The 288,358-nt window shown below is 41.6% G+C and overlaps 4 protein-coding genes across 20 annotated transcripts; 1 reads left to right on the forward strand and 3 right to left on the reverse strand.

The window, feature by feature from the left end:
* The first annotated feature begins 721 nt into the window (after positions 1-721).
* On the forward strand, positions 722-7,147 carry myoc (myocilin). Its single transcript, XM_063064836.1, is given in 6 exon segments — positions 722-760; positions 1,252-1,318; positions 1,321-1,797; positions 2,865-2,921; positions 3,059-3,187; positions 5,325-7,147. Coding segments are annotated over 6 exon segments (1,554 nt in total). The 3' UTR covers positions 6,110-7,147.
* Positions 7,148-7,697: 550 nt separating this feature from the next.
* On the reverse strand, positions 7,698-111,836 carry prrc2c (proline-rich coiled-coil 2C). 10 transcript variants are annotated; one of them, XM_063063792.1, is made up of 36 exons: positions 111,623-111,836; positions 73,178-73,351; positions 72,429-72,603; positions 71,850-71,980; positions 69,599-69,727; positions 66,696-66,925; positions 65,081-65,145; positions 63,947-64,077; positions 63,781-63,868; positions 62,186-62,366; positions 61,573-61,659; positions 60,761-61,421; positions 56,889-57,061; positions 55,847-56,144; positions 53,819-54,029; positions 51,130-53,337; positions 49,846-50,051; positions 46,605-46,759; positions 43,679-44,060; positions 39,535-39,620; positions 34,388-34,609; positions 33,188-33,439; positions 24,076-24,168; positions 23,463-23,564; positions 20,772-20,958; positions 20,235-20,441; positions 19,401-19,522; positions 17,926-18,062; positions 17,045-17,279; positions 16,830-16,931; positions 15,466-15,576; positions 14,525-14,740; positions 14,248-14,351; positions 12,752-12,872; positions 10,507-10,740; positions 7,698-9,762 (listed from the first exon to the last, which is right to left on the reverse strand). In XM_063063792.1, exons 2-36 carry the CDS (start codon positions 73,290-73,292, stop codon positions 9,502-9,504), a joined length of 8,418 nt encoding a protein of 2,805 aa, XP_062919862.1. In that variant the 5' UTR covers positions 73,293-73,351; positions 111,623-111,836; the 3' UTR covers positions 7,698-9,501. The 10 variants fall into 10 exon arrangements, with proteins under 10 accessions (XP_062919862.1, XP_062919863.1, XP_062919867.1 ...); XM_063063793.1 differs by having other exon boundaries at positions 55,847-56,138; positions 71,850-71,983; XM_063063794.1 differs by having other exon boundaries at positions 7,718-9,762; positions 49,846-50,006; positions 71,850-71,983.
* A 24,188-nt stretch (positions 111,837-136,024) lies between these two features.
* LOC134354682 (flavin-containing monooxygenase 5-like) lies at positions 136,025-190,466 on the reverse strand. Of its 8 annotated transcripts, none has more exons than XR_010019873.1 (10): positions 189,482-189,817; positions 177,282-177,419; positions 173,714-173,902; positions 163,379-163,544; positions 161,150-161,292; positions 157,923-158,110; positions 155,935-156,287; positions 153,055-153,127; positions 150,167-150,269; positions 136,025-136,238 (listed from the first exon to the last, which is right to left on the reverse strand). XR_010019873.1 is itself a non-coding variant. In XM_063063802.1 (10 exons), exons 3-10 carry the CDS (start codon positions 177,411-177,413, stop codon positions 151,217-151,219), a joined length of 1,593 nt encoding a protein of 530 aa, XP_062919872.1. In that variant the 5' UTR covers positions 177,414-177,419; positions 187,927-188,150; positions 190,018-190,466; the 3' UTR covers positions 145,887-151,216. The 8 variants fall into 8 exon arrangements, 5 of the variants coding, with proteins under 5 accessions (XP_062919875.1, XP_062919872.1, XP_062919873.1 ...); XM_063063802.1 differs by lacking the exons at positions 136,025-136,238; positions 189,482-189,817 and adding exons at positions 187,927-188,150; positions 190,018-190,466 and having other exon boundaries at positions 145,887-151,565; XR_010019872.1 differs by lacking the exon at positions 189,482-189,817 and having other exon boundaries at positions 136,053-136,238; positions 150,167-151,565.
* Positions 190,467-213,805: 23,339 nt separating this feature from the next.
* Positions 213,806-257,532, reverse strand: LOC134354683 (flavin-containing monooxygenase 5-like). Its single transcript, XM_063063806.1, has 9 exons — positions 257,379-257,532; positions 250,771-250,908; positions 247,842-248,030; positions 238,414-238,579; positions 236,495-236,637; positions 220,887-221,074; positions 219,460-219,812; positions 218,477-218,549; positions 213,806-216,016 (listed from the first exon to the last, which is right to left on the reverse strand). Exons 2-9 carry the CDS (start codon positions 250,900-250,902, stop codon positions 215,668-215,670), a joined length of 1,593 nt encoding a protein of 530 aa, XP_062919876.1. The 5' UTR covers positions 250,903-250,908; positions 257,379-257,532; the 3' UTR covers positions 213,806-215,667.
* Positions 257,533-288,358: the final 30,826 nt, after the last annotated feature.

The raw sequence follows: 288,358 nt of genomic DNA on the forward strand, positions 1-288,358 counted from the left end.
TGCGGTTTGTGCATTGGACTCAGCAGTTCATGTTATGATATGTGTTTCTGATTACTCCTTTTTTGGGGGCAACTTTGAATTGGGGCGGCCTGCAGATAACAAACACTGAGCTGAACTGAACGCGCCCGGGCTCTTTCAGTTTTGTGCTTTATATTCTGTGTTTTTCATTCGTTTTGTTTTGTTGTCATTTGGACGGTGTTGTTTTTTGCATGTGGGAGAGATTTGATGTTTTTCTTTGAAAGGGTTCCATGGTTTTCTTTGCTTTGTGGCCGTCTGTGTGGAAGACAAATCTCAGGGTTGTATACTGCATACCTACTTTGATAATAAATGTACTTTGAATCTTTGAGTCAGTGGGCTGGAAGGGCCTGTTCTAAGCTGAATCTTTAAATTAATTTTAAAAAATTAAAATAAATACAGTCTCATGCTCATCACTCACCCCTCCCTCAGCTCTCTCCCCTGTGTTCTACAGTTTGGGGCCTCACTTATTCCATGGAAGAACAGCACAACAGTACGTGCTGGAAATGAACACTATGCGTGCCGCGGTACACAGCAGGACAGGCAGCGTCTGTGGAGAGAAAAAAAGTAACACTTCAGGTCATTGAAGCTTTATCAGAATGTAAACTCACTGAAAAGGGGCTCTTGGAGAGAAAAGAAAGGGGAGTTTGTAACAGTTGGAAATTAGGAGAGATCAAAGATCAAAAACTGATGATATTTGTTGGTGATGGCGCAACTTCAGCAAATGTTGGAGATACTTGTTAAGGTGAGCAGCATCAGCGGACGGAAACCAAGCGCGTGTTAAGTCGTAGTGAAACACGAGCTGCTGGAGGAACTCAGCAGGTCAGGCAGCATCCATGGAGGGGAACGAACAGACGTCATTTCAGGTCATGACCCCTCACTTGGACTCCATGGCAAGTTTGAGAGAGTCCGGCCATGGGACGGAGAGAGAAAGCGCCAACACATATCGGAGAGAGGAGAGCATAGAACTGCGGGAAAGACATTGGGAGCAACGAATGGACTGCAAGTACCTAAATTGGGACAACTGGCAGGTCAAGAGATGTTGCTGGAAGCAGGATATCGTACTTATATCTGTTTTACCCCAGATTTTTAGTATCTGCAGTTTTAGTTTAGAAGACACAGGATGCAGCTCTGGTGAAAAGTCATGGAACGAGAACGCTAACGCTCTTTCTCCATAGATACTGACTGTCTCCAGCATTTTCTGTGTTTGTCGGTTCTTGGCAGTGAGTGACCCAGAGTGGATGCAATGCATCCATTCACACGTCAGTGGAGTCCGCCCCTGTGGGATGCACTATAAATAACCCGGCTCCCCAGCTCCAGGCATACAGACCCGACTGCCTGCCGATATGAGTGCCGTTTCTCTGTTCGCGCTCGCCTCCTTCTTCCTTGCAGCCTCCGGCCAGCAGCCCACATTCTCTCGCGGTTTGAACCGGGACGGGCGATGCATTTACTCCTTCACGGTGCCGAGCCCGGTCGAGACGAGCTGCTCCGAGCCCGGGGAAGTTCTGAAAACCGTGCGGGAGATGCAGAGGGAGGGGGCTGCCCAGCAGAGGGAGGTGGAGTCACTGGGACAGCGGCTGAAGGTCCTGGAGCGCTGGGTTGCCGGTCAGGAGGAGAGGGGTAGCCAAGGAGTCCGGAACGATGTCAGGAGCCTGCAGATGGAAAAGTTGGACTTGCTGCGGAGGCTGGAGCGCGCCGAACAGGAGAATGCCCGGCTCCGGGACGGCCAGTGTCCCGGCTTGCGAGAAACTCCCCAGGACTCTCACCACATCGTTCCTGGGGGTAGGACACATCAAACTCGGGCCGCAGTGCCGAGCGTTGTATCTAGACAGTGGGCACACGACCAGTCTTCAGGGTCCCGGGTCAGTGACAGGGCTCCCTGCCCAGTAAGAGTGGGTGTCTATTCATGCAGAAAGGTCTCTGTCTATTGGGAGGAGTCCGTGTCATGTTGGGGTTCTCTGCCCATTAAGAGAGATCTGTGTGCATACTGCGGACTCCCTGGTTGTTTAGGCGACCAGGAGCGCTCAGCATCCCCAAGCAGTTAATCGCGCTCATCAGCAAGTCCGGGAGCTTGAGGAAATCACTCCGGCACCAACCGAAGCAAGCTCAGGGTCAAGGGCAGTGATGTGGCACAAACTTCTCCGCAGATTGCCCTCAACCCCCACCCATCCCTTAACAGACATTCGCTGATCCGGGAGCAGACTGGCCTGATCTGTTCCAGCGAAGTTCTTTGGGATCGAACTCCGGTTTTACACTGGAATAGCGAGAAGCCTCGCACTCCACAGCTAGTGCTGGAACAGCACAAATGTAGTCTGTAGAAGTGAAAGATTGAAGCAGAATCCAGGGAGGTTCGCTTAAATCGGCTGTCCGCTATAAGATCCAATCATTTGGCAGCAGAACGCTTGTTTTTACATGAGATTAACCGCTTTACTATTCCATGCGAGTGACGAATTTTGCATCTACAAGTGAAAGTCAGGTTGTGTAGAGGAGAGAAGATCAGACAGGTCAGGCTGGATAAAGATCGCTTTGACCATTATGCACTTCTGTCCTGACGAAAGATTTTTGACCTGATTTCTTTTCGCCCTTCACAGATGCTACCTGACCTTATGAGTGACTTCAGCATTTTCTATTATATGCCTTGTTTTCATATTTCCAGGACTTACAGTATTGTGCAAATATTTTAGATATTTCCTTAATACATCAAAGAAATTAATTAGTCTTTTATTTAATTCGTACGTTTTTGTTTCGTTTATTAAATATGACAAGCAATCAATAGCCATGTTGAATAGGAGGTAGTGGGTGCTAACACTGAGGAATGGCGAGCCTGAAAGGATTTTGTCTTGTTTTAGGGAGACAAGATTTCTTCAATTTATCTTCTCGACAGAAAGCGCAGTCTCGCCAGGAAGGTAAGAGTTCTGCACAAAGTTTTTCCCTTAATCTGTTTGGCAGGTCGAACGTTCGAGATCCGCCAGTGCAATTTCTGCAGAAACGGTTGTTTTTGCTATTCGTCGAAGGTCTAATTGCAGTCTGCCTCTCGCTACAGCGTCCAGCTGGAGCTTTGAAAATTCCAGGTACCAAGAGCTGAAATCGGACATTATTACAGAGATTCCCGCTTCCAAACTGATACAGCAGAGTAAATCTGGAACCTCACTCACAACGCAACAACCCCCAGGTATCTGCTCGAATTTAACTCCCGCTCTACTGTTAGTAACTGAGAATCCGACATTGGATCATGAAACTGCGTTTCGTTTATTTCTTCGTCTTGTTTATTTTAAAATAGAACTGAAAGAAACTCGATCACAAACAAGGGATGCTGGAAATCCAAGCAACACACAAAACAAAAAAAAAGTGCTGGAGGAACTCCACGGGTCTGAGGCGGCTCAGTAGCCTCCATTACATTGGAGAGACCCGATGCACTGGGGGAACGACGTAGTCGAGCACCTTCGCACTGCCGGTCACAACAGCCAGGAGCCACCCATTCCACGTTCCATTCTCACTGTCTCCCATTACCTCCCCTACTGCTAATTTGACTAGAGGTCATCACTTTATTTTCTGATTTGGTAGTCTCCAACATCGATTTCCGGTAACCACTCCCCGTTTCCTTCCCGCCCCCCTCCCATACGTTTGTTTTCCCTTTTGCCCCGGCCACATTTATCCCCTCTCCCACCCTCTACTCTTTATTCCATGGGCCACCATCCTCTCCTATCAAATTACATCTTCAGCCTTTTTGCCTCTTTCACTAATCACCTAGCTTCTCCATTCCTTCCCCCAACCTTTCCATCGTCCATCTCTCACCTGGATTCGCTCACCCGCCAAGCTCATGTCTCTCCCAACCATTTTGTTCTGGCCTCTGCCCTTTCTTTCCAGTCCTGAAGGGGTTTGGCCTGAAACGTTGACCCAAAACATGTGTTGCTCCATTTTTAGAGGATTCTTCACGGCTGTAGTAAATGATGAAGCAGACCTAGCTCAATCCTGTACTCATGTCAAAAATTCTATCTGCTCAATTTTGTTCCCGGTGACTTGGTCTCCAAAGCTTCTGCAGTGCAGAATGCCACAAGTTCACCTAGTGAAGACAGTAACTCAGCTAAGTAACTTGCCTATAGGTGTTGCACCTGACCAGCAGGTTCTGAAGCAGGCGCTGCCATCGCTAGAATAACTTGTTGGGCAATAAAACTATCCACTTTCTTTCACACCAACATTATCAAACTTGAGTTTCAATATGAACCATATATTAGGAAAGAGAACTAAAAATGATGAAATCATTTAGGTTTTGAAGGAGGATGAAAGAGGGAGAATTCTAGAAATTATTAATATTGTCAAACTTTTTAGTGCACAGGTTTTGGAAAAGTATCAGCAGATCCTGGCAGCTGTACATTTCCAATGCAGTCTTGCACATTTAATAATTATCAAATGTAGGTGGAAAAAGTGATTGCATATTAGGATATTACTGAGTTTAGAATAGCACTAGGGTTCCTGTGCAGACCAGCTTTTGTACCCTGTAGCTTTCGGGAAGTGCTCCTGATTCCACAAACCCAAGGACCACACCAGCCTAATTTTCTTTCCTTTGGCATCATGGAGTGCAAGAAGGCCCCTCATCTATTTGCCCTAGTTCAAATTTAGTTTGCTTTCTCCATCTTTTCTATTCTGGTTTGGATGAAGCATTTGAATTACGCGAGATTTCAGATGTTTAAAACATGGCCCTAACATTTATTATGGGGAAAAAAAACTTCCTACCTTGCAGGATACCTTTCAAGTTACATTTACCAAGGAAGAATATAAAGGAGCTGCCTTTAATAAAAATTGGTGTGCTATCTACTTTTAATTATATATCTTATTGAACACAGCACAAGGATTAAAAAAACAAGGCATCTTTTAATGTCTCCTTAGATCAGAAATCACAATGAGTTTATTTCTTTAGTACCATTTCCCTTAACATCCTCGCACTTTTTAAAATTTCAGTAAACCCAAATCTTCAAACAGTGCTCCGAATTTCCATTAATCCTTGTTTCCCCTGAAACTGGCAGGGTTTAAGTTGCATCTTGCTCTGATTCCCTCAACAAATGGTTCTCCCATGTCTAAACTCTTGCCATTACAACTGTTGATGGAAGGCACGTTCTCAATTAAAGCACAACCAATATGGAACACAAGTCCATTTGTACAGGAGTGATGCAAAGGAAAACAAAATTGTTATGTACATGTCCTTGATGATGGGTAGGTTGGTGCCTTTGGGCAGTTTTAAGTGTCGCTATAGAACCTTCTGGTCCTAAACAGAGAATCTGAATGGACCTTTCTTAATCTTGCCCTGGCAGGTTGTGGAATGTTGGAATGGGTGGGAGAACCAGTGACATTCCAGAAGGCTGACTCCATTGCAGGCAGGTATGGAGTTTGGATGAAGGATCCCGAACCTGTGCCACCTCACAGCAGGGAGCACATCTGGAGAATCAACACTGTTGGCACTGATATACGGCGGCTCTATGAATACCAAGACCTTGATCAGTTCATGAAAGGTTATACCAGCAAAGTTTACCTGTTACCACAACCAGTGGAAAGCACAGGAGGCATCATTTACAGAGGATCCTTGTTTTACCAGAAACGGAGGTCGAGGAGCTTACTGAGATTTGAAATGAAAACAGAGACAATTTTAGTTCAGAAGGACTTGCCTAACGCAGGTTACCGGGGAACTTTTCCATACTCCTGGGGTGGCTATACAGACATCGACTTTGCTGTGGATGAGCTAGGTGTTTGGGTCACCTATAGCACCAGTCAGGCTCATGGAGCCATTGTGATCTCCAAACTGGACCCCAACACCCTAGAAGTAGAACAGACATGGACCACAGCTATTCGCAAAAGAGCGGTTGCCAATTCTTTCATTATCTGTGGAATTCTATACACTCTTAACAGTTATTCCATTCAAAATGCCATCATCAATTTTGCTTACAACACTAACACAAACAGCAGCAAGCCACTGGCCATTCCATTTGAGAACCACTACCGATACAACAGCATGGTTGATTACAATCCAGCAGAAAAGAAGATACTGGCTTGGGACAATTTCAACATGGTTATGTATGACATTAAACTTTCCAAGATATGAAGGCTACAGAACATCTCCCATACACAAACAGCTGCATAATTTTCTTTTTTTTGTATATGCATGTATAGACCATGGCTAGTTCTTAAAGCACTGCAGTAAGTTGTACACTTATTCCAGAACAGAACATATAATGGCAAACTGAATAGTAAAATAATCATTGAAACAAGGAAGAAATACTACAGATGCTGGAAATCTGGGTTCCAATGCAAGGACACAGATCTGAAATGTTTAGCTTCTTTCCTAATATGTTGCTAGATTCGATTCAAGTTTGTCCAGCATTTTCGGTTACAATATTATTAAGCCAAAGTTTGAACTGTTGTAATACCAGTGTATATTGATTAAAACTCCAGATACAAATAGTTAAGGTAATACATGCAAAATCTGTTCTCTAATCTTGACCACATCCTCAGTATAAACCAATGGCAGCATTTTGTAAAAGCTGAAATTGAACTGCATTTGTTATATTAAACAAGTCTCTTCCAGATACTTTCTATTGTCAAGAATTTAAAATAGGAGGAAAATAATGTGGAAGGAATCTAAAATTTGATCAAGTGGAAAATGTTAAACTTATGCAGACAGACATAGAACCATAGAAACTACAGCACAAAAACAGGCCCTTAGGCCCTTTGGCCCTTCTTGGCTGTGCCGAACCATTTTCTGCCTAGTCCCACTGACCTGCACACGGACCATATCCCTCCATACACCTCCCATCCAGGTATCTGTCCAATTTATTCTTAAATGTTAAAGAACCCGTATTTACCACCTCGTCTGGCAGCTCATTCCATACTCCCACCACTCTCTGTGTGAAGAAGACCCCCCTAATGTTCCCTTTAAACTTTTCCCCCCTCACCCGTAACCCATGTCCTCTGGTTTTTTTCTCCCCTTGCCTCAGTGGAAAAAGCCTGCTTGCATTCACTCTATCTATACCCATCATAATTTTATATACCTCTATCAAATCTCCCCTCATTCTTCTACGCTCCAGGGAATAAAGTCCTAACCTATTCAACCTTTCTCTGTAACTGAGTTTCTCAAGTCCCGGCAACATCCTTGAAAACCTTCTCTGCACTCTTTCAACCTTATTTATATCCTTCCTGTAATTTGGTGACCAAAACCGAACACAATACTCCAGATTTGGCCTCACCAATGCCTTATACAACCTCATCATAACATTCCAGCTCTTATACTCAATACTTTGATTAATAAAGGCCAATGTACCAAAAGCTCTCTTTACGACCCTATCTACCTGTGACGACACTTTTAGGGAATTTTGTATCTGTATTCCCAGATCCCTCTGTTCCACTGCACTCCTCAGTGCCTTACCATTTATCCTGTATGTTCTACCTTGGTTTGTCCTTCCAACATGCAATACCTCACACTTGTCAGTATTAAACTCCATCTGCCATTTTTCAGCCCATTTTTCCAGCTGGTCCAAGTCCCTCTGCAGGCTCTGAAAACCTTCCTCATTGTCTACTATACCTCCAATCTTTGTATCATCAGCAAACTTATTGATCCAATTTACCACATTATCATCCAGATCATTGATATAGATGACAAATAACAATGGACCCAGCACTGATCCCTGTGGCACACCACTAGTCACAGGCCTCCACTCAGAGAAGCAATTCTCTACCACCACTCTCTGGCTTCTTCCATCGAGCCAATGTCTAATCCAATTTACCACCTCTCCATGTATACCTAGCGACTGAATTTTCCTAACTAACCTCCCATGCGGGACCAAGGTTCTTTTAAAATGTATCACAGAAACTCACACCTACTCTTTCATCACTATCAGTCATTCAAACTGGTATTTTTGAAGTAATCAGGGAAGTTGCAGGAAATTTGTCAAGAGGAATTATATCATACAATTTCACTGGTCTGAACATTGGCAAAATAAAAGTTGATACTGGTACAAGTCCTTACATTCTTTTCTGTGCACCAGCCAAATAGCCAACAAGATTATAACAGACAAATGAAAATATTGGAAAAGTGGAGGAATGAGGAGTGGTGGAATATGATGTGACTAAATTCCATCTGGATTATTTTACAAATTGCCCAAATGAACAGGGAAAAATGTTGGAAGAATCTTAAAAGTAGACCGGAAACAAATATTTGATCAACTTGCTCTTGAGCACTTTCTGTTGTGGAGGATCACCTGATGCACAGTATCAGAGAGATGGGAGAAACAGGGGTTGCTCAAGTCAAAGATGCCGCTTCATTAAATGTGAAGATTTTTGCAACGTAAAATACTCCATCCACAGTATTCAGCAATATGAAAACATTTCAGAGCTTATTTTATTAGTTATGTAACCAAACCAAATTAATTGTAAATAAGATCATACATCTTTAATAGTGCGCTAACGCTGTACAAATGAAAAAATTAAAGTATAATCTTTCTATACCAATATGGCTGTTAACTTCTGTACAATGCCAAACGAATACACAGTACAGATGGAATACAAAACTCAAAAACCAGACATCACAGCCGAGTTTTCGAAGAAAGCAAATAAAACTGACCGTCAAAACACATGACTGACGGAAAGCAATTTTTTCAGCAGTGTAGCCTTTCCAGTGCCACAAGTCATGTGACAAAAATATACACATCAATAAATCATTCTGTCAGCTCAGGCTTTGTGCCAAGATTTCTAGATACCAATAACAGCAATCCTCTATTGTTTTGTACCTTATCAGAATCTATTTTTTTCCAATTTAAACCTGGGTAAGTTTGCTGTAATAAAAACAGCTGTGCTTTTAGCACAGTCCCTCATTAATGATTGATAAGCAAATAAAGATATCTTACATTCACATGGTATAATACAGTACATCCTACAACTAAAATACTAGCATATAATCAAAAAAGGCAATATTAGACTTGTGATTAAAATGGTTTGCATAAACAATTGGAAATTAATAGGCTCAAAACCTCATTCACTAAGTGAATCAAAAATTTGTCTTTTCTGTAATTAAGCTCATGAATATCTTTTTAAATGATAGTTTTTAAATAAGGATTAAATCATTACCATAAAACCTGTAAAATTGGTTAGCTTTCATTCACTGGCTTATCCAGGTTTACGTATTTTCAGTGATTATCTTAAGAAAAAGTAATGTCACACAAGTCAGACATTGCCTCTTCAAATCTTCAAGATTCAAATGTCAACACTAAATGTTCAGTCAAGGATTAGTTTACACATCTGGGTTTCTCTTGCTCAACATAATGATCCATCTGATTTCTGCATATCTTAGGCTAGTTCAGCTTTCACTTGACTACTTCACATCTCATTTTGTTATAAAAGAAATTTCACGTTTGAGCTCTATATTTCTGCTCTCATCTCATAGAGAAGAGCACCCATTACACCCATAAGATACTCATGACACCCACTATGTTTATCAGCAATTTATGATTTTGTTTCTTCTGTTTTTACTGCTTGAGGTTTGATTGGTCCAGTTCGAACAGGTTTTGACACAACAGCTTGACTTGAGGCTGGTTTTTCTTCGACTTTCTCTTCTCTTGTACTTGAAATGCCTGTTCCACTCTCCGTAGGTTTATTCGCACTGCTGTCATTTTTGTGAGGCTTGCTCACTTGCTGCTTTATTTGCTGCTGCTGGTCAGAGAAGAACTTGTGGGTAGATTGAAGCACCTCAGCACGCTGCTTAGCCTTAACACAAAAAGAATGATAACTTCGTTGTTTCTTTTGACAGCATATACAAAAATATGCAATGCAGAGATGGGAAATGTTAAAAAAAAACTTCTTCTAATGGTGCGTGGAAATCATTTAACTGGCAAAATTATTAATTTCAGCAGCCTTTCCTCTCTCACATGCTATCCTCCACAGACACACAAAAAAACGATAATTTATCCAGGAAAGTCGCTGTGGATTTCTTATGTCTGTTTCGTGAGGCCTGCTGCTTGATTTGTAACATTATTTCTTTGCTTTAATTTCTGAGGGGCACGATGGGTGCAGATGTTTTCAAACCTCTGCTTACAAAAGGTAACTAGACCTAATCAAAGCTAAATCTCAAATGAATTTGTTGCATTTTGCTTATTTTTCATTTCATAGATTTTAATCACTTCTGTCTTTGAAAATTAACAAATGGACTGTGAAAACCCTATTGGCACAGTAAGGTTAATATCATGCATTATCCCCCAGTGCCAATAGTAATAAGGTAATTTCACTATCTGGAAAGTGAATTAAGAACTGCAGTCAAGGCCAGGTCCATTGCAATATTAGTTAATTTTTTTCCCCCCGGAGGTTTCAAAGAAAGCAGCGTGTGCAATACATTGTTATAGTTCAATTAAGAGATACAGTAAGCCACACTTCATTTCCTCATTAAAACTAGTTTCATTTGGTGTCAAGGTTTAAAATATTTATAACTTTCACAAAACTGCCAACAATGCTAACCTTCAAATCCTGTTCAGCCATCATTGCAGCTTGGGCCTGGTTTCCACGGATGCCCTGAGTATGGCCTGAAGGTACCCTTGGTGTATGTTGAGGACGAGTTTGGCAGATGATACCTGTGGTCATTTGAGATTGCATCTGATTTGTCAGAGGCAGTGGAGGCCTCTGAACAGGAGCTGAAAAGGTATTTCCATGAGGTCTCACCAATGGAGGGACCAAGTTAGGTTGGGAAAGCATCTGGTGAAAACAATTAGAATGAAGTGTAATTCCCAATTGGATCTACATGGTACTGAGCTGTACTGCAATCAGCATTATCATTTTAACACAAGTGGAAAGCCACATAGATGATACCAAAATTGAAGATCAAGCAGGAATTCTTGCATCTGATGCATTTTACTCAAGATCGAGAATTCACTGTCACAGGCTTGGAGGCCAAGTCATTGGGCATATTTAAAGGGTAGGTTGATAGGTTCTTGATTAGCCAGGGCATTAAAGTTTGTGGGGAAAAGACAGGAGAATGGGGTTGAGAGGGATAATAAATCAGCCATGACAGATGGCAGAGCAGACTGGATGGACCAAATAGCCTAATTCTGCTCCTGTGTGTCATGGAGAAGTGGAAGTGGCAACAATGGTAACTTTGCAGTAGTTAATGCTTCCAAACTTGCATATGGCAAGAGGTGGTGAATCAATTAGGGCCATGGCTCCTGAACACTGCTATAAAGCAAAAGCAAAATTTGTGAAACTTCAGAGCTAATATGTAGATCGCAACTTCCAGAGGGTTGGAAAATCGCAAATGTCATTCCACTCTTTAAGGGAGGGAAGAAAAGACAGGAAATTATACACCAGTTAGTCTGACTTCAGTGGTTGGTAAGATGCCATTATTAAAAATGAGGTTTTGGGGTATTTAGAGGCACACGATAAAATAGGCCAAAATTCAGCATGGTTTCCATAAAGGGAAATCTTGCCTGGCAAATCTGTTGAAATTCTCTGAGGAAATAACAAGCAGGACAGACAAGATTAGAGCCTATGGTATAACAAGGAAGATACCAGTATGGACAGAAGATTAGCTGAGCAGCAGAGGCCAGACTGGGAATAAAGGGGGCCTTTTCTTGTTGGCTGCTAGTGACTAGTGGTGTTCCACGTGGTTCAGTGCTGGGTCTGCTACTTTTCACATTATATGTCATTGGCATGGAATGACAGAATTGATAGCTTTGTGGCCCAGTTTGCAGACGATACAAAGATTGGTTGAGGAGTAGGTGGTGTTGAGGAAACAAGGAGTCTGCAAAAGGACTAGGACAGATTAGGACAACAGGCAATGAAGTGGCAGATAGAATACAGTGTAGGGACGTGTATGGTCACGTACTTTCGTAGAAGGATTAAAGGCATAGAACATTGTAAAAATGGGGAGCAAATTCACATATCGGAGTTGCAAACAGTCCTAGTGCAGGGTTAACTTGTAGGTTGAGTTGGTAGTAATGAAGGCAAACAATGTTTGCATTTATTTTCAGAGTAGAATATAATGGCAAGGATGTAGTGTAATGCTAAGGCTTTAGAAGGTTAACGTTTGATGGCTCTGGGCCTGTACTCACTGGAGTTGAGAAGAATGAGGGAGAACGTTGAAAAGGCCTAGACAGAATGAGCATACAGAGGATGTTTCCAATAGTGGGACAGCATGACCAGAGACTCAGAATAGAAGGATACCCCCTTAAAACAGATGTCTGTGTCTGGTGGTCTATTTTTAATTATTGGGACATGGGCATGGCCAGCAAATACAGAATTTATTGCTTACCCCTTTGAAAAGACAATCCAAGGCATCTATTTGAATTGTTGTAACTTGTGCGCATTTGCTGAAGTATTTCCAAAATATTTACAATGACAATCAGCAGATTAAAACTCTTAAGTCAATATTTAATTAACAAAACATAAGCTTAAGAGTTTCAATTTTTAAGGAATAAAGCTGTACAAACAGATGAGGTACAGAAATATATACTAAGACAAAATAGTTCATAGAAAGAGGAAAATAAGGAAACTAAACAGAATGATTTTGAGGGTTAAATTCTATCCCAAGCAACCATTTATTGACTGACTGGCAGTCTTTACTTAAAGGTACATGTTCAAAAAAAAAAATCCAGTCATGAATTTTTTTTCTCATGGCAGAGTAAAAAGCAAAAGTGGAAAGACTACTCAATAAACGAAGGAAAATGTAAAGACAGCAGCTGATGCTCTAGCCGGCACTTTAAACTCGTACCTGTGGTGGGAACTGTGGTGGGAAAGGCTGGGCAATCCGAACTCCAGCAGAAGAAAATTGTTTCTGATAGACCATGTTGTTGATCTTGCTAGTCTGGCTGTTTGGACTTGTGGAGCTAGCTCTAAAAGTGAAAAATCAATCACAAAACATGCTGTGTTAACCAAAACAAATTCTATTTGACTTCTGTAGCATAACCAAATGAATTGAAACAATTCTGTCAAATACAAGGACTAAGTTTGCAACTCCAATACAGCTATTTTAAAAACATGGTCATCTGTACAGTAACTACCAGACCTCTTGACCTTCACAATCAGCCAGATCTTCTCCAATATAAACACAAATGCGGGGTTATGTATGTATATTCCTAATGTGCATCAGATTTATACCAGCAGAAGCATGGGAGCAGATTTCCCAGATTGAGGGTGGGAACATGGGTCCACAAAAGGAACACATCGTTGCCACAGTGGACTTTGCAGGAGTAGTAGCCATAGCAACAGGGTAAGAGATGGTACTGCTGACTTAGAATGACACCACCACTGGGATGCAAGACTCTGGCAGAGATACTTGGGTATGTTGCACACTGGTGCTGACTTCTGAGTTGAAGATTCGCTCCATTGCAAATATCAAAAATCTGGTAGATGTGGGAATTAAACCATAATAATTAATCTTCAAAAGGTAATAATGTTCTTGGAAAAATACATTTAGTCATTTGTTAAACTTCATCACTACAACTTGCTTGAAAGCACGTAACACATCCCATGAAACTAGGCATTGTGTGGATAAAGTTACAGGAATACAAAGCAGTTGATTTCAAAAGGCAGGCAACTATTGAGAATGCCATCTTTAGATCCAACACTGCAAATTTTAACAAAAATTCTCCACACTTACATAGAACCTTTTATAGAGAAAAACACGATCAAGGATTTTACAGGTAGCATGGCAGGATATGTTAGCACAAGACAAGATATTAGATCAGTGATTGAAAGTTTAAATGAAAAAAAGACAGCCAGTATTCTGACAAGGTTGAAGAACCGTGAAATGTTCCAGAACCAGGGGAACAAGACTTAGAAACACCAGGATATTTAGGGGACGCAAAGTCATTTTAGTTCAGCTAAGAATAAAGACTGCAGCATTTCAGATAAGCTGTTTGGAGAGTGGAAGACAGCATATCTGCCAGCTGGAACAGTCAGCAGAAGGATGAAAAGCATTCAGCAGCAGGCAAAATTAAGTTAGAAGTTGACAGCCTTTGTGAAGGGGACAGAACCTTTGTTAAGGTCAGAAATACCACGAGTATGGCAAAGACATTCAAACCTTAGCCCAGCCAAGAAAGTGCTTTGAATTGACAGCAAGTGGGTTTGTTTATTTCCAGCTAGTGGAAATTGGAACAGATTCAGAACTAAATATATGAAAAGAATTTTTATGCAGAGGAAGTGGAGTGGCAGTAATATCACAGTGCTAAGTGTTATATCATTATCTCTCGATCAGAAAGAATTTACCTGAATGGACTCGATGTTGGTGTAATACTCCGTACACTGATTGGTGGTGTACCTGGTTTCACATCCACACTACATCCATAAGGCTTTAGATCCATCTCTGCCATCTGAAACATGCAGAATTTTCACTTACATGAATACATTATAATCAAACTATTGCAAGATACTTGTTTTCCTCAAAAATGCTATGTAAAATTAACATTAAAACTCTTAGAATATGATTTTTCCAGATTACATTTTACAAATTTAAAATAATCTGAACAGCTCTTCATTTCTATACCTTCCCTGGTGCAGAAATCATGCCAGCCTGTGTCCCTGTTGCAATAAGGCCCCTAAAGGGTTGGTTGATCTGTGTAGGTCTACTGAGGTTGTGAGGCTGGGCCTGTGCTGGATTGTGTTGTAGAGGTTGCATGGATTGAGGTAAAGCAATCAAGGGCTGTCCTGCAGATCCAAAATTTGGTAAGGACAGCTGTGAACCTGGAAGGGGCAATGTCACCTGGGGATACAAATGAAAACAATTAACAATAGAATTAAAAAGATCTTGAACTTTTAAGAATGGGGCGCCAAGGTAGTGTAGCGGTTAGCGCAATGCTATTGTAGCTCGGGTGAGGTTTGGAGTTCAATCCCAGCGTCCTCTGTAAGGAGTCTGTACGTCCTCCCTGTGGAGTGTATGAGATTTCTCCAGGTGCTCTGGTTTCCTCCCAAAGACATACTGATTAATAGGTCATTCTAAAACTGCCCCATTATTAGGTTCAGGTTACACTGGGGTTGTCGGAGGTTACTGGGCAGTGCAGCTCAAAGGGCTTGAAGGGCCTATTCTGCTCCGTATCTTTAAATAAAAATAAACAACTTTTGACTGTCCCAAAAATTTTTAGAATAATCTCCCGCTTCACTTGAGAGGTGACAATTGAAAAGCTAATATTCATTTAGCTCAGGCACTTCCCCAAGGGAAAACGGGAAATTCAGGGGCCCAGTTCAGTGGCTTTAGCAGTGAGTCTCTTTACTAACCACTGAATGCATTGGGAGCATGTGTCCAACCAGTCCTCCCACTTGGAGGTACACAGATCTGAGATGAGAGCAAAAAGAAAACTGAAGGAAGTTAATTATCACAATGCAGACTATGAAAAGTTCCAGTCAACTTAAAAAGGTTAAGTACAACCCCCTTATAAAACATTTTGATTAATTTAAACATAAAACAAGACACCCAAAACTTTTTTTTACCTGTTGAAGAGCAGCATTGGGTGACTGAGCTGTGCTATAGTAGTTACTTTGGCCAGGTTGTTGAACCTGACCTGTAAAAAGGTTGGATGGCTGAGTTAGACCCGGCCTTGCCTACACAGAAACATGTAGTTCAAGTTAATGTCAAGCACACTGGCAGAAGGAATATCTAAACAGTACAGATTTTACGATTCAGTAGTTAAAAGGGAACTCCACTCTATTTTGAAACTGGAAAGCTTCTTATAAGCTACTCACCACTACAATCCTGGAGAAATTCAGCTTGTATTATGTTAAAATGGCTGAACGGGAATCAAGTTTTTCAGTAAATTATGGGAGTCCTAGAGCAGGATTCCCTAAAAGTTAACCTACAGGTTGAGTCGGTAGTGTCAGTGGTAAGGAAAGCCAATGCAGTATTAGCATTCATCTCCAGAGGGTTACCTTACAAAGCAAGGATGTAATGCTAAGACTTTATAAGGCATTGGTCAGGCCATATTTGGAGCACTGAGGGAAAGTTTGTATCTAATATCTAAGGATATGCTGGCATTGGAGGCAGTCCAGAGGAGGCATTTGAGAATGAAAGGGTTAACATATGAGGAATGTTTGATGGTTTTGGGCATTACTCATTGGAGTTCAGAAGAATGGGATGGAGGGGAGATGAAACTCATTGAAACCCACCAAATACTGAAATATGTAGATAGACTGGACATGAAGATGTTGTTTCCAACCGTGAAAGAATCTATGACCAGAGGGCAAATAACTAAAAAGGGCAATTGAGTATACTTATAGCAGAGTTTGATTGGATCCTGATTCGTAAGGCTGTCAAAGGGTATAGGGAGAAGGCAGGAAAATAAGTTGAGAGGGAAAATAAGTCAGCCATAATTGAATGGTGAAGCAGGCTCAAAGGGCCAAAAAGTCTAATACTGCTCCTATGTTTTATAGTCTTGATGGAAGTGAAAATAAGCACTGGAAAAATAAAACTTCAAAATGGTTTTAGTTCTTTATAAAAGTAAACTTTGTTGGGGAAACAGGTCATTAAATAATTAATATACAACGAAGAATTATTACAAGCTGAATAGCTCAAAAATAAAGCATGTACTAGGAGAAGCAGGATAAGTGCCTTCACTGGTGAATAACATACTAGAACGTATTAATTTTTTGAGTAGAGTCACAAGCGTGCAAATTGGGCAGCATACTGCCCCTGAAGGTATATCCAACCTAATTTACTTTAGTTTATGTTTTCATACAGGGTTAAAACCAAAGCAACAAAAATTAAACTAACAATTTAATAAGTTTTCTAATTATCAGCAATGCAGAAAATGTATATGTTGCTTACTTTTTAAAAATATTTCTTTAGAGGGAGTACTTACTTTCCTATGAAAATGTTGAAAGGTTTGGTAGCATATATTGTAGTTGCCTGCATCGGCTTCTCCTGTTCTCAGACCCTGCACATGCCACTGATTAGAGTTCCCCTTTAAAAGCAGACCCATGCAACACTTTTGATAACTGTAGACTGAAAATGTTTACAATGCAAACAATATTACCCTTAGTTTCCTTAACTAATATGGAAATAATTTATACATACCTGTATCAGATGGGTATCTAGAAGTTGAGAACCACCAAGACCAGAGCCTTGACTTAAAGTGTGGTCATAAAGGATAGGAATGGGCTGTGCATTGGATGTTTGCTGAAATGCCAGGCCAGACTGGGCTTTGGCTAAATCCTGGGCTTGAACTGCCGAAAAATTGTGCAAGGCAGTACCTGAAAGAACTACAGGGGATGGTTGGGAGAGGTTGTTTTGCAGAAAAGCCTGTTGAGTCCTGTAAGTTGAAACATTCAGAAGTCAGCCAACAAAACTACTACATTAGGAAGATAATGACAATGTGAAATTAATTCCTCAGTTATCAATAGACTTGAAAACCAAGTACTTATATTTAATAATCTTTGAAAAATTATACACATTTTCAAACAAAATACATCAGTAAAATCCAGGCTGGATCACCCTACACATCAGTTTTTTTTAAAGCGTGTCGCATCAGACAGTCAGCCATTCATGTCTGGTGCGTGGTGTCCGGATTGGTCTCCTTTTGGATTAACCGGGTCACGTTATGTATGTTCCTGACTCGACCCTTTTCGTTTTACGAGGCTGAGTGGCTAGCTCGATGCCCAACCCGGCACGGATAGAAAGCGTGCTCGGGGGGTGGCCCAACTTAGATTTGAACTTGGGACCCTTTGCTTTGGAATCCGGCACTGATGCCATTGTGCCACCAGCCGACCACACACAGAAGTAACTAGTTATAATACAAACCAAAGTGTTAAACTGGTTAATTCAACTGATAGAAACTTTTATTCAATGGGAATTTTCAATGCTCCAAATATTAGTGGATTAAACTGATATCTGAATTATGCTCTTGATATCAAAAACAAACATGCATATTTTGCATAATGATTTGGCAGCAGCTTTACCTAAAAGGTTGCAGGGATGTGCTGAACATTTCCTGGGCTTGTGAAACAGAAGGGCCTCCTCCTAAGCTTAGCTGAGCCTGAGGTTGTCCAGGAATTGGTGCATATATAGGTATGGAGATCTGCTGGACTGCAGTTGGCTAAAGCAAAAGATGAAAGAAAAACGGTAATTTTCCTTGAACTCGCATCTTTCCATATAACTAAAAGGTCTCACCAGAAACGCTGACACAATTGCATTAGGTACAGTCAAGCTATGTGATGCGCATGGCTCAACACAGTGATAGTGTTACTGGACGTGTATCTAGAAATCCAGACTACTCAGCGGGGGCATGTTTTAATTCCAGAATCTCAATTGCAGGTTTAAAGTTGGGATAATAAACTTAATTCAAAACTAGACTGCTGGAAAAATCCATGTGGTTCACAAATATCTTTTCTTCCCTCAAGGAAGGAAATCTGACAACCTGGCCTGATCTAGACTAATTGCAACTTCACACACAATTTTGCTGGCTGTTTTAGAGCTCAATTAAATGCCAAAAGCAGCAATTAGGGACTAACAATAAATGGCAATCCTGCAAGCAATATCCACATCCCTTGAACAAATAGCAATACTCTGCGTCATGGAGCTAAGCTTCATTTCAGGACAGTTCTTATATCAGATCTGCTCCAATGGTAACTTGTATAATTTTACCAAAGTTCTACCTTTACAGTTAGTTATACCTGCTGACTTTCCTGGGAAGCATACTTTCATTCATTATCAGATATACAGAAAGCTCTTTAAATGGTGTGGTTTGAGAAGAACTGCACACCAAGTTTCCATAACTATTATTAGAGAATGACAGAATTAAGTAAAAAGATATCCACACAAAATTGAAATATTATTTTCAAGTGAGAATTAATTTATTACAAAGCTGTTTTGGATGCTGTGAAATATAAAACATTGCAGAGGAATCATGCAGCCATTACAAATATAATATACAGTGGATTCTATCTATTCCACCATTTCATCCGTTCTCTCAAATGTTTGTTTTGGCTATACAAAGTTACATTTCAGATTACTTCCATATGATATTGGTAAAAATTCTTGGTTTTTCATTACTATTATATTGACTTTTCAAACTAAATTGTCCTGAATTTGCCCAAATGGTTCTGCTCATTTATTACTTCATTTTAAATCTTCATTTCAAGAGAAATAAATTTACCATGATGAGAACATTTTGTAGAGTTCCACTTGTCAGATGTAATAAAAATGGTAATTTATTCACATACATATGCATTAGAACATGCTGCCAATACTGCAAATCATTCCCTTGAAGAATGATGCCCAAATGAAATGTCTTCTAATCATGGGATTTGAGAAGGACAAACTGAAAATTCAGTTAATGTCAGGTTGTTTCCTTTGGAAGACAAGAAATTCGATAGCTTACCCAAATTGATTTTCATAAGCAATCAGACAAAATTCTGAAGGAGGCAAATCTTACTTGAGAAGGTCCTGCCTGGAAGCCTTGCTGTTGTGCCAGAGTTGGAGGAGCCAAGCGAGGATGCTGTGTGTTAAACAAATGGCTGGTATCCATGTAGAAGGTTGGGATCTGCGCTGCAGGCTCTTTAAGTTAAAAAGATTTTCTTTATGACTTCTGCACTTTAATCATAAAGGAATGAAACAAAACTCATTTGAAAATAAGATATCCGAAATACTATAAGGTACAAATTTGCTCTTGGTCTCATGCCAGATATGTACATCTATAGCTGTGTATCGTATTTTGTTTTTGAAATTTATTCCCATTCAATTTCATAACCACGTTTAATACAGTAAATGAGCTTTAAATTCAATGACTGAATCAGTCAAGATAACAATGCTCAATGAAAAACTGATCCAGGCCATAACTTTGAGGGGGACCTAAAATCAAAACTTTGCACAAACTAAAAAGTGATTAGCATGCTGATTAACAACTTTCCCCACTACTCAGTTTTTAGGTCATACTGTAACATAACAACTGATATGTGAGCAATTGTCGAAGACCAACATTTCATAGAGACAATTGTACATTTCATAAACTAGTGTTCCCCAATTTGACATTAGTATGAAAGGCCAATGAATCATGGGGATTTGCAAAGTACAAAAGCTGTTAATTTCCTGGAGTAGCTAATAAATATTTCAAACTGGATCTATGCCATTATTTGTAGCGTTTGAGTCACAAGGACCTGTTAGTCCACCCTGACAGTATTTAACTACTTTTTAAATGAAAATCCATTTGCTATTTACTTTAAAAGCTCCAGTTTCAAGCCAAATACCACAAACTTAGATCATAACATACCTGCTGCAGATTGGGAGACATACACCTGAGGATTCTGTTGTTGCTGGGGTAGAAGAGATGTTACACAGCCTATCTGAGAGAAATGACTTGCAGGTGCCATATTGCTGGTCTGCAGTTGCTGAGGTTTGACTTTACAAATATTGGGTGGGTCAGAAGTGGAGGTTGCTTTAGTACTCAGTGAGGAGGTAGTGTACGTCCCTGATCCTGCTGACAGCAAAGACGACCATAAGTACAACAAATCCATGCTGGTCTACACTCAGCAATTAACAACATTTATGGAAGCTATTATTTGAAACAATGCTAAAGCATGCCTTGTAATATGCAAACCTTATTGGAAATTAGTTTCAAGAAAACAATCATTTTGAATTTAATTTCTTTAATATTCTCTAAAGGTTAAGAACCTTTGCTTTATATTCAATAAACTAGAATAATTAAACCATCTCACCGCTTTACAGATAAACTAATGAAAACAGGAGTGATCTGCAGTTCACCATATAGTAAAATAATATTCTAAAAGTGCCACTAGTTTGCAGTTACCTGATAGGGATGTAGTGGGTGTGACTGAAGCTACTGGAATTGGAGGCATGGAAGCACTGGAGAAGGAACTGTAAGTGCTACTGCTCCCCCCATTACTGCTACTGATTGCTGATGCTGTCGAGGTCACTGGAGAGCTTTTATCTCCTACATTTGGCGAGTTCTCCCAGGCCTTCCGTGCGCATTCCATCTTAAACAGAAAGAAAAGTCCATTTGTTTTGCTGTGTTCAAGGTCAGATTTCACTTAGCTGTAATCGATTTCACAATCCCATTTTAATATCCAGCATCCCAAATCATAACCTGCTCATAAACAAGACCAGACAAAAATGATTTAAAATAGGTTGATGATAACAGGTATCGAGATGTTATGCAACAAAATAGGATATCTTGTGTACAAAAAAAAATTTAGCCTGCCTTTAAAATCTCCATGTTATTCCTAAACCTTTTGTAAGTGTTAGTATAATATGGAACAATGGCTAGCGGTGAGAGAACTCTGGCAATGATAATTTACATCACTACAATGTACTTCAAAAACAATGATAGTCTCAAAAAAAAAGCACCATGTTAAATGCACCATCATTAATGCTGGATTATTTCAATTAAATTAAGCTAACATTTATTACAAGCTTAAAGCTCAATATTTTGAGTTTTTCAACTGTACAGTCATTTAAAAGTACTTTAGAAGACTAAACTTCAAATATATGTAACAGAACTTGTTTTAAAACTGTGACCTAGAAAGTCAAATTAGAAAAAAAATTACTTACCTTTTCAATATGGTTTTTGCTTTTTTCTAAATTTATTCTTCACAAAACTAAACAGATCACCACCACCCCAGTGTCCTCACCATCATGGGACAATGTTACTTAATGTGCATAAGGAATGGTATATTTGTATATAGCCACTTTGCCCACGGCCTGAGTCAGTGCATGCAAAATTAAACAAGTTCCTTTGGTAAGGTAGTATTTATTTTGATGGCAGAGGATTTTCCTGCAGGGCACAGAATGAATGACACTTCCCCTTCATTCAATATGTTGGCACTCAAGGTATTGAATAAGTTATGCAAAAAGCTGTACTATGGTTGTTTTTGTAAACACTTTTTGTAAAGCAGTAGTGATAGACTTTGCTACAATTAAAATCAAGGCATTAATACTGACAAGTATCACATTTTGATTAAAGAATTTAATACAAAAACAAATTACCAATATGATTGGAAACCAATGAGTAAAATATGATTAAAATCTGCAGATTATTTGTGTATGTGTTTCTTTAAACTTGCAAAATCTCAAAGCTAGATAATTCCTCACTCGTATTGTCTTTGGTGAGACTTCATTCTGTATTAGCTGGGTATAGGACAGGAAAGGAATCAAACCCTTAAATTGAGATCACAATAAATCAGCAATTAGGTACAACTGAGTGCAATTGTTAGATGTAAATAAAGGTTTATCTAGTCATCTTTCCCATCAGTATGGGGTTGGGGGAGAAGTTTTATCTATATTCAGAGATTAAAATAATAAGGAATTACATAAATTGATTAACATTTCATTGTTAGAATTATAGGATTCCCTACACTACTAAATGAGTAAAGGCACATCAATTTGAGATCTGAAACTAGCAAAGTTTTACTTTAACGGTGTACTCCATTTCCTTTGGATAGCCAATATAAAGTAGGCAGGAAAATCTGATTCAATATACACCATAGTATTAGTAATTAAAAGCTGGTGAGTTCAAATCCCAGCATGACAATCTACCACATTGTGGAAATCAGTGACTTGTAAACTGATCCCAAAAATGCAATTTTAAAGTTTGCCAAATTGTTACAAAACCCCATTTTACTAATCAGCTTCATAGAAGGGTCTCTGCCATTGCCATTCTGTTACATGGAAACAAAGTAGCTGTAGTCTCTCTTGGAATAAAATTTAGTAGGGAAACATTGCTTCGTTCATTAAGATTTGAAATGCATTACCTGAAAGGATGATGAAACCAAAGGCAGCTGGACATGCACTTGAAGAGGTTTAATGCGCAGCATTTTTGAATAACTCTTTCATTTAGGTAGCAAAGGCATAACAATCTGAATGATTCTTGCTGTTCGATTTATTAAGAGGACAGATGGCTTTGTAAGAAGCTGAATGAACAACTGACAGCAAGCATTTCTCAACTGCAGTAACAGGTCAATTATAAATCAGATGCCAGCTTATTAAATCTGTCTCACTTTAATCAGACTACACCCACAGTACACTTAGCTTCTCCTTTACTATAAGCTATCCTAAAGTCACCTGATAACCTTTGGAAAAGTTAACCCATGAACAGAACAACTGATGTGTTCTAACAGTGGCGCATCCTATGATATTCTTTGAGGCAAAAGAGCAGCAAACTTAAAGGACTTTGTAGATGACTGTACAACACTTGCAACAACAGTTTAAATGAAATAGCAGCCTGGAATACTCATGGGCCTGAAGGTATACAAAATAGCTGTGCTTTGGATAAACTGCAGATTTGTGATCCTCAGTCATAAAGCATTACACCAGCAAAAATATTAAGGAGGAGCACTGTTACAGATCATGACAGTTTAATGGACATGGGATATTCAGGTAGAGGTGATGGAAGGTAAAATGTAGGGTAAAACGATGTACAAATGCATCACACCCAGCTCTCTCCCTGCATATCAAAATACCCCTAGAGGGATCAAGTACATACCTTGAGGGTGAAGTCGACAGTGGCGGGAGAGACTGGTGTCAGGTTGGAGCTCTGTTGTAGAGTCTCCCTCCTGGGGATGGGAAGGGTGTGGGGCAGGGGCACCTGAAATGCAGGCAACACACATCACACTCTCACTGGAACTAGAAAAACTACAGAATCCAAAAATGTTCAGAAAAATCCCATACATTTAACATTACTGCAAGTATTTTTGTCTATTTACACAAGAGGTCAGTGGTGATTCTAAACAACACAGGCTTCAGATAATTATAAATACATTAAGTTTCTGAAAAGGGCTTAGGGTGCAGGAAATTTTAAGTTGCATTTCACCTGGTCTAGTGCAAGCTATTCTTTAAATTAAGTGAACATATCAATTTTAAAGTTATGTGCGAACACAAGCCTCTGTTATGCGATTGTGCAGATAAACAGTTTGGATGTTCCCTTATAGAGAATAGTACAGCCGCTAACAGTAATACTTAACCTGGCAACAGGATCACCTACATGACACAGCTTTGCTTCAGTAATCTTCAGCAGGAAGCTCATTATTCAAAAAGTGTTTGTGAAATGGAATGGCACTTCAAAACATACAACAAGTGTTCTTTGTTGTGTTACTTACATTGCTTGCCAGGGAATCCTCTATTTTACTATTGCCAGTTGACACCGAATCTGGCAGTGACGAGGATGGAGCTGTATAATCAGTCATTGATTCCTAAGATTTAAAGTTGATGTATATTCAGAACTTTAAAGTACACATTTGCTGTCAAATCTAAAACACAAAGCATACTAACTGGTTTGTACTGTCCCAAATTATCTCCACACTTTGGAATCGAGACAGGTTATTTTGTGAACTAGAAAACATCTAACCTTTTAATATTTGTGCCCACTACGCCATGGAACATATGAAATTTAAATCATGTTTTTTTAAAATTTCATGTTTCTGACACCAAAAGGTTTAGGTTGGAATCCACCACAAATCTCTGGCATATAATTATAAAGAATAATATTCCTGACATTAGAAGGTAAAATACATTCAGTGGCCACTTTATTAGGTACACCTGCTCATTAATGCAAATATTTAATTGATCATGTGACAGCAACTCATTGCATAAAAGCAAGCAGACATGGTCGGGAGATTCAATATTATTCAGACCAAAGATGAGAATGGGGAAGAATTATGATCCAAGTGACTTTGATCACATAATGATTGCTGCTGCTGATGGGGTGGTTTAAGTATCTCAAAAACTGCAGACCCCCTGGGATTTTCACAGCCTCTAGAGCAGCCTTTCTCAATCTTTTTGTCCTGGACGACCCCTTGAAATAACTTTCAGGTCTCAGGGAACCTCTGCATAAAAGTTACAGCTCACAGTACGTTAGTGTGATCAGTAAGTTGTAGATATAATAATCTAAAATTAATTGTCAATGCTCTTTTGAGTAGAGAATGAATTTTTAGCTCTGCTTTCTTGAAATTAATCTGTCTTTCCCTTTCATAAATTTTAAAAACTCATAAGGCAAACATAATAAATTTCTCAATTCTGGGTCAAACTGAGATAAGCGCACACAGATTTCACCTTCAACTGAAATGAAATGATTTCTAACCTTGCTCTTGATGCTTGTTAAACAAGAAAAAGTTTGCTTATGCATGTAAAAAGTTGAAAACTGCAGCAAAATGTTCTTTGCATCCCTTATGAATAGCAGGATACTCTTCTTTCACAGAAATCCAGAATTTGTCCAGGGGCAGGTCAGTACATCTTATTTTGAATGCATGATCAGACTGCAGCTCACAAGGTTCTCCCTCTTCTCTTGCAGTCAAGTTCTCAGGATGAGCAGAAGATTCAGAGGAAGTGTCCCTCACCCAGTAAAACACTTGTGTTGAAAGGGAGAAAAAAACTGTTCAATTTTGCTCTGCAGTTCTTCCAGGTGGCTTTCAATAAGATTAAAGACTTCCTGATATCCTTTCTCACTCTCAAGCCAAAGAAGCAGTGGAATCATTTCAAGATTTCCTTTTGCAACACGATTTTTCCAAAGATTCATTTTCCTTTTAAATCCAAAAACCTTGTCACTTGAAGTCAAAGCACTTTCTCCAGGGCCCTGCAGAGACGTGTTCAACCGGTTCAGGGGTAAGTTTTTAAAAAAAAACAGACAGTGGTGAGTGCGTGGAATGGGCTGCCAGAGACTGCGATGGAGGCGGATACAATCGGGTCTTTTAAGAGACCCCTGGACAGGTATGTGGAGCTCAGAAAAAAAAGAGGGTTACAGGTAACCCTGAGTAATTTCTCAGGCACAGCTCAGGCACGTTTGGCATAGCTTTGTGGGCGAAGGGCCTGTATTGTGCTGTAGGTTTTCTATGTTCATATGATGAAAAATGTCCATTAAGTATGCTAGTTTCAGCAGCCATTCTTCACCTTCAAAGCATTCAGCAAAATCTGGCCTATTTTCTTCACAAAGTACTCCTGTAATTCACCTTTCAGCTCAAACACCCTGTTGAGAACTCTTCCTCTACTAATCCACCAGATTACTGTGTGTAGCAGGAGATTGGTGTGTTCTTTGTTCAGGTTTTCAGTTTTTTAAAATGTTCTCTAGTGAACTGGTCTTAAAGCTACTAAATAACTTGCTTCCTGAGCCGTTTTACTGACCATGACTATTTTCATAAGTTTTAATCTGTTTGCTTTGAGATTCCAATAGTTGTTTAAAATAATCAGCACTTTTGTGTCATATAGCTGTGATAAGTAGTTAAGTGTCTTTTCAATTTTGCTGGAGTCACTTCTGCATTTCCAAGTTGTTTGCCACAAACTAGGCTCAATGGAATAGGACAACTTGGATCACAAGTCCATGTAAAACCTGTTGATAAGTAGCTTTCATTGTAAAGACGGACTTTTTCTGTGTCTGCTGTTGCACTACTGCAATGAAATGACTCAGAAGATTGTAATTCTTCATTAACCTTATCAGAATTGTCCTTAGGCCTAGGACTAGAATCCTCCTCTTCCAAAAAAAAATTCAAATCGCCACACTGGACTGTCTTTAGAATGAAAATATCCCTTCAGTTTTCTACTACACTGGTAATTTGTTTGCTCCCATAAGTCAGATGGCGGTGTGTAACGGAAAGCTGGGGGAGTTAATTCAGGAGGGAGAGGCTGATATCACATCCCAAGCTGGGCTGGTCCATTCAATGTTCAGAAAACATACTTCACTCTTCTCTTCAACCTACCATCCTCCACTCTGCAATACAGTGCTAACCATCAGCCTGCTATCCTCCCCTCCGTGCTCACCAATTATCAACCTACCGCGCTCCCCTTCGGGCAACAGTGCTCACCAATTATCAACGGCCTCCCCTATCTCATGTCAAAAACTGAGAATGGACTTAACCAAATAAACATGGTCCTACTGTGCACTGCCATACTTGGCTGAGAGACCTCTAATGAGATTGCTATGTGGCTGCTCAGTCACTGCCCACCACTGCATTGCACATTGTCAAGCCCAAAAAATGATGTTTTTTTTTAAAAATAACCACGATATCTCACAGATGGTAGCCTGGCTGAGAAACCCTGCTCTAGAGTTTACAAAGAATGGTGCAAAAATAATTTTTAAAAATCCAGCAAGCAGCAGTACTGCAGGTGAAAATGCTTTGTTAATGAGAGGGGTCAGAGGAGACTAACCAGACTGGTTCAAGTTTGGTCACTGACAGTAGTTTAGATACTCATTCAAGAAATCAGCCTTTTGGAAGAAATCTACATTCCCTTAAATTTTAACCTTGTGTCAAGTAGACACAGACAATTCGCAGTTCTAATTTTTTAAAAACAAGTATACAACCACAGTTTAAATCTGCACATACAGCACTGTAATGTATAAATACATTGGTTTTTTTTATAACCTTCTGAAATGCTTTACTTGTATGTGAAAGGCTGTCCCAGACTCCATGAAAAATTGCTAGGTTCTTTAGTTAACGTACAAATAAAGAAACATTCAAATTACTTCCATGACATATTTTGATTTTTTCAGACATTGGTCAAGTACAAGTGCAGATTGTGGCCAGCTACTTTCCGTAATAGAGGGAAACAATAGATGAATACACCATGCATTAGAATGATTACACTTTACTTGTAAATATAAAGATTTATTTAAGATTAACTTTTTACCATTAATAGACCATATTACTCAACTTTCATCTATATGGTTTTCTTTATATTTAACTTTGATTGGTCATATTAATGCAGTTAAGATGTTTTTTTGCCAAAATTTTTATATGTGTTTCAGGCATTACCAATTTTTGTTCCAAAATCTTTCTTTGATAAAGTTGACTCTAAAATTTCTTCATTTATTTGGCAGAATAAAAATCCGAGACTGGGTAAAATACATTTACAGAAAGCTAAGAGAGATGGAGGTTTAGCATTACCTAACTTTAGATTCTATTATTGGGCAATTAATATTCGACATATGAAATTTTGGTTACTTGACCAGGATATACTATCTATTCCTAAATGGGTAGCATTGGAACTACAATCTGTTCAGGGCTATACACTTGGCTCTATTTTAGGTTCCTCTCTCCCTTTTGATTCGAAACGCCTTAAGCAGGTGTCTAACCCGATAGTTAAATATGCTTTGCGTATTTGGTTTCAATTCAGAAAATTTTTTGATCTTAATCAATTCGGGTTAGCGATTCCTATTTTAGGTAACATATTTTTTCCTCCCTCTTTTACGGATCGCACTTTTCAAACTTGGAAGACTAAGGGTATTTTACGGTTTTTGGATTTATTTTTAGATGGTTCCCTTATGTCTTTTGAACAATTATCTAATAAATATAACTTATCAAGAATACATTTTTTTAGATATTTACAAGTTAGAAATTTCCTAAGTACTATACTTTCTTCCTTTCCAATGCTTCCTCCTACATATATTTTAGATTCGATAATTAACCTTAATCCATGTCAGAAAGGTGCATCGGCTATGATTTATAATATTATTATGAAACTTAGGAAAGCTCCATTTGATAAGATTAGGGTAGATTGGGAACAGGAATTGGGGCTTACCATTTCTGTGGATGATTGGGGGCAGATTTTACAATTAGTTAATACTTCCTCTATTTGTGCTAAACATTCCCTAATTCAATTTAAAGTTGTTCATAGAGCACATATGTCCAAAGATAAGTTAGCGCGTTTTTACTTGCATATTAATCCTTTTTGTGATAGATGTTCGGGGCAGATAGCCTCTTTAACTCATATGTTTTGGTCTTGCCCTACTTTGGAAACTTTTTGGAGAGACATTTTTAATATTATTTCTAAGGTATTAAATATAGATATCTCTCCTCACCCTATTACTGCTATCTTTGGATTACCTAAAATTTCTAGTAATCTTTCCCCTTCAGCCCGTAGAATGATTGCATTTCTTACTTTAATGGCGAAAAGATGTATTTTACAACATTGGAAAGAGCTTAATGCTCCAACTACCTTTTTTTGGTTCTCTCAGACGATAATATGTTTGAATCTGGAGAAAATTAGAAGTAACCTTTATGATTCTTCATTTAAATTTGAACAGACTTGGGGATCTTTTATTCGATATTTTCATTTAATGTAATGTATACCCTTCTTGTTTTTTTTCACTGTTTTTAATGGAGGTCGGGATTGAGGACGTGATTTTAAGTTTAACTCTGTTTGGTTTCAAGTTAGCCCATTGCTTTGCTTTTAGTTAGTTGCACGGTGGGTTTTTTTTTGGGTTTTTTTTTTCTTTTTTTCTATTGATATATATATAAAATTTAGTATACTATTATGTTATCTTGGTTTCTTATGTTTAAATTACATTGTTTGTAGTATTCTTTTTTGGTATTGATACCTTCTGTAATTTTATTATATTTTAACATTGTATTAATGTTTATATGGCTTACCTTTTTGTATACTTGTTCAATAAAAAGATTTAAAAAGAAAGATAGAATGATTACACATCTTAAGGATATCTGAGACACCTGAGTGACAGGGCAAAGCCTTGTTACATCTACAACTCTAGACTTCAAGTGGCTCATCAATCACAACAGTCTAAGTATTTCAGTAAGCTGTCTGTGTTAGTTTTTAGAACATTGAGGCACACCGTTCATTACTTGAGTGGATTAGGTATACCCAATGGTGTCAACATGATTGTTCTGATACGTCTAGAGTGCTAAGTGTAGTGGGTAGTACTTGTTGCTCTCACTTCCAGCTTCCACCTCTGGCTAGCAGTCTTGCAAAAAGGAGAACTGAATGTGTAAGTCTCCCCCTGTTAGTACATACTCTTTCCAACAGCAAGCCCCATGTAGTGCCTCCTTGTGGGCAACACATGGAAACTGAACTCCGTTAAGACTCAAGCTGAACTACAAAGGACGGGGATGAAGTCTGGTCCCTGCACATGCCCTGGTGCTCATGAACCAGATCTCCAGCTATGGGTAAATAAATCCACTGCTTTGTGGGCAGCCTTGGACAGAAAAAGGCTATGTGACTAAACCCAGACAGTAAGTGCAGAGTGGAGCCCCCAAGGCAGCTGGATGTCTCTGAATATCCTTCTGGTAGCTCCTGCAACCAAGCTGGTGCCAAACGTACTGCTACACAAGCTTTCCTTTGGCCTACACTGGTGAGGCCAAGAGGGGGCCTTGACAACTGGGCACCTCAGGATCTCCTTAACTTCCACCCAGGCTTGTGATGATAATCATCATCTCCCATTGTTCTTCAAGACTGACAGAAGCTAACCAACCATTAGGTACATAGAGGGCCTTAGTGGCAGGTTATCATATACTAAACAAGGACTTAGTTTCCCAATAATCACTGATCTGTGTACACTTAGAATCAACGTATAGCACTGGCCAATATTTGAGGTTAGAGTTCAATGTTTTCAAAGGTACTTCACTCACATTCTCTTTTAATTTATGTATACTGATGTGTATATCTTCTGGATACTTGCACTGGCATTTTAATTCATAAGAACATGAATTAGCAATTTGAAACTTAACATTTAAATTTGATCAAAATTCAGTCCTTTCCTTAAATCGTTGTCAGATTAAAATACTCAGCATGTTAAGAGTGCTGCTGCTTTATCCCAGGAGTGGACAAGGCACATCTGCATTGAAATAAATTTTTTTGTCACTGGTCAAATACTGGTCCTATTGTCCTACTACCATCTCAGAAACTTTAGTAGTCAAACCAATTTTCTAATCAATCTTAATTTCAACTGAATAGTAGGGAAGTGGGTTCAACAGCTTAGCAAAGCACGGATAAAGTAAAAAGGGAACAGAGAGTTACGGGTAGTTACAGAAGTCTCCAGGCTAAAGGATAAGAGAAAAAGTTCAGAAAGGGATAAGAATTTAAGTTCCAGCAACACAGATACAAAATTGAAAAGGGGGTGAAAACAGAATTGAAGGTATTTAGCAGCGAGTGGAAATAAAAGGGGCCTTTTCTGGTTGGTTGCCAGTGATTAATGGTGCACTGCAGGGGTCAGTGTTGGGTCTATGACTTTTCATGTTATATGTTAATGCTCTGGATAATGGAACTGATATCTTTGTGGCCAAGTCTACAGATTATACAAAGATAGGCTAAGGGGCAGTTAGCATTGAGAAAGCAGGGTAGTCTGCAGGAGGACTTGGACAGATTAGGAGATGGGGCAAAGTAGCAGCTGGAATACAGTTTTTGGGAAGTCATGCACTTTGATAGAAAGAATAAAAGGTGTAGACTATTTTCGAAATAGGGAATGAATTTAGAAATCGGAGTTGCAAAGGGACTTGCGAGCCCGAGTGCAGGATTCCCTAAAGATTAACTTGCAGGTTGAGTCAGTAGTAAGGAAGGCAAACGATGTTGGCATTCATTGCGAGAGGGTTAGAATATAAAAGCATGGATGTAATGCTGAGGCTTTATAATGCATTGTTCATACCACATTTGGAGTACTATGAGCAGTTTTGGGCCTTGGATCTACGAAAGGATGTGCTGATATTTGAGAGGGTTCAGAGGAGGTTCACAAGAATGATCCTGGGAATTAAAGGATTAATGTACGAGGTGTCTGATGGCTCTGGGGCTATACTCACTGGAATTTGGAAGAATGAGGGAAGATCTCGTTGTAGGTTACTGAATATTAAATTACCTTGACAGAATGGACGTGGAGAAGGTTTTTCCAATAGTGACAAAGTCCAGGACCAGAGGGGCAAAGTGACAGAATATAAGGATGTCACTTTAGAAAAGAGATGAGGACGAATTTTGATAGCCAAAGGGCTGTGAATTGGTGGAATTCATTGCCACAGATGGCTGGGGCAGCCAAACAAATGGATATAACTAGTGCAGTTTGATAGGTTCTTGATCTGTTGAGGCATCAAAGGTTGCAGGGAGAAGGCAGGAGAGGGGGCAAAAAGAGGGGCCACGATTCAATGGTGGAGCATATTTGATGGTTTAATTCTCATTCTGCCTAATGGTCATTAATAGCAGTTCATAACATGTTAAATGTCAACTGCTGAACTAATAGAGTGTTGAAAAATGCACGTTAAAATATTCAGCATCTTGCCAATGTTCACTTTCTTCAAAATGTTGAATTAAGTTGAATGTTATATTAACAAGTGATTTTCAGTGAGTCTTATAAGGTTTTGCGAATATGAGAAGTGATAATCAAATGCACTTCAAGTTTTCACTGTGCGCATTAGTTATTTGAAATTTGGCATCTTAACCCAATGATACAAGGCAAGTTTAATATTGGAGCTCATCAAATATCTCATAAAAATCTTATAAAACGGCAGAATCTAGGAATTTTTGTTTAATAAAGTAACAGCTTCATTGGGTGTTCTATCTTTTGGAAGTCACTAAATCATTAGTAAGAAAATACAAGGTGTATTTTTATTTTTCCAGGTTACTTAATTGAAACTAAGATCAAGGACATAGCAACCTACTGTCAGCGCATGTAAACACCTTCAATCATCAGCTACAACATCAGCAATGTCTTTTAAAAAGTGAAAACAAGGGGTAGTTTTCGCATCTGACACCCATTAGGTTATTCAATAGGATCAAGCCTGTCCTTTTATTTTAGCCCTGCTTTCTGACACTAATGCCATTTCCTTTAATATTTATTGATCCAAGTCTTGGATATACTTAGCAACTCAGCTTCCACAGTCCTCTTGGTTAAAGAATTCCAAAGATTCATTACTCTCTGGCTTGATTACACTGATAAGCATGCTGTACTTTTAATTAAGACCACCACTCAATGCTCTAACTCTAAAGAATACAGGTCCAATCTTTCCTCATCAGACAGTTCCTTCATTCAAGGAATTAACCTAGTTGACCATCACTGTACTCCTTCCATCATCAGAATATCCTTCCTTAGTAAGGGAGACAATACTGTAGGTGCAATCCTACCAGGGCTCCATCTATCTGCAAAAAGATTCTTTACATTTAGACCCAAATCTTAAAGGCCAATGGATTTTTGTTTACTTTCTTAACTGTGTTATCCCTATTCATTAAATTTTGGCAATTCCTGTATTAGGACTCCAAGATTCCTTTAATCAAAAATGTTATTCAATCTCTTATAATTTAAAAACTGCATTCTATTTTTTTAAAATGTAAACTGAAGTGCATGACCCATATTTTACCACATTTAGTTTCATTTGCCCTGCCCTTAGCCCATACACCTCAGAAGCCTTTATGCGTTCTCATCGACTTATAATGAATGGCACCCCCAAACCAATTGCAGGTAATGCACAATATCAACAATCAGTCTTAATTTTATTGTATTGACTTTACCTTAGAATTTTCTTCAAATTCTGTTGCTGGCACAGAGATCATAGTCTTTACCTCAGTGCTTAATTCAGTCACCACATTTGACTCCTGTGTTATAACAGGTTCTGGGCCACCAACAGTAGTGGCTGGAGGATCATCTTTTCCTTCTGTTTCAGGCTGCTGCACATCTTTGACCTTCCTGTTTTTCATTGATCGCTCCTTGCCAATGGGACCAGGTTTATGTTCTTTGTTCTCCATTAGATTCAACTCTGGAAGCTGCAAAAATGACAGTTGTTAATGGTTATCAAGTCATAAAAGATTAACCTGTTTCATTACAACAGGCACAATAACCAAAGTCAAGATTCTTTTATGTAACATTTTAAGTGCTAAATGGCTTTCCACCAGCAGGTGATAATACTTAAGGGTGAACAGAACAATTTGACTGTCTTGATTCCTCTAAGCCCAAGTGCACAATTGAATAATGGGGTAGCCGCGATATTTTAAAAATTATGTATACATACCATATTGTGCTGAAAAAATTAACTGGAAAATATGAATGTTCTAAAGTTTGCTGATGCACGATTTCACTTTGTGTGCATTTATTAAACTTTCCTCCACTAAATATCCATTTACATTTCTGAAAAAATCTTTGTATGGATTTATTCAGTAATGAAGTTGGGATGGAGTCAGTTTGTGTATGATATTCAGAATCTTGTTAAAATTTAGGATTGACAATTTCCTTAATTAAAGAGATTTAAGGATGAGGAAAAAAACAAGAATGTTGGAGGAGATAAATGTACTAGTCAAATTAGGTAAAGTAGATGGAAGGAAAAATTGGATCGAGAGAGAAACAAAATGGCACAGGTGGTAAAACCCGTAGGAAAGAGAATTCACCTTCAACTGTTCTTAATCTGGGCCTAATACCAGAACAGATGCCTGCTCTGAAATGTTGTTTCTGTTGGGAAGTAGCAATGCTGACTTCCTAGTTTAAGCATAAACTAACATGCAGATGCAGTAACAAATCAAACAAGTTGTAATTGTTGCTGCACTCCTATTTTAATGAAACAAATGGTAAAGCATACAAATGTTTTGATATTTGCAATGGTTTACAGCTTACAGGTCAACCCCACCTGATCACAAATTCTTGAACTATTTACTCAATACCAACAGTCTGAAATTAGCTTTGCACTCTTTCCCCAGTGAACTATAGTCAAAGTAGCTTACTTTCTGTGCTTTGATAGGGCCTGCACGAGACTGCTTCTGTCGCTGTTCCTTTGGCTCTGGCAACTTAAGTTCAGCAGCCTTTTCTGTTGTGCTTACATCACTTTCTGCTTCAACATCAGTGGTGGCGCTTGTGGCTGCTGAGGTGCAACTACTTTTAGTTACGACTATTTGACCTGCCTCAATACCAAGCTCAATTCCAGCCTCTGGACTAGAAACTGTTCCCTGCAAGAAAATGGAAAACATGCCTTATGCAATTATAGAAAACAAGGGCTTGTTAAGCAAATCCCAAAAAGCATTCTGAAATAAATTGATAATGTTAATGGAACATTGCAATTTATGGTGAGTGCCACCTCAATTAAATTAGAGTTCTACAAGTCCTTAAAGAGCAATTATTCAATTTCTTTTTGCAGTTAAACAACAGTACAAGTCAAATGCCTCCAAGAGGACCACAGCCTTATCTGTGGTTTGATGGCTTGCATACCTCAATGAGCCAGAGAACTATGCTGGCTGGAATTAGAGACGTATGCTTCGTCTCTTGGTAGGATCACCCACATCAAACAGATCAAAGGGCAGATGATAGACCAAGAATGGTCTCCAGTCCACCAGGTTCGGGATTTCAGCTCAGGGCTAACAACCCTGACAGGTAAAACAAAATTGTTACCGAAGCAGCAATGAAGAACCTTTCTACATCTGAGTGCGATGGTTTTCCTGAGTCTCCACCAGGGACTTGCATGACTGACAGTAGTGAAAACTGAGAGGAAGCTACAGACACGATGAAGGAAGGCCCAAATATGGAGGACCTTCACTGCTGCCCTAAATGATAGCAGCGTAGCAGGCAGACAAACATACACACTGTAGATAAGACCACATTTTATGAGTAATTAATGCAGAAAACCAGGTAATTGCAAAGGGTTCACAAACTTTTTATTGCGTGTCTGTGTGTGCAATACATATATACATAAATATAGATACTTTATTGATCCCAAATTAGTGTCACAGTAGCATTACAAGTGCAGATATACAAATACAACAAAGAATAAAAGATTAAGTTACCTTAAAAATAAGATGTGTAGATTGGGAACAGGAATTGGGGCTTACCATTTCTGTGGATGAGTGGGGGCAGATTTTACAATTAGTTAATACTTCCTCTATTTGTGCTAAACATTCCCTAATTCAATTTAAAGTGGTTCATAGAGCACATATGTCCAAAGATAAGTTAGCGCGTTTTTACTCGCATATTAATCCTTTCTGTGATAGATGTTCGGGGCAGATAGCCTCTTTAACTCATATGTTTTGGTCTTGCCCTACTTTGGAAACTTTTTGGAGAGATATTTTCAATATTATTTCTAAGGTATTAAATATAGATATCTCTCCTCACCCTATTACTGCTATCTTTGGACTACCTAAAATTTCTAGTAATCTTTCCCCTTCAGCCCGTAGAATGATTGCATTTCTTACTTTAATGGCGAAAAGATGTATTTTACAACATTGGAAAGAGCTTAATGCTCCAACTACCTTTTTTTGGTTTTCTCAGACGATTTTATGTTTGAATCTGGAGAAAATTAGAAGTAATCTTTATGATTCTTCATTTAAATTTGAACAGATTTGGGGACCTTTTATTCGATATTTTCATTTAATGTAATATTTACCCTTCTTGTTTTTTTTTTCACTGTTTTAATGGAGGTCGGGATTGAGGACGTGATTTTAAGTTTAACTCTGTTTGGTTTCAAGTTAGCCCATTGCTTTGCTTTGCTTTTAGTTAGTTGCACGGTGGGTTTTTTTTTTGGGGTTTTTTTTTCTTTTTTTTTCCATTGATATATATAAAATCTAGTATACTATTATGTTATCTTGCTTTCTTATGCTTAAATTACATTGTTTGTAGTATTTTCTTTTTGGTATTGTTATCTTTTGGAATTTTATTATACTTTAACATTGTATTAATGTTTATATGGCTTACCTTTTTTGTATACTTACTCAATAAAAAGATTTAAAAAGAAAAAGAAAGAAAAATAAGATGTACAATATTTACAAGTTCATACTGATAAGAATTACCATATTATACAGTAATGGATATACATTCACATTGTCCAGATATGATGTGATGGTAGTATTGCACAGGGTCTTTGTGATAGCAGGGTGTGGTAAACAGAGCTCTGGTAAAGAGAGGTTAATAACAGTCTAACAGGAGGGGGTCATCACTTCCCTGGAAAAGGTTGACTCATTATAGAGCCTAATGGCCAAGGGTAAAAATGACCTCAGGGAGTTCTCTGGAGCAGCACAGTTGTCTTAGTTTATTACTAAAAGTGCTCCTCTGTTCAGCCAAGGTGGCATGCCGAGGGTGAGAAATATTGTCCAGAACTGCCAGGATTTTCCATAAGGTCCTTTGTTCTACCACAACTTCCAGTGTGTCTAGTTTTGACTCTATAACAGAGCCCGCCTTTCTAGTCACTTTATCAAGCCTATTGACATCACCCACATTGATGTCATTGCCCCAACACACCACCGCATTTCTCCTTTGTCTTACTGATGTTGAGCTGCAGATGATTCAGTTTGCACTAATCGAGAAAGTCCTCCACCAGGGCCCTGTATTCATCCTCCTGTCCTCCCTTTATACACCCAACTATTGCTGAGTCATCAGAGAATTTCTGCAGAGAATATAACTCAGTGTTGTATCTAAAGTCAGAGCAAACAGGAAGGGAGCCAATACAGTCCTCTGTGAGGTCTCAGTGCTGCTTATAGCCTTGTCTGATCCCAGCTCAGAAGCCACACAAACTGTGGTCTGCCAGTCAAGTAGTCCATTATCCAAGATGAAATGGAAGTACAACTTGCACTGAACAGAGCTTTCCCCCTCCTCTGCAATGAGGGCTATATGGTATTAAAGGCACTAGAAAAATAAAAAACATAATCCTCAGAGTGCTGCCCTGCTTATCCAAATGGGAGTAGGCTCCGAAGTGCCCCTGGTAGGCAAACTGCAGGGGATTGAGGGCTGATCTGACCAAGAGCTGGAAGTGAGCCAGGATCAGCCTCTCTCGGCTCTTCATTATGGGTGAGGTCAGGGCCACTGGATGGTAGTCATTCAAGACTTTCAGTTGGGTACAGGGACCATACATGATGCTTCCCACTCAGTCAGGACCCTCCCCAGGTCGAGTTTGAAAATACACTGGAGAACTTCACACAGCTGCTCAGCACATTCTTTCAGGATCATGGGGTTCACAACATCCGGTCCAAAAGCTTTGCCATGTCTGAGTTTCCCCAGAACCCTTCTCACTTGCTCAGTAGTGAAGGTGAGTCCTTGACGTCTGGAGAGTTGGTGGAAGGTGGGGGCTGGGGGAGGTGAAGATGGGAACAATAGCAGTTGGTACGTGGAGGTGTGTATGGGAAAGGGGGGGCGGGGAGGCATTGGTGCTGAAAGAGCACTGGGTGCCTCGGCACCTGGGTTGGTGTGCTGGGGGGGGGGGTGTGAATAGGAGGGCAATTGTCCCCAAACCTATTGAAGAATTGGTTTAAGTCATTAGTTCATTCATGGATGCAATCCAAGACTGACTGAAGCAAATGATGTTCCTCACACCTCTCCTGTGTACTACTCTGCCCAAGCTTGTTCTCCAAATCTCTCCTGTATTCCTCTTTAGCCACCTTGATCTGCTCCTTTAGTTCCCTCTGCACGTTTCAATTCCTCCCCGTCTCCTGATCTAAAGGCTCTCTTTTTGTGGTTGCGAAGAGCCTTCAGATCACTGGTGACCCATGGTTTTGTTGTTAGAGAAGCAGCAAACAGTACTTGATGGTATTATAGTGTCCACACAGAAGTTGATGTACCCAGTGATGCAATCAGTAAGTCCACTAGTGTCCTCCCCATATGGTTCACAAAGCACATTCCAGTCAGTATAACCTCAATACATACATATATGTGTATACATACATATTCTGATTAGCTGCATCATGCTCTGATACAGCAATCCAAATGCACAGGGATACAAGCAGCTCCAGAGAGTAGTGGACTTGGTCCAATACATCATAGGCACACCCCACCCCAGCCCCCCACCTATCTATAGGAGATACTGCCTCAGGAAGGCGACATCCAAAGATATCCACCATTTCGCAGCTACCACTGTATAGGAGGTACAGAAACCTAAAATCCCTTGCTACCTGGTTCAAGAACAGCTACTTCTCTTCAACTACTCAGCTCTTTAAACAACTGGCACCACCCTAATCTCTGGTTTTGCAATGCTCTGAACAGTTTGTACCAGAAGTATTTTAGTTCTTTCCTGTAAAAATTGTGTACAAGTTAATTTGCTTCTCCTGTGAATGCTGCAAGCTTTCATGCACCCATATATGTACTTGTGAAAATGACAAACTCATCTTTTTGATCAGAAGCACAATTATTTCCCTCCAACTGCTCATTGAATTGAATGAACACTATAGGAGGACATTTTAGCTTGTAGGAGAACAGTATAATTTTAAAACAGCTAATGGTATCTCCAAAATCAGTTGGTTGATTGGCTGATTAGATATTTGCATTAACAAGGTATATCTAATAAAGTGGCCATGAGCGTACAAAGATGTGAATCATGGGTAACTATAACGAATCACTTATTGCAATTTGAAATAGCCATGCAGTTCTGCAGGAAAATAAAATCTGGCAATTTTACATTAGATTGAGTGCCTGTACTGCAATGTCAAGAGATCTCAATCAGACTCTGAGGATGTGTTGAAAATTTCTCTGGGATCGTGGCTTCAGGCAATTTGTCTGTTGAAAAGCATGGGCAACAACTCAAATGTTAAATTGTTAAGTAAGAGCACTGGAATATCAAGAGATAATTTCAATTTGGAAGCTAAACCCATTCTTGTTTAATAATATTTAAATTTTATCAACAGCAAGAGGAGCACTGCATGTGAAAGATTCTGAACAAATGAACTGTGGTTTGAGTCAATTAACGATAAGGTTCTGATGAATGGTTTTCTTGTACAAACCTCACCTAACAAAAATTCCCATCAAATTTCTACTTCTACTGGAGCAGAAAATGAGATGTTTCCTTTTCACCATACAAAGAGTTTGTAGCAGTAGTCTGCAGCTGGAAGATGCAATGTATGTGAACCTTGAGAAACAATTAACAAAAATCTTACTCAATACTCTGAATCGTTATGCTTACCTCAGGAGATGAGGAAGATCCAAAAGATGTTAAAGGCTTATTCCATGCACTGACAGATGGAGGCTGTGGAGGACTAATGGATGCCACTAGAAAATAAGAACAGATTACACTTTTTTTCTTTTTAATTCATACCTCTATCTCCATTGTCCTAAGGCACAGTTGTCCTTCCAGCAGTTGGAAATGCATCACAGACTTCATTAATGCAACTGGTTTTGTTCTTCAAATGCGGTTTTTCTAGATTCATGATGCTCAGTAGCATCTGCAGAAAAGCAAAACTCAGCCCCAACTGCAGCAAACTAAACTCAATTGATGTAACTTAATCCCAAATGTTGTAACCAGTGGGAAACTTGCAACTTATGACCTTGATCATATGTACAAAATAACTTAAACGCTTATCTTTGAATTTTAAATGTTGAGCCATGGTAGCATAGTGGTTACCGTGCCGCTATTACAGCTCGGGTCATTCTGGAGTTCAATTCTGGCACCATTCTGTACATCCTGCCCATGGAGTGCGTGGGTTCCCCCCGCAAGTGCTTTGGTTTCCTTCCACAGTCGAAAGAGGTAACAGGAAGGTTAACTGGTCATTACAAATGGTCCCGTGATTAGGTTAGGGTTAATTGCGGTTGTGGAATTGCCAGAAGGGCCTACTCCACGCTTCATTGCTAAATAAATAAATATTCATGAAATTAAACTGTATAGAATCTTTGAGACACGATGTGACAGATAACTAATCATATTGCAAATACAGTATATTCACCAGAACACGATACAAGGAACAGAAGTAGGCTGTTTAATGCCCTTGAGCTTGTTCCACCAACTCAGATCCAATTCCAATACATTCAAGACAGAAGTGTTTTCTAGCTTTATTACTGGATAGTCTGGCTCTAATTTTTATAAATGCTTCTAGACCAAGATTCAAAAAATGTTAATAAATATCTTTATAACCTTATACAGTGGTGCTAGAAAGTTTGTGAACCCTATAGTTTTCTTTTTTTCTGTTTAAATATGGCCTAAAATATGATCAGATTTGCACACAAGCCCTAAAACTACATAAAGAGAACCCAATAAATAACAAAAATGTTATACTTGTTCATTTATTTGAGAAAAAAATATCTAATATTGCATGTATGCATTGGAAAAAAAAGTATGTGAATCTCTGGGGTAATGCCTTCTACAAAAGTTATTTGGAGTCAAGTGTTCCAATCAATGAGATAAGATTGGAGGTGTGGATTTTAAGTGCTCTGTCCTATTAAAAAAGAGACACTCAAAGCCAGGTTACTGACAGAGCCTGCTCTTCTCAAGAAAGATCTGTTTATGTGCACCATGTCTCCATCAAAACAACTTTCAGAGTACCTTAGAAGAATTGTAGAGTTACATGAAGCTGGAAAAGGCTACAAAAGAATTCCTAAAGTCCTGGCTGTTCATCAGTCCACAGCAAGAGAAATTGTCTACAAATGGAGGAAACTCAGTACTGTTGCTACTCTCCCTAGAAGTGGGCATCCTGCAAAGATCACATCAAGAGCAACGCTGACGGAGGTGAAAAAGAGGGAAACAGCAAAAGATCAGCAGAAATCTCTAGAACTTGCTAAAGTCTCTGTTCATGGAAGGACACCACAGAGGAAACCATTGCTCTCCAAAAACAAAACCTCGCTGCATCTCTCAAGTTTGCAAAAGACCACCTGGAAGATCTACAACGCTCTGGGACCATGTTCTGTAGACAGGTGAGTCGAAAGTTGAACTTTTTGGCAGAAATATATATTGCTATGTTTGGAAGAAAAAGGACACTGTACACCAACACTAAAACCTCATCCCAAGCATGGTGGAAGGAACATCATGGTTTGGGCTGCTTTGTTGCCTCAGGGCCTGGGCAGCTTGCAAACGTTAAAGGTAACGAATTCAAAATTGTATCAGGAGAATGTCAGGGTAGCAGTTTGTCACCTGCTTAATAGAAGTTGGATAATGCAACATGACAATGATCCGAAAGACAAGAGAATGGTTTAAAAAGAAAATTCGTGACTTAGAATGGCCGAGTCAAAGTCCTAACCTTGATCCTATAGAAATGTGTTGAAGCAGTTTTCAAAGGAGGAATGGCCTAAAGTTCCTCCGAGCTGATATACAGGACTAATCAACAGTTACCGGAAACGTGTTGAAGTAATTGCTGTACAAGGGGGTCACACTAGTTACTGAAACCACGGGTTCACATACTTTTTCCAACAAATACATGTAATTATGGATAATTTTTCTAAATAAATGAACAAGTATAATCCTTTTTATGTTATTTATTTAATTGGGTTCTCTATCTAGTTTTAGGACTTGCGTGAAAATCTGATCACGTTTTAGGTCATATTTTTGTAGAGAGATAGAAAATTCCACAGGGTTCACAAACTTCCTAGCACCACAGTAATTTTAAAATTCTAGATGCTGAATCTCCTGTCTCTATGTGCCTCTTGAAGATGTACAAGCAGCTAAGGACAGCAGTTGATTCCAGATAAGAGGCAATAAAGTTATTATCGAATTATAAAATGACCTTAATACTCTAAAAATTGCAATAAAACTTCTTTAGCTTTTAAATTTCAGGCAATATAACCCAATTTATATAGCTTCATAATTTAATGTTTCATTATTAATCTCCACTGTACCTCAGCTCTCAGCATTATATCCCTTCTAACAGAGGGATGCTCCAAATTGCTCAGTGTCTCATATGGGGTCCAAACAGAAGCTAACTCCTTTTACATATAGAGGATTAGATTACTAAATATAGATATTCCATTAGCTTTTGAATTAAAATATGGACTGGCACAGTAAATATACATGCATGGATCAGAGTCTCCGAGCAAGAATAATGGTGGGCACCTTGTAATTGCATGCAGTGATCTATCTTTGGGAGCCAGCCTGTACTGATGAAGGGCAGCTGGTGCATTGGTAGGACCAATTCCGGGAATGAATTACACCAAGCTTATTAGTGACATGCTTTCTCTACTTGAGTTCACAAGGGAGCAATATACAGAACTGCAACAATTTCCTATACCTCACCCTTCCTTAAATCCTAGGTGCTGATTTTCCTGTCACTACGTTTCCTGAAGATGTACAGACAGCCAAGGACAACAGTTGGTTCCAGATAAGAGAACAAGGCAATAACATTATCAAGTATAAAATGTCTTTTAACATTTATAACTATTCTGTATGTTTTGTCTTTTATAAGCTTAATGTGCAATTTCAACAAAACCTTGCAAATCATTAATTTATAAATGCATTGAAAGCTAAGGCCCTGATATAGATCCCTTTAGACCCCAACTATATCCACATCCTGCCAATTTAAATCGTGTCCATTATCTCAATACAGTGTCTTGCCATTTGCCAATTTCCTCACAAGGTCAATAAATTGTTTTCAATTGAACAGCATTGTGTGAAGGTTTTATCAAATGTCTTCTGGAAATTTATAAAAATATTATGTATTTCCCTTCATAATGTTTCAATAATCTCTTCAAAATATTCAGTCAGAATCATCAAGCATTATCTTTACACAATCATACTGGTTCTCCCTGATCAAGTGAACATTGTGTTCTGTTCTGTCACGGTAATTATAGACGCAATTTCAAAAAAAAAAAAAATACCATGCTAACTAAGCCTGTAAATTATTGTTTTACCAATTACATTATTTCCTATTTAGCCAGACAAAAGCCAAATAAAAATCTGCAAGACAATGAAGCACCAACCAACTGTAGTTCAAATGCTTATCAATTCACTCCAAAATGCCTCCCCAACAGCCACATTTCTCCCTTGAAAATCAGTCAGGATAGACAAAGGAATGTAGGCCACCCTTCATCATTCCAGTCAACATGGCCTACTAAAAAAATTTAAAGTAAATTGACTCAAGAGTCAATCACAAGACAGCTTAAACACTTTTCTGGACACAGGATAAACAGGATCTGTCAGAACCAATAGTGGAACTATAAACCAACATTTCAAAAGCTCAGTGGTTAAATTTGAAATTAAACATTTAAGTGTGAATGATTCAACAAAGCCTTTGTAGAAACACAAATCCACTGGATTGAATACTGCTTGTGATTTTCAGTGGCATATGGCAAAATGGTGCCAGAAGAAACAAAATAATGAAATATATATTTTATAAACTTATACTAACATTTCGTGGTGATATCTGAAAGGACACCTGAAGAGCTAATCTGGTTGTCCCATAGCTCTGTGTCCAATGTGCTGTGTGTTTGTGTTGGGGCTGAAAGTGAACATTCGTTGTTATTTCCTGAAGTACTGCTTCCTCCTTGCACCTTTGATTGCTCCTGAACAGATACTGGTGTCTCAACTGAAGATGGACCTTGTGCTGAATCCTGAACTGGATCTGTCGTTGAAACCACAGCCTGTTGCTGAGGCTGAGCCTGTGGTTGAACTGAAGCTGGAGCCTGAGCCTGAGTTTGTTGGGCTGCCTGTTGTTGCTTTTTTGCAAATCGTGGAGGCAATTTAGAATTCTGGCCTCTTCCTTTCTCATTTGAATTCTTTTTGTTCCAGTTCTGAAATAAATAAATAAATTTTAAATACCATTCAATAAGAATATCGAAAATATGAACAAGCTATCATTTCAAACAATAAACTATCCACCATGATAAGAAAATCTAGCTAGCAGCTTGCTGGCTAAGTTTTTTCTCTGTTGTTTATGGTAAGGAGCTAGTTCTGCCCCCACAAGTGACAGAATTTATGCATACAAGACCTGACATAAGTCAGAGATTCACCATCAGGACAGCTTTAGCATTGGCACATCTGCTCAACACCTCGTTCTACAAGGACAGCTAGATGTGTACAAACGTAATGTTGCAAAATAACAAATTTGGTTAAAAAGTATAAGTAGTGTGGTCATGAATATTCACAGACAAAGTATTTAGAAAAGATAGTGAAGGTAAAAAGTGAGATCAGGAAAGAATGTGCAATTCGAAGAGTGAATGTCCTTGAAAGAATGAATCAGATTGTTGAGAAACAAAAAGGTTTGCTCACCCCGAGTTTATTCTACAAACCACTAAAAAGAGATAAAGGAGCAAAAGTAAAAGAAATTGAGATTACAAGAATGATAATATGATGAAACTGGCAGCCTAAATTTTCCAAATATTCAACACTTCTACAGATTGTTGGGTATGATATTATGGCCGTCACTGAATCGTGGTTGAAGCATGGTTGTAGTTGGAAGCTGAATGTCCAAGGTTACACATTGTATTGGAGGGTTAGGAAGATCAGCAGAGGAGTGGCATGGCTCTAATGGTAAAGAATGGCGTCAAATCAGTAGAAAGATGTGACATAGGATCGGAAGATGCTGAATCCTTGTGGGTTGAGTTCAGAAATTGCAAGTGTAAAAGGACCCTGATGGCAGCTGTATAAAGGCCTCCCAACAGTAGCTGGGATGTGGACCACAGAATACAACAGGAATTAAGAAAAGGCATGTCAAAAGGGCAAGGTTATGATAGTCATGGGAGATTTCAACATACAGGTTGATTGGGAAAATCCGGTTGGAAATCGATCCCAAGAGAAAGTTTGTTGAATGTCTACAAGATGGCTTTTTAGAGCAGTTTGCCATTGAGCCTACTAGAATATCAGCTATACTCAATTGGGTGTTATGTAATGAATCGGAGGTGATTAGGGAGCTTAAGGTAAAAGAACCCTTAGGAGACAGTGATCATGATATGATTGAGCTCAACTTGAAATTTGATAGGGAGAAAGTAAAATCTGATATAGCAGTATTTCAGTGGAGTAAAAGAAATTACAGTGATATGAAAGAGGAGTTGGCCAAAGTAAATTGGAAGGAGATGCTAGCAGGGATGACATCAGAGCAGCAATGGTATGAGTTTCTAAGAAAAAGAGGAAGGTGCAGGATAGATGTATTCCAAAAATAAAGGAATACTCAAATGGCAAAATAGTAGAACCGTGGCTGACAAGGAAAGTCAAAGCTAATGAAAAAGCAAGAGTGCATACAACAAAACAAAAATGAATAGGAAGACAGGATTGAGAAGCTTTTAAAACCCTACAGACAGCAACGAAAAGAATCATTAGAGGAAAATGATGAAATATGAAAGCAAGTTAGCAAACAATATCATAGTGGATACAGGACCACTAGAAAATGAGGCCAGAGCAACAATAACAGGGGACAAGGAGATGGCAGATGAACTGAGTATCTTGCATCAGTCTTCACTGTGGAAGACACTAGTAGTGTGTCAGACCTTGAAGGGTGTGAGGGAAGAGAAGTGATTACAGTTACAACTGCAAGGGAGAAGGTGCTTAAAAAGCTAAAAGACCGAAGGGCACATAAATCACCTGAGCTGGATGAATTCTGAAAGAGGTAGCCTTTGAGATTGTGGAGGCATTAATAATGTTCCTTCAAAAATAACTGCATGGTGCCGGGGGCTGCAAAATTGCAAATGTCACTCCACTCTTTAAGGGGGAAGGCAGCAGAAAGGAATTTATAGGTCAGTTAGCCTGTTGGAGATGTTGGAGTCAATTGTTGAGGATGAGGTTATGGAGTACTTGGTGACACAGGACGTGATAGGACAAAGTCAGCATGGTTTCCTTAAGGGAAAATTTCTTCAGCCAGCGGGTGGCAAATTTGTGGAATTTATTACCACAAACAGCTATAGAGGCCAGGTCGTTGGGTGTATTTAAGGAAGAGCTTGATAGGTTCTTGACTGAACACAGCATCAAAGGTTACGGGAAGAAGGTCAGGAAGTGGGGCTGAGGAGGGGAAAGAAGGATCAGCTATGACTAAATGGTGGAGCAGACTTGATGGGCCAAATGGCCTAATTCTGCTCCCATGTCTTATGGTCTTATATTAAATTATTGTTTTTCCAGGTAGAATAAGAATAGAGGTGGTCAAAGCTCAGTGCTGACTTTTAGGGCTTATTAAAATTTCAAATTTTGGTCAAACTAGGAGATGTGGCAAACATGAACAATAATCATTCACCTGTGGATGAACATAAGCAAACTACTGAAATGTATATTGAGAGCAACAAGACAAAGATGACTTGGATATGCTCAGCATCTTTTCACTAGATATGAATGCTAATTAATTCCATCACCTGTACAACTTGCTCCTCTTTTTTTCTACGTTCTTCATCCTGTAAACGTTTTTGTTGTTTCTTTGACACAACCTCAGTAAATCCATCATCAATAGTGTTACATTGGGAATCTTCAATTGTTGTCACTTCTGGATGATCATCAATGATCACCACACCTACAAAGACAAGATCAATCATTAACATTAACCATTTTGATTTGTATTTACAATAACAAACATTATTCTCCAAAATTTAGCAAAATGTTTTCGCTCATGAGCATTCATGGACAAGAACTTGTTATACTACTGACAAGAAAAATATGGTGAACAAATATACGTTTTACATTGGATCTGGAAACTAGATGTTGGTGAAAACTAGAAGTTCATCAACTACACCATGAAGTAATAATGTCACATGCAGGAAAAGTCAAGTAATGTGATGCCTGTCCTTCAATTCATCTGAATCCAGCCACTGAAACAGGTGCCCAAGGACAACCATCTCTAAGATGTTTCTTCCCTACAGAGAAATCGCTGGCCTTAAAGTGACCTCTTCAATGCTGGGACAAGTGAATATGAAAATTTAGCAGAGCTCAAACCACAAATCCGTAGTATAACATCTACACCCTGTCCTTGTTATATGCGTCTTCAGACAATGCAGATTCACAGTTATGCGAGGAACCTATTTCTACCAACTTCTCGTTATATGCGTCCAAAACTCAGTCATGCGAGCAGCACTGCTTTCCCGCCAATACAAGTCACATGCGCACGTCTCACAGTCTCACTGTTGGGACGAGAAGCACTGCTTTCCCACCAATACAGGTCACGTGCGCACGCCTCACAATCTCACTCCTGCCAGTCTCCCATTGATTTTGGCAACGTATGGATGTGCGATCTTGCACTCTTAAACTTCTGTGTTTTTACCCATGGTGCAGTGATTTTGTGCTTGAAATATTTAACTATGCCTCCTAAGCGTCCGATGTCAAGTCCTGGGCCACCACCAAGCGGCAGAGAACAGCTTTAACACTTGGGAAAAAAGTTGGAAATTATAAACAGGGCGGCGTCAGGTAAAGGTAACAGCTCTGGGACGCTGCCTTGTGCAGCTGCGGGCTATGATAGCTGAGTTAGGCATCACACCAAAGCAGGTGTTTAATGCAGACGAGACCGGGCTTTTTTGGAAGTGTATGCTGAAACGCACTTACATAAGGATAAAAAAACTGCATCAGGTTTCAAGGCAGCAAAGTATAGATCGACTTTGTTTATGTGTTCCAATGCCGAAGGAGACTGTTGTAAGATGAAGCCTCTCTTAGTTTACCATTCACTAAACCCCCGTGCTCTTAAGGGTTTGAATAAGAATATGCTTCCTGTCCACTGGGCAGCTAACAAGAAAGCATGGGTCACTGGTCAAATCTTTGAAGATTGGTTTGTTAATCATTTTGCTGTTGAGGCTGAACGCTACTGCTGGGAACAAAATCTTGCCTTTAAAGTTCTTCTGTTGTTCGACAATGTGCCAGCCCACCCTAAACATTTGGACAGCATTCATCCTAACATAACCGTGCGTTTCCTGCCGCCTAACACAACATCGCTGATTCAACCACTCGACCAAGGTGTGATATCCGCAATCAAGGCATTTTTTTTTACGGCAAACGATCTCTCAGATGCTGCAAGCAACAGACGATTTTGAAAATCCCGGTAGTTTACCAACGGAGAGGGAATGGTGAAAGTCCTTCAACATCAGACATGCCATCAACAACATTGATGAATCCTGGAAAGAGGTCAGGTCTTCCACTCTGAAGCAACTGGGCAGAATTTTTTAAGGCTGTGGAACACTTGGCACAAATGGCGATGGACATGGACCCAAGTTTAGAACGGAGTCAGCATTTCAGTCGTTCCCTGAAGTCAAGCCTTCTTCCCTACAAGCAAATTTATGCTGAAACACAAAATGCTGCCAAGCAAACAATCCTCACCACTTTCTTCAAACCGGTGTCATCTCCTGCTGCCGGCAGTACTGAGAGTTTTGTGAGTCTTCCTTCACCCCTTACTGTTCTTGATGATCCTAATGACACACAACCATCCACCTCATCCATGTAAAGTTGCCCGAAACCACCACAACCACTCATCTCCTGGAGCGAACACACTTGCCACTGTTGGTGATACTGTACATCCTAGTATGTTAACTTTCTATGATTTATTATGTTGAATATTACCTTAAATTGATGAACTATAATACGAATGTTGCCTTGTGGTACTGCTTTTGTGTCGTATTGGTATGAAAATGTGAATAAATTACAGATAAAACATCCTTAGGAAGCCCTTAAGAAAGCATCCCTATTTTCTCCATTTAAATAATTATTCACATTATGTGGTTTAACATTATGCGTCGACTTCGAGGAACGTATCCCCCCCATATAACAAGGACAGGGTGTAGTTCTAATTTTACTTTGAAAGCAAAATACTACAGATCCTGGAAAAACAATAAAAACAGGAATACTGGAACTAGTTTATAGGGCATCTATAAAAATTAGTATGTTAATAAATTCAATACAATAAATTCAGCAATTTCAGATAATCATCCATTCCAGCCTTGTACCTCACATTTCCAAGAGTTTCCCCAAGTTTTTATCTGGGACCATTACTACTTTGTTACTGATCACTCTTTTTGCACTTTTAAAAAACATTACCATTAAAAAACATTGCATATCTTTATTTAAAGGTATTAAAGATTTGCAAATGACTTGCAATTACCTCTAACAATTTCTAGCTCTGATGAGCAGTGAGCTGAAACATTAACTGCTTCTCTCTCCATGGACATCTCCTGATATAGTGTCTTACCATTTAGTTACTGCTTTTAATTGGTTTTCCATTTAATTACCAAAACAGGCAACCACTGCATTCCTAGAAAACAGCCTGTATCATGATTATCCATAACGTAAAGCCTGTCTTCTGTGCATAAGTCAAAGAAACGTCTTGGGAAAAAAAGTCTCCCTCCCAGCCCCCCACAAGTATAAGATTTTATTCTGCATTTCAAACCTTACAGCAGCGAGTTCTAAATTTTGCAAAGAAAAGTTACTGTTACTCTAACGGCCATAACATGGGTGTCACCTGCAAAGTCATTCTTGGAAGGAAATGAAAAACAACTTACAATACAAAACTGTCAAAGAAACATTTACAACAACAAAAAAAAATCATCCCCAAAACAAGTCAAAAACAGAGTCAAAACTGTGCACACAGAATTTATAGTACATTAGTAATGATGCAATACTCACTAGCATAGTTATTCAAGTCAAATTGCGACAATGCATCAGGCTTTTCCTTTGTTTTTTTAGCCGATTTTGACTCTTCTCTTTTCTTCCCAGTAGCTTCTTTAGTAGACTTCAGAGAAGTGCCTGTGTTGCCATTTTCTGCTGGATGGTGAGCCACGTTACTGCTGGTGGGATCAATACCAATCATTGCTGTTCTCTCTTCTAAAGGCCTATATCACACAAACCATACAAACAAGAAACTAACCACAATCCCCCACAGACAAGACAGTCTATTATTTCCCTCGACCCGCTAAAACTGTAAAAAGAAAAACCAAAACGAAAAACATTAGGTATATTAATTATACTACTTACTGAAGCACCAACAGTCCCACAGCTGTTCCACCCATTATTACTCTGATCATTCAACTTTAACTTACTAAATCCCAAAGCCCTACAAGACAGCTTTTAAGTGAATTAAGTTAATTTATGTATGTTTTATATTCTAAAAATTAGGTGACAAAGTTTTGCCTCAAAGAAATTGGAGTAATTTAGCAGTGATTTTAGTGATAAAAATACATGATTTCTGTAATTAGATGCTCAAATAGCTACATAATGTGTTTGCAGTGTATTACATGTAGCTTACTACAAGCAAGGTTGTGCATCTGCCACAAATTCACTTTTCAAATACTTCTCTGTATCTCTCCTTTAAAAGGATTGACCAAGAATTGTCTCCTTCTAAGTGCCTCCTTGTTTGAAAGCAGAATATGTTGCTGCCCATATACAGTCCGGCAGCGAAAATGTATATCTGCATGCAGAACGTTTTTTTAAAAAGTAGTACAGTGTGGATACATCAGATTTGCTATCTTATAAAACCTCATTTTACTTGTGTAGTATTCCACAATTGCTGATGGTAAAAATGTAATGTGATGAAAATTGAGCATCGCCATGAGGGTGGAGTAAGAAATTGCTCAATCTCATTGAAAAACAATAAAAGTCACTCTGCAACCATACTTCCTTTTGGTACAGAGACTAGGCAAGGAAAATGTTAAACTGTTAAAAATATCCACTGATCAAAATTTAATATTTTTGGCAAGTTAACTTACACCACAACTGCCTTGAGAAACATTACCAATTAATTTTTAACTTGTAATTATGTTCTAAGCATTTCAAACTGCCAGAATAACCCAGTCATCTTGGTATGTCACTGTTTAGTCTTAATTGACGGAAGATTATCAAAGAGTTAAACTGAAAATGTGGTGCCGAATAGTCCTGAAAAAATGCCCTCAAAGTACTGCCGGAAGAACTTACCCTCTTCTACCATTCTTTGATGATAACCCACTACGCCTTTCATTCTTGTTTGCAGAATAATTTCTGTTAGACTTGTTCGCCCCACTATTGCTTCTACGATTCTGTCGATCTGTTCCTGGGCGCTGACTGGAGAAACTTCTTTTTGCAGCATCCCTCTTTGGAAGGAAGTTACTTTCGCCAGACTTTGTAGTCTGCAAGTTGATATCTATAATTTTCTTTTCATCTCTTTCACGCCTCTCATTGAAGTCACTGCTTTCAGAAGCAGTTTCCCATTCTTCGTTAGCCTGATCAGAAGAATTCTGATTGGATAAATCTGGTGACTTGCTTCCAGCTAAATCTAATGAGGTTGGATGTTCCTGCACATTACTATTAGAGTTTGTATTTATTATTGTTGCAGTGTGCTCATTTACTTTAGCTGCAGCTTCTCTCTCCTTCAAACGCCTGAATCTAGGTGGTTTATCTTGTCTTGGTGGTCGAGTGGGTCTTTGCTTACGGAGTTGGTCTCTGTTATGGTCAAACTTGCGTTCTGATTTAACAGGTCTCTTATCAAAAGGAAGAGGTTCAAAATGGTCTTTTTTTGTTTCCCCATCATCTCTCCTGGAAGGCTCTAATCTTGGAGACCATATTGAATTAGAAGGCCCTGCCTTCCTCAATGACGCAGACCTTGAACCACCCCTGCCTCCTGTGCCCCTACCACCTCCTCTATACATCCCTCCCCTTCCACGTCTCGATGGTTCACCTCGAGGAAGAAAACCAGGTTTCGGCTTTGAGTCAACATCTTTTGAGACGGGTTTCTCTGACGATCTGTTATCCACCTTTAAGGTGCTTTCAGATCTAAAAGACTTTTGAACAGGTTTACTGTCTGGCCTTCCCTCTTTCTTCAGACATTTCCCTTTTGGTGGATTTTCTTTGTCAGAAATTGTTTCACTAGCACTTTCATGAGCTTCAGTATCAGAATCTGTTTCAGAGCCATGTTGTCTGCGACGCTTCGGAACCTCCTCAAAATCAGAACTTTCACTACGTGTTTCACTCTCCTCCCTTTGCCGAAAAGAAGATACATTCGATACATTTTCAGACCTTTGTCGTGACTCTCTGTAACGTGGATATTCCCGACTACGACCTCTTCCTCCACGTCCACGGCCACTGTAGGAACCTCTAAAGCTGTGCCCTCGAGAATAGAATTCTCCACAACCTCTACCCCTGTATACCTGCTCAGGAAACCAGTCACGCTGTTCCCTAATCTCTTTCCGGTAGTTACGCGGGGGCAAACCAGAATCTCGCCTGGCTGAAAACCGGTTTTCAATATGTTGTTTATCTGAAACCTGATTTTTAACATGTGCTTTCTCTTGCTTTTCATCTTTCGATGTTTGATTTGAAACAGCTTGATTGTTGTTTGTTTTACCGACTGACGTAATTGTTGATGGAGTTTCTGTTTTATCAATTGATGGCTTTAGATCCTGGCCTGCTTTTTTAATCACTGATGAGGAACTGTCCAGAGGAGATTTCTCAGTTTCTGGTTTAACAACTAATTTGTTTGCCTGTGATGGCTCTCTCCTTTCTGTTTTTGCACCTTTATTGCCTTTTATTGGAATGGAATGACGTTCTTCTTTTTCCTTTCTTTGTTCACGTTCTTCTTTCATGTCTCTCAGAACAGGTTTTTTGATTGGACCAGAACGTCGCACAGGCCTCATGTGGCCTTCATCTCTCCTAGAACCAGGTCTAGGACCCCAACGTGTGTCATACCTGGACTCTCTCCTAAATGTCTTCTCAGTCTTTACTACTTCGAGTGTTTTACTTTCCTTTTTTGATTTTTCGTCTGGTTTGTCTATGTGGTCTTTTGATTCCGTAACCCTGTTTTGTATTTTAATTGTATTTGGCACAGAGTCAGTCTTTTGATCTTCCAATTTCAGCGAATGGTTGGACCCATGAGACAGGTTTCTTTTTAAAACTGTCCTGGTTTCTCCACGCAAAATTGGCTCCTCCTGTGAGCCACGAATTATACCAGAATCCACAGGTTCTAAGTTCCCAGGATCACCTACATTTTCAACCTGAACAGATTGCTCATCTTCCAGTGATTTGTTTGTAAACTTTCCTTTTTCATCATTAGTCTTGTCCCTGAATAGTTCCTGATTCAAATGTGGTGACAGCTGTCTCTTTTCTGTAGAGTAGGCATGCAACTTTCTCTCTTGTTCTGCAACTACTTCAGATCTAGAGAAAAATGGTAAAGCCATAATTACAAAAACAGTAGATAAGTTCTCTAACATATTACATTCATGTCATCATGAAACTTGAAATACTTAACATAAAATTATGCATGATTTCAATGAAAGTGACTTTTTTGTTCTTCTGATGGCTGTAGCCAGCAAGTGAGCTTGAAAATCACTGTCTACTTCAAAAAGGTAAGACTAATTTCTGGTTCTCACCTTCATCCAAATATCCATTCAATACATCCAGTAGATAATGCTAATAACAACTGAACAGAAATTCAAGTGAATTTTAATCACCTCCCTCCTCAGTATGTTCTAGCCTGAGGAGGGTACTTTTGGGTTAAATTAAGGTACCTTCACTACCAGTAGATTTCCAACACATTTAGTACGCAAAATTGAAGCCCTATTTCCATAAACCACAGGTTTTTGAAATGAGAACTTCAGAACAACTTTTCTTTGAGATTCCTACTTCAAAAACTTGCCTTAAATCTTTACTTTCTTCCACGACTACCGTAGGAGTGGTAGTTCGTTGTGGTTCAGTGTGAGGATAAGACTCTGACCCCCACACCGACTGAGGCTCAGCAGACTGAATGGTATGATCTCTGGTGGGACGCGATGGATGGTCAAATGTTTCAGATCCTGATCCAGAACTGTCAATTTGATCTCTCCTCATTAGCTTCGTTGGTATCATACCTGTAAGGAACAAGAGCTAAGTAACATTGCTACAACAAATTGATAGTGGCTGTGCTAAATATTAGTCACTAACAGTAAAATATCAGAGAAATGTTACTTTTATTACAAAAAAACAAATAATTAGAATTCACCTCTGGACTTAAATGAGGAGCAAGTTGACGAGAATTAACGAAATCAATTGAAGGCAAATTGGAAGGCTATGCCAATAATAACAACATTTAAAAAAGCTCTATGGTATCTTCAGATATCTTTCTATAGGTCCAGTACTAAAATTACGAAAAACAGGAAACAAAAAGGGAAAAAAAGCAGACACCAGAAATCCTGAAATAGAAGAACGTGCTTAAAATGTGGTTAGTCAATATCTGTGAAGAGGGGAAGAGGTAATGTTTCAGATCAATGACCCTTATTTTCAGCATTTCTTTTGTATTATATATGAAAAACATCTAATTTACAGAACAGCAACTGAATTCAAAATGCTTTCAATTTGTTCCACATACTACAAATGCATCAATTTGAATCAATTATCTCAGATCGGTTTTTAAACTTTTGTTTTAAATATCCACAATTCACAGTTCCCCTCCTCCAATTATTAATTCATTACCCAACATTTCTTTGCTAGTCAGATATACAGCTCCTGTTAAATTAGCCAGCAATGAAGCCAATGGCACTTTACAGTGAACACTTCTGAAAACGTAATACCACTCTTGCCCATTAGCTTAAAAATAATCTGTTCTCCCGATATCATTCAATATAAAGATGCCTGAGGAACTGAGCTTAAAATTGATTCCTTCCAGTTGTGACGAGAATACACATAAATTAAGATGTTTGCTGGCCTGGGCTAGCATCAGTGGCATCAGCAGTTGGTCTGCCACCTGTCCTCAGGGGAAGGAGAGATAAGGAACAATGAAGCAGCATCTGGAGATGTGTAATGAAGGGACGGGAGAGAGAGCTGTCTACAGCGGCTCCCCCTTTGAACCCTGAACTGTTTGAAGTGATGGACAGGCGATACCCCAGCAGGGGGATAAAAAGGGACAGGCTCGCTAAGGCAGGACACACACGACACCCGAGGTAACAAGACCCTGGAAGCGGTGCGCCTCTCACAAGTCGGTGGGAAGCTCTTGGACGGCTGATCGGGGGATCAGCCTTAAAAGCACAGGGTGGAAAGGTACGATCAGCGGAAACCCGGTGTGTGTCCACCCTCGCTTGGGTGCCGGGTTCACTGCAGAGGATCGACTGCATCTGGAGGAGGGGGTCACAGTCGGTGACCTCAGGTGACATCACAAAGGACCCGCCCGAAAGCTGCTTGTGAGCAATATCGCCAGTCTGTGAGTGGAAGCCGTTCTGAATGATCAGTCATTCTCGTTCTCTCTCTCCCTCCCCCCCCAACGTTGTCCATTGCCATGGCAACGATTACTGCAAACTGAACTAAATTGGACTGAACTTTGTGTCACTTTGAAATTGGTCATTTACCCCTAGACAACGATAGAGCTTGATTGATGCTGTTATCTTAATTCTGTGCACGTGTGTTTATCATTGCTGAACTGTTGCATTTATTATCCTTTCGATTACTGTGTTGCTTGTTTCTTTAATAAAACTTTCTTAGTTCTAGTAATCCAGACTCCAACTGAGTGATCCATTTCTGCTGGTTTGGCAACCCAGTTACGGGGTACGTAACACAGTCCACATGATCACTTTTCACCAAGGGTCATTAGTTAGCAAATCCGAAGACTTTTAATTTCACTTCTTTTAAATGCAGTTGCAAAGAAAATCATGGTTGCATAAAAACGTTATACAAATTTGAAACTTAAATTACTAACCAGGGTGAATTTGTGTCATGTCCATTGGTGGCCTTCCTGATATAATACGTGGATCCAAATAGGGCTGCATCATAATCCACCGTGGATCAAATCCCATTGAAGCCAAGTGCTGATGATGAGGAGCTAAGGGTGTCTGATATATAGGCCTATGCTGTGGAGGTGGTGGCACAGAAGCACCAGAAGGCTGAGGCTTGGCTTGGGTTTGGGTCTGAGACGGGGTTGGTGTTTGGGATTGTGTTTGTTGATGGATGCCTGATGGCTGCTGCTGCCATTGGTGTTGCTGCTGCTTCATCTGCTCCTGAAAAGGAATCTTCCTTAAATTATTTGAGCTATGAACCTTACCAGTAAAGATGCATATAAAGCAGGAAAATGCTGGAGATGCACAACAAGCCAAGAAGCAACTGTTGAAAGAGAAACAGCCAATGTTTCAGGTTCATCAAAACTGCGTGATTCAGATCAAATCTGGATCTGAAACCTTCCACAGCTGCTTTCTGTCCTATTAAGTACTTCCAGCATTTTCTACTTCAAGTTCAGATTTCTTGTGTCTGTAGTTCAATTGATTTTTCAAAGACATTAATATTGCAGCTTTATTAAATGACAATATCACATTATTTATTTGCAAATTAACAGGCATATCAAATATAGCAAGTTAACCAAAAAATAATGAGTTACTTGTTTTACATCAAACTCAGAAGTAGACTGCTGACTGCAAATGTGCATTTTTCACTTCCTATAGGAACGATCTTTAAAATAGAATAAAATTGTCAATTTCATTACAAACCTACAGTTTATTGAATTGTGTTTAACACTGATATTAATTTATTAAATAAGCATTTGGAGATTGAGCAGATTCAAGAATTCAACTGCAAACTGTTACCCACAATAGCAGAAACAGTATACTTAGACCAGGCAGCATCAGTTTGTAATAACTTCAAACTCAGATGAGATTTCTGTGGCTGATTAACTATTACAAAACCAAGTACTCACATCAATGCACATGGGCACATATCTTATATCGAAATACAACACCACCAGCCCCCACCTGTTGTCGCTGAAATCGTGGCGGCAATGACTTCTGAAACTGCTTTGAGTAACCTGTGGGAGCAGCAGGCCGCGCCTGGGAAGCCAAATCAACATCCACATCATTTGGCATTTGTGTGATCTCTTTTTCATTGAGAGGACTGTCCAGCTGATCAATGGGTAGAGAAACACCATCTGCCAATACAGAAATTCAAATTGTTTATTACTTTCTGCCTAGTAACCACATGAGCTACCCCTATGCTACTTCTTTGCCCCCGCCACTACCCCACCCAACAAAACACTATTCATTAAAGGGGTGGGGGAGAAGAAAAAAAGATCACAGTCCTATTTGCTTAACATCAGTTGTCAGGAAAATGTGAGATAATTGCTAAGTGATACCAATGCTTGTAGAAGCATAATGATTCAGCAGAGTCAACATAGATTTATTAAAGTCAAAGAATGTTGAACAAATTTGTTGAGTTTTGAAGATGGCACTACTAGGATAGTGAATGCAGTATATTTTGATTTCTTAAAAGCATTTGTGTAATAAAACATAACATAAAACATTATTGCACAAGTTGAAGACAATGGTGTTATAAGTAACATATTGGCATGTATAGAGGATCTGTTGACAGAAAAAGAGAATTAGATAAGACCACCATATTCATGGTGCCAAGCTCACAGGTTAGGTACATAAGGAGTTTATGGCTTAGGTGAAAGGACTGAAAGCAATGTATCAATGGTTGATGATACAAAGGTAGCTGCCACGAGAGGCAGCAACTACAAAATGAAAATATTATAATTCTGCTGAGTAAACAGATGGTAAGGATGTTTCTTTTAGTGGGGGAGTTAGGACCAGGGGTAACAGCCTCAGAGTAAAGAATATCCCTTTAGAATAGAGATGAGGAAGAGTTTCTTTAGCCAGAGGGTGGTGAATTCATTGCCATAGACAGCTAATGGAAGCCAAGTAATTGGGTACATTTAAAGTGGTATCCCGCTGGGGTCTGTGTTGGTACACTTCTATTAACATTAAATGTCAATTACTTAGATGAAGGAATTAATGGTTTTGCAGCCAAGTTTGTGGAACATACAAAAATAGGTGGAGAGTCAGATAGTGTTGAGGAAGCAAGAGTGTTGGCAGAAGGACTTGGATTGGTGGACTGGCCAAAGAAGTGGCAGACGGAATATAGTGTAGGAAGTACATGGTCATGTATTTTGGCAGAAGGAATAAAGGCATGGACTATTTTATAAATGGAAAGAAAATTCAAAAATCAAGGTACAAAAGAATTATTAGTCTTTGTGCAGGATTGCCTAAATGTTAACTTGTTGGTGGTTAAGAAGGTAAATGCAATACTGGGATTCATTTTGAAAGGACTAGAATACAAAAACAAGACTATAATGCTGAGGTTTATAAGGGATTAGTCAGACCACATGGAGTACTTGAACAATTTTGGGCCCCTTATCTAAGAAAAGATGTTCTGCCATTGGAGAAGGCCCAGAGGAGGTTCATGAGAATGATCCCAGGAATGAAGGGGTTCACATATGAGGAGCTTTTGATAGCTCTGGGGCCTGTACTCACTGGAGGTTAGAAGAATGAGGGGAGGATCACATTGGAATCTACTCGATACTGAAAGGCCTAGATAGAGTAAATGTGGAGATGATGTTGCCTATAATAGGGGAGTCTAGGACCAGAGGGTATAGCCTCAGAATTGACAGATGTCCATTTAGAACAGAGATTAGGAAAAAAATTCTTCAGCCAGAGTGTGGCGAATCTGTGCAATTCATTGGCTGTGCAGGAAAAGTGACTGGGTATATTTAAGGTGGAGGTTGATAGGTTTTTGATTAGTAAGGATGTCAAATGTGATGGGATGAAGGCAAGAGAATGGGGTTGAGAGGAATAATAAATCATGAATGATGTAACAGCAAAGCAGACGTGGTCGGAATGGCCTAATTCTGCTCCTATGTCTTATAGACTTATATAACAAATAACAGCAAAGGTGTTCTATTTTTGAAGCATGTATAGAAGAGTATTATTTAAATATTGCCAGACTGTTCAATGCTGCTGTTTTGAACAATCTAGATATCTACAAGATTAACATAACGCAAGGAAGCAAATGTGATGTTGGCGTTAATACCAATGGAATGTGTACAGGACCGTTTGTGGCAACAAGATCACCCAGAATACTGTGCACTGCCTTATTTATGGAAAGATATATGACAAAGAGTTCTTAGATTAACTACTAGGATAAGGAAGTTGCCTCATGGAAAACTGGGCAGAAAAGGCCCATATTCACTCATGTTTAGAAAAACAAGTGGCCATCTTTTTGAAACACAACATCAAGAGGGGTAAATGCTTTGAGAATATTGCTGCTGGTAGAGTAGGTTAGCATTGGGAGCTCCAGCTCTTTAATGCATGCATCAATATTTGTAATAAGGGGACCAAGTGCAATATTTCCACCGCTGTTGTTACAAAGCTGCGAAGCAGTGTGGCCTGTTAAAAAGGTAGAGGGGCTTCAGGGCAACTGAGGGAAAACAAAATAGATAAGCACATGGCAGACTGCAAAATATGAGATCATCAATTTTGGCAATAAAAAACAGAATGTTGTAAATGGTTAAAGAAGGTGGTGTTTAGAAAGTCACAAATCACTGAAGTACATACAAATGTTCATACAGATACAGCAGGCAATTTAGATAAACTTTTATTGCAAACAGATGAGTGCAAGAGTAGTCTCACCAAGGCTCTATTACAACATTGGAATACAGTATGCAAATCTGTCCTCTTTACCCTACATACAATAGAGGAAGTGCAACAATTGCTTGCCATACTGAAATTGAGGAATGTATGGTTAAAGTAGAAAAGCGGTGCATTGGCCACATTGCTAAAGTGCTGGAGTAGACACAAGGAGCGTTCTCTTGCTTCTAAGTATGTTTTCAAAATCTCAGTAGTAAGGGGTCAACTGGAGCAGAGGCCAAAGATCGGATCAACTATTTTACTGAAATGCAGAACGAGTGTGGGGTACTACATGACCAACTCTTACTCCCACTGATGTCTTTACTGAAGTCTAATACCAAGTTACCCAAGCATCCTGGAATACATTTCACTTAAAACAGGTATGGCCAAAGACAGAGCAAAAGGTCACGACAGAACAACTTAATTCTAGACTGGAAGCCAAGCAGAGCAGATCAGTGGGCTAAACGGGCTAACACTGCTCCTATACCTTTTGGTCTTCCGTCTTATGTTAAATGACTGAGAGAAATAATCCAAAAGACTAATCCCAGTTAAATATTTGGAAATGGGCTATAGAGTGCAGTACTATTTTAGAAGAAACTTCAAAAATCTATTTTCTATTCCCTCCCCAATCGAGAACCAGTTCATAAGATAATGCCTTGCCTCCAATCAGGAAATAAAATCTCAGATCTTGTCAGTAAAATATCAATGGACTAAACAGTCATGGGGCATTTTCCCTATATGTTCATACAGACTTTAATCTACATTACTCCCAATTCCTGCATTACATCCATATTCTGTGTGCCTTGCCTGTCTAAATGACTTAAGTATATAGTGGTCATCCCTGATTCCATGACAACCTCTGGGCAGTAAGTTCCAGATATCTCCCATTCTGGATGTGGGAGAAAAACCCTTCAACTCAAACCCCTTTTGAAATTCCTGCCTCTTGCCTTAAACCTATACTCTCTTGTTTTTGCTACCCTTACTATGGGACCAAGATCCTGACCATCCTATTTATGCCGCTCTATCGTCGTCCCTTAGCTTCCTTCACTCCATGCCTCTAAGCTTCAGATAGCATGTTTTGTTTCAACATACCTCAATATTAACAGTTTCCTAAATATTTGACCACATTAATCTACCCACATTTTCTTCTGAAAATGAAGTACCTGATTCAGTTTGAGTGCTGCTCTCATTCTCTGTTTGTTGGTCTTTGAAAACAGACTCATTACACGACTCTTCCTTGATTTTCTCAATCTCTCCCTCTCCTTCATTTGTATTTTCCTCCTTTTCCTGTGGGCAATCCTTTGCCTCTTCAGTCTCTTGTTGCCATGCTTTCTCTTTTTCCAGTGGTTGTTCCTTTTCCACCTCTTTTTTCTCCTCATTTATCTCTGATAGTTCCTCTTCCTTTTCCTGATGGTTTTCGATCTTTACTGACTCCTCCAGTTGCTCCTTTACTTTTTCCTGTTCTTTTATTGTTTCCTTCTGTTGCTCCTTTTCCTGTTCCTTTTGCTGTTCTTCTTTGATTTCCTTCTCCCGTTGTACCTTCTCTTTCATCTTTGCTTTTTCTTTTTCATTTTCCTTTGCCTTTTTTTCTTGAGTTCCAAACTTTTCATCAAGTTTTTTGAGTTTTGCTGCACAAGCTGCTAACCTTTGCTCCTCCATTCGCCTCTCTTCCTCCTCACGTCTTTTCCGAGCTCTTTCAACTGCAGCAGAAACATCAGAATTTGAGGCCTTTCTTCTTTGTCGCCAAGCTTCATCACCATCACAAGGTAATAGGGGTTTGATAGGATGCTTTCCTGGCCCAATTTGACGATTGGGAGGTAGGTGCTGTGATTTAATTGGAGAAAAAGTACAATTAAGTCACTCTTCAATAACTCAAAATTAACAGATGTCATTTTACAATAAAATTTGATATAGTAACTTAATTATAATATAGTATGTTGCACTTTTTTCTGTACTGCTTTGTTCTTTAGGTTACCTGGGAAGCTGGTTTCTGATTAACAGAAACATTTCCTAGTCCTCGCAAGTCTCGTGTTGCAGTTTGCAATGATGTCCGTCCAAACTCCTACAGAATAAACAACTATTAGCATTTTATTCAAAACTGTCCCTTAAAATGGGGGGAAAAATGAAATACTCAGACCTGAAATGGACAGGTTAGACGTCACTGAACAACCTGACCAGTCTTAAACATTTATGAAAATGGAACAAAAGTATTTGTGTCAAAAGTGCCAGCCTGTTTTGCTTTTCCAAATACCTTCCATTCCAATATAAGGAAATTTAAAGATCTACTCTTATCCAGTACAACACCAGGATGTAACTTGTGGTCTAGAAGGCTTGTAATCTAGACTCTATGGACATTTCTAGAGACTGGAGTAAAACAAACTGGTTGTTGAACATCTTATGGTTTCAGAGGTGTAGATATGAGAAAATACATGACTCAAAAATTGCACGTTCAGGGGAATACATCAACATATTCGTGGGCTCAATAAATCATGCAACACAACCTATAAAATGGCTCAAGATCTTGAAGAATGACATGACTGCATATTTTACCTAGCGTCACACAATCAAGGAGTTCTGAACTTAACTACCTGGCGATCCGACTGTGGGTCTCTATTTGAAGAACTGTTGTTCGGTGAAAGTGGAGCTGTTTGTAATGTTGCACGCTCAACAGCTGCATCTTTTCCAACAGGACACTCTGTTTCTTTCCGGACATCAGGACTCTCAGTAGTTCTTGATCCTAGGCTTTCCGTTTTGCCAGTCTGCTCAGCACTGTAACCATCCAAAGAAATCAAACTTCAGTAGTCTCCAAAACACTAATCCAAACTAAACCTAATAAACATCTCCACATTCCAAACCCCACCCTCCAAATTCACACCAGTTGCATTTCTATAAAATAGAATCAATTTGACTTTAAACCTCAAACTATAAAGCTTACTCTATCTACCACATAGAACAGGAAAAGAATATTCCTAAAATAACATTAAATTGCAGTATTTCTTCGGGGTGGGTCAGGCAAACTATTGGCCCAATGCTGACACGAAGAAATCTGCAGATGCTGGAAATTCAAGCAACACATACAAAAAATCCTGGTGAACGCAGCAGGCCAGGCAGCATCTACAGGAAGAGGTACAGTCGACATTTCAGGCCAGGACCCTTTGTCAGGCCTAACTGAAAGAACAGATAGTAAGAGATTTGAAAGTGGGAGGGGGAGGGGGAGATCTGAAATGAGCGAGTCTGATCAAAATGTGGTTGAAAAGTTGAATGGCCGAAGAAATTATAGATGGGGAGCAGTGAGAGAGGGTTTCACTTAACTCCCAAAGAGAAGATCTAAACTTCTTCAGTGTAGGCATCACTGGAAGAGGCGTCGCAGTAGTGAATTTAAAAATGCAGACACAAAGAAATCTGCAAATGCTGGAAATTCAAGCCACACACACAAAAAATGCTGGTGAACACAGCAGGCCAGGCAGCATCTAGGAAGAGGTACAGTCGACGTTTTGGGCCAGGACCCTTCGTCAGGACTAACTGAAAGAAAAGATAGTAAGGGATTTGAAAGTGGGAGGGGGAGATCAGAAATGAGCGATTTCCAGCATCTGCAGATTTCCTGGTAAATCTGTTGAATTTGTTGCCACGTCGCGGTGGAGGCCATGTTAAAGCAGAGGTTGATAGGTTCTTAATTAGTAAGGGCAACAAAGATTAGAGATCGAAGGCAGAAGAATGAGGTTGAGAGGGATAAGTCAGTGGAGAAATGTTGGAACAGTCTCAATGGGCTGAATGACCTAATTCTGCTTGTTTGTCTTATGGATTGAAGACATTAAGAGAATAGTATTGTTGGCCTAGACCGAAATGAAAAGTGAAGCCATGTGCTTCCCCCTTAATTTAACCGGTATCTATTACAACCAGTTTAAAATACAAACACTCAGGACAATCAATAAGATTAAGCGCTTGAGGATCATCAAATGTATCATGGCGCTAAATAATATTAAACTAAAAACAGAGGACTTCAAAAATGAGGAAATAATTATTTCACAGCATTAAAAATCAAAAAGAATTGGCTCTGGAAATTCTGCTACACTCAAATGGAAATAAAACTGATGGACTTTTGTTACAATTCAAATCTAACTGGCCACTCATTAGATTTTTAAAACACTGACAGTTTGTACTCCATTTAGAAAATAATTCATACCACTTTTCATTTTTGTCTTCTGTGGATCCTCCCTCATCATCGTCACTGAAATTTAGTTTCTCAGTGTAATCCACCTCAGACTGGGCCCCTGAATAGAAGAAACACATAATTCAATTCCTCAATTTCGATTTCTGCTGGAAATTGATCCAACATTTGATGGTTTTACCTGCCCAGCCATCATCTGCTTCAGTATCCAGGTTATCAAGTTCTTTCAAATCATTTGCACTAATAATGGAGGGCCTTTCAAGGAGGTCAAGAGCCCACTGAGAATTTACTGGCCTTGTGGAAGTTTGGTTCCTAAATGATATTTGAAGGTTTGGAAGAAAAATAATTTTTAGACATATATATATATATGTATATATATATATACACACACTAGGTCAAAACTAGTTTAATGGCTGTTAAATAAACTTTACACCATGAATATATCCAGAGTTTAAATTAATTAAAGCAAAGCATGTACAGAAGAGAAAAACCAATTTGTTATCAAATGGAATAATACTCTACATTTGTTAAATAAAAAGCAGTCTGATAATGTCTATACTTAACTTTGATATTGATAGCATCTGCCTATCTCAAAGGATAACAGAGTGAAAGTGGCGTGAACTCTCTAGGGCACAAACCTGGGCGGAAGGTATGGAGATTCTGGGATGCCCAGTCATCAAGATCTCCCTCTCATCCTTACCAGTGCAGTCCAATACGTTGGCACCAGCTTGGCTACAGGAGCTGCCAGAAGACTGTTCAGTGACTTCCAGCCAGTCCAGATTTTCTGTCTGGGTTTACTCCTGTAGCCTTCATCTCTCCCAAGGCTGCCCATAAGGCAGTGGGGCTAGTTACCCATAGTTGGGGATACAGTTCATATATTTAATAATATATGCATAACCTGGCTCTTCAACTTGCTAAACAAATGTGACAACGGTTTTATACCATGAGCTATGAAATGTTAATGGTACATAACTGTGGACTCAAGCTTATTCAATTTTCATCGTGAACAGAGTTTCTCTTTTTTTGAATGAAAGAGGGAGGTATTTCTAGTCTTAACAGAGTATTCCCTTACTTTAAAAGGGCATCTAAAGCTAATGCTAAAATAATACTAAAATGTCAAGCACATTAGAGATTTGAAAATTTAAGCAATTACTGTTTCCAATGCAACAATCACTAGAATTTCAGTTATCATTTTATCCAGAAAAAGAGAACAAAAATCATCTGCCCTAATTTTTCATTTTTATGAAAACAAAATTATTCTATTATCCTCAGAAGCATGAATTTTGTCTATGTTTTGAAAATGTAGAATTCTTACTTGGTATTTGGTGCTGGGTATGGCAACCGATATGACCCTTGCATTTTTGCAGGTGGGTAAGACATCTGAAAAAAGCAAAGGAAGAAAGTACACTTGCATAAATGTTCATAGTTTAACTTACAAGAGAGAAAAATCATTCATACATCATAAATTCTAATCTGAATTTTAACTTCCTACATTAATTCAATTGTGATTGCAAACAATGCTTTTAAGATGTAGACTTTGAGAACAAGATTGTTATACAGCGCTCTCAATTTGGCCAAGGTGCTTCAAGATATTTTGTACGTGCATTGCAAATGGCAAAAATGATTCTAAGAATAAGTACTGAATGCACTGTTAAAGAGATGAACTATAAAGCCAAGGCATGGAGTTGTTTAAGGTAAAGGTAGCTGAATCTTCATAAGGAAATTAGGGGTACATTTATAATAAAGAAAAATAATGAATGTTTGTGTTGTTTCACCTTTGACTCATCTCAAAAATAATTTGCTTGATTAATTTGTGGGCTCATCTAGCATATAATTACTGAAAGCAATTTGATCATAGTAGTTTCAAAGGTAAATCACTGCTCAGTGCAGGCTTGACAATCTTTTCCTAATTGTTATTGATAGGTTAAAAAAATCAAACAATTTAAAACATTTCTTTGGAGAGAAGATAGAATGTAAAATTTTCTTAATTTGCCCAAGAAATTCAAAATTCTGCTATTTTTCAATGGATACAATCCTGCCTTAATCTTGATTTCATTTTACACTATGAATAACAAGGATCAACACCTCCCATATTGTATATTTCAAAACTCTTATTTCTAACAATAAGCTTACATAGTATAACCATTGTCATAAATATAAGACCAATACTTAAGTACCTGTCAGAAGCACCACCCTTTGAGCGAAATGTCAAAAATCTCATTTTTATTTAATATATAAGCCTTTAATAAAAAAAATTCTCTTTCCACCTTTAGTCCATCAATTTACTTAACTTGTCATTCTCCCTTCAATCCATCAGACTCTGCCATGCTTCAGTTCTGATATGCCTGCAACACAACTACACAGGAGGATAGCTGGGCACCATTTAGCCCATCATGCATGTTATCTTTGATGGAACTACCAAACATCCCATTCCTGCATTTATGCAATTGTTCTGCAATTCTCTTGCTTCTACTTTTAAGACATTAATTTTGAATGTTACCATTAAAGGACTTCTATCACTGTTTCAATCACCCTGGATAACGAATCAGTGTATAAAGCACAACTTCAGTTAGCTTAGAAATTAGTTTGAACTTGTGTGTCTTAATTATTAATCTTTTCTTACGATCATTATTCATTCAGTTGACATCATTCCTAATTCTGACCATCTGCCCTCTAATCCTTCCTATGATTTCCTGCAGTATTTTCACAAAACTGATTTCTCTCATCTCTGGTAGCAGCCAAGTACACACTTGCACAACTGAAAGCATACAAAATACCCTGTAATTCTCCTAAAGAACCTGGAATCAAGTAATCACTATTCTGCAAGACTTTTTGGACATCTTGAAGGCATGCAGGGAGGTATCACCTTTTGGGGCTGGGGGAGAGTTATACATATATAGTCGTCTTTATAGCAAGAGATTAGTACTTACATACGGTGTCATTATTCCTCTAAATTGTGGTGCAGGTGAGATAACCAGCTGTCCATTTATCTTAGTTAGAGGCAAAGATGTCTTTTCTCGTATATCGCGTTTATCAAGACCCCTGAATCCATCATTCAGTTCTGGTATTGGCATTCTGGTTCCACCATCTTCTAAATTAGTGGGCTTTCCATCTTGTTCCATTACTGTTTTTCCTCCAACATCTCTCCAAGTAGCAACATCTGCATGGTACAAATTTAAGTTAAATTCTATATTGTATTGAGTGGGATCATTTAGAAACACACCCAGATCGTTCCTCTGAAGCCTCAATGTCTCTCAAGTCCTAGAATCAGAAAAATACAGAATAGAAATTGTCCCTTTAACCCACCATTCTGACCATAAAGCCGTTTACATTCACCTTACAAAAGTAGTCACGTTTTATTATCCACATATTCCTATCAAGTCCCAAGATTTTCTCACCTGCAAACTTGGTAGATTTTACAGTGGCCAATTAAGCTACAAACCTGTGTGTGTGTGTTTTTTTGGATGTGGGAGGAAACTGTAGTGCAGTGTTCTTTTCCCTCAAAACATAGCAACGTGCATTACTGACAAAAAGTTCAACTTTTGTCTCATCTGTCCACAGAACATTGTCCCAGAAGTGTTGTGGAACACCCAGGTGGTCTTTTGCAAACTTGAGACGTGTAGCAATTTTTTTTTGGGAGAGCAGCAACTTGCAACTCTACAATTCTTCATCCAAGGTCCCTGAAAGCTGTTTTGATTTGAGGTATGCTGCACATAAACAGATCTTTCTCGAGAACAGCAGGCTCTGCTAGTGACCCGACTTTCTGTTTCTTTTTTTATATAGGGTAGGGCACCTCTACAACCTACAGCTCCAATCTCATCTCATTGATTGGAATACCTGACTCCAAAAAGCTTTTGTAGAAGGCATTAGCCCAGGTTCACTTACTTTTCCAACAAATACATGTAATATTAGATCATTTTTTCTCATTAAATAAATTAAGTATAATGCTTTTGTGTTATTTAATTGGGTTCTCTTCAACCAGTTTTAGAACTTGCGTGAAGATCCGATCACATTTTAGGTCATAGTTATGCAGAAATAAAGAAAATTCTACAGGGTCCACAAACTTTCTACCACCACTGTATGTCACCACAACATAGCTGCAAGCTTTCCAAAATGGGAATCGCCCTGAATTTTTTTTTTGTTTTAATAGGATCAGTCTGATTTCTTCACAACTGCACAGGACAGTACCTGCTCGAACTGCCAAGCAGAGACCGCACTGCTGTATAATTCATGACAGGAAAAAGTACAACCTGATGGGGTAAAATGATGCAGAGCTGGAGGAGACATGTGTGAAGCAAAAATATCGGCGTAGATTTGCAGGAAAAAAATGTTAGAGTGTTAGAGTGTTAGAGTGGCTGGTATGGAACTTTAGTTGACTCACAGTCTCCATCTATACACAGTAGCATAGCAGTCAGCACGACATTATTACACCTCAGGGCAGAGTTTGGAGTTCAATTCTGGTGCTACCTGTAAAGAATTTGTACATTCTCCCAGTGACCGAGTGGGTTTCCTCTGGGGACTCCAGTTTCCTTCCACAGTCCAGACATACTGGTTAGTAGGTTAATTGGTCATTGTAAATTGTCCTGTGATTAGGGTAGGGTTAGATAGGTGGGTTGCTGGGTTGTGCAGCTCATTGGGCCAGAAGGGTTTGTTCCGCACTGCATCTTGAAATAAATAAATAAAATAACCTGAACTACATGGGGAGAGCCAACTGAATTGTTCATCCATGTACTGCGGAATCTGGCAAGGAACAGCAAGATCCATTAAAGATGCAAAATACAAGATTTTTTTGAAGTTTAAGTGAAATTTAAGCAATTTGTCATTTTCTCCTAAACTTTATACTTAGAATCCCAAGTCAAACAAATAGGTATGCTGACCTCTGCCTTGTACAGGTCTGGAGAATTGTACTAACCCAGCATAACATGAAGAATCTCAAAATAAATGTGCTCTGCTGTATCAGTTACTGAAGTCACTGTGATTTCATGTAACTCAAACTTTTTTTTTTGAGACCTAAACACAAAGGTAGGGGAAGAATTATTAAAGACTAAGATTACTATACTTGCCCCATCATGAAATGTTCCTACAACCAATGATCTCATTTTAAGGACTCTATCTCTTGTTCTCATTATTTATTGCTATTTATTTATATCTGCATTCATACAGTTTGTTGCCTCTGGTTCCATCCTTTTATAGCTACTGTTCTACAGATTTGATGAGTATGCCCACAAGAAAATTATTCTCAGGGTGGTATATGATGACAGATATATACTCTGAAAATAAAATGAACATGTAGATTGAGTTATGATACTGACCTGACAATCCAACTGTACAGCACAGGGCTACCCAGCTTAACGCCCATCGTATGTTTAAAGCCATACGCAAGAATAAACATTTGGGAGACCAGCAGGATGGATTTGCCAGCTGCAGGCATCATCTTCTGTATGAAACTTGGTTCACAGTTGCATTTCCAATTTGTGAGTTGTCTGGGTTACGAAGAATTCATAGGGATAGAACCCTGTCATAACTTGGAAGACTAGTAGTTGCCTGGATCATTCTATGAAACTACTGTCAACATCACCTTTTATTTTGGTGTGATCTTAATACACAGAATATTTCCAGCTTTCAACAGCTGGAGATGCTCACAAGAACTCTAGCACAGGAAAAATCCCCATCTGTTTCTCATCAATGTTAACAGTAAAGTCAATACAGCTAAGAAAATTCATATGTAAGCCTTAATGCTCCAGCTGACAGGAGGTAGCAGTGATCTTTGGAAGCTACAAGAGATGCAAGAAGATGGCAAAAGAGTTACAAAAATTGTAAACTGAACACCTACATTGTGGGCGTAAACTGGGCCCAGATCCAAAAGTCTCATCTGGCAACTCCTTTACAGTTTTATCTTGATCCCCAGCTGCCTGCAGGCTTGGGAACTCATGCTGGAAGTGACTGTTTAAACTTTGAATACCTGAATTGAGATACAAAAAAAAAGAAATTAAACATAATTTGCCACAAATAGTTCTGTACATTTTGTTTGTTTTTTGAAATCTAATCAATTATACCAGTAACATTCAATTTTAACTTAAATTTTCATACAGGCTTCAATTTAAAGGTGCCCCAAGAAACAACGGCACAGATGTTGATGCGAAAGAAAAGATAGCAGAAATAAGAAAACAAAGGTGGAAAGTAAAAATACAGCACAAAAGAATCCCTTCCAGACAATTAGTCTGATATGGGTCAAAATTCAGGACCTAAGACAGGGTAAGAGATATAGAAAGCTAGAGTTAGAGAGCAAAGATTACAAGATGGGATCAAAGGAGAAGCAGGCCGTTGATGTTTCATACACTGGAAGACAGAGTACCTTTGGTTGAATGACAAAGAAATGGTTGGGTTGTTTTGGTGGATGGGACTCGAGCACTGCCAACTGTGGCTGACATCTAGTAGGAAAACTCTGATCTCAAACTTCCGCAGCTTTGTGGCTACACCCACTCACGGGGAAGGCTTTAGGACTAAACCCCAAGGAAAACTCAGGAGCTGAAGTCCCTAAAGTAGTCCTCTGGAGTTCAATGCTGACTGTCAACTCCTGCGACATCACTAGTGCCAAACTACATCTGCCTCTACCATTACTTTGAATTCATCAGCAGCATGGAGAAGGAGAGCCTGCTACATTGGCAACAGCTTGCTCTTCATATTGTACTGCCTCGGCTTGAATACGGTGTAGACAGCTGGGATCTAATAGCCATGGTCAACACTGACCAACGGAGGGCCCCAGAAGTTGGGCTGGGAAAAATGCAGGCAAAGAAATTTTGGAGCTGGTGAGGCCAAGTGATAAACAGTGAATATGCTTGAATAGATCCACGCAAGTTGCAGGAACAGGGATGTAGGATTTGAAACTCAGTTGAACATTTATAGAGACTATGATTTGCTTGGATTAGTTAGAAAGACAAGACAAAATGGTGAATAATATCTAGAGCAAAGGTGCCCAAATTTATAGTGTCACAAGAAAAAGCAATTCTAACTTTCCTGCCATGGCTGCCAATCTAATGCAAAGTGATAAGAGTTGAGAGGAAAAAGATAAAAATGAGCTTTATCAACACAACAACCCACATGCTGATGGATACTGTTTACAGTAGCCTAAAAAAGTTACCAACATGAAGCTTCCAGATTCTAATGTAAAACTGAAGGGATTTGTCTTCACTGACAGGTTCATTACTAGCTGGGAAACAAATTAGAATGAATTGAAGAAAATGCAGTCTCTGAAGACCAGCAGAACCATTTCTACTGATACGAGAAGGGAAAAGATGGGTTACTGAGCCTTAAAACCAGTTGCTTTGGGCAGATGGGGCTCGTCTGCCATGTTTGGCCGCTCATCTACAAGGAAAACTCTGATCTCAAACCTCCGCTACCTTACGGCTATACCCACTCATGAGGAAGGCTTCGGGAGTATACCATGAGGAAAAATCCAGAGCTGGAGTCCCAAAGGCAGTCCTATGTTATGCTCAAATGCTGACTGGCAACTCCTGTGATGTTGCTGGTGCCAAGCTATCAATCTCTGCCATTCCTTTGGATTCATCAGCTGTGCAGACAGAGGACATTCTGCTGAATGGGGAAGAATCTCTAATGGAGCAGCAAGGTAGACAATAACAAAAGTTTGCAAGAACAGCGCTTTACTCATTAGAGAACGGGGAAAATGATTAGAAGACACTACTGTAAACATTATCTACCAGATATTGCATACTCTGTTTTGAGTATTTTTTTAAACCAAATTGACACTTCAATGAGCCACTAGTAATAGCAAAAATAAAAACAATGGATGTATACAACAGCCTTTCCAGAGGCATAGTTGATTAATGATCAAGGTATGAGTTAAGTAATACAGTAGTTCTATTTTTAAAAGAACACCTGGGCAAATCCAGGGGAAGGGTGCTTATTAAACACAGAATGGACCTTGGCTCACATACCTCACAAATAGTTCCAAAACAAGATTACCACACTCATAGCTCTGTACACAAACAAAACAACTTTCAACAAAAGTACTGGACATGTTACTTAACACTGTTTTGATTAACTCCATTCTTGTAGAAACTTACCATCCCCTTGCCCAGTATGCTTGTTATTGGTTTGGGCCCAGGTTTTCACAACTGGTGCCTCTGGTGCTTTTGAAGCTGGGGGATCCGAGCTAGGTGGCTGCGGTTCTTGTACCTGGACTTCTGTGGCAATGCTACTGAAATCACAATACTGATATTAGCTCTCATACAAATCTATTCCATTCAAATTGCACTGACTTGAACAATTAACTGTTGTCCAAAATATTTCTATTTTCTTCCTTATTCCTTCAGAACAAAATTATTTAAATGTCATAATATCAAATGCAACTAAAAAAAAAAACACCAATCATTCTTAAAAACTCTGCTGTCAATGGAGGAAGACAGTGGACTGGTGATGTTTCATCTCAGGAAGCAACGATGATCCACCATTAAAAAAAGTTAGATGTCAATGAGTTCTTCATTTTAAAAGAGAAAAAACCAACATATTTTATATGCTTAGATTTATAACAGGTATCACAAGAAAATCTTACTACAGATAAATAAATTTCCATATATTGGAAGCTGCAATAAAATTTATGGATTTAATTGATGTGGAACAATAAAATTCAATGCAGTCTGTACCTTTCTTCCTGTTGCTCTGATTTTGTGACCCATCCTGATCCATCCTTTGGTACAATATTCACATTAGGATCATTTCCCTTGTTTTCTGCTTTGAGGCTTGGAAGATTGGCGGGTGGTGGTATGCGTCGTGAGCTGGCCACTTTTCCCAGGCTCTGCAATCCATGGCGTGCTGCAACTGTAGGCAATGACCAAATGAAGGTCAGGAATAAGAATCAACTACACACAGCTTTTATTTTGTACAAATGCTTTTTGTTAACAATTTTCAATTGCATAGCACCAATTTCCTTCTAAAATTCAAAATTTCTCAGTATCATGACTACATTCATTAACTCATTTGCATATCTCTGTTCAAGACATAGCGGAATTGGACCTCAATTTTAAAATATTTTTGTTCACACCCAAACAAGTTATGACCTGTAATAAATGATAACTACTTCATAAGATTCCATTTGATTATTTTATAGGATTTTGGTCTTACAATAACTAATTAAGAAAAAGAATTGCACAGCTCCAGTGCACTAATTCTTGTTAAAAAGGTAAGTGTTCATCTCACTACATGTTTTTCCAATTTTCACCATGGTAATAATAGACATATTGACCAGAAGTATCCCTTTGAGATGGAACAGAATTATGGTAGGGTGACTCGATAAAGATAAACCTGTACCCAAAGAAAAAGAAGATGCTTAAACACTAGCTCTGGCAGCCCAATGATAAAAAAAAGGGCACAAGCATTTCTACACAAGACTCACCTGCATTTTTCTGAGTTTCTATTGACTTTCCTTTGTAAGTGTTAAAAAGATTGAGTGTAGCATACTTTGTTTTCCCATCCTTTGCCTTTGTGCTCTGGCCTGACCTCTCGGACATTTCAATAGAAATTCATCGAGTCTGATAAGGCCTAGATCACATCCAGAACCAGTCACCAGCTGTAAAGAAACAATTTCAAAGAATCTTAAAAGATAAGGTTTCTAATCTCAGAAAAGTTAAAGACACTACTAAGAAATCTTGTCATAAAGACTTGTTACAGTTCTAACTTGCTCATAAGTAAACTGCTGAATTTAAAATATTAAAGAATATCTAAAATCCCCTACTGAGATTACTGAGAACTTTTCAACAACATTCTAGAAATACAATTATTTTAACATCTGACAATATTTTTTCCTTCCTTTTTAAGCAGGACACAATAGCCTTCAGCTCACGTGTCCTAATATAATACATCTGTAGAAAATTATCTGCCTTTTCTTCACATAAATAAACAAGAAATTCTGTGCAAGAGAAATTGCAGAGGAGTACGCAAATTTCCCTGGCCATTGGTTATTAGCACCCCAACACATTTTTAAATTACTTATTTTCAATATCATTATTGCATGATAGATATTACAGTGAACTACAGCAAAGTTAGATGCCAAATTATCGGGATCACAGATTATTTTACCACTGGCAAAGTCAAATCACTAAATAGCTTGGAGGATGAACTTATCAGATGTACAAGAAAATCAATAGATCAAGAAACCAACCAGTGAATAGGCTATTTAAATTCATATATTTCCAATGTCAAAGGCACAATTAATTATTTTGTGGTTAAAGGTGTTCCTTAAGGTTGCTATTGCAGGGAGGGGGGAATAGTTAGTAAAAGCTAATGGTGTGAGTCTCAAATAGCCTCTGTTAAACAGGTCGAGCAGAACCATTTCTACCGACAGGAGAAGGGGCAAAGTCGGGTCACTGCCGCCATGAAACCAGACACTTTGGGCAAATGGGACTCATCAGCCATGGTTGGCAGCTCATTTAGAAGGAAATCTCTGATCTCAAACCTGTAACCTAAAAATTACAGACTTCAATAGTAGGCAAAATGCAAGAATCTAAAGTATCAGCAAAGAAAAGGCAATAACAAAAGTTTGCCAAGGACAGTGCCTTCGAGAGAGCTGGGAAAATGAATAGAAGACCCCACTGTAAACACTATCTACCCAGATATTGCACATCTCTTTTTTGAGTATTTTTAAACTGAATTGACACTTCATTCCTAATAATAGCAAAATAGAAACAATGGATGTATATAATAGCCTTTACAGAGAAAAGATTAATTAATGACCAAGGCACGAGTTAAATAATACAGAAGTTTGTTTTAAAAGAACACCTAGGCAAAACAGAGGGAGGGGTGCTTATTAAACAGTAAAGTCAGCAGAAAAAGGACCTTGCTCAGGAGATCAAGTGAAATGCATTTGGATGGAGCAGTAAAGGGCAGAAAACATTTGTGGGATTGGTTTAAATGCCCTGAAACAGCTGTGATTATGGATGCAGTTATAAAATAAAATAAACAGGAAATTAGAGGTGTACTTAACAAGGACAACATGGGAACATTCATTTAGTCTAGGATAATTCTGATGGCAAAACCTCAGATCAGAAGGGTATCCCTTTAGAAAAAAAGATGAGGAGTTTCATCAGATGGGGTGAATCTGTGGAATATTGCAACATTTAGCTACGGAGGCCAATTCATTGGGCATAGTTAAGGCGATGGTTGATAAATTCTTAATTAGTAAGGGTGTCAAAGGCTATGGGATTGAGAAGGAAAATAAATTAGCCAAGATCGAATGGCAGAATAGACGTGATAGACCAAATGTCCTAATTTGCTCCTTTGTCGTATGGTCTCAAGTGCAAAAGATGATTTTTTTAAAAAAAGTTCAGTTGGTGCAGGAGAAGCGTCTATTTTAGATCTGGTGCTCTTTACTGAGTTAGTTTCGATTACGGCAGTTAATGATGCTTTAGAGCATACAAATAAATATGTAAAAATGAAATTGATTTAGTTCAATGAGCATAGGATCTTAAATCTAAAAAAATTATAACACATTAAGTACATTGGCTATAGTATACTAGGCAATAGCTTTAAAAGTGACTGTGAAGAAGCAGCTAACATTTAAAACATATCCTTTTAAGGCAGAAAAGAGGAAAAGTAGCCTTGCCTATATAACCAAGTAAAACATTACAAAGGGGAGAAAAAAATCAGAACAAAAAGCACCAAAGCATTGATAAGGAAAAGGAAAGCACAACCAGAAAAGAATAGAAAGAAACAGGTTGGAAGGACTTTTATGGATGTGAAAAAGGAAAATCCATGCAACCGTGCTTTATGGAAAAAGAATGGGAGATACTATGTTCCAAAAAGAAAATGCCTGAGAAATTAAACAATTCTTTTGTGTCTACCCTCAAGGAAACAGTGCAGTATAGCAGTGAGTACTCAAAGAAATGTTTGGAGAAATTTATCAATCTGAAATATCGGTGCCCGCAGAACCTGATTACAAAGATGTTGACCATGGAGACTGCTGGCATCAAGTAAAATATGGGAAATGTCTTTACTCTTGCCATGGAAGGAATGTCATTTCAAGAGACGGCTCTGCACACTCAATTTTGTGAATTGGTTTGTGAACTAGCTTTCCTCAGGAATAGATGGATCAAAGCTTATGTTATAAGAGACATAATCTGTTCACAAGTCAGGGGAGAAAAGAATAAATAATCCTAGTGCCTGGATATATCAATGTGTAAGTGTTGTTGAACTTGACATCACTGCAAATTCCTAATTGGTGTAGAATAAGCCTCCATATTTTTTAACATCTATTAAATAGTTTACCCAAAGTTCAAAACATGAGACACACAAGGAAGGTTTATTGAACTTATGGGATTGAGAAATGGGCAGCCCAATTTCCATGGTAAGTGCACTAGGTATCGTGGAGGTAAAACCTTCAGTTGAATTTCTACAACAAAATGAAAGAAATTGTGAACGGACATGATGAAAATATGCAAAGGACTAACACTTTTAGGTAAACAGCAGGTGAATGTTGCTTTGGAAATGCTCTATATTTTATGACATGGGAGACAAGACAAACTGAATTATTGACCAAGTAAATAATGAAACTACTCAACATACTAAGGATACATTTGTATAGCCCACATCTCATAGTTAGTTTCTGTAAATGGGTGTCAATATGATACAATTAAAGAATTACAGGGATCTTGATTGGATTTTGGATGAACTGAGGGAATGGACAGGAAGCAGGCTGTGACATTAGGGAATTTATTTTGAGAAATCAACTCCTTGGATTGTAGAGTAATTATTAATATTTCTTAACATAGATACAACCCAACATATCTGGTATCCAAAGTTCATAATGTGGAGTTTGGGTTTCGATTACTAACCCACCCAACTAAGCAATAAAATGGCAAGAATGCACAAACTGCTACATTATGAACTGAGTCCAAGGCCCTACTCTGGCTGCTCTGAGGATTCAGGTCTATGGACTAAATTTGGCTCAGAATACTATTGCGTGCTTTTTAATTGGGTTCTTTTCGAGTTTCTTGCTTTGTGGCAGCCTGTAAGTGGACAAATCTCAAAGTTGTATAATTTATACAAACTTTGATCAAATAAATGTACTTTGAGTCTTTGAAGTGACCAAGTGATTCCTGTCATCAGAAGGGCGAGTATTAGATCTGGTTAAGAGTAAACAGATTATGAGTTTGCTTCTTATAACTATTCGCTATCTACCTTGCTTGTTAATAAAAGGACATTTCTAAAATTTGCTTTGGCAAATGATCCTATCACATTGCCATTTCAAGTATACATTACAAAAACAGATCCTTAAATTACAGTTTGCCTAACTTAATCCTAACATTGGTTTCCGAAGTTTCAAGGGACTTGGTTTTGGCTGAACAAGTACTACCCAAGCCTGCCGTAAAACCACCCATTTAACTCTGCCCTTACCCCCACGTTTAATTTAAATGCAAAGTGGGACAGAATTCTTAACCATAATGAAGCCATAGTTAGTCTATAGGATAAATGATTGATTACTAAATTCATGTGGATTTTACTAATGATATTTTACAGAATTCCCCCTTTTGGAATAAAGTTTGAAATTGTGGTCTGAATATTAACGTACATTCTTGCATTCATATGGTTCCTACATTATTATTGTTCTACTCCTTGGTCGAATGATTTTCTAGTAATTTATTTTCCTAATATTTTTCGGTGTCACCTTAAACAATTTAAGTTTACGTTCTAAATGCCATTCCAAGTCTCTTTAGAGACTGTTTTACTTTTTGATGAGTAATACCTACTTATACCTCATTGTATTTTACTAATTAATGCTATACACACCAACATATACTGTAATATAAAATTAGATATTCTTTTTAAATATTCAATATAAGCATATATTGATATGTTTAACATTTATTGATATTACAATATCTATATTTTACAGTACATGACATTTTGCTAATATTTTCAATTTACCAATATTATTTGATATGGACCTGAATTGTTTAGTTCCTCGTGGCTTGTATTCACCCTGATACATAAATTAACGCAATCTGCAGAATTTTCTGTTTGTTTGGGGCGGGGGCAGAAAGAAGAGATCCTGGCTATGAATTAAAATATGACCAACTTCTAATTGGAACAAGTCATGAACAGTGGAAGTAAACAAACCAACTGTCATTGCTCTTGCCATGTGGTAGAAGGCATACAAGCCACCGTTTTGTGAGATGGTTTGGCAACCTCCACTTTGTGAACTGGCTTTGCTCTGGAATAGCTAGATCAAAGCAATTAAAATTGCACGCAACGTGGCTCCTCCAGATAATCTGATAACTAAAGGTCATTTCCAAATTGAAGATGTTTGTGAGATGTTCTTTGAAGAGACAGAAATAGGAACAGAATTAGGCCATTCAGCCCATCAAGCTTTTTTCTACTACTGATTTATTGTTGCTGTCAACCTCATTCTCTTGTCATATCCCTAGAACCTTTGATGTCCTCACTAACCAAGAACCTATTAACCTCCACTTTAAACTTAACTAGCCTCCACAGCTGTCTACAGCAACGAATTTCATAGATTCACCACTCTCCGGCTAAAGAAACCTCATCTCTACTCTAAAGGGGCACCCTCTGTCCCAGATTCCCCCCACCATAGGAAACTTCCTCTTCACGTACACTCTATCTAGGCCTTTCAATATACAATAGATTTCAATGAGATTCCTCCCCCATCATCTATGTTCCTTATACACAACTCTTTAATTCCTGGGACCATTCTCATAAAGTTCCTCAGGATCCTTTCCAATGGCAGCTCAACATTTCTTGGATAAGGGGTCCAAAACTGCTCACAATAGTCCAAATGTGGTCTCACCAATGCCTCAAAGCTTCGGCTTTACATCCTTGCTTTTATATTCCAGTCCTCATAAAACAAATACTACCACTGTATTTGCCTTCCTTATTGCTGACTCAACCTGCAAAGATGCACAATTCTCTAACGAATGGATGTCCCAATAAACATATCACATACACTACATAAACCAAAATATTACCAGAAATAGAATTCGAAATGCATGTAGTGCATATCACAGGCAAATAATAAATAGCTTATTTTTACTAGTGATGAGACTTCGATGGTGGCAGGGTTGATTTCACAACCTGAAGGAAGAAATTGTTATCCAATCCGGCAGTCCCAGACCTGATGCTCTTATATCTCCTCCCTGATGAGTGAATCAAAGATCAAGAGATAGGTGGTAGGAATTCTCAACAATGTATCAGGGCCCTCGCCTACAGTGCTCCTGTTAAATGTCACAAATAGGGGGAAGGGAGACTGTAACCTTGTTTAGTAGCCTCATGTGTGGGACCTTATCAAAGACCTTCTGAAAAGCCAACAACATCCACTGACCCTCCTTTGTCTACCCTGACTGCGATTTCCACAAATATTTCCAACAGATTTGTCAGGCAAGACTTTCCCTAGTGAAACCATGCTGACTTCAGCCTATTTTATTATGTGCCACCAAATACCCGAAACATCCTTAATAATGGACATCTTCCTAACTGGCCTATAATTTCCTGTCTTTTGTTTCCCTTTCTTAAAGAGTGGAGTGACATTTGCAATTTTTCAATCCCCCAGAACCACTTCAGAATCCAGTGATTCTTGAAAGATCAGTACTAATGCCTCCACAATCTCTTGAGCTACTTTTCAAAATCCTGGGGTAGTCTATCTTGTGCAGGTGACTTAACTACCTTCAGACCTTCCACCTTCCCAAGCACTTCTCGTTAGTAATGGCAACTACACTCACTTCTGCACCGACACGGTCAAATTTCTGACATACTATTATTGAGTTTGTCTGCCATTTACTTGACCCACATCACTATATCTCCAGTGCCAATCTTCAGTGGTCCAATATCCACTCTTGCTTTTTACTGTTTATATATTTGAAACAAAACTTTTGCAGAAACTCCAGTCATTGCTGATCCGTTGGCATGCCTGCTAGTATCCCCTTCCAATCAAATTTGGTCAGCTCCTCTCTCAAGCCTCTAATTCCCTTTACTCCACCACAATACCAATGCATCTGATTTTAGCTTCTTCTTCTCAAACTGCAGGGTGAATTCTATCATATGATGATCATTGTCTCCTAGGGGATTCCTCACTTTAAGCTCCCTATTCAACTTTGGTTCATTACACAACCACCAATCCAGAATTGCATCTTCCCTAGCGGGCTCAGTCACCAGCTGCTCTAAAAAGCCATCTCAAAGGCATTCTGCAAATTCTATCTCTTGGGATCCAGGCCCTACCTGATTTTCCCAATATGCCTGCATATTGAAATTCCCCATGACCATCATAACATTGCCCTTTTTACATGCTTTTTCTATCTTTTATTGTAATTTATATACCTCATTCTGGCTATTGTTCAGAGGCCTGTAAATAACTCCCATCAGGATCTTTTTACCCTTGCAGTTTCTTAAGTCCACTCACAAGTCAGCAACTTCCAATCATGTGTCATTTCTTTCTGCCTTGGACCAGAGCCAATGAAAAAACTGACATCAACCAGATTGGCCAGAGCCTACAAAATTGAAACAGTTTAAACTGATAAGAACAAGGGGCTTTGGATGTGAAGCAGCAAGAACTCTGGAGACTATCACAGGGATGATCCCATGCTAGGGACAGGAAGAAAGATCAATTGCTTGGCCAACAGCAGACCCCTTTTCTAAGTGCTGTTGGAATGGTGATCTGAGTGAATAGTGGTACGAAGGAGTAACAACATGCATGATTTAAATTGTTTGCTGGAACAGGGTTAACAACTTATGCCAATATTTGTGTAAAGACAATAAAGCGCAAGTTTCGTATTACGAATCGAGTAGTGATTAGCACAACCTTGTCAGTTTGTTATCGGTCAGAGTAAGTGGATGCATTGACTGTCATCTCTCAAAATTGCACTGATTCTAGAACAGCTCTCACAATGGAAGGTGGCAATGTAATAGAGCACTAGAGAACATAGTGCTCCAATGACAAAATAGAGAAAATAATGACAGATTGGTTAAGCTCAAATCAGTAATAAGGAAACTACAGGAATCTATCAGTAAGGAAGTAGTAAGGAAGAGTACAAAGATTCAAAGGGCCAATTTAATGTTACAATATACATCCTGAAATGCTTTTTCTTCACAAACATCCACGAAAACAGAAGTGCCCCAAAGAATGAATGACAATTAAATGTGAGAACCCCAAAGGCCCCCTCCCAACCCGCCCTCCTGCTCATAAGCGGCAACGAGCAACAATCCTCCCTTCCCCCCCACTGGCAAAAAAAGCAAGCCTAAGCACTACTACCGAGCACTCAAGCATGAGCAAAGCAACAGTAAAGACACAGACACAGTTACCCCAAAGACTTCGCGTTTCATCAGGCATTTGACATACCACAGGTTCTCTCTCTCTCTCTCTCTCGTAAGGGAGAGGGAGGTTTCTCCATTTTCCCAGTGAGTGGGGAGACATAACAAACAACTCGCTGGTTTACGATGTTTAAAGAGTCCATTATGTCACTTTTTCTAAGCTCTGTGCCTGAAGATTGCGAAGATCGCTAAAATCCCGGGTCTATGGGCACACAGCAGCAGTAGATTTTCCAGCTCTCCCGACGACACACGGGTCTCCTGCCGTGACACCGACCCTCAATCCACCCGTCTCCAGAGCCCCGAGATCTTAGGCTTCCAAATACGAGCCAGACTCTCAGGCCGAACCCTTGGTATGCCAAACAACAGCCAGTCCTGACAGGTTCTCCCAGATTACAAATGTGCAGCCTATATACAGCCTACACACATACAAACAAGCATTCGGGATACTGGCAAGATGGGTTTGCCAGCTGCTATGAGGCTGCAAGCATCTTCTGCTGCGTAGGAATATCTAATAGTTGAGTTAAATACCTTGGTGTAATTCCCTCAGTTGGCTTATATATTATTAAATATATTGTCCAACGGCCACATATCTGACCATGTCACAAGATGGAGAGGACTAGTATCTTGAAAATTGGGATGAGACAATGTGAAACCATATTTGATGGATCCATTGAGAGTTTTGGAACTGTAACTAGAAAATTATTGGATAAATATCCTTGTATGCATTATATTTATAAGGATTGGCTGAGGAACAAAATGGGGCTTTTGGGTTGGAAGAATATTAGTGGGATACAACTGATCTCTGCAGGGGCCAAGTGTTCATGCTTTGGACGAGTGTGATGGTTGAAAAAATGGTGACAAACAGGAGAACATGTGATGGTGATAGGAAAAATGGGAGTCAAGCAAAATACTTGAAGATAGAATAAGTAATAATTGACTGAGATTTTTGGAACCAGTTTTGTGTCACTAAAATTCTCACAAGGTTCCTCTTTCCCCTACTCCAAGCAAAGACTCAACTACATTTTGTATTAGCAATTATACTATGTTTTCTAATTCACCATAATCATCAAGCAACTGAGTGCAAGTTATTTTGAAGGACTATTCATGTGCTCTGGTTATTTTTGTTTACTGTATAACCTCTCAATTCTAGTATAATTTCTGCAAATGAAACCATTTTGATAACAAAGCTACAATGCTTGCGATTCTTCTCTATATTGGTGAAACCCAGTGTAAACTGGGGGACCATTTTGTCGAGCACCTCAGCACCATCCACAATAAGATGAATTTCCCAGTGGCCAAAAATTTAAATTCCCGTCCCAACATGTCACCATGTGGCCACCCTCAGAGTGGAGAAGCAACACCTTGTATTCTCTCCAGTTAGCTTCCAACTTGATGGCACGAATACTGATTTCTCCTCCTGCTAAAATTGATTTTTTTCCTCCTCTCTCTTCTACTGTTCCTCACTCTGGTCCCTTACAGCTTCTCCTCACTTGCTTATTACCCCCACCACCCCTGGTGCCCCTTCTCCTTTCCTTTCTCCCATGGTTCACTGCTCTCTGAGCAGATTCCTTCTTTGGCCCTTTCCACCGATCACCTCCCAGCCTCTTTCTTCACTCCCCCTTCCCCATCCTCCTGGCTTTACCTGTCTCCTTCTAGATTGCCCTCCTTCCCCCTCCCCCACTGTTTTACTCTGCTCTCTTTCCCCTTCCTTTCCAGTCCTGATGAAGGGTCTCAGCCTGAAATGTTGACTGTTTATTAATTTCCATAGACGGCGCCTGACCTGAATTCCTCTGGCACTGTGTGCGCGCACTCACGCATGCTTGTTTGTTGCTCTGGATTTCTAGTACGTGCAGTCTGTGTTCAGCTTTGTAATCAGTTCAATACAAGTCGACAAAACATTATTTATTTGAAATAAAAGCAATATTACAAATGCTGATAATCTAAGGATGTAGGATTTCTAAAGTGCAATTGATTATCCAGCTGCAATGGAAGAAGTTTCATTCCCTTTTCAGATTCTGCAGGACCTGCTAGCTACCTTTCACTACCTTCTGCAAATGCTATTTGATCATACTTTCAAAGAATTCTTTAGCAATGTGCTCAGCTTCTGGATACTGCTTTACCTATTAAAAGGAAAATGTACCATGTCTCACTTAGTTTTGCTTTATAATATTTTCATTAAGTACAACAAAAAAGTATTTCAAAATATTCAATGAAACTGAAATCAAAGGATTTTTGTACATTTATTATCAAAGTATGCATGCAGTATACAACCATGAGATTCGTCTTGCCTAGACAGCTATGAAACAGACCCACGGAACCCATTGAAAGAAAAACATCAACCCCCCTCTCCCCATTGCAAGAAAAAACAAAACACCCACATGGCAAAAAAAGAGCGAAAACACCGAATATAAAATACAAAATAAAAAGGAATATTTCAGTTCAGCTCAATGCTCATTATCTGCAGGCCGCCTAATTCAAAAATTGCCCAAAAGCAGCAACTAAAAAAGGAGCAATCATTTATAAATCACAAACACGAGATGCTGGAAATCCAAAGTAACGCACACAGAATGCTGGAGGAACTCAGCAGGTCAAGCAGCATCGATGGAAGAGTAAATAGTCAACGTTTCAGGCCGAAACTTCCTGATGAAGCATTGAGTTCCTCCAGAATTATGTGTTACCAGTTATAAATGCTCCATTTATAAATAATGCATAGTTTCTAAATAAAACAAAACTTTATTTACATGGAGACCATGCAAGTTCCCGGAACAATTCCAATCTTTCCCTTATCTCCTTGTACTCTACTCAATAATATGCCCAACTCTCATCAATTTTTAAAATTGCTTACATACATTAAGAGGAATTTACAACAATTAACATAATGCATCTTTGATATATGGGGGGAATTCAATGGATTTAGCAGAGAGAAAGTACAAATTCCTCACAGAATGTACCCAAAGTTCCGACCAAAGCTGGTCCCTGGAGTATTAACCACAAAGACAGTTACAACCACCAAATGTAACCATACATGCTTACTAACAGCCTTCAGAAATAATACATTAGTTTTCATTTTCTTGACCAGTAGTAACCTTAGTCATATGCCAGGACTTCATTTTTATCAAGGTTTTGTTTTTTTTCCATTGTGCCTATACCAATCAGGGAAAACCAAATGAGTTCAGAAAACTAGGTCTATCATTGCTTCAGTGGGAGGGAGAATTGGGTGCAATGGTACAAATTTTTTCTTGCAAAAGATGTTGTACCATTGGAATGGCACATTAAGTATATGGGCAGCTGCAAAATGTTAAGGCAAAAATTCAACTTCAGATTGCTTTAATAACCAGTATACAAAAACAGAAGATACAAATTAATAGCTGCATTCATTTCTCCTTTAAACTGCAATGCAAGGCTTTGCGTCACTGAATGCCAATTTTCTGCTTTAAAGTGCCACAGAAGGCTACGCAGTTTAAATGCTTAAAGTCATAAGGTATGAAAATTTAATTAACTGAAAATGTTACAGACCTTCAAGTAAAATTCCAGAGGATTATTAACTAAACTACCACTGAAACAGTTACTAGATGGTCAAGGCAATTTAAGACTTTCCACAACAGTTTTGTCATTAATATTTCAAAGAATCCATAAGAAATAATACTTAATCAAAAACTATTTTATGCAATTTAATATATGTCCTAACTTGCTAATTTACAAAATATTTATATGATATTTTATTACACTTCTTAGCCCTGACTTGATCATATATTGCAGGCAATGCCTTTCATTAGCCATCATTCCTAGGTTTGCACTTCCCATTACCACATAATGCACATCAGTGCTTAGCTTTTAGTGGAAAACAACCACAATGGTATTGCAGACGTCTAATGCCCTCTAGTTTTCAGACTATTATTACATAAGGCATAAAAGAGGTTTTTGGTATTAGTTTCAGTAACTTAAACCAATTTCTATGAAATATACTTTTATCAACCAAAGCTAAACCTCAATTGATATAAAGTACATAACAAAAATTAATTTTGATAACTTGCCTAAAATTCCCCAGGAACTATACAATATAATGGAGCAGACATGCAACCGTATATTCCGGAGTATAAGCCGACCACCCCCCCGCCCATTTTCAAGGTTAAAAAAGTGACTTTTTCCATGTCACCTTTGTATAAGCCGACCCCTTTTGTAGAGGTTTTTGATTTAACCAGAAAAGATCACAAGATCTCACATGCTGGTACTCAGCTTTGCCGGATCCGGAACCTGGAAATTTTGTGAACCAGTACCTGCTAAGAAAACAGGTCTACAGATTGTAGAGCGTTATAAGCGAATTCTTAATAAATAAATCAGGGAGTGAAATTTTGGATTAGGTCGCCAATGGTAAAGAATCTTCTGGAATATAACCCCCATGAAACCATTTAGCGCCCATCGTAATCTCGTTAAAACATAACACGGAGTGGCGGGATCAGTACTGGTACTCAGTATTGAGTTTACGACCACCATGTACAAAAGATTAAAACGAATGTGATATGATGCTGGCTTCAAGCTGAAGGTTGTTGATTTTGCTAAAGGAACGAATAATTCTGCAGCTGCTAAGAACTTTAGTGTAAATAAGAAACAAGTGAGAGAGTGGAGAAAGGTAGAGGACATGCTGAGGGAAATGCCAAAGAAAAAATGTGCAAACCGCGGGAAAACATGCCAGTGGCCAGAACTGGAAGAAAAGTTTTATAGTGGGTGAATCACCAGTGATCGCCTGGATACATTATTACCAGAGAAATGATTCGAGATCAAGCGTTGAAATGGCACTGTGAGGTCAGTGAAAATTTCAAAGCTACACGAAGTTGGTGCATCCGATTTATGAATAGACGTGATCTTGTATTGAGGCAAAAAACAAAGATTGCTCAGAAAATTCCCGTGAGGTGTTGTTGTTTACGTCCAAAAACACTGCTGGACGGACGAAGCGGGTTGCTTGAAGTGGGTTAAAAAAGATGTGGCGTTGACGTCTCGAAGGTTTCGGGAAGGAAAAGTCGCTACTTGTCTGGGACATGTTCCAAGCGCACTTGTCAGGTGAGACAAAAGCAGCATTGAAAGCTGAAAATACGGACATTGCAGTCTTCCCCGGTGGTTTGATGTCCGTGCTCCAGCCACTAGATGTGAGTTTAAACAAACATTCAAAGAATTCATGCGTCGACAGTGGAACGAATTTGACTCAAAAACAGCCAATAAATACGACCTGTCTTCCATGTATTCGTTTTTCCAAAGTTGGCACCCTCTGTACAAGCCAACCCCCTAATTTTAGGACCAAAATCTCGGCTTATATACCGGAATTTACAGTACTTTTTTCCCCTTCAATTAAGGCTGGTGTGCATCATGTAGATGTGGAAATTAAAACCATGGGAATGTTAGGTCCTGGAAGGAGTTACCTATAAATTTCAGAAAGCAATATATTTGCCAATCCAGGCTCACATAATTTGAACCAGATGCAGCTGTTGTGAAAGTTCTGGATCCGTAACTGATAAGAATCATTAGTAAACAAAACTAGAAAAACTCAGCAGGCCTTCATCAGAATTCAGATCTTTAAACTGAAAAGTTAACATTATTTCTCTGTGTTGCTTTATGTCTCTTTCCACAGAAACTGTCAAACTCCAAATTTGAGTAGGAAGTATTCCCATTTCCTGTTCATTAATTTAGACTGTGCTATGATATCTGTGTGGAGCTGCACTACCCAATTACGGATTTCAACAAATTTCACGGCATATGCCAATGATATTAAACCTGATACTGATGCTCTACACACTTTTGGACATCACATCTAACATATACATCCAATATTCTGTCAAAGAATTTATCCTAGTCCAAACCTACAACCTTAACAGCAAGTCTGTCTCCAGAAAACGCTCATCTCAAAAAAAACAGTAGAGTCTGGTCAACTCATCCAGAGTGAATGGCTGGTTCAGATTCTCCTACTTGTTGTGCTCTTAAATTCTCAAGGATATGAAGTTTTGGAACATTGCTACATTCAAATCATACAGTCTGGCATAAAAGCTAATAGTTACAAGATTTCACCCAGTTTAAGTCCAACACTAATGCTATACCTAAGTACCTTCAGAGTCTATTTTTACCATTATGCCGGCTGGGTGAGAATGGCGAGAGGACTGTAGGAGAATGGCAAGAGGACTGTAGAAGAATTTAAAACAACATTTGTCCAGGTACACCTACAGTCAATTGGGTTTAGGCAAGGGTGGGGATTTTTTTGCTTTTGCAAAAATACCCATATTGACAAAAATTAATAGTGAACCTTTTGAAGCAAATGAAGTGAAGAGTGTGGGGGGGGGAGAAAGAAAAGGAGTGAAATCGATAACAAGATACACAACATTCTGGTCAAATTTGCAAGTTAAAACTAAAATCTAAAAAAGGACCTCCCAATAGAATCCATATTTAGACTGGTTATGCAAAACTACTGACCCAACAGAAAGCAACTGGATCCTGGATTTCCTCACTTGTGGACCCCCGTCAGTTCAGACTGGCAACAGCATCGCCACTATATCCATCAGCTCATGTGCACCACAAAGCTGTGTGCTTAGCTCCCTCCTCTACTCGCTTTACACTTATGACTGTGTGCTAACCACAGCTACAATGCCATATTCAAGTTCACTGATGACACCACTGTTGTGGGCCTAATCAAAGGTGGTGATGAATCAGCAAAAAGAGGAAGCTGAAAATCTGGCTGAGTAGTGTCATAACAACCTCTTACTCAATGTCAGGAAGACCAAGGAGCTGATTACAGACTTCAAGAGAAGGAAACCAGAGGTCTACGAGCCAGTCCTCATCGGAGGATCAGAAGAATTAGCAACTTTAAATTGCTGGGTGTTATTATTTCGGACAACTTGTCCTGGGCTCTGCACACAAGTGCAATTAAGAAGCATGGCAATACCTCTACTTCCTTGAGAGTTTGTAGAGATTTGACGTGACATCTAAAACTGATGAACTTCTATAGAAGTATGGTGATGATTATATAGACTGGCTGCATCACAAATGGGTATGAAAAGACCAATGCCCTTGAACAAAAAATACCACAAAAAGTAGTGGATATGGTGGTCCAGTCCATCACAGGTAAAGTCCTATCAGCCATTGAGTACATCTACATGAAACACTGTTGCAGGAAAGCAGCATCCATCAGAGACCCCCACCACCCAGGACATGCTCTCTTCTCACTGCTGCCATCAGGAAGGTGGTACAAGAGCTGCAGGGCTCACACCACCAGGTTCAGGAATAGTTACTATCTCTCAACCATCAGGTTCTTGAACCAAAGGGAATAATTCACTCAACTTCACTTGCCCCATCACCGAACTGTTCCCACAACCTAAAGACTCACTGTCAAGTACTCTTCATCTCGTGTTTCTGCATTCTGGTTGAATGCCCTAGTTGGGCAGCTTTCAGTGCTTTTGTTATAGATATTATTCTATAGATTTACTGAGTATGCTCACAAGAAAATATATCTTGGGCTGAAAACGGGGCATACGTACTTTGATAATGAAATTTATTTTGAACTTCAATATTTCAAGACAATAATCTTTTGGTCATTAAGCTGAAACATTAACTGTTCCTATATCCACTGATACTGCCTGACCTGTTGAGTACCTCTGGCAGTTTATCATTTGAGTATTATTCAATCAGAAACAAAATCCAAAATGAGGGCCTACAATGACTATTTGATATAACACAGCATAAATCCAGAGGAAATTACAAAAGTAAACCAGATAGTTTGAAGTATGCATATTTTAATACTATGAGTACTACGGGTAAAGGTTATGAACTTAAGAGTATGGATGAATATATGGAACTACGATGTTGAGGCTATTATTGAAACTTGGTTGAGAGAGTGCAGGAATGGCGATTAATATCCAGGTTTTCAAAGCTCTAGAAAAGATAGAGAAGGAGACCGGGGGGGGGGGGGGGGTGGGTGGGCGGGGTGCGAAGAGTTGCATTGCTAATCAGGGATAACAGCACTGCTGCACTTATGGCTGACATAATTGGGTAGAACTCAGGAACAGGAAGGGTGCAATCACACAAATGGGATTGTACTACAGACCTCCCCAATAGCCCCCAGAACAGTGAGGGGCAGATATGTAATCAGATTAAGGAAATGTCTAAAAATAATAGGGTTGTTGTCATGTGGGATTTCAACTTCCCTAATATAAACTGTGACCATCTTGGTGCAAGGGGTTTAGATGGGTCAGAATTTGTTAAGTGTAAGCAGTAGGGCTCCTATAATCAATATGTGGACTGTCCAATGAGAGGAAGGACTCTACTGGACCAACTGTTGTATAATGAACTTGGCCAGGTGACTGACCTTTCAGTGCTCAGCAGTTAAGGAACAATGACCACTACTCCTTAACTTTTAGGATAGCTATAGATAAGGATAGGTTCGGGCTTCTCCAGAGTTTTCAATTGGAGTAGAGCATTATGAGGGCATTAGGCAAGATTGAAGAAGAGTTAATTTGGAACACCATTTTTCTGGCAAGTCCACATCAAGCATGTGGAGGTTGTTTAAAGATCAACTGCACAAAGTACAGGACAGGTATGTTCATGTTAGAAAGAAGGACAGGATGGAAAGATAGAGAACCTTGGATGACAAAAGGGTGATGAATTTGGTCAAGGAAGTGTAAAGCTTGGAAGTTAGGATCAAATTGTGACGAAAGTACACATAGACTAAGATATCGACTGTCCTGTGCTATCACCAGTGGGATCAACAGTTGATCTGCCACCTGTCTTCAGGAGAGAGAGATAAGTAAAGACAATGGAGCAGCATTTGGAAATGTTAATGAAGAGAGGGGAGAGTTTAACGGAAGGAGACAGCGGTCTGGGAATTGTCAAAGACCGGCTCCTCTTTGAACCCTGAACTGTTTGAAGTGATGGACAGGCGATACCCCAGCAGGGGGATAAAAAGGGACAGGTTCGCTAAGGCAAGACACACACAACACCACGAGGTAACGAGACCCTGGAAGTGGTGCGCCTCCCACAAGTCGGTGGGAGTTTTGGAGGGCTGGTCGCGGCACCAAGCCATAGACGCACAGGGTGGAAAGGTACGATCGGCAGGAACCTGGTGTGTGTCCGCCCTTGCCTGGGTGCCAGGTTCACCGCAGAGAAACGATCGTATCTGGAAATGGAGGGGTCACAGTCAGTGACCTCAGAAGACATTACAAAGGGCTCGCCCGAAAGCTGACTGCGAAGAATATCGAAGGTCTGTGTGGAAGCCATTTGAATATTCATTCGCTTTTGCTCTCTCTCTCCTTCCACACCCCCGTCCATCGCACCGGCAGTGATTACTGTGAACTGAACTGAACTCAATTGAACTGAACTTTGCGTCACTTTGAAGCTGGTCATTTACCCCTAGACGACGATAGAGCTTGATTGATCCTATTATCCTAGATATGTGCACGTGTGTTCATTCATTGCTAACCTGTTGCATTTATATCCTTACTATTAGAGTACTGTGTTGCTTATTTCTTTAATAAAACGTTCTTAGTTCCAGTAATCCAGACTCCAACTGAGTGATCCATTTCTGCTGGTTTGGCAACCCAGTTACGGGGTACGTAACGTAAGTGGGGTTCTCGTCCGCGATTTTGAACGCTAAATTTGGGACGGAGTAAATTGATTGGGTTAAAATTCCCGAAAGAAAGAAAAGACAAACAGCAGAAATGAAGATTGAGGAATTTCTAAAGGCGCCGACCTTGGAGGCATTAGAGGATGCCAGGAAAGCAGAATTGGCGGCTGTGGCCAAACGGTTGAATCTTGTTAAGGGGAAGTCGACAATTAGGAGAGAGGAGATACACAGAGCTATCGTAGAGCACTATGTATCTAAAGGTGTGTTTCCCCAAGGGGAGCTGGAGGTGGTGTCTATTGAAAAACCTGCTGGAGACGCGGTACAGGTGCAGCTTGAAAAACTGAGACTCGAGCACGAGTTCCAGGTACGGCAGTTAGAACACGAAGAGAAGCAGTTAGAAAGGCAGGACAGAGAGCTAGAAAGGCAGGACAGAGAGCTAGAAAGGCAGGACAGAGAGCTAGAAAGGCAGGACAGAGAGCTAAAAGGCAGGACAGAGAGCTAGAAAGGCAGGACAGAGAGCTAGAAAGGCAGGACAGAGAGCTAGAAAGGCAGGACAGAGAGCTAGAAAGGCAGGACAGAGAGCTAGAAAGGCAGGACAGAGAGCTAGAAAGGCAGGACAGAGAGCTAGAAAGGCAGGACAGAGAGCTAGAAAGGCAGGACAGAGAGCTAGAAAGGCAGGACAGAGAGCTAGAAAGGCAGGACAGAGAGCTAGAAAGGCAGGACAGAGAGCTAGAAAGGCAGGACAGAGAGCTAGAAAGGCAGGACAGAGAGCTAGAAAGGCAGGACAGAGAGCTAGAAAGGCAGGACAGAGAGCTAGAAAGGCAGGACAGAGAGCTAGAAAGGCAGGACAGAGAGCTAGAAAGGCAGGACAGAGAGCTAGAAAGGCAGGACAGAGAGCTAGAAAGACAGGACAGAGAGCTAGAAAGACAGGACAGAGAGCTAGAAAGGCAGGACAGAGAGTTAGAAAGGCAGGACAGAGAGCTAGAAAAGCAGGAGAGAGAGTGGCGGTTACAACGGCAAGAGAGAGAGAGGGAGTTGGAGCGAGAGGAGAAACAGAGGGAAAGGGAATTTGAGCTGGAGAAGTTAAAGATAAGGGCAGAGCAGGGGCCCATGCCGAACCAAGGTAGAGGGTTCCAGGTGACCCAGGAGGTTAGGCTGGTTCCCCCATTTGATGATACCGATGTGGATCGGTACTTTGTCCATTTCGAAAAAGTTGCTACAAGTCAGGACTGGCCGAGGGATAAGTGGGCTGGTTTGCTTCAGAGTGTACTGAAAGGGAAAGCCCAACAAGCTTACTCAGCTTTGTCCGCGGAAGATACCCAGAGGTTTGAGGTGGTGAAAGAGGCCATCCTCAGGATTTATGAGATGGTCCCGGAGGCATACCGGCAGAGGTTCCGGAATGCGAGGAAGCAGTGGGACCGCATGTATTTAGAGTTTGCCCGTGAGATGCAGACATATTGTGAGCATTGGTGCGCCTTGAAGGGGGTAGAGGGGGATTATGACAGACTGCTACAGCTGATCCTGATTGAGCAGTTTAAAGGTTGTGTCCCTGAGGGAATGAGACCCTACCTAGATGAGAAAGAGGCAGCTACGTTAGCCGCAACTGCTAAGTTAGCGGATGAGTACGCGTTGACACACAGAATGAAGTTTGCCCCGAGTAAAGGCTACCAGAAGGGTAGTCAGGACGGCGGGGAGAGTCTGCCAGAAGAGTCAGAAAGTAAGCCGGGGACTAGTGAGAAGGATAAGGTAGACCGGGAGCAGTCTGGTAGGAAGTCTCCTGGGATTATCTGCTTATAATTGTGGGACAAGTCGGACACTTTGCGTCCAGGTGCTTTGCCCCAAAGAAGAAGACGGGAAAAGGAAAAACGGCAATTTTGACCGGCTGTATTGAGCTGGTAAACGAACCGCTAGGAGAGGAAAGGTCTGCCAAAGTTCAGGAAGGGCGCGAGAGGTTTATCTTGGCCGGATTGGTGTCAGTGAAGGAGGGGTTAAACCCAGTGCCAGTGCGGATCTGGAGAGACACGGGACCGTGTCAGCCATTGATATTGAAGAGTGTATTAGAGTTTAGCTCAGAGACCCAGACTGGGGAGGTCAAGGTAAAAGGTATTGGAGAAGGGACAGAGGCAGTCCCTTTGCATCAGATACACCTACAAAGCAACCTGGTCTCTGGACTAGTCATGATCGGGGTGAGGCCCGAATTACCGATGAAAGGCGTGGAAGTCTTGCTTGGTAGTGACCTCGCCGGGGGAATCGTGTTCCCAGCCGTGAGATTGGCAGGTCAGCCTGCCAGCACTGAGGCCCCGCCCATGGACTCACAGGTTCATCCCGGGACTGCCGAAGTAAATTTAGCTGAGATGTACCAGGAGGAGGTAGAAAGTGAAAAGAAGGAGTGTAGTGAAACAAAAGGTAGTGAGGGAGCTGAGACAGACTTGGCATTAGCCAAGAAGGAATTTGTGCAGGCGCAGGAGCGAGACGAGGGGCTGATGGTTTTGGCGGAGACAGCTCTCTCTGACGCAGAATTAATAAGGGAGCCAGTAGGCTATTGTGTGGAGGAGGAAGTGCTAAGGAAGAAAGGGAGACCAAGTACTGTACCCGCAGATGAGGAATGGGGGGTGGTGCAAAAGAGTTATGGGGATGAGATTTTTAACCTGGCCCACAAGGTACCCCTCGGAGGACATTTTGAGGTGTTGGAGGAAACAGTTGGTGGAATCATGAAAGAGGTTTACCGGCTGCACAGGAGGAAGGATGTTATTGATTATGGCAGACGCGAACTGAGACGGTCACAGGCTTTTGATATGCTAACAAACCTAGTCGGTGTTAGCGCGGAAATCAATGAAGCTAGGGTCCCCCGATAAGAGAAAAAAACCATTTTGAAAAGATGAGTATGGTATCGACCAGATGGGAGAAGGCTATCGTTTTGGCCAGCTCTGCTGATAAGGTCTCTCCCTTAATCCCCAAACAAAGAGACTCTTTAGGAGAAGTAATTAAACGGCTTGCACACGTGTGTTTGATTGTCCGGAGGCGATGCAAAGAACTGGGACGTTGGGTGGTGTTTGTCATGCTAGGACAGCCTAGAGAGCAACACCCCTATAGAATGAGTAATTCAGTGACGAAAGGGCTGACGAACACAGAGGTGTGTATTGGCGAGGTAATACGGCTGTCTGAAGCCAGCTTGATAGTGAACTTTGAAAAAAATGAGTTTGGCCCCACGAAGGTCACTTATCTGGGAATTGTGGTAACACGGGCAGCTGGCAGTGATGCAAGCTAAAGTGCGGGCTATCTCTGACATCCCAACCCCGACAGACAAGAGGACCCTCAGAAGGCTCTTGGAGATGGTGGGGTACTGTAGGAAGTTTTGCAATAACTCTGTGGTTACTACCCCTCCCCCTCCTACTAAGCCCTTGCGAGAGAAAACTAAGTCGGAATGGGACGACCCTTGTTATTGTGGTCCGGGACGAAACCCAATGAGAGGTTACATTGATCGCAATTCATCAGTGTTTTCGGCCACTATGAAGTTTGCTAAGTTGGAGCCTGGTTTAAGGGATTATTAATAACACATATAAAAGGAACAGAAAATGTGATTGTTGACTGTCTGTCAGGTGTTGACAACTTAAAATTCGCCGTTTTAGCCAAATAGCTGATAAAGATGTATATTTGTGTGTATCAAATAATGTATTCATGTTTATAATTTTTACCCCGGTAAAAATCCTTAAAGGTGAGGGGTGTGACGAAAGTACACATAGACTAAGATATTGACTGTCCTGTGCTATCACCAGTGGGATCAACAGTTGATCTGCCACCTGTCTTCAGGAGAGAGAGATAAGTAAGGACAATGGAGCAGCATTTGGAAATGTTAATGAAGAGACGGGAGAGTTTAACGGAAGGAGACAGCGGTCTGGGAATTGTCAAAGACCGGCTCCTCTTTGAACCCTGAACTGTTTGGAGTGATGGACAGGTGATACCCCAGCAGGGGGATAAAAAGGGACAGGTTCGCTAAGGCAGACACACACAACACCACAAGGTAACGAGACCCTGGAAGCGATGTGCCTCCCACAAGTCGGTGGGAGTTTTGGAAGGCTGGTCGCGGGACCAAGCCATAGATGCACAGGGTGGAAAGGTACGATCGGCGGGAACCTGGTGTGTGTCCGCCCTTGCCTGGGTGCCAGGTTCACCGCAGAGAAACGATCGTATCTGGAAACGGAGGGGTCACAGTCAGTGACCTCAGAAGACATTACAAAGGGCTCGCCCGAAAAATGACTGCGAAGAATATCGAAGGTCTGTGTGGAAGCTGTTTGAATATTAATTCGCCTTTGCTCTCTCTCTCCTTCTCCCCCCCACCACCCCCGTCCATCGCACCGGCAGTGATTACTGTGAACTGAACTGAACTCAATTGAACTGAACTTTGCGTCACTTTGAAGCTGGTCATTTACCCCTAGACGACGATAGAGCTTGAGTGATCCTATTATCCTAGATCTGTGTACATGTGTGTTTATTCATTGCTAACCTGTTGCATTTATATCCTTACTATTAGAGTACTGTGTTGCTTATTTCTTTAATAAAACTTTCTTAGTTCCAGTAATCCAGACTCGAACTGAGTGATCCATTTCTGCTGGTTTGGCAACCCAGTTACGGGGTACGTAACAAAACGAAAACACACAAATATAAAGACGCCAGAAAAGAACTAAAGGAGGGAATTAGGAAAGCCAAGAGGGGCCATGAGGAGTCCTTGTAAGTAAGATTGAGGCGAATCCCAAGGCATTCTATACATACACCAAGAGCAAGAGGATTACTGGGGAGAGGATAGGACCATTCAAGTATGGGGTGGGGGGGGGAAATATTTGCTTGGATGCGGAGAATGTGAGTGAGGTACTTGATAAGTACTTTGCCGCAGTATTTACCAAGGAAAAGGATATGGAGAACCAGGAGATCAGTGCCAAGTATATAAATATGTTAGGGTATTTAGAGATCGAGGAAGAGGAAGTGTTGGGCCTACTAACTATTAAGGTGAATGTTCCCGGGGCCTGGTGAGATTTACTTCAGGTTACCGAAGGAGGTAAGAGATGAGATTGCTGGGGCCTTGATCAGTATGTTTGCCTCCGGTCTAGGCACAGGCAAGGTCCCAAGGGACAGATGAGTGGCTAATGTTGCACCTATATTTAAGAGGGGAACAAGGGAAAATTCAGAAAACTATAGACTGGCAAGTCTCATGCCAGTTGTAGGGGAAATTGCTGGAGAAAATTCTTAGGGACAGGATATACGAGCATCTGGAAACCCATGGCTTAATTAGGGAGAGCCAGCATGGCTTTGTGCATGGCAGGTCATGTTTTATCAACTTGATTGAGTTTGTTGATGACAGATTGATAAAGGTAGGGCAGATGTTGTCTGCATGGATTTCAGTAAGGCATTTGACCAAGTCCCTCATGGGAGGCTAATTGGCAGTTTGGATTCAGAACTAGCTTGTGCATAGAAGACAGAGAAGACAGCTACTCAAGCTGGAGGTCTGTAAATTAGTGGTGTTCTGCAGGGAGCTATTCTGGAACCTCAGCTGTTTGTTATGTATATAAATGACCTGGATGGGTTAGTAAGTTTGCAGGTAATACCAAGATTAGAGGAGTTGTGGATAGCATAGAAGACCGGCAAAGAATACAGCACGATACGGATCAGTTGCAGATATGGGAAGAGAAACAGCAGATGGAGTTTAACCAGATAAATGTGAGGTGTTGCACCTTGGTAGGGCAAATGCAAGGAGACAGTGCACTGTTAAGGGCAAAATCCTTAACAGTGTTGCTGAGCAGTGAGATCATGGGATCCAAGTTCATAGCTCCATAAAAGTAGCTACACAGGTTGATAGTGTGGTTAAGACGGCTAATGGAATGCTTGCTTTTACTTATGGAGGCATTAAAGTTCAAAAGTCAAGAGGTTATGTTGCAACTTTATAAAACACTGGTTAGGCCACGTCTGGATTATTGCATTGAGTTCTGATCACTCCACTACAAGAAAGATGCTGAGACATTGGACAGGGCGCAGAAGAGGTTTATCAGGATGCTGCCCGGTTTAGAGTACATGTGCTATTAAGAGAGGCTGGATAAACTTGGGTTGTTTTCTCTGGAGAGACAGAGTATGAGGGGAGATCTGATCGAGGTTTAAGATTATGAGAGGCATAGGTAAGAGTAGACAGGGAGTATTTGTTTCCCAGGGTTGAAACGTCAAATTCCAGAGGGCACAAATTGAAGGCAAGAAGGGATTAGGTTTGAAGAGGATGTGAGGGGCAAGTTTTTCTTTTCAACAGAGAGTGGTGGATGCCTGGAATGCACTGCCTGTATGGAAGTAGAGGCAAATACATTAGAGGCTATTAACAGACATTGAGATCGGCACATGAATACGAGGAAGTTGAGTGGTATGGACATTGTGTAAGTAGGAGGGGTTAGTGTCTGGGTGTTTCTGATTTGCTTTTTAGCTGGTTCAGTACAACATTGTGGGCCATAGGGCCTGTTCCTGTGCTCTACTGTTTTATGTTCCATGAAAAATGGTGGCTATTGAAGATTAACAGAGTTGGAACTACCATAATGTCAAAGAAAACACAAAAAATTGCAGTTAAGACCACAAGACATAGGAGCAGAATTAGGCCATTCAGCCCATTGTCTGCACCACCATCCCATCATGGCTAATCCTGAATCCCACTCAACTCCACAACACTGCCTTCTCACCATATCCTTTGATGCCCTGACTGATCAGGAAACAATCAACTTCTGTCTTAAAAATACCCACGGACTTGGCCTCCATTGCAGTCTGTGGCAGAGCATTCCACAGATTCACTACTTTCTGGCTAAAAAAAAAACTCCTCCTTACCTCTGTTCTGAAAAGTCGCCCCTCAATTTTGAGGCTGTGCCCTCTAGTTCTGGATACCCCCACCATACGAAACATCCTCTCTACATCCACCTTACCTAGTCCTTTCAACATCAGGTAGGTTTCAATGAGAATCTCCACATTCTTCTAAGTTCCAGTGAGTACAGGCCCAAAGCTGCCAAGCACTCATATGTTAACCCCTTAATTCCTGGAATCATCCCTATGAACCTTGTGGAATCTCTCTAATGACAACACACCCTTTCTGAGATATGCGGCCCAAATCTGTTGACATACCCCAAGTGCGGCCTGACTAGTGTGTTATAAAGGCTCAGCATTATCTCCTTGCTTTTATATTCTTTTCCCCTTGAAATAAATGCCAACATTGCATTTGCCTTCTTTACCACAGACTCAACCTGCAAATTAATCTACTGGGAGTTTTGCACGAGGACTCCCAAGTCCCCCTCTGCACTTCTGATGTTTGAACCTTCTCCCCATTTAGATAATAGTCTGCACTATTGTTCCTTTTACCAAAATGCATTCTCACACATTTCCCAACACCTTATTCCATCTACCACTTTTTTGTCCATTCTTTGAATTAGTTTGATTCCTGCTGCAATCACATTGCTTCCTCAGCACTAACAACTCCTCCACCTATATTCGTATCATCTGCAAACTTTGCCACAAAGCCATCAATTCTATTATCCAAATCACTGACAAACAATGTGAAAAGTGGAGGTCCCAATACTGACCCCTGAGGAACACCACTAGTCACTGGCAGCCAACCAGAAACGGCCCCCTTTATTCCCACTTGATGCCTCCTGCCTGTCAGCTATTCCTCTATGCTGGCCTGTATCTTTCCTGTAATGCCATAGGATTTTATCTTGTAAGTAAGCTCATGTGTGGCATCTAATTAAATGTCTTCTGAAAATCCAAGTAAACGACATCTACTGCCTCTCTGCTTGCTACTTCCTCGAAGTCTAACTGAAATGTCAGGCACAATTTCCCTTCACAGAAACCATGCTTTGACTTATTTTATCATTAGTCACCAAGTATCCTGAAACCCCATCCTCAATAACAGACTCCAACACTTTCCCAACCACTGAGGTTAGGTTAACTAGCCTATAATTTCCATTCTTTTGCCTTCCTTCTTTCCTTCTTAAAGAGTGGAGTGACATTTGCAATCTTCCAGTCCTCTGGGACCATACCAGTTTTCAAAGAAATCAGAATATTGGATACTGGCAGCAAAGGAGAACTTTATTGCTGCATTTTTTTTTATTTTAAGAGGCCCTTCCGCTAATACAGCAATGCACTACAGACACCACTCTTCATTCACAAAGCAGGTCAGTAGAATACTACCAAGGAAATGCTCCACAAGTCTTGTATGTCTCACTTGCAAAACATCAAGGGCTAACTGGCAGGGGGAACAATCACAGATGGGACTGCCTTCTGATTTGCAGTACTGATCCTTGAACAATTAGTCTCTCAATTGCAAACTTCTAAAAGCTTAAGGAAAAATCTCCAGTGGTGTAACTAACTATATGACCTATGTTCATAACAAGTCACAGCTTTTACATAGAAACATAGAAAATAGGTGCAGGAGTAGGCCATTCGGCCCTTCAAGCCTGCACCGCCATTTATTATGATCATGGCTGATCATCCAACTCAGAACCCAGCCTTCCCTCCATACCTGCTGACCCCTGTAGCCACAAGGGCCATATCTAACTCCCTCTTAAACATAGCCAATGAACTGGCCTCAACAGTTTGCTGTGGCAGAGAATTCCACAGATTCACCACTCTCTGTGTGAAGAAGTTTTTCCTAATCTCGGTCCTAAAAGGCTTCCCCTCTATCCTCAAACTGTGACTCCTCATTCTGGACCTCCCCAACATCGGGAACAATCTTCCCGCATCTAGCCTGTCCAATCCCTTTAGGATCTTATACGTTTCAATCAGATCCCTCCTCAATCTTCTAAATTCCAACGAGTACAAGCCCAGTTCATCCAGTCTTTCTTCATATGAAAGACCTGCCATCCCAGGAATCAATCTGGTGAACCTTCTTTGTACTCCCTCTATGGCAAAGATGTCTTTCCTCAGATTAGGGGACCAAAACTGCACACAATACTCCAGGTGTGGTCTCACCAAGGCCTTGTACAACTGCAGTAGTACCTCCCTGCTCCTGTACTCGAATCCTCTTGCTATAAATGCCAGCATACCATTCGCCTTTTTCACCGCCTGCTGTACCTGCATGCCCACTTTCAATGACTGGTGTATAATGACACCCAGGTCTCGTTGCACCTCCCCTTTTCCTAATCGGCCACCATTCAGATAATAATCTGTTTTCCTATTTTTGCCACCAAAGTGGATAACTTCACATTTATCCACATTAAATTGCATCTGCCATGAGTTTGCCCACTCACCCAACCTATCCAAGTCACCCTGCATCCTCTTAGCATCCTCCTCACAGCTAACACTGCCACCCAGCTTCGTGTTATCCGCAAACTTGGAGATGCTGCATTTAATTCCCTCATCCAAGTCATTAATATATATTGTAAACAACTGGGGTCCCAGCACTGAGCCTTGCGGTACCCCACTAGTCACTGCCTGCCATTCTGAAAAGGTCCTGTTTATTCCCACTCTTTGCTTCCTGTCTGCTAACCAATTCTCCACCCACACCAATACCTTACCCCCAATACCGTGTGCTTTAAGTTTGCACACTAATCTCCTGTGTGGGACCTTGTCAAAAGCCTTTTGAAAATCCAAATATACCACATCCACTGGTTCTCCCCTATCCACTCTACTAGTTACATCCTCAAAAAATTCTATGAGATTCGTCAGACATGATTTTCCTTTCACAAATCCATGCTGACTTTGTCCGATCATTTCACCGCTTTCCAAATGTGCTGTTATCACATCCTTGATAACTGACTCCAGCAGTTTCCCCACCACCGACGTTAGGCTAACCGGCCTATAATTCCCCGGTTTCTCTCTCCCTCCTTTTTTAAAAAGTGGGGTTACATTAGCCACCCTCCAATCCTCAGGAACTAGTCCAGAATCTAACGAGTTTTGAAAAATTATCACAAATGCATCCACTATTTCTTGGGCTACCTCCTTAAGCACTCTAGGATGCAGACCATCTGGCCCTGGGGATTTATCTGCCTTCAATCCCTTCAATTTACCTAACACCACTTCCCTACTAACATGTATTTCACTCAGTTCCTCCATCTCACTGGACCCTCTGTCCCTTACTATTTCTGGAAGATTATTTATGTCCTCCTTAGTGAAGACAGAACCAAAGTAATTATTCAATTGGTCTGCCATGTCCTTGCTCCCCATAATCAATTCACCTGTTTCTGTCTGCAGGGGACCTACATTTGTCTTTATCAGTCTTTTCCTTTTTACATATCTATAAAAGCTTTTACAGTCCACTTTTATGTTCTCTGCCAGTTTTCTCTCATAATCTTTTTTCCCCTTCCTAATTAAGCCCTTTGTCCTCCTCTGCTGAACTCTGAATTTCTCCCAGTCCTCAGGTGAGCCACTTTCTCTGGCTAATTTGTATGCTACTTCTTTGGAATTGATACTATCCCTAATTTCTCTTGTCAGCCACGGGTGCACTACCTTCCTTGATTTATTCTTTTGCCAAACTGGGATGAACAATTGTTGTAGTTCATCCATGCAACCTTTAAATGCTTGCCATTGCATATCCACCGTCAATCCTTTAAGTGTCATTTGCCAGTCTATCTTAGCTAATTCACGTCTCATACCTTCAAAGTTACCCCTCTTTAAGTTCAGAACCTTTGTTTCTGAATTAACTATGTCACTCTCCATCTTAATGAAGAATTCCACCATATTATGGTCACTCTTACCCAAGGGGCCTCTCACGACAAGATCGCTAATTAACCCTTCCTCATTGCTCAAAACCCAGTCCAGAATAGCCTGCTCTCTAGTTGGTTCCTCGACATGTTGGTTCAAAAAACCATCCCGCATACATTCCAAGAAATCCTCTTCCTCAGCACCTTTACCAATTTGGCTCACCCAGTCTACATGTAGATTGAAGTCACCCATTATAACTGCTGTTCCTTTATTGCACACATTTCTAATTTCCTGTTTAATACCATCTCCGACCTCACTACTACTGTTAGGTGGCCTGTACACAACTCCCACCAGCGTCTTCTGCCCCTTAGTGTTATGCAGCTCTACCCATATCGATTCCACATCTTCCCGGCTTATGTCCTTCCTTTCTATTGCGTTAATCTCTTTCTTAACCAGCAACGCCACCCCACCTCCCCTTCCTTCATGTCTATCCCTCCTGAATATTGAATATCCCTGAACGTTGAGCTCCCATCCCTGGTCACCCTGGAGCCATGTCTCTGTGATCCCAACTATATCATAATCATTAATAACAATCTGCACTTTCAATTCAGCCACCTTATATACCCATACAACAGACATCCTCAAAAGATCTTTCCACATGCCTTGGAGGCTGCTTGGTCTATTACTAGCTACGCACATCAAAGTTGCTGGTGAACGCAGCAGGCCAGGCAGCATCTCTAGGAAGAGGTACAGTCGATGTTTCAGGACGAAGGGTCTCGGCCTGAAACGTCGACTGTACCTCTTCCTATGGCCTGCTGCGTTCACCAGTAACTTTGATGTGTGTTGCTTGAATTTCCAGCATCTGCAGAATTCCTGTTGTTTGGTCTATTCTTTAGGTGAATGCCTAGACACTATTAACAGCTGTCCTAATCTCCTCAGGATCAGCCAACATAGAAATACCTTTGAATAACACCTGAACCTAAATCTCACTTCACTATCTGGGCACTTTGGTGCGAGATTACAGATGAGCACCATCGTACAACTTCAATAGTCCTCTACCTCTGGCTTCCCTTTTATTGGATTTGATACATTGATCTCAGCTTTAACCTTGAGTTTTTATATTCTTTCAATTGTTTATTTTGGCTGTTTGCCCTCTCACAAAGAACACTTACTAACTTACATCTTGTCCTATTCAACGTTTCCATAATTGATTCATTAAACTTCAATAGCAAATCCATTCTTACTGGCTTTCTACAAGTCTTCCTTCCTCAAGACTTGTGAAGGAGATCTTGTATCAAAATCATTGTTTTGTCAGAGACCTATCTAATGCACAATGATACTTTTAATGAAGCTTTCCAGCACCTTCCACCACAGCAGCTTAAAGAGAAAAAATATCAATAGGAAAGTACAACTTTATGGGGCAACATATCATAACAATCTATATACTTTCCTACTGATACACTTAACACCGTTCAGCACTTTAAAATCCTTGTTCACCTGCCCACATGAGAAATGCTGCGCAATTTTTTTTCACATTTAAAATTTTCTTCCATGGTCTCATGTACTGAACAAAGGCTCATAGCCTGATTCAAAAGCCTTCACATCGGAGCTCTAGCCAAAGCCTCAATTCACCATGGCTTTGCTCACGTTACCAACTTGCATCCAGCTTTGACACCACTCTCCACATTAAGACAATTACACGTTCATCTTGTTTTCATTAATAAGCTTAATCATTGCCAGTTACTTCTAGACAATATAGAACTACAAGGTTGTACTATCCTTTGCAAAATATCCCAGAATCAAAGGTAACTTCCGTATTTTTCTTAAAAACAAGTCTTCATAGACTATCCTCGTTTCAACGTCATGTGAGGAAGCAATGACTTCAGCTATCTGACACTTCAGTCTCCCCATTCTGTAAAGACGGACATCAAGGATTCACTGTAGAACTGGTGATCCCTAACATACAACCTCTAAATTCACACTGCCCATAACCAACTCCATGTCATTCTAGTTCCACCAAGCTGCTGATCACTCAGCTTTATGTTATGGTATTCAGTCTAAAATGTACTCTCATTAGATAGTTCTCTTCATGATCACTCAGGTTAATTGAATAAACTTGTCTTTGTAAATTTCTACTGTTCCTCCAAAACCCATGAGTAATGTAGAATCCCAAATACATGGACATGTTTCTCACTATTCCAAATTTCCCTCAATTAAAAATTCCCATCCTGGTACAGTACTAAAACAGTCCATAAAAATCATAAATAACAAATTGAGAATGTGGTAAATTGTTTTCAATCCCTTTGCTGCATTTTCTACTGTTGTCCTTTAACAATACCCAAATAAATGAGATGCCTTTATCTAGCTTCTGTCCTACCTACTTAGAGCAAAAAAACCAAAATTGGTCTTACTTCCCCTTCCTGGATCACAGTCTCAAGTTGTGAAACTTGCTCTGGATTTCCTGATTGCTCATTCCTTATCAACATTGTTTGAATATGCTTTATTTTATGCAGAGGATACTCATTTCTACTCAACCTTAATTCATCTACCAATGCATGATACTTAGCATCACACCTGTTAACTCAGTGGTCCCCAACTACCGGGCCGCAAAGCATGTGCTACCAGGCCGCAAGGAAATGATATGATTTGGCAATATGAGCCAGCTGCACCTTTCCTCATTCCCTGTCACTCCTACTGTTGAGCTTGAGCGCACGTGAGGTCATTAGCCACGCGGTCATCAGTCGGTATGAGTAAAAAACAAACGTCGCTTGAGAGTTTCTTTGGAAGAGGTGGAAGAGGGCAGAAAAGGCCTAATGATGATGATGATAACGCAGAGACTGCAAAAAAAAAGTTTCCTTCAACAGAAAATACGAGTCGTACATAAAATATGGCTTTATTGCGACCGGAGACTCGCACACTCCAAGCCCCCTGTGTGTGATATGTGGAGACAAGCTGTCTAATCGCTACAGATTTCTTTCAGGAAAAAAGTCACCACTGGCAGCACACTTCAGTGACAAGGAGTGGATAGCAAAACTCGTTTATCTGTGTGACACCTTCAATCTGCTCAATGAACTCAATTTGTCACTTCAGGGGAGAATGACAACTGCCTGCAAGTTGGCAGATGAAGTGTCTGCTTTCAAAGCCAAATTGGAAATGTGGGGACGGCGAGTGGACAGGGGCATCTGCCATGTTCCCAACATTAGCTGGGAATTTGGGAGAGACTGAGGCTGCACCGTCTTCCTCACAGCTGGTGCGCGATCACCTAACTTCGCTGTCGACAGAATTGGAGCGTTACTTCCCGACTGCAAATGACCCAAGACATGCAAGGGAATGGGTCCGTGACCCATTTGTGAATGCCCCCAGTGAATCATCCATGTCAACGCAGGAAGAAGATCAACTACTCGAGCTTGCAAATGACAGTGGGCTGAAAAGTATGCTTGACATAATATCTCTGCCGGCATTTTGGATCAAAGTCAAGGCTGAACATCCTGAGATAGCCACAAAAGCATTGAAAACGTTGCTTCCATTTCCAACATCATATCTCTGCGAAGCAGGATTTTCTGCAATGATTGCAACAAAAATGAAACTGTGGAATAGACTGGACATAAGGAACCCCCTTCAAGTATCGCTGTCTCCCATCATCCCTTGATGGGACCATCTTGTTGCAGGGAAACAAGCCCAGGGCTCCCACTGATTCACCGATATTGGTGTGTTGCAATGATTTTATATGTTCATACCAGGAAAATATGCGGTGTGTTTAATATCAAACGTTACTTAAAATGTTATGATGCAATTGAGTTATAAGTGACTTATAACTGACTTATCACTGAATTCATGGGAGGAAAATATGCGCTGTGTGTTTAATATTAAATTCATCAGATAAACCCTTTTAGAAACGAAATTGAGTGCATTATTTGCCACTTACGTGACTTATAGTTTCACCTATATTCCAGTCGTGATTAATAACCCCCCCCCCACCCCGTTGGCCTGTCCGCAAGAATATTGTCAATATTAAACCGGTCTGTAGTGCAAAAAAGGTTGGGGACCCCTGTGTTAACTGAGCATTGAGATAAGTAGCAGGAATGGCCTCCAACTCAATGCTGTGATGATCCAGATAATCTGCATTCTCAGTCTAGCACTAAACTGTCTTGGTGTATTTGATCTCCAGAATAGCTTTTAGCTTAAAAAGCTCACCTTGGCCATACATAACCTCCTCTACCTACATTCTTTCAAATCTAGCATCTTGCACATCTAAATTTAATCAATCCACAGGCCAAGTATTTTGCGCTGGCACCTCTATCCTAAAACCCCTCAGATGCTCTTTTCCCTTGGCCTCTCCAGCCATCTTCTTAGTGACGCTTTAAAACATTTGTTTCAGTTCAATGTCAATTGTTGATCAATAATGGTTAGGAAAATTACTGGGGGATTGGGATTTGCTCTGTGAACTACCACAGACTTGATGGGTTGAAAAAGCCAATCAACTCTGCATGAGGAAGTATGTAATAAATATGATGTCACTACTTTGAATGAGTTATTACACAAGTTCTTGACCATACCTTAAATACTCTTAGGAAAAGAGAATTGCTCCATAAATGAGAATGATACCCATACATGAATAGGATACAATGAAGACTAAAATAATACAAAGATGAATTTAGAGAAAGGAAGAGACACCAACAGTGGTCATGTTGAAACTACTGCACATGGGTATTAAAGTAATCGAAAGAATAAATGGAACACCGAAATCTCTCAAAACAGTAAAGAACATGAAGCATTGATCACCTTGAGTTTAACCTACACAAGCCTCCAACTTATCAAAGTATATCAATGGGAACTATTTTCTCATCCTGTGTTCATCCAGGTTCTGAGGAGTTGCAATTCAAAAACAAGGATACAATGCTTACATTGTATGAGGCCTTGGTAAGATTCCAACCTGAAGTATTACATTCAGTATGGGCACCAAAGCTCAAGCAAATTTTGGTCTTCGAAAAAGCTGAAATGGACTATAATATCCAAGTTTCAAAGCTTGAATTATGTGGTTATGTTCCGTAAATATAGTGTGTATTGCTTAGAATTAATGTGGTTGAGGTGGTAATTTAATTGAAGCACTCCATATCATAATATCTTCCGGGATTATCACAGAACAAGGAAGCATCTACTAAAATTTAATGGAAAACACTTTAAGTGTAATCCAAAGGCTATCAAAATACAGTACCCAAATTACAAATAAGAGGATTGGACATTTGCTGATTTTGTTTTAAAATGTTACCAGTTATATCCTAGATGGAATTTTGTTCAACTGTGAAGCCAGACATCAAGGACACGCTTAAACTAAGATTGCTGAAGAGAGCTACTAAAAGCAATGTGGTTGTGTGGAGATACTGGCAACACACATCAAAGTTGCTGGTGAATGCAGCAGGCCAAGCAGCATCTCTAGGAAGAGGTACAGTCGGCGTTTCGGGCCGAGACCCTTCGTCAGGACTAACTGAAAGAAGAGCAAGTAAGAGATTTTAAAGTGGGAGGGGGAGGGATGGTGCCAAGAGCTGGACAGCTGATTGGCAGAAGGGATATGAGAGGATCATGGGACAGGAGGCCCAGGGAGAAGGGGGGCGGGAATCCAGAGGAGGGACAAGGGATATAGTGAAAGGGACAGAGGGAGAAAAAGGAGAGAGAAAGAATGTGTGTATATAAATAAATAACGGATGGGGTACGAGGGGGAGGTGGGGCATTAGCGGAAGTTTGAGAAGTCAATGTTCATGCCATCAGGTTGGAGGCTACCCAGACGGAATATAAGGTGTTGTTCTTCCAACCTGAGTGTGGCTTCATCTTTACAGTAGAGGAGGCCGTGGATAGACATATCAGAATGGGAATGGGACGTGGAACTAAAATGAGTGGCCACTGGGAGATCCACCATCAACTCTGCTCTCAAACGCATCTCCCCCATTTCACGCACATCTGCTCCCACTTCATCCTCCCGCCACCCCACTAGGAATAGGCTTCCCCTTGTCCTCACCTACCACCCCACCAGCCTCCGGGTCCAACATATTATTGTCCGTAACTTCCGCCACCTCCAACAGGATCCCACCACTAAGCACATCTTTCCCTCCCCCCCCGCTTTCCAGAGGGATCGTTCCCTACTCGACTCCCTTGTCCATTCGTCCACCCGATCCCTCCCCACCGACCTCCCTCCTGGCACTTATCTTTGTCAGCGAAACAAGTGCTACACATGCCCTTACACTTCCTCCCTTACCACCATTCAGGGCCCCAAACAGTCCTTCCAGGTGAGGCGACACTTCACCTGTGAGTTGGCTGGGGTGATATACTGTGTCCGGTACTCCTGATGTGGCCTTCTATATACTGGCGAGACCCAACGCATACTGGGAGATCATTTTGCTGAACACCTACGCTCTGTCCGCCAGAGAAAGCAGGATCTCCCAGTGGCCACACATTTTAATTCCACATCCCATTCCAATTCTGATATGTCTACCAACGGCCTCCTCTACCATAAAGATGAAGCCACACTCAGGTTGGAGGAACAACACCTTATATTCCGCCTAGGTAGCCTCCAACCTGATGGCATGAACACTGACTTCTCTAACTTCCGCTAATGCCCCACCTCCCCCTCGTACCCCATCCGTTATTTATTTATATACACATATTCTTTCTCTCGGTCTCCTTTTTCTCCCTCTGTCCCTCTCACTATACCCCTTGCCCATCCTCTGGGTTCCCCCCCTCCCCCTTTTCTTTCTCCCTAGGCCTCCTGTCCCATGATCCTCTCATATCCCTTCTGCTAATCACCTGTCCAGCTCTTGGCTCCATCCCTCCGCCTCCTGTCTTCTCCTATCATTTTGGATCTCCCCCTCCCCCTCTCAAATCTCTTACTAGCTCTTCTTTCAGTTAGTCCTGACGAAGGGTCTCGGCCCGAAACATCGATTGTACCTCTTCCTAGAGATGCTGTCTGGCCTGCTGCGTTCACCAGCAACTTGTGTTGCTTGAATTTCCAGCACCTGCAGAATTCCTCGTGTTTGTGTGGAGATACTGATTGCTTTTCACACAGCACAGTACTGCTATCTTCACCAAGCTTTTTGTAATTCTAAATAAGGCGATAATGTGAAATTACTTGGGGGTGTGGAAGAAAGATTGTATGATTTATGTGTGTGCATAGATTTGATTATTGGAAGATAAATTTACTGCAAGAACCAGAAGCAAGATGACTTAAAAGAAAGCAGCAAGCTATGATGATCTGAAATACATTACTTGAAAGACAGACGGAATCAGATTCTTCCCCTCTGCCATCTGATTCCTAAATGGACACTGAACCCCTGAACACTATGTCACTTTTAAAATATATACTATTTCTGCTTTTTACATGATTTTTGATCTATTCAATATACATATACTGTAATTGATTTACTTATTTATTAACATTTTATTTTTTTCTTTCTTCTATATTCTTGATTAGCCAGGGCATCAAAGGGTATGGGGTGAATGCAGAGGAGTGGTGATAACTGGAAGAATTGGATCAGCCCATGATTGAATGGCGGAGTAAACTCGATGGGCCAAATGGCCTACTTCTGCTCCTATATCTTATGGTCTTATGTATTGTATTGAACTGCTGCTGCTAAGTTAACAAATTTCACGACATATGCTGATGATAATAAACCTGATTCTGAGATTCAACACATTCAACAAAAACAAAGTGAATTAAATGAGTATTTAATAGAGAAATGTTGTAGTGGCTGGGGTGTGGGTGAAACAGACAGACCTAGCAATGTTAATTTGATATCTTTCGAATATCGAGACATGATGTACAAAATGATTTTCTCCTCTATAGCTTCATGCCATACAGGCAATGAAATTGTGAAGGCAACATAAACTGGCCAAACTGAAATTATGAAGACAGACTATTAAGTGGCTTGAAACAATCACAGGTAAACAGCAGCAGATACTCGCTACAGAATAATAGCAAAACATACTTAATCACCTGAATCGTTTATCCCAGTTTCTAAAGTCAAAAGAAACAGGTCTGTTGCGGGTTATGTAAAAATAAACAAGTGGCTCAAAAGAATATTTGGATTCTTGGTATTACTAAATGTGAAATATTGATAGATGGTTAAGGACTAACAGGAGATATATGTAACATTTCTCTCATGTAGCTATATATAATTGGACAATTGGAACTGTACTCTGTCTAATAATCAAGGCTCGGACATAAAAGGTTGAAAGTTTCCTACAGCTTGAAACACTCTACACTGGCATTTTGTAGCTTGGCAACTCTTGTTACACATTACATTTTAAATCTGTAATACAGATGGATAACAATTAACTAATTCTTTCTAAGATCCAAAACCAACCAAAATTAGTATTAGCCTAAAGCTGATTAACCTACCAGTGCAAATTTTGCAATCTCAGCTAAAAGCCTTTCTTAGTCAGGAAAATTAAGGATTACTAACAGTTTCTGGAACTCCAGTGAACTGGGAAATGTTTTATTTAAAAAAAGAGTTCTCCTGCTGAGGTTAAGATAATCAAGGATAATTTCTGTGCTCAGAACCAGTTGGATTCCAATTGTGCTGGACTAGAAAGCAGTAGTAACAAATTCTTATAACAAAAACAGAAAAAAGTACAAGAAGTGCATGTTTTCAGTATGGATGAATAATATAGAAAATGCCATTTAGATTATAAAACTCCCATGGTCAACCATTGAGATACTACCTCAAGATTTATTCCAGGAGTAAAAAAAAAGAGTAAACTAGTGATAATTTTTGGGTCATGGTATCCTTCAATACAAAGATGACTGAAGCCAAGAAACAACCCTGAAAGACAAGATACAATTGTCAAGTAACAAATAGTTAATAACCAAAAAAATCTGAAGGAACTCAGTGGATGGAGAAAAACAGTGCATCAGGAGGACTGTACAGAAACAATGACAATTCCTTTCCTCCCACAAGTGCTGCCAGATCTACTAAATTCTTCCAACAGATTGTTTGTTGCTCTAAATTCCATCATTAGCAAACTTATGTGATACTGAAGAGTTAAATGCTTCAGTAACGATTCCGACAAAAAATTCAAAAGGGACACATTATCTATCACCTTTTGTCAATAACCAACAACAAGACTATAAAATCAAGAAAGTATTAGTCAAATTCTGACTCTCCCTATCTGCATAACTGGACAATAACCAGAAGGAAATCCTGACCAATACTTCCTGGCGATTTCAATGATCTTTTAAAGTACAAACTGAAGGTTTGTTTCAGGATCAACCTATTCTGCAGTCTGAAACGTCGCTAAATTAAACGGGTTTACAAAGCTTCGTGGCCAATTGTGGACATTTAAAATCTACAAGTTTGCTCCAAAACACTAAAAATTGATTGCCTTTTAATAACCTTTAATAAACGTTAATATATCTGCTTACGGGTATGTTTTATTGCTTTCATAAACACGGTCTGCAATTACATAAGCAAACAGTTGCGAAGATGATAAACAGCGGAAATGCGAAAATATTAATGAACGTTAGAACGCCGCTTCCGCAGTTATATACTTAAAAGATCACATTTGGTTTGAGGGACATCCTATTACATTTACTCACAATATTGGGCAACTTCCATTGGCATCGAAGTACAGAACACGAAAAGGAACCTCTTCCGCGACTTCGTTCATGAAGACATTCTTAAAAGGAACCTGACGAACTTACTAAATTATTACCATAGATATTTCATCTAGATATGCTAATATAAAAGAAAAACTAGAAGACCACTCTAAAACAGTGTGCATATGTGTGTTGGGGAGGGGTGGAGAGAGATTGGGGAGAGAAGAGGGAGAAATAAAGCTGTAAAACCGTCTTCCTCGTTCCTCTTCACAGATCCTAACCTGAAATGTACTTTCGATACGAAACTCAAGGCTACTTAAAAAAAAATTCTAGACGCACACAGACATGTAATACGTAGAACTGAAACAAAGCTTGGGGGAACAAATCTGGCCTCGGTGTAAAGTTTGATGATGGGGAAGGGGGGGGAAAGGAGATTGATGGTGAACAGGCTTCGAGACAAAGCTGCAGTGCGTCAACCATCAGCACTTCCCCACCGTAACCGTAAATAACTCAGCTGCGCACTCTCAGCCCCACCGGCAAGCTCACCCCTACGTTTACCGGAAAGAGCCGCGGCGTAGCATAAGCTTGGGCCGTAGATCGAGAGGCGGCCGAACGGGCGAGATGCCGCGGACTGCAGACTCCGAGGCCCCAACCCGGCTACTGGGCCCAGGCTCCACTCGCCTTACCTCGCCGACTGCTGCTGGCGTGTTCGCTTGTTTCGCTTTCTCTTCTGGGGGGGGGATGGAGAAAAATCCGAAAGTCGGTGAGTTTTCAGGCCGGCCGGGCGCCACTGATCCCGGCGTGCTGCGCTTCTGAGGACCTCCGAGCACCTCGCTCCCCACCACCGCTCACTCGCATTAACCACGGATCCGCACTGGCAAAGATGGCCGCCCGCCAGAAGCCGGCGGGTAAACGTCATGTGCTGCCGGTAAACGCACGCTTGCGTGCGTCACTACGTCCGGACTCCCACGCTCCTCGTAGACGTCATCGTTTCCGGCCCTGTCATCGCAAGGCGGGGTAAAGGTTGTTGGGTTACTCCAGCAAGGGTAATGATAAGGTGTCCATACCATTTGGAATGTAGTCTGTATTCTTTTAATATTGAACCCTCCAAGTTTGCATTTGAAATAAGTATAAGTTATGGTTGCTGACGGCCTTCTACCAGTTCTGCATGAACTATTAGGCATAACACTGTCCTCAGTTTCTTGGAGTGTTAAGGAGATTCCGCACGTCACGTTTCTACAGATGCACTGTTGCAGGTTTCCTAACTAGTTATGTCATGATCTGGTACAGAAATTATAAGAAAGTGCAAGAGCAGTGAACTCAGCCCAACACATCATTAGGCACATCAGTCCTGAGGCACTTCCTCAAGAAAGCAACATCTTTCATTAAATTTCCCCATCTGGGCCATGCCATCTTATAGATGTATCAAGATGGCCCCAGCGACACGTCCTGCACGCAGTTCACAAATACTTAATCTTTTAAAAAATATATCTCTACTACAAATCTGTGTACGATTGGAGCCTATACTTCACATTTCGGGCCGACTAGGCGATCTGGTGCTTTCGCTATTTCCGAAGGAATTGGCCGAGGTTGAGAACAGAGTATCCAGCCTCATGGTGCAAACCCATGATCAGCTCCATTAATCGCCAATTGAAGCGCCGAGCAAGATTGAAATCAGCAAGGACGAGAGTGGAAGCTGAGCTGGTGTTCAGCACTGTCTGCCTCTGTTTGACCAGTCTCCCTCTCCCTCTGGCTGGTTGCTGCTGGAGGAAGGTGCAGGAGTCTTGGGTTTTGGGCAATTAGCGCAGTTTAGGGATTGGACTAGTTTTTAGAGGACTCTGCTGCTCAGAAATTGGAGGTGCAAAGGGACTTTGCAGATCTAGTGCAGGATTCCCTAAGAGTTAACTTGTAGGTTGAGTCAGTAGTGAAGAACACAGATGCAATGTTAGCATTAATTTCAAGAGGACTAGAATTTAAGGCAGGCATATACTGCCGAGTCTTTGTAAGGCATGGATCAGACAGTATTTGCAGTATTGTGAGCGGTTTTGGGCCCTATATCTAAGTATTGATGTGCGGGCATTGGAGAGGGTCCAGCAGAGGTTCACGAGAATAATCCAGGCAATGGAAGTGTTAACACATGAAGAGCACTTGATGGCTCTGGGCCTGTACTTGTTGAAGTTGAGAATAATGAAGTGGGGGGGGGGGGTTCATTGAAACCTACCGAATATTGAAAGACCTGGTTAGAGTGTTCGTGATGAAGATGTTTCCAACAGTGGGAGAGGCTAGGATCAGAGGGCACAGCTTCCTTTAGAACAGAGATGAGAAGGAATTTATTTGGTCAAAGGGTGGTTAACCTGTGGAATTCATTATCACGGACGTGGTGGAGGGAATTCATTGGGTATATTTAAAGTGGAGGGAAAGGAAATCAGCCAAGACTGTGCAGCAGAGCAAACTTGATGGACCTATGGAAGATGGACCTATGGCTTGATGGAAGAAGCCAGAGAGTGGTGGTAGAGAATTGCTTCTCTGAGTGGAGGCCTGTGACTAGTGGTGTGCCACAGGGATCAGTGCTGGGTCCATTGTTATTTGTCATCTATATCAATGATCTGGATGATAATGTGGTAAATTGGATCAGCAAGTTTGCTGATGATACAAAGATTGGAGGTGTAGTAGACAGTGAGGAGGGTTTTCAGAGCCTGCAGAGGGACTTGGACCAGCTGGAAAAATGGGCTAAAAAATGGCAGATGGAGTTTAATACTGACAAGTGTGAGGTATTGCACGTTGGAAGGACAAACCAACGTAGAACATACAGGGTTAATGGTAAGGCACTGAGGAGTGCAGTGGAACAGAGGGATCTGGTAATACAGATACAAAATTCCCTAAAAGTGCGTCACAGGTAGATAGGGTCGTAAAGAGAGCTTTTGGTACATTGGCCTTTATTAATCAAAGTATTGAGTATAAGAGCTGGAATGTTATGATGAGGTTGTATAAGGCATTGGTGAGGCCGAATCTGGAGTATTGTGTTCAGTTTTGGTCACCAAATTACAGGAAGGATATAAATAAGGTTGAAAGAGTGCAGAGAAGGTTTACAAGGATGTTGCCAGGACTTGAGAAACTCAGTTACAGAGAAAGGTTGAATAGGTTGGGACTTTATTCCCTGGAGCGTAGAAGAATGAGGGGAGATTTGATAGAGGTATATAAAATTATGATGGGTATGGATAGAGTAAATGCAAGCAGGCTTTTTCCACTGAGGCAAGGGGAGAAAAAAACCAGAGGACATGGGTTACGGGTGAGGGGGGAGAAGTTTAAAGGGAACATTAGGGGGGGCTTCTTCACACAGAGAGTGGTGGGAGTATGGAATGAGCTGCCAGACGAGGTGGTAAATGCGGGTTCTTTTTTAACATTTAAGAATAAATTGGACAGATACCTAGATGGGAGGTGTATGGAGGGATATGGTCCGTGTGCAGGTCAGTGGGACTAGGCAGAAAATGGTTCGGCACAGCCAAGAGGGGCCAAAAGGCCTGTTTCTGTGCTGTAGTTTCTATGGTTTCTATGTCTGCTCCTATGTCTTATGGTCTTATGGACTAGTTATAAAGTGATACAGCAAGAATACAGGCCTTTTGGCCCAAATTGTCAATGCTGACCAAGTTGCATAACTGAGCTAGTCCCATTTACCTCCATTTGGTTCCTATCCCTCTCAATCTTTCCTATACATTTTCCTGTTCAAATGTCTTTTAAATGTAATAATTGTATCCACCTCTACCACTTTCTCTGGTAACTCAACGCATTATGTAACCATCCTATATGGAAAAAGTTGCTCCTGGTGTCCCTTATAAATCTTTTCCCTCTTTCTTTCTAGCTTGGCCCTCTGTTTTAGACTCCCTTGCCTGAGAAAATGACTGTGACTATTCACTTGTTCATGCTCATCATGATTTTATAAAATTCTACAAGGTCATCCCTCTGCCTTCTATGCACCAAAGGTAAAGTCCTTTTCTAACCAGCCTCTCCTTATAACCTTCCATTACCGGTAGCATCCTTGTAAATATCTTTTTCACCCTTTCCAGTTTTATGAAATCCTTCAAAAAGCAGTGTAGCTAGAACTATGTACAGTGTTTCAGCTGTGGCCCCACCAACATCTTGTCCAACTGTATCATGACGTCTCAACTCCTGTGCTTAATATTGCCAATTTTAGTGTCATCGGCAAACTTACTAGCAGTGCCTCCTACATTCTCACACAAATTATTAATATAAATGAGGAACATCGGTGGCATAAATCCCTACAGGATTTCACTGGTGAAAGGCCTCCAGTTTGGAAAAAAATCTCTCTATCACCACCCTCTGTCTCCTACCACAGTACAATCTTCAGGACTCAACGGGGAGTTCAACAGCATGAAATAATCACTAATTCCAATATTTTCAGTAACATCTCTTGCATTCATAGTTATTTTCTTCTGATAAATATTCGTCTTCCATTATTTACATTCCTTAGACCTTTTGTTATTCACTGATCTTGTTACTACTCTCTGTTATCATGCATCATCACTTGTTCTGTCTTTCATTCCCTGCTACCTTCCGCTTTATCAAAAACATTTTCCTTTTTGAAAACCCGAACTACCACTTCTTTGCACTTCATAACTTGTTTCATCTCTAATTTTCCCAGTTGTGAAAGAAGCTCAGTACCTTAAAGCATTAACTTCATTTCTGTGTCTACAAATTCTGCCTGGTTTGCTGACCTATTTCCAATATCATGTATTGGAGAAACTCAGCAGGTCAGGTCGCACCTATGGAGATGAATAAACATGAATATCAGGCTGAGAGCTCTCATCCAAAATCTTGTGTTTCAGTTTGTATATGAGTTTGTAGATCTGCAAAGGTTTGACAGGACAGATTCTGAAATTCTGTTTGTCCTGACTTCTGAATTCAGAACTAAGAGAAGGGGTCTCAGATTAGATGTTAATAGTGTTTGAATAAAGTGAGGAATTTTATTAGTAGGAATATTCTTCTGTTGGACTGTGCACTCTGAATTGTTCACTGTATTTAAGGTTCATAGTTTATTTGGACTATTGTGGATATCGAGAGATATGTCAAATTGAAGGAAGGCGTGAATGGATAATATGTGGGAGCAGTCTTAACCTTATTGAATGGTGGGTCCAGAAGCAAGGTGCCATTATTGCCTAATGCCATTATATTTGTAGGTGCATAGAAATGTAGTTTTATGGATGCAGGTTGCCATTTCACTATATTATTTCATCTGTCATTGCCAATAAAAGTATCGTCCATATTGTCTAGATCATTCGGCTGTATCTTTGGAAAAAACTTAGTTTATAATCCAGATGTCAAATTGGATTTAGGATATATTTACTAATTTGGGAACCCTATTAACTGGAGGCCGTTTCATTTCCTCAGGACCCGCATGGCCAAATAGTTTTCTGCTGCAAATCATGTAAGTCAGAAGCTGAGGCCAGTCTACAAATGTATTTTGGGCTCCAGCCAGTTAATTCATGTATGTAGAATCAGAGGACAGAACCAAGTCATTCGGCCTATCGTGTTTGTGCTATCCACTATCGTGTACAAATGGGCACTTAATCCATTTACCAGCAATTATACTGTTGCCTTCCATGCCTGCTCCCATTTCCTTCTCAGGCAATGGGAGATCAGATTGCAACCAGCCTCTGGCTGATTCCCTCTAACCCTCTGTTCCTCAGCTTTAAACCCAAGCTGTTTGATCCTGGACATGTCTAATTATTTATTATCTATTTAGTGTGGAATAGGCCCTTCCAACTGTTTGAGCCACACCGCCCAGCAACCCTTGATTTAACTCTAGCCTAATCATGGGACAATGTACAATAACCAATTACCCTACCAAATGGTGCGACTTTGAACTGTGAGAGGAAACAGGAGCACCTGGAGAAAATCCACGCAGTCACAGGGAGAACGTACAACCTCCTTACATAGACAGCGGCAAGAATTGAACCTTGGGTCGCTAGTACTGTAAAGCATTGTGCTAACCACTACGCTACCATTGTCTGTCATGGGGAAACATTTCTTACTTTCTTTATTAAGCTTTTTATTGATTTAAAAGGAGCATAACTACAATCAAGAGGAGAATTTTCTCAAATATATATATATATCTCAGTAACCATACATACCGAGATTAAGATAGACATTGTCAAAATCATGGACATTGTTAAGCTAGTATAAAATACATAATAAAAAAAATGAAAACAGCAAATTTCCTCTTATCAGTTCATGAAGAGGAAAGAAAAAAACATTGAGTTTTAAATGGAGAGGGAAAAAAATCCACTACACTATATAAAAAAAACAAATTAAAAGGAACTGGGCAGTCCATTTTGAGGATACGACCAAAAAAAAAGAAAGAAAAACTTTCTGATCAAATCTAAAACTTTGAGAAAAAAAAAGATTGAAAGAGTAATAAATCAAATTAAATGAAAATATTGGATAAAAGGGCGCCATTCTTCCTATCTAGCCTGTTGGTTCTCTTCATAGTTTGTCGGGTTTACCCTCAACACATGTTGAGAGAATACCCCGTATCATCAAGGGTATATTTTGAAATATAGCTAGTTGCTTTTTAGAATTAGGTCCACTGCATCAGGACATGTATGGGGTATGTCTATAAGGAGGAACTAAACTCAGTAACTATCCATGTACCTCCATAGATGCTGCCTGACCTGCTGAGTTTCTCCAGTATTTTGTTCATTGCTTCAGATCCCAGCATCTGCAGCATCTTCCAACCCCAAGTGAATTACCATGTGTACTTGTTGACTCTCCAATTTTCGACTGGGCGGTGTTCGGATTGGATCTCCAAGTTTTGAGATTCCCCTTGTGGCATACTAGTGCTATTTAAAGAAGTTCCCTTCGGAGCACACTCTTCTACTACCAAGTTCCCAGGAGTTCCTCAGATCCAGCACTTAAATAGACATTTGTACATTGCAGCACTCTTCAAATGCTGGCGAGTATTAATGCCTGAAGAATGAATGTTGCAAGAGAAAGGAGAGAGAGAGAGATCAAGCTCTCAGGATTTCAGTAGGACCTGGTAGGCTGGTGAAGGACATTCCCATGGGTGGCAAGCTCTTTGAGGAAGGAGCCACGGTGAACCTCCAGGCCTACAGCTGGGTCCTCCATGCAGGAGGACTTTATACAGAGTAAGTCACATGTCAGTGTGTCAGCTCCATAGTATCCAAGACATCTTCAAAGACCAGTGCCTTAGGAAAGCAGCATCCATCATTAAGGATCCCTGCCACCCAGGACATGCCCCCTTCTCATTGTTAGTCAGAAAGGAGGTACAGAAGCCCGAAGGCACACTCTCAGTGATTCAGGAACAGCTTCTTCTCCACTGCCATACGATTCCTAAATGAACCCATGAATACTACCTCACTACATTTTTACTTCTATTTTTTTCTCCTACTTATTTTAATTTAACTATTTAATAGATATTTGTATACTTACTTTTATTCAGTTTTTTTCTCTACATTTATCATGTACTTCATTGTACTGCTGCTGTAAAAACAAATTTCATGACATATGCCAGTGACATTAAACTTGATACTGATTCTGATGTTAGGGAAAACCTGCAATGATAGCAAATCCCTGCTTCTGTGGGCCCAAAGCAGATAAATCTCTCCTCAAGTATGGAGATAAAGTGCCGTCTCTAATGCAGCAGTGAGGAGGAAACTGTGATATGTGGTAGAGACGAATGGTCGCAGCCTGGGATGATCCCTAGGCTCGGGAGCGGAGGGTGTCTATGTCCTTGATCTCCACAGGCAAAGGGATGTACGTGTGTCTATACTTGAGTCTGCAGGTTACAGATCTCAGCGAGGGCTATCTTAGTAAGCCCAGACCCGGGCAGGCATTACTGTTCATTGATGTATTGCGCGACGAGACTTCCTGTGGCTCCCGCTACATAACATTTGCTGTTGCCTTGATGTCTCTGATACCTAAGATGCATCTCCTTGCCACTGATAGAATGGTGGATGTGGGCAAATACCCATTAAAAATCAGTTCCTGAATGGAGAAAATCTATTGATGATATAAAGAACACTAAAATGTGACCAGTGCCCAGAGTAAGCAGTTAGAATCCAGAGTGCTGTGGAGAATGTTAACGAACGGTACACTCCGAGTACTGGCCGCTTTATAAAGAGTTATTTCAGGAGGAAAATCATGAGCAGAAGTTACTGGCCCTGCATGTGAGTAAGAGCTTTTGTTCTACAGATCAATGAGGTTGAAAATCAGGCTGAAGATAAAAACTGAGCCTTGCATTTTTCTTTAATGTCATTGGGGAGACTTTAATCAAATTTTATTTCCTAGTTCTGACAAAGATCCTACTGCATATTCCGTAATGGAATTTCCCACTGACTAGGTGTGCAGAAATATGAAATATTTTATTACTCTCTGGATTAAACCTTCTTCAATTGTATATCACTGTTCTATTGAGCATTATGAGAAATATTTTACAAGTCTCATTGCTTTGTTTGCTCGATTTTTAGTCTTATTCACTTTTAGTATCTTTAACCAATCTTCAAATTCTCAGGCTCTTCACCATCTCTTTGACTTCCCTCATTTTTTTTAAAGAAGCATACGGTATGCTTCATCAGGGACCTTACTTCCATCATAGGGTCAAAGCTGGGTATGTTCACTGATATTTGCCCAATGTTGAGTTCTATTTGCAAATCTTCAGCAAATGAAGCAGTCCTTGCCCACATGCAGCAGAATCTAAATATTTCAGGTATGTGCATATAAGTGACAAGTAAAACTTATATCATGGAAATTCTAGTCAATGAGAGAGTCTCAAATGAAATACAATGTTGGAAAGTGTATGGTTATGCACTTTAGTAGAAGAAATAAACGGGCAGACTATTATTTAAATGGGGAGAGAATTCAAAGTTCTGAGATGCAATGTGTCTTGGGAGTCCTCGTGCAGGATACCCTTAAGGTTAACCTCCAGGTTGAGTCGGTGGTGAAGAAGGTGAATGCAATGTTGGCATTCATTTCTAGAAGAATAGAATATGGGAGCAGGGATGTGATGTTGAGGCTCTATAAAGCACTGGTAAGACCTCACTTGGAGTACTGTGGGCAGTTTTGGTCTCCTTATTTAAAAAAGGATGTGCTGATGTTGGAGAGGGTTCAGAGAAGATTCACTAGAATGATTCTGGGAATGAGAGGGTTAACATATGAGGAACGTTTGACCGCTCTTGGACTGTACTCCCTGGAGTTTAGAAGAATGAGGGGGGACCTCATAGAAACATTTCGAATGTCGAAAGGCATGGACAGAGTGGATGTGGCAAAGCTGTTTCCCATGATGGGGGAGTCTAGTACGAGAGGGCATGACCTAAGGATTGAAGGGTGCCCATTCAGAACAGAAATGCAAAGAAATTTTTTTAGCCAGAGGATGGTGAATCCATGGAATTTGTTTCCATGGGCAGCAGTAGCGGTCAAGTCATTGGGTGTATTTAAGGCAGAGATTAGTAGGTATCTGAGTAGCCAGGGCATCAAGGGTTATGAAGGCAGGGGAGTGGGACTAAATGGGAAAATGGATCAGCTCATGATAAAATGGCAGAGCAGACTCGATGGGCCGAATGGCTGACTGCTGCTCCTTTGTCTTATGGTCTTAATCATTGGCCCATTCAATGGTATTATGTCACTATTTCTCTTTTTTCAATATCCTGAGAGTCACGATTAACCAGGACTTCAACTGGAAGTGAGAGAAGAGGAGAAATTGCCTTTAAACTCACGAGAGAGTATAGGCCATCAACTTCTTTTTGTTGATGTTTCTGTGGCAGGTAATTTCTTTTTTTACGAGGTTGAGTTGCTAACTCGACGCTCAACCCAGCACGGATGGAAAGCGTGCACGGGAGCCAGCTGGATTCGAACTTGGAACCTTCCGCCCCAAAGTCCAGCGCTGATGCCACTACGCCACCAGCCAGCCACTTCAACTGGACCAGCTACCATATATTGTGGATACAAGAGCAGGTCAGAGATTATGTACAGTATTCCGTGGTGAGTGACCCACTTCCTGATACCCCAAATTTATTCCACAAGCTTTTTCTGCAAGGTACATGTTAGGACTGTGATGGAAGATTTCCATAAGCCACATTGATGCAGATCCAATTATTTTCATGCACTTCAACACAATCCATGATGAAGCAGCTTGTTTCATTGTCACACTATCAACAATCCTAAAAAACAACTTTCTCCTCGGATGTGCCCAGTGGTCATAGTGTACAACTGCACTGCATTGCTATTGGTCCCACAGTAATTCCCAAACCCATGACCTTTCCCACCAAGAAGGATAAGGCCAACAGGAACATGAGGACACTACCACCTGCAATTTTCCCTCCATACCCATCATCATGATTTTGAAATATGTCGCTTCTCCATCATCGTTGGATCCAAATCCTAGAACTCACTACCCAATAGTAGTTGTAGAACTACCTTCAGCAAGTAGGCTGAAATGTTTCAAGAAGGAAACTCATTACCCAATAGCATTGTAGGACTATCTTCAGCAAGTAAGCTGAAACGTTTTAAGAAGGAAACTTATTAGCATGCTCTTAAGGGCAATTAGTAATAGACACCCAATTTTAGATAAATAAATAATATTGCTAGTGACCGCTCCCTCCATTTTAATCAGATAAGCCAAGGGTTCTCCAAGCAGAAAAAAAATGTATGTTTTGGAAACACATCTGACTTTAAAATGCAAATAAGAATTCATAGTTGTTAAACATCAGCCTTCCTCACACAAAAAAAACTGATATACATAATTACAGACTACTAGGACGTTCCTACATACCATCTTTTGGAAGTTGGCTAATGTTAATTCAAAAGACGGGTTGATACCTCTTTCTCAACAATGGCTCAACACAGAAATGTTCTTTAAGATGTTACATGGAGCCACATTCTCCAGGTTCACTGCCCTGGTTTGTGCTAAAGCATCTACATTTGGCTTCATAAATGGAAATTGTTAGGAGAACATATAAGTACGAGAGCAAGGCAGAGTAAGAAAATAACTAATAATATCATTAATACTTAATGGTCTTATTATAATACTAATACCATTAATATTATATTTTGTCTTCAAATTTGACCTACCAAAATGAACCACTTCAAACTTACCCGTTGAACTCCATCTGCCACTTCTCAGCCCAGTTCAGCATCATATTGATGTCCCACTGCAACCTCTGATAGCCCTCCAGACTATCCACAACACCCCCCAACTTTTGTGTCATCCGCAAACTTACTAACCCACCCTTCTTCTTCCTCATCTTCCTTAATATTGACTGAGAAAATACAGAAGATATTAATGATGAATTGTCTTCATGAAAAGCCATTTGATTTGTACATTGTCCTCTACAAGGATACCACAAGCAGCAATTAAGAGCCACTATGTCTGGAATCTTGTCAAGCAATAAGTAGTTCAGCTTGTGGCCAAACTTAGTACTTGAAACCTAGAGTCTTCTTGGCATCCACAAGATGGCGCCAGTGACCAATGGCGACATCCTGCAGATGAGATGCAAATTACTTCTACTTATTCTTCTTATTCAGTATGCATCTTCTCCTGAACCGCGATCGATTGCAGGCTGTAATTTCCATTTTGATTATGTATTTTTGGGCCGATTGATCAATCTGACTCCTTTGCTATCTCCTTGGGAACTCTGTGAGATTGAGAGCAGGGTGTACGGGTATCATTTTCTAGTGGCAGAACATGAACTCATGGGCGGCTTCATTACTCCTCTCTGATTAAAGCGTTGAGCAAGATTGGAATGAATGAGGACGAGAACGGAAGACACATGGGTGTTCAATGCCTTCTGCCCGTGTTTGACCTCTCTCGCTACTGCTGGAGGAAGGTGCAGGTTCATTCTCCTCGGGTCAGCTCGTGGTTGTGGTCCTCTCTTTCGGAGGACTCTATGCTTTGGTTTTTAACGTCCTCAGTACTGAATGCACTCCGCGTCTGTGGATTTGTTTCTGGAGGACTCTGTGGTTCGTGTTCCATGTGTTTCTTGTTACCCTTGTTTGCTATTTGCGCAAATTGATCGAGGCATTTCGGCTCTGTGCTGAGACCTGCAATCATTGACACAGCGCTAAACTGAACTGATTCGGTGGCTGTCACGTCCGAACCATTTTGGGAACTCTTGCAGTTTGATGTTTAATATTCTGTGTGGGATTTGCTCAGTTTTTGCTGTTTGTGCAATTTGTTCTTTGTTTCGCACGCTGGGTGTCTGATGTCTTTGTTCCATGGTGTTTCTCTGTTTCGTGGCCGTCTGCAGGAGGACAAATCTCAGGGCGAGCTATACTGTATACAATACACGCTTTGATAATAAATGTACTTTGAAACTTTGAAGCATAGGAACAACTTGTTCCTCCAGCATTGTTGGAGATAAATGGGAAAGTGAGGCCAGCTATGTCACTGTCAAATCTTATTTATTTAAAATAAACACAATGTGCATAAAACTAAATGTGCTTGAAAGGATTACAGTACCATACTTGTCAGACTACACCATAAGGATTATGTTATTTCCTTCAACATTCTTATTTTAATGATACAGACAAACAGAAAGACCAGATTCTAAATTTTCAACCGCATACTTGAAAGACCAAATTGAAGTAGTCTTTAGCCTACTGATTTCAATCAATCAAAGTGGTAAATCACGCAGTCCTGGAATTTCCTTGCTGAGTATCCTCATGAGCAAAAAAATGGCAATTTCTTGTTCTTTAATTAAGAATCACCCAGTAAATTAGAACAAAGGATGTGAAACCATCATTAGGAACTGCTTCCTTCTCTGCTGCTTTTGAACATAGCTTCCTGCGAAGGTTGGAATTCCTCCAGGAATGCCTTGGAATCTTAGGAAATTAGGGATTCAACTCCTCAGCAAGCAACCTAGGGAGAAAATAGTTGTTATTAAACTTGATTTGTATTTTTACCATCTTTTGACCCAGCAGTTATTAAATATTAGGAATGGAACAAAATGCTGTTTGACTGGATGTACTAGCTAGAAATGGGAACTCACATAAAGAAATTGGTAGGGCCACATCAAACCAGTTTTGTTAAGTAGAAATCCTGATCTCATGTGGTAAATAAATAATTTCATTAAAATGCAAAGTTAATCAACTGGAGTTCTGTTTCACACAAGTTACAACTTGAATGTCACTTCCTGTATGTACAGTTCTTACAGCCGCAGGTTATTGTTTCCTATACCATTATCTTATGACTAGTTTGTCAGTTACTAGTTTTGTATGATGCTTAAGCCCAAGGACTTAAGACTGAGCAGTTACGTATACCGATGAGATATTTCCTATATTAGTAATATTTTGCAAAGAGGAATGGTTTGAGAGTCACAGCTACTTTCTGTCAAAACAAGTTTCTGTTGATAACTGGTGTTTATATTCGATGTGAATTTCCACCCGCGCCAATTGCTCCTTCCACCTTCTTCCTCCCTCAGTTCACACAACCATTAAAATCACTCTCCGGAATGCTAAGAGACAGCAGGTAAGCAAATTAACAAAAATACTTCATTAAACAAAATAACTTGTCTGGAGAGAGCATTTCTTTTCTCTCTATCAGCTTCCATACGGGCAAATTAAATCAAGAATGCTAATGTTGGGTAGTTTAAGTGCACTTGCTCACGTGATCCAATTCTTATGGGGAGGGGAGGGCCTCATACCTTACAACTTGCATCTGAAAACAATTTCTCTATAACTATCAAAGTTGGTGCTGGCGATATATGGCAGCATTTGCAGGCCGATTAAAAAAAAGATACTTTACTAGATATACTGAACTACAACCACTGTGAACTACACCCTGTAATTTCCCTTTAAGGAATGTACTTTTGAACTGTATAAAGGAATTAGTGATTATATGATCTCCTAAAGGATTCAGTAAACTTGAATCTTGAGAAAGCAGGTACGGCCGGGGTGGCCATTCCCAGGGGTGGATGCTGTGTCGAGGGTAGAGAACAAAAAATTAACCCATGCCTAGCTCTATTACTCTGTGTTAATTAAAGCGCTGAGGTAGATTAAAATGTTGAGGCCTGAGAGTGGAAAACAAGCCGATATTTGATGCACCTCTCTCACTTCTCACTACAGGTTTCCCCCGCCATCCGAAGGTAGAGCGTTCCTATGAAATGGTTCGTAAGCCAGAATATCGTAAAGCGAAGAAGCAATTACCAGTGTGGTTTTGTAAAGTGAATGTTCGAAAAGTGGGGGACACCTGCATACCGTCAGAATGTACACTGTCCATGGTTGGTGAGAAAGAGAGATAGAGAGAGCAGTGGTAATTGGGGTGAAGATAGAAGCTGGTAGAGAGTGACATCACCTCCAGCAGCCCAGCTCACACCCAATCTTCACTTTCTCGTCAGCATCACGTCATCAAATTCCCAAAACTTTACTCAACACCACTATGAGAGTACTTTCACAGACTCACAGTTCAAGACAGGGGATGATACTAAATCTGGGCTTAGTCAGGGTCTCTCTCATCTTAACATTGACTTTTAAAGTTAATCTGGTGTAGTGAAAAGATAATTCTTTAGAGAAGAAGTATTGTGAGCAGTTTTGGGCTCCTTATTTAAGAAAGAATGTGACATTGGAGAGAGCCGGAGGATGTTCATGAGAATGATTCTGGGAATAAAAAGCTTGTCTGAAGAGGAACTGATGGCTCTGGGTCTTTACCTAGTGGAATTTAGAAGAATGGTGGGGAGGATCTCATTGAACCTATTGAATGTTGAAAGGCCTGGAGAGAGTGAATGTGAAGAGGATGTTTTCTATAGTGGTGGAGTCTTGGACCAGAGGGACAGAATAGAGGGACCTCCGTTAGGAATGGAGATGAAGAGGAATTCCTTCAGCCAGAGTGTGGTGAATCTGTGGAATTCATCACCACAGGTGGCTGTGGAGGCCAGATCATTGGGTATACTTAGGGTGGAGGTTAAGAGCTTCTTGATTAGTCAGGGCGTGAAAGGTTACAGGGAAAAGGCAGAAGAATGTGGTTGAGAGGGCAATGGATCTGCCATGATCAAATGGCAGAGCAGACTCGATGGACCAAATGGCTTAATTCTCCTCCTATGTCTTATGGTCTGATGATAGGTGAATGAAAAAAGAACTGACTTTTAAAAGAGGATTTAATTACAATTAAAACCAAAGAAATTTATCCTGAACACATAGATCTGATTCGGAGAGATGTAAATTATTAACAGACTTTAGTAATGACTGGACTACATTCAATATGTTATAGGGATTTCCAAAATGAATAATAGATTAGATTTGGTACTTGTTCAGATATTACGATTGAACAATGAATGCTGACCTTGGCAGCATTACTCTCAACCTGACGATGGTTTTAAATTGCAGCACCATTACAGATGACACACACAAAGTCCTGGAGGAACTCAGCAGGCCAGACAGCATTTATGGAAAAGAATACAGACGACATTTTGGTGGGACTAGGAGGAAAAAAAGGAGAGGTGTAGAGTTAAAAGTTGAAGGAGGGGAGGAAGAAAGACAAGGTGATAGGTGAAATGGGACAAGGAGGGGCTAAGGAAAGAGCTGGGAAGTGGATTGGTGAAAAAGATCCAGGGCTGGAGAAGGGGGAGTCTGATAGGAGAGGACAGAAGGCCATGGAAGAAAGAAAAGGGGGGAGGAGCACCAAAGGGAGACACTGGACAGGCAAAGAGATAAGATGAGAGAGGAAAGGGGAATAGGGAATGGGAAGGGGGGGGGGCGCATTACCAGAAGTTCGAGAAATCGATGTTCATGCCATCAGGTTGGAGGCTACCCTGATGGGATAGAAGGTATTGTTCCTCCAACTTGAGTGTGGCCTCATTACAACAGTGGAGGAGGCCATGGATAGACATATCAGAATGGGAATGAGAAGTGGAATTAAAACGGGTGGCCACTGGGAGATCTCACCTTTTCTGGCGAACCCAGTGTAGGTGCTAGGCAAAGCCACCTCCCAATCTACACCAGGTCTCACCGATATACAGGAGGCCACACCGGGAGTACTGAACACAGTATATGACCCCAACAGACTCATAGGTGAAGTGTCACCTCACCTGGAAGGACCGTTGGGGCCCTGAATGGTAGTGAGGGAGCAGGTGTAAGGGCAGGTGTAGCACTTACTCCTCGAACAGGACCCCACTAAGAAGCACCAGGCCATTGTCTCCCACATCGTCAGCAACCTTATTAACTTTGGGGATCTCCCATCCACTGCCACCAACCTCATAGTTCCCACACCCTGCACCTCCTGTTTCTACCTCCTACCCAAGATACACAAACTTGCTTGTCCAGGTAGACCCACTGTTTCAGCATGTTCCTGCCCCACTGAACTCCTATCTCATACCCCAACTCTGTTTTATCCCCCCTAGTTCAGTCCCTCCCTACCTACATCCGTGACATTTCACACACTCTGGACCTTTTCAATGATTTCCAATTCCCTGGCCGCCATCATCTTATTTTCACTATGGATGTCCAGTCTCTATACACATCCACCCCCCACTAGGAGGGCCTCAAAGTTCTCTGTTTCTTTCTAGACACCAATCCCAGCCAGTTGCCCTCCACCACCACTCTCCTCCACCTAGCAGAACTTGTTCTCACTCCTAGTAATTTCTCCTGTGGCTCCTCCCACTTCCTTCAAACAAAAGTTGTAGCCATGGGCACTCGCATGGGTCCCAGCTATGCCTGCCTGTTTGTCAGTGTTCCAAGCCTACAGTGGTGACTGTCCAGCACTCTTCTTACGCTACATTGATGGTTGCATTGATGCTGCTTCCTGCACCCATGCTGAACTCATCGACTTCAACCACTTTGCCTCCAACTTCCACCCTGCCCTCAAATTTACCTGGTCCATTTCCGACACCTCCCTCCCCTTTCTCGATCTCTTTGTCTCAGTCCCAGGAGACAGCTTATCTACTGGTGTCTATTAAAAACCCCCGGACTCTCACAGTTACCTGGACTATACCTCCTCCCACACTGTTACTTGTAAAAATGCCAGTTGCTTCTCCCTATTCCTCGTCTCTGCCGCATCTGCTCTCAGGATGCTTCATTCCAGAATGAAGGAGATGTCCTCCTTCTTCAAAGAAAGGGGCTTCCCTTCCTCACCACCAACGCTGCCCTCAACTGCAACTCTTCCGTTTCACACATATCTGCTCTCACCCCATCCTCCTACCACCGTACCAGGGATAGTGTTCCTCGTCCTCACCTATCATCCCACCACCAAGCACATTGGGACCCCCCCCCACCCACTTACTGCTTTCCGCAGGGATTGCTCCCTACTCAACTCCCTTGTCCATTCATTCCTCCCCACTGATCTTTCTCCTGGCACTTATCCTTGCAAGCGGAACAAATGCCACAGCTGCCCCGACTCTTCCTCCCTCACTATATTCAGAGCCCCAAACAGTCCTTCCAGGTGAGGCAACACTTCACCTGTGAGTCTGTTTGTGTCATATATCGGTGAGACCTGACGTAGATTGGGAGACTGCTTCGCTGAGCTCCTACATTCCACCAGATAAAGTGGGATCTCCCAGTGGCCACAGATTTTAATTCCACTTCCCATTCCCATTCTGATATGTCTATCCGTGGCCTCCTCTACTGTCGTGATGAGGAACAACACCTTATATTCCATCTGGGTAGTCTCCAACCTGACAGCAGGAACATCGATTTCTCGAACCTCTGGTAATGCCCCCCCCCCACGATTCCCTTTCCCCCTTTTCCCTCTCGCACCTTATCTCCTTACCTACCTGTTGCCTCCCTCTGGTGCCCCTACCCCTTTTCTTTCTTCCATGGCCTTCTGTCCCCTCCTATCAGACTCTCCACACCAACTTCTCCAGCCCTGTATCTCTTCCACCAATCAACTTTCCAGTTCTTTACTTCATCCCTTCCCCTCCTGGTTTCACCTATCATCTCGTGTTTCTCCCTCCCCTTCTCTCCCCACCTTTTAACACTACCCCTCATCTTTTTTCCTCCGGCCCTGCTAAAGGGTCTCAGCCCGAAACATCGACGGTACTCTTTTTCCATCGATGCTGCCTGGCCTGCTGAGTTCCTCCAGCACTCTGTGTGTGTGTCTTGGATTGCCAGCATCTGCAGATTTTCTCTTGTTTCTGATTGGACCATTACAGATAGCTGGGGAGGAACCAGAAGATTCAAATAACATAAATCAAGTGGCTAAACTGATAGAGAAAACCAAATGTTCTCTAATTCCAAGGACATCTTTGGTAAAAGTAATATTCTGTCTTAAGAATTTTCTGCAGGGTGCTACGATTTTTTGACTCAAAAGCAAGAAATCTTACTGCTAGGACAAGAAAATCTGCAGATACTGGACATCCAAAGCAACATGCACAAAATGCTGGAGGAACACATCAGGCCAGGTGGCATCTGTGGAAAAGAGTAAACAGTCAACGTTTTGGGCTGAGACCCTTCATCAAGAGTGGGAAAAAAAGATGAGAAGTTAGAGCAAGAAGGAGTGGGGAGGGGAGAAAGAGGCACAAGGTAGTAGGTGATAGGTGAAACTGGGAGAGGGGTGGGGTGAAGTAAAGAGCTGGGAAGCTGATGGGTGAAAGAGAGAAAGGGCTGGAGAAGGGGGAATCTGGTAGGAGAGGGCAGAAGACCATGGAAGAAAGGGAAGGGGGAGGAGCACCAACGGGAGGTGATGGGCAGGTAAGGAGATAAGCTGAGAGAGGGAAACAGAAATGGGAATGGTGAAGGGGGGGGGGGAATTTACCAGAATTTCAAGAAATTGATGTTCATGCCATCAAGTTGGAGGCTACCCAGACGGAATTTAAGTTGTTGCTCATGCAACCTAAATGTGGCCTCATCATTGCAGCAGGGGAGGCCACGGACTGACATGTTGGAATGGGAACTAGAATTGAAGTGGGTGGCTACCGGGAGATCCCACATTTTCTGTCAGACGGAGCGTAGCTGCTCAGCAAAGTGGTTTCCCGATCTATATCAGGTCTCACCAATATACAGAAGGCCACAATGGAAGTACCGGATAAAATGATTGGGATGATCCAAAGATTGGGTGCCCAGCAGATAGACTTGGAAACCCATACAAATGAATTTGTTCATTGTTATACTAAATTAGGAGACAGTCACTTAGAAATTTTCAAATAATATTCAAGCGTCATACAGGTCACTAAAACTCTTTATTCTTTCTCCACATCCTCCCATCACTCCCAAATCCTGATCTACGTACACCAGAGCATTCCTATGGCAAAGAAGGAATGAATCAAGAACAAAATGAAAGACCACAGAAGTTAATCCTACTGTACCCAATGTTCAGGCATGCAGTTTTTTCTAGGTGGATTTAGTGAAGTAGTAGCTTCCCTGGTGCTGAACTGTTGACAGAGCTCCATAATAGAGTGTAGTGAGCCTAGGGGCTTTTTATTTGGTTCACAAATTCAGGATTTTCATCACTAGGATTCCATAAATATTGAGCATGCATGGAATTTCTTATTTTGTTGGATATAATTCCCAATACTGGGTCTTTCCCGAAGTTTTTAGTGGATTTCATTTTTCACATAAGATCCAAGGAAATAGGAACAATAGAAGGCTGGCCTCCTGCTTTGTTCAGTAAGTTCATAGTTGATGCACTACCCTAAGTGCATCTTCCCTTAATTACCATTATGATGACCAAATATACATTGTTCATTTTAACCACCAATATAACTGTATTTGTAGTCCTCTTTGCAGACTTCTCCAAAGGTTCATTATATTATGATTACAAATGTTTTACCTAAGCTCTATGTGACCTATATTTTATCTTGAAATAATACTCTGTAATTTAGACTCTCCTAAGAGAGGTGTAGGCATCCCATTATCTGTATAGTAATCCTTACAAATTCTTACTGATTTCAATGTAGAACTCCTAATTCTTTTGAATTTCTGTGAGAATATGTGCACTGGCTCTTCTCATAGGCAAACCCATTGTACAGGAAACTACCTGTTGAATCCATGCTGCGTCACTTCTAACATCAAGTATATCTTTCCCAAGGAACAGAAAGAGCAGAACCACGCAGATTACTCATAGAATACCACTTAAGATAATTTGGTTTCAGCAAATTGGTCCAATTGCAGCAAAACTTCCCCTTCTCTTTCTTTCTTGCTGTACCTAGATCTTACAATCTCAAAACCCTGCCCAGACTAGCATTTACACAACTCTACTACATAAATTCTTGTTTTCCCATTCTTCTTCACATTGGTATCTTCTCTTACTACATCTGCCTATCACAAGCCGTTTCACTGTATCTCAATAAATAAAATTAAAACTTTGTATCCTGTTTCTATACTATATCCTATATACTTGAGGAGGAGCTTAGGAGGGTTAATGGTGCCTAACGGGGACTCTTTTGCTTACATCTTCAGAAACAGCTCTATTTCCATCCTTAATATCTCTATTTTTCCCTTTCAGGGTTTTTTTGAAGACCCTGACCTGGAGTTACACACTTGACTAGGGTTCTTTGCAGGAATGGGACCTGTTCTCGGTGTTTCACGACTGGCCATTATTCAACATGCCAAGGGCTCAGCCTAAGAGCTTCCAAGGCTCTGTGCCCAGAGACCCGAGATCTTTGGGCACAGAGCTTGGAAAAAGCAATGCAATGGACTTTTTAAACAGCGTAAACCAGTGAGCTGTTTGTTATATCTCCCATCTCATTGTGAAATGGAGACAACTCTTTCTCCCTTATTAGGGAGAGAGAGAATTTGTAGTACAGGATGTCAAATACCGGGTGAACTAGCAGTCTTTGGGGTACTGCAAGTCTGTGTCTTTGTGTTGCTTTGCTCATGCTTGAGTGCTTGGTGGCGGGTGCTGATGCTTTTTTTTAGCCAGTGGGGGGAGGAGGGATTGTTGCTTGCTGCCACTTACACATGGGGGGGGGTTAGAGGAGGGGAGCTGGGGGTTTCTAATATTTAACTGTCACTTCTTCTTTAGTGGTGTGGCGCATGGCCAAGTGGTTAGGGCGTTGGACTAGTGATCTGAAGATCGTGGGTTCGAACCTCAGCTGAGGCAGCGTATGTGTCCTTGAGCAAGACACTTAACCACACAATGCTCCAGTCTACCCAGCTGAGAATGGGTACCGGCAAAAATGCTGGGGGTTAACCTCGCGATAGACTGGCGTCCTATCTGGGGGGGGGGAGTCTTGTACTCTCAGTCGCTTCATGCCACAGAAACCGGCATAAACACTGGCCTGATGGGCCACAAGGCTCGTGACAGACTTTAATCTTATTCTTTGGGGGCACTTCTCCGTTTTCATGGATGGTTGCGAAGAAAAAGCATTTCAGGATGTATATTGTATACATTTCTCTGACATTAAATGTACCTTTGAAACTTCTGATATCATCATTCTCTTCACCTCCAAATGGATCCTACCTCCAAACATATCTTTATGTCCCTTTCCTCTGCTTTCCATAGATATCGCTCCCTCCACGATTCCCTTGTCCATTTGTCCCCCCACGACAATAAATCTGCCTCCCAGCACTTATCCCTGCAAGCAGCCAAAATGCCACAACTGGTCATTCATCTCCTCCCTCAACTTCATTCAAGGCCACAAACAGTCCTTCCAGGTGAGGCAACACTTCACCAGTGAATCTGCTGGGCTTGTCTATTGTGTCTGATGCTCTCAATGTGGCCTCCTCTACCTTGTTGAGACCCATTGTAAATTTTGGACCCTTTCGTTGAGCACCTCCATTCCATCCGCCACAAGCAGAACTTCCTGGTGGCCAAACGTTTTAATTCCAGTTCCCATTCCCATTCTGACAAGTTTGCCCATGACCTCCAATTATGCCACGATGAGGTCATGCTCAGGGTCGAAGAGCAACATCTTGTATTCCTCTAGGTAGCCTCCAACCTGATGGCATGAGTATTGATTTCTGCTTCAGGTAAAAAAATTCTCTCCCCCTCACCCCTTCTTTTATTCCCCACTCTGTTCTGTTACATCTTCTCATCTGCCTATCACATCCCCCTGGGTCCCCTCCCCCTTCCCTTTCTCCTGTGGTCCACTCTCCTTTCAGATCAAATTCTTTCCTCTCCAGCCCTTTACCTTTCCCATCCACCTGGCTTTACCTATCACCTTATAGTTATCCTCCTTCCCCAACCCCAAATTTTAATTGTGGCATCTTCTTCTTTCCTTTCCAGGCCTGAAGAAGGGTCTTGACCTGAAACGTCAACCGTGTATTCATTTCCATAAATGCTGCCTGACCTGCTGAGTTCCTCTAGCAATTTGCATGTGTTGCTTTGGATTTCCAGTATTTGCAGAATTTCTTGTATTTATATCCTATGTAGAGTCTTTGTGGTGTCAGGATGGTTGCCGTGATGCATCTTAGTGTGGTAGTGTAGTGGATAGCGCTTGTCGCTCTCACTCTCAGCTTTCACGCTGGCTAGCAGTCTTGTGAAAATGAGAGCTGAGTGTGTAAGTCTCTCCCTGCCAGTACAAACTCTCTCCAACAGCAAGCCTCATGTGGTGGTGACACACAGAGACTGAACTCCTTTTAGACTCAGGCTGAACTGCAGAGAACGGGGAGGAGGTCTGGCTCCTGCACACGTAGCATGCAGGCTCACCGGTGTGTGGACACACTCTGGTGCTCGTGAACCAGATCCCCAGCTATGGGTAAACAGCCCCACTGCCTTGTGGGCAGCCTCGGGAGAGATGAGGGCTAACGGTAGTAGGCCCAGACAGCCAATCCGGAGTGGAGCCCCCAAAGGCGGCTGCAAGTCATTGAACATCCTTCCGACAGCTCCTGCAATCAGGCTGGTGCCAAACGTATTGCTACATTAGCTTTGCTCTGGACTACAATGGTGAGGCCGAGAGGGGGATCTTGGAGACTGGGCATCTCAGGATCTCCATATCTTCAGCCCAGGCTTGTGATGGTGTTGATCATCACTCATTGTCCTTCAAGACAGACAGATGCCAAACACCAGAGTCTTTGCAGCTTCTTCTTTTAGTTAGGCTTAACCAACAATCTTTGTGTATTATTTTAAGTTATTACTATAGATTTATAAATATCTAAGGATCCATTGCTGGTCATTGAGCACCCCACTGGGAAAAAAAAACTCTTTTACTGATACTCTGTTTTATGTCCTTTTATCAATCCTCTAGCAATGCACCTGATCCTGTGAGCCCTTATTTTGTGGAAACTTTTGTATGATATCCTTTGTGAGTCAAGTACAAATCTAAATGCATTGATTCCACAACTTTTTAAATTATACATTTGAAGGCAATTTGAATTTGACTTTAATGGGATGAGTAACAAGTCTGTCCCAAAATGCCTTTGGTGCTTGTTTCCTCTCTAACGTCTACTGTAGTGTAGTGGTTAGCACAACATCATTATCGTTTGGGGCACTAGAATTCAGAGTTCAATTTCGATGTCATCTGGAAGGAGTCTGTATTTCCTCCCCATGGAATGTGTAGGTTTTCTCTGGGTGCTCCGGTTTCCTCCCATGTAAAGATGTACTGATCATTGTAAATTGCCCCACGTTTGTTCTGGAAGGAAAAGCCTCATCTTGAAAGCAGATGCAGAGGAGACGGAGGAACTCAGAAAAGCGATTGGCATTTTTGCAAGTGACAGGGTGGGAAGCGATATAGTCCAGATAGCAGTGAGACTCAGTGGGTTTATTAAAAATATCAGTAGATAGACTGTCTCCAGAGATGCAGACAGAGAGGTCAAGAAAGGGAAGAGCAGTGCCTGAGCTTGTTAAGAATGTGATAACAGGAGTTGATAAATAGCCCCAAGGTCTTGCTCCCATTCATTTAATTCATAGCTGTTTTGCACCTTAACTGCTCTAGCCCTCATCTGCTGCATGTTCCTTGAGAGCCTTACCCAAAAAGGGTCTTACATGACCAGTGGAAAAGCAAAATACTGCAGATGCTGGAAATCAGAAATATAAGTGGGATATGCTGGTAATTACTGGTGTGCCAGACATAATTGTGAAGGGAGAGTGACAACATAAATGTCTCAACTAGATCTAGTGTCAGCTATGTCCGAGTGCTGGTCTGACATTTGAGTCATAGGACACTTGCATGCTCTCTAGGTCTGACCAGTAATATATAACAATTTCTGCATCTCTGGAGACTTCATGGAGCCACCTTTGCGTAGCCAAGAGTAGAATTTACGTCAAAGAGATGACATGATCCGATTCTACAAATGATTTTGGGCAAGTGCTCATAGGCAGCCAACATCAAGGGCTGTCCATGTGCTAGTTGAAATCTACAATGCTCAGGTGTCAGAGTGGGTGCTCTCGGAAAGATCCAAAGCATGGTTGATAGGAGGTTCAGGTCCTGTTGGGTTGTGCGCTTCAGGTCAGCACTGAGGGAGTGCTGTGTGCTGCCATATTATGAGAGTGTTGCAGCCAGTGGAGTCACCTTCCAGACAAGATACGAAGCTCAAGCCTTTCGAGATGAACCTTTGTGCACGAATGATCCCATGGCACTATTCAAAGGCGAGTAGGAGTGTTTTCTGTTCAGTACTCCAGCCAGTATCTAATTCTGATATCTAACCCTCAGCGTATAAACTGGTCATTTTTTTTCCCACTATCACTTGAGGGAAGTAGTTCTACTTAAATTGGCAGCCACATAGTTTACAATACAACAGTACTACAAAATTAACGACACATCAGCGATATTTCTGCCACTGCCTGTAAAGAGTTTGTACCGTATGTTCTCCCCATGACTGCATGGGTTTCCTCTGGGTACTTTGGTTTTCTCCCACAGTCCAAGGATGTACTGTTTGGTAGGTTAATTGGTCCCATGATGAGGCTGGTGTTAAATCAGGGGTTGCTGGGCGGCACAGTGTGAAGGGACAGATGGGTCTACTGTGCCCTATATCTCATTAACTAAGATTTTAAAAATGTAAAAAAACATAGAACACTTTGTGAAGTCCTGGGGACCATGAATGGAATCATGCAAATGCAAAAAAAAAACCCTAAAGATAGGAAATAACCAATAGTTCAAGCAGTGTCTGTGGAGAAAGAAAAACTCAGTTAACATAAGAGCTTTCTGATATAAATTAACATCTCTCATCAAAATCTTATTCTTATTTTTATGACATTTTGTTGCAGAAGAAAGTTATCTTTAGGTTTGTTCCAGTTAATATTATTTATTATTAAAGTCATTTATAGTCTGCATTGCTTTCAACACAGTAGTACAGGTAGTGGTGTTGTTGCCTCACAGCTCACGGGCCTAGGCACAATGCTGACCTCCAGTGCTGTTCGTCTCCCTATGACTATGCGGGTTTTCCCCAAGTTCTTCAGTTTTCTCCCCACTTCCCAAGTTGGGAGGTTATTTGGCCAATTACATTGCCTCAGGTGAGTGGTAGAGTCTGTGGGAAGGGAGGGGAAGGTGGGATTAATGTCGGATTACAGTAAATAAGTGATTAAAATATAGAACAGAACAGTACAGCAACAGGGCTCTTCAGCCCACAATGTTGTGTCGAACCTGCTAAAAAGCAAATCAGAAACACCCGAAATCTAATCCCTCCTACCTGCACAGTGTACATATCCCTCCACCTTCCTCATACTCATGTGCCTAGCTAAACATCTCTTAAAAGTCTCTGATGTATTTGCCTCTACCCCCACACCAGGCAGTGCATTCCAGGCATCCACCACTCTCTCGAGTAAAAAGCTTACCCCTCACATCCCTTTTGAACCTACCCCCTCCCACCTTCAATGCATGCCCTCTGGAGTTAGACATTTCCACCCTGTGAAACAGATACTCCCTCTTTACTCTATCTGATGATAACATTGTTGGGTTTCAAGAAAAGGTTGACTTGAATTGAATTGAATTGAAAAAAATCAAGATAATTGCAATTAATGTTTAATTTGCTACTATGTTTATATTACCATTCTTTGCTGAAAATCGACAAATAAAGTGATGCAGAGTTAAATGACAGTAGAAACTTTTAAGTGTACTTAGTTCTGTATTCTTCATGCTGCTGTTTTCGTATCTGAATTAATAATCTACGGTGGCTTCAAAATTTCAATTCAGCTCAGTAAATCCTGACGTTAAAATGATGAAATTAGCAAACAGCTGGATTATTGTAAAAGCACAATTGTGTCAATAACGTCCTTAAGGTAAAGAATCTATTTCATTGTGATGTTATTAAGTGGCAGCGATTTGATTGTTCTTTGAAATGGCATAGGAAAGTGTTTAATCATTTCAGCCAAGTAAGGCAGCATTTTACGAGGGGATAGACAATAAGTTTCAGCCTGGACAATGGTGCTCATGTCACGTGGCCAAGCAAATTTAATGAAATTATTTTGTGTGGATCTACATACGTGGAATCAGTAGGTCATTCAGTCTCTCGTATCTGGCCTACCATTCAATAAAATCATGACTGATCTTTTCCCTCAGCACAACTTTTCTGCATCAACTTCGTACTTTCTGATTCTTGAATGTTGTGAAGTACTTTCCTCCACCATCTCCTCAAGCAGTGCACTCTGGATTATAATCACTTCTAGGTCAGGAAATTCTTCCTCCGATCCACTCCAAACCTCTTACTCCTCACCTTAAACCTACACTCTTTGGCTTCAGACTCCTCTGCATAGGGAAAAGTTTCTTATGATCTACCCTATCTGTGTCTCTCCATCTCCATCTAGATCTGGGGTTCCCAGACTTCTTATGCCATGGACCAATACATTAGGCAAAGGGTCTGGAGACCCTCGTTGGGAACCCTTGATTTAGATATCCCCTTCCCTCCCATGTTCCTCCGTGCTAAAGAAAACGTTCCCAGTCTTTCCAGTTTCTCCTAGTGGATGTCCTGTGCACCCTTTTCAGTACAATCACATCTTTCTGTAGTGTGGCAACTGGAATTGTATATTCCAGTGGTGGCCCTACCAATGTGTTTTGAAATTGTATCATGACCACCTGCACTTATATTCTATACCTTGGCTAATGAAGGCAACCGTCCCATGTCGGGACAGAAGACAGTGCCAGTCTGAGAGGTGGACAGGTCTGCGAGTCAACAATTGGCGCTGAGGCAAAGCCGAGGAGACAGACGTCAGGCAGAGCTGTGGTAGTAGGGGACTCCATTGTGAGAGGTACAGAAAGGGGTTTCTGTGGCAACAGGCGAGATTTAAGGATGGTGTGTTGCCTCCCTGGTGCCGGGATCCAGGATGTCACGGACCGATTGCAGGGAATCCTCAAGAGTGAAGGTGAACATCTGGAAGTGGTGGTGCATGTCGGCACAAATGACGTGGGGAAGAAGAGGAAAGACATTCTACAGCGCGACTTCAGAGAACTCGGAAGAAGGCTGAAAAGCAGGACTTCCAGGGTGGTCATCTCCCGTTTGCTTCCAGTTCCCCGTGCTGGAGTGGGCAAGAACAGGGAGATAATGGACCTGAATGTGTGACTGAGGAACTGGTGCAGGAAGCAAGGGTTTACATTCTTGGACCACTGGGATATGTTTCGGGGTAAGGATGAATTGTACAAAAGGGATGGGTTGCACCTTAATAAGCGGGGCACCAGCATTCTGGCAGGCAGGTTTGCCTCTGCAACATGGGTGTGTTTAAACTAAGTTGTGGGGGGGAGGGGACGAACTGGAAACATAAGGATGGAGATAAAGGGAAAGTGAGAATAAGAAAAGTTAAGAAAGACAGCAGAATCAACAGAGCAGAAAGCTCAAGAAGGGATCGTACAGTATGGCCAAGTGAAATAGGAACTGATATGGGAGGTGAGAGGAGTAATAAATTAAAAGAATTGTATATGAATGCACGGAGTATAAGAAATAAAGTAGATGGGCTTGAAGCACAGTTGGAAATTGGTAAGTATGATGCTGTGGGAATAACAGAGACATGGCTTCAAGTGGACAGGGCCTGGGAAATGAATATTCAAGGAGTATACGTCCTATCGAAAGGACAGACTGATGGGCAGAGAGGGTGGGGTGGCTCTGTTGGTGAGGAATGATATTCAGTCGCTTGCGAGGGGGGACATAGAATCAGGAGACGTAGAGTCAGTATGGATAGAACTGAGAAATTCTAAGGGTAGAAAGACCCTAATGGGAGTTATCTACAGGCCCCCAAACAGTAGTCTGGATGTAGGTTGTAAGTTGAATCAAGAGTTAAAATTGGCATGTCGCAAAGGTAATGCTACAGTTGTTATGGGGGATTTCAACATGCAGGTAAACTGGAGGAATCAGGTTGGTACTGGACCCCAAGAAAGGGAGTTTGTGGAGTCCCTCCGAGATGGGATTCTTAGAACAGCTTGTACTGGAGCCTACCAGAGAGAATGCAATTCTAGATTTAGTGTTGTGCAATGAACCGGATTTGATCAGGGACCTTGAGGCAAAGGAGCCATTAGAAGGTAGTGACCATAATATGATAAGATTTAATCTACAATTTGAGAGGGAGAAGGGAAACTCAGAAGTGTCAGTATTACAGTTGAACAAGAGGAACTATGGTGCTATGGGGGAGGAGCTGGCCAAAGTTCAATGGAACAATACCCCAGCAGGGATGACAGTGGAACAGCAATGGCAAGTGTTTCTGGGAATAATGCAGAAGGTGCAGGATCAGTTCGTTTCAAAGAGGAAGAAAGATCCTAAGGGGAGTAAGAGGAGGCCATGGCTGACAAGGGAAGTAATGGACAGTATAAAAATAAAAGAGAAGAAGTATATTGGGAAACTTTTAAAGAGCAACAGAAGGTAACTAAAAAGGCAATACGCGGAGAAAAAATGAGGTACAAAGGTAAACTAGCCAAGAATATAAAGGAGGATAGTAAAAGCTTCTTTAGGTATGTGAAAAGGAAAAAAATAGTTAAGACCAAAATTGCACCCTTGAATACAGAAGCAGGTGAATTTATTATGGGGAACAAGGAAATGGCAGACGAGTTGAACCGGTACTTTGGATCTGTCTTCACTAGGGAAGACACAAACAATCTCCCAGAAGTAATAGTGGCCAAAGGACCTAGGGTAATGGATGAATTGAAGGAAATTTATATTAGGCAGGAATTGGTGTTGGATAGGCTGTTGGGTCTGAAGACTGATAAGTCCCCGGGACCTGATGGTCTGCATCCCAGGGTACTTAAGGAGGTGGCTTTAGAAATCGTGATGCATTGGTAATCATTTTCCAATGTTCTATAGATGCAGGATCAGTTCCTGTGGATTGGAGGGTGGCTAATATTGTCCCTCTCTTCAAGAAGGGAGGAAGAGAGAAAACAGGGAATTATAGACCGGTTAGCCTGACGTCGGTGGTGGGAAAGATGCTGGAGTCAATTACAAAAGATGAAATTAAGACACATCTGGATAGTAGTAACAGGATTGGTCCGAGTCAGCATGGATTTACAAAGGGGAAATCGTGCTTGTCTGATCTTCTGGAATTTTTTGAGGATGTAACTGTGAAAATGGACAAGGGAGAGCCAGTGGATGTAGTGTACCTGGACTTCCAGAAAGCCTTTGATAAAGTCCCACATAGGAGATTAGTGGGCAAAATTAGGGCACATGGTATTGGGGGCAGAGTACTGACATGGATTGAAAATTAGCTGGCTGACAGAAAACAAAGAGTAGCGATTAACGGGTCCCTTTCGGAATGGCAGATGCTGATCAGTGGGGTACCGCAGGGTTCAGCGCTGGGACCGCAGATGTTTACAATATATATTAATGATTTAGATGAGGGAATTAAAAGTAACATTAGCAAATATGCCGATGACACAAAGCTGGGTGGCAGTGTGAAATATGAGGGGGATATTATGAGAATGCAGGGTGACTTGGACAGGCTGGGTGAGTGGGCAGATGCATGGCAGATGCAGCTTAATGTGAATAAATGTGAGGTTATCCACTTTGGTGGTAAGAACGGGAAGGCAGATTATTATCTAAACGGAGTCAAGTTAGGAAAAGGGGAAGCACAACGAGATCTATGTGTTCTTGTACATCAGTCACTGAAAGCAAGCATGCAAGTACAGCAGGCAGTGAAGAAAGCTAATGGTATGCTGGCCTGCATAACAAGGGGAATTGAGTATAAGAGCAAAGAGGTCCTTCTGCAGCTGTACAGAGCCCTGGTGAGACCACACCTGGAGTACTGTGTGTAGTTTTGGTCTCCAAATTTGAGGAAGGACATTCTTGCTATTGAGGGAGTGCAGCGTAGGTTCACAAGGTTAATTCCTGGGATGGCGGGACTGTCATATGTTGAAAGATTGGAGCAACTGGGCTTGTATACTCTGGAATTTAGAAGGCTGAGAAACAATATTCAACTTCTTTGTCTTTGTGATTTTGATACAACCTAATACCTTATTTGACTTTCATTCCACTTGTTCTGGAATTCATCAAATAATCCCACACTGCTGTTCTCTATATTGGACCATGTGTAAACCATTGATTCATAGTGAAGCTGTATGAAAATTATCATTTAGCAAGACCATACCCAACATACAATTTAGAAGCAGTGTACATCTGAACGGTAGCCACTGTCTGTTTATAAAACTTCAGCAGGATGGCTATATCAGGGAAATTATCAGAATCAGAATCAGTTTTATTATCACCGGCATGTGACGTGAAATTTGTTAACTTAGCGGCAGCAGTTCAATGCGATACATAATCTAGCAGAAAGAAAGAGAAAAAGTAATAATAAATAAAATAAAACATAATAAATAATCAAGTGAAAACGGCCAGTGAGTGAGTGGGCAGTGAAGGAGTGGAGTTTTGAGGCTTTGACTCGAGAGATTCTGGCAGTTTTGGCAGTTGGTCTGTGCAATCAAATCAATCAAGATTTGAATAGCTTAGACTCAGCAGAAAGCAGCTGATTGGGCAATCGAGGTCAGGTGACCAAGCATTTTGAAAAACTCAAACAGATAAATAGAGGAGTAGCTCAAGCGGAGCGGCCTGTGGAAAGTGGCCAGTGAGTGAGTGGGCCAGTGAAGGAGTGGAGCTTTGAGGCTTTGACTTGAGAGGCTTTGACGATAAGAGACGGAGGATGAGTTTGTTCCCAGTTAGTCTTTACAATGCCTCCTGAGACGGTGATGTGCCTCTCATGTGAGATATGGCAGTCTTGGGGAAACGCCCCTCTCCCGCAGAGTCACATCTGCCAGAAGTGCATACGGCTGGGCGATCTGGAAGACCATGTAAGGAATCTGGAGCAGCAGCTGGATGACCTTCGACTCATAAGGAAGAATGAGGCAGTCATAGATGAGAGCTACAGGGAGGTAGTCGCACCTAGGCTGTTGGAAGCAGGTCGTTGGGTGACAGTCAGAGGGGGGAAAGCGAAGTTGAGCAGACAGGTAGTGCAGAGCACCCCTGTAGCCATTCACGTGAATAATAAGTTTACCGTCCTGGATACTGTTGGCAGAGACGACTAACCAAGTGTGAGCCATGGTGGCAGGGCCTCTGGCACTGATCTGACCCGGTGGTGCAGAAGGGTGGGACGGAGAAGAGGTGAGCTGTCGTCATTGGAGACTCTACAGTCAGGGGAGCAGAAAGGAGATTTTGTGTACGTGAGAAGGACACCCACGTGGTTTGTTGCCTCCCGGGTGCCAGGGTCCAGGATGTCTGTGACCGGGTGCACGACATCCTGGTAGGAGAGGAAAAGCAACCAGAAGTCGTGATACATGTTGGTACCAACGACATAGGCAGGAAGAGGGATGAGGTCCTGAAGTGTGAGTTTCAGGAACGAGGCAGCAGGCTGAAGTGCAGGACCTCAAGGGTAGCGTTCTCAGGATTGCTGCCAGTGCCACGTGATAGTGATGGTAAGAATTGGAGGAGATGGCAGTTGAATGCGTGGCTGAGGAGTTGGTGCAGGGAGCAGGGATTTAGATTTTTGGATAATTGGGATCTCTTCTGGGGAAGGTGGGACCTGTACAGATTGGATGGGTTGCACCTGAACTCGAGGGGGAGCAATATCCTTGCAGGTAGGTTTGCTAGCATGGTTCGGGAGGGTTTAAACTAATTTGCAAGGGGGATGGGACCCGGAGTGATAGAGCAGTGAAAGAAGTGCATGGAGTAAAGCCAGATCTAACATATAGAGAGGCTTTGAGGAAAGAGAAGCAGAATAAACAGAGTAAAGGTAGTAAGGTAAAAGGGCTGAAGTGTGTGTACCTCAATGCAAGAAACATCAGGAACAAAGGTGATGAACTGAGAGCTTGGATACATACATGGAATTATGATGTAGTGGCCATTACAGAGACTTGGCTGGCACCAGGGCAGGAATGGATTCTCAATATTCCTGGATTTCAGTGCTTTAAAAGGGATAGAGAGGGGGGAAAAGGGGAGGAGGGGTGGCATTACTGGTCAGAGATACTATTACAACTACAGAAAAGGTGGGTAATGTAGCAGGATCTTCTTTTGAGTCAGTATGGGTGGAAGTCAGGAACAGGAAGGAAGCAGTTACTCTGTTGGGGTATTCTATAGGCCCCCTGGTAGCAGCAGAGATGCCGAGGAGCAGATTGGGAGGCAGAATTTGGAAAGGTGTGCAAAAATAACAGGGTTGTTATCATGGGTGACTTTAACTTCCCTAATATTGATTAGCACCTGATTAGTTCCAAGGGTTTAGATGGGGCAGAGTTTGTTAAGTGTGTCCAGGACAGATTCCTGTCACAGTATGTGGACAGGCTGACCAGGGGTAATGCCATACTAGATCTAGTATTAGGTAATGAACCTGGTCAGGTCACAGATCTCTCAATGGGTGAGCAACTGGGGGACAGTGACCACCGCTCCCTGGCCTTTAGCATTATCATGGAAAAGGATAGAGTCAGAGAGGACAGGAAATTTTTTAATTAGGGAAGGGCAAATTATGAGGCTATAAGGCTAGAACTTGCGGGTGTGAATTGGGATGATGGTTTTGCAGGGAAATGTACTATGGACATGTGGTCGATGTTTAGAGATCTCTTGCAGGATGTTAGGGATAAATTTGTCCCGGTGAGGAGGATAAAGAATGGTAGGATGAAGGAACCATGGGTGACAAGTGAGGTGGAAAATCTAGTCAGGTGGAAGAAGGCAGCATACATGAGGTTTAGGAAGCAAGGATCAGATGTGTCTATTGAGGAATATAGGGTAGCAAGAAAGGAGCTTAAGGAGGGGCTGAGAAGAGCAAGAAGGGGGCATGAGAAGGCCTTGTTGAGTAGGGTAAAGGAAAAATCCAAGGCATTCTTCAATTATGTGAAGAAAAAAAGGATGACAAGAGTGAAGGCAGGAGTGATTAGAGATAAAAGTGGGAAGATGTGCCTGGAGGCTGTGGAAGTGAGCGAGGTCCTCAATAAATACTTCTCTTCAGTATTCACCAATGAGAGGGAACTTGATGATGGTGAGGACAATATGAGTGAGGTTGATGTTCTGGAGCATGTTGATATTAAGGGAGAGGAGGTGTTGGAGTTGTTAAAATACATTAGGACGGATAAGTCCCCGGGGTCTGATGGAATATTCCCCAGGCTGCTCCACGAGACGAGGGAAGAGACTGCTGAGCCTCTGGCTAGGATCTTTAAGTCCTCGTTGTCCATGGGAATGGTACCGGAGAATTGGAGGGAGGCGAATGTTGTCCCCTTGTTCAAAAAAGGTAGTAGGGATAGTCTGGGTAATTATAGACCAGTGAGCCTTACGTCTGTGGTGGGAAAGCTGTTGGAAAAGATTCTTAGAGATAGGATTTATGGGCATTTAGAGAATCATGGTCTGATCAGGGACAGTCAGCATGGCTTTGTGGAGGGCAGATCGTGTCTAACAAGCCTGATAGAGTTCTTTGAGGAGGTGACCAGGCATATAGATGAGGGTAGTGCAGTGGATGTGATCTATATGGATTTTAGTAAGGCATTTGACAAGGTTCCACGTGGTAGGCTTATTCAGAAAGTCAGAAGGCATGGGATCCAGGGAAGTTTAGCCAGGTGGATTCAGAATTGGCTTGCCTGCAGAAGGCAGAGGGTCGTGGTGGAGGGAGTACATTCAGATTGGAGGATTGTGACTAGTGGTGTCTCACAAGGATCTGTTCTGGGACCTCTACTTTTCGTGTTTTTTATTAATGACCTGGATGTTGGGGTAGAAGGGTGGGTTGGCAAGTTTGCAGATGACACAAAGGTTGGTGGTGTTGTAGATAGTGTAGAGGATTGTCGAAGATTGCAGAGAGACATTGATAGGATGCAGAAGTGGGCTGAGAAGTGGCAGATGGAGTTCAACCTGGAGCAGTGTGAGGTGGTACACTTTGGAAGGACAAACTCCAAGGCAGAGTACAAAGTAAATGGCAGGATACTTGGTAGTGTGGAGGAGCAGAGGGATCTGAGGGTACATGTCCACAGGTCCTTGAAAGTTGTCTGACAGGTAGATAGGGTAGTTAAGAAAGCTTATGGGGTGTTAGCTTTCATAAGTCGAGGGATAGAGTTTAAGAGTCGTGATGTAATGATGCAGCTCTATAAATCTGCTTAGGCCACACTTGGAGTATTGTGTCCAGTTCTGGTCACCTCACTATAGGACGGATGTGGAAGCATTGGAAAGGGTACAGAGGAAATTTACCAGGATGCTGCCTGGTTTAGAAAGTATGCATTATGATCAGAGATTAAGGGAGCTAGGGCTTTACTCTTTGGAGAGAAGGAGGATGAGAGGAGATGTGATAGAGATGTACAAGATAATAAGAGGAATAGATAGAGTGGATAGCCAGTGCCTCTGGGCACCACTGCTCCATACAAGAGGACATGGCTTTAAGGTAAGCGGTGGGAAGTTCAAGGGGGATATTAGAGGAAGGTTTTTTATTCAGAGAGTGGTTGGTGTGTGGAATGCACTGCCTGAGTTAGTGGTGGAGGCAGATACACTGGTGAAGTTTAAGAGACTACTAGACAGGTATATGGAGGAATTTAAGGTGGGGGGTTATATGGGAGGCAGGGTTTGAGGGTCAGCACAACGTCGTGGGCCGAAGGGCCTGTAATGTGCGGTACTGTTCTATGTATGTTCTATATGAATCAATTACGTATATTGAATAATTATTTAAAAAAGCAAAAACAGAAATACAGAAAGAGAACTATTTATTTCAATAGATTGTATACACACTCTATAGTCACTCACTATTGCAGTGATATACAGCAATACCGAAGCTGTGTACAAAAGGGTTATCAATTCATATGCTTTTTGTGAATTTATTCATTCATGGTCTGGGGATCAATTAGCACCTATTGTCTATCGATGTGAAAGGTGAGGGGAGTAGAAGTATTACTTTAAATGAATTATAAGTATTATATATGAATGCACGGAGTATAAGAAATAAAGTGGATGAGCTTGAGGCTCAGTTGGAAATTGGCAAGTATGATGTTGTGTGAATAACAGAGACATGGCTGCAAGAGGACCAGGGCTGGGAAATGAGTATACAGGGTATACATCCTATCGAAAGGACAGACAGTTTGGCAGAGTGGGTGGGGTGGCTCTGTTGGTGAGGAATGAAATTCAGTCACTTGCGAGGGGGGACATAGAACCAGGAGACGTAGAGTCAGTATGGATAGAACTGAGAAACTGTAAGGGCAAAAAGACCCTAATGGGAGTTATCTACAGGCCCCCAAACGGTAGCCTGGATATAGGGTGCAAGTTAAATCAAGAGTTAAAATTGGCATGTCGCAACAGTTGTTATAGGGAATTTCAACATGCAGGTAGACTGGGAAAATCAGGTTGGTACTGGACCCCAAGAAAGGGAGTTTGTGGAGAGCCTCAGAGATGGATTCTTAGAGCAGCTTGTATTAGAGCCTACCAGGGAGAAGGCAATTCTGGACTTAGTGTTATGTAATGAGCCAGATTTGATAAGGGAACTCGAGGTAAAGGAGCCATTAGGAGGTAGTGACCATAATATGATAAGCTTTAATCTACAATTTGAGCGGGAGAAGGGAAACTCGGCAGTGTCAGTATTACAGTTGAACAAAGGGGACTATGGACCCATGAGGGAGGAGCTGGCCAAAGTTGACTGGAAAGAGACCCTAGCAGGGATGACAGTGGAACAACAATGGCACGTATTTCTGGGAATAATACAGAAGGTGCAGGATCAGTTCATTCCAAAGAGGAAGAAAGATTCTAAGTGGAGTAAGGGGCGACCGTGGATGACAAGGGAAGTCAAGGACAGCATAAAAATAAAAGAGAGGAAGTATAACATAGCAAGGATGAGTGGGAAGCCAGAGGATTTGGGGACTTTTAAGGAGCAACAGAAGATAACTAAAAAAGGCAATACAGTGGGGGTTGGGAGGTGGAGATGAGATACGAAGGTAAGCTAGCCAAGAATATAAAAGAGGATAGTAAAAGTTTCTTTAGGTATGTGAAGAGGAAATAATTAGTTAAGATCAAAGTTGGGCCCTTGAAGACAAAAACGGGTGAAATTATTATGAGGAACAAGGAAATGGCAGATGAGCTGAACAGGTACTTTGGATCTGTCTTCACTAGGGAAGACACAAACAATCTCCCAGATGTAATAGTGGCCAGAGGACCTGGGTAACGGAGGAACCTAAGGAAATTCGCATTAGGCAGAAAATGGTGTTGGGTAAACTGATGGGACTGGAGGGTGATAAATCCCAGGGTACTTAAGGAGGTTGCTCTAGAAATCTTGGACACATTGGTAATCATTTTCCAATGTTCTATAGATTCAGGATCAGTTCCTGTGGATTGGAGAGTAGCTAATGTTATCCCACTTTTTAAGAAAGGAGGGAGAGAGAGAACAGGCAATTATAGAAGAGTTAGTCTGACACCAGTGGTGGGGAAGATGCTGGAGTCAATTATAAAAGATGAAATAGCGGCACATTTGGATAACAGTAACAGGATCAGTCCGAGTCAGCATGGATTTACGAAGGGGAAATCATGCTTGACTAATCTTCTGAAATTTTTGAGGATATAACTATGAAAATGGACATGGGAAAGCCAGTGGATGTAGTGTACCTGGACTTTCAGAAAGCTTTTGATAAGGTCCCACATAGGAGGTTAGTGGGAAAAATTAGAGCACATGGTATTGGGGGTAGGGTACTGACATGGATAGAAAATTGGTTGGCAGACAGGAAACAAAGAGCAGGGATCAATGGGTCCTTTTCAGAATGGCAGGCAGTGACTAGTGGGGTACCACAAGGCTCGGTGCTGGGACCGCAGCTATTTACAATGTACATTAATGATTTATATGAAGGGATTAAAAGTAACATTAGCAAATTTGCAGATGACACAAAGCTAGGTAACAGTGTGAAATGTGAGAAGAACGTTTTGAGAATACAGGGTAACTTGGACAGGCTGGGTGAGTGGGCGGATGCATGGCAGATGCAGTTTAATGTAGATAAATGTGAGGTTTTCCACTTTGGTGGCAAGAACAGGAAGGCAGATTACTATCTGAATGGTGTCAAGTTAGGAAAAGGGGAAATACAATGAGATCTGGGTGCCCTTGTTCATCAGTCACTGAAAGTAAGCATACAGGTACAGCAGGCAGTGAAGAAAGCTAATGGCATGTTGGCCTTCATAACAAGGGGAGTTGAGTATAGGAGTAAAGAGGTCCTTCTGCAGTTGTACAAGGCCCTGGTGAGACCCCACCTGGATTATTGTGTGCAGTTTTGGTCTCCAAATTTGAGGAAGGACATTCTTGCTTTTGAGGGAGTGCAGCGGAGGTTCACTGGGTTAATTCCAGGGATGGCTGGAATGTCATATGTTGAAAGATTGGAGCGACTGGGCTTGTATACACTGGAATTTAGAAGGATGAGAGGGGATCTGATTGGAACATATAAGATTATTAAGGGATTGGACACGCTAGAGGCAGGAAACTTGTTCCCGATGTTGGGGGAGTCCAGAACCAGAGGCCACAGTTTAAGAATAAGGGGTAGACCATTTAGAACGGAGTTGAGGAAAAACTTTTTCACACAGAGGGTTGTGGATCTGCGGAATGCTCTGCCTAAGAAGGCAGTGGAGGCCAATTCTCTGGATTCTTTCAAGAAAGAGTTAGATAGAGCTCTTAAAGATAGCGGAGTCAAGGGATACGGGGAGAAGGCAGGAACAGGGTACTGATTGTGGATGATCAGCCTTGATCACAGTGAATGGTGGTGCTGGCTCAAAGGGCCGAATGGCCTACTCCTGCACCTATTGTCTATCCCTAATTCCCCCATCATGCTATTTCAGAGAGTAGTTAACAGCTAAATGTCTTGCAGACACAAGCAGACTAGAGTAAAATTGGCAATTTTCCTTTGCCAAAGGGCATTAATATCCAGTCATTTCATAATCAGTATCATTGATAAATGTTGTTAAATTTCAGATTTATTCAATTACCTCGAATACTGCAAACTACAACTGCCTTTAGTGGAAATCAACCTTGTACCTTCAGGGCTATAGTCCAGATTTCTAAATGTTATCAAGTAAGTTATCAACTATGGTAACATACCAGGATGTGCTATTTCTGAGTTAATTGAAAGCTTAGTTTGCAGTTTAATCAAGGGAATAAGATGTTTGTATAAAATTGAATGCTCAAATGAAGAAGGCCTGAAAATCCACAATAGAAAGCAAAATTGCAATACATGTTCACATTTTTATAATAGTGTTATTAACTCTTTAAAACTTTGGAATGTTTTTGAATGAAACATTCTCCTTTGATGGCATTGGCTAAAATGGGGACATGGCATAACCAGCTGTGAGGTGTTTCCACCAGTTTTTTTTTTGACAGAGCTTGGAACATAATGGGATAGATATCAAGGAGGCCCCATCATCAACACAAGGCTTCACCACAGTGCTTGTCTGGAATTTGTCAAAGGGGACAAGTATGATAGTGTAGTAAAAACAGATCAATTAGCAATTTCCCAAAAGGCATAATGTAGGTGAAAACAGAGTGTGATAAATTTGGACAGCTCTTTCAGCATGGAAAATATATAAATGTCTGGGCTGGACATGAGGGCTTTTATTTTAGATAATGTCATTATCTAAGTTAAAACTTCCCTGAACAATGAGGTGAGCCTTAACCTTCATTTTCCTCATCACAGGCATACGCCACACTTGTGAAATTGTGACTCCTGCACAGGAAAAATAGGGGGTAGTTTTGTAAATCTTCTGCCTGCATTTAGATAGCAACTTTAAAGTTGCAAAACATCTCTAGGTACCACACAAGGTCTGAAGTCAGACTATTTTGGTCTAATTTAGCAAAAAGGAACCACATTTAAATCCTTATAATCCTGAGCACATAAGTGAAAAAAATTAACTCCTGCCACCGCAAACAATTTGAGCAGGAAGCTATTGCCAAGAAGACTCAAATTAACAATATTAAATAAGAACCAGGTCAGAAAAGTAGGTGCATAAGATTTAATCTCACTATTTCAATTGTCTTTAAAAGAAGATATCTCAGTGCTTAACACATTAGCAATATTTACCATTCTTGAACCTTAATACATCCATTTCACAATCCTTGTTGTTTGCTTAATCAGCTGCATCTGTGGATTTCACTGGGTCAGTATTTACACATTCAATCACCCCCTGAATGAAATTAAACATGAGAACAGAAGCCAAATACGTTTATTCTGCAAGCATACAAACAGAATTGTTTTTAGTTTACCCCAATCTTAAAAAATATTCTTAGAATTTTCAAATAATTGAAGGTCTGAATATTATTAGGTAAATATCTCAGAATGTTCTCCACAACACACAAATAAATAGTATTATACTATTTTTCAATAAAATCACAGGAAGATTCCTCCAAATACAACAGAAATTTCTAGGATAAAACTGCATTATTTGCCATTAGTTGAGTGAAGAATATTGGTCAGGGTGTGAGAAGAACCGATCTGTCACGCCTCAGCCTTAAATTTGAGACTTAAGTGTGGCCAACAACACCAAGCTGAGGATTTTGATACAAGATTGCTAACTTCCACTTCTGGGATAAAGTACAACTTTTGAAAAGAAGTATGCAAATATTTTCCCATAGTCAGACAAGATCACACTTTTTCACCTCTTTCGTTTCCAAATTACAAACTCAAAATGGAGTGCAGATCCCTCAGTCACCCACAGCACCGCAGACAACTGGCTATGTCTCAAGGAAATTGTTCAATGACTTTTAAAATACAAAGTTAGAGTTGTCTGAGCATTTTAAAACAACATTTGATTCACATTTACTTAAACACCCAGCTGTATATCTACAGTTCCTGAATGATAAAAGGACAATTTTTAAATTAGTCATTATAAAAACCACAAGGAACATTTTGCTCATTGAATGAGCAAAGGCTGTTTCTTGGCAAGATATTCCATTCAATATAAACAATAGAACCAGACCTCAGGTTTGTTTCGTTCAAGACATTTGAGTTCTTTCAAAGTATAATCAATAACAAAATTAGTTACAATTCATTTGAAACAATTGGATGTGAAACAATCTCCATTGTTATTTGGGTGACACAGAAGCCGAACTGAACTCCTCGTTGGACCTCTTACTAATAGAGAAATAGATAAACGCCACAGAGGGCCACCAGTATGGGCAAGAATTTCAGCAGGATTGGCCAAGAGCCATTTTGCTGACCACTAGGAACCACGCGCGTTTTAGTGGGCTTGATAGTGCGGTGCCACTGTGTCAAGATGGTTTCCCGGGCTTTTGGCCATTTTCCAGGTCCCATCAATCGAAACTGGTAAGGTGAGCAGGGGCCAAAGAAAACGTGAAATGCCAACTGTGGATCACTGAAGAGGAGGTGTTTGATGTTGGGTTTTACACCGATCAGCTCAGCTATCTCATCCATGTAGGGTATGAAATCGACTTGAATGGTGTGTCTTTGGGAGGTGATGTATCTTTTGCATGCAAAAAGAAACAGAAGGGAATTATAGACAAAAACAATTCAATGCAAATGTCTGTAGTTGGAAAACAGAAAACCGCTGAAAATCATCAATGGTTTAACAGCAACTGCGGAGAGAAACTGCATTACTGTTAACAACCTTTCATCAGAACCTCTCTACTTCGTTTGAAACTTCTAGCTCTTCAGTTTGGTGAAGAGCTAGAAGTTTCCTTCTATAAGGGGTTCAATTGCAATACTTAAGAGGCATTTGGATATGTACATGGAGGGGTGGAGTTTGGAGGGTTATGGGGTGAACATGAGAACTGGGACTTGCAGAACTGGAACATGAGGACACTGTGATCAGTATGGACTATTTGGGCTAAAGTGTATATTTGTGAGCTGTATTACTCTAGGAATCTCTAGACTCTGTTTAACCTTCTCAGTATTTTAAGTACTTTCTGTTTTACAAAACTGGTTTTGCCTTGAATTTACCAAAACCAACTCCCTGATAGGCAAATCTCTCACAATGGGGTGCTGTAACAGAGATAGCATCAGTTTCCACTGCAAAAGGCCCCCTCACTACTGCACAAGCTTTGACAGAGATTGAGAAGCAAGTGATGTTGTCGTCATGTCCAAGACCAACCCCTGTTCTTATTCAATGTTCTCAGTGCAACTTCAGAATCAAATGAGAAAACAGATTTGTCTACTGGCTTAGGATAACACTCAGTAATGCATTTACCCAGCAGAGAAGCTCGCATAGTAATCAATACATTTGTTAACAGTGAGAACGAATTGACTCACTCACAACAAGCAGTCAACCCCATCATTATATGAAGTTCATTGTGAGAACATTTTGGGGAAATATAAACAGTGAAATAATGGTCAAAGTCCTATAGGTCACAGAAAGAGGGATAAAACAGTCTAGTAACAATTTACATTGAGGTCTCACCTGTAATAAAATAAAACACACTAAAAGAATTGGAGAACGGCTTTGCAGACAGGGAGTTAATAGGCCAGGCCCTGAGGTACAAGTTAATCCTGATTTTAAAGGCTTATATTTACATTTGATTTTATATTAATCATTTATCTTGAAATAGTGAAATATTTGCTACATTATTTTAACCTTTCTATGGTTCCATGAAAAATGAAGAATATTGTGAAAGGGTAGATTGAACAAAGTTAGGAAAAGGCCATTGAGGGTCTCAGAGCAAGGGAACAGTGACCAACATGGTTAACTGAGCATTTACCCGGTATCTTTCTAAGCCTTGCCTTCCACGTACCTGTCCAAGGGATTTTTGAATGCTGTCAATTTACCTACTTCAATTACTTTTTCTGGCAGTTCATTCCACTATACTGGCCACCCTCTGGGTGAAAGTTATATGCCACGGTATTCCTGTTGAAAATAACCAATCTCTGTGCTGTCAATTTTGTACAATACAATGTAATACCATATATGGTGACATATATGTAACTTTGATAATAAATTTACTTTGAACTTTTAATACCTTTTGGCCCTTTTTTCTTTTTTCTCCGATATGTCTGCCATAATGTTGTTAGCACAGGGTAGTTTAGCCGAGCCTACAACACAAAATACAACATTAAAGAATGGGGTTTACCTCATGAATAACTTAAATGTAGTACAGCGCTAAATGTGGAAGGAATTTGTTGCCCTAAGGTCACTGATAATACAGAGCAGTTTCATGTACAAGTGGCTGGCACCTGACAGAATGGCTTTAGCAGCCAGCAAGGTCCTACAGCACCCAGTTCACCCCCAACTCCTGTGCAGCCACTAAGCTTGCAGGATGTCCAAACCACCACCGAATTACCTTGTCCTACTTCAATGCACTGTGTAATGATTTGGTTTGTGTCAACAATATGCGAAATGAGCTTTTCATTGTACCTCAGTACATATGACAATAATAAACCAATTCCAATTTCAACGTCACTGTTTGTGGATGTGTTTCACTGACAATAAAGTACTGAAAAGTTAACATATTAGAAAGTGTTTAATAATTTTTACCAAGTAACTCACAATTCTTTAAATAATTAAACACATAAATTACCTGAAATAAATCAGAAAAGAAAATTGATAGGCAATGTCCTGGCTGCCCAGATCAGAATCTTTCATTCAGTCCCTGTGTTCTCTTTGTCTACTTAATTTTGCCTTGCCTTCTCAAATGTGTAACACTTCATAATTGGACCCAAACACAGGTAGAAATAATTTCCCCAACACAGAGAGCCCTATGTTCAGAGAATTTTTTTAAAAAAAGATTATGGTTTCCTTATTATCATAGCAACCACAACCACATCTATTAATCTGAGAGGTCATCTGAGGAACTGCTCATTATTAGAATCAAATCAGGGCTATTATCACTGACAAAGTCATGAAATGTGTCATTTTGTGGCAGCACAAGGCATAAAGAATTACTGTAAATTACAATAAAATAAATAAGCAAGCTGTGCAAAGGAGTTGGTGTTCATGGGCTGTTTAGAAATCTGATGTCAGAGAGAAAGAAGCAGTTTCTAAAATGTTGAGCGTGGGTCTTCAAGCTCCTGTATCTCTTCCCTGATGATAGAAATGAGAAGAGGACATGTCCCAGATGTTAAGGATCCATAATGTTGGAGGTTGCTGTCTTGAGGCACCACCTATTGAAGATGTCCTTGATTGTGGGCTGATTTGGAGCTGCCAGAGTCTACAACCTCTTTTGATCCTGTGTATTGAAGCCTCCATACAAGGGTCTGATGCAAACATTCACAATATTCTCCAATGTACATTTGTAGAAATTTGTTAAGAGTCTTTGGTGATATAACAAATCTCCTCATACTCGTAATGAAGTAAAGGTGCTGACATGCCATCCTTGTGACTGCATCAGTATGGTGGGCCCAGGATAGATCCTCTGAGATGTTGATGCTCACCTATTCCACCACTGATCCCACAGTAAGAATTGTGTGCTCCCCTGACGACCCTTCCTGAAGTGCACAATCAATTCAAGTTCAAGTCGCTTTTATTGCCATTTCAACCATAACTGCTGGTACAGTACACAGTAAAAACGAAACAACGTTCCTCCAGGACCATGGTGCCACATGAAACAACACAAAACTACACTAGACTACGTGAAACAACACAAAACTACATTAGACTTCAGACCTACACGGGACTACATAAAGTGCACAAAACAGTGCAAGACAGTACAATAATAAATAAGACAATAGGCACAGTGAAGGACAAATTACAATATAATAATAAATGATGTAAATGTAAACAATTTGTTTTAGCAGGAATTGAGAAAGAAATAGAAAAAATTGCAAAGGGAGTGGAGTGGTGTTCATTTGAGTGTGTGTGTGTGTGTGTGTGTGTGTGTGTATGTGAGGGGGGTGGGGGGGTTGGTGTCAGACTAATAGATGCTGGGAATTGAGGAGTCTAATGGCTTGGGGGAAGAAACTGGTCGTGAAAGCCCAGATGGCAGGAGGGAGAAGAGTTCGTATGAGGGGTACATGGAGTCCTTCACAACGCTGTCAGCTTTGCGGATGGAGCGTGTGGTGTAAATGTCTGTAATGGTGGGAAGAGAGACCCCGATGATCCCTTCAGCTGACCTCACTATCCGCTCCAGGGTCTTCCTTGGTATTGCTGATGTTGAGTGCAAGATTGTCGTTGCAACTCTAACCAGACCATCTCTCTTGCTGCTGCACGCCTCCTCGTCACCACCTGAGATTCTGGAACAAGTGGTGCCCTCGATGAACTTATAGATGGCATTTAAGCCGCACCTAGCCATTCAGCCCTGAGTGTAGAGCGAGTAGAGCTGTGGGCTAAGCACACCTGTAGTAACTGTCGGAAAGGAGGAGATATTATTACTGATCTGCACTGTCTGTGGTCATCTGGTGAAGAAGTCAAGAATTCAGTTGCAGTACATAAGCCTAAGATTTGAAGCCAGTTGAATTGTACTGATTGAATGATGGTGTAGAATGCCAAGCTGTAGTTAATAAACATCAGCCTTAATGCAGGTATTGCTGTTGTCCAGGTGGTCCAAAGCTGAGTGGACAAACAGTGAGATTGCATTTACAGTCGACCTTTTGTGGCAATAGGCAAATTGCATTGTGTTCAGATCCTTGCTCGGTCAGCAATTAACTTCAGCCATGACCAACCTCTCAAAGCACATCATCACCGTGGATGTGAGTGCTACTGGTCGATAGTCACTGAGGCAGCTTACCCTGCTCTTCTTGGGCACCGTATGACTGATGCCCTTTTGAAGTAGGTGGAAACCTTCGAGATCAGCAATAAAATATCCAAAGGAACAACAACCAAAGGAAAATACATATAATGCATGTTATCAATGGAAAATACATACAATGCTTGTTATTGTTATTTTCAAAAATTGCCTGAATACCTTTAAACACCCTTGTAGCCCAACGCGCCTGCATTTCAGATACTGGTATAATGGATCCTAATGCCTGGATAAGACCAATGATGGCTAGTGTGGGCTTCTCCAGCTGAGGTGGAAAGACATTCTTATAAAGAGTGGCATGATTTCTGTTAACTTTGATGACAGACTCATTCAGAAATGGGAAAGCAAAACTGTATCCTGTTGCAAAAATAACCACATCGATATCTTCCACTGTACCATCTTCAAAGATGGCTGCTGATTCAGTTAACTGCTTCACATTAGGTTTCACAAGAACACGTCCGGATAAAATGCGATTTGGCAAATCATCATTAACTGCTGGATGTTGGCTGTACAAACTGAAAAACAAACAGAGATAACATCCCATCTGCACTGATGTTAGGACATTAAGGTTAATCTTTCAGAATTGACGCAGATGGTTGATACAACAAATTCAGCGCAAGATAATCAAAAGCAAAGAGATTTTATTATTGGACCATATTGGGAAGGTGAGTCCTTTCATGGGATTCTCCCAATTGGTGAAAACTAGTAGCGGATAGAGCATGGGGATAATGCAACAGTGACAGAAGTGTGGAAGTTGATATAGTATAGACTAGAGATGGAGATAGAGATAGACTATACACTCTCATAGATGATCAGCAGTGGAGAATAACCATTTTAGGCAAGTACTGCATTGATCTGGTAAAAGAGAAAACTCTTACAAAATAGAAGCATATAAATAAGTAACTATGTCCACAAGGTCGAGTTAATGCTTCACCTGTATGGAAAGTAAGTTGAGACTGATCAGAATCAAGGGAAAGGTAATGCTAAGATGTGCAGCAGTGAAGTAGATAGGAAAAAAAAAGGAAAGTTAGCTTGGGTTCTCATGGCATAGAAATTGAGCACATGTGTGAGTATTGGCTTGGTCTTCGCTCAATGTTCCAATGATCCTTGCTTCTGGATGACATTCAGCATGTGGGTTAGTTTGCTCCGATATGGAACAAATATATTCTATAGAATTGGGAAATTAAGTAGGGAAGAATAAGTAAGATGAAAGCCATTGTCACAATGAGCTGGTCACTGAAAAATTGCAAACTTCTGCCTACTCGCAGTTAAAAATAAGAGCTTATCATTACAACCTACAGCAATTTCATGATCCAAACTCAAATGTTGCAGATGCCGAAAAGTCTGAAATAAAATAGAAAATGCTCAGCAGCTCCAGCAGCAAATGTGGAGAAAGAAACAGAGTTAAATCTGCATATGCTGGAAATCAAAGCAACACACACAAAATGCCGACAGAACTCAGCAGGCCAGGCAGCATCTATGGAAAAGAGTAAACTGTCGACATTTTGGGCCAAAACATCAGGTCTCGTCTTTCAGGTCAATGACTGGTCATCAGTTCATGGGAATTCCTTCTGCTGGAGATAACCAGTTGAAGGGAACGCAACTTAAAAGCAACATTAGACCATTAAAGAGAAAACCCAGAGAGTTGTTCAAGAGTTGAACCATCTCCTATAAAATAGAGCAGAAGACAGATTAATTTGAGATTGACTGACATTTGGCCAGAAAAAGATTTACAAATACACAGAGCAGATTTGAAATATCTACTCCTCAGCTTTTTTTCTCCAGTCCTGACGAAGGGTTTAGGTCCGAAACGTCGACTGTACATTTTTCTATAGATGCTGCCCGGCCTGCCAAGTTCCTGCAGCATTTTGTGTGTGTTACTTGAAATAGTATCTCTTGTTTCTCACTCTTCACAGATGCTGGCTGATATTGTGATTATGTCCAACATTTTCTATTTTATTTGTAATTCTATAGCATTTGAAGCATTCCCAAATGCTTCAAATGAGAATGAAAAAAAATGTGACATTAAAGCACATTTGAATAGGACAAGGACAAAGTGAGGTTTCTAAGAGCAGTTTAAAGTAAAATGAAGATGAATCTGCATCAGAGTGTTTAGCCCCATGAACAGAAAGCTGCCTGGTAATACAGACCTGTGGGTAGATTGCAAACCATAGTTTGCATGATCGAATCGATTGTTTAGCATTCTCTGTATTAGTGAAGTAGTTAAAGATGGAAAAAACAGGTTATAAAAACGACGGTTATACATCATGTCAGCAGGGTATCCTCTTTCAGCCACACGATTAATTACCCAGGTACCCCTTCTCGTACTCAGAAACACCTGCAAGACATTTGAAAAAGTATATTAAATTGTAAAATTTTGCAACTTGGACAAACGCCAAAAGACACTATCAAAAATGTATTTACTTTTCCCTCAAGAGAAAGTTATGTGCTTTTGATTCTGGAGGATGATGGGGAAGAAGATCGATTGCATTAGAGGTTTCCACTTCTAATCAATAGTCAAAGACAAGAAAATCTGCAGATGCTGGAAATCCAAGCAATACGCACAAAATGCTGGAGGAACTCCGCAGGTCAGGCAACATCTATGGAAAAGAGTAAACAGGTTGGAGGCTTCCCAGCTGGAATATAAAGTGTTGCTCCTCCCTGACGGAATATAGCTGTTGTTTATGTTCTCTCTGGGTAGCCTCCAACCGGATGGCATGAACATTGGCTTCACAAACTTCTGGTATTTGCACTCCCCCCACCCCTTACCATTCCTATTCCTGTTTCCTTCTCTCACCTCATCTCCTTACCTGCTCATTACTTCCCTCTTCTCCCCCTTCCTTTTCTTCAATGGTCTTCTACCCTCTCCTATCAGATTCCCCCTTCTCCAGCCCTTTATCTCTTTCACCTATCAGCTTCCCAGCTCTTTACTTCACCCCTCTCCCTCTCCCAGTTTCACCTATCACCTACCCCCTTGTACTTTTTCCTCCCCTCCCCCCACCTCTTCGCTCTAACTTCTCATATTTTTTTCCAGTTCTGACGAAGGGTTTTGGCCCAAACTGTTGATTGTTTACTCTTTTCCATAGACGCTGCCTGGACTGCTAATTAATAGTCAGTTCCTTTAGCCTAAGAAAATGTGTAAACATCAGATAGAGGAAATAATTAGTCCTTGAAATGCAGAAGGAAGAATTTCTAGGTAAGGTATTTAAATTGGCTTTAATTATTAAAGGGGTTGTAAACATAAATCCAGCAAAGAATTCAGAAGAAGTTCCTTTATCTAGCTGGTGGCAAGAATGTGTAATTTGCTACTGCTGGAATAGTTGAGACAAGCAGCATGAGGCACATTGGGAGGAAGAAATGAATAGGAGGACATGTTGATAGGGTTAACTGAGGAGTTTGAAGGAGGATTGTGCAGTGGGTAATATAGGAGTATAGCAACAAAAGGACTAACTCCCCCATTATTTTCCAGCATTACAAGGTTGACAACACTCCCTAATCTCCCTTTGCTCCAAATCTAACAACGTTCCTGATTAATGCAGATCTAGTCACCTTAGATTTTAAGTTTTAAATTGCATTATTATTGTCACATGTACTAAGGTGCAGTGATAAAAATTTGTTTTGCATGCCATAAATGAAGATTATTTCAACACATCAGTACACTGAAGTAAAGCAAGGCAAAACCAATAACAGGTTGCAGAATAGTATGGTTGCAAAGAAAGTCCTGTGCAGCAAATGATAAGGTGCAAGGCCATAGTGAGTTCAAGAGTCTATCTGATCATGCACGGTTCTATTCCTTTCACACAAATTACCAATGAGAGCAGCATTAGCTATCATTACTGAGTCACAGAGTTATAGACCATGGAAACAGGCTCTTCCGCACAGCTCGTTCATCTGACCAAGTTGTCATCCGGAGTTCATGCCATTTCCCCACATTTGGCCCACATCCCTCAAACATTTCTCATCCATATTCCCATGTAAGTGTCTTTTCAATGTTGTAACTGTACCCACCTCTACCACTTTGTCTGGCAGCTCATTTCATTTACTCGCCATTTTCTCTGTGAAAGTGCTGCCTCTCATACCCCCTTTTGAATCTCCCCCCTCTCACCGTAAACCTCTACCTTCCAGTTTTAGGCTCCCCTACCTTGGAAAAAGACTGAGCATTCACCTATCTATACCCCTGATAACTTTGTGTACAGTGGATTCCAGTTAATTGGGAAACAGCAGGACCAGTACATTGTAGCCCAATTAAATGGCTGCTCCAATTAGCTGAAGCTACTCAGAAATAGTTAAAAAGGTATAAATAAAAAGACAAATTGAGCAATAAATCTATTTTAATGAAGTACAGAATGAATCAGAACACTACCAATACTACCACCGTACTAGAAAACTGCAGTAGTTCCTAATACTAATCGACCGAGGAATTCATCTTCTCACTTTCTTCTTATAAATGAAAAAAAAATCAGTAGATGTAATGGACTGCCTTAATACAATGTTGTTGATGACAGCATCCTCCAAATCTTCATTTTAATTGTCACATTCAAGGTAATTGTTGATAACTTCAAATTCTTCATAGTGCTTTACTTGTTGAAGTAGAAAAATTGTTTCATGTTCCTTCCTGGCCATTTGTGGCACCTCCAAGCCTGAATGCTTGAAACCACAGCGAGCAAAGCAGTTCTGAATGGTTTTACTGCTTATTTCTTGCCAACTATCAGTGACAAAAACTGATACATTTTGAAGACAAACAGACGCAACTGATGCTATTTAAAAACTGTTCGCTCTAAGCATGGTGCAGTGCCTAACAGCAATGCAAATGCATGTGACTGACACCAGTTAGAAACTGTTCAGTAACAGCATCCTGCCACAATTAAGTGGTTTAGTGTCCCAAATAAATGAAGGGATTATTGCTCTAGTAGTGTTTGTTCTTTAAGAGTTGTCCCAAATAAGAGACTGCCCTGATTAGCTGGTGGCCCAATTAACCAGAATCCACTGTACCTCTCTATAAGCTCACCCCTCAGTACCCAATACGTAAGAGAGATAATTCCTGGACATTTATTCAATATTAAGGGATGATTTAATTTAAGTTTATAATGAATTTTAAAGAAATTAGTAGCAAAGAGGGGAACTTTTTCTGCGGGTGGGGAATGTTTAGTTAGGTCATTATGAAGAGAAGCTAAAATGCAGAGAATGATAAAAAATCTTCTCCTGAAAAGGGCACTAAATGCTTGTTCAATTAATAAACCTTAAAATTGAGACTAGACTGGATTTTAATGTACAGTGACATAAAAGGATACATATGGGTGGAACAATGACATGGATCAGCCATTATCTCACAGGACACAGAACAGGTTTAGGTATTTCTGTCTGTGTTGCTCCTCACCTGTTTCGCATGTTGACTGATTTCAGCTGCAAGGTCGCCCCCAGAGCTTCCAATTCCAATTATTACCACTCTTTTCCCTTCGAATTTTAAGGGTTCTTTATAATCTTTACTATGCATGTAGTGACCCTTGAACTTTTCTATGCCTGGGGAAAAGCAGGAGAGGCAATGTTAGAGCACTTTGCTTGGTGAGTATACGCTGTAATCATAGTAAATGTACATTACACAGTTAGCTAAATAAAGTTCATATTTGTGTTTGTGCAGTAAATTGACATCAAAATTTCAGCACAGAAGGTGGTTTATTTACTCATTGTCTCTGGCTGTTTGCTCAAGTCTATTTTCCTACTGCTTTAAATTTTCTCAAATCCCTGGTCAAGTTCTACCAGTTGGGCTCACAAGCACAAAATCCATAAATATATTTTGTAAAAAAACATGCTAAGTATGTCCATGCTGCGTAATCCCACTTCAAAATTACTGTTCTTTTTCTCTCACTTTTCTGTCTAAATTGGGTGGGATTACAATTAGAGGTCATGGGTTAAGGGTGAAAGGTGAAAATTTTAAGGGAAACAGAAAGAGGCACTTCTTCACTCAGAGGGTTGTGAAAGTGTGGAATGAGCTACCAGTGCAAGTGGTGCATGCGAACTCAATTTCAACATTTAAGAGAAGTTTGGACAGGTGCATGGACGGTAGGGGTATGGAGGGCTATGGGCCCGGTGCCAGTTGACAGGAGTAGGCTGCTTAAATGGTTCAACATGGCCTAGATGGGCTGAAGGGTCTGTTTCTGTGCTGTACTTTTCTATGATTCTATAACTCTAAACATGTCATACATGTTAAATATTTTCTTTCTCCCCTATCAAATTGTTTAAAATTTCCCAACACTTAAAATATTCTCCAATTTTCTAAACCTTTTCTATTAACTATTAGGTTGATAGTCATTTTTTCCCCTCATTTCTACTGATCTCCTGAATTTGCTTTTCTCTCTGCTTGCTGTATTTCCACTGTATTGTGAATTCTCATTTTATGGCAAATCTCTCGACCAGGTTTTATTTTTAATCTCATGTCTTTATTCCTTCACACCTGCAATGCCGCTTATATTTGGCGAGCCAGATTAAAGCAGCATCCTAATGTTCTTTTAATGTTTCTTTACTAATGTCCCCACCTAGGAAAAAAAGTGTCACTGTATCTCCAGTCACTGAATCCTTCTACATTTTACTGCTTTTTTTAAAAACTAAAAGTGTACCAAAAATAGCACACATTGAAAATTTGTTGCTTAATTCATACTTTGAGATAATTAAGTTGTAAATTCCTGCTAAAGTCAAGATTTGAATAATGAACAATGTTTTACTTGAATTCAGAAAATATTTGAGAGTGACTGGGGCTTCCAGACCCTCCATGTCAAATCAAGATAAATGGAGAATATGTGCAGCAAAGGTATAGGACCTCTGTTGAGGTTGCATTTGGTGGATGGAGTGGTGAGATGAGGAAACAGCAGCACCCAGGTCTATTTTCACAAATATATATATATATGGTTTGCTCTTAATGAAAACATTTAGTGATTTATATATTTGCTCTCTCAGAACCCTTTGACCCACAACTTCATTTAGATTCTTTTCTTTCCACGTAAAATATGGCCTCTTAATTTTTTCTTACTAAAAATAATATTCTGCAGTTGTCTATTTTAAAACTATTTTCTAATTTCACACCCATTATGCATGCAACAAATTACAAAGAAGAAATATTTAACCAGTCAACATCCAAGCTGACCATTCCTCCTCGTACGGTCTCATCTAAAAATTTTGAAATTGTTGCGGAGTCTGGTTTCACGATTTATATTAAAAATAGGTTTCAACTGGTGGTGTCAGCTCTCATTCTCGAAGGAACTTGCTTTGCAGTTCTTGCCACTTTGGAAACTACACATTCCTCCTGCCCTGTCTTCCACCAAGGACTTAACAAGCTACTTCACTACTTGCCTCCAAACTCCGGATGTACTGACTTTATCAAAAGGTTTGGTCATTATCACATTGCTCTTTGGGTGACATTGCTGACCATAGAATGGTAGCAGGGTGATGTGAAAAATTGTAAAAAACACATTAATTATCATATTTGTGATGCAGAAGCTGCTTTATGAGACACTGTGCAAACAGAAATACTTTTACTAATTTCTTACACTGTATATTCAGCTTAATCCCCTCAACCTGTACTTTAACTGATGAATGCACTCATTTTACTCACCAGGAAATGTATCCAGAGGTAAATGAGGGTCAGCGTGATGACCGGTACAGACCAAAATAGCATCAAAGGTAGTCGTTTCCAAATTTCCCTCAGTGTCGCTCGTCACTACATCCCACTGTCCAGTGGTAGAGAAATCTGTCCGCTGTGTAATACTGCAGACATTGGTCTAGAGGAAATGAAAAGGAAGGTGGTTAGACAGTGATTGTGAAGGAGGTTTTCAGAGACGTTGTCAAGATGCAAGTAAGTGAGAATTTCCACATCATTAAGTTAAATAATTAATATTCCTCTTCCAGTTTTCTGCATTTTCAATGACCCAAAGAAAGCATTGTTACTTTAATAATTCTTTTGCTTAGACTGACCAGCTCTTTGTATTTGACTCTCACACCACATCTTTTTGCTGGATACCTGTTAGAGTTAGAATGTTAATCAGACAACGAAAATAATTACATTTAAAACACGTCTATTCACTTCCCCAATTTGCTCTCACTGGAAGGAGACTATTAATATTATACATGAGTCTCTTGCATTAGAAATACAAAAACAATGGTTTAGACTTCACCTGGTCCAAACTAGCTTCCTAGACAAGTTTGCATTTGTAAAGATGTAGCCATCACAAGTTTCCTTTTGATGACCATCTCTAAACACACCAATGTCTATCTAGGCTCAAAGGCTAGTAAGAGTAGAATGTGCCTAATAATCATTTTTCACACTTGTCTCCACTGCTCAGTGACACCCTTGTTTTCCAGCTGAGCCCAATAATGTGTTTGGGGTTCTCACTGAATTACATTGCAGGATCTTGTGCATATGTGGAGCGTAAAAGGGGAAAAACTCTTGGTGAATCAGGGAATTAGGTCAATGGAAAAGGAAAGCTATGTTTGCACTTAGAAACAAAAGCATTGTGTTTAGTCAAGAATGTACTGCAGTGCCTCCACTTCTTTTGGAGATTGAGACGAGTGAAGCTTCCCACCGCCATTGTAATGTTTCAACATCATTGAGAATGTCCTGGCTGGCTGTTTTACTGTCTGGTTTGGGAATTGCTTGGCATCTGACTGCAAGTCCCTGTTACAGATTGTGAGGAGAGTCAGAGAGTCATCAGGCTCTCTCTTTCCCCCTCCCCCAGCCCCAGGACATGTAGCAGAAATGCTGCGTTTTCAGTGCCCTCAACATTGTCTACCGACCCTCTCAACCTCTTCGACCTCTTACCATCAGGCAGAAGGTACTGCAGTATGAGAACAAGGGCTGTTAGGCTGGGTAACAGCTTTTTACCCCATACTGTGAGGTATCTGAACACCCTGCTCCCACCCAATACACATTATTTATGACAGCACCCGTAGCATTATACTGTTGTATATTTATCTATACTGTGCGATCGAGAATCTCCGGAGGGGAAGGCCCCAAATCCTCAGCTTTGCCTATTGCCTGTTGCCGGGGTCCAGGGTTGAAACGCTTGGCAGAGATGGTGCGCGGTGCTCGGTGTCGGAGGGCTGGTCAGAGGCTCGAAGTTTTCAGACGGAATCAAGAGTCGGCTGTGGTCGGGTGCTTCCAGGGTGCTGCATCGGCAAGTTTGCGGCGCTGGAGGTTCATGGCAGGAAGAGTTTCTCCCTTCAACCGTCTGCGTAAAATGATGGGACTTTTGAGAGACTTTGAGACTTTTTTTTACCGTGCCCATGGTCTGTTCTTCTATCAAATTACGGTATTGCTTAGCACTGTTGTAACTATATGTTATAATTATGTGGTTTTTGTCAGTTTTTATAGTCTTGGTTTGTCTTGTGTTTCTGTGATATTATTGGAGGAACATTGTATCATTTCTTAACGCATGCATTACTAAATGACAATAAAAGAGGACTGCATGTCCTCATAATCTAATCTAATCTAATCTAATCTAATATGTCATACATGTACTTTACATCAATTTATACATCCACAGAATATTTTTTAATCTCTTAATATTATTGTGTAAATATCATTTTATGTGTGTATGTGATATATGCACTGAGTTTTGCACCTTACTACCTGGGAATATTGTTTCGTTTACCTGTATACATGGGCATGGTTGAATGACAATGAACTTGAACTTTAACCTTCAGACAGGTGATTAACTGATTCCCTGCTGAGCACCCTGGACTTCTCCCTAGTATCAAGAGTGCTACTGGAATCAGCACTAAAAGTGGTATCTCCCAATGTTAGTAATAATGATAATAATCCAAAATAGTGGTCCATTCTATTATTCCTGTTTTTGCAGCATTCAATGCTTTATAGCAAGCTGAAGAATTTAAGATTGTTATCCTCATCTTAGACCCTTCCAGGTCCTTTCTTTGCTTGACTCTGTTATTTTTTTTGAAGGTTAGTTCCTTCAACAAAATCCTTACTAGTTTTTTGTTCCAGCATCCAGAAGGGAAAGGGAGTGAGAAAGGCACTAAGTAGACCATGGAGCCAATGGAGGTCAGTTAGAATAGGAGTGTTGGGCAAATAGAACAAAGTGCAGGATACAGACCCAGACTTATTTTAAGTTCATGGAGTTCTGAAAAGGGGAGTTTACCTCAAGTTCAGTCTGGTGATGGCAGTGATGTGGAGGCATAGGTTACTATTTCTATATTAGATGTGTTGAGATATGTCTTATATAAGCAATGTTATAGAGTGTAAGTAAGCTTACGCTAATTTCGAGGAAATGATATTGCGAGCTCCCAACAGCACGAAGTTCAATAGTCTGATTCATCATGATATTGGCTGGAATGGTAAAAATGTATGGGCCCAATTAATATTGAATAGCTAATAGGACATGTTCAGAGGTGAGAGAACATACCAACTTCTATAAAATTATGCTACTATTTTCAGGATTTCAATTCTCAAGCATGTCTTGGAAGGCAACAAAGGGAACCTGAATTGGTGAGGTGATAGAACAAGCATGTCATTTCCACTCTGGTTATAGATGGCATCAAACAGAGTCACCGGGTCATAGAGTCACTGAGGAGCACAACACAGAAACAGGAGCTCACAAGGGGATTATTGTGACTTGCATCTAGCTGAGAAGCAGTACCTGTGGAGGATTCAGTTGTTGCTTTAAACTAAAAGTGAAGATCTGACTGGAATTTAGTCTGCTGGATCACCACTGCCTGTTGTTTCAGTGACAAAGGCTGATTCCAGACACCACAGGGGCAGCTGTACCCAGATACATCAATCACTCGACGTAGTGGTGGCTACGTCAGAAATATTGCCAAGTCTGATTACACAATTTGTAATTCGCTGGTGTATACTGAGCTAATGGGACAGTATTTTGAACCAAATGAAATAGCGAGTGCCAATTTTGCTGAGCTCATCAGGTCTAAAGGCATACGGTTTGCTTCAGAGTTTGACTGTTCCAAATGACCATCAGGAGTGAGCTCTCCTGATATTGTCAAAGTGATGCAGGGACATTTAGAAACAACATGTAAGGGAGTTTCGATTTTTATGTTACTGCGGAGGCTAATTAAAATGGCGTCTTTGTTATGTTAATCTGGGGAACACAGCTTTGTTGTGTTAAACACTGGGAAAGTTTGCGCTAACTGTTTTTGCTTTAGAGTCTGCTAAGAGGGTGCTATTAACCAATTGGGATAGTTGTTATGGTTCTGGTGTATTTGAAGATACTGTATGCGCGGGGTTTTGGGGCAGAAGGCGGGAGAGCGAGACAGAGGATGGACGAGGTGCTGTGAGTCCACTAACGGGGTCGGACCCCGAGCGGGACGTTCGGCGAGGAGACGGAGACGGACTCGTGTGGAGCGTCTGGTCGACCACCGTTGTTGGTCCCAGGCGGCCGGTCGAGGTGGTCCGAGGGGTCGCAGGGTGAAGAAGAAGGTCATTGAGCTCCAACGGTTTTGTGCACGAAAAGATTGAACTTTGATAAGTGTGGCGCCTTTTTTTTCCCTTTTATATTTTATTCTCTTTTAATTATATAGATCCAGTAATATCTATAAACTGTAAATCATTTAATTGCATCTGGTGTATTGTCTGTTATTTGGGCGGGATGGGGTACCTCACACAGCATCCACACAAACGAATTATCCAGTTTGGCGGGGCCGAGGCTGTTTCCCTGGACGACAGCGAGCCGAGCGACCCTGAGGGTGGCCGGGGGAGCTATATTGTGTGGGCTTTGTCCGGGATTGAGTCTGCTGGTATGCTGCGTGGGTACCCTGTTTAAATCTGTAATGTGTGTCTCTGTGGGTTATTTGCTGGTGATTGCTGTATGCGTGGTGGGTGAGGTCTTTGTTCGAGTTCGGGCTGGCATTGACGAGTTGGAGGTGGCACTCGGGGCTGTCCATGCGGTTGGGAGAGAGAGGAAAGGGTGGTCTGATTTGGAGGTAGAGTCTGCGAATAAATGTTCTAGCTCTGGCAGGCTTCGCCTGGCACTTGGGATAGTGTCCACCCCAAGAGGGGCGGAGGCGTGCGAGACGTGGGCGGAGCGGATCACTCAGTTGTTAGATGAGTGGCAGTGCTCGGTTGAGGGAGAGCGACAGGAATTGGTTGAAAGTTTGAGTAGGCAGGCTGGTGACGGTGTTAGAGCTGTCAGGTTCACTTACACCGTAGTGACAGCTGTCAGTTATTTGAAAGTGGGGGGGGGGAGTTTTCAGTGTGTCTTCTCTGGCGAGGAGGGCGGCTAAATTGCTTGCAGTGCCAGGGGGATCAGTTGTTCAGCTGATCAGAGAGGTGTCGGGAAATTTAGTGGAGGCCCAGTGGGGGAAAGGCTTGGGGTCTCTGGGGAAGCACGTTCCCAGCAATGTACCACTGAACTTCCGCAAGGAAAAGACCCTATTCCTGAAGGCTTAGAGGGACCACGCCCCAGAGTGTCGTTATGAATAGAGGGAAGCGATGCTAAAGCTATCCTCGACCCCGGGGCGCAGATCAAGTTGTTGTACAGTTCGTTTTACAACCGGTGTCTCTGAAGCATTTATCCTTGACAACCGCAAGGGCACCAGAGACTTTGGGTACCAGTGGCAGTAGTTATCCAGAAGACGATGATTGGTTAATGACCCTGGAGTTCATGGAGGCATTGTCTGGGCACCCAGCGTGTCGAGTTGCTTCTGAGCACGTGTGTAGCAGCCTTGAGACGGTACCGAATTTAAGCGAGACCCAGCGGTGGTACGGCCTGGGGAAAGTAGCTGAGGGTGAGACCCTCTTAGTAGATGCTCCGAACCACCACGAGGGAGGGGAGTTGACCGCTGAAGACACCTCAGTGAGAGAGAGAGGTCGCGGCAACTGGACCCTGGCGGCGTGGAAGATGAAGGCAGCGTGTGTGCGGATGATGCGATGTGGTTTAATGCGCTGCATCTGAGGGGTGGATGTTGCCAGATCCTGAGGAGTGCGGCTGTTGAGCTGAAGATGGCCTTTACTAGTTCCCCAGGATTCTTCCGATCCGAAAAGATGCCCAAGGGCATATCCGGAGCCCCTGCATCCTTCCCGCGGGGCATGAGGAAGACCATGGGGGAAGTGAAGGAGTGTGGAGTTTTGACGTACGTGGATGACCGCCTAGAGCTTGGATTCGCCTGGGGGGACTATGAGGCGAGGCAAGTGGCTGAGCCCGGGCGACCGAAGCGAAGTGTCAAATGTGGAGGAGTTTTTGGCCGGAGGTGTTTGGTGCAATGTGAGGAAAATGACCCGACATACCAGTTGAACTTCCTGGTGTTGGGACAGACGGTGGTGGACTAGGGCATGGAAACCCAGGTCGTCAATCTGAATGAGACACAGGGAAGAGAGGGGGTTTGCACCGCACTGCGGTCGTATACTGACGAATTAATCCAGCGAGAAGAAACAATGACCCGCCTTCGAAGGGATCAGCAGAAACTCAAGACGTCGATTCAGAACAGATTGGAAGACTTGCAAGTTGGAGAAGATCATGGAAGTGTTCTGACTAAGGTCAACAGAAAACCGAGAGCACAGGGAGGGGAGTTTGACTACACTCCCGAGGAGGTAAAGAAATGGAGGACAGATCTCGGAAAGGGGAGGCGGACGCTTGAAAGGAACCTGAAGATGACTATCGCGAGTTTAAATGAAGTGGAAAAACTGAACGTTGACCTGGAGGACGCCCTCAGGAAGAAACAACCGGAGGCTGAACATTCTTTAACTGCTGCTTTTCAGGTCAGGGTGGAAGAAGCTGGTGGGGTAACTGCGTCCCAGATTGAGATGGCCAGGAACCCTGAGTCAGAACTGCGGAGGCTGTGGCGAGAGTTGAAGGAGTCCCCGAAGAAGCTGACGTCTCGACTGCAGGAGGCTGAAGGGGTAGCCCCGGCTAACTGGTTCAGTTTGGAGGAACTTAAACAGCAGCTATCGATCGAGGGAATGAGGAAGGATACGGGTTCGAAGGATGATGTGCTGCACATGTGGAACATGCTGCCTTTCGCTAACTTCCCCGTGATTGAGGAAGAGACCTTTGGCCCTTCTCCCACTTAGTCAGGTGTAGTGGGGAGGGCTAGCTGTGGGCAGTCTGAGTTGCGGCAGGATTGGGAAGGAGGAGGGGCGGGGCCCTGGACACGGGACTGGGGGCTCCGAGCTGTAGTGGTGGCCTGAGTGAGAGAGGAGTTGGCAATCAGGCCCGAGGTATCCCTAGTAGTGTCTGAGCCTTTTGGGTTTAGGCGAGGGATTACGGAGGTCTCAGAGGGTTAAGAAGCTCCCAGATAGGTTGGCCTATGGAGCGCCCGTGGGACGGGAGTAAGGTCCACTGTTTGGGGAGCACTGTCACTGTGTGTATCTGTGTATGTGTGTGTTGTGTGTCTGTAGGACTGGGTGGCGACTTATTTATAAGTCATGAGGACATGACTTTATTTGGTGGGGGGAGAGTGTCAGGGGGTTTCGATTTTTATGTTACTGCGGCAGCTAATTAAAATGGCGTCTTTGTTATGTTAATCTGGGGAATGCGGCTTTGTTGTGTTAAACACTGAGAAAGTTTGCGCTAACAGTTTGTTTTTGCTTTACAGTCTAATAAGAGGGTGCTATTAACCAATTGGGATAGTTGTTATGGTTCTGGTGTATTTGAAGATACTGTATGCGCGGGGTTTTGGGGCAGAAGGCGGGAGAGCGAGACAGAGGATGGACGAGGTGCTGTGAGTCCGCTAACGGGGTCGGACCCCGAGCGGGACGTTCGGCGAGGAGACGGAGACGGACTCGTGTGGAGCGTCTGGTCGACCACCGTTGTTGGTCCCAGGCGGCCGGTCGAGGTGGTCCGAGGGTCGCAGGGTGAAGAAGAAGGTCCTTGAGCTCCAACGGTTTTGTGCACGAAAAGATTGAACTTTGATAAGTGTGGCGCCTTTTTTTCCCCTTTTATATTTTATTCTCTTTTAATTATATAGTTCCAGTAATATCTATAAATTGTAAATCATTTAATTGCATCTGGTGTATTGTCTGTTATTTGGGCGGGGTGGGGTACCTCACACAGCATCCACACAAACGAATTATCCAGTTTCGCGGGGCCGAGGCTGTTTCCCTAGACGACAGCGAGCCGAGCGACCCTGAGGGTGGCCAGGGGGGCTACAAACACAACACAAAATGCTGGAGGAACTCAGCAGGCCAGGCAGCATCATGGAAAAGAGTAAACAGTCGATGTTTTGGGCTGAGACACTTCATCAGGACTGGATGAAGTGTATCAGCCTGAAACATCAACTGTTTACTCTTTTCCATAGACGCTGTCTGGCCTGGTGAGTTCCCCCGACATTTTGCATCTGATCCTTAGATTTCCAGCATCTGTTGATTTTCTTAGTTTTGACATTTAGAACCAAAGCCATTGTTGATTGTAGAACATTTTAGGTTTCATAAGTGGAATCAAAAAGAAAGGGAGTCCATTTCAGTGCATGTGGCTGAATTGCAAAGACTGCCTGAGCATTGTCAGTTCAGTCATGGGCTTAATGATAGCTTGTGGAATCTTAAAAGAAAGCATTCGAAAACAGCTCCTAACTGAAACACAGCTTACATTGAAATGAGCAGTGGAAATTGCTGTTTCAATGGACACTGCAGACAGAGACACAGTCAGGAACAAAAGTGAACATGAATAGAATTGCAGCATTGTAACGTAGAATCAGGTTCGCGGGTCTGGTGAGTGAAACAGAAAACACTGACTTCGAATAAATATATTAATCATTTATTTACAAACAGTTAAAATTCGACCAAACATTCACATTCCCCAAGTTACAGAAACTATAAAGCTGAATATTCAACAAATATACATTCAACAAACATACTTAGCTAAAAGCGTGCGCAAAGCATATCTTCCCAATGGTCATGTGCACCACTTGCCTTAAACAAAGGAAGAGACAAAGAACCTCCCACACGTTCTCTCTATACATCCAGTATATTGGGAATGGGACACCAACCGGCTAACCAATGGGAAAAGCAGCTGCAGTTTCTAAACTAACCAATCCTGACAAAGTGCCTTTTGAAAATCAGAATAAACTATGCCCTCCGCCTCACCCCCTCATAGGACAAGCGACTCAACAGAAATCAGCCTGGCCAAACAAATTGTGTCGCCGTTGTGGCATGGGCTCCCATAAACCAAAGAAATGTAGGTTTAAAGACAAAACATAGAAAATACAACAAAGTAGGACAAATACAAAGAGTTTGTTGGGCAGACAACAATAAAAGGAATGTCCAGGGAAGAGAAAAATCTAAGAAGTCAAGTTGCAGTTTCAAAAAGAGCACTAATCTGTGTGCTGTTGACAAAAAAAAATCTGATAATGATGAAAGTGACTCAGGATTGTGCAGTCTTAAGATTTACAATGTGAAAATTAATAATAGAAAGCAATATGGCTTATACCAGAAGAGAAGGACAAATTAATTAAAATGAAATTAGATACTGGCTCAGCTGTTTCAGTCATTCCACAAAATGAGTTTGAGCGACATTTCAAAGATACCAAACTGAAGCCTGCAGATATCCAATTAAGAACTTATACTGAAGAAAAAAATAACTCCCATGGGAATGACATTTGTAACTGTGAAATACAAGGACCATAGTTAGAGCCATGAATGGCTGAGACAACTACAACTTGATTGGAGACCCATCCACTATTTGCATGTCACATCCTCCGCAATGAAGCCATCTGAAAGCAAATTAAGGAAGGTACCGGATGATGCCACAGCTCTCTCCATGCTGTACACTATGAACACTCGTCCAAAAGAGGACAAATAGGCATTGGTGCCAACCTGTGTGTGCCTCTAGTTGGAAAGCATATTGGATCAGAGAAGGACCACGCTGCTCAGAGGAACTGTGAAAGTGATGAAGGCACAGGTCCGACAACACAGTTTTTCTACGCGACATATCCGAGAAAGCTTCTGATATGTTAATCAGACAGATACTTGTGAAATGTGGCTTAGTGTTACGCTGGAAGGGAGTTCAAAGAGCTTCAGAAAAGTTGCAAGCATTCAGCTTTTGTGTGTATCAAGATCTAGAATCTACTCTGCATGCATTAAGGATATTGCACGAACTTCAAGTGGGAGACAAAAAACTGCTTGTAAAAGTAGATGCAAAGGCCAAAAGTCCAGCTGGATGAATCAAAGGCCAAAAAGAAAGAAATCAATAGAGATATGACAACCGAGGGTTTGTCAGAGGATGTTGTGGTTGGGGAAATGGAGAGGAGAGATCAGATCATAAAGGGAGCAATAGAACAATTAATAAGAAAATATTCCAGTGAACTAAATGGACCTTCCTAAAATCAAGGTGCACAATCTAGAACAAGAAAAAGGAGGTGACCGAGAAAGGGAAAGGCATGAGAGGGAGTGGCGTGAAAAAGAATAGGAACATGAGAAAGAAAAAGAAAGGGATTGAAGTAATTCCAGAGAGGAAAAAGGAGAAGAAAGGTGTGCAGAGCTGTCAGAAATATTTCCTACAATATCAGAATCTTACAACCAACACAGAGGAGGCCCCAGAGTCTGAGATTGCTTTCACGGCCACAAGTCCCATCTGCCAAGCAGAGTGATCCCTGTTTCAGGAAAGACGTTATTCGGCAAGAGTAAGAAATCCTCCACAGTGATAAAATATTTAGGCTTGAGTGGGACAATTTAAAATTTACAGTGCTGTGGATGTCCATGTATAGTAGTTGTATGACATAGTACACTGTGTATATAGTTAAGATGCGTTCTTTATTGAGTTGGAGTTTATACCTAAACAGGAAGGAGTGTGGTATAGTTAATATTTATGTATATATATACACAGTTGCATATGTCAACATACTACCACATGATACGTGTGTGCCTTGCTCGAAGTAAAGACGAAGCCAGACCTGCTTTCCCAGACTCCCAGGTTTCCTCTGAATTAATTTAAGATTCTGATGTTATAACAGACAACAGATAACTTTCCTCAAAAATGGATGTAAATCTTACCGCAAATCGTATATACTTCCTCAGATTGAAATGTGTAGCATACAGGACCAAATACTTCATAACTTTGGAGTGATGCATATAGTTTGAACAATTGTCAGGAAATGGAAAGTCGCTGTAGCACATCATCTCTTTAGAGGTATTGCTGACCAGCGACTTATAGATGCTAGCACTCCCATCTGTTATTTTTTCCTGAATAAAGTTAAAAGAATACACTGATTAGCAAGTTAATACAAAATTACTAGTGTGATTCACCCCACCCTCAAATCAGTTCTCCAGAAAATCGGTCACTTTGTTTTGAGAATGAAAGTTTTATGCAGATTTTCCTTGTACCTCTGTCTCAAAGGAACGGCAACTAAGACTGCAATTTCTCTGAGCCACAATAACCAGACTGTTCATGGTGTGAGCTGTAATCACAGTATGGCTTGGATTTTGCTTGGCTTTAGTTCACTTGCAGATTGTTGGCAAATCCAAACACAAAAGATGTCAAAATTGCTGACAGATTCCTGTGGACAAAACCAATCGTTACACTCAGTTGTTGGTCGTATGTACAGAGTCCTGCAGTGTACTGCAAACAGACTGCAATTGCCCAGTATTTAAAATCTGCTCATTGATTGCACAACATGCACAGGATCCAAAAGCCCAGTGCATTAATGGAAATTTCACAGCAGAAATCATGAAAGCTAAATAAATAAAGGGAATCCATCTATTTTCTTAATTCATTTTTGTTCTTTAAGAGTTGTCTCAAATAACTGGTTGTCTCAATTAACCAATGGCCCAATTAACTGGAATTCAATGTATTTTCAAAGGCATCAATCCAATGTCAATTATTCTTTCTCTTGGAGGAAAGAAAATCTTTTGTCATTTTTATCCTTGTTTGGTAGCCGCAGCTTAAATTTTGCTAGGTCTTTGCGTTACACAAATACAACAGTTGGGAATTCTAACTTCAAGGAAGGTGGAGGGAAGAAGATCTTGACAATGTTAACTTCTGACTCTGGATCCACAACAAGAAGAGAATGCGACTTGACTTAAACATTTCAGTTTTGCCTCTGGATACATTGAGCGTCTTCCTGTACTTACTATAGCCAATAAGTGTCCACTAGGTACACGTTCATGGTCTTCTAGTGCTGTAGACCATCCACGACAAGGTTCAACATGTTGTGAGTTCAAAGATGCTCTTCCGGACACCACTGTTGAAAACCATGGTTATTTGGGTTGCAGTCACCTTTGTGTCAACTTGAACCAGTCTGGCCATTTTCCTCTGACAAGGCATTTTTGCCCACAGAGCGGCAGCTCAGTCGATGTTCTTCGTTTTTCGCGCCATTCTCTGTAGACACTGGAGACTGTTGTGTGTGAAAATCCCAGGAGACCTGCACCTTTTGAGATACTCAAACCACCCCATTTGGCACCAACAATCATTCCACGGTCAAAGTCACTTAGATCACATTTCTTCCCCATGCTGATGTTTGCTCCGAACCTCTTGACCATGTCTGCAAGCTTTTATGTACTGAGTTGCTGCCACATAATTTGCAGATTAGATATTTGCATTAATGAACAGGTATACAGGTGTACCTAATACAGTGGCCACTGGGTGTATATTTCCAATACTTTTAAATGCAGAACAGGTGTGCATAATTTGTGAAATATTCAGCAAACTGTGCTTCAGTGTGCAGGGCACCAACAAAGTACAGTTAACAGAGACCACCCTCCACTACCTACATACTGTGTTCTCTTTGTGCTCCCATTGCAAAACCAAGGTTCTCAGTCCCATTTTGAATGGAATGCTATTGGACTCCTCAATGTAAATATTCATCCTAAATTGTCAAACCCAAACAATGAGAATTCCATAGTTTTGGATCGTTATCACATTGTACCTCTGACAGGTGACAGTGTTACACAATCCTGGAATTATATTCCCTCGTCACAATGAAGCTTCATTGTGAGAGCTGAATAGAGAAGTGGGGAGTCAAGTTCGAGAATTACTCAGACATAAAGTTAAAAATCAAACCCACAGTCAATCCAAACCAATTTGAAAACTATAGGAATTTGCACAAAAACAGTAAATGATTTGTTGTGCTAAACAAACTTTGTCCTGGGACACAGAACAGCTACCAACTTGAATATCTTCATTCAAGATGGCGCCAGCGAACAATGATTCCTTGGGCAACATCTTTCGGATAGGTAATCTCTTCAATCATTTCACTTTCTCTATGTCTTGTGATTGTTCTTTTAGTCTTGATTGTGTTACGGAAACTATTGGAGCCTGCGACATGTAGTTTGGAATTCGATTGAATGTTCTAGTACTCTTGATAAGTCCAGAGAGGACCAAGAGCACAAGCTGCAATGTGGAAACGATCAGAGATGGTGCGTGGGGCCATGATCAACTCCATTTCGAAGCGCTGAGGAAGATTGAAGCACCGAGGCGAGGGAGGTCGGCAGTCACTCTCCACAGAGGCCACGGGATCGACAGCGGTTGGCAGCCCGAACGGCAGCTTTCAGACCCAGCACAGTGGTTGCTCTTCACAGAAGGACTGAGTTCGTGCAGCCACTCTCCTCGATGCTGACAGGAGGATGTTTTCAAAAATCAGAGACTTATGTGATTATTGGACTGTACTTTATATTGGTCTCCTTCAGGTTTAGGTGTGTTCTTTCTTGTTGCCGGCTGGCAGATGGGTGATATGTTATTTTTTGTTCAAGGGTGGGGTTGGGGTTTTGATGCTATTATCACTATTCTTTCCTGTGAGGGAGCAGGTTGGGGGTTTCATGTTATTGTCACTTTCTGTTTGTGAGGGAGGGGTTGGGGGTTTGGGGTTTGATGTTCCAGCTACAATTTTCCATGTGGGCAATCTATTAGTTTTCGTGCGAGGAAGAGGGTGGGGGGTTTTGGGGTTTGCAAGTTTTGTTCCTTTTTCATTTTCGTGTTGGGGGAGGGAGACTGATATTTTTTCTTTCAACCACTCCCATGGTTTTTCTGTACTTTGTGGCTATCTTTGACAATAAAATGAACCTTTAAATAAATGATTCAAAGTTGAGAAAGTACTGAGTTAGTTTGGTAAAACATGACTTAAACTGAACTAACAATTTCAACCCCAAAGCAAGTCATCAGGATCCCTTGAGACTGGATAGCTGAGCACCAGGTAGAAAAGTTAATACACATAAGAATAAAATTTTTGTGGAGTTACACCCACTTTAAATTGATCTCAGTGAAAGCAGATTTTTTAAAGTGCAAATGTTGGGTATGTGGAATAAAAGCAGAAGGTGTGCAAACACTCAGCAGGGCAGGCAGCATCTGTGGAAAGAGCAATACAGTTAACATTTCAGGTCAGGGATTCTTCAACAGAACTAACTTTGTGGAAACTCACTTAATCCCACAGGATTACTCAATAACAAGTAGGTTTCATTAGTGTCTAGGGGTTCATGCTGTTACCATATCTGATTAGGGCTCCCAGGCCCGAAACATTATCTGTTTTCCTTTTCACAAATGCTGCCTGATTTGCTGAGTATTTTCTGTTTTTATTGGCAAAGGCTGGCATTGAAACACCAAAAAACCTAATAAAACACCCAAACGTACCTGAAAGTTCCAGAGCCCTCCAATGTCGTTGCTTTTTTCAAAGCATACGGGCTCCAAGTCTTCATCCAAACAGCATTTTATACATGCTAGCCCACTGGCTCCAGCCCCAATGATAGCGACTCGCTTGGCCATCTTCACCTAACAAAGGAAACAGCCAGTAGCTTGACTTAATTTTACAAAATAAGAATAGATCGGGACACCATATTTATCATGTTCCCCAAATATTTACAGCTATACTTTAGAGCGCAGCCACACTATAATTGGGGCAGCACGGTAGTGTAGTGGTTAGCACAATGCTTCACAGTACCGGTACCTGGGTTCAATTCCCACCGCTGCCCGTAAGGAGTTTGTATGTTCTCTTCGTGACTATGTGGCTTTCCTCCTGCTGCTCAGTTTCCTCCAGGGGCGGTGCTGAGGTGATGCTAGCTGGGGCTATAGCCCCAGCAGAAATTGCAATAGCCCCACCATAGCACCACCAAGAAATTAACTGCAGCTGCTTTGCTTTCTCTGTATAGTTTTGAATACAGCTTGTTTCCCCAGTTAATCTAGTGAAACAGCGCCCCCAATTACAATAGCACCCATGCAACAATAAAGTTATAAACTCTGTCAGATCCACTCTACTCTTCTGCTTATTCGTTCGTTGTCAATGACTTGCCGTTGCTGTCCTCAGATCAGTTAAGCTGATCTAAGATCACTTAAGGTGGTGATGTCACTCACTCTCACTCACGTGAGAGATTGATAGTATATATCCAGGCGCAGATCCGTGGTCTTGCGAGACTAACGGATGCCACACACACACACATTGTGCTTTTACAAGCCAGCGTGGGCCTGGCACATGCATTATTTTGGCGGGCGTGAAAAATGGATCGATTTTTAGTCAGAAAACGACTTCATCCAGAGGAATCAGTGGTGTCTCAGCCTGAGCACGTCTTAATTGAAAGTGACATGCAGAAAGAAGTAAGTGGGGATGAGGACGACAGCAGTTCATTGAAGGAGTGTGAAGGCGAAGTAGAGGAACAAGAAATGGAGCGGGATTCGGAGGAGAACATGAATGAAACTGCTCTTAGTGCGAGTGGGAATACTGTTAGCGATGTTAGCCAGCAGCCTGAGGAAGGACCCCGTCGGCCAGCATTGAAAAAGTACCCTTCGCAACAGTTTGGCAATCAGCAAAGGAGTATTCGTGGCTGGTTTGACTGACTGGAATACTCGATCACGAAAGATACTACGTTCTGCTTCGCATGCAGGCATCTCCTGTGTGGAGGACATGGGTTCCATTCTGTGTTTACCTTCACTGTCAGCGGTTACCGCAACTGGCGGAAAGCTACAACAGCTTTCAAAACCCACCATGTAAGTGCAGCTCATAAGTTTGCGATGGAGGTATGGGCCGAATTCAGATTGAGAAAACAAGATGGTTCAAGATTGGGAAATATGCTTGACAAAGGACATGCAAAGATTGTCCAAGAAAATTGTGAGTATATGAAAGCAGTGGTTGAGTCTCTACGCTATACCGCGTGCCAAGGCATTGCCCAGCGAGGACACCAGGAGAATGATGGATCTGGCAATAGGGGAAACTTTGTTGAGTTGCTCAGTGTAATTGGGAAGTTTGATAAGACTGTAGCTAAAAAAATAGAGGACAATCCTGGAAATGCAAAAAACACCCATCACGATATCCAAAATGAAATTATGGGTATTATGGCAGATATGGTCAGACGTCAAATAAGTACAGAAATCAAGGAGGCTGGATATTTTGCCATCATGGTGGATGAAAGTAAAGACTTGAGTAAAAAAGAGCAAATATCAGTGCTGGTGCGGTATTTGAATAACGAAACAGTGCTTGAAGAATTCTTGCACTTCACTCCAGCAGAAGAGTTGGACGCAGAGTCGTTTCTTGAAAGCATTGAACAGACACTCGCCCAGTGTATTATTGATAAGAACGCGTGTATGGGTCAGTGTTATGACGGGGTGGCAGTGATGTCCGGGTGCAATAACGGGGTACAAGAGAGGTTCAGGAAGGAGGTCCCGGCAGGCATTATATATACACTGCCATGCTCACAGACTTAACCTTGTTTTAGTGGATGTTGTGAGCAATGTACCACAAGCGGGTGAGTTTTTTGAAACTGTGCAGCTGCTTTACAACTTCTTTTCAAACTCTGTTGCCCACGATCACAACAACAGACGGTTTGTGCTTCTCTGAAAACATTAATGGTGAGTGCAGTTGATTTAAAAAAAATTTGGGCCAAGACTAATGCTGATTATTGTTATTATTTTGTGGTGGATACCCCATAGTCCTTATGTTTCCTGCAAATCCTAAAATATTACATTTACTGCTATTAAGCCTACTGGTTTTGCTTAGACTTCCAAGTGGTGATTCTGCTGATTTTTGTTTAAATTCAATAGCTGAATTAATTGAGGTATTGCATTGTCAGAGTACGATTTGTCCAACTCCTGGTAAAGCCTTGCATCTGTTGTTTGACTTTAATAACCGTGTATCTTTTGGCATTACTGTCTATGCAATGCGAATAGCAGTGGGTTCGTGTTGTGTTTTTCAGTTGAAAAGCCTGCATTTGACGCTGATTGCGGGATTGGTGCATGATTCACGTTGTCCGCTGTTGCTCAGATGCTCTGTTTGTTTTTTTTGTTTATGCTCCATGTCACCCAGGTTGTCTCCGATGCCGTTGACACTGTAACAGTTCACTTCTATGTTAGATCTATCAATTGCTGTTGCTTGTGAATCAACAGAGGCATTTATAGTAGGCACATAATGCTGCCCCACCACCGCCTCATACCCCATCCGTTATTTATTTATATACAAACATTCTTTCTCTCTGTCTCCTTTTTCTCCCTCTGTCCCTCTGACTATACCCCTTGCCCATCCTCTGGGTTTTTCCCCCCTCCCCCTTGTCTTTCTCCCTGGGCCTCCTGTCCCATGATCCTCTCATATCCCCTTTGCCTATCACCTGTCCAGCTCTTGTCTCCATCCCTCCCCCTCCTGTCTTCTCCTATCATTTTGGATCTCCCCCTCCCCCGCCCACTTTCAAATCTCTTACTAGCTCTTCTTTCAGTTAGTCCTGACGAAGGGTCTCGGCCCGAAACGTCGACTGTACCTCTTCCTAGAGATGCTGCCTGGTCTGCTGCGTTCACCAGCAACTTTTATGTGTGTTACATAATGCTTGAAACTGACTTTTTAACGCCTCATGTCTGGCCTTGCGAATACATATTACAATACAGTGCATCCCTCAGCACCATCACTGAATCATTTTGCCCCTCCGTAGCACCAGCAAGAAAAAATCTCTGGCGCTGCCACTGGTTTCCTCCCACAGTCCAAAGATGTACTGGTTGGCAGGTTAATTGCTCAGTGTAAATTGTCCCGTGATTAAGCTAGGATTAAGTTGGGGGATTGCTGGGTAGTGCCGGTCAAAGCCTAATCTGTGCGGTATCTCAATAAATAAATATTACACAGCACAGCATGAACTCTTTTTAGGGTTGATGACAAATTCCAAGTGGTTACACCAAGCTAATGGAAATGTTGGGCTCTTTTTGGTTTTAATTTTTGTTGAGTATTGTCCATGGTTGTTAAATAATAATAATGGATAAAATGTGGGGGTTCCTGTTACTAGCTGGTACACATTCTGTGTGACAACACTCACTACCACCCAAACCCCATATGGATCAAACTCTAGGTTAAGTCTGCACAATGGCATTAATTATTTCCAATCAGCATGTCTGTCAGAAATGTGTCTAATTATCACCTGTTTTTAAAATCATCAGACAAGAAGTATGTCCTTCGGAAACACAAACCCCTCCAGGATGACAGCTCTGGAAATTGTGACCTAACCTTTGCTCTGACTGCGAGATCCAGCAGTTCATGTTTACTAAGCCTCTAACCCTGGTCTTTCCCTATACCAGGAAAAAAAAAGCATTTATATTTGTTTTTCCTGTTCTTATTCTAAATGCCTGCTTAATTTGCTGTTTTAGACAATACACTGTGTTAGCCCTTCATGTGAAAATAAAATCCAGCCATCATCTTTATTTTTCATTGTTCTATTCATTAACAATACATGTGCAATGTTACCTGTGAGATTCTATTTCCATAATGTTAAATCAGACTTTGTATCCAAGTTCCCTTGAAGATTGAGATTAACATAGAATTAGTGACAGTGGATGGCTGATGGTCAGTACAGAATCGATGGGCCAAAGGGCTTGTCTCTATGCCAACTTGGAGCAATGACATTCCTCAGTTATTTACTGGAACACTAACTGTCCATTTCCCTCTCATAGATGCTGTTTGACGAGCTGAGATCTTCCAGTGTTTAATATATTGGTGCTCGAGTGTCATTGGGGTCATAAACTGGAAACACTATAATATTCTAAGCAACAGCTGTTCATTCAGTCAAACAATACATATTCCAAAGTGAAGACATTAAAGCTATAATGTTACCTTTCTTTAGTAAAAGCAAATATCTACGTGGGTGGCATCATTTTCTGCTGATGAAGATGGACATTTAGACTTCAGCTGAGCACAGGAATTTGGTTTACTGGCAGATAGTCTCCATTGTGGTCTGGGCAAATAAATTTAGGATTCAACCTTCACTTAATCAAGAAATTTTACTTTACTTGCTTTACCAGACACTTTAGAACAGTTTTGGTATCGGGCAGCACTAGGTATGAAATTTAATAGGTGTGTGAGAGTAGGCTCCCAGTTCTCTCAATGAACGGCTCATTCCTTGAGAGAACCACATTAAGTCACTGTATTTTTAAATTTAAAATAAGAATCGAAGCAGTGATTTAAAACAATCTCCCAATTGCTCTTCTTAAATTTCAGCAATATTTTGGTTCTTTTGTATAATCAAACTAATTTATAACTATAGGAAAAATAGCTCTGGCAGGAATTGAAGTTGATGTAACAAAGTTTGGCTTTGTGTATTCATTCTTAATCATGGCAAGTAAATAAAACATGGTTAGCGCAACTAATACAGATGTTTTTTTGGAATTTGCATAAATAGTACGGCAGCATCTTCAGATTAGTTTATACATCAGACTGCAATGAAAATTCTTGCTTGTGTGGAGCTTCTTAATTCCTTGCAGTTTTCCCTGGAAGTGAAAATTGTGCCGAATCCAATGCATATCTCTGAGAGATTGTAACTGACTAAATCACTCAGATGTCAGCTGATGCCATCAAATGACAGTTGACAAAAGAAAATCTTCTGTGTCCACTGTTAATAAATGCTGGAATCCTACAATATTAACTAGTTCAACGTGTTCAGTGTAAAACCTTGAAGTACACTTAGCTTGATGGTCTATCAATGAGTAATTTTTGTTCCCATTTATTTTATATACAGTTGGAGGGAGCACAAATTCTTAAACATGTTACCATCAAAGGCATTTCCTGACAGATAGGCAGAGCGAGCTTATAATTGCCCTGCTCTGCTGCCAAGTGTTAAACTTGCATTGAGTCACTGTGCCACCAGCCGTGATGTCGACAGAGCAGGTAGGTCATGATGTTAATCATCACAGCCTGTAACTAATGTACTCTCTTAATCACATGTGGCTGACGATACATTTGGCACAGGAGGAATGTCATCTAACTGACCCATCCCCATGCTGGCTGGTAAACTGTTGGAGGGAATCAATGAACCTGTCAGATATTTGGATGAATGTCAAGCGCAGTGAGGATTTTAGAACCGGCAAATATTTTGGCAGCAAGAAAGATGGGGTGTTCAGTGTTTGAAAGGTGCAATAAAGTCAGGACTGGCAGCAAATTGGGGAGTTGGTTTGTGAAGAGCCGGGGAATTGAAACACGAGGGAACTGGCCCAGAGGAGTTCAGCTGAGATCAGCCGTGATCATATTGAATGATGGGGCTGGCAGGTTTGAGGGGTCAGGTAGCTTAATCCACCTCCTAGTGTTTTTGTGCAGATCGGCAGTGGGTAGAAAAACGAGAAGCAGTCAGGCTTGAGATCAGAGGAAAGTCGAGATTGTTGGTTAGAGTGAACCATGGTGAAGGATCCAGATTGAAGATGGCATCACCTTACAGACCTCCCAGCTGTTGCATTCCAATGATCAAGCTATCCTGGAGTGTTCAACAACAGAGAACCCCCAAGCCAACCTGATCCAAGCTCCAAGCTATACTCCAGAGGGAAAAGGTGGGAAGGAGGGTGAATTTGTCCCATGTGTTTCATAGCTGGAAATCTCATTGGATGCACAAGTGTGCCTCACTTTGGGAAATGCCTGCTCATATTTTTTTCCCAAGTAACACACTATAATCCTGGAAATGGACGTCTCTGTGTGTTGGTCAGAAGCAAGACATATACAAAAGAGAGCTGGATGCAAGTATATCATAATCAGTTTAATATTGTTGGCATATGTTATGAAATTTGTTGTTTCCAGCAGCAGTACAGAACAATACATAATAAAAACTCTATAAATTACAATAAGATATATTTATTTATATTAGATTAGATTAGATTATGAGGACACTCAGTCCTCATTTATTGTCATTTAGAATTGCATGTATTAAAAAATGATACAATGTTCCTCCAGAATAATATCACAAGAAAACACAGGACAAACCAAGACTAAAACTGACAAAACCACATAATTATAACATATAGTTACAACAATGCAAAGCAATACCATAATTTGATAAAGAGCAGACCATGGGCACGGTTAAAAAAAAAGTCTCAAAGTCCCGATCGACTCATCATCTCATGCAGGTGTAGAAGGGAGAAACTCTCCCTGCCATAAACCTCCAAGCACCGACAACTTGCCAAAGCATTGGAAGCACCCGACCGCAGCCGACTCTGAGTCCGTCCGAAAACTTCCTCTGACCAGCCCATCCAACACAGCCTCTCTGAACACCATCCTCTGCCAAGTGCTTTGACCCCGCCCCAGCCACTGAGCAACACGCAAAGTCGAGGACTCGGGGCCTTCTCCTCCCGAGATTCTGGACCATACAGTAGCAGCTACAGTGAAGCAGGCATTTCAGAAATTTCTCCAGCTGTTCCTCCATGCTCTCACATTTGTCTCTATCAAATCAGGATTGTGCACGGCACCCTACTTGACAAATAACAGATATCACCACCAGAGTGGCCGCTGTGAGCTGCGTCGCGCCACCATTTTCTCCTCCCACCTGATAGTAAGGCAGAAAAGAGAGCAAAAATAGTGTGAAAGTGTTCAAGGGTTTGTTCAGAAATCTGATGGTGGAGGGGAAGAGGCTGTTCCTAAAGCATTGAGTGTGTGTATTCAGGCTCTTGTACCTTCTCCCTGATGGTAGCAGTGAGAAGAGGGCATTTCCTGGGTGATGTGGATGCATAATGATGGATGCTGCCTTTTTGAGGCATCGCCTTTTGAAGATTTTATTCACTTAGCGATACAGTTTGGAATTGGTCCTTCTGGCCCTTTGAGCAGTGCCGCCCCTATTTAACCCGAACCTAATCACAGGACAATTTATAAATGACCAATTAACCGACCCGGTATGTCTTTGGACTGTGGGAAGACACTGGAGCACTGGGTGAAAACCCATGCATTCCATGCGAAGGACATAGAGTCTCCTTATAGAGGATGCTGGGATTGAACTCCAAACTCCCACATCCCAAGATGTAAATGCATCGTGCTAACCACTATGCCATCACGGTGACCTCGATGTCCTCAATGCTGTGGAGGCTGGGGCCCATGATGGAGCTGCCTGTGCTTGCAACCTTCTGCAGCTTTTTTTGATTACGTGCAGTGGCCCCTGGATACCAGATGGTGATACAACCATTTATCTCCATTGTACACGTGTAGAAACTTTTCTGCAGTCTTTGGTGACACACCACATCTCCTCAATCTCCTAATGAAAGATAGCTGTTGTCATGTCTTCTTCGTATTTGCATCGATGTATTAGGTCCAGGATAGACCTTCAGCAACGTTGGCACCCAGGAACTTGAAACTGCTCACCCTTTCCGTTGCTGATCCAATGAGGACCGGTATGTGTTCCCTTGACTGCTCCTTCCTGAAGTCCACAATCATTTCCTTGGTCTTACCGATGTTGAGTGCGAGGCTGTTGTTGCAAAACCGTCCAACCAGCTGATCTATCCCACTCCTGAGCACTTCACCGCCATCTCACAACAACCGTTACACTTTTGGCAGATTGATAGATGGCATTTGGACTGTGCCTAGGCACACATTCATGGGTTGGAGACAGTAGAGCTGTGGGTTAAGCACGCATCTTTTGCGGCGTCCTGGTATTTATGGTCAGCAAGGAGGAGATGCTTCTTCCGATCTGCACTGACTGTGGTCTCCGGGAGAAGGTCAAGGATCCAGTTGCAGTGGGAGGTACAGAAGCCCAGGTTTTGAAGCTTGTTGAATAGTACTGAAGGCCTAATGGTGTTGATCACTGAGCTGTAGTCAGTAAACAGCAGCCTGACATAGGTATTGCTATTGTCCAGATGATGCAAGGCTGAGAGAAGCGCCAGTCAGATTGCATCCACTGTAGATCTACTGGGTGATAGGCAAATTGCAGTGGGTCCAGGTCCTTGCTTAGGCAGGAGTTGATTCTGGCCATGACCAACATTTCAAAGCACCTGATCACCATAGCTGTGAGTGCCACTGAACAATAGTCATTGAGGCAGCTCACTCTGCTCTTCTTGGGCACTGGTATGATTGTCACCCTTTTGAAACAGGTGATGGGAACCTCCAGCTGCAGCAGGGAGAGACAGAAAATGTCCTTGAACTTTTCTGCCAGTAGGCTGGCACATATTTTGAGTGCTCTACAAAGTTTCACCTGCTTGAACGATGTCCTGATGTTGGCCTCTGAGACAGAGGTCTCAGAGCGGCCAGATGCTGCAGGGATTTGCACAGTTTAGATTTATTCACCCCTTCAAAGTATGCATAAAAGGCAATGAGCTCATCTGGAAGTGAAGCATCACAGAATTTCATGATGTTGGGTTTTGCCTTGTAGTAAGTAATGCCAGAGCTGGCATGCATCCAATTCAGTCTCTAACTTCAATGGGAGTTGTTTTACCTCTCTTAAAATAGCCTTCGTATGGTGTACCTGGACTTCTTGCAGAGTTCTAGATCACTGGTCTTGATCACCATAGGTCTAGACCTCAGCAACTGCAAATCTCCTGGGTTTTTTTTACTGAACTGAATTGAATTGATTTTATTATTTACATCCTTCATATACATGGAGTAAAAATCTTTACATTACGTGTCTGTCTAAATGTGCAATTTATAGTAATTTATGATAAATATTACGTACAACAGGATAGTCAATATAACAGAAGTACAGTTGCTGTGGTACCATTTTCTGGATGGTAGCAGCTGGTTCGGTGACTTGAGTCCCCAATGATCTTTCAGGCCCTTTTTACACACCAGTCTTTGTGCATGTCCTAAATCCACGGCTTTTGGTTTGGGTATGTCTGGTATGTTCTCAGAGGTACACACTGATCCCCACAGGTTTTGATGAAGTCAGTGACAACTGTAGCGTATTCACTCAGAGTCAAAGATGAATCACTGAATATTGTCTGGTCTGCCGATTCGAAGCAGCCCTGCAATTGCTACTTTGCTTCCCTTCATCATACCGCTGTCGTCCTCACCGCTAGTGCTGTGGTCTTCACTCTCTGCCTGTAAGCCAAAAGTAGGAGTACAGCCAGATAATCGGACTTGTCAATGTACAGGCAGGTGATAGCAGGTAACTGTTCTTGATGGTGATAAAACAATGGTCAAGTGTGTTGGCTCCTCTGGTTCCACAGGTGATATGTTGGTGGTAGTTATTCAGAGACTTCTTCAAGCTGGCCTGGTTAAAATCCTCTGCAGCGACAGGGAAGGCATCGGGGTACATTGTTTCATGGCTGCTGATCACAGTGCTCAGCTCCTCCAGAGCAGGCCTGATGTTGCCCAGGGGTGGAATATACACTGCTACCAGGATGACAGTAGGAAACTCACTTGGCAGATAAAATGAATGACACTTGGCTGCTAGATGTTCCAGGTCTGGTGAGCAGAACTGAGATAGCACCGGGTCTGTGCACCACAATGAGTTAAACATGAAACACAGTCCACCCTCTCTACCTTTAAGAGTCTCTCCAATCTGTGCATGCAGTGAATGGTGAAGCCCTCGGGCTACAGCACTGCATCTGAAATGGTAGGAGCAAGCCATGTTTCCATGAGGCAAAGTACACAGCAGTCCCTGATGCCATTCAGTTACTGCAATCTTGCTCTAAAGTCTTCAGTTTTAATTTCCAGAGCAAAATGCAAGGGGATAGGGGTCTTAATCCTCCGTGTGTCAATCTTACTTGCAGCCCAGCATGCTTTCTGCATTTCCGTTTTCTTACAGGGAAACAGCACTGGTGACCTGAGTCTACAGTCCAGGGTCCGTCAATTTCGAGGATTAACAGATTTTTTTAACTTATTAAAACAATGTTACTAACTGATGTACCCAAAGCTGTGAGTGTGAATTTTGTAACACGAACGGTTCTAAAGAAAAGTCCTTATCTACACCCATTGTCATATAGATATCACGCCGTAAAGCATCTTCCATTTGTTTTACTGATGATAGGATACAAAGGATAATTAAAGTAATTAATGGTTATTTTTAAGTTGAAGATATGATCAATACACGTACTCACCATCCAACAAAGTGATTAAATCAGTAAAAGAGAAATACTTTACCTGCGGAATAACGTAGTACGTAAACCAATTGTAAAGATATCACTTCAGGTACGAAAACAATGTTGATATTGAATCCAAAAGCGTAACAAATTCAAATAAGAGAAAACCCGCAGATGCTGGAAATCCACGCAACACACACAGAATGCTGGAGGAACTCAGCAGGCCAGGCAACATCGATGGAAAAAAGTACAGTCGATGCTTCCGACCAAGACCCTTCGGTAGGACTGGAGAAAAAAAAGGTGAGGGGTAGCGTTAAAGGTGGGGGAGAGGAGGGAGAAACACAAGTGATCGGTGAAACCGGGAGGGGAGGGGAGGGGTGAAGTAAAGAGCTGGGAAGTTGATTGGTGAAAGAGATACAGGGCTGGAGAAGTAGGAGTCTGACAGAGGACGGAAAGCCATGGAAGCAAGAAGGGAGCAGCAGCGGCGGAGGAGATAAGGCGAGAGGGGGAAAGGGGATGAGGAATGGTGAAGGGGCGGGCGGTGCCATTATCGGAAACTCAAGAAATCGATGTTCATGCCATCAGGTTCGATTGCTTATAAAATACATAATCCTGAAGCTTCAAACGTTGAAACTATTAACAAACGAAATCTTTGCATAATACACTTGCTGTGGGAAAGATTTAGCTCCATTCTTCACTAGTAGTATGACCTCAAAGATGCGGATTTTTTCCAGTGGTGTTATATAATTATCCACAAGAAATCACAGCGAGTGTGAATGCAGTCCAGTCTATCAGACAAACCAGCCACCCCTCCACTGACTCAGTGTACACCACCCACTGCCTCAGGAAAGCGACTGACATGGTCAAGGATCCCTGCCGTCCCGCCATTCTCTCTTTCCCCCTCTCCCGTCAGGCAGAGGGTACACAACCTTGAGATCACCTGCCATCAAACTCTAGGACAGCTTTTATTTCATTCTTATCAGATCCTTGAAAAATACTAACTCGATCTCCCTTTCTTTGTACTTTACTTGTCGACCTGCAGTCTCTCTGTATCACGATATTGTTTTCCTATTACTAACTGGAAGTCGTGGTCTGTCGGCGTTGCACACAGCGGTTTATCGCTGTGTCTCAGTACATGCCACAGTAATAAAACCATCCACTAATTTTTTGATTTACTATTTTCAGGAGTTTTGTGGCGGATATCAGATTCTCCTAACAACATACATCAAAGTTGCTGGTGAACGCAGCAGGCCAAGCAGCATCTATAGGACGAGGTGCAGTTGACGTTTCAGGCCGAGACCCTTGGTCAGGACTAACTCAGATTCTCCTTCTAGTTTTCACTGTCCAGTTTCACTTCCTCATTCTCTTGCAAATCTTTAATCTCAGGGCAATTTCTGCAGTTGGAACGCTTGCTGCGAAGAGTGCAAGTCCATTCCCAACACTGACCAAATGACAGGCAGTGGCCAGAGTTTGTTCCGGTCCCAGTAGGTGGACGCGGTCTGGACTGCTTCCGCCCCACTTGATAGCCAGTCTGATCCAAGAATCAGAGACTTAAATGGAAACCGTTCATCTTGCTAGTGGCTATCAGGGTGCCTTCATGAGCTAGTCCCACTTACCTGCATCTGGCCCCACATCCCGCCGAACCTTTCGGACCCATGCACCTATCCAATGTCTTTTAAATGTCTGATTCCCTCTAATGGCCAAGTTTTGGATGGAACCAGACGGGTCATTGCGGCCCGGTCAACCTCGGGCGGGTGTGGAGATTATCGTCCAATGTGGGCCCATCTGGGGAATCGGGAATCTGACCAGGTTAAGACTGGTCTGCGTCGGACCTCGATTTAAATCACCAGTTACTCAGAGGTACTGAGTCACCAGCTCTTGAGCGGGACAACAGCCCACGACCTAGACTTCCCCGGCAGAATTAATAAAATTCAAATTCAAATTGGCCAGAGCGGCGGCTGGTTCTTCAAAGACCGGGGGGGGGAGGGGTGGGAGGCACACCTTGGTTATGGGTAATACTTTTCCGGGAGTTTTGAAATTGCTGAGTTAGAGAAAGTAGAGCAGGGTTGTCTAAAACAAATAGTGGTCGCATTCCAAAACAGGTTGAAAAGAACATTCGGTTCAACTTCACCATTCCGTGTGATGTACTCACCCGTTCAATCACAGTTCACAACCTCGGCTGCCAGCGCAACTCACTGCAAGGACGAGCCAACGCCGCTCTCTTGACACAGTGGTGTAAAGCTGCAGCGAATCGGATATGATCCTTGCCCGGTTAGTGAGTGAGTGAGTGTTTGGTTGTACTTTCACCCTCTAAGGTGGGGTAGCTCCCAAGTGCGTATGGGTTGGTACATTCACTGGTGTGTACGTGAGGCAAAGTCAGTGGGTGGAATTGATGGAATCTTTGGAAAGAAAAAATGAGATTAGTGGCAACAACTCAGTTGCACGGTTCAACTACTGATTTGCCTTATTATTGAATTAAACGTCTTAATTTTGAATTATAAGGGAAAAAAACTGCCCTTTCCAAATGCTACCCAACCCCCTTTCTAATCTACTGGTCACTAGTTTGTGTTGAGCTACTAACACAGTTTTATTGTTTGAGATAGGAGACACTTCCTTTTCCAACTGACTTACATTTAAAATTCTGTTCTCTGGTTAATAGATTCTGAAATGTACAAGATTATACTACAGTGAAAATTAAAAGTTCAAATAATAAAATGTACTGTATGGCAAACTTTGCATGTTTAATTCTCAATGCATAATCTTGTATATTTCAGAATATAAATTGCTTTTAGAGTAGGCCCAACTGGTCTATACGAACCAAAGATGAGCGCATAATCTAGTCTTGTTTACCTTTATTTGCCCATTTCCCTCTAAAACTTGATTATCAGTGTAAATTTTATTACTGTATCTGACAATGATTTCCTCTGTTGGCTCATTCTATATACTGTGACGCCAAACCAAGTTATTGGACGATTGATGCTAATGAGAGAGATAAGAGAGACAATGGAGAAACATTCAAAATGTTAATAAGAGAGGAGAGAGGGATTAACAGAAAAGAAACACAATTCAGAATATTGACAGACTGGCTGCTTTGAACCTGAACTGTTTGTAGTTTGATGGACAGCTGATACCCCAGCAGGAGGTACCCCAACAGGGGGATAAAAAGATACCCCAGCAGGGGGATAAAAAGAGCAGGTTTGCTAAGGCACGGGACACCACGAGACCACCAGACAACGAGACCCTGGAAAGAGCGGTGTGCCCCCACAAGTGGTGGGAGTTTGGAGGTCTAGTTTGCGGGAACCGACCATAGGCTCACAGGGTGTAAAGATACGATCGGTGGGAACCTGGTGTGTGTGTCCGCCCTTGCCTGGGTGCCGGGTTCACTGCGGAAGAACGATCGTATCTGGAACAGAGGGGTCACAGTCAGTGACCACAGCGAGATAGAAGACATCAAAGGTCTGCCTGAACCAAATTGCATCCCCCCCCCCAACGGTACAACAGCGATTACTGCGAACTGCACTAAGCTGAAATGAACTCTGCATCACTTGAGACTGATCATTTTACCCCTAGACTGCGATAGAGCTTGGTTGATTCCTATTACCCTAGTTCTGTGTATAGGTGTGTATTATCATTGCTAACCTGTTACATTTATATCTTTACGATTAGAGCACTGTATTATTTGTTTCTTTAATAAAACTTTATTAGTTCCTAGTAGTCCAGACTCCAACGAGTGTTCCATTTCTGCTGGTTTGTCAACCCAGTTATGGGCTACGTAACAATACTAACCACCCTCTCAGTGAAAATGACTTTGCCCCTCAGAACCCTTTAAAAATTTTCCTCTCTCACTTAAACCTATTGTTACGAGAATACACATAAAATTAAGATGTTTGCTGGCCTGGGCTAGCATCAGTGGCATCAGCAGTTGGTCTGCCACCTGCCCTCAGGGGAAGGAGAGATAAGGAACAATGGAGCAGCGTCTGGAGATGTGTAATGAAGGGATGTGGGAGGAAGAGCTGTCTGGAGCGGCTCCCCCCTTTGAACCCTGAACTGTTTGAAGTGATGGACAGGCGATACCCCAGCAGGGGGATAAAAAGGGACAGGTTCGCTAAGACAGACACACACGCCACCCGAGGTAACGAGACCCTGGAAGCGGTGCGCTTCTCACGAGTGGGTGAGAAGTCCCAGACAACGACAAGGGTGGAAAGGTACGATCAGCGGGAACCCGGTGTGTGTCCGCCCTTGCCTGGGTGCCGGGTTCACTGCAGAGGATCGACCGCATCTGGAGGAGGGGTCACAGTCGGTGACCTCAGGTGACATCACCAAGGACCCGCCCAAAAAGCTGTTTGTGAGCCATCTCGCTGGTCTGTGAGCCATCCTGCTGGTCTGTGAGTGAAGCCGTTCTGAATGATGAGTTGTTCCTATTCTATCTCTCTCTTCCCCCACATTGTCCACCGCCATGGCAACGATTACTGCGCACTGAACTACTAAACTGGACTGAACTTTGAGTCATTTTGAAATTGGTCATTTACCCCTAGACAACGATAGAGCTTGATTGATGCTGTTATCTTAATTCTGTGCACATGTGTGTTTATCATCACTGAACTGTTGCATTTATTATCCTTTCGATTACTGTGTTGCTTGTTTCCTTAATAAAACTTTCTTAGTTCTAGTACTCCAGACTCCAACTGAGTGATCCATTTCTGCTGGTTTGGCAACCCAGTTACGGGGTACGTAACACTATGCCCTCCAGGTTCTGATTTCCCAACCCTGGGAATGAGAATCTGTGCATAAGTTACTATTATGTTGCCTTTTGGTCTCCTCTGATCCAAGGAATGATGTCTTAGCCTGCCCAACCTGGGCTATAACTTGGGCTTCAAGTTTTATTCATTAGTAAGTCCTTTGCAAGGAAAACAAACTTGTTCTTTCCTTACCTAGTAATTTCTCCCTCTTTATCTCCCATTGTTCTATTTTCTGGAGCACACCTGATCACATTCTTCCCCTGTCCATTTTTCTGCTGCCTGTTCTGACCCATGTGAATTCAGTACTTCATTTGCTGTGTTTTTCCTGGCTGAAAACACACAAATTGTCCCTAGTGTAGACACCAGTAATAGAACTGGCAGAGGCTGAGAGGAGATCTGATAGAGGGTTACAAGGGTATGAGAAGCATAGATATAGCAGACAGACAGTATCTTTTTCCAAGGGTTGAAATATCTGATACAAGGGGGGCAATTTCAAAGGAGGTGTGAGGGATAAATTTTTTTACATGGAGGTGGGTGCCTGGGGTGGTGGTAGAGGCAGAAATATTAGAGTCTTTCAAGAGACATTTAGATAGGCACAAGGATGTGAGGAAAATGGAAGGATATGGACATTGTGTGGGCAGAGGGAATTAGTTAGGTTGCCTATCTGATTACTAATTTACTTGGATTAGCACAACATTGTGGGCCGAAGGGCCTGTTCCTGAGCTGTAATCTTCACTATTCTATGCAGAGTCTGAGGGGAGTTGGTGGGAATGTGAAGAGAATATAAGATGATTAATAAAAGATTGTAGGGTGAGCTGAGCAGTCTGTATCCATGTTCTGTGACCCAATGGCAGCATGTTGTCTCATTGTGCACACAAGCTAATTCTTATATTAAATTCCAAAGTCCAAATTCCTCCAACAGCTATCACCAGGCAACACTTATATATAACAATTTGAAAGTTTAGGACTTGTATTTTCTTTTTGTTGAGCAATGACATAACAAAATACTTTAGACTGTGGCTCCGTGTGCTGGGTAAAGTCAGAAGTCAGAAGGCATTGTTAATTGTCTGCTTAACTACAATATATTACCACAGTTGCCCTTTGTTTGGTTTATTGAAGTGATTTACTCACCTGTCGCTGAAATCAACAGTACCTTCAAAGTTTTCAAATTAGAGTGTTCTGGGCTGAAATGACTCCTAGCATTAATTTTAAGGGCCTTCGCAATCATCCAATATTTCTGATTTATAGCAAATCATACACTACTCAACTGCAAAGAGGTAGTATCAACAGGAAGTGTAATGTTCCTATTGTTCCAACAGAGCAGAATAAATTTGCTGACGCATGCATTAGAGTTATCATTAACATTATTTTAAAAGTTTTTGAGTTTTCTTGAATATTTACTGCATCTATAACTTGGCTCATTATCTGAAACTGTTGACTCAATCTCCCCCCACCCCCGGACCCCACCTAGCTACGGATTTACAGGGCCAAACTTTGTATCAACCCTCGGACCCTCAATCAAATGAAAATGGAGAAAGCTGATCACTGGTTGTTTTTCCATCTTGTAACTGCGCAAGTATACAGTAAATATTGGGGAAAAAAACAGTGTGGGAGGCAACAGCACCTATAATTTATATCGGTAGAGCCGGTAGACTTCTGGTTTTCTTTGCCATGTTTGTATGGTTCTTACGCACAGACCTTGGGTTTTAATTTCATTTGTTTGTTTGTTTATTTATTTATTTATTTAGAGATATAGTGAGGAACAGGCATCTCTAGCCGCATCTCCCAGCAACCCTCAGTTTACCCTGAGCCTAATCACAGAGCAATTCACAATGACCAATTAACCTACCGAGCGGTAACTTTAGACTGTGGGAAGAAACTGCAGCGCCCAGAGACAATCTGTGCATCCCATGGGGAGGACATATAAACACCTTACAGAGGACAGGAACCGATCCGAACTTTGGCCTCAGCTCCCATTTTACTCTTCAAATCTCAATAGCTGTGATTTTCCTGTTAATCAATAAAATTAAGAGCAGCATTGAAAACAGTTTGATCCAACCTCTACAGTTCTCTGAGTGGAAAATCCCAAAGATTCATTATTTGAGGAGAATAAATTTCCCTTCATCTTAGTCTTGAGTGGTGAACAACCTTTTTCCTGAGACTCTACCCTATTGTTCTAGACTTTGGACTGGGAGAAACATTCTTACAGTACCTATCCTGTCAAGAACTCTCGAAATTTTCCATGTTTCAACAAGACTCTCATTCTCTAAAACTTAAGAGAGTTTTGGTCCCTATCACTCACCATTTCTTCATAAGGTAACCTCATGGCAGGAGTCTTCATTAACCTTCACCACAGAACCTGGCTATACATATGAACTATATGTTTCTGACCCAAATTGGTTTGTGGGTATATCCTTACGAACCAGTTGGGTTCAGTTGGATTTGGCTAAGTTGTGATTTGAGAAATGGAAAAGAAAGAAAATGAGATGGGTAAATGGAGAAAGGCAAACAATGTACATGAAAGAGGTGGAGAGATGGGTTGGGGGATAGGCAAGCAGAGAGAAGGCACTGGGTCAGACTGATCTTATACCTATACAGAACTTTATTTAACTGCACTGCCTCCAAGTTGGTACATGTAGTTCTCCAGGTGTGACCATAAGTTCATAATGGTTAGGAAAAACAGCCTACTCTTATTTTCTGTTCACCCCACAATAAGGACCAACATTTAATCTGCCAATCGACTACTTGCAAAGACTAATCTGACCTTTGGCCTCAGCTCCCATTTTACTGTTTGAATCTCATTATCCTTCATTTCCCATTGATCAATAAAATTAATTGCAGCCTTGAAGACACTGAACGATGCAACCTCCAGAGTTCCTCCATGCTAACTTTCTGCAATCCTAGCTGCACTGCACATTCTTTATAATTGCAACACTATGTTATGCATTCTGCTTTTTTAAAAAAATCACCTTGATGTAATTGTGTATGGCATAGTCTACCTGGATGGTATGCACAACAAAAGCAACTCAGTTTATCTTAGCGCATGTGACAGTTCATTTGTTATGTGCCATGTCTATGATGTGGAAGATCATGATCTTTCCATGACCATGATTGTTCTTGGCAAACTTTTTTACAGAAGTAGTTTGCCATTGTATTCTGGGCAGTGTTTATACAAGACAGGTGACTCCTACCATTATTAAAATTCTTTAGCAATTGCCTGGCGTCAAGACTTGTGATATGCACCAGTTTCTCATATAACCATTCATCACCTGCTCCCATGGCTTCACATGACCCTGATCAGGGGCTAAGCAGGTGCTACACCTTGCTCAAGAGTGAACTGCAGGCCAGTGGAGGGAAGGAGTGCCTTACTCCTTCTTTGGTAGGGACATATCTCTACCCCACCACCCAACTTGTGGCAGTAATAAACCAATATTGATTATCCTGTAGGACTTCTCTGAACAATAATCTTTATCAAAATCAGAAATGGGATTTCTAGAAATCTAAAATAATGGCAAAAAAGTGTCTGAAAGTCTCAGCAGCTCAGGCAACATCTGTGGAATGAGAAATAGTTAATTTTTCAGCTCTGGGATCCTTTGTCAGAACTGGGTATTTCATAAGTACACTTCTGACAGAGATAAATTTTCCATCAGTCATACTTCATTCCTATTTGGTATGTACAAAGATGTGATTGTAAGTCAAAATCAGAATCAGGTTTATTATCACTGTCTTACATAATGTTAAGTTTATTGTTTTGTAGAAGCAGTGCATGTATGGACATAAAATTACTATAAATGACAAAAAACATAGGAATAATAAGATAGTATTCATGGGTTCATAAGCCGGCTGGTGGCGTAATGGCATCAGCGCCGGACTTCGGAGCGAAGACTTCTGAGTTCGAATCCAGCCGGCTCCCTTGCACGTTTTCCATCCATGCTGGATTGAGCATTGAGCTAGCAACTCGGCCTCGTAAAAATAAGAAAGCCTGCTAAAAAAACGCCGTCATGATGGTGTCCCGATGACTCCACTCGGAGATAAGGGCTTTCTTCATCTTCTTCATTCATGGGCTCCTTGGCCTATTTAAAAATCTGATGATGAGGATAAGAAGCTGATCCTGAATCATTGAGTGCTCCTGTACCTCCTCCCCAATGGTTGTAATGGGAAGAGAGCATGTCCCGGATGGTGAAAGAATCTGCCTTCTTGAAACACTATCTCTTGAGGATGTCCTCAATGGTGGGGAAGGTTTTACCAGTGATTGAACTGGCTGAGTATACAACCCTCTACAGCCTATTGTGCTTCTGTGCATTGGAGCCTCCAGCCCTGAGTGTGATGCAACCGGTTAGAATGTTCTCCACTGTACATCTGTAGGAATTTGCAAGTATCTTTGGTGGAATTCCAAATCTCCTTGAACTCCTAATGAAGCAGAATCTCTGGTGTGCCTTCTTTGTGACTGCATCCATGCGTTAGGCCCAGGACAGATCCTCGGAGATTGGCAGGCATGACTTTGTGGCTGAAAGAAGGTTATAGTTGAGAAACACATTGTATCAAAAGGACTGGCAGGTAGGCAGAGGGGATGATGTGTCATATGATCAAAAAGGTGTAGAATCCTTGTGGGAAGAGTAAACTAACTGCAAGGGTGAAAAGACCCTGATGGGAGTTACATATAGGCCTCTGAACAGTAGCTAGGATGTAAGCTACAAGTTACAATGGGAGATAGAAAAGACATGTTAAAAGGGCAATGTTATGGTAGTCATGGGAAATTTCAATATGCAGGTAGATTGTAAAAATCAGGTTGATGCTGGATCCCAAGAGAGAGAATTTGTAGAAAGCTTATGAAATGGCTCTTTAGAGTAGCTTGTGGTTGAGCCCACTAGAGGAAAGGTTATTCTGGGTTCAGTGTTGTTTAATGAACTGGATTTGAGCAATGATTGTTATATGATGGAATTCACCCTGCAATTTGAGAGGGAGCAGCCGAAGTCAGATGTATCAATATTACAGTGGAGTAAAGGAAAATATAGAGACGTGACAGAGGAGCTGGCCCGCGTTGAATGGAAGGGGACACTAGCAGGGCTGACGGTAGAGCAGCAATGGCTGGAGTCTCTGGGAGCAATTCAGAAGGTGTTGGATAGATATATCCCAAAGAAGAAGTATTCTAAAGGCAGGATGATGCAACTGTGGCTGACAAGGGAAGTCAAAGACAGCATAAAAGCAAAAGAGAGGACATGAAATAGAGCAAAATTAGTGGGAAGTTAGAGGATTGGGAAGGTTCTAAAAATGAACAGAAGACAACTACCTCTTGCCTGTCCTAACCTCAATGCCAGTGTGTGAGACCTTCGGGTCGCTGGACTGTCTATATTGGAAAATTTCTCTTGCACAGGTGACCATGAACTCCTCAATCACACTGATGCTGGGGAGTTTCAGTCTCTTTTCTTTCTGTACAAGGCGATGCTGCTTGGGGTCCTAGGCAGACACAGCCACCTCTGTAGATGTTGACTGATTCTGCTCTCAAAGGTCTCACTGTTGACATTGGGACATCATGAACAATGAGAGGCACAGGTCTGAACTATATATATATATATATTATTCACATATAAAAAGAGTAAAAGAAGGGGAAGAATAGTTACCAGACCACTGGAAAATGATGCTGGAGAAGTAGTAGTAGGGGACAAGGAAATGTCTGACACATTGCAAAATACTTATTGCATCAGTCTTCACTGTGGAAGACACTAGCAGTATGCTGGAAGTTCAAGAGTGTTGGGGGCAGAAGTGAGAGCAGTTGCTAATATTAGGGAAAAGGTGCTTGGGAAGCTGAAAGGTTTGAAGGTAGTTGAGTTACCTGGACCAGATGGACTACACCCCAGGGTTCTGAAAGAGGTAGCTGAAGAGATCATGGAGGCATTAGTAACGGTCTTTCAAGAATCAATAAATTCTGGCGGCATGGTTCTGGAGGACCGGAAAATTGCAAATCTCACTCTGAGAAGGGAGGGAGGCAGAAGAAAGAAAATTATAGGCCAATTAGCCTGACCTCAGTGTTTGGGAAGATGTTGGATTCAAATGTTGAAGATGAGATCTCAGGATACTCAAAATAGGCTAAGGTCAGCATGATTTCCTTAAGGGAAAATCTTGCCTCACAAATCTGTTGGAATTTGAGGAAATAACAAGCAGGATAGACAAAGGAGAATTGGTGGATGTTGTGTACTTCGATTTTCAGATGGCCTTTGACACATGAAGCTACTTAACAAGACAAGAGCCCGTGGTATGAGAGGAAGGATACTAGTGTGGATAGAGCAGTGGCTGATTGGCGGGAGGCATAGTGTTGGAATAAAGGGAACTTTTCTGTTTAGCCTGTGGTTTTCTGCAGGGGTAGGGGTTTGGCCGCTTCTTTTTACATTATATGTTAATGACTTGGATGATGGAACTGATGGCTTTGTGGCCATTTGCGGATGATATGAAGATTGTTGGAGAGGCAGGTAGTGATTAGGAAGTGGGGAGGCTGCCAAAGGACTCAGATTAGGAGAATAGGCAAAGAGGTAGCAGATGGAGTACAGTGTCAGGAGTGTATGATTGTGCACTTTGGTAGAATGAATAAAAGCGTAGCAACACACGTCAAAGTTGCTGGTGAACGCAGCAGGCCAGGCAGCATCTCTAGGAAGAGGTACAGTCGACGTTTCAGGCCGAGACCCTTCGTCAGGACCAACTGAAGGAAGAGTTAGTGAGAGATTTGAAAGTGGGACGGGGAGGGGGAGATCCAAAATGATAGGAGCAGACAGGAGGGGGAGGGATGGAGACAAGAGCTGGACAGGTGATAGGCAAAAGGGATACGAGAGGATCATGGGACAGGAGGTCCGGGAAGAAAGACAAGGGGGGGGGAACCCAGAGGATGGGCAAGGGGTATAGTCAGAGGGACACAGGGAGAAAAAGGAGAGTGAGAGAAAGAATGTGTGTTTTTTATTTATTTATAATTTACAATTTATTTATTTATTTATTTTTATCCCCCCCCCCCCGCCCCTCGTACCCCATCTGTTATTTATTTTTATACACACTTTCTTTCTCTCTCTCCTTTTTCTCCCTCTGTCCCTCTGACTATACCCCTTGCCCATCCTCTGGGTTTTCCCCCCTCCCTTGTCTTTCTCCCCGGACCTCCTGTCCCATGATCCTCTTGTATCCCTTTGCCTATCACCTGTCCAGCTCTTGGCTCCATCCCTCCCCCTCCTGTCTTCTCCTATCATTTCAGATCTCCCCCTCCCCCTCCAACTCTCAAATCTCTTACTAGCTCTTCCTTCAGTTAGTCCTGATGAAGGGTCTCGGCCTGAAACGTCGACTGTACCTCTTCCTAGAGATGCTGCCTGGCCTGCTGCGTTCACCAGCAACTTTGATGTGTGTTGCTTGAATTTCCAGCATTTGCAGAATTCCTGTTGTTTGCGTGAATAAAAGCGTAGACTGTTTTCCAAACATGAAGAAAATTCAAAAATCTGAGGTGCAAAATGACTTGGGAGTCTTCGTGCAGGATTTCCTAGAGGTTAACTTGCAGACTGAGTCAGTGGTGAGGAAGGCAAATACAATGTTAGCATTCATTTCAAAAGGACTAGAATTAAAAAAAAAGCAAGAATGTAATGCTAAGACTTTATGAGGCACTGGTGAGGCCTCACTTGGAGTGACGCAAGTATTTTTGGGCCCCGTATCTAGGAAAAGGTGTGCTAACGCTGGCGAGGGTTCAGAGGAGGATCACGAGAATGATTCCAGGAATGAAAGGGTTATTGTATGAGAGCATTTGATGGTTCTTGTCCTGTACTGATTGGAGTTTAGAAGAGTGGTGGGGGGAAAGAGGGAAGGGGAGGACTCTCATTGAAGCATATCAAATGCTGAAAGGCTGAGATAGAGCGGATATGAAGAGGACATTTTCTATAGTGGGCTGTGTAGGACCAGAGAGAGGGTGCAACCTCAGAACAGAGGGGGAACAGCCTCAGAATAGAGGGGGATTCCATCTAGAATGGAGATGAGGAGCAACTTCTTTAGCCAGAGTGTGGTGAATCAGTGTAATTCGTAGCCACAGGTGGCTATGGAGGCCAGGTCATTGGGTATGTTTAAGGCAGAGGTTGATAGGTTCTTGATTAGTCAGTGTGTGAAAGGTAATGGGGAGAAGGCAGGAGAATGGGGTTGAGAGAGAAAATGGATCAGCCATGATGAAATGGCAGAGCAGAGCAGACTTGCTCGGCTGAATGTCCTAATTCTGCACCTACGTCTTTTGTTCTTATTGTTGAATACTAAAAAAATTCCTACATACCATATCTTGGAAGTTGGCACCCATGTTAAGTCAGAGGACCTGGATATTCCTTTCTCAATAATGGCTCAACACAGAAGTGTACTTCAAAATGTTACATCGAGCCACATTCTCTTGGTTCATTGCCCTGGTTTCTACATTTGGCTTCAGAAATGGAAGTTGTTGTTACAAGAGCAGTGGCAGATGGAATACAGTGTAGGAAACTGTATGGTCATCAATGAAAGAAGATCACTGCTGTGAGCTTAACACCCCAAGCTACACAGCAGACCAAAAGGACAGGCAGGCGGGAAGAGTGGTTGTGGTGGCTTTATTGTTAACAATGAAATCAAATCCTTAGAAAGAGATGACATCAGATCAGAAGATGTAGAATCCCTGTAGGTAGAGGTAAAAAACTGCAAGGGTAAAAAGACACTGTTGGGAGTTATATACAGATCTCCCAACAGTAGCCAGGTTGTGGGGTACAAATTAAAATGGAAGACAGAAAAGACATTTAAAAAAGGACAATGTTATGATTGTCATAGTGGAGTTCAATATGCAAGTAGATTGGGTAAAACAGGCTGGAGCTGGATTGCAAGAAGGAGTTTGTATAATGCCTATGAGATGGCATTTTAGAGCAGCTTGTGGTTGAGTCCACTAGAGGAATGGCAATTCTTGATTGGATGTTGTGTAGTGAACCAGATTTAAATAGAGAATCCTATGAGGTAGTGATCATAACATGATAGAACTCACGCTGCAGAATTTATCTTAAACTTCCGGTTTAAAATGGCCCGACTGAAGACGGGTGACAGTTTACTGGTGGTTCATAAAGCAAGAAATACAATTAAGTGCTTTATTAATGTGGGAAAATTGTGATACATGATCACTGCACCGCAAACAATGAAAAGCTGAATGAAGGTGAAGCTGACTCGAGGGTCGAGGCATGCAGGTGTAATGCAAAGTCAAAGCAAGATTGAGGAGAAGTGGTTGGAGTGAGGTGGAGGCATGTTCAAGACAGAGTTGGAGCAAGTGGAGTGGAGAAAAATCGGAGTAGAGGAGTTTCAGAGCACTTCCACCTAAATCGAGAGTGAGGTCTGATCGATTTAAACACCGGGCCGATTTGAAAAGGTTGGGTACGGGCCGGAATGTGGAGATAGAGTCCAGGCCCAGAGCATATCAATGCAACAGGGCCTGGGTCCTAGCATGGGGAGCAACCTGTTGTTTGGATAATTTAAGCGCTGGACCAGATGGTTTGAAAAGGCAGGGTGTTGGGGCCGGAGGCCAGGGTTGGGCTGGTTTTGCTTGCTGCTCCACGAAATTTACTCCACTCTCCACTGAGGTGAGGCTGTGGGCCTGCTTTGGGTTTCATGTCTACAGGCTCCATGATGCTTTGTTCGGTTGTGTGATGAACTGAGGTGAGGCCGTGGGCCTGCTCTGGGTTTCGTGTCTACAGGCTCCATGATGCTTTGTTCGGTTGTGTGATGAACAGAGGTGAGGCTGTGGGCCTGTTCTGGGTTTGGTGTCTGCGGGCTTCATGATGTTTTGCTCGGCTGTGTGATGAACTGAGGTGAGGCTGTGGGCCTGCTCTGGTTGCTCCGGGCTTCGTGTCTATGGATTCTCTTTCATTCTCAATGCTGTTTGTTGTGTTCTGTATATGTACTGTGGGTTACTAAGAACAAACCATATTCTGGAAGAATTAAAACTAGAACTTTTATTTACAACAGCAAACAGCAACCATGTTTTTACCATACAGTTTCTAGATCATTCTGTCATTTCTGCGCATGCTCTGAACTCTGTCCAATCACATTCTTACATGTGACGCGTGATATCACCACTTCTTCCTTTCCTTAAAAATAAAAACAATTAGCAACAATAATTACAACAAATGCATTCTTTAACATGTCTCTATCAGCCTCTCTGGGGGTTTATGAACATGAGTAGACCTTTGAAGTGGTTCACACAGTTCTTGTGTTTCGTTGTTATTTTCATGTGTTGTCTGGTCTGCAGCAGTTAACTGAAACTCTGAAGTTGGCTCTTTTTTGAGGTCTTTGCGATTTCTTCTTAACACTGCTCCTTCTTCTGTTTGGACCATACATGATCTGGGTTGTATTTCTTCAAGTACTGTAGCTTTCTGTGTCCATGTTCTGTGTTCATTTTGTCTTGTAACCTCACTTCATCTCCTTGGTGCAGTTCAGGTAATGGACGAGAACATCTGTCAAAGTATGTTTTCTGCTTTGCTTTGTGTTCATCTTTCCATCTTTTCACTTGTTCACCTCCCTCTGTTCTCGGAAGACTCTCATCTATTGGCAGATTGGATCTTAAACGGCATCCCATCAAGAGCTGAGCAGGTGAAAATCCACATTCATGTAGAGTACTATGGTAGGCTAACAAAGCTTTATAAAAATCACCTCCACTATCTTTTGCTTTGTGCATCAGTTTCTTGATTATCCCTACCGACTTTTCAACCAATCCATTGGACTGAGGGAAAAATGGACTAGATGTTGTATGAACAAAGCCCCATTCATGAGCAAAATGTCTCATACATTCACCATTGAATTGTGGACCATTGTCTGTGAAATCTTACCAGGTTCACCATGTCTGGAAAAAACTGATTTCATGCATGTAATTATGTTCTCTGTTGTTGTTCTGCTCAAACCGCACACTTTGGGATACAACGAGTAGTAATCTGTTATTAATAGATAATCTTTGTTGTCAGTTACAAAAAGATCAACGTCTACCTTCTGATAAGGTCTCTGAGGACTAGGATGTGGATGCAGTGGCTCCTTAGGGTTGTTAGGTTGGTATTTAAAGTATATTTAACAGGAAGACACCAGTTCTGCAATTTCTTAATTCATCCTGGGCCAAAACATCACTTCCCGCGACCTTCTCTTACACTTTTCGATACCTAGGTGGCCTTCATGAATTTTCCCAAGCATTTCTTTTTGGAGACTTTTAGGAATCACAATTTTGCTACCTTTGTACAATGTCCTATCCACAGCAGACAGTTCTGATCTGTGGTTCCAATAATCTTGTACTACTGAGGTACAGTCATGCCTATTATCTGGCCATCCATCCATCACCACTTGTTTTACCTGACTGAGAATTTTGTCCTCTGTCTCAAGACACAGCAGTCCCAACTTTTTGTGATTAACAGGTACAGTCTCTATGATCATATCAACGAATACCTGAACATCAATAGTGTCCCTGTGACCGTCTTTTGTTGTTGGATCCACGGCTCTGGAACGTGTCTCAGCCACGTACATGAATTTTCCAGGTGTGTATGACACATTTCTTTGCAATTTGATCATCATTCTCTAAATTCGCAAAGGCCAGTCACTTAAAGGTTTGTGAAACAATGCAATCAGAGGCTTATGATAGGCTTCAACATCAACACAAACTGATGAAATCTCTCACAAGCAAACATAATGCTGAGCAACTCTTTTTCAATGTGGGCATACGTTGTTTCTGGATCAGATAATGAATGAGGTGCATATGCCAGTGGTAGCTATTCCTGATCATGTTTTTGGAGTAATACTGCCCCTAAGCCTGCCTGAGATGCACACATGAGATTTTGATGTGTCTCTCAGCATCACAGAATTTCAACACAGATTCCTTGGTGAGCACTTTCTTGAGATTTTGCCATGCCTTCTCCTGTTCATGATTCCAGTTCCATTCATTTTTCTTTTCTGTTAGCTACCTCAATGGAGCAAGCTGTTCCGAGAGATTGGATATGAATTTTCCCATATAGTTAACCATTCCCATAAACCTCTGAACATCCTTTTTACATTGCGGTCTTGGCATGTTCTCAATAGCAGAAACCTTCAATGGATCAGGACACACACCCTCATTGCTGATGATATCACCCACAAAGGCAAGTTCAGTCATCCCTAGCTGACATTTGTCTTTATTCAGCTTCAGGTTTGCATTGCGTGTTGCCTCTAAGACTTGTCTAAGTCTGGCTTCATGCTCTTGTTTAGATGATTCCCAAACAATAATATCATCCATGGAAGTATCCACGCCCTCAATGTGCTCATACAGCATGTGAGTGGTTTTATGGTGCACTTCAGGAGCTGATGCAATTCCAAACTGAAGCCGAAGAAAACGGTATCTGGCAAAAGGAGTGTTAAGGGTACATAATTTTGAACTCGGTTCATCTAGTTTAAGTTGCTAGAATCCAGAGGATTCATCTAATTTACTAAAGTACTTTGCATTAGCAAACTGTGACATAATTCCTTCATGAGTAGGCAATTTGAAACACTCTCTTTTAATGGCTCGATTCAAGTCTCTTGGATCTAATCAAATCCTCAGTTTTCTATTTTTCTTATCAACAATAACAAATGAATTGACCCATTCAGTCGGGTTCATCAACTTTTTGTATGACTCCTAACCGTTCCATTCTGTCAAGCTCTATTTTCAGTTGATCACGTAATGCAAAAGGTACTTTTCTACATGGATGTACTACGGGTGGCACTGTGTTGTCAATTTTAATCGTGTGCTTTCCTGGAAGACAACCAAGCCCTTTGAACAAGTCCTCATACTCTTTCATCAAGTCACTTCTGATTCTGTGTCACCATCCAGGACTAAAACTCTTTTCACCAAATTCAGTCTCTCACAGGCAGATAAACCCAATATTAACTGTACATTCTTTGGCACCACCACAAATGAAAGCGTGTGCACCATATTTTTGTGTGATACTTTTGCCACACATGTTCCTTTAACTGGAATGCCCCTACCTGAATACCCAGTCACTTTCATATTTGTCTTACGTAACTTTGGTCTAGGCTTTAATGCATCAAACTCAGATTCTGCAAGAACATTTGCTCGTGCTCCAGTATCCAATTTAAACAGAATAATGTTTTGGTTCACTTGTAATGGCATAGTCCAGTCATTCTTACTTTGTTTGTTTTCACAAAGCACATCTATATAAAACTTCTCGCGTTCATTTTCAAGCACTGCATTTACGTGCTTTATTTCTTTCCTACTTCTGCAACAGCGTGAAAAATGATTACTCTTACCGCAGGTGTTTCACATTTTCCGATATGCTGGACACTTTTTTAGATGATGTTGCCATCCACAGCGATCACTAAGTTTTTTTTTCAGATGACGTCCTGCTCTCTGTCGGTTTCGTTGTCGCTGCATTATTTTTTCTAATATGTTCGCGCTTTACAGCGTCTAAACAGCCATTCTCGATAAAAAGTTCTTTTGCCTGTGACGTCACAGTCTCAGAAGCTTTGCACTGTGCCACAACTTTTTCCAAATTCTAATCTTGTTCTAACAGTCTTTCTCTCAGACCATTATCCAGAATGCCGCAAACAATTCTGTCTTTAACTAGAGAGTCTGTAAGCTCTGCAAACTCGCATCTTTTACTGTGGTTTCTCAACTCCGTAACAAATTGATCAATCGTTTGACCAGGTCTCTGCCAACATTTGAAAAACCTATAGCGCTCATACGTCACATTACGCTTCGGTATACAAAATGCGTCAAATTTGTCAATTATCGCTTTTAGATTCAAATGATCTCCATTTTCAAAAGTAAAATGGTTATATACCTCAACTGCGTCGTCTCCTATTATGTGGAGTAGAATTGCAGCCTTAATTTTTTCTGTTTTATTATCTGCTTCTATTGCCGATAAATAAATTTCAAAACGCTGTTTAAATCTTTTCCAGCTTTCAGCTACGTTTCCAGTCAGCTGAAGCATCGATGGGGTTGCAAAACTTCCATTTTTAAAGCTGTTAGCAAACAATGAAAAAGTTTGCACTCTTTTTTTCGATTATCTTTGCTTCTCACATGTTAGCAAAATGTATTATTCTTCCAGACCGACTTCTGACACCATGTTGTGTTCTTTATATGTACCGTGGGTTACTAAGAAGAAACCATATTCTGGAGGAATTAAAACTAGAGCTTTTATTTACAACAGCAAACAGCAGCCACGTTTTCACCATACAGTTTCTAGATCATTCTGTCATTTCTGCGCATGCTCTGAACTCTGTCCAATCACGTTCTTACACATGATACGTGATATCACCACACTGTTGCTTGCTTTTATTGGTTGCACGATTTGTGTTTTTCTTCTCTCTCTGTGTTGTGGGTGCTTGTTGGTCCTTTTAAACATGGGTTCTTTCAGATTTCTTGTTTTTGTGGCTGCTTATAAGGAGCCGAATCCCAAGGTTGTCTAATTTACACATACGTTATTAATCGATGTAATTTGAACTTTGAAAGGGAGATATAAATTAGATCACAGTTCAGCAAAGGTAACTACAGAGGCATGAGAGAGTAGCCAGCCAGTTTTTTGGAAGGGAACGTTAGCAAGGATGATTGTGGAACTGCAGTAGCTCTGGTTTCTGTGAGTAATTTGGAATCAGGATTGGTCCATTGCAAAGAAGAAGTATTCTAAGGGAAGGATAAGGGAAGGAAGTCAAAGAGAGGGTAAAAGAAATGGAGGGCATACAGTACAGTGAAAATTAGTGGGGTGCAAGAGGATTGGGATGCTTTTAAAAACCAATAGAAGGCAACAAAATAGCCATAAGGAGAGAAAAGACCATAAGACAGAGGTGCAGAATTAGGCCATTCAGCCCATTGAGTCTGCTCTGCCATTTCATCATGGCTGATCCATTTCCCTCAACTCCTTTGCTCTGCCTTCTCCCCGTAATCTTTCATGCCCTCACTAATCAAGAACCTATCAACCTTCCCCTTAAACACATGCAATGATCTGGCCTCCACAGCTGCTTGTGGCACTGAATTCCACGGATTCACCACTCTCTGGCTAAAGAAATTCCTCATCTCCGTTCCAAGTGGAAGTCCCTCTACTCTGAGGCTGTGCCATTTGGTTCTAGAGACCCCACAAAAGGAAACACCCTCTCCACTTCCACTCTATTAAGGCCTTTCAATATTTGATAGGTTTCAATGACATCCCCCCTTATTCTTCTAAATGTGAGCGAGTAAAGAACCAGAGCCATTAATCGCTCCTCATACGGCAAGCCTTTCATTCACGGAATCATTCTTGTGAACATCCTCTGAACCGTCCCCAATGTCAGCACATCCTTTCTTAAATAAGGGGCCCACAACTGCTCGCAATACTCCAAGTGAGGCCTCATTGGTGCCTTTTAAATCTCAGCTTTACATCCTTGCTTTCATATTCTAGACTTCTCGAAATAAATGCTAACATTGCATTTGCCTTCCTCACCACCAACTCACTGCAAATTAAAGTGCTCCAATAGATGTTTCAAAATGCTGAACTGTTTAATTGTTATTACTGATATACATAAATTAAATGGATAGCAAATCCAATAAAAAAATTCTTGTATATTGAGACCATATATCTTTAATTGAAATTTTCTACTTCTGTGTCCTTTCTTTCAAGGAAATCTTGCCCATCTACTAACTAGAAGACCATACAGGAAATGGTAAAACATTGCTGATTGTATTGATAATCATATCGCAACTTCATAAAGCAGTACATTGATTATAAATGCAGAATTCAAGAGATATAGAATAACAGCACATTATTTTCTGTGAAACATAGATAAACTTTATTATTAAAAAGTTCCAAAATAAGCTTTTATTGTAAAGGTTCATAGCAGAAATTAGAATTAGTGAACATCTTGGGACTGGGTACGAATGCAGGAATGGCACAGTAGTGCAGGAGCTAGAACTGCTACCCTAGAGCTCCAGTAACCTAGGCTTAACCTTGACAGAGCTTTGTCAGTGTGGATCTCAGTCTCCCTATGACAAGATGGATTTCACACACACGTCCCAAATACCAAAGACAAGTTCATTGGCTACTATAAATTGCCACTTTGCAAATCAGTGAGAGTTGATGGGCATGCAAGTGAGAATAGGTTAAAGATAAGTGGGGAGATTGGAATCAGGACCTAGAGACAGAACTGGGTCAAAGGACTGAATGGGCTATTTTGTGAAATAAATAGACATGAAGTCAAGTCCTTCCAGATTTATAAAACAAATTTTATTAGATAAAATCTAAATCCCAATTATTCCCTGTTTTATTTCTACTTTTACTCTTCAGAATAAATTTTGCCAATGATAACTTACATTAAATCTTAAAATCAAAGACAATCAAGAACCTCCCCAGCACCTTTACTTAATAACATTTTCCAATACTAGAACATTATTTGAATTCTACATTTCAATTTAACTGATTGACATGGTCATCAAATAAATAAAAATGTCACAATTATTTTATATAGTTCAAAATCAAACCTTAAATCTGTACAACTATTCATAAAGTTGCTTTATACTCTGTTTATAAGGCCTTTTAACATAAAATGTTTAATTCAGAAACAGTTCAGAAATGTCAACATTTCTGCTGTATACTAGCCCCAATTCAATATTGTTTCAACCAGCCTCAATGTATTCTTTCCTGCTTCTTCTATTCATATAGTTTCTCCTTACTTCACCTGTGCTGCCTCAAAGTGGAGACAAACAGGAGTAGATTGATGAGTAGAGTAGGAAATGGACCTTATCCATTTCTTTTACATAAATACCATAACCATTCCATATTTGTGAAACGTTAGACATAATAGCATACACTCCTCAGAAGATTGTGCATCTGCCCTATTTCAGAGACTAAAACCTCAACACCACTGAAGTCTATCAGAATTAAAGAATGGGTGCAATGTCTTTCTTTTTCTTTTTCAATATTTTTATTAATTACTTGCATAGACGAATACAAAATACATTCTGGTATTATGGAAACAGAAACAAGATTGAATTTCCCCATAACTATGTATTGTAAATGAACCATAATATTGAAAAGGTATATTTTATTCTAATCTAAAGCAAAATCAAAACCCCATAACAAAATAGAAACAAAAAAAGAGAGAAAAAAAACAGGAAAAAAAACCATCTGGTTAAAAGGAAAGAAAAAGAAATCTCTGACATATAGTCATAAATTCAAACATATAATAGCCATCATCATTGCTGAACAAATCGAAAATTGTGAAAGTAGTTCCAAAAAGGTCCCCATAATGTGAAAAAATCTTGTCTAGGTATAGAAATAGAACACCTAATCTTCTGTAGATTTAAACATGACATAACATCAACCAACCAATGGGCATGAGTAGGCGGAGCGGCATCTTTCCATTTAAGCAACAAAACTCTTCTGGCTAAAAGAGAAATAAAAGCCAAAATATGCAAATCATTCGGCTTAAGAGTAAAATCATTTCCTCCAACAATGTCAAATAAGGCAGTCAGAGGGTTGGGTTTAAAGTTTACTTTAAAATGCTCCGAGAAAGTTTGAAATACTTCTTTCCAAACTTTATCAAGCCATGAGCAGGACCAAAACATATGAATTAGAGAGGCCTCTTTGACATTACACCTACTACAGTATGGAGAAAAATCTGAGTAAAAACAAGAGAGCTTATCTTTAGTCATATAGGCTCTATGAACCACTTTAAATCGTAAAAAAGAGTGACACGCACATGACGAAGAGGTGTGAACAAGTTTAAAATTTCATTCCAAGTATCCTCATCAATTGAAATCTGTAGGTCATGTTCCCAGAGGTTTTTAATTTTGTCTAACGGAATGTTTCTCAATGCCAACAACATATTATAAATATTACATATAGATCCATTATGAAAAGGTTTCAAAGTAAAAATTGTACCAATTAAATTCTTATCTGGACATTTAGAAAATATATAAAGTTGAGAACACAAGAAGTCTCTAATTTGTAAGTATCTAAAAAAGTGAGGTTTATGAAGACTATATTTAATAGGTGCAATGTCAAAGGCTAACTTCTTCAAATGAGATTAAACCAAGGCTCCATGAGTTGTAATACGAAAAATGAAGGTAAGCTAGCCAATCATATAAAAAGGTTTCCAAAAGGATTTTCATGTATGTAAAGACTAAGAGAGACATGACTGGACATTGGACTGTTGACAAATGACATTGGAAAGGTAGTAATGGGGTACAAGGAAAGGATGGATGAAATGAGTAATTATTTTGCATTAGTCTTTACTGTGGAAGACACCACCAGCATGTTAGAACTTCAAGAGTATTCAGGGGCAGAAGTGAGTGTATTTGCTCTTACTAAGGTGCTTGGAATGCTAAAAGGTCTGAAGATAGATAACTCACTTGGACCAAATGGACTAAACTCCAGCGGTTTAAAAGAAGTAGCTGAAGTGATTGTGCAGGCATTATTAGTGAGATTCTGGAATGGTTCCATCGGACTGAAAATTTGCAAGTGTTTCTCCACTGTTTAAGAAAGGATGGAAGCAAAAGACAGGAAATTATAGGCCAGATGTTAACGTCCAATACTAACGATGAGGTTTCAGGGTACTTCAAGGCTTCCAATAAAGTAGGCCCAAGTCAACATGGTTTCCTTAAGGGGAATGCCTGACAAATCTGTTGCAATTCTTTGAGGAAATAACAGGCAGGAATAAAGGAGAATTAGTGAAAGTTATTTGTTTAGATTTTCAGAAGGCCTTTGACAAGGTGCCACAAACGAAGCTGCTAAATAAGATGAGTGCCCATGGTATTACAGGAAAGATACTAGCATTGGCTGACTGGTAAGAGGCAAAGAGTGAGAATAAACTGGGCCTTTTCTGATTGGTTGCTGGTGACTAGAGCTGTTCCACAATGGTTGGTGTTGGGTCCATTACATTTCATGTTATATGGTAATGAACTGGATGACAGAACTGATGCTTTCTGGTCAAGTTTGTGAATGATACAAATACAGGTAGAGGGGCAGGCAGTGTTGAGATAGCAGGTACTTTGAAAAAGACGTGGGCATATTAGGAGAATGGACAGAGAGGTGGCAGATGGAATACAGTGTCAGGAAGTGTATAGTCATCCACATCGGTAGAAGGAATAAAGTTGTGGACTATGTTCCAAGCTGGGAACAAATTCAGAAATCAGAAGTGCAAAGGACTTGGGAGTCCTTGTGCATATTCTTGCAAGTTAACTTGCAGGCTGAATCAGTGGTAAGGAAGGCAAATGCAATGCTAGCATTTATTTCAAGAGAACTAGAATATAAAAGCAAGGATGCAATGCTGAGCCTTTATAACGTCAGGTTTGCACAGACAGGCACTTCCCGATCTCCAGTCAACTGTCATGAGTCACCTACCATTTGTTTCCAGCTCATCACGTGCAGCCTATTTAAACCCAGCTCTCATCCACAGTCCTTGTTCACCAGTGAACCAGCCAGGCTCAATTAGTTGCACCTGACCTTCAGGTACCTTGTTGTCCAGTCATGTTCAGTATCTGTTCTCTCTTGTTTTGTGGCCCCACATGGCTTGATATTTTGGAGTTTATTATTAAAGTTATCACTTACTGCTAAGTCGTCTCTGCTGCTCTGCTTTTGGGTCAAGCCTTCTCTACGTTCCTTGAGAGGCTGAATGAACCAATGATTGACCCAACAGAGTTTGCCTGCCTAAAGGAAGTTGTTCATCAATGTGAGCACGTGATCTAGAAGGTGCAGGAAATCATTGACCAATGAGGAATTCACTGCTGAGATGCATCATGTTTTCAACCATACGGGAAGTGGAATAGAGGCGGTGGATCAGATACTTCGCCTGCATTGAGGCTCATGCTCAGCGCTGGATTACACTGCGGAATTCAGGATCTTCATGGCAGAGTGCAGCTAGAACACAGACGTGCTGTGGCTTATTACTATCACGGACTCTTGGAGCACTTGAAAGATGAGCTGTCTACCCGGGAGATGCTCTCCGACCTCGAAAGCCTCATCACTCCGGCCCTCCATATTGACAGGTGTGTTGTGGAATGACCCTCCAGATTACCAGCCAGAATCCCAGTTCCATTCCCAGAACCATTCCAGGCTGCAGGCCCCTCATCAGCAATGCCCCTAGAACCCATGTAGTTAGGGAGAGTTCCCTTAACCCCAAGAGCGTGAGGACCAGAGAAGAAATAATTTGTGTGCCTACTGTGGAAAAATGCATCAAGTGCCCACTACATCCAGGAAATGGCACCACCAGGTAGACACAAGGACCTGCTATCTGGTAAGATTTCTCTGTCGCCTTCTTCCAGCTCCATAGCCCCACTCACTGTCTGTATCTTCCTCCACACCCCGACAGTTCTACGCACACAGGAGGCTCTGGTGGATTCCAGCTCAGCAGGCAATTTTCTGGATTCTTTGTGCGCAACTCTGACTCCCTACTGAGCCTATTTCTCACCCCTTCTTCTTCACAGCCATTAACAGATGTCCCTTGGCATCTGGGATGGCCAGAGCATGCATCAGTTTTGTTGACAGAACTTGGAACAGAATGGGATAGATGTCAAGGAGGCCTATCACCACATGGTCTTCACCACTGTACCTGACTGTAATTTCTTAAAAAGGACTATGAGAATAGTATGAAGCTCTGAAGATGTAGTAAAAGCATATTCATTAGCAACTTACTAGAAGGAATTAGCTTGAAATAAAAACTGTAGATCACAGTCAGTAAAAATGATTATGGAGTGTGATAAATTGGACAGCTCTTTCAGCATGCAAAATATGTAAATGTATGGGCTAGACATGAGGGGTCTTATTTTAGATCACATCAATATCACCTAGCCAGCTTCCCTGAACAATGAGATACACCTTAATCTTCATTCTCATCATCACAGTCATGAGCCTCACTTGTAAAATTGCAACTCCTACACAGGAACGATGGGGAGGGTCGGGCCAGTTTTGTAAGGCTTTTTCTGCATTTAGATAGCACCTTTAATGTAGTGAAATATCTGTAGGTGTGATGGTTTTGGGATCCCTGTGCACAAAGTACTAAATTCAAAGGAAGATTTTAAGCCCTATCCAATGAAGATAAAAGGGTAACCCTCACTATAGGGAGGTAATACAATATCCACCTATTCTTCAAGGACTAACTACTTCCCTGTCTAGCCTCTGCAGTGAGAACTTAGAAGCCAATACCCACTGCGTGAGTAGTTGGTGCCCCCTCCCTACCAAGAACAAGATACTTCCAGCTAACAGAGTAGTTTAAACAGTTATTTTATTTTTAATGTTACATATTTAGATACAGACACGTCATTCTTAACACACATTCATAGAGGATTTCTAATTTATAAAAGATTTACAAATTACAAAGGATTTTCAAACATAGGTACAATTCTGTCCAACTAGAAGAACACACCAATGAATTACAGACGAACAAATTGTCTGATGCAGAGAAAGAAGGCTGTGCAAGAAAGCAGACTTTAGCAATAAGCCTCTTAGGTACTGGGAAGTGAATATTCATCACATAGGCACTACACTATTTTGTTATCAGTCTATTTCAAGAAGATTTAGCAAAAAAGAACTACATTTAATCCTTATAATCCAGAGCACGAAAGTGAAAGCGAATTTCCTGCAATCATAAACAATTTAGGCAAGAAGTTGCTAAGAATACTCAAATTAATAATATAAAATGAATTTGTACTAAAATTTGACATAATTTGCAAAGGATCATATTTGGAAACTAAAATAAACATATCAGGACAAGAAGTGCAAAAGATTTGATCTTACTTATATTATGGTCTTAAAAGACTATAGACTATATCTCAGTGTTTACAACATGTACATTTGCAAGTTATTGTGATGTTCCAATTCTTTGAGTATTTTCAAATTATTAATACTTCCCTATCATAATCCTTGTTTGCTGAATTAATCTTCCTCTGTGGATTTCACTGGGTCAACATTTACATCTTGAATCACTCCCTGAAAGAATTCTTCAGTACGGCGAGTGTGGCAAACTCAACCAAACTGACAGTTTGTGATACAATCTGATAACTTCTGCTACTGGGATAAAGTACAACTTCAGTGAACAAATTTGTAAATCCTTTTCCCAGAGTCAAGTATGAAAATAGAAAACCAGCAATGTTTCTGCACTAACTACTACGATTATAGGTCAATTGTAGACTGCATATGCTTCAACTATCAATTTAGTCTAATCTTTAGAAAATTAAGTTAGAGTTTTAAAATATTTGTAAATCTGAATATTATTAGGTAAACATCTTTCAGAATTAGCTTAACAATTCACAGAAATAAATATAGTACACTATTATACCATTTTTCAGTAAAATATACAATTAAGTTCTGTACTTTTCAGTAAGATCCATATTTGTCAGTAAGATCACAGCAAAATTCCCAATTACAAGAGAAAGGTCTGGGATAAAACTGCCTAACTGGGCATTAGTTGATGGAGAAATGTTGGTCAGGATACAAAATGAATCCATGGACCATGCTCCAGCCTTGGTCTGGGATTTGAGATTTAACAGTGTCACGTATGACCAACGCCAGCCAAACTTCCACTTCTGGGATAAAGTACAACTTTTGTGGAAAAGTGTGCAATTGCTTCTGGCACATTCAGATCAGCTCATGCTTGTTCACCTCGTTCATTTCCAAATTGCAAACTGCAAATGGAGCGCAGATCCCTCAGTCACTCGTAACAACTCAGACAACTGGCTATGTCTAAAGGGATTTATTCAATGAATGTTAGATATTAGAATACAAAATTAGAGTTGTCTGAACAGTTAAAATGTGAATACACAGTTATTAAATGCCCAGCTATATATCTACAGTTCCGAAATGATAAAAGGACAATTTTAAAATTAGTGATTATAAAAAAAAAGGCACATTTTGCTCATTGAATGAGCAAAGGCTGTTTCTTGGCAAGATATTCCATTCAATATAAACAATAGAACTACACCTCAGGTTTGTTTCATTCAAAGCACCTGAGTTCTTTCAAAGTATAATCAATAACACAATTAGTTACAATTCATTTGAAACAATTGGATGTGAAACAATCTCCATTATTATTTGGGCGACACAGAAGCTGAACTGAACTCCTCGTTGGACTTCTGACTAATAGAGAAATAGATAAACGCCACAGAGGGCCACCAGTATGGGCAAGAATTTCAGCAGGATTGGCCTAGAGGCATTCTGCTGACCACTAGGAACCACGCGCGTTTTAGTGGGCTTGATAGTGCGGTGCCACTGTGTCAAGATGGTTTCCCGGGCTTTTGGCCATTTTCCAGGTCCCATCAATCGAAACTGGTAAGGTGAGCAGGGGCCAAAGAAAACGTTAAATGCCAACTGTGGATCACTGAGGAGGAGGTGTTTGATGTTGGGTTTCACACCGATCAGCTCAGCTATCTCATCCATGTAGGGTATGAAATCGACTTGAATGGTGTGTCTTTGGGAGGTGACGTATCTTTTGCATGCAAAAAGAAACAGAGGGGAATTAAAAAAGCCTTGCAGCATAAAACCAAAGGCAATACAATCTATATGTCTATAATCCAAAAATAGAAAAATAGTGAAAATCATCAGCATCAGCAGTTTAACAGCAACTGCGGAGATAAACTGCATTCCTGTTAGCACCCTTTCATCAGAACTTCTTTGCTTCGTATGAAACTTCACCTACTTGGTGAGCAAGAAGTTTCCTTCTATAACGGGTTCAATTGCAACACTTGGGAGGCATTTAGATCTGCGCATGAAGGTTTGTAGCTTGGAGGGTTATGGGGTGAACGTGGGAACTGGGACTTGCGGGAGGAACACTGATCAGTATGGACCAATTGGGCTAAAGTGCAAGTTTGTGAGCTGTGTTACTTTAGGAATCTCTAGATTCTGCTTAGCCTTCTGAGTATTTCAAGTACTTCCTGTTTTACAAATCAAAACTGACTTGGCCTTGAATTTACAAGACCAAGTCTCGTCAGTGTTCAATGCAAAAAACACCCTTGCCGCATGACAAATGAGGAATTAACTTTGTCTAGCGCCTCAGGATGACACTCAATATTGCATTTGCCCAGTGGTGAAGCTCGCACACTAAACAATACATTCATCAACAGTCCCAACAAATTAACTACTCACTACCAGCAGCCAACTCCCATCATTATATCAACTCCAATGGAGAACATTTTGGATTATATAAACAGTGGAAGTCCCATAGGTCACACATGGAGATATGATTTACATTGAGATCTCATCTTTAAATGACAAAATACACAAAAAGAGTTCGAACAGATGGGGAATAAATAGGCCAGGCCCTGAAGTACAAGTTAATTACCATTTCAAAACTGTATATTCACTATTTATCTTATATAAATAGTCTCTCTTCCATAGCTTTTTTATAATAAATTATTTACTGTCTCATTTTTTAAAATAACTATTAAATGCAGATGGAGCACTTGAGAAGCTATACAGGTCTCATCCTCATTTAAATCCTTTTAAATTAATTAATACTGTACTTGATTATTAGTTAAATCTGCACACTTCTAAGGGTGTTGTGAAATGTTGCTGCTGTAATGAAATGATTTCCCATCTGGGATTGATAAGTATTTATTATTATTTTGGATTAGTCTGAAACAATGGGATTGAATGCAGTGTCTATTATGTCCTGAACACTGTGGTTTTAGTAGGGATTTCAGGTGGGCTAGAAGGTTAAGCTGAAGGAAAACTTAATGATAATGTACAAAAATTAAGGAGGTTAGTTGGTTTAAAGAAAGTGTTGGGAAAAAAATCCTTGGGTTCAGAGTCGACAATCAAAATGTACCACTTGAATGGACACAAAGAAAGTTGGAATACTGACAGTAACCAAATGGCTATAGTAAATGATTGTTTATGATACCTGAGGAAGGAGAATACTGGCATTCACTGGAATTTGGATTGTTTACCTCTGGCTCTATGTATATTATTAACTAGACTTGTGGGTAGAAGCAATGAGAGTTAAATTTGCAGATGACACAATAATGGCCATTAGTGTGAAACGTGAGTGAATAGTGATTATAAACAAGAGATTTTGCAGGTGCTGGAAATTCAGAATAATCTGCAAAAAAAATACTGGGGGAATTCAGCAGGTCAGGCTGCATCTATGGAGAGGAATAAGGAGTTGATGTTTAGGGCCAAGAACTTTCATCAGCACTGGATAGGGAGGGACAAGAAGCCAGAATAAGTAGGTTAGGGGAAGGGAGGGAGTACAAGCTGGAAGGAGATGGGTGAAGCCAGGTAAGGAGGGAGGTAGGTGGGTTGAAGTGAGAAGTTGGGAGATGATAGGTAGAAAAATAAAGAACTGAAGAAGGAGGAATCTGGTAGGAGAGGAGAGTGAACCATGGGAGAAAGGGAAAGAGGGGCACCAGAGGAAAGTGACAGGCAGGTGGGGAGAAGAGAAGGGGTAAGATGCATAAAAATATGATAAAAGAATATAAAATGACAAGGGTTCGAGACAGGGTGGATAGTGGGAAGCTATTCCCATTAGAATAAAGAGTAGCTCTGATACAGAACTAGCATGGACACAATAGGCCGAATGGCCTTTTTCTATAACTATTCAATGAAAATGAAGAATATTATGAAAGGGTAGGTATAAAAAGTTGTAAAGCTATATTGTCTCAGAGCGAGGCCCTCCGGCCCAACTGGTTCATGCCGACTAACATGACTATCTGAGTGTGTCCCATTTACCTGCACTTATCCCGTATTTCTCTAAACTTTTCTTATCCATGTACCTATCCTAAAGCCTTTTGAATGTTGTCAATGTACCTGCCTTAACCACTTCCTTTGGCAGTTCATTCCAATATACTGATCACCCTAAGGATGAAAAATATATGCCACTGGTAATCCAGCTAAATGAAATAGCCCATTTCTCTGCAGTCAATTGTGTATAACAATTGTTGTGTAATACCTTTTAGTCATATTTTTCTTTTTCTCCAAAATGTCTGCCATCATGTTGTTAACAGAAGGTAGTTTAGCCAACCCTAAAAAAACCAAAACACCACATTAAAAGAATGGGGTTTACCTCAGTTAATGACTTAAATATAGTACAGTGCTAAATTAATTTGGGATGTGTTGCCGTAAATATACAGAGTGGTCCTGAGTGCCACAAGTGGCTAGCTGCAGACAGAATGGCTTTGACAGCCAGTGAGGTCCTCCAGTACCTCTCGTCACTCCCTTTCTCTTGCAGCCACCACAAGGCCACAGGATGATTATCACTGAACTGCCTTGTACAAGCTCAATGCACTGTGCAATGATTTGGTCCGTGGAACCACTATGCAAGGCAGCTATTCCTCTGTACCTCAGTACAACTGACAATAACAAACCAATTCCAATTTCACCTTGAGTGTCCGTGAATGTGTTTAACCACCTATGAATTATTGAAATATTAAAATATTACGAAGTAATCAATAATTTTGAGCAAAGAAAAAAAACAGAAATCACAAATTTAATAATAATTGAACATATTTAAATTATTTGAAGTAAATGATAAGAGTCAACTAAGGATTGTCATGGCTGAGGTGGTGAGTGGCTTAGACCAGAATCCTTGATTAAATCCCTGGGGGTAGTTACTGTATTAATATTTATTCTCTTTGTTTACTTCATTTTTCTTTGCCTTCTCAACTGTGTAACACTTTATAACATGCAATCTCCCCAAACAAGGGGAGAAATTATTTCTCCCAGAGAGCTGATAAATAATCTTTTAAGATGATGGTTTGATAGTTCTCATAGCAACCACATCTGCTAATTTGAGAGGCCATCCGAGGAGCTGCAGATTATCAATAAGAAATCCCCAAAATGATATCATGTCAACAACCAAGTTATGTTATCAATGAAAAATTCACACAATGCACATTATTGCTTTTTTCAGAAATGTCTGCACTGCATAGGTACCTTTAAAAACCCTTGTGGTCCAACGAGCCTGCATTTCAGATATTGGCATAATAGCTCCCACTGGCTGGATAAGACCAATGATGGCTAGTGTTGGCCGCTCCAGCTGAGGTGGAAAGACATTCTTATAAAGAGTGGCATGGTTTCTGTTAACTTTGATGACAGACTCATTCAGAAATGGGAAAGCAAAACTGTATCCTGTTGCAAAAATAACCGCATCAATATCTTCCATGGTGTCATCTTCAAAGATGGCTGCTGATTCAGTTAACTGCTTCACATTAGGTTTCACAAGAACACGTCCGGACAAAATGCGATTTGGCAAATCGTCATTAACTGTTGGATGTTGGCTGAAAAAACTGAAAAGAAAGATAAAATCCCATCTCCATCAATTTGAGAGCATTAATATTTCAGAATTAATGCAGATGATTGATGAAATAATTAGATTGTACACTCTTACGGAGCGCTCTCATACAGCACTAGAGAATAATCATTTCAGCAATGAGTGCAAAACTCAACTGCAGCATTTATCTGGTGAAAGATAGCCCTAACTGAATAAAAACATTTACATTGGTAACTATGTGCACAAGGTCACATGAGTGTTTAACCAATAAAGAAAATGAGTTGAGATTCTGTTTAATTAGCTGATCAGAATCAAAATAAATATGACACATAAATGCACAGCAGTGATTTATATGGGAAAGAGGAAAGAGTGGCCTGGGTGCCCATGGCATAGAAAATAAGTAAACGTCAGAGTATTGATTGGATTGGTCATCACTCAATGTTCCAATGATTCTTGGTTCTTGAAGACAATTCAGGATCTGGGTCAGTCTTCCCCGGTATGGAACAAAGTTGCCCTAGTGAATGGTGCAGAGTAATAAGTAATGAAGAGGGCAAATGTCAGAATGAACTGGCCACAGATAAACTTGCGTTTAGGATTCTATCAACTCATTATTAAAAATAGAGTTAATCTTTCAGGTCAATGACTAGTCATCAGTTCATGGGAATTCCTTCTGCTGGAGATAACCAGTTCAAGGGAACACAACTGAAAATAAACATGAAACCATTAAGGAGAAAAGCTAGGAGACACATATTCACCCAGAATACAAGGGTTAAAAAATCTACAAAATGGAGGAAAAGATTGACTGGCAGTTGACTACCAAAGTGTATAGAGCTGATTTGAAATACTGTTGTTTCTCTCCCTTCACAAAGTCTGGCTGATATTTTGGGTACATCGAACATTGTCCATTTTATTTGCAATTCTCTAGCATTTGTTAAATACTAAATCATTCCTAAAGGCTTCACATATAAAATGTGAGATCCAGGCACATTCAAATGGGACACGTGGCCAAAAGAAAGCAAGGTATCAAAGAGCATTTTAAAAGAAGACTAAGATCAATTTCCTTTCCAGACAGGATGCTGGTATTACAGACCTGTGGTTAGGTTGCAAACCATAATTTCCATGATCAAATCGATTGTTTATGGATTGTATAACTAGCCAATTATTTATAGATGAACCAATTAGGCCATGAAAGCGACGGGTATACATCATGTCAGCAGGGAATCCTCTTTCAGCCACACGATTAACTATCCAGGCACCCCTTCTTGTACTCAGAAACACCTGCAAGACATTTGAAGAAGTCAAGGATGGTCAGTTTTAATATTTGCTGCTGGGACAAACACCTAAAGACGCTATCAAAATTGCATTTATTTTTCTCTCGAGCAACAGTTACATATTTCGAAATCTGAATGATGAGGGGTAAGGAGACCAATTGCAATAGAATTTTTCACTTCTAATTAATAGCAGTTTATTCAGCTGAAACAATATGGTCCTTGAAATGCAAAGGAAACATTTCCGTGTAAACACAAGAGATCATTTAGATGCTGGAAATCCAGAGCAACACACACAAAATGCTGGAGGAACTCAGCAGATTAGGCAGCATCGGTGGAAATGAATGAACAGTCAACTTCGACTGAGACCCTTCTTCAGGACTGAAATGGAAGGGGGAAAATACCAGAATACAAAGGTGGGCCGAGGGGAAGGAGGCTAACTGGAAAATGATGGGTGAAGCCAGGTGGGTGATGAAGGGCTGGAGAAGAAGGATTCTGATAGAAGAGGACCATTGGAGAAAGGGAAGAAAGAGGAGCAACAGGGGAGATGATAAGATGGAGAAGAAGAGGTAAGAGCCAGAGCAGGGAATAGAAGAGGAAAGAACAAGGGGAAAAGAGAAAAATATATCGGAAGGAGAAATACATGTTCATACCATCATATTGGAGGCTATCTAGATGGATTATGAGGTGTTGAACCTCCACACAGAGTGGCTTCATCATGGCTAAAGAAGAGGCCATGGATCGACATGTTGGAACAGGAAAGGGAATCAGAATTAAAATGGTTGGTCACTGAGAAATTTTGTTTTTGGTGGATGGAGCAAAGGTACATCCCAATTTACATTGGGTCTCACCATGCAGGTAATAGAAATACTACACTTGCCCAACTACCTCCTCTCTGATCTCCATTTAGGGCTCCAAACAGTCATTCCAGGTGCAGCAATACTTTATCTGCAAATCTGTCGGGGCCGTCTATTGTATCTGGTGCTCTTGATGCAGCCTCCTCTAAAATGGTGAAACCCGACATAAATTGGGGGACCACTTCATCAAGCACCTCTGCTCCATCCTCCAAAAGCGATTATTTCCTGGTGGCTAACCATTTTAATTCCCGTTCCAACATCTCAGTCCATGAACTCCTCTTCTGCTATGATGAAACCACTCGCAGTGTGGAGGAAATACACCTCATATTCCATCTGGGTAGCCTTCAACCTGATGGTGTGAACATCGACTTCTCCTCCTGGCAACTTCCCCCCTCCCCCTTCCCTCTTCTTCTATGCCCCACTCCGGCCTCTTACCTCTTCTCCTCATCTGCCTATCACCTGCCATTGGTGCCCCTCCTCCTTCCCTTTCTCCCATGGTCCACTCTTCTTTTCTACAAGGTTCCTTCTTCTCCAGTCCTTTTCCTTTTCCACCCACCTGGCTTCACATATCACCATCTACCTTGCCCTCCCTCCCTACTCCTCACCTTTTTATTCTGGAGTCTTCCTCCTTCCTTTCCAATCCCAATGAAGGGTTTCAGCTTGAAACGCCGACTGTTCATTCATTTCCATAGATGTTGCCTGATGTGCTGAGTTCACCCAGCATTTTGTGTGTGCGCTCAGGTTTTCCATCTAAGTGTGTTTTGCGACGGACATGGACTGTGCCTTTAAAAGAGTGGGGGGAGAGAGAGAGAAGCTGACTACAGTACTGCTGCCTGCTTCTGGGTCACTATGGTGACAGAGAGGCAGAGTTATGTGATGGACAGTTCGATGTTCATGGTTGCCGCACAGTGTGTTTATTTAAACAAGGTCAGATGACTCTCACGGACACAGTGGAACACCGATTAAGGCGACCGGTCAACGCGACACTGGGTGGAACTTTCGAGTGCCCACAAGGGTGGGTTGAGGATCGATCAGTGGCTATCACAGTGTGCAGAAGCGCTGACCCTGTGGAGGCTACCGCTGTGTCTACCCTTGCCTGGGTGGTAGCTTACCCTTGAAGACAGTCCCTTTTGTGATAAGCTACCGAGAGTGGATTCGGAGTCTGACGTTGGAAGACCAACGGCACCTGTTTACTTGTCCTTCTCCTATTGTGGATTTCACCTCGGCTCACAAACATCCCTCTCTCCCCCACCAAGTCCGTGCATTGAACCGAACTTTCTTACATTAGCATCGTAAGACTTTAAATCTTGCCACTTGAGCTTGAAGGAGTTTGGGAATTATATTTACCCACACACACACATATATATATATATATATACACATAACACTGCTAACTTTGGATTTACCTGGTTTAAGTTACTATATTAAGTAGTTACTAATAAATCAACATACATCAAAGTTGCTGGTGAACGCAGCAGGCCAAGCAGCATCTATAGGAAGAGGCGCAGTCGACGTTTCAGGCCGAGACCCTTCGTCAGGACTAACTGAAGGAAGAGTGAGTAAGGGATTTGAAAGCTGGAGGGGGAGGGGGAGATGCAAAATGATAGGAGAAGACAGGAGGGGGAGGGATAGAGCCGAGAGCTGGACAGGTGATAGGCAAAAGGGGATACGAGAGGATCATGGGACAGGAGGCCTAGGGAGAAAGACGGGGGGGGGGTGACCCAGAGGATGGGCAAGAGGTATATTCAGAGGGACAGAGGGAGAAAAAGGCGAGTGAGAGAAAGAATGTGTGCATAAAAATGAGTAACAGCTGGGGTACGAGGGGGAGGTGGGGCCTAGCGGAAGTTAGAGAAGTCAATGTTCATGCCATCAGGTTGGAGGCTACCCAGACGGAATATAAGGTGTTGTTCCTCCAACCTGAGTGTGGCTTCATCTTTACAGTAGAGGAGGCCGTGGATAGACATGTCAGAATGGGAATGGGATGTGGAATTAAAATGTGAGGCCACTGGGAGATCCTGCTTTCTCTGGCGGACAGAGCGTAGATGTTCAGCAAAGCAGTCTCCCAGTCTGCGTCGGGTCTCACCAATATATAAAAGGCCACATCGGGAGCACCGGACGCAGTATATCACCCCAGTCGACTCACAGGTGAAGTGATGCCTCACCTGGAAGGACTGTTTGGGGCCCTGAATGGTGGTAAGGGAGGAAGTGTAAGGGCATGTGTAGCACTTGTTCCGCTTACACGGATAAGTGCCAGGAGGGAGATCAGTGGGGAGGGATGGGGGGGACGAATGGACAAGGGAGTTGTGTAGGGAGCGATCCCTGCGGAATGCAGAGAGAGGGGGGGAGGGAAAGATGTGCTTAGTGGTGGGATCCCGTTGGAGGTGGCGGAAGTTACGGAGAATAATATGTTGGACCCGGAGGCTGGTGGGGTGGTAGGTGAGGACCAGGGGAACCCTATTCCTAGTGGGGTGGTGGGAGGATGGAGTGAGAGCAGATGTACGTGAAATGGAACTCTGCTCTTAAACGCATCTCCTCCATTTCACGTACATCTGCTCTCACTCCATCCTCCCACCACCCCACTAGGAATAGGGTTCCCCTGGTCCTCACCTACCACCCCACCAGCCTCCGGGTCCAACATATTATTCTCCGTACCTTCCGCCACCTCCAACGGGATCCCACCACTAAGCACATCTTTCCCTCCCCCCCCTCTCTGCATTCCGCAGGGATCGCTCATTTTTATGCACACATTCTTTTTCTCACTCTCCTTTTTCTCCCTCTGTCCCTCTGAATATACCTCTTGCCCATCCTCTGGGTCACCCCCCCCCTTGTCTTTCTTCCAGGACCTCCTGTCCCATGATCCTCTCGTATCCCCTTTTGCCTATCACCTGTCCAGCTCTCGGCTCTATCCCTCCTCCTGTCTTCTCCTATCATTTTGCATCTCCCCCTCCCCCTCCAGCTTTCAAATCCCTTACTCACTCTTCCTTCAGTTAGTCCTGACGAAGGGTCTCGGCCTGAAACGTCGACTGCGCCTCTTCCTATAGATGCTGCCTGGCCTGCTGCGTTCACCAGCAACTTTGATGTATGTTGCTTGAATTTCCAGCATCTGCAGAATTCCTGTTGTTTGAGTTACTAATAAATGGTGGTTTTAACATCAAAACCAGTCTTCAGCTGTGTTCTGTTGCTGCTGGTTCTTTTAAACCATTGTGTTTACGTAACACTTTTCAATGTTGTACCCACCTCTACCCTTTTTCTGGTAGCTCGTTCCAATTCAAGGGTATTGGTATTTCCATAGCAGGCTGTGAAGTAGCCAGTCAATGTGCTCTCCAGCACACATCTATTGATAACATGCCAACTCTTCACAGGTTCCTAAGGAAGTAGAGGCGCTGCTATGCTTTCTTCATAATTGCCCTTACTTGCAGGGCCCAGGACAGATCCTCTGAAATGACAGCACGGAGAAATTTGAAGTTGTTGACCCTCTCCACCTCTGATTCATGGATGAGGACTGGCTCATGGACCTAGGTTTCCTACTCATCAAGTCAATAAACAGTTCCTTGGTCTTGCTGACATTGAGTAAGAGGAGGTGGTTGTTGTGGAACCATTCAGCCAGATTTTCAACCTCCCTCCTGTATGCTGGTTCACCACCTTTACTTCGGCCAGTGACTGGTGTCATCAGCAAACACTGAGCTGTCCTTAGCCTCACAGTCAAAAGTATAAAGTGCGTAAAGCAAGGGGCTGAGCACACAGCCTTATGGTGCACCTGTGCTGATGGAGATTGTGGAGGAAATGTTGCTAACCCGAAATGACTGCGTTCTGCAAGTGAGGAAATTGAGGATGCAGTTGCACAAGGAGCTATTGGGGCTGAGTCCTGAAACTTATTGATTAGATTATAAGAGGATGGTAGTACTGAATGCTGAGCTGTGGTCAATGAAGAGCTCCCTGATAAATGCACCTTCGCTGTCCAGATGTTCCAGGGTTGAGTGAAGGACCAATGAGATGGCATCTGCTGTGGACCTGTTGTGACGGTGGGCAAACTGAAGTGGGTCCAAGCCGCTTCTCAGGCAGGAGTTGATATGTTCCATCAGCGTCCTCCCAAAACACTTCATCACCGTGGATGTAAGTACTACTGCACAATAGCCATTGAGACAGGTTTCCACGTTCTTCTGAGGCACTGGTGTAACTGAAGCTTGCTTGAAGCGGACTGCCAAATGAAGAGGTTAAGGATATCGCTGAACGTTCTAGCCAGTTAACCAGCACAGGCCTTTCTCGGCCAGGTACACCATATGGTCTGGATGCTTTCTGCGGGTTCATCCTCCTGAAGGATGCTCTCCCATCAGCCTCAGCGATTGAAATCACTGGGGCCTGTGTGAGTTTGTGAAGGTGTCACCAGCGAGCATGAAAGGCATTGAGCTCGTCTGGGAGTGCAGCCTTGTTGTCACCTAGTTCATTTGGTTTCACTTTGTAGGAGGGAAAAGCATTCAAGCCCTGCCACAGCTGTCGAGTATCCTTTCGTGACTCAAATTTGGTCCGGAATTGCCATTTTGCATGCCAGATGGCTTTCTGGAGATTGTGCAGTGCTGCGCAAAACTCTTAGATATACAGTACCTATAAAAATATTCACTCCCCAGGAAATTTTCATGTTTTATTGTTTTACAACACTGACTCACAGGGGATTTAATGTGGCTTTATTTGACACTGATCAACAGAAAAAGAATCCTTCGTGTCAAAGTGAAAACAGATCTCTACAAAGTGATCTAAATTAATTGCAAATATAAAACAAAATAATTGATTGCATAATTATTCACCCTGCCCTTTAATATGATACACCAAGTAATCACTGGTGCAGCCAATTGGTTTTAAAAGTCACATAATTAGTTAAATGGAGATCTGTTTTTGGAGACAAGGTGTTTCGATTGATTGTAGTAAAAGTACACCTGTATCTGAAAGGTCCAGCTGCTGGTGAGTCAGCATCCTGGCAAAAACTACACCGTGAAGACAAAAGATCGCTCCAAGCAACTCCATGAAAAGATTATTGAAAAGCACAAGTCAGGAGATGGATAGGAGAAAATTTCCAAGTCACTGAATACCCCCTGGAGTACAGTTAAGTCAATCGTCAAGTAATGGAAAGAACATGGCACGGCAGTAAATCTGCCTCGAGCAGGCCGTCCTCAAAAACTGAGTGACCATGCAAGAGGGGACTAGTGAGGGAGGCCACAAAGAGAGCTATAACAACATCTGGAGGAGTTACAGGCTTCAGTGGCTGAAATGGGAGAGATTGCATATACAACAACTGTTGCCCGGGTGCTTCACCAGTCACAGCTTTATGGGAGAGTGGCAAAGAGAAAGTCACCATTGAAAAAAATTCACATGAAATCTCAGCTGGAATTTGCCAGAAGGCATGTGGGAGAATCAGAAGTCAACTGGGAGAACATTCTATGGTCTGATGAAATCAAAATTGAGTGTTTTGGCTGTCAGATTAAACACTACGTTTGGCTTAAGCCAAATACTGTACATCATCGAAAACACACCATCCCTACCATGAAGCATGGTGGTAGCTGCATCATGCTGTGGGGATGCTTCACTGTAGTAAGCCCTGGAAGGTGTGTGAAGGTAGAGGGTAAAATGAATGCAGCAAAATACAGGGAAATCCTGGAGCAAAACCTGATTCAGTCTCCCAAAGTCATGCAACTTGTTTTCCAGCAAGACAATGACTCCAAGCATAAAGCCAAAACTATACAGGAGTGACTTAAGAATAACAAAGTTAATGTCCTGGAACGGCCAAGTCAGAGTCCAAGCTTCAGTCCAATTGAGAAATTGTAGCTGGATTTGAAAAGGGCTGTTTGCTCACGATCCCCACGCAATCTGACAGAGCTTGAGCTGTTTTGTAAAGAAGAATTGGGAAAAATTGCAGTGTCCAGATTTGCAAAGCTGATAGAGACCTAGCCACACAGGCTCAAGGCTGTAATTGCTGCCAAAGGTGCATCTACTGAATACTGACTTGAAGAGGGTGAGTAATTTTGCAATTATTTTGTGTTTAATAACTGTAATAAATTTAGACCAATTTGTAGAAATTTGTTTTCATTTTGATACAAAAGAGTCTTTTCAAGTTGATCATTGTCAAAAAAGCTAAAGTAAATTCATTGTGATTCAATGTTGTAAAACAATAAAACATGAAAATTTCCATGGGGGTGGGGTGAATACTTTTTATAGGCACTGTATATATATCTCTAGAGTGCCTAAGACTTTTGTATAGTACTGTATTTGTCAATGTGGAGCAGAGAGCAAGTTTGTAAAGGTTCTTGGGAAATCGAGCATGAAGTGCTGTGAGGGAGGCGTGGAACAAATGGCTGAGAAGAAGTATCGGGGTGGGTTTGTGCAGATGCAGACACACTCAACCCTGAGACGCCAGGCAAGGTTGTTTGATTCCAAGCAATTGGTTTATTGATCATTACAGAATGTCTCTCTGGTGCTTCCCACTCCCTCCCCTCTCCCTTCCCCTTTTCCCAACCATAATTTCCACTCTCAGTTCAAAATAGAGACCCATATCAGAATCAGGTTTATCATCACTCACATGTGTCATGATTTTTTTGTGGCAGCAGTAGAGTGCAATCCTACGGTACAGTTCAAAAATCGTAGGCACCCTAGCCATTTGGGGACGGGTGAGTTCTGGGCTGGACGTCCTGCTCACTTAAGGAAGGTGAAGCGTCTTTCTTTCTTTTTAAATCTTTTCATTAATTTTTCCAAGATTATAAACAAAATAACAATGTTGATACAAACAGAATGGAAGAATCTTATTGATAATAAACATATATAGAAAAATTTTCAGATAACACAGGTATAGTAGACTTCCAAACTCATGATGCTAATTAATCATAGAAAAAAAGAAATAAAAAGAAAAAAAAATACAAAGAAAACACTCCCAAAAAAAAACAAAAAAAAAGAGAACTAAATACTAAACCCAAAAAAAGCAAATGGAACAAAACAAGGCGAGACCAATATAGTGTCTTTCATAGCCTCTCCTTTCTAGGTGTGGTGATCGCCACAGGACCACTGTTTGGCTTGCCAAGAGGTCACTCACATATGGCCTGTCCTACACTACTGTGTCCATAGCAACACCTTCACATGCTGTCTCTGTCTTCCTGCGTTTTCTATATCAAGGCGCGACCCAGTGACTGGCGGTACAACCAGGCGGGCAGGCTGGGCTCATCAGCCTTGGCTGGCAGCCGGTCTAGGAGAGGGACAGCTCCGATTCCAAACCCGGGTAGATGAGACTCATGAGCCTTACCAAGCAGTCTGTCTAGGAGAAGGAAAACTCCAATACTCAACCTGCAGCCTTGTGGGCGCCATAGTTGTCGCACCTTCCTGTACCTTTGAGGAACATCCCTCAGCTTAAAGAGTGGAATCGGTCTGCATTCACTGATCCTCACAATAAACCTACAGGTGGGAAGAAAAGTCCTACAGCAATGGAGTTTTCCCTCCTGATCTTCGCAAGCGAAGAACCAGCCACCATCATCATCATACAAGGCTTTTGCACAGTACTGAACCTCAACCTCTTGTATTTTACTTGGTCGCCAGACCTGACTACCACTGATCTGGCCCTCAACACATTGCGGATCTCTGTGTCCATTCACTTTATTTATACCCCTCACTATTTTATATACCTCTATAATCTCACTACACTTCAGAGAAAAAGTCCTAGACCATCCGGTCTCTCTTTATTGCCCAAGCCCTTCAGTCCCGGTAAATGTGATTCTGTTTCATCAGAAAGTTACTGTTTCGTGGATTGGATTACAAGTGAAACCCTGCTAGTTTCCTTGGCTATGTAAGTCTAGGGAATACTCACTCCGATCCCGCCAAACCCACGAGACTGAGACAGCTCTCCCACCTCAAACCCCAGTGTGTGTGGATGCCCCAAATTCTTTATGAGGACTCAGTCTCCAGGCATTAGGTGGGAGAACCTAACCTTTCGATCTTACCTCCTCTTATTTCCCTGATTCAGCTTGGTAGCCAAAACCTCTGCTACTTCACAAGCCTTTTGCAGTTCCCTTCTCGTATCAGCCACATACTTCAGAAAAGTCTTCTGTTGTAGATCTCCCCTGCCAGTCCCAAAACACAGGTCAATGGGCAACCTCGCCTCGCACCCAAACATCAGATAATACAGTGAGTACCCGGTAGCTTCATTCTGTGTACAGTTATACCAGTGAACCAGATGTCCAATACGTTGACTGCACTTGTTCTTTTTACTGATCTCCAAGTTTCCGAGCATGTCTAGCGAGGTCCGATTGAACCTCTTGGGCTGGGGATCACCTTGCGGATGATAAAGAGTATTCTTCAACTTCGACTCCAAGCATGGTCAGTAACTCACGTATGAACCTACTCTCAAAATCCTGTCCCTGATAGCTATGTATTCACCTAGGGATGCCATAATAAATGAAATACTTCTCCCGTAACATTTTGGCCACAATGGACACCTTCTGATCATTGGCAAGGAAGGCTTGTGCATATCTGGTGCTGGCATCAGGCTCTATTGATAGGAAATCTATACACACCAGATCAAATAGCCCTGTGCTCTGCGTGGGATAACAGAGCGGCCCTTGTAGGCAGCGTCTTCCTCTGTATACATCAAATGGATGACTTGCAGTACTCTTTGACTTCCTGCTTCATTCAGGGCAGGTAGATCCGATCTCTGAGCAATCCATAGGTCTTGTCAACCCCCAAATGACTGGAATCATCACGAAGTGACTTCAACACAATCCTCCGATACTTCCCAGGCAGAACAAACTGGGAACGCCAAGGTCAGTCTGGGGGTGACGTGACCTGGCATAGAATCTGGTTCCTCAACTCCAATCTGGGCCACTCTCTCAGTAGTAGAGACACCACAGCGTGTTTCAGCTTGTCCACTTGGGCCAGGTCCCCTTTTGCAACTGCTGACCAAACAATACCAATGCAAGGGTCATCTTGCTGGGCAGCGGCCACTTCCCCAGGACACAATTCCAGCAATTGCCTTGCCTTCAGAGCAGGCAGGTTGCAATAAGCTTGTGGAATGGTACCATCAAAAGCTCCTAAATGATCTACCTGACTTTTCTGTGCCTTCCCCATGATGGGAAATTGGCTTTGACTTTAGGGGCAGGAACGCTCTCTCACTCTCCGTCCCTGTCCAGCCCTTCATTTGCACGTCAGGACTACGCATCGGCACCAACGTTCGGGGTTCCCGGCCAGTACTTCAGGCTGAAATCATAGGCAGACAACGCCGCCAACCACCGATGGCCTGTGGCATCCACTTTCACCAAGGTCAGGATAGAAGTTAGAGGGTTGTTGTCCATCCTCACCTCAAACTTGGCACCACATAGATAGTCGCAGCTTATCCACCACAACCCATTTTAATGCCAGGAACGCCAATTTGTGCGTAGGGTAGTTTCGCTCAGAGGGTGACAGACCTTGCCTGATGAAAGTGCCAAGTCTCAACCCCATGCCCTGATCCTGATACAGAACACCTCTAAGCCCTGTTTGCTGGCATCTGTATGCCAGATATATGGCAACTGGAGGTCTGCAAAAACCAGCACTGGCGCTTTCATCAGCAGCTCCTTCAACAACTGAAAAAACCTCTTCACATTTTGCATCCCATCTTGCTCCAAAAGGCTCTGAAGGGCTAATATAGTCTTTACCATCCTCTCCTTTTGTTCTCCTTCCTTTCTTCCTTTCGGAGAAGGAAGTCTGAGAATCGGAGCGGGAGTGCAGAGGAAGCCATTTTTGAATTTTCCTGTTTTTTTTCCCATTGGCGTTCAGAGAGGCGGGACTGCACGGGTGTGTGACGTCGGGCAGTGAAGCGCGGAAGATTTAAAAGGACAGAAATCCTGCTTCGGGTTTAATTTGGAGAAGGAAGTCTGAGAATCGGAGCGGGAGTGCAGAGGAAGCCATTTTTGAATTTTTCGGTTTTTTTTCCATCGGCGTTCAGAGAGGCGGGACTGCGCAGGCGTGTGACGTTGGGCAGTGAAGCGCAGAAGATTTAAAAGGAACAGAGCCTTATACAGCGGGCAGCGTAGTTTGCGGGCTGCGGAGTGAGCTGGGAGCAGAGTGAAGGCTTAAGGGCTTCGGCTCAACGGGCTTAGGTGGAAACGGGTGAGGCGAGGAAGGTTTGGTATTCATTTTTTTTTGTTATTTGAGGAGAGGGGCAGTATGAGTGTGAGGGCAGCTTGTTGCTCTCGGTGTCGGATGTGGGAGGTCGTGGAGTCTCCAAGCCTCCCGGATGTCCACATCGGCGCCAGGTGCACCAAGATGCAGCTCCTAAGGGACTGCGTTAGGGAACTGGAGCTGCAGCTCGATGACCTTCGTCTGGTCAGGGAGAATGAGGAGTTGCTAGAGAGGAGTTACAGGCAGGTGGTCACACCGGGGGCACGGGAGGCAGACAAGTAGGTCACGGTTAGGAAGGGGAAGAGGAAGAGTCAGGTAATAGAGAGTACCCCAGTGGCTGTGCCCCTTGACAATAGATACTCCTGTTTGAGTACTGTTGGGGGGCACAGCTCACCTAGGGGAAACGACAGTGGCCGTGCCTCTGGCACAGAGTCCGGCCTTGTAGCTCAGAAGGGTAGGGAAAGGAAGAGGAGGGCAGTTGTAATAAGGGACTCAATAGTAAGGGGGTCAGATAGGCGATTTTGTGGACGCAGTCCAGAAACCCGGATGGTAGTTTGCCTCCCTGGTCCCAGGGTCCGGGATATTTCTGATCGTGTCCAAGATATCCTGAAGTGGGATGGTGAGGAGCCAGAGATCGTGGTACATATAGGTACCAATGACATAGGTAGGAAAAGGGAAGAGGTCCTGAAAGGAGAATATAGGGAGTTAGGAAGGGAGTTGAGAAAAAGGACCGCAAAGGTAGTAATCTCGGGATTACTGCCTGTGCCACGCGACAGTGAGAGTAGGAATGCGATGAGGTGGAGGATAAATGCGTGGCTGAGGGATTGGAGCAGGGGGCAGGGATTCAAGTTTTTGGATCATTGGGACCTCTTTTGGTGCAGGTGTGACCTGTACAAAAAGGATGGGTTACACTTGAATCCTAGGGGGACCAATATCCTGGCGGGGAGATTTACAAGGGCTACTGAGGTGACTTTAAACTAGAATGGTTGGGGGGTGGGAATCAAATTAAAGAGACTAGGAGAGAGGAGGTTAGTTCACAACAGGGGGATGGGAACAAGTGCACAGAGACAGAGGGTGTAAAATAAGGGTAGAAGCAAAAAGTAGTAAGGTGAAAAGTAAAAGTGGCAGGCCGGCAAATCCAGGGCAAAAATCAAAAAGGGCCACTTTTCATCATAATTGTATAAGGGCTAAGAGTGTTGTAAAAGCGAGCCTGAAGGCTTTGTGTGTCAATGCAAGGAGCATTCGTAACAAGGTGGATGAATTAAAAGTGAAGATTGTTATTAATGAATATGATATAGTTGGGATCACAGAGACATGGCTCCAGGGTGACCAAGGATGGGAGCTCAACATTCAGGGATATCCAATATTCAGGAGGGATAGACATGAAAGAGAAGGAGGTGGGGTAGCATCGCTGGTTAGAGAGGAGATTAACGCAATAGAAAGGAAGGACATAAGCCGGGAAGATGTGGAATCGATATGGGTAGAGCTGCGTAACACTAAGGGGCAGAAAACGCTGGTGGAAGTTGTGTACAGGCCACCTAACAGTAGTAGTGAGGTTGGGGATGGTATTAAACGGGAAATTAGAAATGTGTGCAATAAAGGAACAGCAGTTATAATGGGTGACTTCAATCTACGTATAGATTCGGTGAACCAAATTGGTAAAGGTGCTGAGGAAGAGGATTTCTTGGAATGTATGTGGGATGGTTCTTTGAACCAACATGTCGAGGAACCAACTAGAGAGCAGGCTCTTCTAGACTGGGTTTTGAGCAATGAGGAAGGGTTAATTAGCAATCTTGTCGTGAGAGGCCCCTTGGGTAAGAGTGACCATAATATGGTGGAATTCTTCATTAAGATGGAAAGTGACATAGTTAATTCAGAAACAAAGTTTCTGAACTTAAAGCAGGGTAACTTTGAAGGAATGAGACGTGAATTAGCCAAGATAGACTGGCAAATCACACTTAAAGGGTTGACGGTGGATATGCAATGGCAAGCATTTAAAGATCGCATGGATGAACTATAACAATTGTTCATCCCAGTTTGCCGAAAGAATAATTCAGGGAAGGCAGTGCACCCGTGGCTGACAAGGGAAATTAGGGATAGTATCAATTCCAAAGAAGAAGCATACAAATTAGCCAGAAAAAGTGGCTCACCTGAGGACTGGGAGAAATTCAGAGTCCAACAGAGGAGGTCAAAGGGCTTAATTAGGAAAGGGAAAAAAGATTATGAGAGAAAACTGGCAGGGAACATAAAAACTGACTGTAAAAGCTTTTATAGATATGTGAAAAGAAAAAGAATGGTTAAGACAAATGTAGGTCCCCTACAGACAGAAACAGGTGAATTGATTATGGGGAGCAAGGACATGGCAGACCAATTGAATAACTACTTTGGTTCTGTCTTCCCTAAGGAGGATATAAATAATCTTCTGGAAATAGTAGGGGACAGAGGGTCCAGTGAGATGGAGGAACTGAGGGAAATACATGTTAGTAGGGAAGTGGCGTTAGGTAAATTGAAGTGATTAAAGGCAGATAAATCCCCAGGGCCAGATGGTCTGCATCCCAGAGTGCTTAAGGAAGTAGCCCAAGAAATAGTGGATGCATTTGTGATAATTTTTCAAAACTCGTTAGATTCTGGACTAGTTCCTGAGGATTGGAGGGTGGCTAATGTAACCCCACTTTTTAAAAAAGGAGGGAGAGAGAAACCGGGGAATTGTAGACTGGTTAGACTAATGTCGGTGGTGGGGAACTGCTGGAGTCAGTTATCAAAGATGTGATAACAGCACATTTGGAAAGCGGTGAAATCATCGGACAAAGTCAGCATGGATTTGTGAAAGGAAAATCATGTCTGACGAATTTCATAGAATTTTTTGAGGATGTAACTAGTAGAATGGATAGGGGAGAACCAGTGGATGTGGTATATTTGGATTTTCAAAAGGCTTTTGACAAGGTCCCACACAGGAGATTAGTGTGCAAACTTAAAGCACACGGTATTGGGGTTAAGGTATTGATGTGGATAGAGAATTGGTCGGCAGACAGGAAGCAAAGGGTGGGAATAAATGGGACCTTTTCAGAATGGCAGGCAGTGACTAGTGGGGTACCGCAAGGCTCAGTGCTGGGACCCCAGTTGTTTACAATATATACTAATGACCACAGAACCCGAGGAATAATTGCAGGGGCCTTGGACATGTGGTCACATGAGGCCACATGGTTCCTTAGCTATTCTTCTCACGAGACTACCTGCCGACCCCTGCAGCGTCTATAACCATGTATCTCAATCACTGCACTAGACAATAGTTTAAACACAGGCTTAAAAACACAACCCACTGGATCAATGCTCAGGGCAATCACACAGCATCCAACGAAATCAATCTGGGATGATACCCCCATAAGTGAAACCCCGCTGGTTTCCTTGGCTGTATGAGATTGAGCTGGCTCTCCCATCCCAAACCTCGGTTTTGGTGGATACTGTGTAATTTGCAACCCTGTAACAACTCAGTGCCAAGAAACAACAGGCCGTACACTGCATACGATTAAAGGAATCATTTTATGAATCTTAACTTAAGGATTAGTAAAGAAAAGAAAGGAAAAAACCTAAAAGAGCCCATTATAATTGGACGGTCAAATATGGACAAGTTGGAGTTCAACTCTTCCCATCGCATCAAAATTCATATTCACCGATTCTCAGTCGATCTCGGTGCCTGGCTCCATTGAATCACCAGGTCTTATCCTACGCCCAGTTCTCCCCAGTGTCTTCTCTGTTCATCTCCCGCCGAACAAAAGACCCAGCTCACATTCCAAAGCACCCGTTACCTCTACTATAACCCAAACACTGCTTCTATAGAAAGATGATTACATTAGCAGTGAAACCTTTACACAAGGAGAGAATGTAAACTTGGCCATTTATTCAAAATTCAAGGATGATTTTATTTACGTTTATTGTTTTTAAGGTAATTGGTCAGGAGAGAGAAACTGCTTTTGCTGGTGGGGAATGTCAAATGCCATTAAAGAGAGAAGGTAAAAGGTTTCATCCAGTCAGTTATAAGAAATTATCAGAGAACTGCAGTAAATGCTTACTGAATCTTAAACTTGAAACTTGACTGGATCTTAATCTGCTGGAGCACAGAAGGAAACATATGGATGAAACAGACATGGATCATTGTAAGGGAGAACATGCTGAAGTGACTAGCGGACCTCCCCATGTCCTCATGTAATCATTCGTTGTATCCATTGTCACATCAGAGGCATTAATATTTTTTTATACAAATTTGTGTCATTTGATTAGAAAGTGCTGATGCAATGGGTGGTGAAGAGGAGATGTTTTTGTAACATCATATAACAGATGAGGCTTGGAACAGCACTTGCCAGGCAGATACAGACAGGTGGAAGTTTACTTTTACGCACACAGTATTTAAAAATCGATTTAGATTCTATTGTCTATGTTCTCCTCACCTGTTTTGCTTGTTGACTGATTTCAACTGCAAGGTCACTCCCAGAGTTTCCAATTCCGACTATTACCACTCTTTTCCCTTCGAATTGTTGGGGTCCTTTGTAATCTTTACTATGCATGTATTGACCCTTGAACTTTTCTATACCTGGGGAAAATTAAGACAGTCAGTGTTAGAGCATTTTGCTTGGTGAGTATACAATACAACTCTGTAATTATAGTCAGTATACATAACACAGTAGGCTAAATAAGTTGTATATTTATGCCTTGTGGATAAATAGTTAAAGCATCATTGAAATTTCAGCAGAGTTATTATTTACCCTAAATCTATGGCTGGTTTATTGTCAGTCTTTTCCCACTGCCTTAATTTTTCCTGCTCAATTTCTACAACTAATCAGCTTCAATGTACCAGTTGTAGACTGAACCTGGGGACTCAATAATCACAAAACCCATCAGTATTTTTTAGCCATACTAAATACGACCATGCTCCCCAATCCCACTTCAAAGTTACCATTCTTTCCCCTTTCACATTTCTATCAAAGATGTTTTACAGGCTAAATATTTTCCTCCTATAATGATGTTTTATCTTCCCTACCTCTTAAAATATTCTTTAATTTTCAAAACCCTTTCAACTAACCATTAAGCCGATACATTCTTTTAAATCAAAGAGTACCAAAAATAGCACACATTGAAGAATTGCTCCCTTATTCATTCTTTCAGATAATTACATTATAAATTTTTTGCTAATGTCAGAGTTTAAATAATGAAAGGCATTATTTTAATTGAGTTCAGAAAATAATTGAAATTGTCCAAAGCTTCCAAAGCTCCATGTCAAATGGAGATATCAGAGAACATGCACAACTAAAGTATAGGACCAATGTTCAGCGTGCTGGTGGGAGGCGGGGTTAGTGGGGTGGCTAGGAACGGGGAAATAGCAGAACCCAGGGCTACTTTCACAAATCACTATTGTTGTAGCAGTGCACAATGCTTCTCTTTTCTAAACGTGCAACTTCAGGAACTGCTGGCAAGATTAATGCTCAGGGCTTATTGACTCACAGAAAGCAGGAGCTAATTTCTAGGAGCTGTTGGCAAAACGAATCCAGGGATCATTACCTCTGATTATGACCTATGCAATGCTGGAAAATTGCTTCAACTTTCTGAGTAGTCAAGAAGAGAAAATGAACAGATAATACCTTTGTTTTACAAAATAAAATATGGAGTATGCACCTTTTTGCTTGATGAAAACATTTAGTGATATAAATATTTGCTCTTAAAGTACTCTTTGATCTACTTCTTCATTTAGACTCCTTTCTTTCCAGGTAAGATATGGCTTCTTATTTTTTCCTACTAAATGTGATACTTTGAAGTTGTCTATTTTTAGAACAATTTTCCAATTACACATCCATTGCATATGCACCGAATTACAAAAAGAGTCATGGTCATTAACCAAGCTGAGCATTCATATATGGTCTACAAATTTTTAAATTATCATTGATTCTGAAGTATCATATTGTTTCATATAAAATGTCAGTAGTGGTGCCATCTCTCATCCTTGAGGGATCACAATTCTTTGTTCTTGCCACTTTGGAAACTACTCATTCTACCAGCTCTTTGTCTTCCATCAAGTACCCAGCAAGCTACTTCACTACTTGTCTCCAAACGCCAGATGTACTGAATTTTTCAAAAGGCTTGGTCATTATCACTTTGCACTTTGGGCGGCATTGCTAACCATAGATCTGCATCAGGGTAGATATGAAAAATTGTAAACAAAAATATATTTATAGTATTTGGCATACAGAGGTTGCTTCACGAAACACTGCAAACTGAAATCCTTCTTATTAATGTCTTACACTGTAGAGAAAGTGTTTTCATCTTAATCCCCTCAAACTGTGCTTTAACTGATGAATATACTCCTTTTACTCACCAGGAAATGTATCCAGAGGTAAATGAGGATTAGCGTGATGACCGATACAGACCAAGATAGCATCAAAGGTAGTTGTTTCCAAATTTCCCTCAGCGTCTCTTGCCACTACATCCCACTGTCCAGTGGTGGAGAAATCTGCCCGCTGTGTAATACTGCATACACTGGTCTACAGCAAGAACCAAAAAGACCATAAGACATAGGAGCAGAATTATCAAGTCTGCTCCGCTATTCAATCATGGCTGATCCTTCTTTTTTCCTCCTCCTCAACCCCGCATCCCAGCCTTCTCTCTATAACCTTTGATGCCATGTTCAATCAAGAACTTATCAATCTCTGCCTTAAATACAGCCAACGACCTGGCCTCCACAGCTGCATGTGGGAACAAATTCCACAAATTCAACATCCTTTGGCTAAAGGAATTTCTCCGCATCTCTGTTTTGAAAGGGCGCCCTTCTATCCTGAGGCTGTGTCCTCTGGTTCTAGAATCTCCCACTATGGGAAACATTCTTTCCACATCTACTCTGTCTATCAACATTCGAAAGACTTCAACAAGGTCCCCCCTCATCCTTCTGAATTCCAGCAAGTACAGACCCAGAGCCATCAAACGTTCCTCGTATAATAACTCTTTCATTCCTGGAATCATCCTTGTGAACCTCCTCTGGACCCTCTCCAATGCCAGCACATCTTTTCTAAGATGAGAGACACAAAACTGTTCACAATACTCAAGGTGCATCACCAGTGCCTTATAAAGCCTCAGCATCACATCCTTGCCCTTGTATTCTAGACCTCTTGAAATGAATGCTAACATTAAATTTGCCTTCCTCACCACCTACTTGGCCTGCAAGTTTAGGTGTTCTGCACAAGGACTCCCAAGTCTCTTTGCATCTCAGGTTTTTGGATTTTCTCCCCGTTTAGAAAACAGTCCACACATTTATTTTTCCTACCAAAGTGCATGACCATGCATTTTCCAACATTGTATTTCATTTGCCACTTTCTTGCCCATTCTCCTAATCTGTCTAAGTCCTTCTGCATCCTACCTCTTTCCTCAACACTATCTGCCCCTCCACCAATCTTCGTATCATCTACAAACTTGGCAACAAAGCCATCTATTCCATCATCTAAGTTATATACGGCATAAAAAGAAGTGGTCCCAACACCAACTCCTGCGGAACATCACTAGTCACCGGCAGCCAATCAGAAAAGGATCCTTTTATTCCCACTTACTGCCTCCTACCAATCAGCCAATGCTCTAACCATGTTCGTAACTTTCCTGTAATACCATAGGCTCTTCTTTTCAATATTTTTATTAGTTTCTACATAGAAGAAAACAGAGTACAAGAAAGTATATAAAGGTCGAAAAAAAAACAACTACCAATTACATTATATCTATTCATAACAACAATCTCTTACCCTGTATTCATGTAGGTTAGTCAAAGTTATATTGAAATATACTAATTTATTACAACAAAAAGAATCTAATGCCTACCAAGACCGATGCTGTTTATTAAAGAGAAAAAAAGGTAAAATACCTTCTCGTATAATAAAAATTAATAATAGCCAACATCTAAATTTAAGCAACGAATTAAGGGTTTTGGAAGTTTTGAAAATAATTCAGAAAGGGTCCCAACAATATTTGAAAGTCTTGACAAGATTCAGAAATTGAACAATGAATCTTCTCTAAATCTAAGCATGACATAATATTGCATAACCATTGAGCATGAGTAGGGGGAGAAACATCTTTCCATTTAAACAAGAGCGCCCTCCTAGCTATAAGAGAGCTAAAGGCCAAAATATCTAAATCTGATGTCTTCAACTTGATCTCTTGTCCTGCAACAATACCGAATAGGGCCGTCAGAGGATTAGGCTTCAAATTGACTTTGAAAAGTAAAGAAAAAGTTTGAAAAACTTCCTTCCAATATTTTTCAAGACATGGACAAGTCCAAAACATATGAATTAATGAAGCTTCTCCATTACTGCATCTGTCACAGTAGGGGGATATATCTGAATAAAAACGAAATAGCTTATCTTTAGTCATATGGACTCTATGTACCACCTGGCACTCAGCTCTCACCTGTGGCACCCTGTAGCTGTTTGCATGCGACAGTGACCACACCCTGGGCAACGGCTTCAACAAGCCGGCTAAACCAGGTGAGGGTAGCCGATGGGTCTCAAACCCTCGGTGAGATAGGGAGTTGTCTATCCCAACATGTGAAGACAGACTCCGGTGGATTGAGCAGACGATACCAATGGAAGGTCCAACAGTCAAGAAGGCGGTCTCTGCAAGCGGCGTGGAACGTGTAGAGCAGGACAAGACACAGAAGACGTCCTGGTCATCCACTGCACCTAGTCCCATCTCCAGCCGTCTCGACTCTGTCTTGCCACTGGATCCAGATGGGAATTGGGAAGAGAGAGTGAGGCTGACGCTGCGCAACTCTCCCTCCAAATCCAAATCACGTGCTAGTCTGGACACCATCAAATGGTGTCGAGGTCCTTATCGGTGTCGATGATGGACGAACACGTATGTACCACCTTAAATTGTATGAAGGAGTGGCAAGCACATAGTGAGGACGTATTAACTGGTTTAAAAATTTCATTCCAAGTTTCCTCAGATATTGATGTCTGTAAGTTTTGTTCCCAGAGATTCTTAATTTTGTCTAAAGGAACATACCTCGTCTCCAGTAACATACCATAAATATTAGATATTGAACCATTATAAAAAGGTGTCAAATTAAAAATTACATCCAGTAAGTTCTTATCTGAGCTTATAGGAAATGTGCATAATTGAGATCTTAGAAAGTCTCTAATTTGTAGATATCTAAAAAAGTGAGTTTTGGGTAGGCTATATTTAGCTGACAATTGCTCAAATGAAAAAGGATTTCCTCCAACAAACAGATCCCCAAAACATTTAATAGCTAGCCTGTCCCATTCTTTAAAAACTAAATCAGTCATGGAAGGTTATGGGCTCTTAACTTGGTAAGCAGCCTCATGTATGGCACCTTGTCAAAGACCTTCTGAAAGTCCAAATATACAACATCCACTACATCCCCTTTATCTATACTACTTGTAATCTCCTCGAAGAATTCCTATAGGTTCATCAGGCAGGATTTTCCCTGAAGAAAACCATGCTGACTTTGTACAATCTTATTATTTCTCCGGCCTCATTTTCTAGCAGTCCTACATCCACTCTCATTTCTCTTTTATTTTTAACATACTTGAAAAAAAACGTGTACTATCTACTTCGATATTATTTGCTAGCTTGCTTTCATATTTCATCTTTTCCTAATGATTATTTTAGTTGCTCTCTGTAGGTTTTAAAAAATTCCCAATTCTCTATCTTCCCAGTAATTTTTGCTTTGTTGTATGCCCTTTCTTTTGCTTTTACAATAGCTCTGACTTCCCTTGTCAGCCACGATTGTACTACTTTACCATTTGAGTATTTCTTCATTTTTGGAATACGCATGTCCTGCACCTTACTCATTTTTCCCAGAAACACACACCATTGCAGTTCTGCTGACATCCCTGTCAGCAGCTCCTTCCAATTTACTTTGGCCAACTCCCCTCTCACACTGTAATTTCCGTTACTCCACTGAAATACTGCTACATCAGACTTTACTTTCTCCCTATCAAATTTCAAATTGTACCCAATCATATTGTGATCGCTGGTTCCTAAGGGTTCTTTTACCTTAAGCTCCCTATCGTCTCCAGATCATTACATAACACCCAATCCAAACTGGATTGACAAACTGCTCTGAAAAGCTATCTCTTAGGCATTCAACAAACTCACTCTCTTGAAATCCATTACCAACCTGATTTTTCCCAATCGACCTGCATGTTAAAGTCTCCCATGATTACCATAACATTGCCCTTTTGACTTGCCTTTTCTGTTTCCTTTTGTAACCTGTGGTCCACCTCCCAGCCACTGTTGGGAGGTCTGTAAACAACTGCCAACAACGTCCTTTTACCCTTGCAGTTTCTTAACTCAACTCACAAGGATCAAAACATCCTCCAATCCTATGTCACATTCTTCTACCGATATGACAACATTCTTTACCAGCAGAGCCACACCAACCCCTCTGCCTACCTTCCTGTCCCTATGATATAACGTGTAGCCTTGGACATTTAGCTCCCAACTACAACCATCCTTCAGTCCTAATTCAATGATGGCCACAACATCATACCTGACAAGCTGTAATATTGCAACAAGATCATCCACCTTATTTCTTATACCAAGTGCATTTAGATACAACACCTTGAGTACCATATTTGCCGACCTTTCTGATTCTATATCCCTAATGATTTGATACTCAGCCTGTTGGCTACAACTAAGTCCCATCACCTGCCTGCACTTCCTAACAGTCTGACTGCACACTACCTTTACTTTTTTACCATCCATCCTATCCTGAGTCCCTTCACTCTGGTTCCCACCCCCCTGCAAAATTAGTTTAAACCCTCCCCAACAGCTCTAACAAACCTGCCCGTGAGAATATAGTCAGGAAAAGGAAAATAGTTAGACAGTCATTACCAAGCAGAGTTTTCAGAGATGGGGTCAAGATGCAGGAAAGCGATAATTTCAACATTACTGACTTAAATAATATTACTTTCTCTTTCCAGAATTCTGGATTATTTCAATGACCCACAGAATACACTATTAAGTACCTTGTTTAGACTGACCAGATCTTTGCACATCTTCTGTGTTGATTACAGGTATCTCCCACTTTTCGAAAGTTTGCTTTACGCCACTTCGCTTTTACGAAAAACCTACATTAGTAGCTGTTTTCGCTAACTGAAAGAAATCCGAAGAGGATTTTCGCTTTTACAAAAAAAGGCGAAAAGCGAAAATAGCGTTCAGTGTTTGTTTTGCAGCAAGCCGTTATAGAGGCAGCGCGCACCCCGAGCAGCGAGAGTGGCGCCGCCAAGCGCCTTCCCCGGGAACTACACTCAGCATCTCAGCATCAAGCCGCCACAGCTTTGAACTGTGTCTGTGAGCATCTGTGCTTTAATCTTGTGCATCCGTTAGCAAGATGTGTCCTAAGATATCAGAAAAGCCTAAGAGAGCTCGTAAGGGTGTTACGCTTAGCGTAAAACTGGACGTAATTAAGCGTTTCGATCGTGGTGAATGAAATAAAGACATTGTGCGTGCGTTTCAACCTTCCAGTGTGCTCGCTGTCTTCCTGATTCTGGTAAGTGAAACTACACTGTACATACATTATTTCTACTTTATATAGGCTGTGTATTCATCATATCATTCCTGCTTTTACTATATGTTACTGTTATTTTAGGTTTTATGTGTTATTTGATAGGTTATTTTTTGGGTCTGGGGACGCTCAAAAATTTTTCCCATATAAATTATTGGTAATTGCTTCTTCACATTACGCCATTTCGGCTTACGAAAGGTTTCTTAGGAACGGTCTACTTTCGGATAGTGGGGGAAACATGTACCTGTTATGTTTAGAATGTTAATCAGACACTGAAATAATTATATTTTAAACAATTCTAATCACTTCCCCGTTTTGCTTTCACAGGATAGAAACTGGATAGAGGCTATTAATGTTATAAATGAGTTTCCATGCATCAGAAACACAAAAATCATGACTAAGACTTCATCTAGCCCAATCTAGCTTCTTGCACAAGTTTGGATTTGGAACGATTTAGCCATCGTAAGTAGTCTTTTGGTAACAATCTCTGAACAAACCAATGTCTATCTAGGCCCAAAACCTGGCAAGAGTAGAATGTGCCTACTAATCATTTTCACACTTGTCCACACTGCTCAGTGACTCCCTTGTTTCCCAGCTGAGCCCACTGATGTGTTTCTGAATAGCATTACCGGCTATTGAATAAAGGCATAAACACCACAGAATCTTGGGCACTTCTGCATGTTAAATAAAAACCAACAAGATTTAGCGAGCAGGGGAATTCAGTTTAGAAAGGAAAAGGGGAGCTACGTTTATATTTTCAGATAAGCAAATGCTTTGAGAGGCTGGTCAAGGATTACATCCGCAGCATGCTGCTGCCACAGTGGACCTCCTACAAATTGCCTACCGACACAACCAATCGAGAGACACAATAGCCACAGCTCTACACACCGTCCTTACACATATGGAGAAGGATGCTTATGTGAGAATACTGTTCTTGGACTACAGTTCAGCACTCAACACCATAATTCCTTCCAGGCTTGACGAGAAGCTCAGAGACTTCGGCCTTGTGTAGCTGGATCCTGGACTTCCTGTCAGATCGCCAGCAGGTGGTAAGAGTGGGCTTCCTCAACTCTGCCCCTCTGACCCTCAACACAGGAGCCCCCCAGGGATGTCCTAAGCCCCTTCCTTTACTCTCTGTATACTCATGACTGTGTCATCACCTACAGCTCCAATCTCCCAATTAAATTTGCTGACAATACTACATTGATTGTCCTAATCTCAAATAATAATGAGACAGCCTACAGGAAAGAAGTCTCCTCCCTGACACAGTGATGTAAAGAAAACAACCTCTCCCTCAATGTCGCAAAAACAAAGGAGCTGGTTGTGGACTACAAGGAGGAATGGAGAAAGGCTGACCCCTATTGACATCAATGGATCGGGGGTTGAAAAGGTGAATAGCTTTATGTTCCTTGGCATCCACATCATCAAGGATCTCACGTGGTCTGTACATATTGTCTGTGTGGTGAAAACAGCACAACAGTGCCTCTTTCACCTCAGATGGTTGAGGAAGTTTGGCATTAGGCCCCAAATCCTAAGAACTTTCTACAGGGGCACATCTGAGAGAATCCTGAATAGCTGTATCACTGCCTGGTATGGGAACTGTAACTCCCTCAATCGCAGGGCTCCGAAGAGAGTGGTGCGGACAGCCCAGCTGAATGTGAACTTCCCACTATCCAGGACGTTTACAAAGACAGGTGTGTAAAATAGGCCTGAACGATCACTGGGGACCCGAGTCACCCCAGCCACAATCTATTGTAGCTGCTACCATTTGGGAAACAGTACTGCAGCATAAAAGCCAGGACCAACAGGCTCCAGGACAGCTTCTTCCACCAGGCCATCAGACTGATTAATTCATGCTGATACAATTGTATTTCTATTTTATGTTGACTGTCCTGTTGTACATACTATTTATTACAAATTACTACAAATTGCACATTTAGATGGAGACATAACAAAAAGATTTTTACTCCTCATGTATCTGAAGGATGTAAGTAATAAAGTCAATTCAATTCAATAAGTGATCAACTGGTACCTTGCTGGGCATTCTGGATTTCTTCCCAGGAATAAGAGCGTTATTGGAATCAGCACTAAAATGATAATCACCAATAATTGTGGGCCAACTTTATTATTCTTGCCCTTGCACCATCAAATGGTTTATAGAATGCTGGAGAATTTTAGACTCCTTACCTCATCTCAGATCCTTCCAGGGCCTTTCTTTGGTTCTGTGATCTCCTTTGGATTTGTACTACGAGCACTGTGTTAGCTACCGAATCTTCCTATTTTAGCACATCATCTAGAAAACCCTTCTACAGGGCTCCACTCAGTTTCTTCAACAAAATTGCTACAAGCCTTTCTGCTCCAGCATTCTGAAAGAAAAGGCCACAAATGGACCCAAACACAAAAAGGCCGTGGAGCCAGTGAAGGTCAGTAAGAATAAGGATGCTGGGTGAGTAGGACATTGTGCAAGATATAGTCCCAAGGGCTAGTTTAACTTCATGGAGACGAGAAAACGGGAGTTCAGCAGGAGAGTTTGGAATAGTTCATCTGGTTGTGGTAGTGATGAGAAGTAATAGGTAACTGTTTCTGCATGAAGTGTGGAGGTGATGTTATATCGTGTAAATAAGTGCTTATTGTGATTCTGGGGAAACTCGAAAACTTCTACAAATGTACCGCGGAGAGCATACTGACTGGCTGCCACACCGTCTGGTATGCACAAAATCTGAGTAAGTTGCAGAAACTTGTAAAATTAGTCAGCGCCATCATGTGTACTACCCATCCGTAGTGTCCAAGACATCTTGAAGGAGCAGTGCCTTAGGAAAGTAGCATCTATCATTAAGGACCCTCACCACCCAGGATATGCCCACTTCTCATTGTTTCCTTAGGGAAGGAGGTACAGAAGCCTTAAGGAACACACTCAGTGACTCAAGAATAGTTTCTTCCCCTCTGCCATCAGATTTATAAATTGAATTTGAACCCAAGAACACTACCTCACTACTTTTTTATTTCAGTTTTTTTCCACTGCTTATTTTAATTTAACTATTTTATATATATGTGTGTATACACAGACTGTAATTCAGTTTTTTTTCTCTATATTGATCATGTAATTTCTTGTACGGCTGCTGCAAAATGAACACATTTCACAACATATGCGGGTGATGTTAAGCCCGATTCTGATACAGCAAACTCCAATCTGCATGAGGAGGTATAGCCTGGTTCACCAGCCAGAACCAAACTAATACCGAATAGTCTACAGGAAATGCTCAGGAGTGAGTGAGCATACCAATTTGTATGAAATATATTCACTTATTGAGGTACAGTGCAGAATAGAACTTTGCGTTATTACTCTTGGTGGCCTACAGGGAAGAAGTCATCTTTCTGACACAGCGGTGTCAAGAAAACAACCTCGCCCTCAATGTCACAATAACAAAGAAGCTGGTTGTGGACGACAGGAGGAATGGAGACAGGCTAACCCCTATTGACATCAATGGATCTGGAGTTGAGAGGGTAAACAGCTTTAAGTTCCTTGGCATCCACCATCACCGAGAACCTCACAGATTCTTCCACCAAACCATCAGACTGATTAACTCTCACTGATTTGAGTGTATTCTTTGTTACATTGACTGTTCTATTTATTATAAATCATTATAAATTACTATGATTGCATATTGCACATTTAGATGGAGATGTAACGTAAAGATTTTTACTCGTCATGTATGTGAAGGATGTAAGAAATAAAGTTAATTCAATTCTTTCTGGATTTCAATTCTCGAGCAAGTCTTGGAAGGCAACAAAGGGAACCTGAATTGGTGAGGTGATGGAACAAGCATGTCATTTCCACTCTGGTTATAGATGGCATCAAACAGAGTCACCGGGTCATAGAGTCACTGAGGAGCACAACACAGAAACAGGAGCTCACAAGGGGATCATTGTGACTTGCATCTAGCTGAGAAGCAGAACCTGTGGAGGATTCAGTTCACAAGGGAAGTTGTTGTATCTTTAAACCGTAAGTGAAGATCCAATTGGAATTTACTCTGCTTGCATCACCACAGCTTCAGTAACACAGGCTGATTCTAGACACACTGGAGCCAGCTGTACCCAAATCACCCTTCATAGATACATCAATCACTCATGGATTTCTGCTTAGAGGATGGGCAGTCTTACAACTGATCCCATGCAGAATAAGTTCCAATTTGATACAAACTATAATATTTTTAGAAAACAGATCTAAATATTACCGCAAATCGTATGTACTTCAGTAGATCGAAATGTGAAGCATAATGGCGGAAATACTCCAAAATCTTTGAGTGATGCATATAGTTTGGATAATCTTCATGAACTGGAAAATCACTGTAGCACATCATCTCTTTGGAGGTATTGATGATCAGTGACTTGTAGATGCTAGCTCTCCCATCTGTCACTTCTTCCTGAATAACATTAATAGAATACATTTATTATGAAGTTATTGTAAAACTGCTAATGCTTTTCTCTCCATCTTCAAAACAGTCCTCCAAAATATTCATAACTTCTTGTACTACATTAAAGTCACCAATAAGTTGTTCATTTTGAGAATGAAGGATTTTTTGCAGATTTTCATTGTACTTCTGTCACAAAGGAACGGCAAGCAATAGTCTAATTTCTCTGAGCCACAATAACCAGACTGTTCATGGTGTGACCTATAATCACAGTGTGGCTTGGGTTTTGCTTGGCTTTAGTTCACCTGCAAACTGTTGGCAAATTCGAACACAGGAGGCGTCAACATTGCTGACAGATTCCTGTGGACAAAACCAGTTGTTACACTTAGTTACACACATGAAATGCTGGAGGAACTCAGCAGGCCAGGCAGCACCTAAGGAAAAGAGTAAACAGTTGACGTTATGGGCCGAGACCCTTCATCCAGTAATGTTGACTCAACTCTTTTCCACAGATGCTCCCTGACCTGCTGAGTTCCTCCAGCATTTTGTGTGTGTTGCTTTGGGTTTTCACTATCTGCAGATTTTCTCCTTTTTGTTACACTCAGTTGTTGGTCTTCAGTACAGTCCTGCAGTGTACCACAAACAGACTGAAAATGTCCAGCACATAAAATCAGCTCATTGATCATACAACAAGCAGTACTTGTCCAGTACTTTAATGGACAATTCACAGCAGAAAGAATGAACACTGTTATCGGAGAAATAAACGGACAGAACATCAAAATGCATTTATCCAACGTCAATTATTCTTTCTTTTGTAAGGAAAAGCATCTATCATTTTTTTCCTTATTGTTTTATCTGATCAGCTTAAATTTTGCTAGTTCTTTGTGGGTTACATACACACAACAATTGGAAATTCCAATTTCAAGGAAGGTGGAGGGAAGATCTTGATAACATTCATGTTCCCCAGTTTAACTTCTGACTCTGGATCCACAACATGAAGAGAATGTGGCTTGACTTAAACATTTGGTTTTGCCTCAACAAGTATATATTTCCAATACTTTTAATGTAAGTACAGGGGTGTATGATTTGTGAAGTACTTTGGCAATCTCGGCTTCAGTGCGCAGAGAAGCATCGTGGCCATTGCCTGACAGCAGCGGAGACGTAGGTTCAATCCTGAACTCCGAAATTGTTTGTGTGGAGTTTGCACGTTCTTCCTGTGGGTTCCATGGGGTTCCTCTCTGTGCTCATTTACTCTCACATCACAAAGGCTGTGAGATTCCTTAGCCATCACAAATTGTCCCTTGTTTGTAGCAAACGGTAGAATCTGAGTGGAGTTGATGAGAACGTGGGGAGAATAAAAAATGGGAATTGAATGAATGGATGATCGATGGTCACCATTGATTCGTTGGGCCAAAGATCCCGCTTCTGTGGCGTACCTGTGTAACTCAGTGCTGTGGACCCCTAGAGTATCAATGTCACCTTCTTATTACTCAGAATCAAGCAAAGTTTACATCCATTGATACTGTAGGTAGCTAAAGAGGCCAACATGGGAACCTCAGACAGACTGGTGAAGAGGTGACTAAGGGGAGAGCAGATGGGCATGTTGTGAGATGATGCTCTCTTCCTACTGCCTACATACCATAAGTCCTCCTTGCACTCCCACTGCATGATTGAGGTCCTCAGTCCCATTCTGAATGGAATGCTATTGGACACCTCAATGTAAATATTCACCCTAAATTGTCAAACCCAAACAATGAGAATTCCATAGTTTTGGATTGTTATCACAATTGTTCCTCTGACACGTGACAGTGTTACACAATCCTGGAATTGTATTCCCTCGTCACAATGAAGCTTCATTGTGAGAGCTGGATAGAGAAGTGGGGGGTCAAGTTCGAGAATTACTCAGATATAAAGTTAAAAAATCAAATCCACAGTCAATCCAAACCAATCTGAAAACTGTTAGAGCCTGCAATTTACAGTTTGGAGATCATTTAAATGATCCAGTGCTTTACTAGCTCCGAGAGATTCTGGGAAGCGAGTGCCTACTCAGATGGCCTCGATGCCAAGAAACTTTGGGACAATGTTTGATAAGGAAGGCGAGCACGAGTTTTAGCGTCGACTGTTTGCCTTTTGATCGCTGCTGGAAAAAGAATCTGTAAGCGGCCTATCGCTGTGTGGCTCGCTGTGGCAGGCAGGTAGGCCTCTCTGCCTCGTGTGGTGTCCCTCTCTTTCGATGAATGTCAGTGATATTGTAGGATGGTATCGTGGTCCTGCATGTATGGATTGGACTGTTGCGTTTTTGGACTGTGAACTTTTTAGCCTTATGGTTTTTATACTTTTGTGTTTTTTTAAAAATCACCCATTCCGTTTCTGTTCTGTTGTGCAAGGGGAAAGGGGGTTTGGGGGGGGGGGTGGTGCTTGATGATTGAAATGCTGTTCTTTTTTGTACTGGGTGGGGTGTGGGTTTGATGTTTCTCTTTGAATGACTTTCATGTTCTTTTTTTCGTGGCGATCTGGAGAAATTCAAATTTCAGAGTTTATATGGATACATACTTTGATAATAATTGGACCTTTGGTGGTCTTGAGGTTCATGCTCTTATCATAGCTCCATAAGAGATTAGGGCTCCCAGGCCTGACATATTACCTGTTTTTCTTTTCACAAATGCTGTCTGATTTGCTGAGTATTTTCTGTTTTTATTGGCAAGGGCTAGCATTGAAACACCAAAAAACCTAATAAAACACCCAAACGTACCTGAAAGTTCCAGAGCCCTCCAATGTCATTGCTTCTTTCAAAGCATACGGGCTCCAAGTCTTCATCCAAACAGCATTTTATACATGCTAGCCCACTGGCTCCAGCCCCAATGATAGCGACTCGCTTGGCCATCTTCACCTAACAAAGGAAACAGCCAGTAGCTTGACTTAATTTCACAAATAAGAATAGATCGGGACACCATATTTATCATGTTCCCCAGATAATCATCCAATTATATATTTACAGCTATATTATACAGTGCAACCACACCATTATACAGCACAGCATGAACTTCGTTAACGGTTGATGAGTTGTGAACTAACCTTTGCTATAACTGCTAGATCCAGCAGTTCATATAACCTTGACCTTTCCCCATTCCAGAAAAAGACTCATTTTAAATGATTTTTTTCCTGTTCTTATTCTAAATGCCTGTTTAACATGCTGTTTTAAACAAAACCCTTCATACAAAAATAAAATCCAGCTGTCATCTTTATTTTTCTTTGTTCTATTCATTGACAATAAATGTGCAATATTAACTGTGAGATTCTATTTCCATAATGTTAAATCAGACTTTGTATCTGACTTCCCTGGAATCTGCACCCTTTTTGAATTCCCAGTGTGATCCAACAGCACACGTTTCCTCTCAGAGGCAGCATGTTAGCAGGTTAATTGACGATAGTAATTATCCACAGTGCATACTTGATGGTTAGAATCTGAGGGGCAGCGGTGTTAATGAGAATATGGGGAGAAAAAAAAATGAGATTAATATAGGATTATTGACAGCGCATGGCTGATGGTCAGTACAGAATCGATGGGTCAATGGGCCAAAGGGCTTGTCTCTATGCCAACCTGGAGCAATCCCATTCTTCAGTTATTTACTGGAACACTAACTGTTCACTTCCCCCTCATAGATGCTGTTTGATGAGCTGAGTTTTTCCAGTGTTTAATATATTGGTGCTCGAGTACCATTGGGGGTCATAAACTGGAAACACAATAATATTCTAAGCAACGGCTGTTTATTCAGTCAAACAATACATGTTCCAAAGTGCTGACATCAAAGCTATAATGTGGGCTGCCTTAATGACCATCGCCCGGTAGCACTCACATCAACAGTGATGAAATGTTTTGAGAGGTTGGTCATGACTAGACTGAACTCCTGCCTCAGCAAGGACCTGGACCCATTGCAATTTGCCTATCGCTAAAATAGGTCAATGGCAGACGCAATCTCAATGACTCTCCACACGGCTTTAGACCACCTAGATAACACAAACACCTACGTCAGGATGCTGTTCATCGACTATAGCTCAGCATTTAATGCCACCATTCCCACAATCCTGATCAAGAAGTTGCAGAACCTGGGCCTCTGCAATTGGATACTCAACTTCCTAACCGGAAGACCACAGTCTATGTAGATTGGTGATAACATATCCTCCTCGCTGACGATCAACACTGGCGCACCTCAGGGGTATGTGCTTAGCCCACTGCTCTACTCTATATATACACATGACTGTGTGGCTACGCATAGCTCAAATACCATCTACAAATTTTCTGATGATACAGCCATTGTTGGTAGAATCTCAGGTGGTGAGGAGAGGGCGTACAGGAGTGAGATATGCCAACTAGTGGAATGGTGCCGCAGCAACAACCTGGCACTCAACGTCAGTAAGACGGAAGAGCTGATTGTGGACTTCAGGAAGGGTAAGACGAAGAAACACATACCAATTCTCAAAGTGGGATCAGAAGTGGAGAGAGTGAGCAGCTTCAAATTCCTGGGTGTCAAGATCTCTGAGGATCAAACCTGGTCCCAACATATCAATCTAATTATAAGGAAGGCAAGACAGCAGCTACACTTTATTAGGAGTTTGAAGAGATTTGGCATGTCAACAAATATACTCAAAAACTTCTATAGTTGTACCATGGAAAGCATCCTGACAGGTTACATCACTGTCTGGTATGGAGGGGCTACTGCACAGGACTGAAAGAAGCTGCAGAAGGTTGTAAATCTAGTCAGCTCCATCTTGGGTACTAGCCTACAAAGTACCCCGTTTATCTTCAGGGAGCAGTATCTCAGAAAGGCAGCGTCCATTATTAAGGACCTCCAGAACCCAGGGCATGCCCTTTTCTCACTGTTACCATCAGGAAGCCTGAAGGCACACACTCAGTGATTCAGGAACAGCTTTTTCCCCTCTGCCATCTGTTTCCTAAATGAACATTGAAGCTTTGGACACTACCTCATTTTTTTTAATATACAGAATTTCAGTTTCTGCACATTTTAAAAAATCTATTCAATATATGTAATTGATTTACTTGTTTATTTATTATTATAATTTTTTTTCTCTCTTTGCTAGATTATGTATTGCATTGAACTGCTGCTGCTAAGTTAACAAATTTCACGTCACATGCCAGTGATAATAAACCTGATTCTGATTCTGATGTTACCTTTCTTTAGTAAAAGCAAACAGCCACACAGGTGGCATCATTTTCTACTGATGAAGATGGACATTTAGAGTTCAGCTGAGCACAGCAATCTGGTTTACTGACAGAAAGTCTCTATTGTGGTCTGCGCAAATAAATTTAGGATTCAACCTGCACTTAATCAGGAAATTTTACTTTACTTGCTTTACCAGACACTTTAGAACAGTTTAGGTGTCAGACAACACTAGGTATGAAATTTAATAGGGGTGTGAGAGTAGGCTCGCAGTTCTCTCAATGAACAGCTCACTTCTTAAGAAAACTACACTAAGTCACTGAATCAACATGAGGAATTCTGCAGATGCTGTGGTCTTGGCCCGAAGCATCAACTGTCGACTAATATGTTGTTCTTTTGTATAATCAAACAATTCATCCTAGTTATAGGAAAAGGAAGTGGCTCGCTGGTCAGAATGGAAGTGACATTCAGGTTTGTTTATTGTCATATGAGTGCATCAGAGTGCAATGAAGATTCTTGCTTGTGTGAAGCTATTTAATTCCTCATGTGTCAACTGAAGTTTTCCATAAAAGGGAAAATTGTGCAGTTTCTAGTGCAACTGTTTTAGCTCATTTTGTTCATTATCTCTGAGAGACTGGCAATAGGCAATAGGTGCAGGAGTAGGCCATTCGGCCCTTCGAGCCATTCACTGTGACCATGGCTGATCATCCACAATTAGTACCCCGTTCCTGCCTTCTCCCCATATCCCTTGACTCCGCTATCTTTAAGAGCTCTATCTAACTCTTTCTTGAAAGAATCCAGAGAATTGGCCTCCACTGCCTTCTGAGGCAGAGCATTGTACCAAGTTAAGCTGCTCAGTTATCAGCTGATGCCATTACATGACAGATGATAATCAAAAACTTCTGTATCCTCTGTCAGTGAATGCTGGAATCCCAGAATATTAAATGCATTCCCTTTCTCTGTGTAAAATCTTGATATACACTCAGCCTGACTGTTCTCCCACATTATGTTCATATGTAGTGGGTGGAGTAGAAATTGTTAAATGCTTTACCACCAAAGGCATTTTCTGACAGATAGGCAGAGCTAGATTATAATAATTACCCTACTCTGCTCCATGTAATAACTTGTATTGAGTCACTGTGCCACCAGCCATGATGTGCACAACGTAGCTTGGTCATGGTGTTAAACAGCACAACCTGCAGCTAATGCACTCTTTTAGTGGCTGAAGATACACTCAATGGCCACCTTATTAGGTACGACTGTACACCAGCTCATTAATGCAAATACCTAATCAGCCTATCATGTGGCAGCAACTTGAAGCATAAAAGCATGCAGACATGGTCAAAAGGTTCAGTTGTTGTTCAGATCAAACATCAGAATGGGGAAGAAATATGATCTCAGTAACTTTGACTGTGGAATGGGTGTTGGTGCCAGATGGGGTGGTTTGAGTATCTCAGAAACTGCTGATTTCCTGGAATTTTGACACACAACAGTCTCTAGTGTTTACAGAGAATAGTGTGCAAAACAAAAGCAAAAAAAATCATCCAGTGAGGAGATGTGGGTGAAAATATCTTGCTCATGAGAGAGGCAGAGGGAAATGGTCAGACTGGTTCAAGCTGACAGTAAGCCGATAGCAAGTCAAATAAACATGGATTACAGCAGTGGTGTGCAGAGCATCCCTGAATGTACAACACATCAAATCTTGAAGTGAATGGGCTACAGCGGCAGAAGACCACGGACATACACTCAGTGGCCACTTTGCTAGGCGCAGGAGGTAGCTAAGAAAATGGCCAGCGAGCGAACATTTGGTACAAGAGGAAAATCATCCACCTGACCCATCCCTTCACTGGCTGGTAAACTGCTGGAGGGAATCGAGGAACTGGCCAGGAGGAGTTAAGCTGAGATCGGCCATGACAATATTGAAAGATCTGGCAGGCAGGCTTGAGGACCAGGTAGCTTAATCCTTCTCCTAATGTTTTTCTGCAGTTTGACAGTTGGGGTGAGAAACGGAGAGGCAATCAGGCTTGAAATCAGAGGAAACTGGGTGAGGGTGCGGGTTAGTGTAACCCATGGAGAAGGAGCCAAGTTGAAAATGGTATCATCTTACAGACCACCCAATTTGGTGTGGTGTTACAATGATCAAGCTATCCTGGCGTGTTCAGCAACAGACAACCCCAAATTGACCCGACTGAAACTCCCAGCCATGGGAAAGAGGAAAAGAGTTATGAGGGGATCCCATGTGACCCAAACCTGGAAACCTCATTGGATGCACAGGTATTCCTCACGTTTGAAAATGTCTGCTCGTGTTTTCTGAGTGACGCGCTATAGCCTTGGAAATCGATGTCACCGTGCCTCGGTCAAAGGCAAAAAAGCATCTATGCAGGATACTAATACAGAAGAGAGCTTGATGCAACTGGATTTTGTGCCACCAACAGTTCTAAGTAAAAGGCCTTATCTACACTCTTTGTCAGACAGGTATCACAATATATATCATAATTGATTTGTTTTGCTAATGATAGGATACCAAGGATAAAGAAAGTAATTGGTATTTTTTTTAAAAGTTGAAGACATGATCAATACTTGTAATCGCTATGCAATAAAATGATTAAATCAGTAAAAAAGAGAAATACTCTACCTGGGAAAAATGTGGTAAACCACTTGTAGAAATATCACTTCAGGTATGAAAACAATGCTGACATTGAATCCTAAAGCATAATGGTTAAAAAGTTGCTAAGATTGCTAATAAAATGCAGAATTCTGAAGCTTCCAACGCTGAAACTATAGACAAACGCAATCTTTACATAATAAATTTTCTGTGGGAAAGATTTAGCTCCATTCTTCACTAGTAGTATGACCTCAAAGATGCGGATTTTTTCCAGTGGTGTTATATAATTATCCACAAGAAATCACAGCGAGTGTGAATGCAGTCCAGTCTATCAGACAAACCAGCCACCCCTCCACTGACTCAGTGTACATCACCCACTGCCTCAGGAAAGCGACTGACATGGTCAAGGATCCCTGCCGTCCCGCCATTCTCTCTTTCCCCCTCTCCCGTCAGGCAGAGGGTACACAACCTTGAGATCACCTGCCATCAAACTCAAAGACAGCTTTTATTTCATTCTTATCAGATCCTTGAAAAATACTAACTCGATCTCCCTTTCTTTGTACTTTACTTGTCGACCTGCAGTCTCTCTGTATCACGATATTGTTTTCCTATTACTAACTGGAAGTCGTGGTCTGTCGGCGTTGCACACAGCGGTTTATCGCTGTGTCTCAGTACGCGCGACAGTAATAAAACCATCCACTAATTTTTTGATTTACTATTTTCAGGAGTTTTGTGGCGGATATCACTTTCTCCTTCTAGTTTTCACTGTCCAGTTTCATTTCCTCACTCTCTTGCAAATCTTTAATCTCAGGGCAAGTTCTGCAGTTGGAACGCTTGCTGCGAAGAGTGCAAGTCTATTCCCAACACTGACCAAATGACAGGCAGTGGCCAGAGTTTGTTCCGGTCCCAGTAGGTGGACGTGGTCTGGACTCGTTCAGCCCCACTTGATAGCCAGTCTGATCTGTGTCTGATCCTAGAATCAGATAACGTGGAAAGAGTCCCTTCCACCGAAGTTGCTCGGGCCAACCAAGGTGCCTTCTTGACATCCTGATAGTTTCATCTACCTGTATTTGGCCCACAGCCCTTGGAATCCTTCCTGTCCACATGTCTGATTCTCTCTGATGGCCAAGTTTTGGATGGGACCAGACGGGTCATTAGGGTACGGTCAGCCCCGAGCGGGTGTGGGGGTTTTGGTCCAATGTGGTCTCCTCTGGACATCGGGAGTCTGACCTGATCAGGGTCGGTCTGCCTCGGACCTCGACCTGCGTCACTTGACAATCGGAGACGGCAGCAGGTTGCCGAGTCCCCTGTTCCTGGCGGACCACCTGACCTCTCCGGCCGGCTGATCTGAAGCTCACAAGGGCCAAGGCGGCAGGTGACACTTCTCCAAAAACCAGGCGGGGGAAGGCGGCCTGCGGTTATGATTATTTTAAACCTTTTTTTCCCCCGGGAGTTTTGACGTCCCGGAAGGAACAAAAAAGAGCAGGGTTAACAAAAGGAAATGGCAGTCGCATTCGAGGAACAGGTTGAAAATAAGGTTCGGTGTAACTCCACCATTCTGAGCGCACTACTCACCTGTTCAACCACAATTCACAACCTAGATGGGGACTGCGTCTACTTCCAGCCCCAACGCTGTTCTCGTAAACAGGGGCGCAGTATTTAAAGAGCCGCATGAGAGCGGCAGTGACGTTAACTCGATTCCTGCCCGAGCGCTGGGCGCATTTGGTTTCAAAGTACGTTCACTTTCTTAAGTTTGTTGATCCCATGTGCGTGTGTATTGGTGCATTTATTGGTGCGTATGTCAAGTAGGTGGTTGAAAGGAAAGTGCGGAGAATAAAGTAGGATTGTGTCACTGTTGTGCAAAAACTCAGTCGCCCACCGATTTGCCGCCTTCTTATTAAATTCAGAAGAAAAAGACTGGTCTTTCCAAAACTACCCCGACCGCTTTCCAATCTACTCGTCATTAGTTTGGGGTTGAGTTACTAAATGACGCAGTTATTTTTGTTGATCGTTTACAAAGAAAGAGACAGATTCTCTTCCAGCTCACTTTGGAAATTTTGTCCTCGGGTTAATTCTCAATCTTGTATAATCTTGTCCATAAAAGAATCTAAACTGTTTTACAGTAGTAAAGCATGGAAACAAACCCCTTGGCCAAACTGATCCACATTAACTAAGTTGTCAATATAAGCCAGTCCTATTGGCTTGTATTTGGTCCATTTCCTCCTGAAACTTTACCTGTATACTTGTCCATTTTTTAAAGAAGTACCTGCCTCACCCACTTCCTCTGGCAGCTCATTCCATAGCCTGCCCTATAGTCTTCAAGTTTTATTTTAAAAAGTTTGGACTTTGTTTTTGGAAAAACAAACTTGTTCAATCTCTACCTAATATTTTCCCCTTCTGTCTGTCTGTCTGTATCTTGTTTTATGGCAGTTGGCATCCAGCTTAATGGTGCATTACCGCCACCCTCTGCTCCAGAATGTGCACTAGACATACATTCTAAATCCCTTCACCCAATCTCTCTCACTCACACACACACACACACACACACACAAACGTACACTTCACCCTCCCATCTTTGACCATCCTAGTATCCTATTCCTGTTTATTCGTCATATTCTATAAAAAAACCCCTGTACCCCTTAAAATCGCTAAAAATACCCGGACTTGTGCTCTCTCACCCATGCCCAGCAACATTTTTAATGTGAATTCCTGCATCCCCAACTCCCTTAATTTATTTCTCATCATCTCTCTCTGTATCCCATACTTCCTGCAACACAAAACTACATGTTCTACTGACTCCTCTTCCTGACATTCCTCACACAATCCTGTCTGGTGTTTCCCTATCATTTTCAATGTTTTGTTTAATGCACAATGCCCCAGCTATTTTCCCCTTCTTTACCTCGGGTTCCCTTTAATTTTCCTTTGTTTGTGTTACGATCGGGACCGTTGACTCCTTGTTTCCCTTTAATTCGCTGTTTTCCCGTGTAAAAGGCAATTTACTCTCGACTGAACCGGCAGTTTATAAGTCATTCGGCGCTAAAGTGTTAACGAAGCTAGTGCGAGTCAATGTCATCTTGCCAGAGCAAGTGAAAGCAGGCCACCTTCCCTTGCCAGAGCTGATCCGTCAGAGTTAACCCGCCAGGGTGAGTCAAGAGCTCACCGCTGCTTGGAGCAAACTTGTGTCCAGATAAAGAACTGTCTATTGTTGTGTGGTCTCCATCTCCATGTCCTGTGTCGAAAAGGGGTCCCAGCCCTGTGTCAAAAAGAGTCCCGACTCTGTCCTGTGTCCAAGGAGCAGCCCCGGCTCAGTGTTTCTTGTCCACAGGGTGTGCCCGGCTGTCTGCTGCTACCCTGAGTTGGGAACTGTCTCTTCGTGTCCAAGTCCAACTCCAACTCCAAGCTCTGAGGTTCAAGTATCCAGTCCATGTCTGAGTCCTGAGTTCCAGGTTCTGGTTCTAGTTCCAAGTCCAAATTAAAGTTTTGTGTTCTCGTCCTGTGTAGGAGTTCCTTGTCCAGTCCTGCTGCCTTGCCACATCTTGTCCTCGCCTAGATCTGGAGTCTGAGCCAAGACCCAGGTTCTGGAGCCCTGTCCAGTCTCTGGCTCAGAGTCCTTGTCCAGGTTGCAAGTTCCTAGTTTCTCATCCAGGGCCTGTGTCTTGTCCAGTGTTGTTTCTTCCCCACTTCTCTTGCTTTCTTGACACACCTAGTCCTGTTCCTTGTCCATTATGCTTATTCCCACTTCCACTTTGCTCTCTGCTTGATTTCTCTCTGTTCTATCCTTGTGTCATGGCTTTCCTTGTAATTATTAATAAACTCTATTTAGTTAACCCTACAAAATGTGTTTGTGTCCTGCATTTGGGTCCACCCTTGCTCTGCACTTGTGACAGTATCTCCCATTGTTCTATTTTCCTGCAGCCTGTTCTGATCCATGTAAATTCAATACTTCATTTGCTGTGCTTTTCCTGGCTGAGAACCTCCTAAATTGTCTGTAGTGTATAGGTGACTGACAGAATCTGACGGGAGCAGATAGGAAAGTAGTGAAAATAAAGAGGGATTCGTAGAGATTATTTCTCAATGGGTGCTTGATGATGTCTTCAGTGAGGTGAGCAGTCTCTATCGATGTTGCATGACTTTATGGCATTTTGCTGTTGTCTCATTGTGCACACAAGTTTATGCCAGTGTCTAATTTTTCTGCTGTCCTAATAGACACATGAATGTGAGGAACATGGAAGCACGTGGCATTGTGTAGGCAGAGATGTCACAACCACAGATTCGGCAATTGCGCTCGTGAACATGCACGCGTCAGCTAATTATTATTTCGTTGTGATAGTGTTTAACTCCATTCATTCCATCGTAGTATTTGTCAAGACTTGGACACAGCAACGCTCTGCTGCCCGCTTGTATTCTGCCCTGCGCGAGAAATTGTACTGTTGAGTCAACTGACTCTGAAGACTAGCGGTATTCGTTTTATTCTTAGTTGTTCTTTTCAGCCGCTGTGTAGGCTTTGTTTTCCATTTGAGAGTTTTAGTTAACGGCCCTGTTGGCCTAGCATTTATTATTGTTTTCCCTTTAACACTGTTCGCATTAAAGTCTGAGAACTATCTCACTCCGCACTTGGGCCATATCCTTACCGGGTGACAGAGGGATTAGTTAGGTTGCCTATTTGATTACTAATTTACTTGGATCAGCACAACATTGTGGGCCGAAGGGCCTGTTCCTGAGCTGTACTCTTCACTATTCTATGTAGAGTCTGAGGGGAGTTGGTGGGAATGTGAAGAGAATATAAGGAAATGATTAATAAAAGATTGTAGGGTGAGCTGAGCAGTCTGTATTCATGTTCTGTGACCCAGTGGCAGCATGTTGTCTCATGTGCACACCAGCTTGTCAGCTGCTAATTCTTATATTAAATTAAAAAGTCCAACTTCCTCCAACAACTATTACCAGGAAATGTTAATACAAAACAATTTGAAAGGTCAGGACTTTTATTTTCTCCCTATTGGGTAATGACATAACAAAATACTTTAGGATCTGGCTCCAGGTGCGGGTAAAGTTTGAAGTCATAGAAATAATGATTTATAATATACAAACTCTGTGCCAAGTATGAATAGGAGGAGTCTGGTGCAGCCAAAGACCCGCAAAATCTCTTTTCTAAATAGCTCCACCATATTCTCAGTGGTGAAACTTTCTCAGATGCCTGCTTGCTGGACTTCTCTGGAAGAAAATGTTCTAGATTTGCTGCATTTAGAACTACGGAAAACCATGAAGTGCTGATTGTCCCTTTCCCAGTGTCCTAATTAATCCAGATTCCAACCGTCCCAATACATACCTTTCCAACCTACAGTACATCTATTTTTTTTTGTGTGTGTTGCTTTGGATTTTCTCATGTTTGTGGCATATTTAGAATTGTTATGTTTGCAGCACAGCAGCCTCAAAGCCAGGTAGCCCTTGTACAGGCTGGATGATGAAGAGGTTACTCACACAGGGACTGATACTGTTTGCCACACGCAGGCTGCAATGCCTCTGTCTCCCGGTAAACGTCCTTTATCGAGTGGTTGGCCACGGCAGCAAAAACTGGACACTAATATTCCTCGTTACCATAATACTGGAGACCATTACGGTTGAATAGGAATATGCGGATAGAAAGGATTCTATGCAGTGAACAATGAAGGAATGTATTTTCTTTGAAGTAAATCTAAAGTTGGAGCTCTTGGTCTCATACATGTTATAAGCTGGTTATGGAAAAAAAAAATCAATACCACATGGGCATTGTGGGTCAACAAGGCCTGTTTCTCTGTCTTGTGAACCATTTGAATTCAGTCAGATTTGGCTGAGATAGAAAAGAGAAAATGAGACTGGTAAATGGACAAAAGCAAACAATATATATGGTAGAGGTCAAGAGAAGGGTTGGTGGCGGGCAAGCAGAGAGAAGTCATTGGGTCAGACAGACAAGAGAAAATATGCAGATGCTGGAAATCCAGGTAACACACCCAAAATGCTGGAGGAACTCAGCAGACCAGGTAGTATCTACAGAAAAGAGTACAGTCGACATTTTTGGCCGAGACCCTTCAGCAAGATAAGATTGGTTAGACCAGTATTATACCCATACAGCACTTCATTTCACTGCACTGCCCATAAGTTGGTATATGTATACTCCAAGTAAAATAGCATAATTTTATAGAAGCTAGCATGTTCTCTCAATTCTGAACATTTCCTGTAGACTATACAGCATTAATTTGGCTCTGACCAGTGAACTAGACTATTCCACATCTTGCTGATTGGAGCTAGCAATATCATTTCCTCAGAATCACAATAAGCACTTATTTACACTATATAACATCACCTCCACACTTCATGCAGAATCAGTTACCTATTACTTTGCATCACTACCACAACCAGGCTGAACTATTCCAAACTCTCCTGCTGAACTCCCGTTTTCTGGTCTCCATGAAGTTAAACTAGCCCTTGGGACTACATCTTGCACAATGTCCTACTCACCCAGCATCTTTATTCTTACTGATCTTCACTGGCTCCACGGCCTTTTTTGTATTTGGGCCCATCTGTGGCCTTTTCTTTCAGAATGCTGGAGCAGAAAGGCTTGTAAGAATTTTGTTGAAGAAACTGAGTGAAGCCTTGTAGAAGGGTTTTCTAGATGATGTGATAAAATAGGAACAACGCTAGTAGTACAAATCCAAAGGAGATCACAGAACCAAAGAAAGGCTCTGGAAGGATTTGAGATGAGGTGAGGAGTCTAAAATTCCCCAGCATGCTATAAACCATTTGTGTAAGGACTATTATTGGATTATTTTTACTACAATTATTGGTGGATACCATTTTAGTGCTGATTCCAATAGCTGTTATTCCTGGGAAGAAATCCAGAATGCCCAGCAAGGTACCAGTTGATCACTTATCTGAAAATACAAACATAGCTCCCCTTTTCCTTTCTAAACTTAATTCCTCTGCTCGCTAAATCTTGTTTGTTTTTATTTACCATGCAGAAATGCAAGATTCTGTGGTATTTATGCCTTTATTCAACAGCCGGTAATGCTATTCAGAAACACATCAGTGGGCTCAGCTGGGAAACAAAGGAGTCACCAAGCAGTGTGGACAAGTGTGAAAATGATTAGTAGGCACATTCTAGTTGCTGGTGAACGCAGCAGGCCAGGCAGCATCTGTAGGAAGAGGTACAGTCGATGTTTCGGGCCAAGACCCTTCGTCAGGACTAACTGAAGAAAGAGCTAGTAAGAGATTTAAAAGTGGGAGGGGGAGGAGGAGATCCAAAATGATAGGAGAAGACAGGAGGGGGAGGGATGGAGCCAAGAGCTGGACAGGTGATTGGCAAAAGGGATATGAGAGGATCATGGGACAGGAGGTCCGGGGAGAAGGAAAAGGGGGAGGGGGGAACCCAGAGGATGGGCAAGGGGTATAGCCAGAGGGACAGAGGGAGAAAAAGGAGAGAGAGAGAGAAAGAATGTGTGTATATAAATAACAGATGGGGTACGAGGGGGAGGTGGGGCATTAGCGGAAGTTAGAGAAGTCAATGTTCATGCCATCAGGTTGGAGGCTACCCAGACGGAATATAAGGTGTTGTTCCTCTAACCTGAGTGTGGCTTCATCTTTACAGTAGAGGAGGCCGTGGATAGACATGTCGGAATGGGATGTGGAATTAAAATGTGTGGCCACTGGGAGATCCTGCTTTCTCTGGCGGACAGAGTGTAGGTGTTCAGCAAAACGATCTCCCAGTCTGCGTCGGATCTCGCCAATATATAGAAGGCCACATCGGGAGCACCGGACACAGTATGTCACCCCAGCCAAATCACAGGTGAAGTGTCGCCTCACCTGGAAGGTGCTTGAAAATGCTTGAGTTTCCAGCATCTGCAGAATTCCTCAAGTAGGCACATTCTACTCTTTCTAGGCTTTGGGCCTAGATACACATTGGTTTGTTTAGAGATTGTCCTCAAACGATGACTTGCGAGGGCTAAATCTTGCAGAATCCAAACTTGTGCAAGATGCTAGATTGGGCTAGATGAAGTCTCAGTCATGATTTTTGTGTTTCTGATGCATGGAAACTCATTTATAACATTTTTAGCCTCTGTTGGTGAAGAAATTTCTATCCAGTGAAAGCAAAATGGGGAAATAATTAGAATTGTTTAAAATATAATTATTTTAGTTGTCTGATTAACATTCTAAACAAAACAGGTATACAGCACAGAAGATATGCTTTGAAAATTAGATGCAAAGATCTGGTCAGTCTAAAGAAGGTACCTAATAATGAGCTATGTATTCTGTGGGTCATCGAAATAATCCAGAATTATGGAAAGAGGAAGTAATATTATTTAAGTTATTAATGTTGAAATTCTCATTTGCTTGCATCTTGACCCCATCTCTGAAAACTCTATGTTGAGTAAAATTTGAGTTCCATCTGAGTTCCTTTAGATCAGGGGTTCCCAACCTTTTTTATGCATGTACCACCACTTTTAACTGAGGAGATCCATGGATCCCAGGTTGGAAACCCTGATCTAGATCAACATCTGCAGCATTAAGACAGCTTTCTCCTCCACCGGACTGTGGGATTTAGTGATGAGAGACATTGAGGGAAATTTGGAAACAACTACCCTTGAAGCTACTTTGGTCTGTACCGGTCACCACAGTGACCCTCAGTTACCTCTGGATTCATTTCATGGAGAGTACAATGAGTATATTCATCAGCTGAAGAACAAGTTCAGGGGATCAAATGAAAATATTTTATATACAGTGTAAGACATTAATAAGGATTTCCATTTGCAGCATTGTATAAAGCAGCCTCTGTAAACCAGATATTATAGTTTTTTTTACAATTTTTCACACATTCCCTGCTTCTAATCTATATTCAACGACATCACCCAAAGAGCAATGTGATAATAACCAAACTTTATGCAAAATTCATTACATCCAGAGTTTGGAGACAAGTTGCGACGAAGCTTACTGGGTCAAGGATCAATAATAATTTCATAAGTTGTACATGTGACCATTCTCGCAGGAACGGTCAGTCCTGATGATGACTGCTTGAATTTTGAAGTAAGATTGGGGAGCTCATCTCTCTTCTAAATGGACTTCCTCTGTCACAGTTATGTCACCCTTTGAAATACTTCAAGGCTACCAACCTCATTGTTCCCCATAGTGGAGCCAACGGCGGCAGTCCCGTCTGCTCAGGCCCTGGTTCGTCATTGACGGAATACTTGGAGGAGGGCAGGGAAGGCCATCCGAGCTGCCAATCGCACCTACTACCACCAGGCTAACCACCATCAGCACCCAGCCAGACCACTCCAGCCTGGGGACTGTGTCTGTCTGTCCGCCCCGAGATCTGCCCCTGTGCACAGACTACCGCAAGCTCTCACCTTAGTTCATTGGTCCCTTCCAGATTACCCAGCACATCAATCCAGTCACTTACCATCTCCAGCTGCCACCGACCCTCAGAATTACACCTACCTTCCATTTGTCCCGTCTCAATCCCATTGTTCATGGATCACTTAAACCATCTGAGCCTGCGCCTCCGGAACTTAGGATGGTGGAAGGTGGTCCAGAGTACACGGTTCACCAGTCAATGGATTCATATTGTCGTGGACAGAGTGTACGGTATATGGTCGACTGGGGAGGGTATGGTCCAGAGGAGAGATCTTGGGTGCTGTCCAGTTTCATCTTGGATCCATCACATATATGTTTCACCAGACCCAATTGGATTGTCCTGGGCGATTGTGTGACGGCCATGAGGGGTGGGGGGGTGGTTCAGTATCAATCTATCTTTTCCTCCATTTTGTGAGAGATTGTTCAACTCTTGCATAATTCTCTGGGAAAAGAAGTGTCACCTATCTTTTCTTCTTAATGATCTAATATTTATTCAAAGTTGTGTTCCCCTGAACTGGATATCTCCGTCAGAAGGAATTCCCATGAACTGATGACCAGTCATTGACTTAAAAGGTTAATTCTATTTCTCCACATATGCTGTCAGAGCAGTTAGCTTTTTCTATTTTATTTCAGAGTTTTTCGCATCTGTACCATTTGATTTTGGAACATATAATTGCTGTTTGTTTTAATGATAAACTTTTATTTTTAACCATGAGCCGATACAACCTTAAACACAAGTTTGCAACTTATCTACAACCAGCTCATTCTGACATTTGCCTTTATTACTTATTATTCTACACTGAATTTCTCCATTCACTAGAGCAACTTTGCTCTATGCTGGGATGTTATGATTCGGTCCGTGAAGTCCGCATTCAGGTTCACGGTCCGGTCCTGGACTCTGGACTCCGGGTCTTCTAGCTGTCCCTTGTTTCAATTGTCTTAAACATAGGCACCTGATGCTCGTCTTGGGGCTGGGAATATAAATGGCCCTGGGTTCAAGCATAGTTGCTGGCTTGTCTCATCAGTATCCTGTCCTTTCCTCCATGGAGTAAGTCAGGCTGTCTTTGCCATTACCCTGTGGTTGGATCTGACCCTTCCTGTCCTTGCCTCTGTTCGGTAAGTCAGGCTGTCTTTGCCATTACCTTGAGGCTGGACTGTTCCCTTCCCTTCCCCTTCCTTCTGGAGCCTTGCCCTGCAACCTGTGTCTAGTTCTACCACCGGAGTGAGACTGGAACCTTGCTGTGTCAGGATAAGGAACTGTCTATCCTTGAGCTGATACTGTCTCTGTATCCACGCCTTCACTAGGTAGGTCTGGCTGTTTGCCGCTACCTAGTGTTGGGAACTGTCTCGTTGTGTTTAGCATTCTGTGTAGAGCCCTGGCCCCAAGTCCTGTTCCCAAGGAGGGGTCCTGGCTCTGTGTTCCATGTCCCTGTGTTCTTTTCTCTCAAGTCCAAGGCTCTGTGTTCCTGTGCTCTAGACCAAGGCTCTGTGTTCTTGTCCTCCCCAGGACCAAGGCTCTGTGTTCTGCGTTTCTGTCATAACAATTCCAAGGTTCTGAGGTTCTTGTAGTCCCAAGTCCAAGGCTCGGCTGTTCCTCAGTACCAAGTCAAGGCTTCATGTTCTTGTCCTGTCCATGTGCTTCATCCTGTGCTGGAGTTCCCACGTCCTGTGCTGGAGTTCCCTTGTCTTGCCCAGGAGTCTCTCGTTCTGTCCTGTAGCCTCACCTAGTCCTGTCTCCCAAGACCACATCATGTCTTTGCCTAGTTCTGGAGTCTGAGCCCGAGTCAAGACCCAGGTTCTGGGTCCTTGTCCAGTCTCTGGCTCAGAGTCTGAACCCTAGCCTTGTCATGTCCTCGCCATGAAGAACCCAAGCCATGTCTAGTCCTGTAACTACGTCATGCCCTCACCTAGTTCCAGGGTTCGAGCCCGAGTTAAGACCCAGGTTCTAGGTCCTTGTCCAGTCTCCGGCTCGGAGTCCAAGCTCAGGCTCCTAGTTCCCAGTTCCTTGTCCTGGTCTCGTTTGCCTAGCCAATGTCCTAGCCCAAGTCTGTGTTCTTGTCCCAGCTCTCTAGTGAAGTCCTGTTCCTAGTACTTCTGTATCTGTGTCTTGCATTTGGGTCCACTCCCAGCACCCCCGTTATGACAGGGGAAGACTGACCCAGATCCTGAATTGTCTTCAAGAACCAAGGATCATTGGAACATTGAGTCATGACCAATCCAATCAATACTCTGACATATACAGTGTATTCTGATTAATTGAGCCTTTGGTTAATCAAGGCAGCCGCTTATTTGAGACAACTCTTAAAGAACAAAACATAATTGGAAAATAGCCGGGATTCTCTTTGTTTATTTGGGACTTTAAGCTGCTTAATTGGAGCAGGAGACTGATGTCAAACTGTTTCTATTTCGCATCGGACCCGTGCACTTGTCTGGCCACTAGAAACTACACCATGCTTAGGGTGAACAGTTTTTAAATAGCATCAATTGTGTGTGCTTGTGTCCAAAAAGCAGTGATTTTTGTCACTGATATAAGCAGTAAGACAATTCAGAAGCATTTTGCTCTCTGCAGTTTCAAGCATTCAGGCTTGGAGATGCTAGAAATGGCTGTGACTGAAACTGAAATGATTCCACGACTTCAACTACAAACAATTTGATATTGACAATCATTTTGAACATTACAATAAAAATGAAGATTTGGAGGATGCAATTGTCACTAGCATTGTATGAAACAGACCATTATCTACACTAGGCGTCTGTGTTGATTTTGTTCATTTACAATTAATCAAAAGAACACGGCAGGGTACATTTGATGAACTATTAGGAACTTATACAGTTTTATAGTACTGTAGTAGTGGTGATAGTGTTCCAGTTTGTTCTGTATTTCAATTAAATTATAATTTGTTACTCAAATGGTAGTTTGTCTTACATGCTTTAACTCTTTCCATGAAACTTCAGCTAATAGGGTCAAGATGTACTGGTCCTGATATGTCCCAGTTAACCAGAATCTACCGTACTTCTTTTCCATGCCAGGGGCACGCAAGGCTATTCTTTTCTCTTCCCTGTCTAATTTACTGCTGTGCATTCAAGCACCATCTTTCATTTTGATTCCAATCAGCTGATTAAACAGAACTGCAATGCATTTTCTTTATCGGTCAAACACTGATATAATCTCATGTACCTAGTTACCGATTGAAATGTTTTTATTTAATTTTTTCTTATTCACCAGATCAATGCTGCATTTGACTTTGCACTCATTGCCAAAATGTTTATTCTCCAGTGCTGTATGAGTGCTTTGTAAAATGGTTTATTTCATCAATCATCTGTTAATTCTGAAATATTAATATTCTCAAGTCAATGGAGAGTGGATGTTATCTCTTTTTTCAGTTTATACAGCCAACATCCAACAGCTAATGACAAGTTGCCAAATCGCATTTTATCCAGATGTGTTCTTGTTAAACCTAATGTGAAGCAGTTAACTGAATCAACAGCCATCTTTGACACTGGAAGACATTGATGCTGTTATTTTTGCAATAGAACACAGTTTTGCTTTCCCATTTCTGAATTTTATCTCTCATCAAAGTTAACAGAAACCATGTCTTTTTTAAGAATGCCTTTCCACCTCATCTGGAGAAGCCAACTCTGGCCATCACTGGTCTTGTCCATTCATTAGGAGCCACTATGTCTATATCTGAAATGTGCAGCAACAAGGAGGATTTCCCTGTGGACAACCATGTATATTCCATTCCCCATTCACATCCCACCATGTTGGTCCATGGCCTCCACTACTGCCATAACGAGGCCACTCTCAGGTTAAAATAGCACACCTCATATTCCGTTTGGGTAACCTCCAACCTGATAGCATGAAATTGATTTCTCCAGCTTCCAGTAATATCTATCCCCCCTCACTTCTCTCCCCTTTCCATTCCCCATTGTGGCTCTCCTCTTACTCCATCTTTTCTCCTCACCTGGCTATCACCTCCCTCTGGTACCCCTCCTCCTCTTTCTCACATGGTCTATTCTCCTGTCCTATCAGATTATTTCTTCTTCACCCCTTTGCTTTCTACCTATCACCACCCAGCTTCTCACTTCATCCCCCTCACCTGGCCTCACCCATCACCCACCACCTTCTTCTCACTTCTACCTCTTCCTTTCTAGTCCTGATGAAGGCTGTTGTTCTGAAATGCTGACTCTTTATTTCTTTCCGTAGATGCTGCCAGACCTGCTGAAATCCTTCAGCATTTTTTACATTGTTATTCTGGATTTCCAGCATCTGCAGAATCACTTGTGTTTATGATCAATATTTCACATAACTTTTGCAAGTATTGTGTAATCTGCAAATTTAAAAATGTTTGCTTGCACCTCCAAGTCAGGTAATTAATATAGATGGAGGCAAGGGGAAAAAATCAATGGTCCGGTATCATGTGAATGCCTGTATTCACCTTCCTTGGGTCTGATCAACAAACATTTACTATGGTCCTCTGTTTACTGTTAGTTAGCCAAATTTCTTCTGCCCATTCAAGTGGTATTTTTTGGTTGTTGACTCTGAACTCAAAACCACATCTCCTATTTCACATTTTACTTACCAACTAACTTATTTGATCTTTCAATATTATCATTATGCTTTCCTTCACCTCACCCCCCCAGCTCACTAAAGTCCCTACCAAAACCAGAGCTAATGACATAATCGTCATGATGTCATAATATAAGACAATGGGGTTATGTTAATTGGCCTGTATCAAACCAGACAACGTTATCTAAGTTATTTAGTTCAAGGGAGCTTGCAGACCAGACTGATATTATCACTTAGCACATGAAATAACTGATCTATCAATAGTTGGGAGATTTGTGAACTCGGAGCCAGTCCTCACAGCATTAATTGTAGGTGTTTGGGATCTCTGTCACCAGGAGCTTTGGTGTGAAGTCACCACGTGGCTTCAGTCAGGCTTGATAGGCTTGTCAGGCTTGATAGGAATGTTTACAGTACAACAAGAAGAATGAAAGAAAGATGAGGTGACCAGAATCCACTTCTTTGCCTTCCATTTCTGATTCAGACGACTGTTTCTTCTGCAACTTGGTATGTCTTTTTAGTTTAAAGGAATTGTAGCTGTGTTTTGGAAATCCTCTATGTAATTTGATATCTTTTATAAGATATAAATCCTCTGAGTTTTAAATGCTTTAAGAATTTTACCTAAATTTAAACACATCATTAAAAATAAATGAACTGTGTTTAAACTACTTAAACAGCTGGAAGTGCATTCTCCTTGGTGGGAGGAAGGGGAATCCCAATGCTGAAAGAGTGGGTTTTGGCAGCAAACCGTGCCATGGATCATAAAGAGGGAAATTATCAAGCCTTTGAAATGTAGGTGGCTACAGTATAACATCCCTTTAGTGAGCATACCTGCTGCTAGCTATATTGTATAAGGCTTCAGATCATCGTTTGAGTTCAGAATTTCATGGGCAGCAAACCCAATATCATCATCATCAGGTGCCATGCCCAGTTTGAGCTTTGACTGCCATAGCCCACACACTCCTGTTTCGGGTCAAGTGGATCAATTCATTGGTATTCATTTCCAGTTCTCTGGCTGCTGTCTCCATCATCATTTGTCTTTGTCTTCCTCTTGCTTTCTTCCCTTCAATCTTTCCCATAATTACCATGTGTTCTAACTCCTCTTTCCTAATCACATGTCCAATGAAGTTACGTTGCCTTTTCATGATCTCATACATTATCTCTCTTTTTGTGTTTGCTCAGTATCACCACACCTAAACTACCTTATTATAATTCTCGCACTTTATTTTTCTAACTGCACTATCCCGGTAAATGCAACACTATATTCTGCTTTCCTTTGACTACGTCATGCAGTGATGTATAGCATGATCTGCCTGCGTGGCACACACAACGCCATCTCTGTAACTCAGAACATGGGACAGCAAAAATAAAATTGAATCAACATTTGATTCACTGCTTTCGGGTGCTTGTGCCTGACATTAGTTTCTCCTGTTGCCCTTTCTCCAGCAAAGCATTAATCTCAGGCTAGTTTCTGCAGGTGAAATGCTTTAGCCCCACATCACTGGCAGAGAGTGCAAGTCTTATTTTAGCACTGAGCAAATAACCGGCAATGACCAGAGTTTGTTCTAGTCCCAAAGGTGGCCACATTCTTGCCTGGTTCAGGCTCACCTGGTGGTTTTCTGATTGAAGGCCTGGGCCTGGAAAGATAGATATATACAGCATAGAAACATACCACTCGGCCCAACTTGTCCATGCTAACCAAGGTGCCTTCCTTCAGATCAGTGACCTTTCATAAGAACTAATGAAGTTTCTGATGAAAGGTTGCTAACAGTAATCCAGTTTCTCTCCAGAGTTGCTGCTTAAAATGTTGACGATTTTCTGTACTTTTCTGTTTTCTGGCTATAAACATCTGCAATATATTAGACCGTATGACCATAAGACATAGGAGCAGAATTAGGCCATTTGGCCCATCAAGTCTGCTCTGCCATTCAATCCTGGCTGATATTTTTTCCCTCCTCAGTCCCACTCCCCAGCCTTCTCCCCATAACCTTTGATGTCATGTCCAATCAAGAACCTATCAAGCTCTGCCCTAAATACGAGGGGTGATTGATAAGTTTGTGGCCTAAGGTAAAAGGAGTCAATTTTAGAAAACCTAGCACATTTATTTTTCCTACATTTACACACTTAGTCCAGCGGTCGTGGAGCATATGGATCCCTTCTTTGCAGAAGTCGGCGTCTTGGACCTCCAGAAAGTGGTCCACAGCAGGGGTGATTGATAAGTTCGAGGCCTAAGGTAGAAGGAGATGAGTTATGTAACGAGAGCTGTATAACTCATCTCCTTCTACCTAAGGCTACGAACTTATCAATCACCCTTGCTGTGGACCACCTGAAGGTCCAAGACACTCTCGTTATATGCACGTGCCGTTCAACTCTTTGAGTGATAATGCAGAAAGTTTGAAGTTAATAACACATCTTCTTCTACCTTAGGCCACGAATTTATCAATCATCCTTGCTGTGGACCACTTCTACAAAGAAGGGATCCGTATGCTCCACAAGTGTGTACATGTAGGAGCGGACTACGTTGAAAAATAAATGTGCCAGGTTTTCTAAAATGGACTCCTTCTACCTTAGGCCACGAACATACAAATCACCCCTCGTACACGCAATGACCTGGCCTCCACAGCTGCCTGTGGTAATCAATTCCACAAATTCACCACCCTTTAGCTAAAGAAATTTCTCCACATCTGTTTTAAATGGATGCCCCTCTCTCCAGAGGCTGTGCCCACTTGTCCAAGACTCCCCCACCATGGGAAATATCCTTTTTACATCTACACTTCAACATTTCAACATTTGAAAAGTTTCAATGAGATCTCCCTCATCCTTCTAAATTCCAGCAACTACAGACCCAGAGCTATCAAGCGTCCCTCGTACGATAACCCTTTCATCCCGGAATCTTCTTTGTGAACGTCCTCTGAACCCTCTCCAATGACAGTATATCTTTTCTTACTGAGGAGACCAAAACTGTTCACAATACTCACGGTGAGGCCTCACCAGAGCCTTATAAAGCCTCAGCATCAGATCCCTGCTCTTGTATTTTAGACCTCTTGAAATGAAAGCTAACATGCAGTTGTCTTCCTCACCACCGACTCTACCTGCAATTTAACCTCCCAAGTCCCTCTGCATCTCAGATTTTCGGATTTTCTCCACATTTAGAAAATAGTTCCCACGTTTATTTTTACTACTAAACTGCAAGATCATGCATTTTCCAACATTGTATTTCATTTGCCACTTTCTTGCCCATTCTCCTAATCAGTCTGTCCTTCTGCATCCTACCTGTTTCCTCAACACTACCTGCCCCTCCACCAATTTTTGTATCATCTGCAGATGTGGCAACAAAGCCATCTATTCCATCATCTAAATCATTGATGTACAGCATAAAAAGAAGCGTTCCCAACACCTACCTCTGCGGAACACCACTAGTCACTGGCAGCCAACCAGTAAAGGATTCTTTTATTTCCACTCATTGCCTCCTAATCAGTCAATGCTCTAACCATGCCAGTAACTTTCCTGTCATGCCATGGTCTCTTAACTTGGTTAGCAGCCTCATGTGTGGCACCTTGTCAAAGGCAGTCCAAATATACAACATCCACTGCATCCCCTTTATCTATCCTACCTACAATCTCCTCAAAGAATTCCAAAAGATTCATCAGGCAAGATATTTCCTTAGGAAACCAGGCTGACTTTGTCCTATCTTGTCCTGTGTCACCAAGTACTCCATAACCTCATCCTTTACAACTGACACCAACATCTTCCCAACCACCGAGGTCAGGCCAACTGGTCTATAATTTCCTTTCTGCTGTCTTCCTCCTTTCTTAGAGTGGAGTGACATTTGCAATTTTCCAGTCCTCTGGCGCCATGCCAGAGTCCAATGATTTTTTTGTAAGGTCAATTCTAATGCCTCCATAATCTCTACTGCTACCCCTTTCAGAACCCCAGGATATAGATCATCTGGTCTGGGTGACTTATGTACCCTTGGGTCTTTCAGCTTTTTGAGCAACTTCTCCCTTGTAATAGTAACCGTACTCACTTCTCTTCCCTCATACCATTCAACATCTGACACACAGTTAGTGTCTTCCACAGTGAAGACTGATGCAAAATACTCATTTAGTTTATCTTCCACCTCCTTGGCCCCTGTTATGATTTCTCTGGCTTCATTTTCTAGTGGTCTTATATCCACTCTCATCTCTCTTATTTGTTTTTTTTACATACTTGGAAAAAGCTTCACTATCCACTTTGATACTATTTGTTAGCTTGATTTCATATTTCAACTTTTAGTTGCTCTCTGTAGGGTTTTAAAAACTTCCCAATTCTCTATCTTCCCACTAATTTCTGCTTTGTTGTATGCCCTCTCTTTTGCTTTTACATTAGCTACGACTTCCCTTGTCAGCCACAGTTGTACTACTTTGTCATTTCAGTATTTTTTTGTTTTTGGAATACATCTTTCCTGCACCTTCCTCACTTTTCACAGAAACTCACAACATTGCTGCTTTGCTGACTTCCCTGCCAGCATCTCCTTCCAATTTACTTTGCCAGCTTCTCTCTCATACCACTGTAATTTCTTTTACTCCACTGAAATACTGCTACGTCAGACTCTACATTCTCCCTATCAAATTTCAAGTTGAACTCAATCATATTATGATCACTGTCTCCTAATGGTTCTTTTACCTTAAGCTCTCTAATCACCTCTGGTTCATTACATAACACAGTATAAATGATTCCTTAATGGCCTCAACGACAAACCGCTCTAAAAAGCCATCTCATAGGCATCCAACAAGTTCAGTCTCTTGAGATCCATTTTCAATCTGATTTTCCCAATTGACCTGCATGTTATAATCTCCCATGACTGTCATAACATGCCCTTTTGACATGCCTTTTCTATTTCTTGTTGTAATCCTTTTTCAAGGAAGGAGGAGAAGATGGCAGCGCGACGCAGCGCGCACGGCCGTTCCGAATGATATCCATATGTGTAACTAGGGGGGCCGTGCACAATCCAGATTTGATGGAGACAGCCGTGAGAAGCACGGAGGAACACCTGGAGTAACTTCTGAAATGCCTGCTTTGCTGCCACTGCTACTGTGCGATCGAGAATCTCCGGAGACGAAGGCCCCAAATCCTCAGCTTTGCCTATTGCTTGTTGCCGGGGCCGGAGTCAAAGTGCTCGGCAGAGACGGTGCTCGGTGTCAGGAGGTGGTTGGAGGCTCGGAGTTGGACTGTGGTCAGATGCTTCCAGGATGCTGCATCGGCAAGTTGGTGGTGCTGGAGGTTTACCGTCTGCGTGAGATGATGGGACTTTCGAGAGACTTTGAGACTTTTACCGTGCCCATGGTCTGTTCTTATCAAATTACGGTATTGCTTTGCACTGTTGAACCTATATGTTATAATTATGTGGTTTTTGTTAGTTTTTACATCGGTTTGTCATGTGTTTTCGTGATATCATTCTGGAAAAACATTGTATCATTTTTTTATGCATGCATTACTAAATGACAATAAAAGAGGACTGCATGTCCTCATAATCTAATCTAATCTATTGTCCACATCCCAGCTACTGTTAGGAGGCCTGAAAATAACTGCTGTCAGGGACCTTTTACCCTTGTAGTTCCTAAACTCAACCCACAAGGATTCAACATCTTCTGTTCCTATGTCACATCTTTCTACTGATTTGATGTCATTCTTTATAAGCAGAGCCACACTACCCCCTTTGCCAACCTTCCTATCCCTCCGATGCAACGTGTAACCTTGGACATTCTGCTCCCATCTACAACCATCCTTCAGCCACGATTCAGTGATGGCCACAACATCATACCTGACAATCTGTAAAGGTGTAACAAGATCATCCACCATATTTCTAATACTCCGTGCATTGAGATATAACACTTTGAGAACTGTATTTGCTGCATTTGCTGCTTTTTTAAATTCTGCATCCCTAATGCACTGATACACACCCTGCTGGCTGCAATTATGTCTTATCATCTGCCTGCCCTTCCTGACAGTCTGACTGAATGCTTTATTATCATTTGTTCTATCCTGAGTCCCTTCACTCTGGTTCCCACCTCCTGCCAAGTTAGTTTAAACCCTCCCCAACAGCTCTAACAAACCTGCCCGCGAGAATATTGATTCCCCTCAGGTTCAGGTGCAACCCATCACTTTTGAACAGGTCATACCTCCACCAGAAGAGATCCCAATGATCTAAGAACCTGAAGCCCTGCTCCCTGCACCAGCTTCTCAGCCACGCAGTAATTTGCCAAATCATCCTGTTTCTACCCTCACTGGCGCATGGCCGAGGCAGCAGTCCAGAAACTACTACCTGGGAGGTCCTGCTTCTCAGCTTTCTACCTAGCTCTCTAAATTCTCTTTTCAGGACCCCTTCTGCACCACAGACCCACGCTCAGTGCCAGTAATCTGTGGCCCTGTGGCATTTCCCTGGGAGGTCATCCCCACAACAATATACTTATTATTGAGGGGAATGGCCACAGGGGTGCTCAGTGCTGACTGCCAATTCACATTTCCATTTCTCCTGACAGTCACCCAGCTACTCACCTCCTGCAACTTCCGGGTGACTACTTCCCTATAACTCTGATCGATTATTTCCTCACTCTCCTGTACACGCCCATGGTCATCCAGCTGCTGCTCCATATCCCTAATGTTCGAGGTCTATTGCAAATAGCACCAGTGACCCAGGTTCACTTCCTGCCCCTTTGACCATGTGGGTTTCCTCTGAGTACTCTGGTTTCCACTGGTTAATTGGTCACATAGGTGTAATTGTGTGGTGCAGGGTCGTTGGGCTGGAAGGGCCAGTTACCGTGCTGAATCTCTAAATAAATAAATTCCCTTCTGTCTCTCTTTCCATGCAAAAGATACGTCGCCTCCCAAAGACACACCAATCAAGTCGCTTTCATACCCTACGTGGATGAGATAGCTGAGCTGATCGGTGTGAAACCCAACATCAAACACCTCCTCCTCAGTGATCCACAGTTGGCATTTCACGTTTTCTTTGGCCCCTGCTCACCTTACCAATTTCGATTGATGGGACCTGGAAAATGGCCAAAAGCCCGGGAAACCATCTTGACACAGTGGCACCGCACTATCAAGCCCACTAAAACGCGCGTGGTTCCTAGTGGTCAGCAGAATGGCTCTTGGCCAATCCTGCTGAAATTCTTGCCCATACTGGTGGCCCTCTGTGGTGTTTATCTATTTCTCTATTAGTCAGAAGTCCAACGAGGAGTTCAGTTCAGCTTCTGTGTCGCCCAAATAACAATGGAGATTGTTTCACATCCAATTGTTTCAAACGAATTGTAACTAATTATGTTATTGATTACACTTTGAAAGAACTCAAGTGCCTTGAATGAATCAAACCTAGCATATTATTCATATTTTAACTGTTCAGACAACTCTAATTTTGTATTCTAATATCTAACATTCATTGAATAAATCCCTTTAGACATAGCCAGTTGTCTGAGTTGTTACGAGTGACTGAGGGATCTGCGCTCCATTTGGAGTTTGCAATTTGGAAATGAATGAGGTGACCAAGCATGAGCTGATCTGAATCTGCCAGAAGCAACTGCACACTTTTCCACAAAAGTTGTACTTTATCCCAGAAGTGGAAGTTTGGCTGGCGTTGGTCATAAGTGACACTGTCAAATTTCAAATCCCAGACCAAGGCTGGAGCATGGTCCATGGGTTCATTTTGCATCCTGATCAACATTTCTCCATCAACAAATGCCCAATAAGGCAGTTTCATTCCAGACCTTCCTCATGTAATTGGGGATTTTGCTGTGATCTTACTGACATATACAGATCTCACTGAAAAGTACAGAACTTAATTGTGTATTTTACTGAAAAATGGTAAAATAGTGTACTGTATTTATTTCTGTGAATTAAGGTAATTCTTAAAGATGCTTACCTAATAATATTCAGATTTACAATTATTTAACAACTCTAACTTTTTTAAAAGATTAGACCAAAGTGATAGTTGAAGCATATGCAGGCTACAATTGACCTATAATTGTAGTAATTAGCGAATAAACACTGTTGGCTTTCTATTCTCATACCTGATTAAGGGGGAAACTACTTACAAACTTGTTCACTCAGGTACTTTATCCCGGTAGCGGAAGTGATCAGAAACTCTCAGTTTGGTTGAGTTCGCCGCACTGAAGAATTCATTCAGGGGGTGATTGTTTATGCCGGCGGAAGATTCAGATCACTTACGTGCTCAGGATTATATCGATTATTTTTTTTCGCGAAGTAGATCAAACTAGACCTTTTGTAGTGCCGACAGGTATTTCGCGACATTAACGATGCTATCTAAACGCAAAGAGGAGCCTTACAAAACTGCCCCCCCCATTTTCCCTGTGTAGTGGGAGGGTCATGCCCGTGTTGTCGGCGATCGCATTCGAGCAGCACGTTTAAAACAACGTTTGCGTTTAACCACAAACAAGAGAAAACCTGCATATGCTGGAAATCCGAGCAACACACTCAAAATGCTGGAGGAATGCCGGCGAGCCGAAACTTTTTTCCATAGATGCTTCCTGGCCTGCTGAGTTCCTCCAGCATTTTGTGTGTTGTTTGCGTTTAACGTTATCATTCTGTGTGGCCTACTCACCCGTTGAGTCAGAGTTCACAACCTCGGCTGCCAGCGCAACTCACTGCAAGGGCGTCTCGTTGACAGTAGTGCCGAGTGTAAAGTTGCAGTCTAGGCCTACAGCGAGTCGGATAAGCTTCGAGCGCCGTGTGTGTGTGTGTTTACTTGTTCATCTTTCCGCTGTCGTGGTTCATGTGGGTGTATATTCACTGGTGTTTATGTGAGGCAGAATCAGTGGGTGGAGTTCATAGGGACGTGGAGAGAATAAAATGGGGTTGTGCCGATGCTGTCGCCTGATTCAACTACCGACTTCCCTTTTTCTTGTTGAATTAAATATCTGCTTTTGAAATAAAAGGAAAATACTGACCTTTCCAAACGCTACCTAGCCCGCTTTCCAATCTACTCGTCATTTGTACAGAGCTACTGCCTACACACAAACGTAAAAACATAGAAAACCTGCAGCACAATACAGGCCCTTTGGCCCACAAAGTTGTGCTGAACATGTCCCTACATTAGAAATTACTAGGCTTACCTATGGCCCTCTATTTTTCTAAACTCCATGTACCTATCTAAAAGTCTCTTAAAAGGTCCTATTGTATCGGTCTCCACCACCGTTGTCGGCAGCCCAGTCCACGCACTCACCACTCTCTGAGTAAAAAACTTACCCGACATCTCCTCTATACCTACTCCCCAGCAGTGTAAACCTGTGTTCTCTTGTGGCAACCATTTCAGCCCTTTGAAAAAGCCTCTGACTATCCACACGATCAATGCCTCTCATCATCTTATACACCTCTATCAGATCACTTCTAATCCTCATCGCTCCAAGGAGAAAAGGCCAAGTTCACTCAACTTATTCTCATAAGGCATGCTCCCCCATCCAGGCAGCATCCTCGTAAATCTCCTCTGCACCCTTTCTATGGTTTCCACATCTTTCCTATAGGGAGGTGACCAGAACTGAGCACAGTACTCCAAGTGGGGTCTAACCAGGGTCATATTTAGCTGCAACATTACCTCTCAGCTCCTAAATTCAATCCCATGATTGATGAAGGCCAACACACTGTATGCCGCCTTAACCACAGAGTAAACCTGCACATCTGCTTTGAGCGTCCTATGGACTCAGATCCCGAGATCCCTCTGATCCTCCACACTGCCAAGAGTCTTACCATTAATACTATATTCTGCCATTATATTTGACCTACCTAAATGAACCACTTCACACTTATCTGGGTTGAACTCCATCTGCCACTTCTCAGCCCAGTTTTGCATCCTATCAATGTCCCGCTGTAACCTCTGACAGCCCTCCACACTATCCACAACACCTCCAACCTTTGTGTCAGTAGCAAACTTACTAACCCATCCCTCCACTTCCTCATCCAGGTCATTTATAAAAATCATGAAGAGTAAGGGACCCAGAACAGATCCCTGAGGCACTCCAATGGTGACCAACCTCCATGCAGAATATGACCCATCTACAACCACTGGTTGCCTCTGTGGGCAAGCCAGTTCTGGATCCACAAAGCAATGTCCCCTTGGATCCCATGCTTCCTTACTTTTTCAATAAGCTTTGCATGGGGTACCTTATCAAATGCCTTGCTGAAATCCATACACACTACATCTACTGCTCTACCTTCATCAATGTGTCTGGTCACATCCTTAAAATATTTAATCAGGTTCGTAAGGCATGACCTGCCCTTGACAAAGCCATGCTGACTATTCCTTATTATATTATACCTCTCCAAATGTTCATAAACCCTGTCTCTCAAGATCTTCTCCATCAACTTACCAACCACTGAGGTAAGACTCACTGGTCTACAATTTCATTGGCTATCTCTACTCCCTTTCTTGGATAAAGGAACAACATTCACAACCCTCCAATCCTCCGGAACCTCTCCCATCCCCATTGATGATGCAGAGATCCTCACCAGAGGCTCAGCAATCTCCTCCCTCGCCTCCCACGGTAGCCTGGGGCACATCTCATCCGGTCCCAGCAACTTATCCAACTTGATGCTTTCCAAAATCTCCAGTACATCCTCTTTCTCAATATCTACATGCTCAAGCTTTTCAGTCTGCTGCAAGTCATCACTACAATCACCAAGATCCTTTTCCATAGTGAATACTGAAGTAAAGTATTCATTAAGTACCTCTGCTATTTCCTCCGGTTCTATACATACTTTCCCACTGTCACACTTGATAGGTCCTATTCTTTTGTGTCTTATCCTCTTACTCTTCACATTCTTGTAGAATGCTTTGGGGTTTACCTTAATCCTGCCCGCCAAGGCCTTCTCATGGCCCCTTCTAGCTCTCCTAATTTCCTTCTTAAGCTCCTTCCTATTAGCCTTATAATCTTCTAGTTCTCTAACATTACCTAGCTCTCTGAACCTTTTGTAAGCTTTTCTTTTCTTCTTGATTAGACTTATTACAGCCTTTGTACACCACGGTTCCTGTACCCTACCACAACTTCCCTGTCTCATTGGAGCGTACCTATGCAGAACTCCACGCAAATATCCCCTGAACATTTGCCACATTTCTTGCGTACTTTTCCCTGAGAACATTTGTTTCCAGTTTAAGCTTCCAAGCTCCTGCCTGTTAGCCTCGTAAATCCCTTTACTCCAATTAAACACTTTTTAAACTTGTCTGTTCCTATCTCTCTCCAATGCTATTGTAAAGGAGATAGAATGGTGATCACTATCTCCAAAATACTCTCTCACTGAGAGATCTGACACCTGACCAGGTCCATTTCCCAATACCAAATCAAGTACAGTCTCTCCTCTTGTAGGCTTATCTACATATTGTGTCAAGAAACTTTCTTGAGCACACCTAACAAACTCCACCCCATCTAAACCCCTTGCTCTAGGGAGATGCCAATCAATATTTGGGAAATTAAATTATCTCCCATCACAACAACTCTTATTATTACACCTTTCCAGGATCTGTTTCCCTATCTGCTCCTTGATATCCCTGTTACTATTAGACAGCCTATAAAAAACACCCAGTAGAGTTATTGACCCCTTCCCGTTCCTAACCTCCACCCACAGAGACACCATAGACAATCCCTCCATGGCATCCACCTTATCTGCAGCCGTGACACTATCTCTGATCAACAGTGCCACGCCCCCACCTCTTTTGCCTCCCTCCCTGTCCCTTCTGAAATATCTAAAAACCGGCACTTGAAGTAACCATTCCTGTCCCTGAGCCATCCAAGTCTCTGTAGTTGCCACAACATCATAGCTGCAGGTACTGATTCACTCTCTAAGCTGATCCCCTTTGTTCACAACACTCATTGCATTAAAATAGACACATCTCAAACCTTCGGTCTGAGCGCGTCCCTTCTCTATCGCCTGCCTAACCTCCCTCTCGCATCGTCTACAAGCTTTCTCTATTTGTGAGCCAACCTCCTCTTCCCCAGTCTCTTCAGTTCGGTTCCCACCCCGCCACAATTCTAGTTTAAACGCTCCCCAGTAGCCTTAGCAAACCTCCCCACCAGGATATTGGTCCCCCGGGATTCAAGTGCAACCCGTCCTTTTTGTGCAGGTCACACCTTCCCCAAAAGAGGGTATTTTTGTTGATTTTTACATGAAGACAGTTTCTCTTCCAATTTACATTTAAAATTTTGTCCTCCGGCCAGCCTCAATTTGTGTAGTCTTGTACATTGCAGAATCTAAATGGTGTAGAGGAGTTCAACGTGGAAGTAGGTTGCTTCGCCCATAACAACAAAGATGGTCATTTAAGCAATTCTATTGGCCTATATTTAGCTCATACCCCACCCCACAGCTCTCTTATCAGTATACCTGTCCATATGTTTTTAAAAATCTTATTCTTGTATCTGCCTTAACCACTTTTGCTTGCACCTTGTTCCATGCACATTTTACACTTTATGTGAGGACAATGTTCCCCTTGAGGTCTGTAGTGTACGGATCTATTTCTTTTAGTGCAATGACTCGCCTTAGCACTAATTATTGACTGACACCCATGCGCTTTGGTTTGTTGCTCTCTCTGCAAGGTGAACATAAAAGTTAGCCGCCTCCGAATGTGTGCCTTAATTTTGTTTTGATATGTGGTTGTACAGTCACAACAAATTGGCGACGAGTACAAACCTAAATGTCAGCGAATATCACCAAATGCACTAGAGGGTTGAACTATATTGTAATGTTAATGGTGTGGATAAGGTGAAGAAAGCATTCACACTTCTTAGCTTAGTATAATCTCTTACTCAACCTAGTAACCACCTGAAAAGCCAGAAAGCAAGATGTTTGATGAAATTGTTGAAATTTTACAAAATCAGTTGAACCCAAAAGCTAATAACAGCTGAGAGATTTAGATTTCACAAAGGGAACCAGTCAAAGGATGAAAGCATTTCTGAATGCATTGCAGAATTTTCTAATGTGCTAATTTTCTCAATACTGTGACTTTGGAGATTGGCTTTCTGATGAATTAAGGGGCAAGCTTGCATAGTTAAAGCACTGTCAGAAAGAGACCTAACCTTGGAATGGGCATTGACCATTGCAATATCAATGGAGACAGCAGCAATGGATGCGTCAGAATTACAGACAAAGAGTTTGGAATGTGAAATGCACAAAATGTCCCGAATGGTGGAAAAAGCCAAAAATGTTACTGATGTGGTAGGTTCCTCCATAATGTAAATGACTGTTGTTCAAAGAAAAAGTTTGCAGAAAGTATCACAGACAAAGCCACATAGAGGGAATGTGCAAGTCTGACAAAAAGCACAACTAAAGAGAAAAACCACACTGTGAAAAGTTTCAAACACAAAACTAAACAAATGCATAAAGTGACTGAACGTAAACTGAATCAGACAATACAGAGTCTGACAAAGGTGAGCTGTCATGCCTAGAACTGCATAGCATTACTGAAGCAGATCACAAAATCATAAGGATCACAATAATGTGTCTGGTGTAAAATTGAAAATGGAGCCGGAGACAGGGTCAGCTTTGTCTGTAATTTCAGACACTGACTACAACAAACTGTTGCTAAGCTTCCATTAGAAAAGACCTCGGTGATGCTAAAGACCTACACGGGTGAAAAAGAGCCTCTCAAAGGCAAACTGAAACTAAATATGACGTATGAGGACAAAACACTGCATTTGGAGCTTTGTATGTTGAGAAGTGGAGGGCCAGCAATTTTGGATGTGAATGGTTGAGAAAAATCCAACTAGGCAGGTACACAATCAAAGCTGTCAATCTGTTATCAACAGGCAACTGCAGCCCAGATGGTAGCACTAAGCAGAGACTGTCACAGCTGCTCAATGCTAATGAGTAGGTGTTTGAGAAGGGGACTGGTAAATGTAAAGGTATAAAGGCCAGAATTGAACAGGATGAGGCAGCAACGCTAAGATTCCATAAAGTGCGTCCAGTGTCTTACGCATTAGTTCCTAAAGTGGATGCTGAACTCCAGAGCTCAGAGGCAGCTGGAAGTCCCTCCAAGGTTGAGTGGAGTGATTGGTTCATGCCATTTGTCCTGGTGATCAAGAAAGGGAAGGTCAAAGCTGTTCACATATGAAGGCACTTCAAAGAAAGCATCAACTCTGTGCTGCGTCCTGTAAAGTATCCCCTGCCACAAATAGAAGACATTCTTGCATCTTTGGCAGGCAGGGAGAGGTTTTCAAAGAATGACGTCACAAACCTATCTGCAGATAGAGACGGAGGAGCCAAGCTGGAAGTACCCACAATCAACACTCACAAGGGCCTGTTCCAGTATAATCAACTCATCTTCGGCGTCATAAAAGCTCCAGCATTTTGGCAAAGAGCAATGGACCAAGAGCTCCAAGGTATCCCAGGAACAAGATATCTCTTGATGACATTATTATGATTGGAAAGAATGATGAAGATCACCTCCACAGCCTTGGTAACGTGCTTACCAGGCTGAGTGAGTGTGGTCTGTGTGCAAAGAGAGACAAATGTGATTTTTTCAAGAATGAAATTTCATATTGTGGACATGTCATTGACAAGCATGACTTGCATATGTCACAAGAGAAGATTGAAGCAGCGTTGCAGGCACCCAAACTGGAAAATGTGTGACAACTCGGGTCATATGTGGGTCTTGTAAACTACGACCACAGGTTTCTCACAAATCTTGCTACAGTGCTGCACCCATTGAATGCCCTGTTGCAGACAGGAGCAAAGTGGGAGAGGTCAAAAAAGATGTGAAAGAGCATTCATGGTAACAAAGAGACTAATGACATCAGATGAACTGCTCACCCATTATGACCCATCTCTGCCCATCAGACTAGCATGCGATGCGTCCCCTTATGGCATTGGTACCATTTTGTCACACACTGTGAGAGATGGATCTGAACGTCCCATTGCATTTGCCTCAAGATCACAGTCAAGCACAGAATGCAACTATGCATAGATCGACCGAGAGGCCCTTAGTCTAGTATGGGGAGTAAAGAAGTTCCACCACTACCTCTTGTATGGGAGGAGTTGTGACCGTCACGTGACAGCACTGCCCACTACCTGGTCAAAAGACACGCCACCTGCCAATCAAGGTTTGACCCCTCCTCTCCCATCAATGCACACCTAACCACTGGCCCCTTTAATTAGCCTTGTACTTGGCCTCGGGCAACTGGCGTCTGTAATCAGCTGAACTCGGCTGGCACTGAGCCATTGGCCCCCTGTGAATTACCTGGGTGGGACCCTCCAGCCCTGCTGCACTATAAAGGGTGCCACGTTTGCTGGACCCTCTCTCTTTGCCATCCGAGGGATCACCCTGCTTCACTGAAGACTGAGAACCGTGGAACAGCGCTGGAGAAATTATTGGTGAGTTGTGCATTGAATAGGGTTGGAAGCATTGGTTATCGTCCCTAAAAGCAGAGAGCCGTGCCCGCACAGAATCAAGAGGTGGCGGGTATCGTATTGACTTTTCCCTTGGTTGCATGTGTGTGTGCATGTGCTTGTACTTTGTTCCCACGCGATTTTCCCACGTTGGTTATTAATTGGGGAGAGAGAAACACAAGGTGATAGGTGAAACTGGGAGGGGTAGGGATGAAGTAAAGAGCTGGGAAGTCGATTGGTGAAAGAGATACTGGGCTGGAGAAGGGGGAGTCTGATGGAAGTGGACACAAGGCCATGGAAGAAAGAAAAGGGGCGGGGGAGCACCAGAGGGAGGTAATGGGCAGGCAAAGATTTAAGGTGAGTGAGGGAAAAGGGAATGGTGAATGGTGAAGGAGGGGGAGAAGTTCGAGACATTGATGTTCCTGCCATCAGGTTGGAGGCTACCCAAACGGAATATGAGGTGTTGTTCCTCCAACCTGAGTGTGGCCTCATCACAACAGTGGAGGAGACCATGGATGGACATGTTGGAATTGGAATGGGAAGTGGAATTAAGATGGGTAGCCACTGGGAGATCCTGCTTTTCTGGTGGATGGAGCGTAGGCGCTCGACAAAGCAGTCTCCCAATCTATGCCAGGTCTCACCGATATACCATACCGGGAGCACCAGATACAACAGATGACCCCAGCAGACTCACAGGTGAAGTGTCAACTCACTTGGAAGGACTGTCTTGAGCTTTGAATGGTAGGGAGGGAAGAGGTGTATGGGCAGGTGTAGCACTTGTTCCGCTTGCAAGGATACGTGCCAGGAGGTGAGATCAGTGGGGAGGGATGGATGAACACGGAAGTCGCATAGGGAGTAATCCTTGTGGAAAGCAGAAAGTGGGTGGGGGGTGGGGAGAAGTATGTGCTTGGTGGTGGGATCCTGTTGGAGATGGCGGAAATTTCAGACAATTATGTGCTGGACGTGGAGACTGGTGGGGTGGTAGGTGAGGACAAGAGAGAGAGAGAGAGAGAGAGAGAGAGAGATTAATGAGTAGTCTTTATTCAATTCTAATAAATTTGTTTTTATAGGACCTCTTTATATAATTCTAATAAAGTAATCTGTATAACCTTTACAGGTGTATACTGCCTCCTTTTGTATGCAAATATTTTTTACTGCTGAATCAGAAAAAAAAACAAGGAGTAAAAATTAATTTTGTTAGAGGGCCCTGGACTTGAAACATAAATTCTGTATCTTTATAGATCCAAATTATTTAACTTCTACGCTTTATCTAAAACATGCCAACCTACATCAAGAATTAAAGAAACATCATGTGCTTTTCTGTCTGAAGCTATGTGAACCACTACAAGTATTGGACAGGCAAAGATGCTTTCTATGTTTGCTCAGTTTCTGGATCTCAGTTGAAACTCCATTCTACTTGTGTTTTGGTTCAATCAAGGGCACTGAGAGAATAAAAGGAGTTCTTTTTTCAAGAGTAACAGCAAATCTATTAATGCACAGAATTCTGGAATAGAATGAGAGTGGGAGATAGAAGGGGAATAGTTTCTCTTCTCCTCAGTTGCCCATCACCTTCCACTGGCGCACTCCCTCAGGATCAGAATCAGATAGGCGATGAGCCCTCTATCTTCCCTTTCTCTCGTGGTCCACTCTCCTCTCCTATCGATTCCTTCTTCAGCCTTTTACCTTTTCCATCTATTGCATCCAAGCTCAGGGGGTCCCAACCTGGAGTACAGGGACCACTCGGTTAATGGTGGGGATCCGTGGCAGAAAAAAATAGCTGGGAACCCCCGTCCTAGCTCAACTTATTCTCTTCCCCACTCACCTACCTTCCCCCTCACCTGGTTCCACCTATCACCTGTCAGCTTGTACTCTCCCTCCCTCCCCCACCTTCTTCTTCTGGGTTCTTCCCCCATCCTCTCCAGTCCTGATGAAGGGTCTTGGCCCCAAAACGTCGACCGTGTATTTCCCTCCACGGATGCTGCCTGACTCACTGAAGTCCTCCAGCATTTCATGTATGTTGCTCTGGCTTCGGATCTGCTGTGGGTCTTATGTGTTCAGGTTGTCACTGAACCATACAGCACAGAAACAGACCCTTCAGCACACCGAGTCTGTGTATTTATTTAAATTAATCCTACACTAACCCCATGTTACTTCCCCACACTCCCATGAAATTGCTGCAAATTCTGCGCATTAGGGGCAATTTACAGTGGCCAATTAACCTTGCAGTCTGCAAGCCTTTGGGAAGAAACCAGGGCCACCAGAGGAAACCGAAGCTGTCAGAGGGAAATAATACAAATTCCACATAGGCAGCCCCCAAAGTCAGGATTGGATGTGAGTCACTGGACCTGTGAGGCAACAATTCTACCAGCTGCAACAGTGCTGCATCTTGTGAAGTTTGAACCGACAACCCTGTGAGTGAAGTGAAAATGCCACCAATTCAGTTCAGATGAAAGATTGAATGTTATGTTACTTTTGACATTTTTATTAAATTAAGTTGCTTTAAATTCAGTCCTGAAGTTGTTAAAAGCTGCTGGGACTCAAGCCCACAAGAATGTTGAGATAACCTAACAAGGGAAAGTCTACAGAATTTAAAAACAATTTAAAAACGAGGGAAAGTCTACAGAAGCTGGAAGTCCTAAGTGCTGAGGACTCCTGAGGAAGTGCCTTGGCTCACAATGTAAACTGTCTATTCATTTCCATAGATGCTGCTTGACCTGCTGAGTTCCACCAGCATTATCAAGTTTCGAGATTGAGGATTCATTTAGAACAGAAAGCCATATGATACAGGAGCAGCATGAGGGCATTTGGCCCATCGAGTCTACTCCACCATTTAATCATGACTGATCAAATTTTCCTCTCAGCCCCAATCTCCTGCCTTCTCCCTGTATCCCTTCACACCCTGACCATTTGAGAATCTATCAACCTGTGCCTTAAATATACATAAAGACTCAACCTCCACAGCTGCCTGTGGCAAAGAATTCCACAGATTCACCACTCTCTGGCTAAAGAAATTTCTCCTCATCTCCGTTCTAAAAGAACACTCCTCTATTCTGAGGTTGTGTCCTCTGGTCTTAGACTCTCCCACCATAGGAAATATCCTCTTCACATCTACTCTATCAAGGCCTTTCACCATTTGATAGGTTTCTAGTGAATACAGAGCCAGAATCATCAAGCACTCTTCCTATGACAAGCCATTCAATTCTGGAATAATTTTTGTGACTTCCTTTGAACTCTCTCCAGT

This window comes from Mobula hypostoma, chromosome 12 (genome assembly GCF_963921235.1).
Source record: "Mobula hypostoma chromosome 12, sMobHyp1.1, whole genome shotgun sequence".
Lineage (NCBI taxonomy): Eukaryota > Metazoa > Chordata > Chondrichthyes > Myliobatiformes > Myliobatidae > Mobula > Mobula hypostoma.

Bases quoted from the DNA above. Each gene is read 5' to 3' on its own strand.
- LOC134354683 (XM_063063806.1), bottom strand. From the start codon at position 250,902: ATGGCCAAGCGAGTCGCTATCATTGGGGCTGGAGCCAGTGGGCTAGCA. The intron at 248,031-250,770 runs GTACGTTTGGGT...AATGTTATTCAG, and splicing joins GAGGGCTCTGGAACTTTCAG to GAAGAAGTGACAGATGGGAG. The intron at 236,638-238,413 runs GTGAGTAAAAGG...AATTTTCCCCAG, and splicing joins ACCTCTGGATACATTTCCTG to GTATAGAAAAGTTCAAGGGT.
- prrc2c (XM_063063790.1), bottom strand. From the start codon at position 73,292: ATGTCCGAGAGGTCAGGCCAGAGCACAAAGGCAAAGGATGGGAAAACA. The intron at 54,030-55,846 runs GTTAGTAATTTA...TGTTCCTTACAG, and splicing joins CATGACACAAATTCACCCTG to GTATGATACCAACGAAGCTA. The intron at 18,063-19,400 runs GTAAGATTTGCC...CTTTTGCTTTAG, and splicing joins TCCAGGCAGGACCTTCTCAA to CCAACTGCAGTCCAGCAGAT.
- LOC134354682 (XM_063063801.1), bottom strand. The intron at 156,288-157,922 runs GTCTGTATTACC...TTTGTTTTTCAG, and splicing joins GGTTTGCAATCTACCCACAG to TTTGTACAGCCAACATCCAG. The intron at 151,566-153,054 runs GTATTAAAAGTT...TGCATGCAAAAG, and splicing joins AAAGAAAAAAGGGCCAAAAG to ATACATCACCTCCCAAAGAC.